Below are 277,742 nucleotides of genomic sequence, written 5' to 3'. Positions count from 1 at the left end.
GCAGCACCGCAGATTTCTTTTCCCTCATTTCAGCTGCTGCCTTCAGCTAAGCCAGGAGGAAGGCCGGTGCCAAGCCTGCTCAGTGCCCCTGGGTCTCCCCTCTTCGTTCAGATCCCTTCTGGATCGCAGCGAACCCAGCCAGAGCCCGCCCTCGCCAGCGCTGCCTTAGGCTCAGAAATGAGCGCATTTAACTTTAACTCCCCAGATAATATGACAAGGTAGCTTTGATGCGAATAGAGGACTCAGCACGGATCGGCCTCTGCCGCTCGTTGTGGGGTGGCTGAGGCTGCCCGCTCTGCTCCGGGCTGGTGCAGGGACAGGGGCTCAGGGATCTGAGGTTTATCCCGGTAACGGCTTGGTTTCTGAAAATGAAATATATATATTTTCATCACAGAGAACCCTTAGAAACACAACAACGTTCCCTGGCAAGTTCGTCCTTTACTTTTGTTTTGTAAATAGCTCTGGGAATTCACAAGCTGGTCCGGAGGTGGCGCTGGAGATGGGAACAGCCAAGCGCCGGGGGTTGTGCCGGCTCCCTGGGTCTGCCCAAGCATCCCCGGGGAACGGCTGCCTGGGGGCAGGAGGGCACCCCGGCAGAGGAGGCACTCACGTAGTAGGAGGCGGTGATTAAAATCTCAGCCGTGCTATGTGCAGGGCTATTCTGGGGAGCCCAGGGAAGTCCCGCATGTGTATGTGAGGTGCTGTGTGTGTTCGGGGAGTGACTGCTGCTGGGCGCAGCTGCTGCAAATTGCTGAGCAGCCTGCACTCAGAACCTGCAGTTCAGAAATATGCACAGCAGGAACTCTTACACAGTGGGGAAAAAGAAGGCAAAGTCTGATGTGAGTTGTTATACATGGGGACCAAAACCACCGAGCTCGGATGTGCTGGGTTTGGCCATCCTTCCCCTCCCTGAGCCACAGCCTGCAGCTTCCAGCAGCGGTGGCAGCTGTGCCGGATGTTTTACCACTAACCTGGCACCCTCCTTCCCCGGCCGTCAACACACAGCCGCAGCTCGGTGACAGATTCCTTTCCACCCTGTAACACGTCTCCGGAGAGCTCTCTGCTGAGCATGCACTCTCCCTGGAGTCTCGTTGGCAAAAGTGGAGATTTCTCAAATGAGAGCTGAGCACAGGTGACGTTGCAGAGAGAAAACAAGGAGGGATTGTCTTGGAAATTACGCTAGACACACGCATCCTCATCCTTCCACCACTCTGAAGTTGGAAGTTTTCCCAAAAGGCGGAGAATCCTTCTGGTGCCCAGTCATAGAAGGTCACTGCTGCCCAAAACATGAAGCGATGTTCAGTTCTCCATGAGCACAGCAAGATGGTTTTGAAGGTTGTCAGTTTGTTTTTTTTGTCCTTTCTTTCTTGAAGTCTTACCCACCAACAGAACCTTTTCGAAGTCCTTCCCCCGCACGCTCCCCAGTGGAAACAAAAGCTCTCCAAGGCACTAGGGAAGCGGTGTGTTCTGCAGTGCTTCCCAGCCTGAGGTCCTGCTCCTTCCTTTGGCCGCCTGGGCACAGGGGACCGGGGCCAGCACCCTGGGGGCTCGGCTGGGGTGCACCAGGCGCGGCTCTGCGAGGGAGGGCAGCCACTCGCTGTAGGTGCTGCCCGGTGGTGCCACCACTGCTGTTGGCCCTGAGATGGGGAAAACCCCAGGTTCTGTATCTCAGCTGTAGTCCAGAATGAGTTGAGCTTTAGTGTCGGTGTCTCTGGAGCAGTGCAAAGAAAAGAGGGAAGTGTGTGTGTGTGTGAGATGCCCTGAGCTCACCAACACAGGGCAGTGGGGACACGAGGAGAGGCACTGCTTAGTGCGGCACGATGGAGCACTCCGTGTGCGTTCCTGCTCCATGCCCATCCAGCTCGGCATTTATCACAGTAATTATGGCGTGTGTTTCCACATAAGCACTTGTCCTTGAAGGGCATTCTTGCTGCTGATACCTTCGTTTGTTTGTGGCGGGACGAGACATGAGTGATGACTCTGGGAGGGAAGCAGCCTTCCCTGAGACGGCTGGGGAAGCCAGAGGCATGCGTTACCAAGGTGCTCCGCAGTGCCTTCTGTTTCATTATTATTTCTGTGTATGTTCATTTTGCATCTGATTTTTGTCTGCGGAGTGTTTTGTTTTCCGAGGTCACTGATGTCAGCAATGCAAGCCTGTTTTTTCAGGCTTTAGACCTTGTTCAGATACCTCCTGAGTAAATGCTTTGCATCAGGAAGCTCCCTCAATTCTACCAATAAAAGATTTATTATTAATAGCAATGTTTGGGCTGCAGCAGCCTGCAAAGTCCCCTGGCAGAGACCCGTCACACCAGCCAGCATCATCCCAGGCCATGTCCTCCTGAGAGCAGTGCCTGAGCAGATGGAAAAGGCAAGTGGTGGGTCCTGGAAAGACCTTGGGAAGGATGGAGGGTCAGTTTGCACATTCCTCTCAGGCTGTGTCCACTTTTTTTTATTTTCTCTGAGAAAGTTAAAAGCTGATGGAGGTCAGTCTGGCTCAGCTAAATGCAGAGATCCCTCTGTCTGTTGTGCATCTATCTGTCATAGGTCTATCTGTCTTAGGAGCTATTCTGCACGTCGCTCAGAGGCAGAGCAGGGAAATAACTGTGTTACTCTGAGGGTGAAAATAATTCTCGACTTGGTAGTACAAGAAGCACTTTGGAGTCCTTTGGAAATGACGGAGAGGGAGCAATTCATGGTATTGTTTTAGCAGAAGGTTTTCAGTGATTTCTTTCTGAGTTAAGGCATCTGAACTAAGTAGTTATTTCTTTCCCTTAAACAAAGCTGCTGGGGCTCCAGGAGCATACTACAGAGGTAACAAAACGAGTGCTGTAGTGATGACAAAATGGGACCTGCGCTTGCTGCACGGCAGGCAGGGAGCAGAAGGGGTGATGCTGTGCTGTCAGCTGAGCGCAGGCTCCAGAAAGGAAAAATGTGCAGTCTCTTCATGGACCGCAGGACCGATTCCCTTTCCACTTAACGGCGATGCAAATGAATAGCAGTGTCTGTGCAGAAAACAGTAACACCAATGTAAAAAAAAAAAAAAAAATCTGCTGCAGGCAGGTTTGCAGAGCTGGGAACAGCTCTCAGAGTACTGCCAGGAAGGACGGTGCAGGAACAAGCCTTGGTCTGGTGAGAATCAATTGCATCGACCTCTTGAAGCACCGCGTTTTCCGTGCTGCCCGGAGAGCGGCTCTGCGAGCAGGTGGCGCTGGGATGACCCGGTCAGTCCTGTGCTGCTGCGGCTCGAGGCAGTGTTCTGCAGCGGGGTGTGATCACAGGGGGGCATTTCTCTGGAAGATGTTTGGGGAAGGGGCAGCAAAGGCGATAAACCAGGGTTTTACAAAAGGTTAAACTCAAAACAAGAAAAGGATTAAGTTTTTACGCAAGCTGCTTGGGCAGCAGCAGCCTGATTTGTGCATGCAGCTGGGTATAAAACTGGGAAGCTGAGTGTGCAGATGTGCAATTGGCTTGCAGAAGTAAGTGCGTATGTAAATTTGCTGGCTGCGTAACTATTTGTTCTCTAAAACCAGGTCTTTGTCAGGGCTTTAGGTCAAGATGTTTTGCAATGAAGCGCTGGTAACTGCTTCATCTAAACTCCATTTTAAATACTACCAATAGAAGTTATTGTGGGCTATGCACCAGAGAACTGGTATGGTTTATGCAAATATCTAACATTACAAATGGAGCTCTGCTACTGAATGCACAAATTAGTCTTAAAATTAGCAAATTAGCCACTTAGTTTCTACTTGCATACATTCAAGCGTACCCTATAGTCATTAATCAGGGAAAATCCTCATTGAAGCCACTCTGCTTGGAGCTGCGTGGCTAGCCTTTCACCCCCAGCAGTGCTCTTGCAAAAGAGCAAAATTAGCAGATAAATGCTCCCCCTCTTCCGTCCCTGAAACTTCTGCCAGCAGAAAGAAATGTCAACACAACGTGCAAAATTATTCAGAAAACACTTGTTCCTACTGCAGCTGTACGTTCTGTTATTAATGCTGCAACCCAAGCTCACACCTATGTATGTCCAACAGACCATTGTAGCTTGAAATCAAAATTAATTAAACCTTGTTTACCATTTTGAATTAGTGAGCTAATGAATATCATACCTCTGAGGCATCCATCTTGGTCAAATACATTGTGTCTCACAGCTGTTGTTTTTCTCTAGATTAGATTTGCTCCCGTTTTTATGAAGATGTCTACAAAGTAATAAGCCCTACACTTATCTGACTCAAAATTATAAAATTTTTATTAGCTTCCAAGGAATTGGGTTTTCTACTTTTTACTTGGCAATAAAAGTTGATTTGTTCTATAGCTGCCTGATAGAATACTTGGGTGCTGGCTATTACTTAAATCTAATGACTCTTCTTAAAAGACATTAAGGTTGTCTCCTGTGAGCAAACATACCGGGTTTGTGAAATTACATACTGATTACTCTGTTATAAATGTGGTCACACCTCTGCTATTAAATCTTACCTGCATAAACAATTCCAGCAGACAGACACACTGCTCTACAGTTATTTATACCCACTTTATTAAGGTTATTTTTTCAGCAATAGCGCTGCTTTTAAATCTGCCGTGGTTTATTTAGTACCAAGTGACACAGAAATCGGTATGTCATGTGGAAGCATCACTTTCACCCCTCTATCTCTAGCCACCTGACTTTATTTAGTGCTGTGGGTGATGACAGAGAGCAGAGAGATGCGAGGTAGCAGTCTGTCTTCCCAGAAACCTTTCAGCCGCTGCTGTTTCCAGCAGTGCACGTTTTCCCAGCAGCCTGCAGCGCTGGCTGGGAGCAGCACGAGCACCCACCTTTCTGCTGGGCACCCACCTCGCTGCCAGACCCCCACCTTCCTTCTCGCCCCGCAGCATCCCGTTGTGCGCCGAGCGGCAGGGAGCTGTGGAGGGGCCCTGCTGCAGCCCTGGTCAGGGTGACGGGGACCAAAGCGGGCTGCCCTTGCGCGTGGGCTGCCCTTACATACAGCCTGCCAGAGCGCGGCTCCATCTTTTCCAGGTGAGCATCCACCTCGAGCAGGCTCAGATGAAGCTCTGCCACCAGCCCTGCAGATGGGCAGCGCCTCGGCCAGGCCTGGAGCCCGGGTCCCCCCCAGCCCACCCCGGCTGCACACTCGCGTTGCCTGGTGCCTGTTGCCACGCTACCGGCGATCCCAGTGCCCAGGCGTCCCAGCGCTGTGCGTCACACTGGTGCTGCGCCGAGGAAAAGTGCCTGGATTTGGAGCAAACGGGCTGGTTTGAACAGCCCAGAGGGAGCCAGAGTGAGAAGCGCAGGTGGAAATTCACTCCTGGTGCTTCGAGACCCCGGGAGCAGGAGGGGAGGAGCGGAGCGCTGTGTCAGGGATGTGCTTAACTGTGGATATGACCTTGCTGTGGTTCATCTTTTCCTTTGAGCTCCCCAATAAATCAGACACTTATCTCTGCTTATTGCTTATTTATGACTTCATTTTGCCAGCAGTGCCAGGGATGTGCAGGGTCGGGGGGGCTCTGCTGCCCCTTGCAGTTGCGCGTAGCTCAGCTGCTGAGCGTGCACGTGCGTCTGCGCGTCTCCGCACCACCCTGACTAATCGCAAGAGCAGTAAACGATAACAGAAAGGCCCTGCTGGGGACCTGCGGGCTCAGGCAGCAAATGTTACTCAGCCATCTGCTCAAACCAGTTGAACTCCTGTCCTTTCGTGCGTTTTGAGCAGACTTCACACCCTGGCGGGCAGCTGGTGCTGACAGCACACGCCCCGCGGTCCCCGGGGCTGCACAGTGGCTGCAGACCCACTCCTGAGGGTCTTTGCCCTCTGTGATCCATGCGATGGGCTGTGTCCTTGGCATGGCTCCATCCGGCTCCTCCAGCCCCCTGGATGTGAGCCGCCCCATCCTGCAGTCAGCAGAGAGCAGTGAGGTGCTGCGGCTGTGTTGGGATGCTCATGGAGGCTGTGGGCGCTCCCGCAGCATGCGGCTCCATCCACATCCCACAGCAGCACCGCGTGCCGCCACCACCACACGCAGCCCATGGTACGTGAATTCAACACCACTGAACCTCCTGGGACCAGGGAGCCTGAACCCTGGCCAGGCAGGGCCCTGGCCCAGGCAAGCAATTAAACTGGGATGCTGTAGAAGTCACAGAATGGTTCCTTTTTGTCCAGGGCTCTAAATAGGCATGTGCCCCCCTAATGCCCCAGTACCTCTTGGTGGAGTCAGGGCCGAATGCTGTGTGTATGAGCAGCACTTTGCTCCCCTGGCAGCCGAGATGTGTGCCGCTGGCGTGGCTGTGTGAGAAGTGACAACCTCGGCAAGCTCAGGCTCTGGTTTTAACTTGAAGAGTGCAGTTTGTCCAGACAGGAATGAATTCCAGCAGTCCTCTGCCTGCCTCGTGTGGGAGAGCAGACTAGATGATTGCAGTGGTACTTTCTGGCTTTAAAATCTATGACTTTCTCAGTTCCCTTTATGCTGGATGTAAAGCTGATGAAGCACTGCGGGATGCACAGACCTGTGGATAACTGCTGGGTGGAAGCAGATGGAGGCAGGCTCTGTGCCGCTGTCTGCATTGCTGTAGTTCAGGGTAGGAATACACATGTCCTCGTATTGATTTTCTGTCCCAAATGTTTCATCTGGAGTTCACAGCACTGCCTAAAATATATATCTGTAGTCTTGCATGCTTCCTAAGAAGAGAAAATACAAATCACCCCTACGCGGCTCTCTGACTCACAGCCAGCGTAAGAGCCAGCCCTCGATCTGTGATGAAAGACGCTCTGTGATCATGTCACCGAGCAAGCTGGCCATGAGCCCTCCTAGCCTCAGCAGCACATCTGCTGGCATGGCTCTGCCCCCCAGTCCTGGGCTTTGCCCCCCAGTCCTGCGCCCGCTGTCCCTGCCTGGCCCTGCTGCCGGCTGTGGGGCAGGTGGGAGCCACTCCTGTGGCGTTACCAGCACCAGGTCAGTCAGGGTGCTTTCTTCCCTGAACCCCTTTGGGATTTAGCCTGAGCAGTGGAGGAGACAAGCTGTGTGTGGTGAAGGAGCCAGGCTAGCTGGCCCTGGGCGAGCACAACGTGACGAAGCTCTGGGTCAGGCACCAAAGGACGGTGCCTGCACTGCTGGCCGAGGGACGCCAGCCCCGCGTCACCTCCAGCCCGAGCAGCGTCCCCTGGGCTCCAGCTGATGCCGGTCAGGGATGGGCAGGGCACCTGCCCCGGGGTGTCTGGAGAGGCTGGAGCACCTCCAGGTTCTGGTTCAAGAGCGTGAACCTCTTTGCTGGGTGGTTTTCTCCTTTGCTGTGGTTGGGAAGGAAACCGCACAGGGCCCGCTTGGGCTGGGATCTGCGGGGGTCTCTGGTGGATGCTGCGCACTTGTGCTGGCACGGTTCTCAAATCTCCTCTTCATCTACACGCCTAGCCTCCTTTTTGGCATCGTGTTTACCATAAAATCTGTTTTAAAGAGCAAAGGTGAGGTGCGGTGTCAGCAGAGCGCCCGTTGGGGGATGCCGCTCCTCTGCCGCAGCTGGGGCTGCCTGGGGGCTGCTCCTTGCGTGGGAGATTCATCGGAGGGCTGCGGGAGCGATCCACAAAAGTGCAAGAACCAAGCTTCCATTTAAATCCTAAAGCATCACTTTTATGATCATTATTATTTCAAACTCCCTCAGCTTTTCCTGGACTCATTTCCATCCAGAATAATGAGGGCCATATTAGCAGAAGGTGATTTAATTGCAAGAACTTTTGCGAAGCGGGGAGTCTCGTTTTCTTTAATCCAGAGTGGTAGCAATTCCCCACATGCTTATGTTCATTTTAAGAATCAATAAAGCACAAACATGTCTAATTACCCTAAAATATTTTGCAAAATCAGAAGTCAGATTAGATTTTGCTTAAGCATCAAATAGAAATTTTAATGTCCACCAGAACTGATATGTTACCCACGGGTCCTAAGATTTTCACTTACATGCTTGATCATACATTATAATGAAGGTTTGTAATAACATTAAAATCTTCTTGACTGTATTTTCTGTATAATTTACTTTTCCCCTCTCTGTACCATAGAGAGTCAAATATAATTACTTGGAAAAAATAATGCACAGCTGCTTTTCTTGTCCTGTATTTTGAATTTACTTGCTGATGAATGTCAGCCTGAAATATTTTGACTATTTCATTAAGGTCTTACTAAAAACACCTTAGCTGTATTGTAATTCTTCCATAAATGGGGAGAATCACACGCCTGGCCTACTGTTCCGTGCAGGGAGTGTGGCTCTCGGGAGTTATCTCCCCCTGTCCTTGAAAACGACATTGCTGACACCACCAATCTCTCCCAGCATTACAGTTCTCCGGACCCCCTCGCCCTGCAGTCGCCCATGTTCAGAGACGTGGGAGAGATGGGGAAGCTCGTGGCACCTCTTGGATACCCACCTCTGTGAATCCTGTGCGTGCCACCAGCAGCAGTGTTGGCTGCAGCTGGGCTCAAGCCCAAGCGCCGGTGGAGCCCTGGGTCAGGGGCGGGTGGGGGCTTTCCCCCCTAACCTAGAAAATCCCCACAAGTGTTTTGCTGTCTGTGATAAGGAGTCATGTGTGCATCTCTGCTGCTAGAGGACAGAGCGACATTTTCACTGCCTCCAATGCGCCGTTGTTCCTTCCTCCCATCTTGTCACCCAGCTGCGACCTTCATTAGGGCAGCCGGGGACCTGGGGCAGTGAGCTCAGGGCAGACTCCCGCGTCGTGGACCAGGCTCTCGGTGAGGGCGACTGCTGCCAGCCGGGGATGCTGGAGCTCGGCAGGGCTCTGGCAGTCCCGGGTACAGCACCTGCAGCACTCGCTGCTCCCCGTCCTGCCCCCCTGTGCAGCCGCAGCTCCTGGTGTGGGAGAGCGCTGCCTCGGGCATGCACCAGTCACCTTGCCTTTGCAACCTGTGTTGTTTTCCCTTGAACGCTCTGCCTGCTTCTGCTTGACATTATTAATCAGAGAACCATATGGCTCCGCTCAGCGCCTGTGATCCCTTTGGTGTCCCTCTATATGGCATGTGACATAAAAATGCTAATTATTTAAATTTGATACACTTGTTGATAAAGGACCAGTGATTTTGGTTTAACCCTTCCTTGGGGATCTTCCTTCCAGGAGGCTGCGCGGCGTGGCCGGGGGGGCGAGGAGCCTCCAGCGGGCCTAGGAGCAGGCTGGGGCTGGAGAAAAGGGAGGGCTTGGTTTTTGTGTGGCAAACAGTTTCAAGCAAAGAAGAAAAGGCAGCAAACAGGAAGGGAAAGAAGATAGACTGGAAGCTTTCACACTCAAATCTGACCCCTCGTACCCCACGAAACAGCAGCAGTTTGGGACCAGGACGGAGAGGCAGATCCAGCGAGCCCAGCACAGCCTGAGCTCCAGCCTGGCCTGGGAGCGCCCCGCAGGCGGCGACACCTCGGGCTGGAGCCAGGCCTGCAAGCACAAAAGCTTCTCTAGCACAAGGTGGAAAAAGTTGGCAAGTGGTTTCCTCCATCCTGGTGGAAGGAGCTGTCCCTGCCTGCTCTTCTCCCCACAGGCAGCCATCCCTGCTATGAGGTCTGAAGCTTCTTGAGCGTCACTGAGAGTGCACTCACAAGCAGTTTTTTCCAAACAGTGCAAATGAGCCATGAACACTGCTAATCCTGAGGTCGTTTTTATCCTGCACACAAATAGTGAGAAGCTGAAGAAGTCACCAAATGGCTCCATGGACACTTACTTCCAGCCAAGACTGGAGTCTGCAGTCGTGTGAATTTATGGGGTAGCTCAGTTCACCACTAAAATTTTTATGAGTCGGTATCTTCTGGAAAAGTAATGGGGAAATGAAGCCCGAGAGGCCCAGAGCCCAGTCCTGCTGCAGCCGGAGGAGCTGGGACCCACGGGGACGTGGCCGAGGAACGGCTGGCAGGGACAGAAAACAGGAAAGTGGCTCCTGACAGATGCAACTAGCACAGACTTGTGTTTCAGGGTGCTTCGTTAATGCTGCCAAGTACCTGAGTGTGAGTCAAATTTGTCACGTTGCTATTAGTCTTGGGGAGCAGAAGGTTGTGATTCATGTCTTCTGAATTTTTGCTCTGAATAAGATTAGTGCAGCCCAATTATCACCTAATGAGTTGTAAGCAGCTCTTCCAGCCTGATGCACAAGCCCATAAACTTTCAGGGCTAAAGCTGCAGCCACAAGTGTTTTCTGTCATCACCCTCGACATCATTCCCAGAAGGAAAATGTAAGCAGTCACGTCCAGGGAGCCTTTGCCTCGCTGTCCTTAGGACTCACCAAGCCCTGAGATAACTGGCTGAAGAGATAACCAAATGTTGTGCTGGGTTTCTATAAAGTGCGGGTGACCCTCATTTCCACATGCCTCCATCCCCTTAATTGCTTCATTCTCCTCCAACCTCTGAGCTTGCTAAGCCCAGTGGTTTTGCTCTGCACATCACAAGCTGTTCCTGTTCTTGAAAAGATTCAGTTAAATGCCTTTTGCTGCTTTTGTATTGGAAATTTATGCAAAATTTATAAACAAAAAAAGTCCTGAACAGAAATCTCACTTTTTTCTTCTAAAAATATTCAGAGGAGGACTTGTGGAACATCAGGAATAATGACTCAATCCAGCTAAATTTTCAACACTAAGGAGAAAAAAAGAACCTCTTGAGAACGGCACGTTGAGAAATGACTACATTAAATATAAAAAAGAAAAAGAGTGTGTAAAACTTCCTAACTTATTAAATTTCCTGCCACAGGCCTATTAAATGGGATGGAAGGGAGCCGCAGAGCCCTCGCGAATGCCGAGCGGGGCCCTCCTCCCGCTGCCCGGCCCCGTGGTGGGGATGTGACGGGGACCTGCGTGTCCCTGCCATGGGGCCTTGTTCTGCACCCATCGCAGATCGGCCACAGGGAAGCTCGTACCGGCCCGAGGGTAGAAGTGCAGGAAGGGAAACTTGGAGGAAAACTGCGCTTTGGCGCAGGGCCAGCGCCCAGGAGCGCCGAGACGCGCAGCAGCCTGCCGGGGGAGCGAGCTTTCTCTGCTCGGCTGCTGAGTGCTGGGCTTGGCATCATGAGCCATGCATCGCATGGTCGCTGTGTGCTCAGGGCTTCTCGGTACAGGCTCAGTTAAAGCAAAGGATGCCTTTGCATTGCACAGAGCACCCCACGTCCATCACACCGAAGAGAAACGCAGCTAGTTGTGTCATTTCTGAGGAAAGGAAGGCCTTGGAGAATTGGTGCACTAGGAACACTTGTTAATTCTGCTTTGGATTTTTTTTTCTTTATTTATTTTTTTGCTTCAAATTTTCATTGGCATTTACAACCTTTGCCAAGATCAGGACATATTTCTGAGCCTGCCCATCGCTGAAGATCCCCCGCTCCATCCCGGTGTGCATCGTGCAGAAGCATCACTCCACAGCTCCATGGCGAGGGCACCAGGAGAGGACGCAGCCGCAGCCAGCAGAGCGGCCACACCGGGGGCTGAACGCCAGCACACCTGGGAACCACGTCTGGACACCGAGCGTGCCAGGAGCGGCACCGCGGGGCCGGGCCAGGAGCTTCCCTGCACAGAGCGGGCTTCGCTCTGCTCTGTTTGCCATTCTGCAAAACAGGCTGCCTTGTCAATATTCCCAGCAGGTGCCACGCGCAGGATACGGCAGGTTATTTATAGCCAGTTCATTTTCATTTTCCTCCTAGCAGGGATGAGATCCTACACAAAGATTTCGCTCCTCGGGGAATCTGTCTCATTTCCACCCCAGGAGAGCTCGGCGCCTCCCGCCAGCGAGCGCTTTACGGAGACGTGAGCCGGCAGCGGCCCGGGGCTCGTGGCCCACTGAGGGTTTGTGCTGCTGCCGCTCCTGCCTCTCCTGCAGCTCCTCTTCAGTTCCCACCACTGCCACACTACACTTCAGGGCCACCAGATGTGTTGTGGTGGCACCACTCGTGTCCCTGTAGCCGCTGGGGACGTGCAGCTGGGCAGTGCCAACGAGCTGGGCCCTGGCCACTCGCTGCAGCGCGGCACCTGGAGAGCATCCTGCATGCTCTCCCAGAAAGGTGCTCCGTGAGGATCTGGGGTTTCTTCACCTTTTAGTGGCCGGCATGAGGCCACCCAGGCTATTCACTGAGCATCTCCAGCTGCCGCTCTCCTGGCCAAGGTCTGCAGCAGCTTGCAGCGATGCCCGAAGGAAAAGGGACCCAACTTTCTGCTGCCCGACCGCAGCGGCGGAACCAGTGTGCCCGCACTGGAAGGGTGCCCAGCGCCCCCAGCACCTCCACCAGTGATTCCTCTGCAGTTACTATTAATCTGTTAATTGAGTGCATTATTTACCGAAAATATGGCAGTAATGGCTTATTAATTATATGTAATGTCTCTTAATGGCAAATTATTTTATAGCCTGTAATGTGGGGGAGATGTTTTTCAAACATTTTAAAGGTCTGATTCCAGTTTTTATCCCAAGGCCCATTTAGGTTTTAAAGGGCTGATGCTAAAACAGGCAAAGCATGCAAAAATGGGAGAAGGATTGCAGAAAAGCCGGTTAAATCCTCCATAAGTAAAAGACTGACTGCAAAATCAAATGTCAGCAATCAATTAGACGTTCTTTGAAAACCCGGGCTCTCGCAGTGACTCGGAGGTGACACCCAGCAGTCCCCATCTTCCCTCCCCATCCTATGACCTCCAAGCAACCTCCTCAACCACAAGGGCGAGGGCCGGGCCTGATCCTGCAAAGCCTCTGGGCAGGGGCAGAGCCAGCCACAGGATCAAGCCGGAGCTTTGTAGACCAGCCCTGCCCAAGCTCCGTGTTTGCTGGGTGAAGGGTGAGGAGGCTTTCACCCTCCTGAAGAGCTTGGCTGCCTTCAGCCACACAAGGGGTGCCTCGAGCTGAGCCCCTCGAACGTCAGAGATCTCAGCCCTCAACCTGAGCAGTGCCCTGAACAGCTCCACCTGTAAAACAGCAGGGGGTTCAGGAGCTGCAGGACTTTTTCCTTTATGGGAAAGTATTGCCTGGGACAAGGTTTTTAAACTTCAGAAGATGCAGACAGGCACCTAATGGAGTTTTCAGAAGTCCCTGACTCTCATTGATTTCATGCCTATCTGCACCTTTCAGGGCTTAAACATTTAGGAATCTGGCTTCAGGATCTCTGTTGCAGCATATTTTGCCAAGGCTTTTATTCAAGTTGTTGGGCCAAATCCTTAGATAACATAAATCACTGACACAAGTGGAACTATGCTGATTTGCACCAGTCACAGACTTTAAATTAAAATTTAATTGAAAACTTAAACTGTCATTAATTTTCAATGAATGGCTTTTGCAAGAATGCAGCCAGATCTCCACCGGTTCAGTCTCCTGTGCGGCAGGCTCTAAGAAAGGAATAAAGGGATGCTTATTACAACAGCCGTGTGTGGTGTACTCTGATCCCCTGTCTTTACCTTTCCCTTCAGTAACTGTCTGCTGGCACATTCTGTGTGATCCTTTATATCAGGAGATCAGTTATTTCCATGCAAATCTCATTAGTTATCTTCATCCTCTCCTACAGCGTAATTGACTTTCTGGGACCTTGGCTCTATCATGGCTTCCCCAGCTGGCTTTCTATTATGTTGCATCTTCTATTAAATGTTGCCCTAGAAATGCAAGCAAAAAGCAATAATTTACAAGATATGTGTGTGTGTGTGTGCATCTGCCTGTATGAAGACACACACACAAATATATTTGTATATACCAGTGTATTTGTTTTAATAGTTTAATGAATTGATGTTGACCTTGGACAAGGACTTCTCACTGCTTGTAGCAGGTAAATATTTTGCTTGGATTTCTTTTAGAAGTAGCTTGCAATCCTGAAGAATTCCTGAGTACAAGTAACATAACGTCTGCACCTGCTTGCCAGGCTGACTTACTATATAAATTGGGTTGTTTGTCTGGAACTCATAGTACAGTATGGGATACTTTTATTCTATAGGCATATGATTCCCTGACTCTTTAAACTGAAGCAGAATCACATAATACAACATCCCCACACGCTAGAAAATAGCAGAATACTGAGCATCATTATTAATTGGTTTTGATTTAAACCAGCTGCCAAACGAGAAGCAAGAGTCAATAAACTGAATGCCAGCAGCAATGCCTGGTGATGGTCATGGAGAGCCTTGGGGGTCATCGGGCTGCAGCAGCTCTGCCGAGACCTATGACGGTTTGGATTGCAAAAAAAAAAGTGAGTTTTGGGCTCAAAAGTATTTAAAGAAAGATTTATGTTGAATCCGTACCTGTGCTGAAAGTGTGATAAGACTTCTTTGTGGTTCTAAAGTCTTCCAAAATTGTTGTGTTTGTCTATGCACGCTTTGTATTTCTGTGCTGAGAGCATACTGGTGAATCAGTTTGCTAGCAGGAACGTTAACGGTAATAGAGACTATTTTTTGTGAGGATCATTTGCAAGTGATTACATAGGTGGCTATCTTCACTGAGTCTCAAGAAATTACTCTTCTAGGTAAAGTTTACCTAGGCAAGTAAGAAAATACAATCCTAGGAACTAGGATCATCCAAAAGGGAAGAGGAGCGTGTTATGCAATAGAAGTGTTTCCTGTTTAAAACACAGAGATTGAGCAGCTGAGCAAGTGTATGTAAATTATAGAAGAGAATTATGAACTGAAATAATTTAAAAAGCAAAGTCATTGCTGGAGGAAAGCTCTGGTTGTTAGCAGGCAGTCTCCGAAGAGAAAGCTTCAGGGTTCAAACTGTTCGCTGCCGTCCTGCCAGCACCGCTCCCTGCGCCCTGGTGCCTGCCTCTTGCCGCCCCTCTGCAGTGCAGCTATCTGGAGCATAAAGGCACACGGAGCGTGGGATGATTGATGTAACAAATGATCTAATTTCCCGATCGGTTAATCCCAAATTAAAATCCTTGTGGTAAAATTTAGGTCTTTGCATAGCATGAAGCTGTGTTTTAAAGAAGAGCCCTTCATTATAATGAACTGACTCCCATTAGCAGGGGAAGTCAGCACACAGCACCCCTCATTAAGCACTACCACTGCTCCTGCAAATGAAGAAAAATGCTTTAGCCGGCATGTAACCGGACAAGGGAGGGGAAGCACAGCAAGGGCGGCGAGGCTGGGATGACTTCAGAGCAGTGCAATTCAGTGCAGCAGCACCCAGCAACTACGCTGATGAGGCTTTAAAATAACACAGATAAATCTGAGCTGAAATTTTCCTAGGCAGGAAGTATTTCTCACCTTCAAAGTCTGTGCAGGACTAACTTGGTATAAGCTCCCGAGGAAGGATGGATGTTGAGAGGCAGAGGTCACGGGGAAGAGCTCTGAGATGTGCACTCCGGCGATAACTGGCGGCGGGGGAGCAGGGCCCCGAGCAGAGGCTGCGGGTGGGAAGGGCTGGGGCTGCCTGCTCGGGGGGCAGCAGGTACAGGGAGGTGAGGATCCTGTACTGGCTTGTAAATGTAAATGCTGAATTATTTAATTAACAACATGTTGATTTGCCTGGAATGGCTTCCCAACAGCTGCATTTACAAACAGCAGGCTTGGTCTCTGCCGTACAGTTCTGTCAGTGGTTTTGGCCCACAGAGGCAGGTTTTAGGATGATCTTGAGATGATGCATTTGTGGGGAGCCAGGGCAGACAGGCTGCAGTGTGAAGGCAGCTGGCAATGTCCTGTTAGAGGCTTGGTGTTCCGTGAGAGCCTGGTCAAATCCTGTGAGGTGGGCTGTGCCGCCATGGATTGTCACCTTGACTCGTACTAAATGCAGAGTAATCAAACAGAATAATACCTTTAGAAAATGGCATCTCACAAACTGTTTTAAACACGTTTCCTTTGGGTTCATTTTCATGCTCTGCCAGTATTAGGGTCAGCACTTTGAAGCCAGGCAGCAGCAGGGTTTGCTGACCTTTCGGGCTGCTCTGCTTCTCCCCGGCTGCAGCACCAGTTCCAGAGGAGCTGCAGTGATCGTCCCCACCACCAAGTGTGTGAGGCTTCAGCCCCTGCACCCAGCAAATGCTCGAGCACAGGAATTATTTCTGTCTTCCAGCTCAAGCTGGCTTGTCCATGCAATCTGTTCTCTGCTGGTACCCACTCCAGGAGACAGCTTTAGGATCTTCATCATCAGAGACAAACTGTGCCGAAGTATAGCTGAGAGAGATAAAATGCAGTTGTCTCTCCCTTTGATCATCTTAAAGGGACTGAACTGTGTTTATAAACTGCCACTCACTTCTCTGTGCTGCTTGAAAAATCCTGATAAAATGCCTAGAGGTGCTACCAGAGAGATGATGAATGTAGGAAGCCAGTAGTTCGACTGCTTTTAATGCAGGGGATGAATTAGGACCTGGTGAATTAATGCCTATTTCTGGGGGTAAAAAATAAAAATAGAAAAGTAGAGAATGAGAAAGCATTTTCATGCTCAACAGCACGTTATGAATGTTAGTTGCCTGTATTTCAGCATGGCCTGGGCACTCTGTCCAGGCTGCCTGGCCCAAGTGAAGGCTTGTCCTTGCTCCAGGCTCCTGCTGTGTCACTGCAGCCCCCCAGCTGTGTGGGACATCCCGTCCAGCCCTGCTCTGCTCGTGCCTGGCAAAATGCAGCATTGAGGGGACTGGTCCCAGCCTACGGGTCCTCCTGCCCTTCGTCACTGAGCCTGGAAGCCCTCTGTGCTGCAGCGCTCAGGCTTGCTCTTCCTCTTTTAGATTCACTGAGGCATTTCAGCTGTATTTCTAGTGATTTGACTGTCTGTTTTAATAAACAGATTAAACAAACAGGCATGTGCCAGCCACCCTTAGAGCCTATCACTTGCTCAAACAGTTGGCAGATTTAAATACTGGGTGATGAATTCAAGTAAAGTGTTTCTGCTGATTTGTTAATCACAGTTGTTCCTGAAGTAGCGGGGCTGGAGCAGCAGGGCAATGTGAGGGCTCTGGCAGGCTCCTCGGTCTCGTTAGCTGCAATCAATAAAGCAAATCACCCCCAGGGATGGATCTCTGTTCCTTGTGCAGACCGGGGCTGGCTGTGCTGGTGCTCGTGGCAGGAGCAGGGAGCCCCTTGGGCTGGGGAGGGAAAAGGGGTCCGGGGTCACAGCCAGAGCCCACGGGGAGCCGGGGTGTCAGGACTGTGTAGGAACTGCTCATGGACTTAAGGGGTGAGGCCTGTCCAGCTCATTCTGCATAACCTCGGGTAGTTAAAAGGCAGCAAACACGCATCCTGTGAGCTCAAGGTGAATATTTGAATCTGCTGGCAAAGAGGACTAGGAGAAGCAGGTCAGGGTGGGACAAGAGCACGTCTGCTCACGCAGCAGTCGCTGTGCCTCTTCCTCATAAGACTAGTGGCTTGTTTGCTTTTTGAACAAAACAAGCCTTAAATTTCTTATTTGTCTTCTGCAATAAATTCATAAATTGTACTTCAGAATTTCTTTTGAATAATTTATAGAAAGAGCAAATCTCATTAAGCGGTAATCACCTGTGTGTTAGGAAACTGCATGCGGAGCAGCAGGCTGAAGTACGGCAGCGGTTACAGAGGCTCTTTCGGAGCCCGTGTGAACCTTGTGGGGTGCTACAAATGTGGCTTTGTGTAGCCCAAGGCATGTTTCTCTCCTGATGTGTGAGTAAGAAGGCCAAAAGTTCCTGGAATTCCTTCAGTTGGCCTGAATATCTCATTTAATAAAATAAATGACCGAACCCACAGATACATAAGCCATTATTCTCTTGAAGCACTGTGTGTCTGGCAGCCCCTCTAGGTAAAGAGGTGGGTGAGCCTGTAGTAACCCCATGTTGTAATATGAATTACAGCAGATTTTTGGAGGGCTGGCCAAACTTTTGGTCTCTACATCCCTCTCGTAGTGCTTGTGCGAAGGGGCTGGCTGCTGAAGGGCCCCCCCCCCAGACCAGCAGCGAGGGGAAGGGCTGGAGGGGTGGCAGCGCACGTACGTGCCCTCTGCAAAAAGGAGGGTGGAATTAGATGATCTTTAAGGTCCCTTCCAACCCAGACCATTCTGTGGTTCTCTGATATTTGGTTAAACTCTGTTTTAGCCTGCTTTTAGTCTTCTGTTTTAGCCCTTAGAGGAGAAAAAGGCCTTCCTCCTTGCCGGGACAGGGGCTGCTGATGTGTGGGGATGGGGACTTCTTGCTCCAGCCCGTCCTGTCTGGGCCCTTGCTCCAGCGCTTCTAGGCAGGCTGAGCCTGGGCCCGTGCAGTGTGCTGCTTGTGCGAGCCCCTTCGCAGGCAGAAGTGCCCCCCCAGCGTGAGGCTGTGATAACCTTTTGGATGCCACACTTAGCAAGCTTAGCACATACCCCGAGCTGGAGCGCAGCTTCCCCTTCAGACCACTGATTTTGGCGGTCCTCAGCACAAACGTGAACAAACCCCAATCCAAAGGCTTCCAGTGTAAGGTCTGTTCTGTATTTCCCAGTGCCTGCACGCGCTCGTTACTCACCCCAGCTCGTTCAGAGCAGCAGTGGTGCGGATGGATTGTGCCGTGAAGTCAAGGGCAGGTCAATGGGCCCCCCGCCTCCGAGCGTGCCCATCACCTGCCTGCCCGTGGTCGTTAGCAAGGAGATCGTTACTGCCCTCTCCTCAGGCTTCCAATTCTTACCCAAACTGTCCAGTTATATTTAAATTGCTCGAAAGCCATTAGAGATAATCAATTGGCATTAGAGATCTGCAATTCTCAGCAATCAATGTGCTTGTCTGTCTGCAAAGTTTTCCAGTGCTGAGGAAGTTTCTCTGTGCCCGTCTGCAGGGTGGCGGCTGTCATTGTCACTGTCACTGGGCTCCAGACTTGAGTCCCTGGTGAGAGGCGCTCTGCCCACTAGGTGGAGAAAACAGGTCTCTGAATCCCTGAGAGAGAAAAAGAGGGTGAGAACTGATTTACACATCCAGCAGGTAGGGATATGAGGAAAAAAAAATCAAATTGATCAAAAAATTAAATATTCATAGGACATTATTCATTAAGATTCATCTTGCCAAGTGGGTGAAATGAGGCAAGGGAAGAAATTAGCTTGCTTGAGAGTGTCAAAGTGATTATGTGATTAAATTGCAATTTATAATTTCTCCTTCAAAAATGTTACTCCTTGATTTGTGTTTCTGCCCCCTCTCTATTTTTCTTGAAGTCTCCTTTTATGTGTGTATGGTCAGTAAATGTGAAGGGCTTGTCTGAAATAAAAGCACTCAACTGTTGCTGCACATACATGCGTGTGCAGGGCCAGCAGCCCCCGTTCAGGTGCCCACCTGTCGGGTCCTGCGGCCGGACCCATGCACCCCTGGTGCCACCCCCTCGGTTTGTGTGCTCATCTCTGCAGCCGCGGAAGAGAAGCGAGCCCCCAGCTCCTCATCCTATTCCATAGCATAGCCCAGCCTCACGCTGGGTGCACAAGGAGTTTCGGTGCAAAGAGAAATGGTTTCGGGGCTGGGGGCTGCAGCTCCTTCCACGCGCGCAGAGCTCACCCCTTCGGCATGTGCCTGCCCGTGGCGGGCAGCCAGAGCAGGAGAGAAACCTGCACTTCGTGCTCATCCAAACAAGTCAGCTGCTGCTGCTTGTTGGTGCTTCTAATCTAGAAAGGGAAGCAATTTCTTTTTTGCTGCCCAATAAAGATTTAGTGGCGTACGTTGGTGGTTTGGAGGAAAAACAAACAAACAAAAACGTATTAATTCCTGGCTTGTTTATGAACAGCACAAGGCTTTCATAGGTTAATTAGTTCAGGCAGGCTTTTCTTCAAGTGAATGAGCAGGCATGGTTTTATAGCTCTGTCACCCCGTTTATTTGTTCACTTTCTGTTTTATTTGGAAATACATTTACAAAACAATAAATAAAATCAACCATGACAAGGCCTATGTCTGCACAAACATTTAGGCCCTGCCAAGGCGGTAACCTGCAGAGCGCTTGCAGCCCTCACCTCGGCAGCGTCCGGGTGTAGTGGGGCAGGGGGCAAGGGGCGGACAGGACCAGTGGTAGGGCAGCGTGGTCAGAGGGGGCTCTCCTGCACGGGGGAAGCCCCAAAACGCAGAGGCTGCTGCTTGTGGTGAGAAACTCTCCTCTCTGAGGCTCACGCATGGGCTCTGCCCGGCTCTGCTGCTGGCAGTTCATCTTTGCTCGCAGCTCCCCTGCTCTGATTGAACTGTTAGCGGCTGCTCTGCTCCGAGGAAATGAACAGGAGTTAACCTCGGCTTTTGTGCCAAGCATCCAGCTCATGACGAAACTGAACACTTCACTGCTCACAGGGCAAACATCGGGGTGAGAGCAGGAGCACGGAGCCCCAGGAGGCTGTGGTGAGGAGAGCGGGAGGGAATGCAGCAGGCTCCCAGGAGGGCTGTCCCCTGCAGGTGTTGTAGGGCTCCCAGCAGCTGCTTTTCCAAAAGAAACTGAGATGGGAAGGGGTATAGAATATTTCTGATGAGGTGCAGCTTGCTGCTGGCAGGAGCGCCTCTGGCTCACGGGCCTGGCCGTTTCCCTGCCCCTCATTAATAGCATTGCTCTTGTAATTGCTTTTGCTTTAATCATTACTCTGAGTCCCAAGAGCATCCCACATTTATTGCCAAGCCATCGAACTGCCAAACCCTGACAGAGGAATGTGTTTTTCTGAAGGAGTCCGTGCCCTAGTACAACAACATGTGGCACTGACCTTTTGCAATCACAGTCGTAAGAAAAACTATTAACTGCTAACCTAAAGGCTGTGTTCTTGGACTGGGAAGATGACAGAGCTCTGCCTGAACCAACACAGCACGAAAACACACAGGCTGGTGCTCTGCAGTCAGGATACGGACACGATCAGTGAGTGGAGACCTGGAAAGGAGGAGGAAATCCAGCGGTGCTGGGGGGCTGGCATCGCTTTTAGAAGCACAGTCACAGAGGTGTCAGTGTCTTCTGCTGGGTTTCCCCTTCTCTTATTTTTTCTGATGCACACAGACAGCTACAGTATGAGGAAGGTGACTAAGGAACAGCTTGGGCTGGGAGCATCTGGAATCAATGCCCCGTGTCATTTTGGGGACGGTGTATAACTCATGTATCCCTTGCAGCCCCTTCTCTTACCCCTGTGATGGTGGAGAAAAAAAGTCACTTCTGCCAACCAGAAACCTGAGGCCAAACACGGTTCTGACCATGGTGGGGCTGGGAGGCACCCTGGTGCCGACACTCAGCAACAGCATTCACAGCTGAAAGTGGAGGCACAGCAGAAAGAGGTGACAGGAGAGAGGGAGAGGAATAAGCCTGATATATCGCTGAATCGAAAGCAGAAAGCTCCCCGAGTCCCCAGCACAGAAACCTAATGAGACTCTCTAATAAAGCGTAGGTTCAGGCTGACAAAGTTAGAAGTAGAACAGTGGGAACAGAGCTCAAGGAAAACTCAGCCCGATTAAGCTGCTCTAAATCAGTTTACTTGGTTGTTTCTGCTTCACTTGCAAGACATCGTTATAATTACTTGGCATTGGCAAGCCATTACTCAAAGGTTCTAGGCCAGGGTAGCAGAAGACATGATTGTCTCATAAACCTAATGAGCCATATTGATTACCAGAGGATAAGGACCAAGCTATAAACAGCCCATATTCTTTATTTGTCTAGTTGTTAGATCTGTATTTGCAGCCTGGACCTGACAGTGAGTTACGCAGGGATGCGTGCCGTTACATTGCTTCTCAAATAACGCAAGGTTTAGCATGTGCATTGCCTTCTCTTGCAACCAAAATCAATAATGGATGGAGAGTGAATTTAGACCCGGCTTTGATTGCTGTCTCCATTTAAGAAAATACTGGTGGAAAGCACAGCCCAGTGCATTCACAAGCTATTGTTGGTGGCAGTTTAGGAGTTATAATACTCATAAAGTAATCTTCAAAATGAAGGTCCATTACCAGTTTATAGGAAGGCAGCTCTGCCTGCCTCTGCCCATTAAAGGAGGAAGTATTTGTGGTGTGAGCGAGTGCCACGTCCCTGCTTTGAAATTCGATGTCTGCTTTCAGGATCAAAATAAATCAGTAGAAAATTGGAATTGGTTCAGTTATTGAGATCAGCTAGATCTGTCTGAAGAATGCATGCTATGGTTGCACAGAGCAGCTTCGGCACCAAACCAGTTGCTTCATTTGGAGCTACTGGGCAGCTGCCTGGGCTGGGGCCTTCCAGTGCTCCCAGTGAGACAGCCCCAGTGCTCGGCGGGGCTCAGTGCCTCCAGCTGGCGCTGCCTGGCACCCTCTGGGCATCAGCCTCCGCTCCTCCACCAGCCGGAGCTGTTCAGACACGGGCTGCCTGCTGCCCCATGCTGTCGATGATCCCACACGAACGCAGAGCAATGAAAAATGGGTTTTCTGAGCGCAGGCAGGCAGCACACCCGTGTGTGTGACGTGTGGATCAGCCCTGTTCCTGCTGCCCCTCCGCCGGCCTCTCAAGCATTTTGCTGTGCATTTGGGGCTGGGGGGCTTTTCCCCTCACCCCCTCCTGGTGCTGCGGTTCCAGGTACAGAGGCTGTCCCAGCAAAAGTAGTGCAGGTGTGGGTGTGCTGCTGGTTCTGTAGCCAGCACGATTTGGCCTCTGGGCTCTGAGGGAGGCACGCTGCATTTGTTGCTGGAAATTACCTTTTTAGTTTGTTTCGTGGTGTTTTGTTTGTTTGTTTGTTTTTGTTTTAAACTAACTGAAGGGGAATTGAAAGACCTGAACTCTTCTTTGCTAGGCTGTGCAGGAGCATGGCTGTGCATGAGCCCCCCCCCAGAGGGGGCTGCAACGCTGACGGACACAAACCAGCTCCATCACCCTGCAGAAGGTGCAGTCCTGCACCCCTGTGGGAGCTGGGCGCTGCGTGGAAGCACATTGGCTTTGCGATGTACACCATCCTTGTCTGTGTCCATGCACAGCCCAGCCACCAAATGAGGCGGTTCCTGCAAAGCCCCGGACTGGGGATCCTGGGCTGGCACTGCATGAGATTTCTCAGGCCCCTGACATGGTGCTGGTGCCATTCCCTGTGACAAGGAAGAGAGAAAAACAGGATTTCTCCAGCTTCCAGGGACGCTGCAGTTGTATTTTATAGATAACAAGCAGTCAGCATTGTTGCTTCTTGCAGGCAGGTTAATCCCCTAAACTTGAAATGTGTTTAATCTGGAAGTAGGTATATTTGATCACACAAGGAGGGAGAAAAAATGGGAGCCCCATGCAAATAGGAAATTATGCAAATTACCCTATATATTAGACTGATAAAGTTTGTGGTTACTATTTCAACTCACGTTTCCTGAATGCAAATTCTAAAGTAATCCACTAAATGTGCGCAAGCCTGACTTGCATGACAATACCAGGCCAGTCCTCACATCACTTGCTGCTGTGGGGCTGAATCTTTGCTCCCAGCAGAAGCATCGGGACATTTATCCGAACGGCCTCCGCACCCTGCCCCAGCCTCCTTTCTTCTTGCTGAGCAAACTTTCATCAGAGAGACCATGGAGCCAAGCCTGGAGGGTAACTTCTTTTTATCCAACAAATAGAAAGGGTGAAGCCATCAAGACAGCAGCTTTCCGTTTGTATTCTCCCTGTTCGCATCGCAGATCACAGGCTGATGGAGAGAACGCCCTCCAGCTCCCATTATTGTATTTCATATATACACATTTGGGGCTTTTTCCTTACCTGTCCTCCTCCTCCTCACCGTGTCCAGGAGGGGGTGACATGGGGAGAGGTGGCGTGCTGCATCACACAGACCATGGGCTGCCTTGGCAATGGCCCTGAGATTTACCTGCGTTGACTTTACGGAAATTTGACCTCTGAGCTCCCTTTTGCATTGGTGTTTTTTCAGGAAGATCTTTTAGGTGGCTGCCGGAATAATTACGCATGCATGCTGGCAAGCCCTGGGACTTTCAGCACTGAATTAGCAAGGACTCGAGCAGGCTGGCCTGGAATTAATAGGGGTGGCCACACAAGTGTCCTCTCATTATTAAACTGAATGAGTCATTTTTTTTCAATGAACTATTATATGTTCTAGAGAAAGGGTTTCCTGTGGGTAATAAAAACTCAGCTGCATTTTCTCAGCAGATGTAATAAAATGAGAACTTGACCAAGTTCTGGAGCAGCGTCCAGGCTGCCATCCATCACTTGCGAAGAGATTTGAGCTTCTGGTGCATGGCAGAATTTGATGCTGCAGTTTCCTTCCCCACGAACCAGTGATTTCCTGAACCACATGAAAAGGTTTGAGAGCCTGACTCCCCTCTCACTGATTTAATGTGATTGTGACTTTGCTGAAGTGCAAGGTAATTTATGCTTTCTGGGAAAGGAATATTCACTTACTGAGAGTTTTAAACCTTATAGCTACCAGATTGAAACAGTCACCCCTTATCTTTCCCAGGTATTTCTCATGAGTACCTATAATGCATTAGCCCATTCCCTGTGTTGTTCATATTTTAACAAGGACTTGCCCTTACATTCCATCTCCCGCAGACATCTTGTACAGCCATCCTGCTGCACCTCTGCTTCTCTGCCTGAAAAATGGAAGTAATCATAGCCAGTCCCCATATTAATTTTTTAAGATCTAAAACCAAAGATTAAGAAATATTCTTTAATGCTTGGCCCTGCTGCCTCCTCCTGCATTTGAGTTACTGAATGTGCTAGGGAGAAAATACCAGCCTTGAGTTTTACTGCTACTCAGGCTTTATTTGGGTTTGTTTGTGTTCAGGAATGTTCTTTTTTTCCCCCCCCTCATTGCCTTTGGGAAAATAGCAAGTGCCTGAGAGAGGAAAAACTAAATATATTCCTGGTGGTTATATGCTCTGTTGTTTGTCTTGCATTTTAGTCTTTGCGTAGCGTGCGCGTGAAAGGGCTCTCGATTTCCCTCCCAGCGATGTCTGACAGCTCTTTGCACTGGTTGTGCCGTTCTGTGCTACGCTTGCTGGGTCTCATTTCCGAACTGGAAATGGCTGAAGGCGAGCAGCCCGTGCTGCTTGGTGGCACACCCCTGGGCTGGGGGAGCTGCTCCTGCCAGGGAGCAGGGATGGGTGTGCCAAGGGCGAGGCTTTAACATCCACGCTGCACAGCGTCAGCAGCAGGTTGGAGCCCTGACGTAGCACCCGTGTGCAGAAGTGAGTGACGTTTCCTGCCCCGTGCAGCTAGCGCTGGGTGTTATTGTCATTGCTTGTTGATAGTGCTCAGCTCTGGGGCTCGGTTGGCAGAGGGACAAGGAGCAGGTTCCTCAGAGCCTGGCCCCGTGTGGTGATGTCTCCTCTGCAGAAAGGCGAAGCTGCAGGTACAGCTCGCTCCACAGCACACCACCTCCAGCACCGGCTGCTTGGAGTGTGGGATGGCTGCCATAAAACAGGCAATTTTCATACACAAAATGCTCCACCAAGCTCTCTGATACAGTGCATTTCCACCTGAACTCCTCTCTGGGGGAAGCAGCCTCTCTGGTTAATGCAGGAGAGGTTTGATGAGAGCACAGCCAATTTGCATGGATCAGAACACGAGGCCATGGTGTTAAGAAGGATCTGTCCTCTGCTGCGCATCCCTCATGCCGTGGTTTCCTCGCAGTGCTGGGGAGGGCTCGTGGCTGGAGCACCGGCTGCGTGGTGGGGTCATGGGGTTGGGCTCCCGGCTCCGCTGCCTCTCAGGCTGGTCCCACACACACTGCTGAGCCCTGACTGGGGTTGCCTGTGGTCTGCCGGGACGTCCCGGTACCCGGGCATGGTGATGCACAGGGTCGGGATAGCAGCGGCATGCAGCTTCCTGGGCTGGGGGCTGCACTCCGAGGTCGTATAAAGAGCAGACTACCTATATTGGCAATTTGAGAACAAACTGCACTTGGACTCCTTCCCAGTGAGAGCAGAGCATGTGAATGTCAAAGGTTTCTGAAAGCCAATAACTAGGGAAGCGTGTGCTCTCGGCCCTCCCTGCAAACTGGGGGAGGAGAGGCAGAAATGTCAGATGAGCAGCTCTGATCTCGCTTCCCACATTCACGTCGAACTAATCCCTAATTGCCTCTCACCCGCGTGAGCCCACGCTGCAGGACTGCCAGGCTGGGACAGTTTGTGTTGGCAGAGGTCTCAGTTAAAGAAGGGGAAAAAAAAAATCCTGTGAAAATTCACTTCTTGTTTTCTGCCTTGCTGAAGGGCTGAGAGCAGGGGGGTCAGTCCCTCTCTTCCACCGGCGGAGCAGTGCCGGAGGTACCCGTACTGTGAGCGGTGCTGGGTGCAGGGATGCTGAGCACGGTGCGTGGTGCTGGCCGGGCAGGGCTGGGGGACGAGGGGCCCCGGGGAGCCCCCACCTCACTGCCAGCCCCCATGGGTCAGCTCCTGAATGGCGTAACGTGGAAGGGGTGCGTGTGGTCAGAGGGTTTGGGGGGAGCAGGGCCTCCAGAAATCACACTTCTCAGCAGCCCCTGGTCTCTGAGAGCTGCGGTTTAATCGTGTATGAAATCACATTGATCTCGTAGCTGCCTTCCATAAGTTATTTGTAAATGGAGTCCTAACACAGGCTGGGGCTGCTATTATTCCTCCTGACTGGCCTCATTGCCTGTGGCCTTTAAAATGTTCCTTTCCTATCCTCCTCCTCCTCTTTCTTCATTCCCCCTTCGCAGCTCAGATGTAATCAAAGCCCCTGCAGCAGCAGGACCCGCGCTCTTGGTGACTTTTGCTCCTCTGTCAGAGCTGTACTAGCACTGCCTGATGTCTGTCGTGTTCCTTGGAAAAACAGGGGTCTTTGAGGCTCTTGGGATGAGAGAGGTGCTGGGAGCAAAGGAGGGGAGGGCGCCAGGCGTTAAGTGGCTCGTCGATGCCACGTGTTCGCTTTAACCTCTGGGGCCCAGACTCGCAGGGAAATGTTTAACCGGTCCTGCAGCGCTCCTCCGTGTCCTCCCTCCGCTCAGAGGATGCTGCTGTGAAACATTCAGAAAATTCTCCCAGGCAGAAGCGAACTCTGCATGTTCTCACCATCCCAGACAGCTGCTCATGGTGTGGCTGAAGCTGCAGCTTTACAAAGAAACGTCTCGGGACGAGGAGGCTGGCTTGGCAGGGCAGAAGCGCCGTGTCCCTGCTGTGTCCCATCGCTCTTTGTGCTCCTGGATGCACGCACCCGCTCTGTAATTCTGTCAAAGAGCTATTTTGTTGCAGGACGTACTTGTTGCATATATATATATGTGAATGCTGCTCATCAAGCAGTGCTGAAGTTGATTACAAACAACATCGCAGGCCATGACTGCTGTGCAGGGCTGGAGGGCGCTGCGAGGTGCCGGGGATTAGGTACCCGCTGCCTTTTGCTGCCCCTGGGGCTCCCCGCGGCCGGCGCTGGGCACGGGCAGCTGCCAGTGCTGGGGGGGTGGGACGGGGTGGCCACGGCAGGGCTCGGGGAGCGGCTCCCCGCAGCATCAGCCCGGCCGGACAGAAGCTCTGCAGGGCTGAGACGCCTCTTTCTGTGTGCTTTAGGTGACAAATCGGGGATACAAATGTGGGCTGGAGAAACTGTTTGCAAACAGTCAACACGTTGCAATATTTGGGCAGTATCTCTGGAAGAAGCACTTTACAAAAAGTGAGATGAAGCAGTGGCTGCTTCGCTGGCAAAGGACCAGCTGCTTCTGTTGTTCTTCCAGCCGTAAAAAATAGCCTCGATATTTGGGAAAGCGTCCTGGCCGCAGAGACACCCAGCTCTGCTACAAATCCCTCAGCAGGGTGGCAGAGCTGCTCTCGCTGCCCGGCACTCAGCCGGCAGCAGGAGGTTAAATAAATAAATAAATAAATAAAAAACGAGACACAGGCTGGGGGCTGCTCGACCTCCTCCTGTCCCCAAACCGCTCAGCACCTCTGCATCTCAACAGGAGCAAGTAATGAGAGAGAAAACCACCTTGCGGCATACTCATCCTTGGCTTAAGTAGGCAGCAGTGAATTAACCTCGAATTTTTGGTGGTAGTGTAGCTTTCCCTGCTCGGGGTGAAGGAGGAGGAGTTGATGCAGAGCAGTTGGTCACAGCAGCCTCCTGGAGGACAGGCTGCTGCAGAGCACTGCTCTGTGTTTTCTTTCTGCCCCATTGATCCCCATTAGGAAAGCCCTCGGTGCAGCTCTGCCTGCTGAGAGAAACCCTTCTAAGCACATTAACATAACAGCAGAGCTGGCACACAAACAACCGACAAAAGCCAAGAAATGCAGAGTCAGAGGGAGCTGCTGGAGGATTTTGCTGTCGCTGGCAGACTTGGCGCAGAGGGCTCAGAAACGTAGAGGCAAGGAAGGAGGCGACGACCGAAGTGTTCCTGTGGGCAGAGGACGCTCCGTGAAGGTGCCAGTGGGCGGCCTGGGCGAGGTGACCCTGGGGCCTGGAGTCCCGCACGGGAGCAGCCCCGCAGAGCCTGGGCTCCCGGCTGGGCTGGGGAAGGAGTCTCTTCGAATTCTCTTCTGAATGAATGAATTTGCCAGCTGTTAACCCTTAAATGGTCGCTGACAATGAATGCTGCTGGCAGGAATTATTACTCAGTAACGTCCAGCATCCTGTCCTCTCTCATTGTCGAAAGCCAGCAGGACCCCATCCTGCATCCCACAGGTGGCTGGAGGAGGACCAGGACCTCCCGGAGCTCGGCCGCGCTCGCGCAGCTGCACCAGGCTGCTCCCAGCGCTGTCCCCTCCTGTGGCTGTTGTTCCCTGGGGACTCGGGGGGGGAGGCTCTGATAAACCCGTGTCTGTGAGGGGCTGGAGGAGCCTCGCTCCTGTAGCGTGGTTTGGAAGGCCCCGAGTGTGAGGTTTTCGGTACCGGTGTGCGCCGCTGAGGGTGAGGCTGGGACTGCAGCTTACGGGGGGAAATGTCTCAATCCTGAGCGCTTGTGGAGGTGCAGTGAGGTGGGTTTCAGGACATCTTATTCAAGGTTTTCTTGAGCTGGTGCAGTGGACGGTGAAATGCCTCGAAGCCCCTGGCTGCCGCCTGCCCCCAGAGCAGTTTGCACGTGGCTGCAGCCTGGAGGCACCGGGATGCTGGCCCCAGCAGGATGCAGCCCCCAGGTGCTGAAGGGTTGCAGCAGACACTGGGCTTTCCCCGCCAGATTTGGGATTCAGAAACTCACAGGTCTGGGCTCCGGATTCATCTCCCGGTTTAGGTGAATTTTGCACCTTCGTAGCAAGAAGCTGCTCAAAACAGAGGAAATTCGAACTCCGCAAACGCCGCTCTCTTCCCGCTCCTGGCAGCTCGCGCCACGTCGAGGCTTACCAGCTGGCTGAGTTTGAGTTAATTTCTTCCTTTTCAATGTTTGTGTGTTTGTTCCAGTGCTGGTAGGTGTACTATGTGTAGTACAATTAATCAAGTGTCAGGATGCTTACAGCCCTGTACAGGCATCTTTTATTAACTGCTATTTAAATTGAGATAGCTTTGCTGGTGTAATGGGCTCAGCCAAGCCTCCCCAGCCCAGCTCTGAGCTGCGCAGTGAGCCTGGGAGAGCTAAACCTGCATGTGAATTTTGCAGAGGGAGGTTTTTTTTCTCCTATTTTAAATGCAGGAAGAGATGTTCCAAGGCTTCAGACAGTAATGTAAAATAATAAATGAGTTTCCATAAGGGAGAAATATAACAAACCTAATGGGCTGGCAGGAGCAGCGGGGCTCAGCGCTCCCCAGCTGCTCTGGGCACAGCGGTGGTGCAGCTCCCCCCAGCCGGGGCTGAAGCCTGTGCCATGCTGTGCTGTGCCGTGCCATGCCGTGCCATGTGAGCAGGCTGCCTGACAGCCAGTGCACAGCCCAAACCAAGAGCATTTCATGCAGATGCAGCACAGACAAAAATTGAGGCTGGGTCCTTTCCCCCAGGGAAGCCCCAGCTGCAGAGGGTGAGTGGTGCAAAGCCCACCAAAGGTTACCTTGGCCAGTAATTCTAGAAAAAAAAAAAAAAGATTTAAAAAAAAAAACATTTCTGGAGTAGAATATGTGTAAGGAAAAATGCTGGTGAGTGCTCATCCCTGCTCGGTGTGCCCTCCACAACACACCGGCCCTCAGGGATTTGTGGGGCCCTCTTGCAAAGATGGTGGCCCCCAGCAATTGCTCCAGCTATTTTCTCATCATAAGTACCTCTATTAAAGAAAAGGAAAACTCATTGTGATTGCAATGTCCAGTTGTCAAATGTGGTCAGCCTGGAGATCAATCCAATAAAAATGGAAAACAGGGTGCTGGGGGGAGAGAGGCTTGCAGGGACGAGAGGAAGGTTTTGCTTGGAGTCTGTAATTAAAATGCCACAAGAGGTTTTCAGGACACACAGCAGCTCTTCCTATTTTGGCGAGGAGATAAAAGTGTCTCAGTAAATGCTGACACTCTGGAAACATCTCACCATTCCCAGGACGGTTGGAGAGGCTGCTTGCAGAGCCGTCCCCGGGGTGCGGCAGGGCCTGCTGGCTGCTCACCTTTGTGCTCAGCGTTTGAGGCGAAGCTGCAGCATCCCTGTCACCCCGAGCCTTCGCCTCCTGTGGGAAGGCAACGTGGCTGCTGCAGGGCCTGGGGCAGCTCTTCACTGGGGAAAGAGGGGGAAAAGCAGAATCTTGGCAAGGAGAGCAGGTGTGAAGTGGCCTGGCCAAGCCCCGGGGGGGCAGTTTGCACCGACTTTACAAAGCCAGGTTGCTTCAGCTGCAGCCTCTGCCTTTGCAGGTGATGCTTTCCAAGGGTGGCTTCACCCAGGAGATGGTTTTCGAAGAGCTGCATCCAAGGAATACTGTTCTCATGGTCAGAACAAATTGCTCTTGCAGACAGGATCCCGGGTGCTCGCAGTGGGCTGGAGCCTGTTTGGGGTTACTGGGCAAGGCCCGAGCCGGCTGGCGAAACCAGAGAGCTCATTAAGTCCTCACTGCAGAGCAGCCAGCCAGGGCGTGCTCTGGAAAAAGCCTTCGGTGAACAAAGGAAACCAAGCGCTACCAAGTCCGTGTACTCGTTAGGTTCAGCTCTGTTCCTCGCTAAGGTCCAAAGTCTGAGAGCTCTGGTGCCCAACGGGAGGGTTGTGGATGTACCAAATTACAACAGCGTTTTTGAGTCCCTTCAGGAGCATCACAGGAAAACGTGCACACCGTGTCTTGGCAGGCCTGGCACAAGTGTGCCTGAGCTGGAAAATCCTTCCTCCTTCCAGGGAGCTGGAAATCTGCTCCCTGCTGCCCTGCATCGCGGGTGCGAGCACCAGGAGGAGTGGGGCTGCGGTGGTGGAAGGCACCGGGCTGGGAGGACACTGCGGGCAGGAAAACCACGGCGTTAATATATCTCTCTAATGCTCTGTTTAGTTTATCTTATGCTGTGGAGAAGGTCTAAAATTGCAGAATTTGTAATTGGACCTGGAGATATGCTCGGATTTATGAGCATAGATAAGTTCTTCTGCCTCAGTCTTTCACCTGCTGTTATCTGAGTCCCAAAAAGTGACATCAATTGGCTTGAATATTTCATTTAACATGTAACCAAATATATAAACACGAACTGTCACTATCTGGCTACCAGAACTAGAAAAATGAGGTTAAAGAGTCCCAAAGCCTTCTCCATACAAGGCAGGTTTATTGTGATTTAAAAATAACAAATTGATTTCTTTATGTGCTCAAGGTGCTTCATCCATAACACACTGTGAAGGCAGGTAGGTGGGACACAGGAGAAATATAGCCTGTGAGTAATGATGAGAGTAGGTGCCACGAAGAAATACACTGTTCAAAACTTGACTAGGTTGAAGAAAGGTTGTTTTTTATTCAAAGAAAAAATAGGATGCAAAGGAGAAGAGAGCGTGCTCACCCTCTGAAGTAACTGATGTCAGTAACCCAGGGCCGCAGACAGCGAGGCAGCACTGCAAGCAGAAAGAGAAACTTTTTGTTCCCCCCAGATTGCTCAGTAAAGGAACAAAAGACAGATTTGGATAACCTGTAATTACTGCATCTGCTCTGCAGATGTTTGCTTAAGTTAATAAAATAGAAAATAGAATCAAAAATAAGATGGAAAATGCTGGGTGAAAGTAAACAGCGCTCCCTCAGCTTCGCATCATTCAGAAATAACAAAACGGGGTAAGAGAAAATACGCTAAGTGCCACGCTTCAAACTGCGTATCTTAAAAGTGCTTTTCATCTAGGCGTAGAAACTGCCTAACGAAGCATGACTGATTTGGGAACTGGCTATTTTTAGTGTCCCTTGGGGATTAGGTTATTTGTTGGTAGAGCAGCTGCCTCGCGGTGCCGAGGCAGGAGGCTGCCTTGCATTCAGCCCGGCTCAGTGCGGGGCTCCCTCCTCCTGTAAGTCCATCCCAGCCTGTGTCTGAGGCCCCGCCACAAAGCCGGGGTCTCCCTCGCTGCTGCCGGGGAGGTGGCAGGAGCAGCGTGCTCACCTCTGGCATAGAAATGTGGTTTGCCCACGTATCTGTGACTTCCTTCAAACGCAGCGCGCTCCCCAAGCACGAAGGACCCAGGCCCGTGACCACCACGGATGCGATCCTGCTCTCGCTGAAATCCCAGGGGACGTTACCGGAGCAGACGGAGGTCTCCATTCAGCCGCCTGAGATGGAAGAAAACTGAATGTGCCCTCGTGGATTTGCTGCTCTGAAACCACGTGCCTTGCACCATCGGTGTGAAAAGTGGTACTGGAGAAATAGCTCAGAAATTGCTATGTCGGATGCAATCACGCTGTTATCTTTCCAAAGAAGGAAGTTTATTTCTGCGAGCAAAACAGATCTATTCAGCAAACTGTGTAGAGTTTAAGCTGTAATAATAGACTGGTGGAAAAACATGTAATTTGCCTTCATCTAATCAAGAAACCAGGACAGAGTTAAAGCAATATATTTTTTACCCGGTGGCAGCTGAAAAAATTGGAGCTTACTCTGTATTGTTTTGGCCTGAAAATAGGATGCAGAACCCTTCTGCAAGTGTTTTACCATTAGCAATTAGCTTATGCATCCAACTGTACTCTGTATGAGCTATGAGATCTGCATGCAAGCGAGAAGTCTTGCATCTCACGTACCGTACGCAGTATCAGTCACGACTCTTCAGGGAGAGAGCTCTGCCTGAATTAGAAAGGAGGCAGAGAAGGGCAGAAATGCAGATAAGATATTAGCAAGGCTTGTGTCTGAAGAGGTCCTGGCTAGACTAGGACTGGTTTATCAAGGAGATGATGGGCAAGGGAAATACAACAGGAATTTGCAAGAAGCTTTTGTTTTTTGGAAGACTTTTTTCAGTGTTTGAATGGCTTCTGTGTAACAGAAAGCACGTGTGTGGATGCCACTGCTCTAGCCTTGGGCACTGGGGTTTCCTGGTCCCGTCTGACACCAAACCTGTGGGGCTAATGGGAGAGGGGACACGAGCAGGAGCCCAGCCCGAGCAGGAGGGGTCACATCCTCCTGACAACGGAATGTGAGATAAAGCCTTCTGACCACAAATTGAAGATATTCAGAAAACCACAACGCTGGCACGGTCACGCCTAACCCTGCTCATCCAAATACAAAGTGTTTGCATTCAAACAGGAAGAAACTTTCTGGAATTTCGGATTGGCCATGGAGCTGATGCTTATGAACTTATTTTGCTATTTGGAATAAATTGGTTTAATATATGCCTTTTATAACAACAAAGCATGAACTGGAGGACCATTGCAGAATTCTCTCTCCCTGGTTCTGTCGCTGAGCAGAACAGCTGGACTCCTTTCGCTAGGACAGCCTGCTTTCAGACCATGGGTCACGGCACCTCTGGCAAGCTTATATCTAAGATAAGTCTGCTGTCACTGCTGGCTAATAACGTCTCGCCTCTAGCCTCTATTTGATGCAATTTCCACAAGCTAGTTCTGGATAAAGTGCGGTTTATTTATTTTTCTTGCACGGTCCCTTGCCAAAATGATTGATCCCCATCCTGGGGCTTTCCGTGTTTTTTCTGTACTTTCTCTAAGAATCACCACTGACAGATGACCCCAGGTTGCAGTTGCCTAGCACACGTCTGTGGTCGCAGGGACGGACTCACGTGGGAGGGCTCGGGAGTCGCTGCGAGCTTTGGAGGCGAGGACCCCTTCCCACGGCCGTGACACTGTGCAAGCAATCGCGTGCTGCCTGCTGCCCCCCGGGCTGCCCAGCCTGAGGGAGGACATTCAGCACCCGGCCAGTGCAGGGAGCAGCCTGTCCTTCCCTGCTCTCGTCCCAGCTTTTGTGCTTCTCCTCGCTCTGCTCTGCTCCCCCAGCTGCAGGAGCAAAGACATCGAGCAGGGTCCCAGAGCTGTGGCGAGCAATCGTCCGTCAGAGAAAGCAATTTCCCAATGCAGGCAGCACAGGGTAATTCAGCAAAAATGAGGCCGTGGGCTCTGCTGTTTGGTTTCCAAGCGTATTTCTGTTTGCAGCTTGTGTGTGCCCTGGCCAGGTAAGAGCAGTGCCTTGCAGAAGGAGCCCAGCGAGGGAAATGAGGTGGCAAACAAACGCCTGCTCCTTATCAAAGTGTTCAATCACTGTCGGAAAATTCATCTGCTGAAGTAGCGGCTGCTGGCGTGCTTTTCCTGGTCAATGGAGCTTCAGGAGAGCAAGGTGGCATTTCTCCGTGCTGCCGGTAATTGGTATTTCAGGAGCAGCAAGAAGAGGCCTCCCTGGGCCCCCATGGTCCAGCGAGGCCGGGAGCTGTGGGACAGTGCCGGGGTCCCCGCACTCAGCTCCGGCTCCACCACGGCCCCCGCACCCCCAGGAGTCCCCGGTGCCTTTCTGTTTGGTGCTCGGTGCTCAGGGCAGCACAGCCCTGCCAGCAGCGGCTCCTGGTTGCGGTGCCAGCACCAGCCTGGCACCCTTTGTGCCACGTCTGTCAGAGGCAGGGTGCAGGGGGGGCTGGGCTGGGCATCTTCTTGTTAAACACCAGTTCTGAGTCAAGGCGACAGTGGATTGTGCCCGGTGAGTCGCTTTCCTTGGAAATTCGAGTGCTGAGATAGAGATGTGCCCATCTCCTATGGGTCTACTACCACCCATACTGCCCGTGCTCTGCCTGACACAGGCCCTTGCTATTTCCCTTTGTGCAATCAAGGGATTGGACTTTCAACTAGCATTTGTCCTCTTCTAGGCTCTAAAGGACTCACAGCTTCCATCTTAACTCTGTGGACCTGACCAGAAAGCTTTTGGCTTTTTTTTTTCTTTTTCTGTTTATGCCCCTTTAAGTAGATGTCAATTTTTGGCTGCTGCTGCATGCAGCGGGTGAATAAATGTTCATGGAGAGAAAGAGCAATTGTTTGGAAGTCACCCAGCCTGGGACAGTCCCCAAGCTCGCGCAGACTGGCACGGGGTCCGTGACGGTACCGTGCAAAGACTTCATCTGCTGGCTTCGTGTGAGACAGCACGTGCTGTGCCACGCCTCTGGCGTGGGAGTCGTTACTGGAGGCACAATGTCCAGCTTGTTTGGCTGCAGTGTTCAATGAATGTGTGCGTTCCTGAGGGGTCTTTAAATACAAAGAATACACTGTGATTTTGTATGTACAAAGACAAGTAAATTTTATTTCCTTTCAGTGCAAAGTATACTTCAGCAGGTACTTCCATTTGTCAGAAATATCAACACAATTTTTTATTTTTTGTTCATCGAAAGAATTACTAGATCAAAGTTGCAAGAAGGATGCATCGAAAGCAGTCATTTGGTAACAGCGAAGAAATCAGCTTCCCAAATGAGAAATCTCCCTCTTGTGTCATGAAAAAGACATTTCCACGTTACCTTTGGAAAAGTGATGGCTGTTAAACCTTACACAAGCCTTCCTGGAGTGCTGAGGAAGCCAATTCAGATGGGGCTGGAGAGCCAAGGAAAGAAAGAGGGTACACTTAACAATTCAGGCTGCAGATCGCCTGATTGGAAGAAGGGTTTTCCAAGCATTCTTCGAACTGTCGCTGTTCGTCAGCGGTGCTCTCTCCGACCGCTTGGCATCCTCCACTCGAAGGCAGCCCTCAGAGAGGCGGGCAGGGGGTTGTGGCCGGGAGCCCCTGCCCCGCTGCCGCCCGTGAGGACAGCGGCGAGCAGGACCAGGTGTGAGGGCTCCCGGCTCCTGCTGCACGAGACCGACCCAACTCACTGCGCTGCCTGAAAAAACGGCCTTCAAAAGCAGGTACTGGGAATAGCTGCCTTGCTCCCAGGAGCGCTCTGAAAGAGGCAGAATTAAGTGAAATGTGTTCAAGCCGTTTGTTCAAAGCCGTTTTGTAAGAGCTCTTCTTTCCCTGCAGCAGCTTCCAGGGCGCGTGCCGGTAGGGCCCGGCAACCGGGCCCCAGCTCCGCGGCCGCTGGCCCCACTGGTGTCCGGCCCCACAGCCGGCCGCAGCCCACCCAGGACCGCCTGTGCCAGCCGCGGGGGGGTCGTGTCCGGCCTCCCCTGGGCACGGCTCTGCCGCTTCCTTACCGCGCGGGGCTCAGCGCCCGCCGGATGGGGCTCACCGGGACCCCCGGTGCCCCGGCCCCGTTCCAGGCGCCCCCCCCACCCCGGTCCGTCCGTCGGTGTAGGCCGGGGGCCGTGCGGCCGGGGGCCGTGCTGAGGGCTTGTCCCGTCCGTGCCGGGGCGCACCGGGCCGGGCACGCGGCCGGCATCGCCCCCTGCCGCGGCGTCGGGCGCCGGGTTTGGAAACCTCCGCTGTCAGCAACCTCCGGCACCGGCAGCTCAGGCCGCTCCGGGCCCCCAGCGGCGGCGGGGGAGCCGAGGGGGGCTCGGGGCTGCCCCAGCAGCGGGCACGGTACCGACCGGACCGGCCGCGCGCACCGAGACCCCCGGGCGGGGCCTCCACCGGGGGAGGGGGGCGGGGCCTCTTCGGGGGCGGGGCCTCGGTGGGCTCCGGTCCCGCCCACCTGGGCCGTGGCCCCGCCCCCAAGGTCCCGCCCCGCCCTGCCCGCGCCGGAAGTGACGCGCCAATCACGGCCGCCCGCTCTCCCCGCCGCCGCCGCCGCGAACAAAAGGGATTTTCAGCCCGCGCCCCGCCCCCCGCGCCCCGCCCCCGCCTCCTGATTGGCCGCCGCCTCCGCCACAGCCCGGACCACGCCTTCGCCCCGCCTCCCCCGCGGCCGATTGGACAGCGGGCGGGCCCGGCGGGGCCTCTGATTGGCGGCCGTGCCGTCCGTCAGCGGGAGGGGCGGGGCGGCTGCATGGGGAGCGGAGCGGCGCGGTAGGGGCGGCGGCGGCGGCGGGGCCGGGGCCAGGTCGGTGTCGGGGGAGGGGGGGTTGGGAGCTGGGGAGGGGGCGGGGGGCTCGCTCCGGGGGGCCCGGCCCGGCGCTGCGGGGCGGTCGCGGCAGGTGCGCGGGGCCCGGCGGGGGGCGGCACCGGGGGGCGGCGGGACCGGGACCGCCGGGGGGGCCTCGCCGCGGGGGCCTCGCCGCGGCGCCGTTACGGGGCCGCCCCGGGTAGGCCCGGCCGTGAGGACCTGGCCCACGGGGGCGCTGCTGGAGCGGCCCCGCCGTGCCCGTGCTCCGGGGCGGGGCAGCGGCCGGAGGCTCCGTGAGCGCAGCCCGGCGGGGAGCTCCCGGCCCCGGTCCCGGGGCGGCTCCCCGGTGCCTCAGCGCGGGGCCGCGCGGTTCCGCCGGGCCGGGCCGGGCCGGGCTCCTGCCTTGTGCCGGTGCTGGCAGGCGGCTCCCCGCAGCTCCCGGGGCGTGGGCAGGGGGCTCCCGGCCGGGCCGAGGGGGCCTCCGGGCCGGCGGCGAGCGCTTCTCGGTGTTTGTGCTCCGGCCGGTGCCGTATCTGTGCCCGGGGCTGTGTTTATCCCGTCAGGGTAAACAGCGAGGCCTTGCGGTTTGCGGTCAGCCCGTGGGGGCGGCTCGTGGGCCGGGCCGGGCCGTGAGGGGCTGTGGGCGCCGGGGGTGCTCCTGGGTCCCGTCCCGGCGTGGTAAAAGTGCGGGGAAAACCGCGTCCGCTGGGCAGGGCTCCGAGCGGGGCGCTCGGCACCGCACTGACCCGCACGGGTCGGCTGGGGCAGGGCTGGGCCGGGTGGGCTTTCATTTAAAAAGCGGGACCAGAGAAGGAGCAGGGGCGCGTAACCGGGAGGAGGACCGGGAAGGGCGGCTCAGGAGACCGCGGGGCTGGACGGGCAGGGAGGGACCGGGTGTAGGTGCAGCAGGGCGTGCACAGATCCGTGCTGGTTGGTGCTCCGGACCACGGAGGTGTCCGGTTCCTACCAGATAACAGCCCCAAGTTCACACAACTTTTCCCCTCGCGTCTTCCATCCGCCTGCCGTTGCGTGCCCCTATAAAGCAGCACTCGTGGTTGCTGTGGGGTCGCCCTAACAGGTGTCTGAGATGTGCTGAGAAGTTCCCTGTACGTCGGGCAGGACACGGCTGTGATTCGGTGGGGTTTTAGGGCAGCGGCTTTGCTCGCAGCGCCTGCTCCCAGCCCGGCCCCGAGCACCCAGGGGCCTGGTGGCACGCGGGGACGCCGAGGCTGCGCCCTCGAGGGCTGCCTGGTGCATTGTACGTGGCTCCTGGGCATGCTGGCTCCTCGTCTCCTTTTCTGTCAGCGTTCGTGCAAGTGTGGTTCAGGACAGGGCTCGTTTGTGTCGTGAAGCTGATTGAAGACGCAGAGCCTCGTTAGGAACAGCAGGGCTGCTTTCTGCGGCACGGTGAGGTACGAGGCACACAGGGCACTGAGGCTGTGGGGCAGGAACGGTTCCTGCCCACCCTTACAGCTTGGAAGTCCCAAGCCGCCCTCGCTTTAGGAGCGTGTCTTTTGGTGGCTGATGGAGAGATACAGCTGCAAGTGTCCGTGTCAGCTCTTCTTCGGAGCAAAGCGCAGGCTCTGTCCTGTTGGAAGCCCACGTAAAAACTTGCTGTCCTGTGCCGCGTAACGCAGTCAGATGGCATGTTCCAAGATCTCAAAGAAGAAAACTTCTCCTTTTTAGTTCTGGTTTATCGCACCACAGGACTAATACAGCTTGAGGATCTGACAGAATTGTTGCTTCTTCCTGGCAGTGCTGATTCAGTCCTGGTGTCCGCCAGTCTGCCCAACCAAGGGCCGAGGCGGTGTCGCGGTTACACCACGCATCTCCCGGGGGGCTTCGCGCCAGCCCAGCAGGCAGGTTAATGTGTTAACATTAATTTGCTTCTTCTGTTGTACTCCCTTGTGTAAGACGAGTTGTTTGTAAAGCACGCAGCCTTCATGCCCCAGGAGCCGGCCGGGTGCACGGGGTGACGTCCTGCACGGCTGCTGGGGTCTCAGGGGGGTGGCTGGGAGCCAGCGCTGCCGGGCCACTAAAACGTGCCTTGGGTCGGTGTCGGGAGGTCTCTGAAGTACACTGTCACCAGCTCCTGATCAGGCTTCTTTGAAGTCCTGGTGGGTACGTGTGGGTTTACCAAGCGCCCGGCTGTGTGCTTTCCTCTTGAGCACAGGTGGGTGGGTCTGTAACAGCACACAGGCAGCGCCCGCAGGCGCCTGCTGTTGTCCACTCCGCTTGGTTTCAGAACACCCGCAGCACCTCAGCCCTGATGGCACTCAGTGAAGTCTCACCGGGCAGCCCTATCCAGAAAAGTCAGTCAGAAACACTGCTGTTTTACAGAACTTCGTGTAAAATGCTGCCTGAAGCAAGAACGTGACAGCGCGATGAGAAACTCCTCTAATTAGCAGAAGGGACACAAAGTAGATTTGTAATTTCTCTTGCTGTGTGAAGGCTACTTATTGCTCTCTGCAAGCAGAACTTTCTGTTCCCAGCAATTGGAAAACTGCTTTGGCGTGAGCAAGACAGAACTTGCATTTGTGCATAATTCTCCAGAGGCACAGTTATGCAAATCCGTTGTGAAGTAGCAGCGACTTCCGAAAAATTGGAGTTTGGTTGAGTGTTTTAGCTGGGTAGGCTTCTCCAGTAAAGGCGAAGCTCACCCTGTGTCACTTGCCGTTGGATTTGGGATCTCTCAGCAGCTGCTTCATCCGGTAGTGTTTTCTGATTGATTTGAAGGGTGGCAAAAGATGGATGTGACTTGGACTCAGGAAATGCATACTTGGTTGTTGTATGAAGCAGGAGGTGTATTTCCATCAGAGACAAGGGTTTAGTACTTGATTGCCATTGTTTGTTAATAAAATAATGTAATGCAGAGGCTTATAACGAGGCACTGTTAAGTGTATTGGCAGGGGGAGAAGCAGCTTACTGTACGGGCAGTTCGGGCAATGGATCTTCGTTCTTGTGTGAGCAGTAAAATTATATTTAATAAATGATGGCGATATTGAAACAGTTTGGAAGAGTAGTAATTAAGTGTGTATTCTTTGTGGCATTGATTTTTTTCTTTTGTAAAGTGGTTTGGGCCCGTTCCACCATTAATGCATAATGGCCCTCCTAAGGAACGCGCCGTAGCACTGAAACGTGAACTTTGCCATGAAATTTGTTAGGTGGCCTGGCTTGGACTGCCTGCAGCCCTGCTCTTCAGTGGCAGCGTGATGTTTGCAGCTGTACGATCTGGGTGTGTTACCTGCTGTAGTATGGCTCTTAAATATCCGTGCTTTGCCCCTCTCCTGTTGACCGGCTACTTCTCGGCGAATGTCGTGCTCTTGTCTTAGCCCTCACGTTCTGCCTGCGCCATCTGGGTGTGCATCTGTTCGTGACCCTTGGGGAAAAGGTGAAAAATGACTCTTCTGCAACTGGTCTGGGAAGCTAAAGAGAAAATGTTTGCATTATGTATTCTCCCCTCCCCCCCCACCCCACGGCAATCTGCAGTCTGAAGAACTGAAAGCTGAAGTTAAATAGAGATTGTGTGTCATAACTTAGAGTATTGATTTTAATATACAGAGAAATGCCTAATAAACTATCTTCCATTTTTCAGGTTTTCAGGATGAATCTGGAAAAACTCAGCAAACCAGAACTACTGACGCTGTTTAGCATTCTTGAGGGAGAATTAGAAGCGAGAGATCTCGTCATAGAAGCCTTAAAGGTATGTTGTAAGTACCGTGATAGGAGACAAAAACAACAACGGTACTGTTAAGGGTTCTGCAAAGTGCCTGCATGAAGAGGTGAAATTTGGAAGCAATGATTTATTACTGGTACAGGACCCTGTGTCAATATCGGTAGTATTCAGTAATAAATGCTGTATATCATTCCACGTCTTCAAATTCGTTGTTGTAAGCTTCCTGCAAGAAGCATTTCAAAGTTTAAATGCAGCGTTACGCATGTGCTTCCATCCTTTCTGATAAGGAACTGAGTACTTGAGAAATGAAGAAGGTCTGCTAGACTTCCTTTGTTGGTTTTGTTCTTATTAAATAAGGAAGGCTTCTTAAAGCAGAACATCTTCTCGCCCGGAGGGATCACAGATTAGTCCTTCAGCGAGAATAACGTCACAGGAATAAGGAAGAAGCAGCCACGGCTTTGTATTAAACTAAGCCACTATAAGCTGCTGCTGCTGAGAGAAGCAGACTTGTGTGCCCGGCTGCTTATTCCTTCCCTTTGCTGGCGCAAGCTGTAATGTAACCTTCCAGAGGAGCTGATACCAGCTGAAACTGACCCATCAAAAAAGTTTGTTTCAGCCCCGTCGGCGCGAGCACCGGCGCTGGGGCAGCAGGGACCCCCGCAGGGGCAGCTCCCACGGCAGGAGCCCCCTTCCAGGCAGTGCCAGCGCTGCGTCCGCTTCCCTCGGCTGGGTGGCGTGGGCTGCGGTGCAGTCTGTTGGGGATGAGCCTGGAAAGTATCTCAGAGTGTGTAGTCTGCGTGTAACGCTGCTGCTTTTTGAAGGATGCCTCAGTAAGTTGGCACTCAGCTTCAGTAAGATGGAAACCTATGCGGAATATCCCTTTGGCCTGGTTCTTCTTGTTTGTTTTCCTATTCGTGGGTTGAAAACCTGATGTCTCTTTGGCTGTATCTCGATGGCCAGAAGCTGTAGTGCCTAGGAGTAGATCTGGTCCCCCTGTGTGGCGAGGAGCTTGTCTTCCATCCTTCATGCCCCCCTGCCACGATTAGCCCCTGGCAGGCTGCGGCCGTGCTGGGGAGCGGCGATCAAATGGCACTCCTCACCTGCTGTAACTTAGGTGTGGGGTGTTTTCTGAACCCTTCTCCGTGATTTCTGCAGATTTCCGGGGTGTGTAGGGGGAGGGTTGAGTGCTGAAGAAGCTAATTTTCATCTGTGATTTGGGCGTACCAATCGGAGGTTGCATCTCTGTGCTCTGGCAGCTGTAATTATGGAGCGCGGCGATGAGCTCGGCTCCTCCCTGTCGCTCCTGCAGGGCGTGCATTAACGTGGGCATGTTCGGTGGACCTTCCGAAAGGGATAGCTATTCCTGTCTTGTCAGGTTGCGTGCGATGAGGTGAAAGTGTTCTTGTAAGAATTAGTAAGGTATTTTGCAGATTTGATCCATTAGTAGTCATATATATATATACATGTATAGATAGCTCAGTAATACTTAGAGTTGAGTACATACAAATCCTTTTCTAAGCTGGACTAGTGGCTAGTTTCTAAGCCTTTTTTTTTTTTTGTATAGTTCATACAAATAATAGTTAATCTTTCTGGTTTGCTTGTTAAAATTACGACATTCAAAATCCAGATGGAGGGTAAGAATTGTCATGCGTCTGTTTGAACAAGATGCAGTCCCTGGACCGGTATATGTGTTTTTTGTAAAACTGCTGATTGTTTTCACATAGTAAATTTTATGCTGACTGTTTCAGTTCTTGCAGAGCAGTTTTCCAATTGGTACTGCTTGTGATTTGTTGTGGCCTCAATATGAGAAGGCTCTTGGCTTCCCTTTGCTCCTCTAATCCTGTAATACTTTGCTTTTGCTATCATAGTGTTATAGTGACCTTACATTTTTATTAGATGTATCTTGGCAATTTGCTGCTATTCTTTAGGTATGGTAAGAGCAAAATACAGGCTTTGGTAACTTGTATTTTACTGTACTGGGTATTGCCCAGGACACTTAGAGGATGCTAGTGCAAGTCTTTTAGAGGATGCTAGTGCAAGTCTTTCAGCGGAGCGCGCACTGGGTGTATTTCCTGGTGCATTAAGGAGGCTGCGTGGTACTAATCACGGCGTTCCACTTCTGGCCTTTTGAACTGTTCTTAAAGTAGTCCTGTTTAGTGAACTTTGTTACTGTCTGATCTCTGAAGATAACAAGGTCCCATAAAGAGAATCTATTCTTACAGTTTGTTTTTATGCCCCCTCGTTCTGGTAGCAGATGTTTACAGAGCTGTTACTCGATTTCTGATAAAAATGGCTTTGCTCTCGTCTGGTTTGCCTTAAACTTCCTTATGGTTTTCCCAAGTAGGAAGAATATCCAGAAGACCTAAATCTGTAAGTAAGAAGGTATTTTGACAGGAGAAAGAGAGACGCTGTCAAGTACAAGTGTAGACGATCTGTTTTCTGTTGGAGGAATGCTATTACCCTCCCGGAGCGAGGGACTGGGTAGAGGCTTGGCTCCTCTCCTAGGGTCAGCTTTCTAACTGTGTCACCAGAACGTGCTCCCGGACAAGCATGGCTTTAATACCACGACGTGAGATGCATGTAATGGGGCACGGAGGGACTGATGGAAAGGAATGTAGCTCCGTTCCATAGGCTTTTTATGAGCACCTTCCAATAGTGCAATGCAATTATCTTTTCTGTTGAAATTTAACCTGCAATTCCCTCCTGCACGAGGAGATCCGTACGGTTAAAACACCCTTTTGACATCGATTGTCAGGTACTGGTAGCTCAGAAGAAAATAATTGAAACTGTAACCTGTGCTTGATAATTGCAAAGTATAAAATACCAAGCTAATCAAAAGTTAGTGCTTTTTTTTTATTATTATTTTTTTCCCCCTTCTCATCCTGAGAACGCCAGGAAAGCCGAAGGTAGCAGGAAAGGGCAGCGAGAGCCTCAAGCCGGAGCTGGCTCTGCCCACGTGCAGCCTCCCAGCACAGCACGGGGGCTCCTGGGGGCGCGGGGCTGGCGGCCGGGCGCCGCGTCCAGCAGTGCCAGCGCGCAGCAGGCTGCCTGCAGGTAGGAGATGGTGTTGCCCATTCGGTGCCTGGGGCAAAGGGAAACAGCAGGAGCCACGTAGCTTTTGGTGGCGGCTGGACAGAGCCTCGGCAGCCTCCTGGCCTCGCAGTGTGCGCGTGTCCAGCACCCAGTTAGAGAAAGCCTGGCCGCGCTGCGCTTGTCCTTTGTTTGCTGATAGTAGCTGTGGTAACAGCTTCACAGGGCTTCGCCGGCTGGAATAGTTTTGTGTGTGGCTGTAATTAAAGGAAAACCCACCTCGCTAATCTGTTTACTCCTCTTCTGATAAACGTAAGAATGCTGCCTTGAAGAAAAGGCCCTCTAAGGCTGAACCAAAGAGCGAAGCCCAGAGCCTTTAGTTTGAGCCGAGCCCTGACGTGCGCCGTGAGGAGCGGGGACATCGGGGGCTGGTGGAAGCGTTCCCTGGGTTTGTGCGTGGAGAAGTCATCCGGCCGTAGCCTCGCAGCTGCCTCTGTTTTGCGTGGTTGTTGAGTAATGATTTCGGTGCCTGCCTTCAGTCAGCCTTCTTTGGAGGCGTGATAGCTTTACGTGAAGTGCGTACGTACGTGGGAGGAGGCAGCGTGGAACCTGAGCACAGCGTGGTCTCAAACAATGGCAGCGTTTGTCTCCTGCAGTTACGTTACACACGGAGACGGCAATGGTTAAAGATCAGAGGTTTGTCTACCTAGTTCAAACTTAAATGCTCCTGACCCCTCCGGATTTCTGAAGCAGATTCTACGTTACGTTGTAGGGAAGGACAAGCACTTGCATGGAAAAAGATTGCCTTAACTTGTAAGCCTGTAATTTGACTGTAGTGCAATCTGCAATAATTGATATTCCTGCGTGCTTAAAGGAAAGCATTTAACATCTGGCATTTAGCAGAGAGAATCTGTGCATGCAGATTGCAACTCCTAAAATAGTTTTCTTCTCCCTCGTGGTATCGGGCCGCTTGCTGGCTGGCACCAGCCCCGCTTCGCAGCGTCAGAGCGGAGCTGCGGGGCCTGCCCGTGCAGAGGCTGCCTGCTTCGCCCCTTCGCTGCCCACCCTTCCCTTCGGCTGCCCCTGCTCCTCTGCCCTCTGTCCCTGCTCGCCCTGCCGGGGGTCTCTGCACGGCGCCCGGGGGCAGCGTCCCTCCGCAGCTCCTGAGCCTCATCCGTCAGCTGCTCGGGTTCAGATTATAAAGAGCCGTTGTTAGGTCACCTCTAATTAATGCCTCTCCCTTACTGTGACTTGCCCTTGCTGTCTTCTCTGTTCTTCTGCAGCTTTCTTTTTTCCTTCTGCATTGTTTTAATTGAGTGCTGCTGGGCCTTTGTGACAGGGAGAACCGTCTGCGTGCCTTCGCTGTGTACCTGCTCTGACTTCTGATGGCCGTTCGGATCGGGTGTTGATGCAATCCAAGCTCTAGCACGAAGGACTAAGAGAGCAAACTTACTGTACTCAGAATATTGTTTTCCAGTGCTCCAGTTTGCTTCCTCTATTTTAAAACCCCATTGAAAAAAAAAAAAGCTGTTTTGCCCGAAAGTAGCTTCCTGTCCACTGCATAAATCTCAATGTTCTCCTCGGAGCAGGCCTTAAATCTCATTTCTTATTGTGTTCCTTTTCCTGTAGTTATAATCATGTTTAAATCATCCAAAAAAACAGATGCTGTCAGAGTTGCATAATACTAAGGGCTGGATTCTCAGTCCTTACTGCCTTGTAGAAAGGATTACACGCATGAAATATAGGTTAGCTTTCTAAAACAGCACACCACGATCGAAAACAATTCAATATTTAAACAAGCCTGCGTTGGTGTGTTAGAGCACCGGGTTCCCTCCCCCCTGCCCGTTAAGTGAGAGTTCGCTGTATGTTAGCAATGAAGTTCTGTTCACTTCTGGAAAACAGGAAGCAGCTTTCTGGCGTGTTCTTTAATGTTAAGGGCTTAAGCGAATTTGGAGCAGAAACTGTCTTTTGTGCTAATGAACCGTCTATTTTGTGGGAGCTGGCGTTCGTTACTTTGCTTCTGAATTCAGTAATTCATTCTATGAAGCGCTATTAATGCGCTCCAAATTACGTGTCCATTTGTCAGTGGGTTTAGAAGCTAAGTTTACGGCACAATTTCAAAACGCCAACATCTACCTCTTGATTAAGTAGGCAAAAAAAGTTCGGTAATAAAGAACCTGACTAGGGATGCTAGCGTTTCCCAGGTGGGACAAAACGGGCGTTTTGCACAAAGCAGCTTAGATCCAGCAGGGTTCCCATGCACCCGCTCCTTCCAGAAGGCAGGCTTCCTTGCAGCTCTTCTTGCAAGTTTGGGGAAAACTTTGTTTTTCTGCCTTGAGGCAGCCCTGCTCAGCGGTATCTTTTGGACAACCACTTCCCTGCTCCGTCCCAGCGCCCAGGTAGGTCCTGCCGGAGGGACGCTCTGCGTTTCGGGCTCCCAACTTGGAGCCGAGTGCGCCGTGGGTCCCGCGGCGATGGTGCACGGTGCTCAGCCATCGCTGGGGACCCGTGGGCGCTGTGCCGCTGCGGCGGCTCATGCCATCTGCACTTCCAACCGAAGGTTCCCAGAGAAGGAAGCTGTGATTTTGTGCTGCTGAATGTTTATTGCAAACGTTTCTTACGTTTTTCGAAGCTGATAGGCCTTGTTAGGAGGGCAAATGTCGTTAGGTGTCGTTCAGCTGGTTTGTTGGCGTGGTGTACTGATGGCGGTCGGGAGGCGCGCGCTGTTCAGCACCACGGCCCCTGCTGGGCATCGCTCCGGGGCTGGAGCTGGAGCTGACGTGGGGCCGGGGTCCTGCGCCGAGGTTTTTTTGCAGAGCAAGGGGTCCCAACCCAATTCCCTTCTCGCTGGCGGCCGTGACTTCAGCGTGTCTTCATTCCCAATATCTGGCTCGGGGGAAAGGAGCTAATGAGGAAGTCAAAGGCAGTAAGAAGCTATTTAAAGATTATACCGCTCTGCAGCATAAAGGAGGAACTTCTGTGCGTATTATTACTGGAGAACTGCATACGCAGTAACTACGGTTAATTAACACCGTGTTTGTGTTGTGCCCAGGGTTAAATCCCGAACCCTAAAATTACAGGGAAGAGCAATATTCCACCTTCTGTCCAGAAAAACACTTAAAGCAAGTGCTGGGAGTTCCCCGTTTGAAGTTCCAGTAAAACAAGTTGTAAAGCTTATTGAAGGCAAAGAGAAAATGCTGTCTCATAAACAAGGTTTCAATAAAAGGAAATCTTTAAAAAAAAAAAAAAAAAAAGTATATTATGGGAAACATCCAGCCCAACGCAGCTTAGAAATCCCAAGAGGAAACAGTAGCTTTTCCCTAACAAAGTGAAGTTCTGCTGTGCTCGGCTGCACAGGAAGCATCTCTTCACTGTTGTCAGATATTGCTTCTGCTCCAAAAGTCAGAGGGAGCCCTTTCCAAAACAGACTGGCCGTGGTCAGCGACCCTAGCAGGAGCTAAAAGCCAGCCAGCGTAGGGTGGGACCCCCCCAGTGCCTGCTTCTTCTGATCATCGGGACTTTTGTTTGGAGGAGTAATTCACTTGCGTAGCTGCTGCCTGTGGTTTTGTTTCTTTGGGGTTTTGTTTGTTTGTTTCTTCGTTTTAAGAGCTGCCCAAACTTAAATGTTAACTTTTTTCCTCTTGGCGGAGGGCAATATAATCATCCACAAAGCTGCCAAATAGTTCATTTAGTTGCTTTCAGAGTTTGAATTTTTTTGATAAGAAATTACGTTTACATGTCTGAGATGGTGGAGATGAAGGTACTGAATTAGAGGAACTTCTAACTGTAGAAAATTGCGTGGTCTTTTGAAGAGCAGCTCATCTTGCAGGATGTGTACATGTCATCTCTGGTCTTCCAGATCCGATTTTCTGCTGCTGGGTTAGCAATGCTTTTTGTAATGTTGTTTGTTTATTACTGAGGCTCAATCTCGTGTCGATTTATATGTTACAATAGGTTGGTACTGGGGTCTGAGATCTAGGTTGATTTTTTTTCCACGCTGGGCTCATTAATAGAATCTTTCTCTTGCATCATCAAGTTGCTTCTGTTCTGGAAGTTAAAAAAAAAAAAAGTGTTTATGCCTGAATTCCAGTTCAGACAGGACAAAATCAAAACTGCTGGAGCTGTTTCCATGTAATCCCCTAATCCCCAGCATGACTGGGGGAGGTCGAGCTGAAGAGGCGCCCAGGTGAGCGGCATCAGGCAGGGAGAAGCCCCACGCGCGTGTGCCCATCCCGGGCTGGTGCACCAGGAGCGGTGGTGGTGGCCCCGCGGCCACCTCGGAGCCGTGCCGCCCGGCAGCCCCGCGGCACGGAGGTGGCACACGCAGGCTGCAGGTCGGCATCTGCGTTTCTACTGCGTGGCGGCCCGAATGCCCGAGCGGCGGATTTCGTTCTGTAAACTCGTTGTAGCCTGTGTAGGATGGGCTGTTTAAGACTTTTCATAGTCTAGACAGCTTTAATTAAATGTTTATGCTGTGCTGGCTACTAAAGAAGAATAGCTGGACTTCACGAAGCTATTAATGTTATGATAGGCTCATCTGTTTGTCATGCTAGTTCAGGAAAACACTTAATTGCTCAGAGCAGCAAGGAAGAACTTCTCGTTCTTTCCCAGGCAGGAAACAAACCTCCCCGGCTCAGCTCAGCCGAGCTCAGAGCTGCCTGGGAGCGAGGGAGAACCGTGACTTTTGTCAGCGCTCACAGAAAACCAGAGGTTATACGTACTGGGTATGAACTTATTTGGTGATAAATCCCAGTTCTTTGGGCTTTTATTAGAAAGCAGCAGCCTGGCAGGGAGCTACCCGAATGTCCTCCCCCTTGCGGTCTCTCCGATGTTTTCCTGCGGCCGTGCAGTGCCCACCACCAGGTGGGTTTGGCCCCGGGGAAGAGCAGCTCGTCTCAGAGCAGTTTGGCAGCTGGATGAATGTCCAGTTTTGTACTCGAAGCCTTTTTAATGCCTGAGTCACTTAGAAGTGCCCTACGCGCTTGCAGCGAGGTCGGGTTGAGTCACTTTTATAAATACTTTGGAAGAACTGAAGTTCCCCGCCCTGCCACAAAAAAAGTCTGTAGTTTTTCCTGTGATTCATTAAACCATGGGTGGCTTATTATCCGAGGCTGCCCTCCCATTTCCAGGGCTGATCCTTTCCTTCCTCTTTTTATTTAAATCCATAGAACAATATCTTCAGCTCTGGCCAAACGCATGTAGCACCAAGCCGTGCCCACCTTTCCTGAGAAGGCAGCAGGGCTGTCTGGCAGAGCGAAGTGTTCCTCTGTATTTGTGTGCTGCAGGGGTTAAAATGCAACGCCAGGTCAGGATCGGCGGACAGCTGTCTCTAACCAGGTTGGGTCGTGGAGGAAATATGGAAAGAAAGGTGCTTTTTGTGCCTCTGGTCAACGTAGCCTATACGTTTCCCCCTTTGAGGGCAGTGCTTGACTTTGACGTGTTTTTTCCACGCTAATCCCATGGTTCTGTCTTGGAATATAGACAGGACCAAAAAGTCTCCGTCAGCTATTTGAGTAAAGATTTATTATTATTTTTTTAGCATCTGTGTGTTCACAAAGGTTTGTTTTGGTTTTTAGGACTTCCCAGTAGTCATTCGGTAGGATAAGGCCGTAGCATCCTAACCAACAGATTTCCAGCTGGAAGGGATGGCTCTAAATGTAGGAAACGTAAAGCTTAGGAAGTGTGAGTTTCCTGAATTCTTACATGTCACCAAAAGAAACCTAATCGTTCCTATCTTGCATCTTGAGCCACTAAGCTTTGTTTAGTCTGGAGGAGATTAGTAAGGATTTTATTAACAATTTACAGCTTTCTAGGTTACTGTGAGAGTAAAACTCTTTAATTGCTCAACATGAAATTCTTTGATGGTGACATAATGAAAAAAAACAACACACAACTGCTCTCCCACCGCCACATCAGTAAATGATTAAATCTCTCGGTGAGCAGGACCTGATATTTACCTTTTGCAGGGGTGGAATGGAAGCGATGGAGGCAGGTAGCTGTGGTATGAGGACGTTAGGGTGAGTGTGCTCTGAAGAGGCTGTGTTTTTAAGCAAGACTTCCTTTCCTTCTCTTCCTAGTTTGCGTGAGGCCACTTGGCTGAAAGGCTTTTTCAGCCGGGGGACCAGTGAGAAATGAACGGTGCACGTGCTCCACATAGCTGCCACGCGCACACCCTCGGCTGTCACAGGCAGACACACTCAGACATCTGCTCGCGTTCCAGTTGTGGAGATACGGGCGCTTCTCGTGCGCCGCTTCTGGATCCCCGTCCCCGGAGAGCAGGAGGGCTGGAGGAGCGGTGGTGAAGCGGCGGGGCCAGCCGAACTGGACTCGCTCGCACACTTCTGTTCCTTCTCGATTTTATTGTCTGTGTCAGTGGGGGACCGTCAACCTACGTCCGTTTTAAATATATTAACGAGGGGGTTTTTCAGCTTGGAGCCTAGCTGAAACTTTAAATGTTAACAGCTTAAAAATCCTTTCTGATGATGGAGTGTTGTCCTCACTGTGCATTTACCTTTGGGTAGTCTTACTTGATCAGTCTGCCGTCAGAGGAATAGTTTGGGCACCCGCTACGAGAAAGCTGTGGTGTTTGTCCCCTTGGTGCTGCCCGCATGAGAACGGAGGGTGCAGGTGGGCGCTGGGGATCACGTAGGTGGCAGGAGCTGCACTGCTCCTCAGGTCGATCGCTGGGCCAGCTTCTGTCATCTGAATTGCTCTCTCGTCCTCGTCTGCTAACCACGTGCCTTTAACGTGACACACTTGCGGTTTTTCCTCTCTAAATACACTTATAGCAGGTAGTGGGTTATGTGTCAGGCTGTGTCATGATTTCTGTAAGTGGAAAATTGGGGAAGGGATTATTAATGATGAACAATTTTCTTTTTTTAGCTAGTTTTGTATTTTAAGTATGCTGAAATGCAAATTTGTTTTATTTTATCACAGGCCCAGCATAGAGACACCTTCATTGAAGAGCGCTATGGAAAATACAACATCAGTGACCCACTGATGGCTTTGCAAAGAGATTTTGAGACCCTGAAAGAGGGGAATCATGGTGAAAAGCAACCAGTATGCTCCAATCCCTTATCTATTTTGAAAGTGGTGATGAAACATTGCAAGAATATGCAGGAAAGAATGTTATCCCAACTAGCCGCTGCAGAAAGCAGACACAGAAAGGTAAGTTTTTCCTCAAATAAGGTATTCAGAATTTACTAGTTACATTTTGAAAATACGTTGACTTAGACAAAAACTCTTGAATGCCTTGAGTTTTGGTAACTGAAAGAACTTTTCAGCTTTATTTAAACTTCTTGTCACTGACTATGATGCAACTGTTAGGCTCGTTAGTTTGAGATTTGAAAGGCATACAAGATGTCTTTATTAGGGGACACAGGAAAGGAAGTAGTTTATCCACAACTGGGAGGTATGGTACTTACTAAAATGTAAGAAAGAATTTCTGGAAGGTTGAATTCTCAGCAAACACATCACTGTTTACCACTGTTATCTCAGAAAGAGCTAGTACCAGGTACTTATGGGAGTGCACCCCTGGAAGTTGGGCTTTTCTAACAAAGTAGGGCTTGACCAAAACTAATTTTGGCCACTTTAATGGATTATCTCTTATTCTTCATATGGAGCTTGAACATACAGTGACACCAGTGAAGTGCCTGGGCCACATGTCAGACTTTACTTCCTCAGAGGTTTGCTCACCTGGCATACGTACCTCCGTTTGCTAGGGGAGCATAAAGCTGCACACAAGTCTGAAAGCAAGAGTCCACTGACCTCAGCGTCTCGGGCTTGCTACAACAGCTTCTCTTTATGTAACTACTTAGCTTTTAAAAAACAAGCAAAAAATCCGCATGTTTACATGGAGTTCTTTTTGTCCTGCAGTAAATTTGACAAGCCAAAATGACTAAAATACTTGTCCCTCCTGTATAGTCAGGGCACGGAATAGTTGTCCAAGAGTGTATCACTGGAGCCCGCGACTGGGAGGAGCCCTCCTGAATCTCTAACCACCTGCGCTGCAGCACCATGTCTTAACCTCTTCACATACTTCTGCTCCATCTAGAAAGTAGCTGGGATTTTTGCTTTTACTTGCTTTTACTTGCATCAGTGGCAGACTGGTATCTAGAGGCTAGCTTTTATAATGTCAAATTTAAGTATATTTTTGGCTACTGCCTGTGCCTGAGCCAGTACCATCTTGGGTGTGGTTTTTTGTTTTTTCCAGATGTCACTCTTGCTTTGATTAAAACTTACACAATCAAATACGAAGATACCAAATACAAGTAGTCACATTTTATTTCTAATCAAAAGGTTCAAAGTTGAACCCTCTGTTCCATTGCTCATCAGTGCATGGTTTGAAGTTTATTTTCATGTGATCTGTTGATGGGGACAAGAGCAAGGCCATCCTTTCAGGCTGTGAAGAGTGTGAAGCATTTCTGTCGCTCTTGTAAAGAGGTTTCCTTCTAAAGAGGTTTCTGTCGCTCTTGTAAAGAGGTTCCCTGGGTACCTAAAAATATTTAAGCATTGTTTGGAAGCTTAAATTGCAGGAAGACTGAGAAGCTACTAAATCCCTGGTGAGTGTGTTTTAGGAAAGCCCTAGAGTTCTGGAGGTGAGATGCAAGCTCCCCCCAAGAGACTCTGCCTTATTTGGCTTTTTTTTGTTGAGTTAATAGAATTTCAATTATTCATGTAATTCAGCATGAAAACTGAAGGAGCTCCTTAACTGGGTCCTTATGGCAAGCAGTTTCATTTCAAGAGCTCATCTTGTTCTTAAGTGGAAGAACAAATTAATGCTCTTTAAAATAAACTTTGCACTGCAGTCCTCAAATCTCCTGTAAGAAACTGAAGGAGAAGTCTGAGTGTGAATTACTGCTGGAACTGTAGCGAGGATCATCGCTGCGACTGTAACACCCTGTGTCGCCTGGGCGCGTCCTCCCTGGGGTAGTGCGTCTGCTCTGCTGGCTCTGGTGTTAAAGGTCCTGCCAGGAAATTCTGATGAGGGCACCCTACTGCCAGTGGCAGCTGATGGGAACTTCTCGAGGCTGTTTGCAGCTGGGAGGAAAAGCGCGCAATTTGCCTACTGGGTAATAAAACGATTTGTGAAGGGTGCGATTCTCTAACTTCTTTCACAAACTGGCTCAACTATACCAAATAATAACACAGTGTAACTTGTCCAAAAGCTGCTTTTATGTGATTTCCGAGTTGAATTTGGATGTCAGGCTGCAGTGGTAGCACTCCCGTGTCACTTGGCTTTGGGCGGCGTGCGGAGGCGCCGCTCTCCCTGCGCTGTGCGGCTCGCGGGTGCGGCTGGGTGCTGGAGTGACCCGAGTCTGTTTGGCAGGTGATCCTGGACCTTGAGGAAGAGAGGCAGCGTCACGCCCAGGACACGGCGGAGGGGGATGATGTGACCTACATGCTGGAGAAGGAGCGGGAGCGGCTCACCCAGCAGGTACGCTGCGCCTCAGTAGCTGCTGATTACCCAGCCCACGGAAACCCGGGGCCCCGGGTGCTCAGGCAGGGTGCTGAGCTCAGTACTGGTGTTAGATCACACCTTCACATCTAAAGAATATCAGGGGCCTCGCTCCTCCATAAGGCTCTCCTGTTTTTTCTTCCATTTTGATGTGAAAAACAACCTCATTTCTCTGATGTTTTTTTTTTTTGAAGATGAATGGTGGTAAAAGCCATTAATAGACAAATGCTTTGAAATCTTTCTTCAGCCTGAAATCTGAGAAGTTCTCAAGAGCAGGGCTGCGCTTACAAATGATAACGCTTTCTAGCACTCAAAAATCAGAATAAGTCGTCATGAAAGGTCTCCCGGTGTGATTGCTCAGGGATTATAATAAATATTTAAGCTGCTGTTTTCTCTTACTCAATTGCTGCAGACTTTAATAAACATATGTAATGTATCAGCATTTCAAAGCCCAATGCCTTTAAAAGGCAAACCAACAAAGTAGTAAATGAGGTGGAAGGAAATTTTTGCTCAGATCACCTGTTCAATCAGTGCGTGGCAGAACGTGTATGTCCTACAAAGTGCCAAATGAATATCATACGTGATGTAACTACTCACAAGTAATAATTCGTAATAGATGTGAACTGAGTTGCTTGTCACACAGGACTGTCTTGCAGACACCTGGGGCAAGAACCTCTTTCTTTCTCTTAGGCATTGCCATCTTTTACTGGGGAATGTCTCCAACGTGTATAGTAACCCCATTAGCTTTTGGGGTGCTGCACGTCATTTACTTTCAGGAGGTTTTGTGGTTCCTTTACAGCTTTTCTTTGTTGTCTTCTAGTTGGAGTTTGAAAAATCCCAAGTGAAGAAGTTTGAAAAAGAACAGAAGAAGCTCTCAAGCCAGTTGGAGGAAGAAAGGGCTCGCCACAAGCAACTGTCTTCCGTGCTTGTGGTAGAGTGCAAGAAAGCCACTGCCAAAGCAGCAGAAGAGGGTCAGAAGACAGCAGAATTGAGCTTGAAATTGGAAAAAGAGAAGAGTAAGGTGAGTAAACTGGAGGAGGAGCTGGCATCCAAGAGGAAGCGGGGTTTACAGATGGAAGCACAAGTAGAAAAGCAGCTCTCGGAGTTTGACATTGAAAGAGAACAGCTGAAAGCCAAGCTGAACAGAGAAGAAAACCGTACAAAAGCACTGAAAGAAGAGGTAGAATGTTTGAAGAAAGCCCTGAAGGAGCTGGAGGCTGCTTGCCAGGAGCACAGTCCTACTGAGCCTTTGCAGCCAAGCTCCTCAGTGATGTCCAGAGGAGTTGCTACTGACAGTCCCACAGTGAAGTCTGTGTCTTGCCAGACGGAGTGTCCACAAGCAGACCGAGCAAATCCGGCCAGCACCAGCAAAGCTGTGCATACCGTGTTTCCCAGCCCTACTACACCTACTCATTCCTATGCAAAATCCAATGGTCATTGCAATACAGACATGCAAACGGGTAGCGAGCTGCTGCAAACAAATGCAGCAGAGAGCCAGGCTCAAAAGGAGAAATCTGCTGGTACAACACTAGAAAACGCAGTTGAAAATGGAAGTTCTCCTGTAAGAACAGAGTCACCAGTGCATCTGATGTCTCAGCTCCCTTCTAGTGGGGTCTCCCTGTCTCCCAGCAGCACAGCTGCCTCCTCTCTAACACCTTCGCCCTGCTCCTCACCGGTTCTGACTAAACGCTTAGTGGGAGCTTCAGCAAGCAGCCCTGGTTATCAGTCATCCTACCAGGTGGGGATCAATCAACGTTTCCACGCAGCTCGGCACAAATTTCAGTCTCAAGCTGAACAGGACCATCAGTCAAGTGGTTTGCAGAGCCCACCGTCAAGGGATTTGTCTCCTACTCTAGCAGATAACTCTGCTGCCAAGCAGTTAGCACGCAATACAGTCACTCAGGTTCTTTCCAGATTCACCAGCCAGCAGGGAGCGATTAAACCTGTCTCCCCTAATAGCTCACCTTTTGGCACAGACTATCGAAATCTGGCAAATGCCGTGAGCCCCAAAAATGAATCTGGTCATTCTCCGAGCCCTGGAAAGGTTTCCAGTCCGCTAAGCCCATTGTCTCCTGGGATTAAGTCACCAACCATTCCTAGAGCAGAAAGAGGGAACCCTCCACCCATTCCTCCAAAGAAACCTGGCCTCGCTCAGTCGCCTGCTGCTCCTGCTCCGCTAACCAAAACCTCTTCTCAGGCGTCCTCTCTGGGTGCCCCCATGGACGTGGCAAGTAGCTGCTCTAACAATACTGTAGTGGCAAATGGCAAAGACATGGAGATACTCCTGCCAACTAGCAGCTAGTCTCCAGAAAATGTGAATGTGACATTCCATGGCTTAGCGTCCTAGAGCTAAGGCACTGGTTTTCCACTCCATGTTATTTATTTCCATAGTAGCAGAATCTGTCTGTATAAAGCATTTAGTATATTTTTCTTTTTTAATAGGTAGGAAAATATTTTTGTTTATGAAGAAACCTTAACTACAGCTATACAGTAGCCTCAAAATGTCTCATGGCAACGGTCAAATCAAGAACAGGAACCATAATCATGAACTGGGACCTATCTATCAAACTAAAATGGGACTGAAATGCTACTTTTAAATTATGCAGAAATAACTTTTGCAGACTTTTTACTCCAGATGAACATTTTATATAAAGTGCCTGAACTAAGCCTGCAATATGAATGTGATTCTCTGAAAAGGGTGAGGAGGGGGACCATCTAGCTGCCGAAAGAAATTCTTCTCTGAGTCATGAATGTTAAAAACACTGTTTTTCTTTTTAATTCTTTCCGTTTGCTAAAGTAAGTTAGCAAATGTGCTACCAATTCTGTAAAGTGACCACCAGACTGATGCAGCCAGCCACACTTTGTCCTTTAGGTCTTGGCTCCTAGGTATTTTAGGAAGCATACACAAGTTTCTTGGTGTGAAATTTAGCAGTAATCTGGATTGTCCAGATTACTCTGCTTTCAATATTCATTGTTCCAGCAGTTTTTTCTGTTTGTTTCCTATAGCACATCCGGTAGAGATGCCTGGGTGCTTTAAATGGCTAAACGCTAGTTTCTGGTGTGTCACCTTTTAATTTTCAAGTTCCTCAAGCATTCTACTGTTGTGTGTAGAACTTCTGAGAAAAGGATCTTGCTACTACTTGACAAAGATCTTGCTATTACTTGAAAAACAAAACACTAGTCCATATGATACAGTTTCCTTTGCAACAGTAAAACAGGATCTTCTACTATACACAAAAGCAATAATTTTATTCATCACTTGCATCAGTGGTGTCCAGCTGACATGGATTTTACACGCTAGTTTTGGGATCTTGTTGGCTTTCAGTGGCTGCTACAAATAGAGAACCAAATCATTACTGTCATAGGTAATTGACTACGTGTATGTGTTTAGGTAGTTTCACACGTACCTATTAAATATACAACACGTTATGAAAATCTCTATTCTTGAGCTTCTTCCTAATATTAAGAAAACATGGGAATTCTTTGAGATTGGAAAAAAAAAACACTTAGAGCAAGGAATTGCCTAAGTTTGAGGCAAATCCTACGTAGGAAAAGTTATTTGGGCCCAAAAGGGGAGCGGCAATGGATTCTAGCGCAGAAATGTTTGGTACGAGAAGTGTAGTCCTCACTGCCATGTTCTGCCTATGCTGCCCATCACTCCACAGCACGGCAGGGTTGGTTTTCTGAGTCATTGTGGTAAGAAGTGCAAGACAAACGTACCACAGATCAGTGGTAGAGGCTGAGAGCGTAACCCTGAGTTAATTATTTCAGGTGTTGTATCTGAACTGATCCTAAACTTAGAAACGTTCAGCGTTTCCCTCTCAGCAGTGTCAAGTTGCACGCTATAGTTTCCCACTGCCAGCAATGCTTTCTCCTTCATCGTTTTTGAATATTTAATCAAACAGAGCACATCCCACTTCCCTGTAGGAAAGATCCCTGTGGCTGCCGGGCAGATGCACTGCTGGACGTGGTCTGGAAGCTCCTTCACCTGGCAGCTCCTTCAAGCCCTGAGTCTTGCTCTGTAGGACATCGCAGCGCTTGTGCTGCTTTGGAGTGGCTGTTGTCTGAAGCGCCCCTGCTGTTCTTTCCCGTGCAGGCAGATATTTAGGCTAGAACAAGAGGTTTTTACAAACCTTTTAGTAGCCTTTTAAATTGTGGTGTTACGTGCCATGGTTCCTAACCCATTGGAAGGGGCTACATGCTAACAATAGGAAGATGGGCAGCCTGGAAATAAGTGGGCAGTGGCTTTTAGGGAAGCACATTTATTACTTTTGTAAGTATTCATAGCAGATTTTTTCTCTTGATGAGAGTAATTCTGAAAACTGATGGGCAGATGAATTTAGGCCCACGTATCACTGCCGATTCAAAAGTGAGGCTTTTGTATACACTGCTTTAACGTGTTTCTTTGCTTTTACATTAATCTAAATTGTATTATCCCCTTTCCTTATCAATAGCTCTATAGAGAGAGATGCTATGATGAAGTTTATTAGGAAATGCACTGAGTACTGGTTCTTCTAAAATATAATATGGGAAGGGGGTATGCAAAAGAATGTATTTTTGCTAGTAGCCTATCTTCTGAGAGAAACTAAGCACAAGATATTAAAATGGATCCAACTAATTCAGTAAGACATTTAGAGGTAGTATTTAACTGTTGATGTAGATTCTGTGTGAAAGCAACTAAATATTTCTTCTATAATTCACATCTGTTACAAGCAGAAATTGTTGCAGAGTTTGTCACTGGCTAATGGAGTATAATGAAGTGCAAAATGTACACACTAGTATTAATTCATTAACACTTGTAAATTTGTAAAGCCAAATGTACCGAGCTGAACTCTTTAATCATTTTTATAGCTGACGGCATTAAACGTGTTAAACATTCATATTATCAATAAAGGATTTTATTTTTAAGATGTGCAAATTGCTTAAGGAAATGTTTGGAGTTTTGACTTGGGGCTGTGTGTGGCTCAGGGCTGCCTCACACAAACCTGCCACGAGCTGGGCTGGTGCAAGGATGAGGAAGCCAAAGCTTTAATTTACGCTCTGAAATTTCAGAAAGACTTCTTCTATATAACAGATAAGGAGCAAGTGTTGCTGACCATCTTCTGGGCTGTATTGTTTCTGTCTCTCTCCCGGCCCGCAGCACAACGCTGGATTTCTGTGTGCTCTGTCCCCACAGAGCAGCACCGCAGGGGCTGCCCCGTGCCGCCCAGCCCTGCCATCAGGGAGAGCCCACGGCTCGTCGGCTCCTTAACATTACGCCTCAAGAGCGACCTGGTTTTCTTATCTTTGCATCGGTTTGGCTGAACAGGTTTTGCAGCAAGCTGGAAGAAGCTCTTTGTTCATCTCTTTAGGCTTGATGAAATTTCTGAGGAGTGCCCCGAGAGCGCTGGCGCGGGCCGTGGCCTAGCCGCACGCAGCAGCCGCTGAACAAGCTCTGCTTCCTTCCCCAGCCCTTCCTTCCTCCAACGCCTCGGCCGGGAGCCCTGCCCAGGCAGGAATTTGGGGTGGTACCCGGGCGTCTCGGCCACAGCCCTGCCTGCTTTTTATAGCAGCAGAGGTGAAGAGGGGTGTGTGCGAAGCCGTTGCCCGAGTCTGACTGCCTACAACCCCTTCTATAAACAATAACGTGTGCCCTACTTTTCCCCTGCCCCCTGGCAGGCCGCGCTGCCCTCAGTGAGCATTTGGGTGGTTCTCTGAGCTGCGGGTGAGGCCGGAGCCTGCTCACAGCGCTGCTGCCAGTGAGCCCAGCGCCGAGTCCCTGCTCGGAGCCATTTTCTATGCACGAGGGAGGGAGTTGGTCAGTCCCTGGGCCACAAGGCGCCCATTCATCCCCGAGACCTCCACGTGGGCCATGCCCGGCCCTGCCCCAGCTGGCAGCCCTGCGTGGGGCCGCTGCTTCACCCGGGTACAGGTCCCAAGCACAGTGCAGCAGCCCTGGGCCCGGGGTGTGCTGAGGTTCCCTCCTCCCATCCCGGCCCACCCAACGCTCCCTCCCCAGGCAAGCCTGCGGGCTGCCCGCGCACGGCGTGGAGAGGCCACGTTTACGTGGTGCAGCAAAGCCGAATGTCACAGACAGGCGGCAAAAGCAGTGACTCACTATTTCTGTTCTGTCAACAGCCTCCTAAATCTGCGAGACTAGTCAGCTCGCAGCCCCGCCTGGAATCACCTAGCTGGAGGCTGGCTATTGTGGAAACGTGGGGTTTACGGCAGGCAACTGCAAGCAGCGCTCGCCTCTCGGCGTTCCCGCCGGGAGCAGGGCCCGCAGCAGTGCCCGCAGCTCATCGTGTGGCGGGCCGCCTCGACGCCGCGTCCCCCTTTCAAGGGAAATGGGACGCAGCTTCGCTTAGTGTGCTTGTTTTCCTGTTCCCCCTGGAAGGAGCTGCACGCATGTCCTCATGGCTGTAAGCGGGCTGTGCCGGCGGGCTGGCGTTAGCCCAGCTCCTGGTAAGCGTGGAAGCTGCTGGAGCAGGGGCAGGGCTCTCCCGCAGGGACAGGCGCCGTGGGTGCTGCCGCGAGCAGCGAGCGGCCTGGGGAGATGGTGGCAGCGCCAGGGATGGAGAGAGACGAAGCAACGAAGGCACTTGGGGCAATCCTGGCCCAGATTGTGGGGGCGCGGCAGCACCCCCAGAACGGCGCCAAGGCCGAGCCCCCCCCTTACTGCAGCACCCAGGGGCGGCCCTCAGCCCCCGGCTGTCCTTCAGCAGCCCCCGTCCCTCAGCCCCCGGCTGCCCCTCGGCCCCCTCCCGTCCTTCAGCCCCGGCTCCGGACCGAGAACCGCCGCGGGCTGCGCGGCCCCGGCGCTGCGGGGGGGGGGAGCGGGCGCGGGCCGCGGGGTGGCGCCGTCCGGCCGCGGGGCTGCCGGGCCCGGAGGCTGCGCTGCGCCGCGCCGCCGCCAGGGGGCGCCCGGGGAGCGGGGCCGGGGAGCGGGGAGCGGCCGCGGCGGGGCGGGGCGGGGCTGGCGGCGGCGCGACCCCAGGTGGGGGCTGCGGGGGGGGGGGGGCGAGCGGCGTCCGGGGGTCCCCTGCGGGAGGGTGCCGGTAGAACGGCACAGAAGCACCCCGAGAAGCTGTAAATGAGTCGGCTTAACGAAGCCAGGCGGCTCCTCCCATGGTGCAGGTGCTTTGATTGGGGCAGTTCATTGGCAGCGGAGGACGGAGCCGATTTATTTGCCTGCCGTGGGGGGGTGGCTGCGTGTCTGCACCTCTGCTGGGGCTGTGAGCCCACGCTGCGGGGTCCAGAAGCTGTCCCAGCACCCAGGTGTGCGCGGTGCCCCCCGCCGTGCTGTGCCGCAGGGAGCGTTTGTGGGCTGGGGGTGCCCGGGCAGGGAGCAGAGCCTGGGGTAGCGGTAGGGGAGCAGCCCGTGGGGGCTGCCTTGGGGCGTGGGGCTGAGGCTGTGTCGGGCACAGGAGGGCGGCTGTCCCGCTGCGTTTCTGCTGGGGAGAAGCTGCTTTTGCTTTGGTGCGCGGCCACCACACAGCATCGGCTTCGGGGTGTCCCAGCCACGGGCCTGTGCTCTGTCTGCATAACCCAACCCCCAAGCCAGACCTGGCTCTCCCCCCCCACCAGGGTGAATGCAGGCAGGGGAGGCTTCAGGTGCTGAGGGTTGTGAGAAGTCTTTGTGCCACAGGTTTAACGGAAGCAAATGTGCCGAGAAGCTGAGATCTGCTCGCCCCGCTCTCCTGCCCTAGTGTTTCAGCCTCCACCGCTGCTGCTGGTATTCCCTGGGGAGCCATCCAAGTGCCTCATCCACCATCACAGCCTCATCCCACCGTCAGCTGCTACCACGACCATCAGAGCAGCAGGTCAGAGGCTCCAGGTGAATTGGGTTGGGGGCAATCCCTTGTGGGACAGGGAAAGTAGCAAGCACAGGGCTAGATTCAGAGGCTGAAATGCCCCGTTCCTGGCTGTCAGTCCTCTCCTTCCTGCACCTGGGATGTATTTCCTGGCACTGTCCTGCACCTCTGCGTGCAGCTTCTCCTGGTTGGGGCTGCAGAGAGCTCTTGCCCTGCAGGTACAGGGCCCTGAAGTGCCTTCATGAAGTCAATGCATGTGGCCACAGCAGTGTTCATACTGATATAATTGCAACATAAACGGGATTTGGTTCATCTAATTAGGATCTGGTGGCTATCCAGCTGAAACGTACTTCCTTGGAGCTGCACAACTCCAGCTCCAGCAGGCCTCTGTCCCCTGCTGCTGTGCTCTGGTCCCAGCTCTCAGGTGGGTCTGGGTCCTGCAGGGCTCACCCACGTTGGCTGTGCAGGGCTCTGCTCCCCTGGCTCGGCCGCAAGTACTGAGATGTTCTCTGCTGGGTGCCTTTCTCCAGGGCAGCCCCACCAGGAGCGGTCTTCCAGGGTGATGCTGTGAGCTTCCCTGTGCTTGGTGAGGTTTTCTCTTTGTCCTCCCCAGGTTTCTGAAGGGCTTCAGTGCCTGGGAGCCACTAGGCTGCTCGTGCACCACCGGCACCAAACCCTGCTTGGAGGCTGTGCCTGTGCCACCGCAGCACCCACGGCACTTGGGGGTGCAGAGCGGTGACAAAATGCACCGAGACAGCCGTGGGGCCTGGCCACCCGAGTGAGCGCAGAGGGCAGGACCGGGACCCTCCTTCCCCATCAAACCACAGCAGCTTCCCAGGTAGGGAGCCCTTGGCATGCAGCCTGCCTGAGCCCTGCTGAGCCCCCTGCAAATGCAGCCCCACTGCAGGCTTGGGAAGCTGTTAGGGTGGGTGGGGGGCAGCTGAGCTGTGGGGCTGCCTGTGACTGTGTCCCCTCGGGCAGCCTGGGGAGCTGGTGCTGCCACAGCTGCCTCTCGTCCCGGGCAGCGCAGGCTCTGCCAGGTGATTAATCTTTTGTCACGGAGGTGGGGGGAACAGGGAGAACCAGCCATTAATAAATTTCCAGCTTAGGTGGTAACTCCACTCTCCTGTCCCCGCTGGTAAACATCGCCCTTTTGCTAACTGTGCCGGGATGCTCGGCCGGGCGCAGCGCCGCTGTGATTGTAAGGGTGGCTGGGGGCAGCGCTGGGGCGGGCGGGCAGTGGGACCGGGGTCAGGGCTGTTTGACGAGGAGGGGTCGCCATCGGGAGGATGTTTGTTTTTGTAGCAGCTGGATGTGTCTCGGGGAGGGATGGGAACGTCTTCTGTCACTCATGGGCTGGAAGGAGGGCTGGCAGGGCAGGGATAAAGCTCCTGACAAGTTTGGACTAGCAGGCGAGTTGATTAGCTGAGAGATGAAAATTCACAGCTCTGCTCTCGCAGGGGCGGTGAGCTGCTGGAGATGTGTTTATGCGAGGGGAAGGCACCCTGTGCGTGCACAGCCCTGCTTCGGCACAGGGCAGGGCCCGGCGAGTGCCTGGGTTCGGCGGTGGGCTCCCATCACAACCCTATCCAGCACCGCGTGGGGCTGGGTGCTGCAGGGACCCGGCGGGCAGGGGGAAGGGCATGGCCAGGAGCTGGTCTTTCCTCGCTGGTCTAGAGGAAATGTGGGTTTGTCTTCGGCTGGTAGATGGTCACAATGCAGAGAGCATCCCTAAAGGAGGGTTGGAGCAGGAGCATCGCACCACTGCTGGATGCTTGCGGGGCCCCTGCCCAGAGCACGGCTGTGGCGTCGTGGTCACAGCACCCAGAGCCCCGGTGGCCGCTTCCCTGTGAAGCGTCGGGGGCCTGCGGGTGCTGTAAGCGGGGTGGCAGCACGCCTCGGGCATGCAGGGCGCAGCCGTTCCTGCCACACGGTGCCTGTTCAGGGGGATCAGGCTGAGATCAGGTTTAGAAGGATCAGAGCAGCTTTATGAAACAAAGGTACCTGGCTGCTTACGTGGGGGCTGAGAGGGGCTGCAGGGAGCTGAATCGGGAAGGACGCCCCAAGCAGCAGGGAGCCCTGCGGGATGGGTGCGGAGGGGACCTGCGCGGCCGCTTTGCAGGTGGCAGTGGGCATCCGGCTGCTCCCCGGCTGGCGTCTGGGGACACGGCCCCGGGCACCCAGCGCTGCCTCTGATGTTCACTTGCAGTCGAGGGTGAAAAAGAAACCCACCAAGGCGAGTCCGAGCCCTTGTCAGCTGATAGCCGCGCTCTTGTTGTGTCTGATGGCGCAGATTATGCGATGATAGACAGAGATAAATGTGTACAGCTGGAGGCAGAATAAATCGATGCTAGATGTTGTATAATTGTCTTGAAAATAAGGTAATGACTGGCTCTTGGAATGCTTTGATCTTATCAGAAAGACAAGGAATACACTAATGGCTTTAATTAGACTTTGGGGATGAAATGAATTCAGTCTCCTGGGTGAGCTGTTTTATGGAATTGACCATTGGTGGGGGGTAGAAAGGCTTTAATCAGATTTAGGCTCCTTAATACCCACGGTGGTGTGTGTCTGTGTGTGATACATACCTACTGTTATGCACGTTTTGGCAGGGCTCTGCCGGCTACATGTGCTTGGGCTGCCTCTGGATTTATGAGTCTTTCTGATGTGCTTTACCCTTTGTGTTTGAGTTCCGCAGGGCACTGTGCCATCAGGAACTCCGGGGAGGTTTCTGTAGAAGAAAGTGTGTTTTTGTGCCTGGATGTTCAAGCCGAGCATCTCTTGGGGAGGAGCAGAGTCTACTATTTTTATTTATTGACTTTTAAAAGAGAGTTAAGAACAATTTATCAAAAAGCAGTGGAGAATCTGGTAATTGTTTAATTTCACAACAGCAGGGTTATGGCCTGATGCTCTGGCAGCACGACAGCACGTCGGCCGTGCTTGAGCACCCAGAGTAAGCAATCATCAATTACCGCTCCTTGATTATTACATGCAATGGCTACAGTCAAAGCAACGGAAAAGCTGCTTATCTCTCTAGGAACATATCTTCGTGTCGTCCCCCAGAACATGTGGAAGAAGCGCTATTTAATGCGGGAGGACGAGCAGCATCTGACTCAGCGCGGTGACTCACCGGGCCCGGCCGTTGCTCATCGCCCCGCGTCCGCGGTCCAAGTGTCTGCGGAGCTGGGTGGGGTGCGAGCCCCGGCGGGCTCCCGGCCGGCTGCGTCCCGGGGCTGGGGCGGGCGGGGGGCCCCGGAGGCTGCGCGTGTTGCAGGCTGCACCTGACCTTCCGCTGCCGACGGCTTTTCCTGGCGAAGCCGGGCTCGGCTCTGAGCAGCGGCAGCCGCGGCGCTGAAGCTAAGCATGCTGCAGTTATTCTTTCTAGGCTGTGTTTGCCCTCCCCGTTGTAACCACAGGTTCGGATTATTTTGGTGGGTTGCCGTTAGCTATCATGTTTCCCTTATGTTAATTTGTTGGTCTTAGATGAGCTCCCAGAAAAGACTTAATAACAAGAGCTGTAGCCAAGGAAAGCACAGCCTCGTCCGGCAGTTACTGTGCAGCCAAATATCTGTCCGTACTGCCAAGCCTCCCGGCACGGTGTGCGCTCCTCGCGAGTGGCGGAGGGTTCCCGGCCGGCCAGACGGGAGCACAGCGGCACCGGGGCTCCCCAGGCAGGAGCAGGAGGTGGCGGCAGCGCTGCTCCCAGCTCCGCTGGGTGTGAGCAGCATGGGTAGGTCACAACGCCGCTGGGGATGGAGAGAACTGAAGCACTGCAAAGGATGCTGCAGCATCGGCCTCGGGCAGCGAGCACCAGTGCCTGGGGATTCTGGCTCAAGCTGTGTGACCGCAGCAGTGACCCCCCAGATGAGTGGGGCTGAGCCTCCTCCTTCGCTGCAGCCCTGGTGATGCGCCCTGGCACCCGTCCTTCTGAGAGGAGCGGCCCTGGAGCAGTGTGGCGGTGCCAGAGAGGAGAGTGAAGTGGCTGCTCACAGCGTGGTCGGTATGGGGCTGGTGACGGGCACCCTGGGGACACGGGCAGCTCGACCACTAGCAGAGACCAGGCACCCTCCTCCCCACATTGCTGCCTCGCAAGAGCCGTGCCACTCGCTCTGTTGACGCAGGTTGTGACAAATCACCCGTGTGTGTGTGGAAAGCTCCTCACCTGGGCACAAACACACGCTTAGTAACATAATCTCTTAAAAGCAAAATCCCAGAAATTCCTTTTTCTTCTTGGAAAATGTTGCCTGGGGGAGAAACTCATAATGAAGGATGAAAGCTTAATCCTTGAGGTAGAACAGGACTTTGGGGAGGGAATGAGTATAAACATGACAGTTGTTGCTCGGCGAGTTGGAAAGAAAGGTGAGGGGATAAAACCTGCACCGGGAAGGACGGCGCGGGTGGTGCTGCGGCTGCGTGACCAGGGAAGAGCAACCCGGCGGTGCTTCCTCCCAGAGGTGTCACATTTATCATTTAAATGTGCCTGTGACAAATGCACAGGGTTATCTTGGCAACTTCAGGCACAGAAAAATGCTGTTGTGTTTTGAAGGTGGAAGATGTGGGGAGAGTAAATTACGCTCCATACCTGTGTAACTCACGGAAGGAGACAGCCCTGCCTTACCAGGTATTTGCTCTAGCAACATGGGGAAGGGTCTTTAATCAAGATCAGGCTGTGACCACTATAAAATAAAATACCAATGTTTTTACAGATTTATTTTTATGTTGCCTGCCAGTACCCCTATTTACGGCCCGGAAGACATGACAAAATGCGGAGGTGGAAGAGCAGCGTGTGTGCAGGCTCCTGCAGCTGGGCACAACCAGGATAAAAATGGCCGGGAAGAACGGTGCTGCAGACGGCAGCCCTGCCCTCGCACACAGGCACCGCTCGGAGCAGTCACAGCTCTCCAGCACACACCACGTCCTGGCTGGGCTCCGCTCTGCCCCTGCACTCACCGCGGTCACTGCAGGGGCTGCGGCGCTGCCCAACGGCGGTGGAGCCAGGCAGCGAGCGAAGAGCTTTGCCCTGGGCTCTGCTCAGCACAGCAGGCGCCGGGCTCGGTGCTGGAGGGATTTCACACGGGTGGCTGCTAATGCACCCGCTGCATGGCCACCTCCCCGCCCACGGCATCACTGTGCCCGAGGCTGATGGAGGCAGAGAGGCGGAAACTGGATCTGGCCGCGCAGGCGGTGACCCCACGCGCTGCGGCGAGCAAGGGGAGGCCGGGCCCTCAGCACCACTGCAGCCCCTGGGGAAGCTGCTGTGCTGCCTGCCCACTGTGCCCGGTGTTCTGGGGCCCGGGTCCTGCCCGGGGAGTTGGCTCCTGCCCCAGGGGCCGTGCCCACCACGGTGAATTTTGAGAGTGCTCGGTGCCAGCTCTGGGGCTGCCCAGGAGGCCATGGTCACCAGCACCCAGAGGAACTGGTGCGGTTCCTTAGGTTGTCCTGCGGGTCCCAGACAGCCAAAGCCCAGCTCAGAGCTGTGTGTGTTCACCTTCAGGCTCAGGGGGTCACAAGTGAAAAGTTTCCCAAGGAGTCAGTGAGGGGGATTTTTGCAGGCCAGAGATTCCTCCCCAGCTGATGGGGGGGGGGGGGGGGGGGGCAGGTGCTTGCTCTTAGGACAGCATCCCTAAACCATCAGCGTCCAGTCAGAGAAGGATGAGCGCAGTCTGCTTCTCCTATTGTTTAATTCAGAAAAGGAGCAGAGGAGGTGGGGTTACACTCTCCAGAGCACAACCTGCTCTGGGTTTGCTCACTGCGCAGCAACGGTGTTTACGGACTCGGATTCCAAACCTCTCCTTTCTCAAGGCTGTGAAGATGTATTTCCTCTTGTGCCATTTCTCCTTCTGGCAGGCAGGCTCCCAGGTGTGTCTGGTAAATGTCAAAGTGGGAAATAAAGTTGTTCACTGAAAAAAAAAAGGGGGGGGGGGGGAAAGAAGTGCAAGTGATGCAGGGTGAGGGCCAGCCCGGGAGCAGCGGGCAGGCAGCACCACCAGCCCCGGGCATGGCTGCTGCAGCCCCAGGGGAGGAGGAAGGGGCTGGGGCGAGCAGCTCAGGATGGCTGGGGCTGCACCAGGCCGTGGCAGGCTGCTGTCACGCTCGCCCTTTGTTTTTGTCGAGCACATGGGTGGAAACAAGAATACTGCATGCTTCAGCCGTGAGGCATCCTGAGAGCCCTGGCTCGGTGCTAGCACTGTCACGGTCACCAAGCGCCAGCCCCGGGCGCGCTGCAGCCCGGCTGGTCCCTGCTCCGCAGCCAGGCTGGGCGCTGGGTGCAGCAGGGGCAGCGCTGTGGCCACCGTCCCGCAGGGGCAGCCTGAGCACCAAGTAAAAGCACAACACGAGCTGTAACCACGGCCCAACACGTGCACGTCACACTTGGCCTTGTATTGCCTGCCCTGTGTCCAGCCCAGGTTACTGCAATTTTCCTGACGAGTGCGAGCGTGTGTGCCTGCGCCTCTTGGCTAATCTCTGAAGCCCTCATATTGCTAAAACAGATGACTGTATTTATCTGAAGTGACTAATGGGCGAGTGCATTCCTGGCTCCACCATCATCTGGTTCTCATAATGTCAGTCATGATTAACACTAACAAACATGCTCCAGCCTTTTCAGCTGCGTTGCACGTCAGGCCTGTGGCGGTGGCACTTGGTCACAGCCAGGTGGCTTTTGGCAACCTCGCTGGTTTGCGTACAAACGCTGGCACCAGTGCACTCGCACAGCCAGCTGTGTGACGCGGCGCCGCATGGTGAGAGCTGCTGCCGTGCCATCCGATTTGGTGCAGTTTGGTGAAGTGTGGTGCAGTTTGGTAAGAGCCGGCACAATGTGGTGCAGGTTGGTGAGATCCGGTGAAGTGTGATATAGTTTGGTGAAGTGTGGTGAAATTTGGTGTGATCCGGCAAAGTTTGGTGAGATCCGGTGCAATGCGGTGCAGTTTGGTGAGATCCGGTGCAGCTTGGTGAGATCCAGTGCAATGCAGTGCAGTTTGGTGAGATCTGGTGCAATGCAGCAAAGTTTGGTGCAATCTGGCAAAGTTCGGTGAGATCCGGTGCAGTTCGGTGAGATGTGGTGAAGTGCGGTAAAGTTTGGTGAGAGCTGGTACAGTTTGGTGCGATCTGATGCAATGTGGTGACATTTGGTGCAAGCTGGTGAAGCGCGGTGTGAGCTGCTGCACTGCAGTGCAATTTGCTGAGCTCTGCGGCAGGGCGGTGTCATCCAGGGCGATGCAGTTTGGTGCGATCCAGTGCATTGAGGTGTGGCACAGTGCCATTTGGTGCCATGTGGCGCTGGTTGGTGGGATGTGGTGCTGTTTGGTGGGCTGCAGGTTGGCACAGTGTGGTACTGTGCCGTTTGGTGAGCGGCAGTGCACTGCAGGCTGAAGTGGCACGGCGCCGTTTGGTGTGACGCGGCGCAGTGCGGGTTGGGTTATTGCAATGCGGGGCAGTTTGGTGCGGAGCAGTGCAGTAGGGTTTGACGTGCTGTGCTGTGCCACGGTACAGTGCAGGGCCACCAGCCCATGGCAGCAGGCAGCTGCGCCCCCCCCCCCCCCCCACCCGCTCACCGGTGCTGGGGCTGTGGGCGGCTCCCTGGACACGCAGTGCCACCCCCCCTCCCAACCCGTCCAGGAAACTGGTTTCCCAGCGAAAATTAGATGTTGACAAAACAATGTTTATTCACCTAAACAGTTCTGCTCTTCATGGAAAATATTTGCACTCAAAACGTGGCCCCTCACACAAACAGCGGGGAGGAGCCGGCCCAGGAGTGCCAGCAGAGGCGCAGACACGCAGCAGAGGTGCGGTGCTGGCACTGCGTGGTCCCACCTCGGACCAGGACAGACACGAGACACCCCCGGCACCTGTAGGAGCTCCCCTGCAGTGCAAGGCCTCCACAGGCAGAGGTGAGGACAGGGACAGGACCAGGGCCGCCCACCCCAACTGCAGCATGGGGAATGGGGCCACTGCAGGACCCGCGCCCTGCACTGGGGGTAGCGGATGGCCCGCAAGCTGCTGGGTGCCTCCTGCTGCTGCCCCCAGGCTGCCCAGGATGAGGCCGGGGCTTCCTGCATGGGTACATAGCTTAGGGAGACCCCCGTGACTGCATAGAGCACAGGGCTCAGGTAGTTCATCCCTGCAACATTTAAAACAAAAAAATAAAAAAAAACAAGCCAACAAACCCAAACCAAACCCACCCACAAACCACAACAAAGTAACAAAACAAACAAACAAAGAAAAACAAGAAAACACCAAAGACCACCACCACCAAAACCTGATCTCTCCAAGTCAGAACACCAGCCTGGTCCCCCTGCCAGCTCCGTGCACGGGTTAAGGACACCAAGGGGGGGCAGGCGGCCGCAGTGCAGCAGCGGTGCCGGCACAGGGAGCTGTGCCCCCTTGCCAACCGCAGCAGCATCGCTTCGCCTCCAGCTCCCGGCACCCTGGCTGCCCCCAGCCCTCAGCGGGCAGCAGCAGTCGGGGTCCGACGCTCAGGGACCCGGCCGCACGGGAGCGCAGGGGTGGCCGTGCCGCGGCTTTGCCCCTGGAGCAGCGCAGAACCTGCCCGTAGCCTTGTGCGTGACCTCCCAGCAAACACAACCCCACAGACCGTGGGAGCCAAGGGGCTGGGCACAGATGCTGCAGATTAGAAAATTAAAAGCTGGGAGGTTTCTGCTGAAGACATTTTTCCGTTCATGAGGACATGGGGTGGAGAGGGTGGAACATGGGGGGGGTGGGAGGGGGGCAGCTGCCTTCAGGAACAACAAAAGGGAAAAGGGGGAGGGCAGCAAGAGGGAGAGATTTTTGATTCATTGTCAAAAATTACCCAAACTTTATTGCCAAAATGTCTACATTTTTATGCGCTTAAGCACAGTGAGTTATGGAAATCTTAAAACAATGGAATGATCTCCTTCATTGCTCTCAATTTGTTCAAAGTAACCACTCCTCTTAACAAAGTGGAATCTTTTTCCGTTTTATTGACTTACAAAAACATCTCTGCTATCAACAGCATCCATGTGCATGTCATAAATACCAGGGTGGGACACAGAGCTTTGGGTAGTGGGGTTTTTTTAAAACCCAGCTCTGCCCCAGCCTTTTCTCAAGAAACATTTTTATGGTGTTAGGTTGATTTGGCAAATTTTCTATTCGAACCTGCCTGAACAAGAGGGGCTCCGAATTCCTTGAATCAAGTCCAAACATACAGCTTTCTGGTTCCCTCGCGCTCGTCTTCGCTCTGTGGGAGTCCCTTATCTGTCAGTCACGTACCGCTCTTATAAATCTTCTGCAGCTACAGCGAGGGTGCAGGGTGCGCCTTACACGCTCCGGCTGCCAGGTGAGGGGCTGCAGAGGTGAAAGCAAGCGCCAGTAACCCAGCTAGAGCACATATTTTGTGTGTCCAGGGCTGCGAAACAAGACATAAAATTGGGGAGGTCCTCCCGCAGCCCTGGAGCAGGCGGGTTCCCCCCCGAGCGCAGCACACACGGAGCCGGGAGGATGCCCCATGCCGAGAGGTGCCCGGAGCCCTCGTGCTGGCGGCACAGTGCCGTGCGCTGTGGTGGGGAGAAGGCCCTCGCCAGCAGCTGTGCCTGCACAGGGAGCCATAAGGAGACAGCAGGAAGGCCGACAACAAGAGCAACGCGCAGGGCTCTGCCCCTCCGGCTGCGCGAAGCCTGGCCACGTGGGCCTGGGCTTTGATTTACAGCTGCCCTGTGACGGGGCTACAGCAGAGAAAGAGCTGACCTGGGAGAAAGTGGGGACCAGCCTGGGGAGAGAACGAGGGGTTTGCTGCGGTGTCCCAGGGGCAGAGCCGCAGCTCTGGGGTCCTGGTGAGGAGGCAGCCCACCGCAGCCACCCGCACCCATGGGCGCCATGGAGGAAGGGACACAGACTGACACGTCCCGTCTGGGGGCTGCAAGAGCTGGCTGCACAGGGAGCTTTGGGAGGAACTGTAGCACCAACGGGAAGCACTGGTGCCAGAACAAAATCCTCCAACAATCCCTTACTTGCAGGTCACGGGGCGAAGGGCTGTCAGCGGGTGGAACGCGACCCTGCACCCAGCGGGGCCCGCGGACGTGCCATCCACCAGGCTTCGCAACCCCCGGTGACGATGATCTGCTGTGGAAAGGAAAGCTTGTGTGAGCCCCAGAAAAAATGTCTTTAGCCTTATAAACTGACACAGTTGTTTATAATATTCCTAAGTGCCATTGCGTGATGATAGCAATTCTCCGACAGGGAAAATTTACTTTTTTCCTTCTTTTTTTAAATAAAGTTAGAAAGCTGTAAGTCCCACAAAAGATGTTTGGGCTATTATTCAGGGTTTGTTTGTTTTTTCTGTTTCCTATAAGTAACACACTGAGGGCCATTTGCTGGTGATAATGTTACAGCCTTACCGCAGCGCTGTCGGCGCAGCGCGGTGCTCGAGCTGCCCTAGCCAAGCCGTGCCCGGCACCGTGGGCAGCCAGGACCCAGACCCGAGGCTGTCCCCCTACAGCCGCCCACCCGGCCCTGCACCAGCACCACTCACGGGGGGCGAGGCTGGGCTCCAGGCAGAGGCAGCCGCGGCAGCCCCCGTCGTGCAGAGCCAAACCCTGGTGCTGCGAAGGCTGCAGCCGCCCTGGCGCGGCAGGAGCTGAACTTCCTGGGAAAGCGGCTTGAATGTGAACTGCTGAAAGTTAAAAGTTGTTGACCTTCTGGATAAAATTTTTCTGTCCACATTTCACATCCTGGGGCATGAAACCATTACTTTTTGTGTGGAAAAACTCCTCCATGTGAGTCAGGCGCTTTGCTGAGGACGTTGCAATCTCCAGTTTGCTTATATTGAGCTAAAAACAAACAAACAAGCAGTGAAATTGGATAGCTACAGCAATCCTCTAAACAGCAAAAAACAGTAGGGATTTATCAAGGCCTCATGTGTGACACGGCACGACTTCAGCGAGGCTGCTGAGCAGACTGATGGCACTCCTCCGGCACGCCCGTGCCCTCGCGCTTCAGCCACTGCGGCTGCGGCCCCGCGGTTGGGGATGGGGCTGGCCCCCCACGGCCCTGCCCTCGCCACCAGCCGAAGCGTGAGGACGACGGCCATGGGCCTGAGCAGAGCCCAGGCGCGCGCGGAAGCCGTCAGATTGTGTGCACTGACCTTGCCCAGAGCAGCTCTCCCCAGATCCTCCCAGGAGCACCATTTGGCTGCAACGATGTCGATGCCTCCGCAGTTCACAGAGGGTTATTTCATCTTGATCTATATCTTTGGAAAACAGGAATTTAGCCTGAGAAAACGTTGTTACTTTTCATCCAAGTTCCCAAATTCCAATCCCCTCCCATCCCCAGGAAAGCCCTTCTCTGCTCCGAGCTCAGTGCAGCAGCCCAAGCTCCCTCATCGCTGCAGCTCCGTTTTGTGCTGCCCCAGGTACCGCAGCCGCTGCTCTGCAGCACGCGGCGCTGCCAGGACGTTTGCTGTGAGAGTCAGGAAACAAGATATGGGAAGTTTATAAACATGCCGTGGATGGTTTATGGAAAGAGGTTATGAAATGCAATTAAATGTTTTATAAAGTGTCCTGATTTCACTCCTCGGTCACTGTATAATTTTGATCATAAATCAGAAAATAAGCTGGAGTTAGAGAACTGAAAGGAAATTGGGAAGGCCAGGAGGGCAACAAAAGGAAGAGCAGAGACGTGGGTACCCCCGTTCTCCCGTGGCACTCGCTTGCATCTATTCTGCAGCCGCAGCCCTAAACGCAGCCTCGATGCTCCTGCTTTGAGAAACGCCGCACAGCCGGTGCCAGCCGGGTGCTGCCTGTGCTGGGGACGTGTGCCTGGTGCAGGCTGGGCACCCCCAGCACATCTCCCATCAGCACGGGCCCCACTGTGCCATGGCGCTGCGGCAGCCGGCACGGCGGCGATGAGGGAGGACAGAGGGACCAGCCCTGCCACGGGCACCCGGCTGAGCGGGGCAGAGGGGGAAACGTTGGCCAAGAGAAGAGAGGTGAACATCAAGGGGTAGAAAGGAAGCCGCAGTGAAGTGCATGATTTATGGGTTGATTTAAGACTGCAGAATGCTTCCTCGCAAGAGCTCCCTGGAAGGAGCAGCAGACGGCCGGTGTTTACCAGGGACGGCACAGCAGCCCGCAGAGCTGGCCAAGAGCTAATTGCAAAAGTCTGAACTGCATCCTCCCAACTGTGAAGGGCCAGTCAGAAATAGAGATACAGGGCTGCGTGCTAACAGGCAGAGGCACAGCCAGCATGGGAACGCCGCCTCTCATGTTACCCTGGAAGTAAAATGGTCTCCGCTCTGCCAGCTAGGGGGCTGCAGCGCCAGGGCAGGGGCTGTAAGGGGTGATGCGGTGACCTTGGGGTGACTGCTACGTGGTCCCAGCACCGTCCCCAGGCACCTTCCCCTCCCCAGGAAAGAGCCATGGTGCAATGAGGGGCTGCCACAAGGGAGGAGCCCCTCTCCCTTCCCAGCTGCAGTGGCAGAGCCTCCTGCTGGCACTTGTGCCCCTACCAGTGACACAGGGCACTGGAAAAGGTCACCGTGAAAGCTTAAAGGATCTTGTGATTTAAGTGCTATTATTATTTCCTGTCCATTAAAGAAATAATAATAATAACAACAAACCCCTAAATGCAGCAGTACAGGCATCATGTGTCTGACATTTGGCTTCTCCCTCCCGAGCCACTGGTCCGACAGCTCACAAGCCAGAGGTTAAGCTTCCCGGTTCCTCTTTTTGATCCGCATCATTCACATTTTTCCATGTTGTTGGACACAATCAAAAAGAAAAAAGAAAAAAAAATCCCTTTGAATTAGCAGGCAGGGAGAGACTCTAATTGCTTTCCCAGCTCCTCCCCAGGTCAGGTCCAGCTCGCTGCCCAGGGACCCGCGCACGCAGCCAGCCCAGGAGTTCAACAGGCGAGACAAGAACAGGAGCCGCACCTTGGGGCAGGCGAACAGACAGCAAAACACATCTGAAAGTACCCTCACCCTAGTGCAATTCGCGCTGAGCCACATCCAGCCCACCAGAGTAAAGCTGCTCTCACCGCTGCCTTCAGCAGAGCCCCGAGGAAGCCGATGGCAGCTCGCAGCTCGCTGCAGCCGAAGGGCTCTTGAAGGGGAACCAGCGCTCCCGCTCCGTCTCACAGCCCTTAAACCAAAGCAGTTACAGCATCCTGAGCCGTTCATTCATTCGCATCTCCTTCCTCCTCCCACTCCTGCGCCTTTGTCAAGCCCCCTTCCAGCTCCGTTTTCACCTTTCCCCGGACTCCCCCTGCACCCCCACCCCGGAGCTGCCCGAGCGCCATCCCTGTGCCGAGGGCCATGGCAGAGCAGGGCGGGGATGCTCCCGTCCGCACGCGGCTCCACGTGCACGGGCTGGCTTGGCAGACTTATTTATATCCATTACCAGCTAATGCAATGGAACTGGCTGACAATGGGCGAAGCAGCTGCCAAAATCCAACATGCGGCCTGCAGATGTCCCTGGGAACGGCAAACCCTGCTGGAAGATCTGCGCGGTACAAAAGGTTACCCTCGATTTGCTTCAGATGCTACTCTCGCCATTCAAAAGCCATCATTGGAGGAGGGGGCTCCTTTGGAGAGAAAAGCATAAATCCAGCTCTACGTTCAGACCGTTATTATCTTCTCTGGTTCAAATTAAGTGACTGGGGTCATTTTTTATACGTAGCAATTTGTCTTTTACCTGAGGGCATTGTAGAAAGGAAAGAAAAAAAGGTGAATCCAGCACGAAAGCAGGGAATGAACAGAGTCTTTAGCAGACAATTAGCTGAACCAACATCAGGTTCTCCCTAAAACATTACAACGGAGATTAAATGTAGGCAGACAGCTAATTCCTCGCCAGTGGGTCCAGCAATAAATCATCGCCCGTGCCTGCGGCTGCCTGGCAGAAGGATGCCAAGAGGCACATGCAAGCCCTGCGGCCCCGCGGGACATTTTGGGGTGGGAGCGGGGCAGGAGAGACCCAGCTCCCAACAGCACCGCCAGCATGGCATCGGGGCAGGTAGCGGCTCTGCACACCCTTGCTTTGCTCACCAAGGCCAAGGAGCGAAGTCAATGCCAAGGCCAGCAGAGCCCACCGGCCGGCAGAGCAGCGTGCCAGTGCCACCGCCACAAGTCATGGGGCGTTTGTCGCTTCGTGCAACTCAACTAAAAAACAAGTCCTCAAAGCATCTGTTCCTCATTTCCAGCGCCAGCGACAGAGGGCTTTGTTTTGGGTTGACTTTGTTGTACAAATACTTAAAGAAAACCGGTATTTTATCAACTGCTCCATTAACAGCAAACAAGCTGCTGGAAAGCCCAGGTTAGTCAGCATCACTGCTGCTCGCACCACCGCGCCTCGCCACGTGCCCACTGAGCGGCCGAGGCGCTGCCTGCGCACCAAGGACGAGCCGGCGCTCACGGCAGCGTCAGTGCCTGGCAAAGCAGCAAAGTGACCCCCGCTCCGAGGCCACCCTCGAGCGCCCACCTCACCCCCTCCCTCAGCTCATGCACATGGCTCAGGACCCTCCGTGCACCCCTGCACACCAAGGGAGATGCAGATGCTTTTGTGTGGGGTCGAGCTGTCGGCTCCTGTGGCAGCACCGAGCTCCAAGCCCAGCCCGGGGACGCTGCCCCGTCGTGCAGCCCACGTCCCTCCGTCCCCTATGGGGGCCACAGTGGCCCCACCAGAGGGGCAGCTCTCCTCGAGCAGTCCCAGCTGCTGCTCAGCAGCCATTTCAAGTTGATACCTTGGTGCACGGTGTACAAAGCAGGACAAACGCCCACCAGGGCACCCGCACTGTCCTTGTGGGACCCCCAGCAGGGTCCCCGCACAGGACCGTGCCCCACCTCCGTGCCTGCTCCCGCAGCACGCCGCACACACGCTGTGCTGGTGGTGCCCCCGCCCTGCTGCTCCCCTGCGCTCCGCAGCTGTTGTGCAAGAGGCAGCGCTCAGCAACAACACCACAGGCACCCGGCCTGCCGGGATCAGCCCGGCTCTGCTGCACAGCCAGGGCTCACCCGCATCCCCACAGCCCCTTCCACAGCCGCTGCCAGCCCGCTCAGACCCACGGGGCTCCCTTCTTCCTCCCCAGCCTGGGCTCCGTTTTCCCTGCTCGTGATACCGGGCAGCTCCCTTGCAGTGCCAGCCAGCCGGGCAGCCCGCGGGGCATCCAGGCTAGGGGATTTGCAGACGCTTCCAAACAAACAAACCAAACCACCAAACCAAAAACAAAGAGGAAAGCCCACACACAAAGAGGAAAAGGCCCTAAGCCACAACAGTGCAGTTTGGGGATGACTTCCCAGTCTGTGAGCTCCGCTCCTGCCTGAGGTGGGACAGCACCAACGGGAACCCACCCGGTCTCATGCTCCGGGGTTTTCCTTTAACACACAAGCTCCCGGGGGCCAGGACCATTGCTCTGACCCATCAGAGGGATGAGCAGGCTGCTCTGATCCCTGGGGACAGAGCACGTCAGCAGGTGGACATCCCAGCACAAATTATGACACTTCAGACCCACACGCAGGAACCAGCTGTGCAAGGGCAAGAGCGCATCCCGCTGGCCATCACCACAGCCTCTGGGCACCCCTGCATCCATCGGCCCCGCCGGCCCCACACAACACCCATGGGCATCCGCAGACAGGAGCCTGGAGCCCACGACAGACCCCAGTGGACCACAGCCAGGCTTGGCTCTGGCCCCAAATGCAGGGTCCCACCCTGGCTGGGTGAGCCCTTGCTCTTAGCCAGACGTCGCAGAGCAGCAGCAAGGGCACAAAGCACAGAGAAGGCAGCTCACCAAGCCCCGGTGGAGGTGCCTGCAGCAGCCCCTGCACCTCAGCCCTTCGAGGCACCAAGGCCTCAGCCCTTCTGCAGCCCGGACTGCGCCCAGGAAACCTCCCCACCGCTTCTCCCCGCTTTAAACAAAGAGCCCACTTCTCACAGCCCTGCAAAGCCAACAGAGTAGGCGACACCACTTGGCGGACGAGCACGAGGAGCATGCTTGACTGGAAATGTTTACTGCTAAGATACACACAGAGTGCACTGATAGGGCAAGGCAGTGTATATTTAGGTTCTGGCTTTGGAGGAGGGCACGTCCTTTACTGAGAAACCGCTGGGCGGAGAAGAAAGAAAAGGGTATCCAATGCTTACAGCAATCTGATCTGCCCCAAAAGCAGATTTTTTGCCCTTCCTAAGAGTTTTATGAGTCTGTAGAAATCAGCAGTCTTGGGTTGGTCCCAAGTTCCCCTTACAGAAGGAAACGAGAGGCAGGGAGCCCCTCGCCTGCTCGCCCTGCCTAACAACCCCATTAGCATTGAAATACGCGTTCATCACGTTCACCACACTCTGCAAATTTTACGTACATCAACAAAAATAATTTCCCACACCAGAGTCAGCTTCACATCATCACAGCACCGAGGAGGTGGCAGCCCCGGCCCGGGGCCGCATCCTGCTCCTGGGGACTCCCCGAGGGGACCGGAGGGTGCCCACGGGTGCCGGCCCTGCCTCTGTGAGCCCCGCGCCTCCTGCGGCGAGCACCAGGCAGGGACACAGCGGGAAGATTTATGTCCTCTGACAGGCTCTACACGCTGCGCTATTTTTCTTCATTGCTCTTGACACGTCTCCTGTCACACCGGGCAAACTCCTGGGTCGGCTGAGAGCCAGTGTCAGGGGGAGATGTGAGCTGCTTTCAGATGTTCTATAAAATTAACGTCCCCAAAGAATCCCAGCGTTTGCAGAGGTGAAATCGGCGACTACACCGCGTCCACCTGGGATTATTCACCACCAAGGGACCTCATCCCGAGCCTGCCTTCCCCTCCCAAGGCAGGGGCTGGGTGGGGGTGAGGCCCCCCTGCGGCGCTGAACACCCCGCATGCGGGGCCAGGAGGGAGAGCTTTCCCCAGCCAAAAGCTCTGGGCACGCCACAGCTCCCACAGAGCCGTCCCGACACCGCTCGCACGGCCTCGCGGCGAGGAACTGGGGGCAGCAAGCTCCCCGCAGCGCCCCGTGGACACCCTTCCACCGGGAGGAGAAGGATAACCTTGCCCTGAACTTCCCATATTAGAGGAAAAAAAGTGAACTTTGTTTTTTTTGTAGAAATTTAGACTTAAAGCCTGTGATCTGTTCTATTTTGATCAGCACACAAGCAGCTCTGTCCTGAAGCAGCCTCTTTTCAATATATTCAGTGATTTAATGAAAAATATGATTTCCTTTTTGTTGAAAGCAGATGCATTTCATGGTTCCACCAAATGAAAATGTACGCTTTTGGAAGAAAAAAAAAAACAGCAGTTTGATGAAAAACTGTTAAACCAGCCCTGCTTGTAGCTCCCACGGAAAACTATCTCAGCCAGCTCTAACGTTCAACACCCAGCTACGTAGTTTGGGTCGGTCTCTCTCTTTTCAGCACTCCTGTTATTTTTTTCTCCTGAGGATGGGGCTGGGAAGGACTCAGCCTTCAACACAATACAAATCCTGCCCTTTCGGTAAAGTGTAATAAACTTCTTCCCCTGACACGTAGGAAAATGTTTTAAGGCAAGACTTTATAGAGAGCATCAATCACTTCAGAGGTGATGGAATTGCTGCAGAATTATAAGCAAGTCTGAAGTGTCTACAGAGGACTCTAAACACTGTCTTCTATTTATTCTCTGTGTCCTTTGTAAATGTAAACTTCAGTGGAGTCCAGAGGCCTTTCCGTCTCCATGACTTGTCAATCCAGCACCTTTCACCACCACTAAAATCACAATTAAAAAAAAGGGGGATTACAAAAACAAACACAGAGCTCGCGCTCGCGAGTGATGGCTGCGGACTGTCGTGCCGCCCCGGCGGGCGGTGGGATCCTGCCCCGCAGCGGACCCCGGGGCCGCCCCTGCCCCAGTGCCCCCGGTGCCTGTCTGCCGGGGGGGTGAGCAGGGCACGCATCCTTGCCACTGTGCCCAGGCCATGAACCCATCCCTCCGGCCCAAGGGGCAGGGGCAGGAGAGGAAGCCCCCACCCGACCCGCAGCAGACCCCGTCCCATGGGGATGCTCCTTGGGCTGGCCCTGCCGTGGGCGTCCACGTGTGCCATCGCGGGGCACGGGCACGCTTTTATCTCCTGCAGACATTAGACTACCAGAAAGGAACGGTTAACGGTGCACCGCTGAATAAACACAGATTATGGCTCTGAAAGGCTCCAAGAAGATCAAGCAGAGGACAGTGCACTGACAGCGGGATGAAGCTGGGTGTGGGAGAGCCATCCCAGCTGGAAGGCTGCTCAAAGGACCCAGCACGAGAGCGGGGAGCGACTCTTGCTCCCACAGAAAGGAGGAAAAAAAAAAAGAGAGAGAAAAGCTCTTTAAAGTTTTGAAGGGAATCTATTTCAAAACCTTTCCTTCTTTGCCAGAATACCCAGGAAAAAAAAAAATCGTCTATACATTGAAATGTCCCACAGCTGCTCTAGAAGAAAAAAAAAAAAAAGGCCTGTTTTTGAAAAATACCTTGCATGGGAGAGCTGAGCCATCCCTTGAGGATACTCATCCCAGTGGGGGAACAAAGCCAACACACTCAGCACAGAGCCTGCGACGGGACAAGCTGCAGCTTTGCCCCTACCAGAGAAGGGGCCAGGAGGTGCAAGACAGAAATAAAACACCGGGACCACTTTTGTTACGGGCATTCGCTCCTTCGTGCGGCGCCGAGCGCACGCACAAGCCTCACCACCTCGGAGCACACCTTGCAGTAAATCCTGCGATGGGACATTCCTGCGGCACCCGCCAGCACCGGGCTCGCAGCACCCGCCCGAGCCGGGGCTGGGGGCTGAGCCCAGGCCCCCCCCGCCGCCGGCACCTGCCCCAGCAGCCTTGTGCCAGCCCCTCCTGCCTGCCCCAGACCCACCCGGCCCGAAGGGGAGCCCCGGGCGGGCACGGGGCCCCCGGCACCCGCCTGCACCCCTCGGCCAGCCCCAACGGGGGGGTGCAGGGCGGCGGCGGAACGCGGGGGGAGCCCCCAGCGCCCCCCCCCCCCAGCACCCCCAGCCCCGCGGGGCGCATCCTGCCCCGGCTGCCCGCCGGCGGCGCGGGGCTGCGGGCCCGGGGGGGGCCGGGCCGTACCGAGCCGTACCGGGCCGTGCCGGGCCGTACCGAGCCGTGCCGGGCCGTGCCGGGCCGTGCCGGGCCGTGCCGGGCCGTACCGAGCCGTGCCGGGCCGTGCCGGGCCGTGCCGGGCCGTGCCGGGCCGTACCGAGCCGTACCGGGCCGTGCCGGGCCGTGCCGGGCCGTGCCGGGCCGTACCGAGCCGTGCCGGGCCGTGCCGGGCCGTACCGAGCCGTGCCGGGCCGTGCCGGGCCGTACCGAGCCGTACCGAGCCGTGCCGGGCCGTGCCGGGCCGTGCCCGCCGGCAGGTAGCGCTGCGGCTCCGCGCCCGGCCGCGGCCCCGAGCCCCCCCCCCCCCATCCCGCAGCGCTGCCCCGCAGCACTCGGTGACACCGGAGCGGCACAAGACGAACCCTGCCCTTCCTCCCGACCCCCCCCTCAGATAACGAGAACGATTCCGGGGGCGCCGGGAGCTCCCCGCAGCCCCCTGCCGTGTGCCAGCTCCGGGGTGCCGTGAAACCAGGCCTGCCCCTCACACGGCTCCCGGCGAGCTAGGGACAGCTCGGGAGCGCTCCTTCCCCAACGGCAGGAGCGGATTCCTCCTCTTAACGAACGGGCGCGATCTGCACTAGCTCCAGAGGGAAGGAGCAGGGCTGGGGGGAGAACAACCCTAACCACTGCACAGAGCCGACACCAAATGCAAAACTGCTCCGCGGCCGTCCTGCTGCCACCAGCAGCCTGGGCCCACCGCGCCGCCCGCCGCCTGTCTCAGAACAGGCTCCAGGCTCCGGGGAGGCAACAAGGAGCACAAGTGCTGTGAGGAGCTCCCATGCTCAGACAGGGCCTGGGACCGTCCAGCCTGGAAGGGACAGCCAAGGGAGGCGCAGGGCTGGGGATGGCAAGGCCAGAAGCGAGCAGGGAATGGCTTTCCCTTTCCCCACATCACCTCCCTCAGGGAGGAAAAGAGGGGCTCTGCCTCTTGTTTCATCCCACTAAAAAAAACTTCAAAGCCAAACTTTTCAAAGCCGCCCTGGGAGAACTGGCATTGCTTCCTAGACCTGAACCAGGAATGGGGCGCTTGTGATTCCCGCACTGCTGGCCTGGGCTGTCCTACAGCCACCAAGACCGAGAGCAATCCAGTGACCTTCAGCCTTGGAAGGAAGAGCCTCTGCCCTCGTGCTAACAGGGAACGTGATTAAATGCAGCTCCTTGCTGGTGCACGTCTCCTGGACCAGCTGTTAACGGGAATGTGATCAGGACCCATGGGCAGTTGCAGGTCTGCCTGCAAACACGTGCAGAGTCCTTTCTGGACACTCCAAAATCTCTGGTCAGGGCAGTAAGATGCAGGCATGTATGCAATGGCGTGGGCAGGAAGACACGGCATGCCCCTGTGCACGCGGGGCTGCAGACTCACCCTCCTGCAGAACCTCCCGAGCAGCTCCCGCCTCGCAGCACAACGCTGTGCCCTGTGCCCTCTGCTGGATCAGCCCTCGTGTCCGTGATGGTGATGGCAGCTTGAAGCACGAGGAGATCTGTACCTACAGGAAAGGGAAATACGGTCACATTTTGCAAGAGATTCTCCTCCTGGCATGCTGCAGCACACCAAGCTGTCCCCCAGCCCTCCACGCTGCCTCCCAGCTGAGATGCAAACAGCTGATCCCTGTAGGATCACACCAGCAGCCTTTCCTGTGGGCTGACTCAGAGCACCCCTGCCTCCCCAGCCCTGTCCGTGGCCTCGGTGACTTTCCGCAGGGGCCTGTTTTCACCGAACAGTTGCTGTAGCAGAAGTGCAATACCAGCAAAAGCTGGCAGGGAATCCGGAGGGCAAGTCTGGAGTAAAATTCTGATAATGCTGTGTTTATACCAGGAATTTCTTCAGCAGATAAATCAAGTGAGGAAAATAACAGATGGGAACTAGCCGGAGACACTGCAGCGGGGCTCACCCTGCGCAGCCCGGCTGCCCGTTCACCCGCTGGGCACGCCGCTGCCCCTGCTGCCTCTGCCCGCAGGCAGCGGCTTTAAATGGGGACGGGTCCAGCAGAGACCAGGGCACGGCAAGGCCCTCGTGTCTCAGTCAGTGGGACCAGCTCCCAGCATGACCACACCGCACTTCTCAGCGGCTGGGATGCCAAACCCCTCCTGTCCGGGGAGCTGGCCCCGGTGCCAGTCCCTCAGGAACATGCCTCGTGGTGGGCAGAGCAGCCGTCGACACCAGCACGGCAGAGGGACGATTTTTGACTGAGTAACTGCAACAAGCCAAAATGCACCCTTAACAGCAACACTGGGTTACTTTAACGACAAGGCAGCTTGCTGAGAAAACCCCACTTGCAGCGCTGCTTAGTCCCCCCCAGCCTGCTGAAAGAGAGAATTCTGAGCAAAAGGAATAAATTTGACCCCACTGATCTCTCACAGAGAGACCCAGGTTAGCCGGGGCAGGTCTGAGACTTTCTGATCTCTGTAAATCCACCAGACACGCTGCGGTGCTGCCGGGCGCGGCTGCACTGCCCACGGGCACACGGCCCCAGGGCACCGCAGGGCCCGGCTGCTGCTGCCACCAGGTCCCAGGGCAAGCAGCACAACTGCCCCAGGGCTGTCCTGCACCCAGCAAACCACCCTCCCTCAGAGGGTGCCCTAAAAGGGGCAACATATGGGACCCGTTAGCTGGATGCATATAAAATTCAAAGCTGCATTAGTCATCGGCTCTGTTACGCTCACCCCACCACCGGTAGATGCTGCTTTTGCAGAAGCGACCGACAACCGCTTGTGTTTCTGCTGTCAGCTCCAATAAACAACCGTGTTTAATACCGTGGGGGGAGAGGAGGCTCAGAAACTCTATCCAAAAATAACAAGTTTCAAGCACGATATCCTTGCCAGCTTAATGCCTCAGTCTCTCCCCCAGCTTGCTGTGCTGCACTAGAGGGAAGCAGGGTCCAAGAGCCAAGGCGACCCATCGCTCATAAATCACCGGCCCCCCGCACGCTGTCCCGGCAGCCCTCCCGCGGGAGCCCGCCGCACGGCCACACACTTCTCAGCATGCAGGACCCCGTGAATCACGCACCATTAACATTCTCGGAGTGACATCTCCAAAATACTTCGGGGATAAATTGTTTGCTGGCTGATTTGCAGTGCATTTAGGCAACGTTACGAGGAGGTGTGCTGGTGGGGAGCCAAGGGCTAGGTCCCAGCAGCGGGCGCGCTCCCTCGGGTCATTTGGATGTCACCCGGCACTGGCAAATGTGGCACAGCCTCGGCCTTGTGATGGACACGGGAACCCCGGAGCCATGGGGTGACCCTGGTGAACGTGCACCACTCGGCAGAGGCCGTTCCAGCATCTCTCTGTCCTCAAAGCCCCTCCAGCGCTCCGCAGCTGACCTCGCCGTCAGAGGGCTCCGCACCCAGCACCAGTCACAAGAGCATCGCCTGCTGCAGCCCTGCCGCAGCACAGCCCGGCACCAGCAGGCAGGATTCCGGCACTCAAGGGGGGATTAGACATCAAAAAGAAGGCAGACAGGAACACAGAGAGCCCCTTCCATCTGTTTAGCACAGCCACGGCCCCGCTTACCCTGCTCTGCCCCCAGATCAAAGCAGCGGCCGATGGCACTGATTAGCATCTCCCTGCAGAGCAGCGCCCGGCCGGCGCAGCCGAGCGCTTCATCTGCCCAGCAGAAGGAGCGGAGGGACGAGGATGGAGCGAGAGGAGCTGGGGGCTGCAGGGAACCTGTGGGGAGGGAAAGATGGCAACAGAGCAAAACCTCCCATGGGGAGCCCCCCCGGCAGCTGCAGGGAGCCCCTGGCAGGAAGGAGGAGAGCCACGAGGACAGAGCCCCATCCCGCACCTCCAGCCTGCGGAAGCAGAGCGAGCACCAGCCCCTTACAGCAGACCAGGACTTCTAGTGCAGCACTGAGGGGGATCGGTTCGGCAGCTCTCACGACGCCCTGACCATACTGAAGAGCAAAAGTTCTCAGAGCAGACGGCCTGGGCGAAAGCAGGGCTGCTGCACACGGAGCCGTGGGCTTCCCCCACCTCCTCTGCAGCAGCACAAGGCTCGCAGAGGCATGGGGAAATCGCGAAGTGTTCCAGACACAGGCTGTGCCCGCAGGGGCCGGAGACACCTCCCTCGGGAAGGGGATAATGCTCACTCTTGCTGGCAGGGTTAGCTGTACAGCGGGGCAGCTGAATCAGAGCTCGGCCGCTAATAGGATTACGCCCCGGGGACCGCCAGTGAAGCGCAGCCACCGGCGCTGCCGCAGCCCTGCTCGCAGAGCCCCCACCACATCCCTGGGCTGCGAGGTGCACTCGCCTTTTGTTTGAAACATCACAATAGAGGCCTGGGCCGAACCCGTGACACCGGGTGAGCCCAGGGAGCAGGCTCCACTTCCACCACCCAGAGGGGCTTTGACCTCTGGCATCCCACCAGGCAGCACCGGGACGTGGGGCTGAGCAGCTGCCCCAGCCTCCTGCACCGCAACACCGAGACCTTGCCGAAACCCTCGCAAGCCCCAGCCTGCACACCACAGATGTGGCCCCACAGGGCAGGGCTGCAGAGCTGGGATCCCCCCTCCTCTGGGAGGCCCCTGCAGGGCCGGGGTGAGCAGCAGCAGCTGAGCAGCATTCCTGGCAGCACACCCACCGCAAAATGCTGGGTGCTGCAAGGGGCATCCCACGCAACGAGGCAGCACCAAGCGTGCCAACAAGCTTTCTCCACTTCAAAGTTTGACATGATACCCCCAGTATCAAGGGGGTCTTCCCACATTCTTTGGGATCTCTGGCTCAAACCCTCAATTTCCAGGGAAGCACAAACCTTCAGGTGTCCAACATAAGGGTCTCCACTGCGTTCCTCCAGACGGCCTGGATGCTTCCCAAACACGCTCCTCACATGTGAGGATTAACTGAATAATCAGGTCAAATGCAAATCATCAATACAGCTCAATGAGATGCTGCTTTCTGTGACATCTTCATTTCCTTGAACAGCAGATTTGCACCAGACCAGACATTTTTAAGGCATGGGGAAGCACCAAGCAAAATAGTGCTGTACAATTTTCAGGATAACAATGGATTTCACCTGCTTCAGCCTCCAATCTCCACAGTAGCTAACGTTACCTGGCACTGGCTCTTGACACATCAGCATGCAGGCTATCAGAGCAAATGCCTCTGTTCCTGGCACACTGGGGCTGAAAGCACAGCTTGCTCCCCTGACTCCTTGTCAGACTTCACAGGGGCTGGCAACTGAAAGCACATCCAATTTAGCCACAGTTCATTATCCAACATAGCATGACATTGGGCCACTTGCAGACATAATCCAGCTTCCTCCTGCCTTGCAAGATGTATTGACCAAAGGCGAGGAAACAGCATTAATAGCTCACTGCTGTGCAGACGAATCTGGGCAGCAGCAATGAGGTTCTTTGGGCTATTTCTGTCCAATCCTACATGAGAGTAAATCAGAAGCTTCTGCAGACTTCCATTAAATTTCTCTCCATTAACACCACTGTAACAGAGATCGGAATTTATCCTCTCTTTATATATATATATTATTTTTTTCCTGGTACTTTTAAAAAAATGCTAAAACTCTTCAGCTTCTAGCTGAGCTTGAGATAAAAGTTAACCTCTGAACCATACAGCATCTTTCATATAAGGCACCATATAGAGAGGGCTTCTTAAAGCAAGTCTAGCTTGGTAACACATATATTCTAGATGGTTTCTGTTTGCCCTCGTCCTCACCTCCTGGAGAGGGGGAACAAGGGACACCAGCCTTCCCCATGCACAGCAAACAGAGGCGAGAACCAGAGATGCCAACTTTGAGCCTTTGAGCTTGGGGCCAACCCACGTTGCCTGGGGGGAAACGCATTCGCACCCACGCTGGTGGAGCATGGTCCCAGTGAGACCTGTAGGAGATTGACCAGTACTGAGGATAAACACGAGGAGAAAGAGGTCCCTGCTCCCCCAGACCCAAGAATGTTGCCCTTGCAGCAACAAAGATTCATTAAGACTCACAACTCTCATGCTACAGAGGTTCCAGCACATATAAATTTTCAGAATGTACATGTGTGTGTATGCACACACATGCACACTCTTTACCAGCTCTCAGCACTCTAACAACAATTAGCATTCTCGTTATGTGTAACAGCCGTTTCTACCACCCATCAGAAGGGGACCCCAACAATTCAGAAGAGAAATAAAGGGCGACGCTGTCTCCTGCAGAGGCTTTGGGACAGGAGGCGCAGCCCCAGGCCGGAGAGCAGCGAGGACTCCGGCGGTCCCACCTGCAGAGCGCGCTGGATTTGCGGCCAGAGCAGCCCCGACGCTGGCTGCTCTCCTGCTCACCGCCTGCCCTCAGGGAGCAGCTCTGGGTAGGTCGGGTCCACCCCAGAGGAGGCTCAGGCAGGACACCCCCCAGCAGCAGTAGCCTGGACCCCGCAGAGCACAGAGCACGTGCTCCCACCCTGTCCCCACGCCTGCCCTGCCAGGCTGTCCACAGGCACCGTGGAAGGAAGCTGGTGAGGTTGTTGATGGCCAAGTTAAGCCCCCAGCCCTGTGTTTGACCGCAGCCCTTCCTGCTGGCTCCTGCATGAGCCCTTGTACCTCACAAATGCCCCGTGCTTCATCAGCAGCCCTCGTCCCTGGCACCGCCACCAGCTCCGTGCAGCGCCTGGCCCAGGACGGGCGCAGCTCGCAGCGGCTCCTCGCCAGCGCAGCGCAGCAGGAATCAGCCCCAGCGAGCAGCACCTGCTGCACAGCAGGTGTAAGGGGCAGCCCCAGCCCGGGCAGTGCCCGCACCTTCCCAGCACAGCCCCCAGCAGCTGGAGGTGCTGCCCGTGCTGCGGCCGGGCCTCTGGCACCCCTGCTCACCCCCGGTGACACTGGAAAAGCTGATTTCTTGCCTTGCCTCCACACCAGGGCCAAGCAGCCTCGGGGCTGACTTGGCAGATATGCCGAGCTAGGCAGGCACGCGGGCTTTGTAATAATCTGCTATCTGATCTGGGTTTCTCTGGCCTTTCACTTCAGTGGACAGTCCTTCGAGCTCATTCGGGGACTATGAGTCACTGAAGAAGCACTTAAAGTCCATCCTTGATGATAAGGTTAGAACTATGTGCCGTACATTTCCTTCCCTAGTTTGGAGTTATGCTCGGGCTATCCACACTTCCTTGCTTATTCCACCTTCCCCTTTCATCCCCGTTCCCCACCACACCGAGCTACACATCTGTGAGCGGGGCCGTGGAAGCCACCAGCCGGTGACGATTCCCAGGGCACAGCCGGCAGCGCGCAGCCGACTCCTCTGTGCCCTGTGCTGGCCACCGGCTAAGGAAAGCACTCGCGTGGAAGGGCAGAACAAAGAGCGGGGACTTGGACCACGAAAGCCAGCTGCAACGCTGCCACCAGCCCACGACAGACGTCTCCACAAGAGCTTGGGGATGCTTGGAGATGCCTCTGGGACAGAGCCAGCCTGGGTGAGCACGGATGGATTGAGCTCGCAGGTCTTTGCGCCACGCTGGCAGCAGAACAAGGTCATGAAGTAACAGAGAAGGTAACGGCGTGCACCCACTGCCGAGTCTGCGCTGGCCAAGCCGCTTATCCGACATCGTGCCAAGGAGGGCCGTGTCACGTCACGTCCCTTGTGTAAAACAAGGCTGTAAACGCTGCATACCTTTGGGCAAGGTGAAACTCGTCGGGTTCCTCACGGGCACCAGGGCTAACTTGAAGTCCAGGTTTCAGAGCCCCAGAAGGAGCGAGCACCGAATCCAGGATGACGACAAAAGCAGGGAATTGCCTTCACTGGCATGTACCAAACCATACCGCATCCAGAGCTCTGCTGCATCCACCGCTGCTATCAGCTGCACGGGATAAGAAATTCCCTCTACATTAAAGAAATGATTATTCTTAATACTTGGGCACCGATCATATTCCTGAGGAAAAAGGAAACATAAATCCTCACTTTCACTGACAGCGACAGCCCACATCCCTAGGTACGAGGCAGCTAATTACATCTGATCCTACCAGCCAAAACCTGACCAGCATGTTTGTGCAAGCACTACAGTCAAAGTATGTGCAGGATTTGGCCCTATTTCCCGTTTTATTAATCACAAGAAACAATGTTAGAGACATACCTGATAGGTTTTTTTCCCTTGGCCACTTACCACTTGGCAGCAGAGATGAAGTTCTGGCTTTGCAAAATATTTCAAAACCTGTTTCTGTTCCAGTTCAGAGTCACCCCCCCCCCCCACCCCCAGAAGCTTTCCAGGTTATCTGTGAAAGAAAGCCCAGAGAAATGGATGGCTTGAAGTGCTTCAACTGATAAACTCTAAATATATTATTTTAACTATGATTTTGTTTTGCATTATAAAGTAGAACAAAGATCTTAACAACCACAGAACCAACAGGCTTTGGAAATGGATAGGATTGTTTTGGAAGTGGAGAAATGGAACATTTGTGCCCTTAAGACCGCGTTCCTTTTCCCCTAAAGCCTGACAGAGTTTCACAAAACATTTCAAGCTGGCTGTGCTGCGTTTCTGGGGATCAAACCGTCCTTCCTGGGGAGGCTGCCTGCACCATGACAGGGCCGTGGAGCTGAGTGGCCACCTGGAGAGCAGCACCGTGCTGGGAGCGGGTGCTGGGGTGAACAACAGGAACCCCCTGCAGAGCCCGGAGCGGGGCGAGGAACAGCCACAGGAGCAGAGACAGCAGCTGGAAGGAAAGGCAAGGCGCACGGTGCCGCAGCGGTACCGGCCCCTGCAGCCAGGCCCTGGCCTCCCGCGCTGCCCCTGGCTCTGCCGCGGGCTCCTACACCCCATTTCGGCCTCTCCAGTGGTGGCCGGGGTGGGGGTGTCCTCACCAGGGCTGCCCCAGCTCTGGGGACACCGCAGTGCCCGGCGGCACGGGACAGGCTCATGCACCGCTCGCCGTGAGCGCTCCTCACTGCAAAAACCCAACTCAAACACTGGCCTGGTTATAAATAAAGCAGCCACTGACCCTGGAGATTAATCAGTGGGCTGGTGTCTCTGCGTGATGTCACCCCATGTTTTTCCACAGGCCTGTCAAATTTCAGCCCTGTCTGATCTGCCGATGACAGACGGGGCTCGCGCCTGCCAGACAGCACCGGGACGCTGCGGTCTGTGGGAGGGGAGCAGCCGAGCGCGGAGGCCGGCAGGATTTATGGCCGCCTTTCTCCTCGGCATGCTCGCCTTCGCTCTCCGCCGCACACACAATACACAGATGCCTCTGCAAGACAACGGAAAATCGGGGCTGCTTGGCGCAGCCGGGGTATTTTTAGGCATATTGCGCCATTTCTGGCCTTTGGTGACTTCTGTGATTAACGCGACTGGGTTTGCAGCAAGCCGCCTGAACCTGGCTGCTCGCGCACACGGAACTGCGGCTCAGCGGGGTGAGGAGCAGGTGGGGAGGGCACGGACCGAGCTGCACTGGGACCGCTCCTGCGGGTGAGCTCAGCTCTTCCCAGAGCACCAGATCTGGCAACCAGATAGATCTGTTTGCCTCCAGGAAGGCAAAAAAAAGTCTCCTGGGTGGAAAGCCGCATCTGACAGCACGCAGGGTTTTTTTAATGCCACTAGCCAAGCTTTATGCCTGCTTGCAGTTCAGCTTGCTGCCCAAACACCATCCCAGCCACTGGGGCTGGAGGAGGGCAATGATGGCCATGGAGCCACGGGGTGGAGGGGAAGCAAATGGGCACTGCAGCACGAGCCGCTCCGGGAAGGCAGCGTCACGCATCTCATGCCATTTGCTCAGGACACTGCAAGGACAACACCGTGACCCATCCCAGGGCACACCAGTGTCCGCAGCTCTCCATGCCCGTCCCCCTGCCGCCTAACACAGGGTGAGCAGAGGAGCTCTGGGTGCAGCCGCACCACCACGAGCACAGGGGAGCTGCCCTGTGTGGCAGGCAGGGGCTGGGCACCAACCAGCACAGGAGCAAACGGTCCCCACCCTATGATCCCCAAAACAAAGTCCATCTCCAAATAAGTTCCCAAAAAACATGCTCATAACAGGGCTTTCTTGCCTCAGAAAATGGGTTTCACATGAGGTCAGCAGGCTTGGCACTGAGGGTTATCCTGGGACAGCGATTTTCCCCATTGGGGTTCCAGGCGGTGCGATTATGCAAGGCTCCGAGTTATTCCTGGGGCTGCCACATGTAAGGTGAGCTTCCTAGCTGTGCCCAGCGCGGGCATTTTGGAGGTGCAGCAATCCCTCTGCAATCCCCGCTAGCTCTGTGTGCTCCTGGCACAGCACCAGCACCTGTGCCTGCACAATCAAAGCAGGAATCCAGTGCTGCCGCGGGGAGACAGCTGGGGCGCAAGGGCGACCTCTCCGCTCACGCACCAGAGCGAGCCCTGCTCGCAGGCCGGAGCACAGCCGCCATCACCCGCGGGAAGGTGGCACGGGCAGGCAAGAGCATGCCGCCCTCACCTCTGGAAGGGGACGGGGAGACTGCTGCAGAGCAGGGTCAGGTACGTGCCCCCAGCTCGCAAACTTTTCCCCAGCCAGTGCCCAAGCACTGCGCAGGCTGGACACCAGCTACGGGGCAGCTCATGGGGTGGGAATGCCCAAGGCTCTCCCTGCCTGCACGTTCCCACATGCTGCTCTCTTTTCCAGGGGCAGCACGAGCAAGGGGACTGCCCCTCTGTCCCTGGCCACAGCACCGTGTGTGCAGCAGGTGCTCAGTGGTGGCCAACACAAGGCACGAACCAGCACCAGACCCTGCAGGACCGCACCTCCAGCACCCGGGAGCAAGCCCCAGAGCGACCGACCTGCAAGGAAAACAGAGAGCTCGGTCCTTTGAAGTTAATGAATCGTGAAAGCCTTTGAAAGCAGAGCCTTGTTTATTTACTCCGGGCAGCTCATGTGGCTGAAGCACACACACATCCCGAGCGCACTGCTAATTTGAGTGAAAGATCAAATGCGAGCCTCCTGCCCAGCCAAGCCACGGCCGATGGAAGAGCGAGGGCTGGCCCCGCTGCACCGAGTCTCCATGGGATGCAGGCAGGGAAGGGAGAGCCCGATACAAAATGGGGAGGCAGGGCGATGGCCTGGGCTGTCAGCCAGACCCTGCTGAGTACAGTCAGGAACCAGGCTGACAGAAATGCCGCCCGTTGGAAGTAAAGCTCTGTGAATTCGGGCCTAAGGGTACCACCCCAGCACCTACGTTCAGCTGCAAGCCCCCCAGCAGCACCCTCCCCTCCCAAGCTGGAGCTGCTGCAGCCTGGGCCCAAGTTCTGCCCAGTGCCACGATGCAGCTGAGATCCACGCAGCCAAATGAGCACCTGGGAATGTGCCACCTGCCAAATCTGCTCTCCTCTTCCCCACAACAGGGGAATGCAGAGAACTCGGTCTCTTCTCTTTGAATGAAAACCAACCGAGTAACGGAGAACAGCCCACGAGATGCCAACAGCGAGTAACAGCTCTGCACCACCTTGCTGCAAAGTGCCACGGCACCGAGGGCCTGGCTCTGCCCATCAGGCAGACGCTCGTGCTGTCCCGCAGCAGCCACAATCTTCATTAGAAGCACCAGAGACCCCAGCACGCTATCTGCTCTGATGGGTCTTCTAAACAAATGCACAGCCTTCCACAATACTCTATAAATATCAGCCTTTTCAGTGCAACGGCTTCGCGAACAAGCTGTAAGGCAATATTTCATTTAGGCTCTCAGACAAAAGGACGGCACCCTACCAGCACTCGCTTTCTGCTGCTGCAGTTTTCAGAAGTATAATTGGATTATAACCAAGCGTGAGTTTCTATCCCAGTTTCTCCCGGGCCAGCAAAGCCGCTCTGATCTGTAACAACAGGAGTCGGAAGGAAGGAGCAGAAAGCTCGCGGGGCAGAGGGGAGGGGAGGGCTGAGAGCTCCGGCAATGCTGAAAGGACTTCAGCAGATATTGGGGGCTGTGGTCCCAGTGAAAAATTAGGCATCTAGGGAAGTGCCAGTAACGAGAGAGAGGTTACCCGTGTGAGACTAATGCCTTCACCACCAGGGTGTGGAAGGACCGGCCTGCCAGGGGCCACAAGGGAAAGGGGAGCTCCCAGCCTCGGCCCTCACAAGCTACCAGACACCCGGGGAGGAAGGAGAGTTTAGAGTCAAGGGCAGCTCCTCCGCCAGCCCTCCCTGTCCCGCAGTCCCAGGGACCCAGCAGAGATGGGAGACCCCCCCCGGGGGGCAGAGGCCCGCCGGGCGCACGCAGCCGCCAAACGCGGCCCGACGGGGCGGGCTGCAGCCGGGGGCCGGCGGTGCCCGCGCACGGGGAGGGCGAGCGGCGCTGCCCGGGGGCTGCGCGTCCCCGCGGGGGCTGCGCCCTGCCCCGGCCCCCGGCGCGCACCCGGCCCCGCTCCAGAGCGCGGGGGCCCGGGGAAGCCGCGGGCACGGCGCTGCCCCGGACCCGCCCCGCGGGCGCGGAGAGGCGCGGAGCGGGGTCCGGGCGGCCGTTTCCCACCCTGCAGTGACACCTGGCGGGGGCGAGCGCGGCAGGAGCCGGCTGCGGCCCCGAGCATCCCGCCCGGCCGCTGCGCCCCTGCCCCGGGCGGACCCCGACGGGGCGGCCGCGGGAGCGCGGGCGGGGGGCGCGGCGGCCGGAGCTGCCCCGCGGGGCGGCGGGCGGTGGGCAGGGGCCCGCAGGGGGCTGTCCGCCGTGCCCTCGGGGAGGCGGGGGTCGGTCCGGCCGGAGCCGCGGCTCCGCGCTTCTGACTCTGCCCAATGAGAGCCCGCAGCCCGCCGCGAGCTGTCAATATTTGGCCGCGGCCCCCGCGCTCCCATCCCCAGTGCGTCCTCGCCCTCCGCGCGCAGCCCTCCATGGCCCGGCCCGGCCCCGCCGCCCGCCCCGCTCCGCTCGGGGGGCGCTGAGCCCCGGGAACCCCCCGCCCCCCCCCGAGGAGCCCCGCCGCCCACCCCCGCAGCAGCAGCAGCATGCTCCCGGGCGCGGGGGCGCAGCCGGGGCTCGCTCAGCCGCGCGGAGCCGGGAGCCGCGCACCGGGGCAGTGACGGGCACGGCTCGGCGCCCGCACCGCCGTCGCCCGAGGGGAGCGCGGGCGGGCCCCCGGCCCCGCTCGTTCCTCCGGCCGGAGCGCGCCGCGCAGAGATATGCTGAGCACAAACCGCCTGGAAGCGCCTCCTGGGATTGCCGTGGCCCCCGGGCGTGCGGAGTGCGGAGCCTTCCCTCGGACGGCGGGCGCGGCCCCGCGGATTTACCTGCCCTTCGTCCTCATCCTGCTCGCCCTGCCGCCCCGCGCCGACTCCTCGTGGTGGTGAGTGTCCCGCCGGCACGGGAGAGCCCGGCCCCGGCCGCCCCGACGGGCGGCAGCGGAGCCGAGCCGCGGCGCTCGGGGGGAAGCCGGGCCGGGGGCCGGGAAGCGGCCGCGGGGCCCCGGGCAGCGCTGCGGGACCGGGCCGGGCCGGGCAGCCCCGGCTCCCCCGGGGGTCCCACGCAGGACGGGTCCGGTCCCGCCGGGCTCCGCGCCGCCACCTGCGCGGCCCTCGGGGAGAACCCCGCGGGGTCTGCCGGGGAGCCGAGCACCGGGAGCCCGCTCCGCCGCCCGGCCCTTTCAAAGGCAGCGAGGGCAGAGCAGGATCGGTCCCCTCGGCACGGGCTGCAGCTGGGAAGCAGCGCGGGCAGGGGGAGATGGGGCTGCCCCGCTTAACCCGCTGCGGGCGGAGAGCAGCCTGGCTCTCCCGAGCCCCTCCGGGCCGCACTGTCGCCCCGGCACTTGCACGGTGGCTGCTCGTGGGCTCCCGGGGCACTGCTCTCCCTCACTGGAAGGCGATAAGGCTCCGTGACAGCTGGAAGTGATGCCATAGAAAATGCCAGAGGAGCTGTGGCGAGAGGAGCCACGCAGCCTCCTAGAAATTAATCTCCTTCTGTCCGAATTCCTGTAACAATGAAAATTCATGTCTGCAGAGCGAGAGTAATTAGGAAAACTGGGAACGGGAAGTTTTTCAAGTAAGCCCGTGCCGCTTCAACAGCTCAGTAACACTCAAGGGGGGAGGAAAAAAACCACCTTTGCTGCAGAAAAGTTCTCGGTACCCTCCCGTCCTGTAACAGCCCTCTCTAATCTTGTGCGAAACACCAATTTACGCGCGAATCCCGTCATCATTAGCACATTGCGGTGGATGAAGCCGAATTTAATCAAATTCAATCCATCTGACACCGAGGGGGGACCGGTGGTTCTGGAGCTCGTTAAGTGCCGCTGAGCACGGCCCGGGGCTGGGAGCGCTCCGAGGCTCTCGGCGAGAGCTTCCCGGGACGGGGAGAGGGGAAAAGGGGAAAGGGAAGGGGGAGAGGAGGGGAAGGGGAAGGGAGCGGCGCAGCAGGGGCAGCCCGGAGCCCAGCTGGCGGCAGGGGTGCCATTCCCGGCACTGCCCCGGGAGACCTCCTGCAGCCCGATCGGCCCCCGTGGAACCGAAATCACCGGCTGAGAAAAACGAGTCACCGGCCGCGGGGATCAGGTTGATGCAGGACTGGCCTGGCTTCCAGCCGCTGTCCGCCCCCACCCATCAGGGCTGGCGAAGGCAGGACAACATCTGCGCGGAAGGTGATGTTGCTGATATGCTAAAAGCTGAGGAAGGAAGAGTCTTAGGGTAGCGGGGAAGTTGAAATATTTCTCTTCATTACCAAGGAGGCAGGAGAAGGAGAGGGAAGCTGCTGGAGCGCAGGAGTAGGTGCGCAGGGTAAAGCAACTGGAAAGAGACCAGGCTACGGCACGGTCACAAAGCCCTCTGCCCAGAGCTGAACAGTTCTGCTAAGGCACCCCGATACCAGCTCACAAGAGTAAAGCCTTTCTTTAGGGACAGCACAAAAAACATTTTCCTTGCTTTTGTACCCCACTTCTCCCCACGATGACCATGGTGTGGGCCCCAGCTCCAAATGCGCGTCTCTCCCCAGCAAGCGGGAGCAAAACCAGCCACGCTTTAAGCCTCGGTAGCTGCGGCTTATTTGTAGGAAGCTAGATTTAGCTCGCACAGCAGTTCGTGTTCTCAGCTTGCAGGCTGACTCCCCGGTTGGCAGCCTCTCATTTGAGGGAGAAAGAGGAGCCGGGGCAACCTGGTGATGGGGGCAGGGGCTCAGCCGGGGAGCGGGGCAGTGCCCCCACCCAGCCCGGCGGGCTCCTTAAGCCATGGAGGAGCCCAGCACACTTCTTTGGACCTCTTCCATAAAGCAGAATCGGTCCCAGTGTCCTTAAATATGAGTTTTTTTTTTTTTTTAATTTAAACCAAATATGTTAAACTCAGAAGTTCACATGTTTGGTTGTACTTTCTCTCTCTCTTTTTTTTTTTTTTTTAGACCAGAGCATTCCTCTGAAAACCTTCATTGAAACAAATGCTTGCCTGCTGTACATGTCGGTTCTGATCAAACAGCGTGTTTAGATGAAATTGTGTTTTGCTGAAAATGGCTTCAACCAGCTGTGGTTTGGGAAAAAGTTGTTCAGTGATTTGCATAGGTTTCCAAGCACATCTTTAGCACTACTGATATTACAGTAAATACATTTGGTGGTGCATCATCGTTCCTTATTTTTATTATTATTGCCAAATTCTTCTAGGGATTCACACACAATAAACTTGTGGAAATAGAGGAAATGCTTCTCATTTTCAGAGTCAAGTTTTAAAGTAGATTAATAGAAAAAACTGGGTCACTTCTGATCAGAGTACATGGAAAGGAAATATCAACCAAATGTTTCTTCTAAACAACTGCAAATTATTAATTTTTGGTGACGTCAGGCACGGCCCCCGCCACCTCACAAAAAACTTCAGGAATTGGTGAACTTTGGTGCTAGAAAAAGTGTCCGTGGACGTGCGTGTGCTCGGGCTCGTAGCGGGAGAGAGGAGCGGGGGCGAGGGCTGGGGCGGGTGCCGGGGCGGCGCTGCCAGGACCACCAGCGGCCTTGGGACGGACGTGGCTGGGGGAGCAGCATCCATGCAGAAAGCTCCCAAACTATAAAATGTTACTTAGCAACCAAATACCAGCTGAAACACAGACAGAAATTAAAAAGGAATGCAACGGGAAAATCCCTAAATCCCGTTTACACTTGAGTGCGTCCAAGGGTAGGGAGCGCAGCATCACCCGCGGCGTGGGGCCGGGCGGCAGGGAGCCGTGCCCAGCACAGGCCCGGTCGCACGGCGAGGCAGCGTCAGGCCCCAAAAGCGGCCTCCAAAATTCCTTCCGAAAGATTTGGAAGATTAGACAAATGTTGCTTATAAACATAAACTGTGCAATAAACAAACTCGGTGTAAATAACTAAGTAGAGTTTACTCGCTATTGAGAGCCCCGCTGGTTGCTCTAGTGTGGAAAGCCATTTCAGACCGAAGGTTTGGTTAACGAAGAATGTACACAAAGCTGTATACACACACACCCCGCGCACCCCACCCTCACACGTACCCGCTTGCCTGCAAACCCACATGAATCCCCCCACCTCCCAGACACACCAAATCCTCGTTAGCTAACTTGTTTATTGCTAACCACAGCCCTTGGAAACTACAAATATTTAATTTCATCTGGCATTGGAGCAGATGGGAGGCATCAGGCTCCCAAAGAGATAAAACAAATCTGGGGAAGGAAGAGCGGCGCGAGTTTGCGCTGGGGCCGAGCAGCGCGCAGGATCTGGCCGCGCACGGGGCTCTGCTGGGATTGGGGCAGGTCAGGGCCTGGAGCACGGCGTTTGGGCACGGGGCACGGTACCCAGGCGGGCGTCATGGGGGATGTTCTGTCCCGTCAGGCAGCCAGCGCCACGTGTCGGCTCCCTGCCTTGGCCTGCCAAGGGGCCCGGGGATCACAGGCAGGGAAAAACGTGCCGAGGGCAGAAAAAAAACACTTTGTGGAAAAAGCATGCATTTTGTTCTCCGTGCTGGAGTAGCCCCAGGAGCGGGTGCCCAGCCCTTGCCCAGTGCGTGACGAAGCCACAGGCACAGTACGTGGGGACGGGGACGCTGTCCCCGCAGCAGGGAGGCAGCAGCAGTGGTTTCTGCTGCTGCTCATCTCCAGGGCTTGCCGTGCGTTTCAGTCCCAGCACCAGTGCCGGGTCCTGGTCCAGGTGCCGTGGATGGGCACAAAGAGTGATGGAGAAATGGAGCCACGTGTCGGCATGGTTATCGGATATACGAGCGAGGCGCTCGTTTAAACAGGCATCACACTGAGGTGTGTGGGAGGGGAAATAGCATCAATAGGAATGTTTGAAATTAAGCCAAGGGAAAGACAGCTGCATGCACGAGCCTCCCAGGCAGCCGGCGTAACCCTTTGGGGGAGCGCGGGCACTGCCGGCTCCCCTCGGTGCCAGCCTCGGGCGGGCAGGCCCTCAGCGACCTCTCCGGGCCTCGCCGGCGGAGGCTGCGGCAGCGGCTCGGAGGCCGGTGGCTCCGGAGGCCCCGATGCTGCCCTGCACCAGCTGCTTCCCTCCGACACTGCTCCTGCGGCAGCACAGCTCCGTCCCATGGGCTCAGCTCCGGGGCTGTCCCAGGCGCGTTCCTGGGACGGGAGCTGCCATCCCAGGGAGGGCGAGCAGCGCACAGGGGTCTGGGGGGGCCCAGCGCTCATCCTGGCAAAGTGCTCTGCTCGGTATTAACAGCGGGAGGTCAGCAACCAGGAAGTCTTTATCCCCAAGTGCTTCGTAGCCCCAGCCATCCAGGGAGCCCTCGCTTTGAAAAATAAGTTTTAGAGTAACATCAGACTGATGGAGAATGAACTCCGTGGCCTCTGTAGTAGTCCTGGTGTTCTGCGTTGAGAGTATATTGGAACAGATGGGTTCTCTCAGTCACTCCACTTAGTTATAATAATCCTAATTGTATTTCTTAGTTCATTTTTCATTAGGGTCACTTTCACCTATTGGAAGTGTCTCTTAAAAAAGAAACGCACAAGAAAAAAGAATCCTTCTGCTTTTCCAAACTCGTTAGCTTTTACTATTACTAATACCAATTTCAGCAGCACCTACAGACCACTGTGAGGTGAGACCGTGCCGGGCCTGCTAAAACAGGCATCCCCTGCTCCGAGCAGCCTTCGCACCAGCACACGCGATACACCAAGAACAAGAGAAACTTCTTTGCCACCAGCAACTGCATTGCCTCTGCACTTCTTGGCAAAGCGCTTTGGGATTTGGAGAAGGGAAAAAAGAAATTGTTACTTGAAAGGATAAAGCATAATTTGATGAGCACTTTGGATTGTGTTCCTACGTCAGCTGGCATCTGTCAGAGGAACAGCTTTCCCCCACCACAGTGCTCGGTTGCGGCCGTTATTTCAGAAGGCACCAGGGCCCTTTTCTCCCTCAGCTTTCCTAATTTCCCCCCCACCAGCTCCACAGGCGCACCCAGCACCCCCCGTGTCCCACCGCCCCCAGGGCAGCCTCGTCCCCGGCATGGGGAGGTCCCAGGGCGGGGACCCCGGCAAGGAACTGAAGGCACACGACAGGGAAGAAGGGTGGCACACAAGAAAAGAGATCACAACGCAGAAAATGAGAAGTACTTGAATGGCACTGGTAGTGGCCCAGCATTATGATATTAAAAACCATTCAAGTGAGACTAACGCTCTCAACATACAGAGTAGTGGCTCTAAGTGAGGAAATTAGGACTATTAATCATTCCAAGGCGTTAACAATTCCAGCAGGCCAGGATGGCCCTGTTCCCAGTGGGGCTTAATAAAATACTCAGAGTTTACAATAATAAAATAATATCTCAAATGTCTATAGCACCTTGCAACCCAAAGTGCTTTGCAATTGGCTATAAATTGTCCACCCACAGCCACGGAGAGCAGGGGAAGGAAAGCACAATCTCCATGGGAAGTATGCAAAGCACTTGGGGAGGCGAAATGTTGTCAGGCTCTCCGGAATTTGCTCTTTATCAGATAGAGAGACAGGGATGTTGGATTTGATCCTATCTGGAAGGTTTGTCTCCCAACTGAGAGCTGCCTAGGGCTCTCCAGCCTCCCACCAAAACACACATTTCGTATCGACTCCTTGGGAAGGTAAGAGAACAGAAGCCAACAGAGCTTGGCTCCCAAGTCGATCTTTCAGGACTACCAGCGTGCTCACGAGAGCAGTGGGGAAATGAATTGGCTTCCCCAGGGGAAGGACTCCAGCAGCACTCGAGAGCCCAGACGAGCCAGGCGGTGCTTTCAGCTCCCCATCAGCAGCGGTGCCCCGGGAGCAGAGGGCAGCAGCAGAGCCACCCTGTGCCAGGCACCTCCTGGCCCCCGCCTGCAGGGGCAGAGCCCAGGCAAGGGCACGGCAGCGGGCGCCCACCCGCTGGCCATCGGGGATATCAGGTTCAGAGGCATGCCTAACACGTGGCTGGGAACAATTCCTCGGCTGCCTCGCTTGCTTTTTTTGGTGGTTGTTGTTGTTTTAAACGTGGTCTGGCAAATGGAGAGCCCTGAGCACTGCTCCGCAGCAGCGTGCAGCTGCCCGTGTCCCTGCAGGGGCAGGGAGGGAGCACGGGGAGCAACTTTGGTAGCAGGGGGTCCTGGGGTTTAAGCTGACCCGACTGTCTTAAGCAAGCGGCGAGCGCCCTGTGTTTGGTGGGAGAGGCCAGGCCATGAGTGGCAGCTCCTCAGGTCAGAGGCTGTTAGATGGGATGGAGGAGCCGAGCCTGCCGCCTGCCTGGAGACCCTGCTCCCAGCTCCTCCAGGTCGGAGCAGCATCTCTCCACGATTTCAGAGCCACAGAGCTGGCTGCGACTGTCAGGAGCAGGCTTTGTGCTGCCGTGTCTGCCCCCGGGCACTTCTGTTCCCACCCTGTACAGCAGCTACAAATACTTTGCAAGGTGTTTCGGGATCCTCAGGAGGAAACATTAACCCGCCATCATTTTTCAGCCATTAACTCTCTCTGCATTAACAAACGACAAAGAAAAAGCCTCGTGCCTCAGCTCCCTGCATGTCAAAGCAGGCAGCAGCAGCCACTGCCCTCACTTAGGATCTCCCCGAGCTGCCCCGAGGAGCGGTGGGGATCCTCTGAGCATCCTCTTCTCCTGCATCGTCAAACTTGCTCACGTGGGCATCCCTCTCTCAGGGTAGATTTAACCTATGATTATTCTAATTCAGAATTGTGCCTTTAATGGTATTGGTGCAACCCTGATTCCCCACAGTGGGAACTCCCAACATTTCAACAGTTGCTTTAATTATAAAGCAGAGCACAAAAAAATAAAATTTGAGATTTGCCTTAGAATGACAATTCCAAAACTTTCCCTCTTGAAACTAAGTAAAGCTCAAATAGCGTGGTTTTTTTGTTTGTTTTTTAGTGCCATATAAAACATTAGATACAGCAGTGTCTAATATTATTTTCATTAGAAATTGAATTAGAGCACTCATATTTCTCAACAGCACCTTGACCTTACAGAGATGTTACAAACTGTAGCAAGTTCTGGGTCCTCTGAAATTTACCCATTCCCATGAAGCATTTTCTTTCTTCAGAACTCGTTTTCCAGGAGCCATTTCCCACCAGATACCTGCTGCGGGGTCCAGACAAAGGCACGACCCCGCAGGAGCCCCTCGCCCTCACTGGGAGCACAGAGCAGGCTCGCACTGTTGCTGTTGCCTTGGTGGGGAGCGATTAGGAATTAAGTAAAATTAGGAGAAATTTCCTTACCAAAAGGGTTGTGCGGCAATGGAACAGGCTGAGGCAGAGCTTCGCTCGCTCCAGCGGGAGAGGTTCCCAGCCGCCTATTGCCGGGTGCCTTGGACTCTGGCGGAGCTCTCGGTCTGCGCGCTGCCACGCCTGGGAGCCAGCCCTTCTCCTCAGACTTCTGGTCTTTCTCGCTAAAGAGCTCAACAACAGGGGGCTGGTGCCAAAAGCACAATTTATCGATCCAGAAAGAGGTTTCCAAACACCAGGCAGATGAAGTCAGAGCAAGGCGTATGGGCCTCTGGTCCCGGGGACACTGTGCAGCACATCCCCGGACCTTGCAGCCAGCGCGCAGTGGCACAAATGCCCCCTTACCCTGCAGGGAGGGGAGCAGCAGCGGGTAGGAGAACTCTGAGCTGCTGAGACTTTGCACCAGAGCAGCCTTAACTGAGGGCAAAGAAGTGGCGTGGGCCACACAGCTCTGCAAGAGCACCCCAAGGAGCCCACGAGCTCTTTGGGGAGCCAACACGCTGTCATGGGAAGCGCGGAAGCAGAGCGCACACAACGCAGGGGCAAGCGTTGGGAGGGGGTTAGCACAAAATGCATGCTGCCAAGTAAATAGATGCGTCTGCCTCCGATTTGCATGTTTATCTTAGAAGCAATTTAGGTTTCTCCTTGTTTACAAGAGTAGAAGTCAGCAGACTCTTAGAGTAAGAAAAACAACTGGGAGCCAACATGTGACAGTTGTCTCCTGTTCTCGCAATGCACCGCAGCAGCCAGCGCTTGCAGGCTATTGAGAAAGAGCTCGGCTCGCCTCAGCTGCATCGCCGGCAGCCTGCGTGCAGCAGATTTACTTGCAGAGAAGAGAAAAGATAGCAGGAAGCTGGGACCACTTTACCTCCTCTCCACCCAGGCTCGGGAAGCACTTGCCTGTGGAGCACCAAGTCTGGTCCATGCTGGTGCCGCGCGGGTCGCTCCTTGCGGGAACCGACGCCGAGCGGGCGGCGCGGAGGTGCAGCAGGGCGAGCAGCAGCACAGCGCTCCCTGCACCGCTCCGCACCCACCTCCCAGCACCACTGGGAGCTGAGCTCCAGGAGCAAACGGGAAACGCAGCACACAGCATGGTATGAGGCCGTCAGAGGGATCAGTGCCAGCCCCCAGGCCTGAGCTGAGCAAACCCCTCTGTCTGTAGCAAGGGGCTCTGCAGACACTGCAGGGCTCCTTATCCCCACCTGCACATAATTAACCATTCCCACCCTCTGCCCTGGCCCCTCCTTGCTGCAGGATGCCCACGGGGACATGCCCTGCCTCTCTCCATCACCTGTGCTTCTCCGCACCCAGAAGCCCAGGACCGAGCAGTCCCCGAGGACGTAGCAGCACTTTGCTCTCGCAGCTGTTTCTGAAGTTTGGGGTAGTTTTCTTCCGGCTGTAAAATGCAGATTCCCCAAGAGTAAAACACTTCACAGAAATTTGCCATTTCCAGCACAACTTCATTTCTAAAAAATGAAGCAGACCATTCTGATAAGGCAGCTGGGGACTTTTCAGAACATCCTTTTTATTTCCTATTTCAATGTTTTTGAAATGTCATAGATTTTTAGAAGTAAGATCAGAAGGGATGCTTTAATCAATCCAAAACAAATGTTTGTTGTGTTTTTTTTCCCTCCCAGAATTCCGCTTGGCAGGAAATTTTTCGATGTTCTTGTCTCGCTCTATTTCAGAGTAACCGAACCCCACTGGAGACTTTCCCACGAAATGGAAGAGCTAGGGCTCGCCGCTATAACCGTGGGCTTTCCAAGACAAAAGAGGAATTGTCTCCCCTTGTGCCATGCCACTTTCCAGTGCCACAGCCATTCTGGGAAGGGTTTCAGTACATAATTGCAGGCGAAGGCCTGCAGGTACCGCTGCAGATCATCTGCCAGTGGTGTGCAGCCACAACCAGAGCAGAACAGGCGGATGTCTGCCCCGTGGACAGTAGCGAGGTGCTTGCTGCAGGCAGGTGTCTCTGCCCTCCGCCTGTGCCCTCCTTCCACTTTCTTGCTGATAGCATTTGCTTGGATCTGGATATTTGGCAGAAGAATTAATAACAGGAGAAGTAATTAGCTCAGTGTGTAAAAAGGGGAATGCCTGGTGTTTACCTTTTCTGGAAGGTTTCCCTGGGTCTGGGTCCCTGGGGTGGTGCTTGGCACCGCCGTGTCCCCAGGATCCCTGGAGTGGAGTGGAACCCCCTCCCCTGCCCGGCATTGGGCAGAGCCCCTGCTGACGTCCCCCCTGCGCCAACTGATGGGGAGGGCCCCATCGAGGAGCCTTTCACCTCCTCCAGCTTTCCCTGCATCTCTTCTCCCCCCCGGTGAGGATGAGCTGCGGCTTCTGTCACAGCCTCCTCCCAGAGCACCGCTGCACACACTGCAGCCCCCCCCACCAGCCCCCAGCCCCAGGCAGCTCCAGCAGGGCCACGTGCACATCTCCATCCCCCGCAGGGACACGTGCACGTCCCTGTCCCCACCTGGGACTAAGCAGGCTGAGCTGGGCCAGGCACGGCCAAGATCCTGCAGTGCCCCCACCATTGCACCAGGCGCATGCGGCCTCCAACCCTCCTCCTCCTCCTCCTCTGCCACGGGGAGCCCCCACTGCTGGTGGGCAAAGGACACTGGGGAGGGCCGTGAGGGACCCACCACCACTGCTGCGCGAGGAGAGGCTGGCGGGCAGGGCTGCAGAAGTAACATTCGCTGGCCCTCGGCGCCGTGGCTCACAAAGCCATGGGGAGCTGGGTTTGTTATCCTCAGCTCCAGCCTGAGATGACCTTGTGCTTCTGCCAGCATTTAAACAAAGTATTTTAAAAAAGGGAAAAGATCCCATTGCTTTCTGTGTTCACAGGGCTTTCCTGAGCTATCTGTGAGGCTGATAGAAATGATAGAACATAGCCAGAGAGAGAGAGAGAGACAATGAAATATTGCCCAAGTTTATTGCTTTTTATTATTATTAAAGGGAGGGTCTTATTTCCATACTGGGGGTTTGAAACATTTGAATCCCACCCAAACCTCTTCCCTTCCAGCCAGAAGCACAGCTCCATGGTATGTGGCAAAAATCATTCTCCGGCACAAAGCAGCCTTGCGGCTGGCTGGGGTGAGCAGGCGGCGGAGGCAGGGGCTGGATGGGGATGGAAAATTCCACCTCGCCTCCATTGTCCGTGCTGGCCCGAGGCAGCAGCGAGGGCTGCTGGGTGCGGAAGAAGTCAGGATCCCCCTCAGTTCCATGGAAGGCTGCCCGTTGGGCTCAGCGAGCCGCACCAGGCCGTGTTTGCACATTGTCTTTCTGCACCAAACCCCTGCCCACCCCCCTGCTGCACGGCAGGAGGCCGAGATGCAGGCAGCACGCAGGCAGGAGGGGGGATGCAGCCTAGCCCTGGATGTCCATCTTCAGTGGTGTCCATCATCTGCTGGTGCCATGGAACCCCGTCCCCGCGCAGTGCCCCAGCCGGAGGGGAAGGCGGGCGGCATCGCGGAGCCGCTCCAGTGCTGGCCCTGCCGGCCCCAGCTCGGCTCCATCCTACTGTGCTCAGCAGGGCCGGGCTGCAGCGCGGGGCTGGGATGGAGGGACAGAGGCTGGGAGAGTTCCTCGCTGCCCCTGGGGACTCCCCTTCGCAGAACATCCCCAGACCCCGCACCTCCAGCCCCCGAGCACAAGGCGCTAACGCCGGCCCCGTCTCTCCTGCAGGTACATCGGGGCGCTGGGAGCGAGGGTGATCTGCGACAACATCCCCGGGCTGGTGAACAAGCAGCGGCAGCTGTGCCAGAGGTACCCCGACATCATGCAGTCGGTCGGGGAGGGAGCCAAGGAGTGGATCCGGGAGTGCCAGCACCAATTCCGCCACCACCGCTGGAACTGCAGCACCCTGGACCGGGACCACACCGTCTTCGGCAGGGTCATGCTGCGAAGTAGGTGCTGCCCCGTGCCCTCTGCCCCCAGCCGGGGACGTCTGCGCCGTGACGGGAAATGCAGATACAGGTGGCTACGGACGCCACTTGTTTAGCAGTAACATTTTGAAAATGTCTCAAAAAAGGGGGGGTGGGATAAAAGTTCTTCCATGGTGGGATAAAAGTTCTTCGTCCCTGGGGAGGGTCCCGCAGGCACCCAGCTGCAGTGCCGCACGCTGTCCCCGCTCCCGCTGCCACCCGCTTGGAGGCCTGGGGACCGTGCCTGGCCTCAGTGTGTGGCTGGGAGCATCTCTGCTCCCGCTCGCTGCCGTGCCCGGTGGCTTGGGTTACTGCCGGAGGAGAGCTTTGCCTTTCCCTGTAAATTAATCAAGCAGTAATGGGAGCAGACCACTGCTTTTGAAATAGCTGCACCAGATGAGATGGAGCAGGGGGAGCACTGGGGGAGAAGGGGGAAGGAGGAGACACCTCCGGAGAACAGGCTCATATGTAAACAGTAATGGGATATATAAATATTTGGAGAGCAGTGTTGGCCAGGAATCAGCAGTTCACGTGGGAACTCGCTGTTCCCTTGCATGGCAAGGGAGGCAAGGCAGAGCTCAGGCTCCAGCCACTGCTTCGGGCTTCGACCTGCAGAAGGACGGCAGCCACGGGGCAGACGCCAGCGCTGCAGGGAGGGCAGGGACCAGGAGGGTCCCTCCCGGCTCCAGGTGAGGACAGGGACACCGACACGGTGCCCGCGAACCACTGAAGGTGGAGCGGGGCGCTTAAGGCGCCAGCAGCCCCGCTGCAGACCCTGGGGCCACCCGCCCGTCCCCGTCTGCAGGCTGGGACCTCGCTCGCTGAGCCAGGCTCAGCTCCGAGTCCCTGGTGTCAAAATTCACCAGGTGGGACTCAGTCAGGGGCTGGGTGGGGAATCATGAGGTATGCTTGCTAAAGCACAGCGGGTCGCGTGTGCAACAAGATGTCCCGCAGGACAGACGGCTGCGAGGTGATGTGCTGCGGGCGGGGGTACGACACCACGCGCGTCACTCGCATCACCAAGAGCAAGTTCCACTGGTGCTTGCTAAAGGATACCCATGGACTGGGTATTGCCCATCTGTATTTCCCATTCCAGACCACGGGGCATGTTTTGTTCTACAAAAGCAGGGCTGTACCCAAGGAATGAAAAGGAAGGGCACAATGGGGGCAGGAATGGGGAGGGGAGCACTCCCAGAGCAGAAATCACCACGTGGCTCCCGCTGTTCACTGTGAGGGCTCCCGCAGTGAGCAGGAGCGCGGGGAGCGCGCGTGGTGCCCCGCTGCAGCGCAGATGCTGCTCCCCAGGACGTGATGGGCCGGGGCACATCCAGCCACGCCGCCCCAAATCAAACGCGGCTGGGAGCAGGAACAGCTTTGACGCACCGGGAGCCGCTCATCTGGAGGACACGTGAGCGGGGAGGGCGCCGGGGGCTCGCTCCCAGCTGGCGGGGGCTGGTGAGCGGGGCAGGCCGGGGGCAGCGTGGGCAGGGCAGGCCCGGAGCAGCCCCAGAGCGGAGCTGGCAGGGGGGAGCTGTGAGCACCAGGCCGCGGCGCTCACCCCGCCACGCTGCGACCTGCTCGGCCTTGGCCCCTGCGTCCCGCCGCCGCTCCAGCCCCACATCCCCGCTCCAGCCCCACATCCCCTCCTGGATGCTGAGGACAGGGGATGATGAAAGCTCCTCTCCGTAGCCCCATCCTGCCAGGCCCAGAGAGAGCTCTGTTCCCTTTGAAGTTGCTTTCAAAGGCTCTCAAAATGAAGACTAACATGGTTTTGATTTGCAGCTTCTTTTACAACATTATAAAAACAGCTGCGAACTCAAAGCAGAGATGCAGAGCGCCAGGCAGCACTCTGGGCTGCGCGGGGAGCCCCGTGGCAGCCGCCCCGTCTGCGGGGACAGCAGCACCCATGGGAGCCGCCTGTCCCCGCGTGCTCCGGCTCTGCCACCGCCCATGCTCAGCAGCCCCCAGGCCGTTGGCCTCAGCACCCATGGGCCCGGCTGAGCCAGGGCCATTGGGGGCAGGGCAGGCAGCCCTGTCAGCAGCCTGGTGCCAGCACCCAGCGGGAGCTGCTGCTGGGGGGAGAGGGGATGGGGTAAGGGAACAAAGCAGCGGCTCAGTAGCACAGCTCAGCCCCCCCAGCTGCTCTGTGAGCTCAGCACAAAATTTCCCTTGGGCTGGGTGCTGGGGAAGCCGGAGCTGAGCGGTGCGGACAGCAGGGACGGGTAGGACTCAGTTTATCTTTACCGAAGGTGCTGCCAGTTCCGCGCCCCCTTCCCCAGGGCTGCCCATGCCCAGGATGAGCCCGTCCCTCACTCCCTGTCCCCTCTCTCCGCACTTCAGGCAGCAGGGAGGCCGCCTTCGTCTACGCCATCTCCTCGGCGGGGGTGGTGTACGCCATCACGCGGGCCTGCAGCCAAGGGGACCTGAAGGCCTGCGGCTGCGACCCCCTCAAGCGGGGCCGCGCCAAGGACGAGCGCGGGGAGTTCGACTGGGGCGGCTGCAGCGACAACATCAACTACGGGATCCGCTTCGCCAAAGCCTTCGTGGACGCCAAGGAGAAGAAAGTGAAGGACGCCCGGGCGCTGATGAACCTGCACAACAACCGCTGCGGGAGGATGGTGAGTGCGGCGCTGCCGGGGACACCTCCGCACCACGGGGACTGCCCGGCAGTGCCGCCGGGAGATGCTCCTTGCTCCGTGGGTGGTGGGGGGTGGCTGGGGGGGGACAGGCCATGTCAGACAGGGCACCCACCCCCCAGCACCTCTCCGCAGGCTCCAGCTGGCATCAGTGACCCTGGGACCACTCCTCGGCCCGCAGTGGTCAGAGGCAGGGCTTGCACTGCCAGCAGCCCTCCCACCTTTGCCAAGCCCGATTCCTAGAGCTCACTGCCCCCGGGGCCCCACCAGTAGCCAAAATGGCAGTTTCCCAGGCTCTCTGTGGCCTGTTTGAAGGAGGGGGCTGGGAGCAGGCTGCCCTCGTGCACCGGGGAGCCCGAAGCGGGGCAGCCCCGAGCTGAGGAGTTCTGCAGGGCTGGGGGCGATGATGCGGGGTGACCGCCGCTCCTCACGGCCTCCCTCTTCTCGCAGGCTGTGAAACGCTTCCTGAAGCTGGAGTGCAAATGCCACGGAGTCAGCGGCTCCTGCACACTAAGGACTTGCTGGCTGGCCATGTCAGATTTTCGGAAAACAGGGGATTACCTAAGGAAGAAATACAACGGGGCCATCCAAGTGATAATGAACCAGGACGGCACCGGCTTCACCGTGGCCAACAAGAACTTCAGGAAGCCCACAAAGACTGACCTGGTCTATTTTGAGAACTCACCTGATTACTGCGTGATGGACAAGTCAGCAGGTAAAAAAAAAGAAAGCACCCATGATGCCTAAAAACAGCTCTTCCTCCCCTCCTGGCAGGCCTGCAACTCCCAAACAGTCCAGCCTGGCAAGACCCCTCTGGGATGTCAGCTCCCAAACCAAGCCTGGGCAGCAGGGGCTGGGCACCCCCAGGGCCCTGAGGGGTGCTGGTGGTCACTGTGCCACGTCCCCACAGCACACCGAGGTGTGCACATCTGCACAGAGCAGGAAGGGATTTGCCCAAAATCCCCAGGCTTTACACCAAAGACCCGACCCTTGTAGGCCTCTTGTAGTTAATGCATCACAGAGCCTTTCTTCTGCTGAGCGAAGATCCCTTAAATTAAATGCCTGTTGGTGGGCCAGCCTGGTGCATCTCTGAGCGCAGCCTGAGGCGGGGATGAGGGGCAGGGCAGGCAGTGTCTCTGCTCAGCCCCTGCAAGGAGGATCAATGGCTGTCGGAGCCCAGAGCACGGCTGGGGCCAGGGATGCTCCCCAGTTCCCATGGCAGCCGGCACAAAGGCGCTCGGCAGGGAAGGCAGCCGCTTGCTCCAGCCCTGCTAAAACGAGCTGCAGGCCCACACGAAGGAGGCATTTTGGCTTTCCCAGCCACAGTCGGCCTGTTCCTGGGCACACGCTGAGCCCCGGCCTTCTCCAGGCATGGAGGGCAGCACGGGGCAGAGCCCGCCCTGCCTGCTGCAGGCAGCGCCGTGTGCCAGGGTAGCGCGGGCCAGGTGTGCGACCCACGCTGCAAAAGCAGAGCAAGCACACGCTGCACAACCACCCCCAGCCCCCTCGTGTAGCAGCACACCGCAGCGCATCCGGGTGTGCTCTACCAGAAACAGGGAGATTTCATCTGCCGAGAAAAGAGCCCTGCGGAGGGCTCAGCTGGTAAATATCGGCTGCGGGTGGGGGGCTGGAGGAAGCACTTGAGGGAGGCGGAGGAGGAAGGGCCTGACCGACTCTCGCTTTCCTCCTCTAGGCTCCCTGGGCACCGCAGGTCGTGTGTGCAACAAGATGTCCCGCGGGACAGACGGCTGCGAGGTGATGTGCTGCGGGCGGGGGTACGACACCACGCGCGTCACTCGCGTCACCAAGTGCGAGTGCAAGTTCCACTGGTGCTGCGCCGTGCGCTGCAAGGAGTGCGAGGACACTGTGGACGTGCACACGTGTAAAGCACCAAAACGGGCTGAGTGGTTGGACCAGACCTGAAAAGACGAGAGCAGCAGAGGGAAGAGTCAGCTGCAAAGCCCCCCACAACCTTTCCAATTTTCTAAAACACCTGTGCCCCGTGGGCCATGGCATTCTGGGAGCTGTAGTTCGACTGCATGGCTTTTATTTAATTGATTCTGCAAAGCACTAAAGAAAGGACTACATTTCCCAGGAGGTACTGTGGACCCTTCTCATTGCTCAGCAAAACTAATCCCTTCCCTAGGAGGAGTCCGCAATCCTTGCTTCAACTGTGAAACTTCTGTTGCCTGTTGTTATCTCTGCAAAGGGACAGTGCACCTGACAGACTTGGAGAACCCATCGTCAGGATGCAATGCCTGAGGAATGCTGCATCTCGCCAGAGAATTTACAGTGAAGTTTCACCAGCAAAACAACACTAGTTCAGAATAATAAACTCCTGCAGAAAGCACTCTTGCTTTTACTTTTTTTTTTTTTTTTTTGCAAGGCCAGAGGAAGGGTGTTGCAAATTCTTAAGTTCAAGATCTCCATGTTTCCCTCAAGCAGACCTGGCATTACTGACCCCAGCTGCACTACTGACGCTCGCTGAACGAGAACAACTCCTGCACAGTCTTCTCCCATCTCCCCAGTGAGGATGACGAGCAGAGTTGTGAACTGTCAACTGAAGCCTGAATGACTGCAAGAAGACAAAGGCTATCCATAGACGTTTGCAGACACAGAGGGCTAGAGAAAGCAAACAGAATCTGTGAACTTACTGGTAGGTTCAGAAGTTGATGGGTACAACAGCATCTCTCTGTAAAACTCACTTGTATGTTGTGTATACTGCTTATTATTTTAAGTCAAAATTCATTATAAACCTGTATCAGAAAATGATGTTTTTGCTTTTTGAATTTCTGCATACCCAGCTGTGTGCTTCCTCCCAAGTGGGACTCCGCCTGCAGTTCTTCCTACCTGCTTGTCCGCAGCTCCTGCCACCCTAAAGCAGGGACCTCCCCACCCCAGGAATTACCCCCTTGTTTCTCACACAGCAGAGCCGTGGCATCCAGCATGCAAATCCCCCAGGGGAATCCTCACAAGCAGCAGCACGCTCCAGGACATCTCCTGACATAACACTGGGTCAAGCAGGAGGCACCAGATTAGCTTCCAAATCTTTCCCTTAAAAAAAAAAAAAAAAACACCACACCCACCCACCACCCAAAGTCAAAAGCTATCACTTAGAATTGCAGCTGATGAGAGGAGGGGCAGGGAGCAGCAGAGCAGTAAGTGGATGCGTTACGGAGATTAACCCCTCTATCTCTAGAAATTTCCTCTTTTCCCCCAGCTCAGGCAAGCACTGATTACAGAGATGCTTTGTTTAGTACAGAGATGCTTTAGAGTCTGACCAGAAGTTACCAATCCACACAAGCTGCCAATGTACAAGAGAGCTGAACCCACTAACCAAATTGATCCATCCCCAAATTTACCCAATCCATGGCAGTTCCTGAGCGTATCCTGGAGCTTAGGAAGTGTAATGTCCTGTGACACGGCCGTACTCTTATCTGCTCACCTCGGCAGGGTCTAGGGCTGCAGTGGCTAATTAGCCACTGGACTAATGAGTGCACTAGCCCTAACTGCTGGGGGCACCTCCGCACTTCCCTCTCAGAGCTCAGCAGGGCAGGGTGCGCTTCCTCACGTCTGAGTCAAAATGGTACTGGTTTTCTGCATATTCGTCATCGCCGTGCTGAATGGCAGTAACAACATTTCTTGCATGTCAGGAGATACTCGAAGCATGTTTTCATGAATGCTGTAAGCTTACAACAACAGGAAAGGACAAGCCAGCGGTGCCACTCATCTGTAAATACTTCAGCTCGGGTCTGATTTTGTACCGCAGCTGCCTCTAGAAAGGCTGTCGTGTCTCTGCAAGGACGGAAGGTTTTCTCCTGTCAGCAGCGAGATGTGGCTGCCCAGCTCCCTGTCTGCACAGCACTAATGCTGGAAGGAAGGGTCAAAGAGCAGGATGGGATTAAAGCAAAGAAGATTATTCAGTTCCTAAGCCACCCACTGGCCACCGCATGAAGAGCCATCTGAGTGAGGATTTTACCCAAGGGCCCTAGGAAATACTAGCCTGAGTGGTGAGAGGAAACCACGTTGAGAACTGCTTTGATGGGAAGTGCTCAAAGAATTTAACCAGCCTGCCATGGGGCCAGGCGACAGCACCCCGCTCCCAACCGGCCAGACAGAGGCCAGAGGGTGCTTATGCAGGAAAAGGCCCTTCAGCAGAGCCTCAGACGAGCAGAAAGGTGACCTTTAACAGAACTAGTAAAAGGCACGAGGATCCCATCTCTCCACTGCCCGGCTGTGCTTCTTGCAGAATTAAACCAGCTCCATCTCCCTGCTGAGTCCTGCACTGATTACGCACAAGAGGGCTCAGCAGCACTCTTCTTCCCCTCGCTGCTCACGCAGACCTGCGTTCAAGCTGATGTTTAGCTTTTCACCAAGATTTGTTCCGTCTCTAAGCTGTGTCAGGAATGCTGGCAGGTGAGCGGGAGGAGGGCTGAGCCAGGCCAAAGGCATTTCAAGCCCGCTGCAGCAGCGTTCACGAGCGTGCAGGCAAATCTACTGGGAAGAGCGCTCTCATTTATCTTCATTACTGCTCCACCTACCATCAATTTACGACAGGCTTTAAAAAAATGCTGCCCCCTCTGCAATCAATCCAGGCCTCTCCCCCCTCGAGCTCCCAGAGCAGCGCAAGCTGGGAGGGACCCCAGTGCCCTGGGACCTGGGGTCGGCTGCCGATCAACATTTCTTCTTCCCCAGCACTTCTGGGAGTTCTCCCCCAGCAGAAACACTGCTTCTGAGCAGATCTGTAGGCCCACCTGATGAATGATACCTCCATCTTGTCTGCTGCTAACAGATTTCTTCCCTTTGCAGATATTCAATGTTGTAAAACAAAGGAGAAAGAGCTCTTGAGGACAGGTTGTCTTGCCTTTATTGGCTCTCCCCCTTCCTGTATCAGCACCAAGATACTAGAACTGGATGCCTTTGTCACTTTAATGAACAGCCACAGCTGAGAAGGCAACCCTCCATACCCATACCTGTTTCCACTGGCATGACTGAACTCCGTGGCCTCACTGCCTTCCCCTTTTGCTCTTCTGCCCCCACATCAGAAGAGCAAAACTACTTCACAACAGGCACGAGGATTACAGAAGCACCTGGAGCAGCTGCGGGGATAGCCCAGTAGCTCGAGTCTATCAGGCAGAAGAGGCGTGAGGTTCTTCTGCAGAGGGCTATGTGCGACCGTGCTCGTTTCTTGTTTATTAACAAGCGATTAGCAAAAGCACGAAAAGCACGATGCCCAGGAGTCAGAACGCCGGTTAACTAGAACTAACTTCCAGTGCTTGCGCAGGAAGACGGCCCATTGCAGGCTGAATGTAATTCAGACTGCTGGATGTCTTCTTGCATATGAGGCCTCCCGAAACTCCCCTTCAGTGCACTCATCTTCAGAAAGCAGATGTTTTCCATCTATAAAAGTTTATGAAGGCTGCAGTCTTGTCAGGGAATACTCGGTTCCACTCACAAGCCCCTCTTAAGTAATCTAAAACGTACAGGGAACCTTTTATGGAAGATCATGTTCTAATTATCTCCCAGTCAAAAGCATGGCTGAACTCAGAAACAAGGAGAAAAAATGGCTAAATGAGCTCCTGAACAAATTACCTTCTCTGAAGAAGCTGGACAGGACACACAGGAGGAGGAGGAGGCAGAAGACATCAAACCCACAGGACCTATACAAACACAGGGCATTCTCTCTACTAAGCCACACGCAGGTGAGAGAGGGCCTTAGCCCAGGCACCACCACCATGCTTCTGGATGGGCGCACTGAAAAGATGGATTTGATTTTTGACCTACAGCAATCCAGAGTGCACACACTGCTCAGTTACACCCTAGTCCTAAAAACCCCTCGTCACAGCCATAGACCCTTCCTGTTCACCACCACATCCACGCTTACACAAAGGCCTCTGCTCACGTACCTGTGCCAACAGCCGCTTCCTCCAGCGAGAGCGAGCTGCACGGGGGTTATCCGAACAGCCACACAGCCTGTAACAGGTCCAAGTCTCGGGGACAGATTTGTTGGGGCATTTTGACTAACATTTGCATAACCTGTCAAGATCTGTGTGGGAGCTTTCATATCCCTCATTACTGAACACGAGTCATGAAGGGCTGCTCCAACTAGCAGCAGGGGATTACTGCTCTGAAATCGCAGCTGATGAGTCACTGTAGGAGAATGCAATAGTCACATACTGTCACACTTCTGTAACTGATGATAGCCTGCAGCCAGATTAGAAAAGAAATCAAGAGGTTCTTAAGAGAAGAATCTGAGCTGATGGGGCTACAGTGCGATTGCACAATTCGATGCATCCAGAGTAAAAGGAAAATGTCATTGACCAGACATAACCAAAGCAAGAAGATCCCCAACAGAGAACTGTATTCATCTTCACGGAAGCACCCTTACTGATGCAATAATGTGGGTGTGTTACTGAGCATTCCCCAAAGATCAGACTCACCTAAGAGCCTACCAAAAAGTAAGACACAACAATCGAAGCTGGAAAAGAAGAGGAAAATTCCAAGCACATGAGCAGCATCCCAGATCACTGTCTTCTTCCTGCAGCGCTAAGGGCTGGGGCGTGCAGAGCACGCCTCGCTTCTGAGGCTCAAGAAAGGGAAAAGGGAGCCAGGAGGCAAGAGGCAGAGTTTGAAAGTGAAGTTGCCTTTCCTCTCTACCACCTTTGTTAAAATTGGGTGGAATTCAGACCACAGAAGACTGAACACAGAAGCCCACTGCTACTGCTACTGTCAATGTAACCTGATGTTTAGGGGACGTTTTCCCACCATACACAGACCAGAACAGCAGGCACATCACCGATGCAGCCATGCAGCCTTCAACTGCAGAAGAAAGAAACAAGGAGCCTGCTCGTTCTTTTTATCAGCAAAACACGGGGACGCAGGTACTGCTCTGAGGCTGGCAGAATATCAATCCCATCTGCTCTCGCTGCCCTTGCTACCAACACCGTCCTCTGCTAAGAGCACAGCACCAGCGCACATCTGCTCTCTACCTCCACAGCTGGTCCTGGTCTGAAGTCTCAGTGCAGCTTCATGTGGCTCCCAACCACACACCCCATATATTAGGAGTCTGGGAGGTGCATCTCCCCTCAGCCTGTCATCTCTGGGCAGGGGGGAAGGGCAAAACTAATTTATGTCTGTAAGACCCCCACATGTACGTCTCCTTTTCTCTCTCGAGTTCGCTCTCATATTTAGCCTCTCCAGCCTGCTGGCACAGGAGGCTGCTGATGCAGTTCGTAGAGGTGCAGGCACTTCACTCGCCCCCCTCCCCCTGGAATCTTCCTCTCACTTGTGGTCCTTGGGATTCACCCAATGTTTTTCAGAAAAAAAAAGAGGACCTCAAGACAAGTATGCATTTAATAAGCAGTGAGACAAATAAGCTCCAGTTATCCCAGCAGAATTACAACACCAGAGAACAATTTTCTGCATTCCTCTGAAGGCCTGAAGGAACCCAATTGCCTGCTCTCAGCCTAAATAGGTACCAGACACCAAGTGCTCCATAAGCAAACAGAGCCCTCAAAGTGCAAAAATGAAATAAGTAAAAAGCTTCACATTACATATAAACCAGCCGTTTGCACCTTGTTATTAATGGTCTTGACTATGACCTTTAAACCCTGCCTTGCTCAGAGTCATGGATCTACAAGGCTTGGCACCCTCACAACAATTCCAGGACAAGGAGGCAGGAACTAAACAGGCCTGGCCGATGCTGGAGGAGATGTGGCAAGGAAAAGCAGAGAATAGGAAGCCTGGGCCAGGAACCGCTCCAACGCGGCAGCCAGGGCTAAGAGGGGGCCACCTCCAGCACACATTTGTCGACACAATTTTGGTGACTGCGGTTTCGGACAGGATGGAAAGTCCTGTTGCCACAAACATGCCTGCACACAAGCTAGCAGTGCATGTGTCCCCCCCCGGTTTCGGGAACGAAGGACTCACTTCAGAGTATACAAGTGTAAGAGAGCTCGCTACCTAGAGGATAATTCTGATGTGGTTTATTAGCACAACCAAACTAGAGCTGCTTCAGGCTGACTCTGTCAACCAGAAATATTTATTAGCCTAACCTGCCTCACCACTGCTTTAAGAGCTTGATTATGTTAATATTATAAAACAGTGGAAAGTTTTACCCCTTGAAAGCTGTTCAGCACAAAGTCACCACCTCTGGAGGAGACGACCCTGCAGTGCAAGTGTCTGAAGAGTGCTCTGGAGGCACTGTCACATGCCTGGCTCGCTCTCACATCCTTCCCAGGCAACTGGCACGGGCCACCGTAGATCCTTGGTAGGACCCACCATACCTGTTATGGACTGAGTTGGAACACTCCTCCTTGTACAACAGGGCAGAGTTACAGAGCTTATTAATTCCTCAGATAAAGTATGCTTATAGGAATAATATACCTGATGGACATTTGTCAGGCTTAAAGGATTAGCATATCTAAATTACATCAAATATCAAATAGTATTTGGGTGTTGAACTTCCAAAGACTTCATCTGAAGTAAGCCAATATTACAAAGTTCTGCTTCAGTAAGAAAACAAGTCATGTTTGTGTGATCTCTCTAGATGCATATGCAATAAAGGCCCTGTCCACAAACATATTTAGATACTTTTCATTAAAATCAGTGGTAAAACTGGGCAAATTCACATGAGAATTTAGTTGCCTAACTGCTTCAATAGCTTTACTACCTACAATAATATTTCCCTCTTTCCTTCCTTCCTGTCCTCTTTGGAGATCACTTACACAAAAGAGGTTAGCAGGAAGAAATGCAACGTTCCTCTACCTAGACATTCTGACCAAAAATTACTCTGGTGTGAGATGCTTTAAGACACTTTGAGCAACAACAAAAAAACACACATGCAAATTCAAATCCTGCCAGTATGAATCAAAGAGACTACAATTATGCTGCTTCACTGGCTACTCCAAATGAAAATTGGAGAAGTCTACATTACATACAACCTACAAAAAAGGTTTTTGGCATCCCAGTGTCTATAAGGTTACCATAGCACATGTTTCAGGGAAAACAATCAATGTTTATCTGTCCTGAGTCATAACTGTCTTGTTACATATATATATAAAAGCAACCTAACTGCACATGGATTGATATGGTATTGCTATGGTATGCATCAGGTGGTAAGTCCCTGCTCCTAAGTGGCTAAGGAATGTTGCTATAAAGCATGAACGGTCCTGCTAGGAAATCATACAGAGAGCTCCTCCTTCCTCAAGAATTACTGGCACTTCTAGAAAGACAGGAAGATTTTCATTACATAGACTGTTGCCAGCTATACTTTCAGCCTAAGCCCATCCCCTTTCTGTTACTGTTATGTCAGGGGAGGACAGTGAAAGAAAGCAGCTCTTGGGATGATACATGGGAGGCACTGCTTCATTTATAACCCCACACAAATGCTGGAAAATGTTCAACTTTAAAAAGCATTAGGTTGGTTACCTTATGGGCCCCTGTGGACCAAGAAGTGAAATTGCATGAACACAGCGTATCTATTAATCACCACAACGATTCCACAGTGAGAAACAACCCCAATGGCTCACACTCAACTGGAAAGAGAGTTGAGAAAATCACCTACTAGTAGTAAGGCAACTCAAAAACATCTTGGTAGCACCTTTCTGTAGGGCTCCTCTTGTGACTCCTCAATGAATTCAAGTGTTTAGCTTGGATTAAAGCCCAGTCAATACAAATATACAGTGGAGAATAACAATGGCATTTCTACCTAAACATGTGTGCATCCTCTCAGCCACGCTTGCAAACAGGAGACACATAGGTGACCATCCGTTCTACAGTCCTTTGTTTACAAGGTAAAGAATTTGAAAAACTCAGCCTTCTGCATTAAGGTAGATTATAGGTCAATTCAAATGGTCTAGGATAATACACATTGCGTACTTTCATTTTATATTCTGCCAAAAGCTGGAATGACAACTCTACTATTTGCACGTGCCAACCAGGCCTTTGGCAGGGGGCTCTGCAGAACAGAGAGTACTAGAAGCTGTAACTGTGCTGAAAGAAGACTTTTAGAGAATCAGAATTAAGGAATACTTCATCTGTACTAATTAAAATATCCCCTCTTTCATAGGAGTCCTGCTTATGTTAAAGAATCAAATAACTTCAGGATGGAAAAAAAAACATCTGCTGATTGATTTAGGTACTACTTCAGAAAATAGTGTAGGCTACAGCAAGCTTCTTCCATTCAGGATTTAAAAACTAGAATAATTTATGACACCTTTCAAAGAAGCCATCGAGGTCACAGCTTACATCAATCTTTCACAAAGATTCAGTGTAGATTAAGCATGTAAAATCTCCCTATTTACTATGGATAACTGTATGTGTATGTCTGTGAAATGTATGAAGATGGGCAACTTCATGTGCTCAGAGTTAGCATTTATCCACAAGCCCGTGCTATTTTTGCCACTTCCACATTTTAAGACACCTTGTCTAACATGAGTCTGCTTCCTCAATACTGAGCAGCAGACCCGAATGTTAAAGAGTTGACATTTTCTCTAATGGGGGAAGAGTGGAAATGGAGGTCACACCAATTACCTCAAAGCACTTGGCTGCCACAGCTATCTTTTCACCTTTGCAGTAAACAGACCCTTGTGGCTGGTTCATATGTGAAGTAATTCCTTTGAAGAGTGCTCCACACCTCAGTTCTCTTCAAGACTTGATATCAACAATGATAGTACTTTTTCTTTGGACTAACACTTGAAAGTTCGGGTCTCCCAAGCAGACTCCCGTGCAGATACCACAATCACTTTTGGCAGTTTCAGATATCATCCTGCTTTTCAACGCAAAGGGATTTGAAAGACAAAAGATGTACAATTAAATCTAAAGAAATAACAATATGAAATAGAGGAGCTTGTACCACAATTTCCTTGTGTAATGCAAGCTTACAGGATACAGAAGAAACAAATCTTTGTTTGTACGCTATAATCTGTATTAAAACAGCAGCTTATGAATTCAATGAAACTCAATGCGTTAAGAAGTAACCTTTTAATAAAGAAAGCAGAGCCATACTTTGCTCTTAACAAATATTTTGAAAAAGGCTTACAAAATTAAATCTAAGCCAGTTATCTGGTGCGTCTCCAGCTGAGAAAGAAGTGTCAATACTCAAAACATCTGCTCAATTTGTGTTCTCTCATTTCTTACGGAGGAAGTATTAGCTTCCTGTTGTACAAGCGATTAAGAGAGCAATGAGATTATTGCTCAACAAAAACTATTTTCTTAGATGACTACAGACGCCAAGGCCAAAGAAGAAATTCATACATAAAGCACCATTACCAACATGGAAGCCTGTGAAAGACACCGGTTTGAAGAGCACACCTTTCTTTGTTGCCTTCCCCCCTTGGTGTCAGCTAACCATGCCCAGTTGGTGCTGGCAGAGACGCCTGTGGGAACAATGAAATCGAAGCATCGTGGAAAGCATGCTCCGGTCAAACTGGAGTCAGCTGATGCCATAGACTGGACAGCACGAGGACCTCAGTGTTTTCCATAGCGATTCCATAGCGAAGGGTAAAAGGACAGTCCCAAAGAACTGGAAAACAAAAAACAGATCACAGCGATAAATGAGCTCAAGTTCAAAAAACAATTTCCTTCCATAGGCTCAAGGTATGAACAAAGAAAACCTCTATCTTACAGTGTGTTGCTGCAGACAAGTGTCTGACTTTAAAACCAAGACCAAAAAAAAAAAAAAAAAAAGAGAAACCTCTCCAGAAAGCCGCGGCTCCGAGCACAACTCACCCAGGGGACATCCAGGGCTCAGCCGGAGGCCAGCACGCTGGGAGCACTCACGGGCCAAAGCACTCGCAGCACCTAGGCACAAGCAGGACGCGTTAGGATGGCGTTTCTGTGCTGCAACCCCGCCAGCAGCTCCGCGCTCACACCGTCAGTTAACCAGATGGAAAGGAGGGTAGTGCATTTTCTCGTATATTCAGGCATGGATTATATATAGGTCATCGATTCAAACGTGTAAAAACTGAACAGACAACCCAGCAAGACCAGCCCCTTCTTCCAGACAGGATCCATATTCTAGATGCCATCTAAACAGTTCCAGAAATAAAGATTAAGCTAAAACAAATGGTGCACACTCCCCTGCACCTTCTCAACCCATCCCCCCGACCGTTCCACCGGGACTTGTGTTATCCTCACACAAACCCTCTTTTCATGAGGCAGCAGTGACAGGACTCATTTACTTTGAGGGTTTTACTTTGGCCCTCCTGGCTTCTATCATAACCTCAAATATTACATTAAAAAGGCTTTTAAAACATAACATTCACAACAGCGCAGGAGCTTTTCATTGCAGCTAGCTTCTTCCCTGCCTGCGTGCGTGTGGCACCTTCACATTAAGTGCATGAGTTAAGATGTAGATTAGCAAGGCAAGAAACCTTTGCCCTTGGCATCGACACTCAGCTGTGACAGGAAACTTCAGGCTTTTTTTCTATGAAGTGTAGAACCACTCATTACACATTGGCAGGGAAGTGCACATCTCCAAACTATACACATTTTCTCTTAGATAAGCAAAAGACTCAAGTGTTTATAAATATGAAAAGTTCAGCAGCTGGCTAAAAAGTTAATTCTCCAGTCTCACTTAATGAGCTTTGGGGAAAGTGGTAGGGGGATTTGTTCAGAAAGTAAAGCAGATTGTCACAGAAAACAGGACTTGACAGACTGGGGTCTGTTTAGTCCTATATTCTGTCTCTAGCTGGCTGCTATCAGGAGAAGGGCAAGGAATCCTCTAATGGGGAGCTACAGCACAACCAGAATGAAATATGTTTTCTCCTTATCTTGCAATCATAAAAATTAGCCAATTCTTAATTTAAGTCCCATGACTTCTTTCTTTGTTGTGAAAATATCAAGCAATCCATATCAAAATACTTTGGAACATGTATTGTCTTAGGATTTTGTCCAATTCCCTGAACAGGAACGTGTTTTCAGTAGGATACTGGAACACTGCTGTATTTTTTCAATACTTCAAAATGAACTAACGCTGGTCTATTCCAGTAGCGTATATTGGAAAAAAGGTTAGGACTTAAAAAAACGGGACTGACTTGTTCTTAAGTTAAGCATGTTAGTTGGTCTCGGGAACTTCTGACAAGACTCTTTACGGTGCCCTCTGTCACGCTGTGTCTGCAGTATTCTTGAAAGCAGACTTCTCAGCGTCTTTGTCACAGTTTGTAAATAGGAACTTTGCAAAAAGGAACTTTGCAACATCACCTTTGCAAGATCCTAGACAGCTACCCAGTCCTCCACCTACATAATTATTCAAAAATAAAAATTCATACTGAATGGAAACAAGATCCTTTCGTCTCGTTTTGACAGAAGATATTTTTCAGCTTGCTCAGTGAGCTGTACATACTACTGTCATCCATTCCTGTACCTCCTCCCTTCTGCCACTTACCAAGAGAATTCCCAACAGCCACAGACCTCAGGTTATCAGTAACAGTGACTCTCAGAAATCAGAAATTTAGCTGAACCAAACAGCAAGGCTGAGCCCTTACCCACAGCACCCTCTGAAGCCCCTGCAGTCCTTTTGCAGATCATGAGTTCTCTGCCCCGTCATCACCCAAATGACTCACGTGGCACATCTTCCCCTACTCCTATAGTTGACGCGTCTTAAAACTCGAGTTGCAAGAGAACTAGTAAAGCCACGGTTGGCTCTAACTAGATTAGTAAATGCTAAGCACTTCTGCGAGCATCAGTCCCTAGTGCCTGCAAACCCTTCCACCTGCATAAAACATAACCAAAATCCCGCCGGCGCCTGATCCCAGGGCCAGTGACTACAATGGAAAGACTGCCATCAGTTTCAGAGGGAGCTGAATCGGGTAGGTGCCAGTGCTAAAGTCTTTTGTTGATGGTGTATTAGGTTGTATACATTGGAACTAGCAAATGCTTCATTGTGATTTTTGGCCACTTGGAATACTTTTAGCAATTTGCCAAGGTTTACCCTGTGATTTATTACGGAGGAAACAAACTCAAGCACTAACAAATGAAAATATGTAAACTCAGACTTTTAAAGTCAATAGAAAGGTATTCAACTTCTTAAAGCTGTTTAGAGGCATGCAGTTCACTAGATTCAATTGTTGGAAACAACAGTTTAAGAAGCAACTGAAATATAATCTAAGTAGTCGTATTTAAATCACTTAGTTATAGTGAAAAAATCCATATGCACAATACTTTTCAATTGTCATTCTTAAAACCGTGCTTTAGATTTGCTTGAAATTCAACAATTCCAGCAATTTGCTAGAAATCTGTTTTGTACCACTTTCTCACTAAGGCCAAAGCATTCCAAGTATCTACCGTCCAGAACTTTATTATCTCAAATGATTCTATTTAATAAGTTAAAACGTAGTATCATGAAATAGCACTTGAAATCATGAAAAACACAGGGTTTTTATCTTATTTAGAAAGTTTAAAGCACTGAAATTACCTGCAGGTATAACACTAGATACAGCACATTTTTATCCCAGTACTCTTGGGGGGGGGGGGGGTGTCATTAAACATAAGTTTCCATTTTCAGTACAAAATTATTTTTAGGAAGAATTTCTTCACAGACAGTGGTCAACGTTGGAATGGGCTGCCCAGGGAAGTGGTGGAGTCCCCATCCCTGGAGGTATTAAAGGGACATGGATGTGGCACTAAGGGACACGATTTAGTGATGGGATTCAGTAAGTCAGGATGATGGCTGGAGCTCATGATCTAGGTCTTTTCCAACCTAGATGATTCTATCAAAATTCATCTAGATGCCACATACCTCCAAAGCACAAGAGAGAATGTTTTATGAAGTGTTCAACACAGCATTCACCACAGCACTATCTATAGTTAAAATACAGAAACAACTTGCAAAGGATCTGAGGCAATTCAGGAATAAAATTGAAAGTGTGAGTTTGATACTGAATATCATTGTTTCTTACAAGTTTTCTGAATGGTTCTGAAAACAAGAATAGGATCAAGAGTACAATAATCTAATAATTAAGATAAGGAAGACTATTAGTCAGAGTATGAACAAAAATTAACATTAATTCTTTCTAAAATAGCAGAATACTGGAAGACGATGTCCTTCCCAGCAGCCAATCTCAATAGATCAATACAGAATTCACTCCTTTTCTGTTTATCTAACAATGTAATTTCCACTTTTGCCAGTATGAAACAAGAACAGTGAGTGGCAAGAACCCCTTCATCTGTGCCTGTCATCTCTATCAATTGCTCGGTGGAATTATGCAGCAATATCAATGCTTCTTGATCATCTTTCCTGCTGAGCAAGCACTATCCATCCTTTCCTACAGAATGTTAAATAAATACACTGCCAAATGACCAAACCTTGTGATTTTTTCCCCACATTTGGACATGTAAATTGACGTTCAAAATGCCGTTATATAAAGCCAACTAACTTGTACAAAGTCTTTTTTTGGTTCAAGAAACCTAGCAGAGAACTTCACCAAGCAATTCTTTGTTAGCATAACATTTGACCTTGTATCTCTTTGGAAATCACACAACTTTGCTAATGCAGTCCTTACAGAATTAATCAAGCAGATAGTTAGACCCTAGTTACTAGGGATCCGGCCAATTATGAGCAGCACTGAAATTTGTCACTGGCATGTCCAACTACATTTTCTAACATAAAGATCAACAGAAACGTGGAGACGGGGCCCCACTCTCAGACCTGCATGATTTGGATGTTGTACACTGGAATTATTAGCAAAGCCAACACTTTCAGGAGCAACGTATTCTTAAGAAAAAGGGCTTACCTTTTGGGTCTCCATTACCTGATGTATTAAAACAGCAAGAAAGCAAAACCTCTTTCACTTTCTATTTTGACTAGCAAAGTTTGAAATAACAATTCACTGATAGTTCAGTGCTCTTGAGTTGTGACTCCACTCCACTGCATGAGATCCATAGCTCAATAAAGGCCTAATATACTACACAGTTGAGTCTGTGGGTAAGGGAAGCTGCCTATACAGTTTTTTCCTCCTTGTTGAAGTACGACAGTACACCTTTCAGAGTCCAGGAAAAGATTCTAGATTAGAGCCAGTACCAATATTAACAGGTAAGCAGCGAAAAGAAAACCCATAAAGAATAGGGCAGAAAGAAGGAAAAAAGAGAGGTGCACAGAAACCGTTCACGTGAAGAAAAAGCTCATAGAAGACACAATTAAGTATATTTAAAGCAGCAAAGATCATTTTCGCTTTCTACCAACTTCAATATTTCATAACTGCTATTGCAATTAAATCACTGCTTTCTAACCCACCAATATGTACACTTATGTATTCCGCTGTTTGCTGTTGTCCAATCATTTGTAGCTAGGTTCTTTAAGGGAGGCATAAAAAAAATCCAGAAACGAGGCAGACCTCAGTAACATTTTATTGAATTGTATGAATTATTCTCTTTGCAGATTTGCCCAAGAATTCAACTTAGCATTAACAAGACCTTCCTTTAGTAGGAACCTAAAGGCATAGTAGCTGTCCAAGCAGCTCCTCCTTTTTTTTTTTTAACCAACAGTAATAATGCAGCAGGAAGCATGCTAAAAAGTCCTATACCAAGCCCTTAGCAGACGTAGTGAAACATAGCAAACGTCTGCTATATGGAAGCTGGCATCTTTGACTTTTAAAATACAAACACGTGGGAAACGTTGGTAAAATAGAAATGAGAGCCAATACTTACAGCTTTAGCAAAAATGACCATCAGCTCAGGAAACTGGTGTGTAAGGAGTGCAAGCATTGCCGAAAAGGAACACAGGCCTGCTGTGAAGTGGATGAAAAAGGGAAGTTCCTTCTGTGGGTAAACGGAGACTTCGTGAAATGCTGAAAAGGAAAAAAAATAAGAATATTGACATTTGATAATCAAAGACAGTTTTCTGAATTATTTACATAGTTTTATGCTTAATTCCAGACTTACAGAATGCATAAATTCAGTGTCAAGACTATTGTGCAGCACCCCATATTAAGTCCCAGTACTCTATTCAAACTTCTCAAAAATCTTCCCCCCATATCAAAGGCTCATCTTACTTATTGATAGTCAGTACACTTCCCAACCATCTTTTTCACTTGCATGGCATTTATTTCTGAAGCATTTCATCAGCCGTAGATTTTGGTACTCTTTTAACAGGACACAGGGAAGAGTTACAAAATCCACAAGCTGTCAAAATTACAAAGATCATTTTTAAGCAATTCAGGTGTTTTCAACCACCTGAAGCATTAATTCTGTTATCTGCCCTTCCTGTAAGATCAAATGCACAGCATGTACAAAACAACCATCACGTTATATATAAATGCAAAGTAGCTCCTTAATACTTTTCAAAGATTTCTGGTTGGTAGACTACAGTAAATTTTTCAGAGCAGCTGACAGAGTAGACCTCAAAGAAAACAGTACCAGGACGAGGTTATAAATTCTCCACATAGCAGTTTCTTGCAATTTCCAATCTACGGTAACAAAATCACAAGAAGGTGATTAGAAAGGCTAAGGGGCTGGCATATGGAGCTTTCAGCACTCAAGACACTACAACTGGTTGCTAGCTGAGGACCTGTTTGGTGAATTTGCAATTACTTACCGGCTGTGAATACCTGCAGCTCTGACTTTTAACCAATGATTTTGAATGGTTTTCAAATGAAGAAAAACCTTTCTACAGACATAAGCAATTATGAAAGGGCTGCATATTTCTTCACAAGCTCGTTTTAAAATCTAACAAAAGCTTTGAAATTTAAGTATACCTTTTTGGAAAATACAAAAATATAATTGCACTAATTCTCACTGTATTTGTTTTACATTTTGTACTTGTAGGGTTTTGATATGCAACAGACTGAAGTCTGAAGACGAATCCTCAGTTACTGTTTCTGAATGTTGGCACGTAAGGGAAATTATTATAAAAGCAAGCCCAACAAAAGTGACTTGTGCTATTGCAATTCAGAGGCAGAGTATTTGGGTTTTGTTTTGCTTTTAAGTGTATAATTTTGGAGCACAACTAGGCAGAGCATTTGAGTTCCATCTAGTCAGAGATGTTTAATGATATCCCAGAGATTATCAGGTCACTCATTAACAGACAATCAGCCCTGCTATGCCATGATACAGTACGACAGAAACACAGTCTCTACTTGAAAAATCAAAGAAACTACTTCGTCTACTAAGGAATAAATGTCATGCTCTCATAGAATGTAGAATCTCACTTGATTTTTAAAACGCAGAGATATATAATGTAAAGAAAGCGATAACCTAAGATGGAAAGATTCTTTTTGCACTAGTTTTTCCTACATTCGTTAGCTACAATCAAATCCAAATAGGTAAGGACAACAAAAGGCAATTCCATATGTTCACAGCCATTTGGGAATTGTCACTAGTCAGATCAATCCAGGATTTCTGCATTATTAATATGGCCAACATAATTTGTTTTAAATTTATCTATTTAAAGTAAAGTATCAAGATTCCTTGAGGAAGTACTGCAATAAAAGTGTTAAGATGATTTTATTTATGGGTAGTTTTATATTTAAAACATAACAGGAATGCGTGAATGATCGTGTTGAAATATCTGCATGTGTTGGTGTTTAATTATGCTGAGAAGTCTACAAGTTAGGGTTAGTCACTAACCGAGGAATTCCTTCTGCAATATCCTGCGTAAGTGAGAAACGAGTAATTTAAAGCAGTCTGGGGGCAAATTTAAATTACACATTTTAAATATAACTTCAGTTTTTTTAAATAGAAACACGTATGTGCAGTTTTGCTTTCCACAGCTGTGGTCTCAGTGGGTCTGATGGTGCTTTTGCAGTAGCTCTTTCCAGTCCTGCGGGACTTGTGTTTCTTCACAAAAGGAATTCTATTAACATGTACAATAAAGAGTCCAATTCTAATTTAAATTAATGCTATTTTCCTAAGTATGATGAGCACGGGCATTAATGGTTTATTTTCAGGTTGCCTTACCAAAGCAATAAAACTTGTAGGTTCATACTTCCATGAAGTAATCTCAAAGTACTGGACATTTGGAGAAGACTTACTTTTCAGTGTCAAGTGTTAACATAAATCTACAAGATGATCTAAATGGATAAAAATTTCCAAGCAGCATAGTGTCCAACAGATTAATATGTATCACTGAATTAGTGACAGAAACCAAAATACATTCTGTGAAGATTCTCTGTACGATCACAAACACATTCTGCTAGGTACTTTGAATGCAGGACTGAAAACATGCATTCCTTCCTTGCTAAAAGGAAACAACTCTACAACAGTTTTAAAAGAAGTCATGGATTTTATAATAATTTAAAGAACTGGTCCATTTAGTTGCTGTCAAAAATTGTCAAACGCAGGCTGAAGGTACCACACACAAACTTTATATTTGAAGAAGCCATTATGTTTTTACAGAATCGAGCTAATGTTTGGCCTACACACCTGTGATATGCTTAAGGATCGTTTGGGAGGGACATCAACAAATAGCTGAATCCCCTTCAAGGGAAGCTCTTAACTAAAAAACATTGTAAGGTAAATAAAGAACAGCACAAATTGAACATGTCCTTAAGTTATGTTTTATTATCGTTACCGCTTATAAACCACTTACTTGGCAACAGTTCTCTGTCTGCTGTTTCTGTGCAACTTGGATAGGGATAGAAAAGATGACCTTTCTCTAATGGGTACGGGATCATCCTAAATGCTGAAAGAGAGTGAATGACATTAGATCTGTATCTGAATCAAGTGATCAGATTCTCAAAAACAAAACCGATTGTGACTGAGGTGAATAGAGGCAGAGATTAGCCTATTGTACAGAAAAAAAAAGGAGAGATACTTACTGCCCTCCCATGTACAGTGCAGCAGATTTAGAGCCCCTTCTATTCTCTTCCAGTGCTGGAGATGAAAAAAAGCATATGCTACTGCCTCACTGTCCCCTCGTTTCAGGATATGCTCTGGAGGTAGAACCAAACTTTTCATTTCTAGTAAGTACTGAAAGTAAAAAATAAAAATAAAAAATAAAAAAACGGAAAGCACACCTGGTTACATAGGATATTCCAAAATCCTTACTAACTGTTAAACAGGATCGCTTGAGGCATAGGTGAGCACCACACAGAGACCAGCTTCTACCTGCTGCTAACACAGCTCAATCCTGACAGGTTAGGCAGCACTCATTTTTACAGCAAGTGAAAAGCAGCAAGTCCCATCAGTGTAGGCTCAAACTGGGGTTTTCACACATACAATATCAGAAAAAAGCACCTATGGCAAGGCAAAAAAAAAAATATCTTGTGGAATATACACAAAGTGTAATGCCACATGTACAACAGCAATGAACTACAAGTTTAGGCTAATAAAAAATCATATTTTTGCTGATCATTTCAGCAGCGCAATTTTCAATGTAGGAGGATAAATATTTGTTAGCTCCCAAGTATCAGCAGCAAATCAGAAAGTATCAGTATGCTAACCAAAGGAAGAATAAAAAACTAAACCCACAGTCTTATTTTAACGTGGTTTTTCAGTGCTATCACAAAGAATCTCTGATTTCAGTTTTTTCCTGTTTCAACCTTCTCCCTACATCAGCAGAATGCAATGCACAGAAGGGTTAAAAAACACAAGGATTAATAATTTTCCATTTTCCTTGAAACATAAGACATGCAATTTTGCTTCTTCGTGTTATATTAAAAAAGAGTTATTCCTTTTGAACTTCAATTTAAAAATCAGATGAGTATTTTTAAAAGAATTAAGTGACGGTTTCAGCTCTAGTATGTACCTGTGAGTTGGTCTCTCCTAGCATACAGTGTCTCATTCAGTAACAGCCAAAGCTAATCCACATCTTTGATCAATGTAGCTGGCAATTCCTTTGACTGTCTCCCAAAGTGTAAGAATGCAGCTAACTCACCGATTTATTTCAGCAGATGCCACAAACTATGAGATTATTTACTAATCCATTTTGAGGACTTAACTTTTCCCATTCAGATTCTTGAAGGAATGTAGTAGGGGTTGTGCCCTGGCCAAATAAAGCACATTTACTGCCTGGCTAGGTTTTTCTCTTAGTGCCTTGGGCCCACACTCTGGAGGGTAATATTCTTGCTAATCCCCTCTAATCTTCTTCATTTTTTTTTAACACAGTAAAGGATCACTCACACAGGGCTGCTGTGGGAAAATGGTCTCAAATATCTGCCCTTTGACCTGACTCCTCATGCTCTCCCCAGTGCCCAGTTTTCAATAGCCCTAACCACTTTAAGGGAATACAAAGTCGTGACGAAGCCCCACTGCAAGTATTGCCACAACATCCCGATGTTAAACTCTATGTTTTGGTGGTCGTATATAACACCCATATGTTACTACATAAACAGCAAAATTCCAGAATACGGAAGGGTTTAATGTCCATACTTAACCATAAAGCAGGCAAGGTATTAGCACTGAAAATGTTGGTTTTTTGCAGATTTCAGAAAGTCATTCTACCCAATAAAAATTTAGAAAATACTCAGAAGATCATTGGAAATGAATATTTCATACATTATCATAATGCAGTTACAGATCTCTAATTTGAAATGGCTTTAGAGTACCATTTTTCTAGAACTATAAAATGCTTTCCTTACTTTCCAAACAAAACCCATCCTTGTAAAAGCATAACTGAGAACAAAGAGAAAAAGACATTCTTTTCCTTATGCAAAACGTTACGTGTAAACAAAACCACTTTCATCAGATACCAGAGCAAAGGGATTTCTACTTTCTAAATTCATTTATTTTCAGCCTATGGATCAGAACAGATTGCAAATTCAAAAACCAGTTTGTCTTCGCCAATAGTCCACTGCAATCCTCTAGGTATGCTATTACACTTGTTTGTAACCTTCCTCTCCTCCTTTTTATTATTTTTATTATTTGACTACAAGAATTTCAGAACTCTGTGGAGTTCTCAATAAAATTCTGACATGCAGTCTAATAAAGTAGTGTTTCAAGGTAACATTGTAATAAAAAACTCACCAAGAAAACTGGACAGATACAATTAGAAAGGAAGATCAAGTTACTGAAACCTGGATTCGGTTTCCACAATTGTTTGTAAAACTACTGAGCATATTTTGCAAACAGTCTGTTTGAAATTATATCTAACTTCTTTAAAAAGGTATACGAGACTCCTGAAATAACTGAAGGACAAACAAAACTTAAAAAAAAACTTTTAGACAATGATAATGCGTTATAATCTTCTTCCCCTAAAGGCAGAGGCAAAAGAAAAATCTGTCTGAGACTGTCTGAAATGAACTTGCTACGCTCTTGATCAGTCATGCAAACAAGCAGCAATTTCTCCCAGCAATTAGCTTCCCCAGTGCACATTCTATTAGATTGGACAGGCAGACAGAATAGAGTGGTTGGATAATTCGAGCCTTCATAGCAATAGTCATCCGGACTCCACGATCATTTGCAGAGGATTAGGTCCAGAACTAAGCCAACCTTCTGCATTCAAGGTTTCAAACTGAACACATCACTAATGCTAGTACAGTAAAAAGCCACATAGAATTTTATTTTCACACCATGCTCAGTGGAATCCACACCTTGGCCACTTCACGTAATGACAGGCGTTAAATGTAGAAGTATTGATTCTTATTCTTGTTTAAAAACGAAGAGAGCAAGTGACAGATCTACCACTAACCAGAGTACCACAGCCTTGCTTCTAAGCATAACAAAGTATTTTGAAATACTGCGAGTGGTCATTGTTTGGTGAACTTAACTTGGCTTCAGGGATTTTAAATATCTAAATTTATATTTGTTAATATTTATCCTTACCCAACAGAAGGCCTTCAGTAACACATTACTGGATTTTCCAACAAGTTAGACAAATTTAATTTTTTTTTGTAGCAACACTACTAGAACATAAGCTATTACAAAAAACTAATTCTGGCAACCAAACCTTTATGAAATAAATACTAGACGGTTTAATAACTCAAGAGTTATAATCAACTTCAGGAAAACATGGGGCTAAAAAGGCTCAAAACAGACATCAACATAACATGACTTCTTTTAGAAAACAATAAAGTGGTCCAATAGCAAATAAAATACTCTTACCTTTGGAACATGAGGGTTAAATTCCACAGCTCTGTGAATTGCTTCCACGGCATTTATTTCTGCTGTACTAAGCCCTCTTTTGGAGGCAGTTTCTGGGGAGAACCTAAAGAGGAAAATTCATACTGAACAAAAGTAATAAATAATAAAAGCTATCCAGATGTTTATTTTCTTTATAAGCTTAGAGTTCATTAAAATTTGACTGATTTATCAAGATAGATAAATGCTTCTAGGAGACAAATGTTCATGCTAATTTAGGTATCTTGACTGTCATCCAAGCCCATACAACAAAGATATGTTAAACTTCTTGAAATTTCATGTCAATCACCCAAGTGATTGAGTGCCCAAGTCTTTCATAAGATTGATAGAATATCAGATAGCAGGAGTTAAAGCTGAAATCAGCTGCATAAATGGATCAGAATGAAAGTGAAATGCCATAAAATCCACCACAATTACCTATCACCCAATCCACAAATTAAAGAAGTGATGAATGCCACAAGCAAGATACTGAAAACAAGATTTATACAAAGGCATACATGTACATTGGTCTTCAAAAAAATACTTTCATCTGTATTAACTCTATGGATGCTTAAAATAAACCTTAAATTATGCTTAACTATACAAAACTATACAGCTAATTATTATACATAAATATATGCATATTAAAATATGCATAACTTGATCTTAGAAATATAAATATTACACATTGGATTTAGACCTTTTAAAGTCGTATTTTACAGCATAACCCAAGATTAGCAACAAACCACTGTTTTCACAGTTGTGCTTGCTTACCTTTCTGAAACAGCTCTGGCTTTTAACAGGGCTGCTGTGTAACATATTGCTGCTGATTTTGGAAGACTAATATCTACGATAAAATAAAATAATTAGGCTGTAAGATTTTTAGGCAAGACATTTTCAAACCCATTTCCTTTGAGCTTAGAGATTTTTATTTTGGTACACCATACAATAACCGTAACATCTGAAACATTTCAACTTTGATTAGAAACTTTGATTTCTGTGCACAAGTCTTTCTGGTCACCAGTCAGCGTCAGATTAAAAACTCAGAGTTGTAGTTAGATGGTAAAGAGACTAAAACAAGCCAAAACACCGAAACTGAATTCAAAGAGAAATGCGTGTATAAATATACTCTTAAGAACAGTGTGCTTGTCCTGTATTAACCCACAAAGGTTTAAAATAAGCTTCCAATCTTTACCTAACTTTTCAACATTAACACAGAGTTTTACAAAATACTGAGACCTACTAGAAGCTGACCAAAAATACATTACATTACAGACAGGTAGACAAATTTTAATGAGAACACAATTTCCATTCTTTTCCAGGTGCATAGGAAAAAATTCTATTAGTTGTAGGTTTTATAGAACATCTGAGGCCAAGTTTGAGCTGACAATTATAGATTAGAATGTTAGCACTCCACAGTACAAGTTTACTTTAAAAGCAGACAAAGTCTGGGGTCTAATTCCCAAGTACCATGTTGTGTATAGTCAGATGGCTCTTGCTTTTTTTGTAAATCCTATCCTGGGCTTGTCCATCACTTACTAGAAGTCTGGCTGTCGTGTCAAGCAAAACACAGGGAGGCTATGGAGAGTTTGAAGTTCATACTCATTTTTCCAGATGCTTAGAAAAAAATCAGAAACCTTTTCTTAAGAAAATGTCACAATTTTTGATGCTAAGATAAAGAAGTACCAGGAAAAAAGCAAATGTTTTTGTTAAATTAATAAAAACCCACACAGAAGAACACAGATGATCAAATAAAAGAAACTGGGAGCTAGAGTGACCACAGAAAATGGGCACAGGATTTTGACAAGAACATTTTTTTTTATTCCCTGAAGCTATAAAGAACAGAAACACAAGAGAGGACATATCGACTCCTCAAGGGCGTTGAACAATTGCCAAAAACATCCTCCTTCCATGTTCCTCCATTTTAGAGATGATTTAATGGACAGATTTGACAGCAGCACTTTGTACACTAATGATGTGGGCATTATCTAGGTGGCAAAACTCTGAGGACAGTAAGAAAGTAAGGATATACTTTATTAGCCTTTTTCTAGACTCGTACAACACCTGAAATGTATTACTTCAGATGCAAAGTGAAAGCAAACCACTGCCACTTAATGAACGAAAGCTTGTATACCACTAATCTCTGGCAAGCAGCATGCTTGTATGTCACTAATCTCTGGCAAGCAGCCTCACTATTACAGAATCTTGAGGCCAAGACTGGAACACAAGAGACGGGAAGACTACCTTTTTCAGCCTATTTACATCAATTACTTAGGAGGCCATGAGCTAACAGAGAAAGGCTGATGAAATTAGGCATAACCATGGATGCAGAAGAGATTAAGAATTAAAATAATCCTTGAGCTGAGGCAAAGTGAGCTCCAAGATATCTTTACGAATTAGTGTTAACTTAACATAAAAGGTGTGCATGGGTTATAGGTCGCCTAAATTTGAGCTCACAATTCAAAATAAAAGAAACAACCCACGCTCTGGAAATACCTACTTGTTGCTGATGAAGGGAATCTAAGTCAAAAAGCTGAGATACTGGTTAGACATCTGCTTTCGGATAGGCAAGCCTTGCCCAGTTCACCTATGCACTTATACAAAACCACCAGTATTTCCCAGTATACATCACTTACCATCATACTTTGCTAAAACTGCCTGGACATCTGCGTAAGCCTGTAACTCCAGTAGCGCCTCCAGGAGGTTTTCGTGAATATTCAGCATGCTGAGAAGTGGAAACTCTTTCATTAACTGCAAATCAGTAAAAAGAAATAAATTAGGCACATATAGATTTTCACTTGAATCCCAGAAATATTTAATAGAAATCAGCATAATTTAAGCTGTTCTTTTTCAATGTTCTTTTCTCTTCTAGCATTCGAAACTGGCATGTAAACAACATGAAAAGTATCACATTATTCCTATCTTAAAGTCATCACATTTTTCCTCTGTTCACCTACTAGAAAATACATATACTGAGGTTCACAAAACATGCTCTCAGCCCAGATTTGCGTATCTCCCACAGTGGGTTGATTTGGTCAGTAATACTTTCCCATGTAAAAACAGCCTATGATAAACCTTTGGCAATTGAAAGAAAAATTAGGAGGAGGTATAAAGCTGGCTGTTTTGACAGGTTAGTTGTTAAGCCAAGCACAAAGGAAACTGGACAACAGAGCTTTGAACTTACGACATTATATAACAAAAATTTGAACCCCAGATATGAGAAACAAAAAAAACTGTTCTCAAGAAAATCATAAAGTGTGATGTGCAAATCTCACTGGGAAATAATTCAATTAGCTTTACTATGATGCCTACAAAAGGATTTTAAACCAACAGTTTGAACGATGTGACTGAAAACAACAGGAGTTGCTCCCATTTTTTTCTAATTACTTACATCTCTCATCATTTTGACTGCTTCTCGTATTCTTCCAAGTTTTCTTGCACACATAGCTAGTCTCCTTTTCACATACACCAGTACATTGGTGTCTCTTCCTGATGAAAAAGAGGAAAACAATAATCTACCAGTTTTAATCCTTTACTCTCCCTCTCCCAAAATCACACCAAAAATCCCAAAACCTTCTTCCTAACCACATGTAAAAGCATAACAATCACTACTGCTGTCCCAACCAAGGCCCGTCTAGACCAATCCCAGAAACTTTTAAATAGGTTAAATGACAAAAAAAGTTTGTTTTCCGAATCAGTGGTGTAAAAACAGAAGATGCTACGGCCAAATGCTAATTGTTCCATTAGTCTGCTCTATCTATCTACCCTGCTTTCCAAGACAATAACGCATCCAGCCTCAGCAAGACAACCTATGATGAATACACAGCACACCTGCCACCTTCTAGATTCATTTGGGTACTACGTAAGATCATAGAGCACATGCACAAGCATACTAAAAAAAGCAGGAAGTGCCTCACTGAATTAAAAATCAAACTAGAATCACTAATTATGAATTTAGTTGTACGTATCTGCTCACACAAAAATAAGTGTTTTTGATTTAAAAGTGCTTACTCAGCTGTGCTTCATGCTGTGGACTTTGGGAATGGCAGTTCTGAGACTTCCTGTAAATCATTTCTCCTGCTTTCAGAGCCTGCTTAAAGTACTTCTCAGCATCTACAATAGTCGTTGCTTCTTCCTCTGCTAGAAGAACATACGCAGTGGCACAACTGTAATAAGGAAAAAAGCCACAGATCAGTCAGAGGGACAACATTCACTATTTCTGAATAAGTACAGAAGAATCAGAAACGGGGAGTTTTCACATACGTTAAGTATCTAAACATCGACAATATTAAACTACCAGATTATTGACTGAGCAACGTTAAAATAGCGTCAGGAAAACAGACTTTTCAGCTTTACAGAAACACACACATTAGGAGAAAAACTAAAGAAAGTTCTAACAGCAAGTAAGGTTATTTTCCTTGAAATATTAAAATGCACTGGTAATTTTCTGCTGATTTTTTTTTGTTTGGTTTGCATTTTAAAACCAGTAGATAGACCTAATTACACAAAAACAACCAGAGTACATAAAGAAATGGATCAGAGAAGTGCACTGAATTCTTTCATTTGTGTTGTAGGAGTATTTTTAAATCCCTTACAGGAATGGCATCTATGAACCTCAAATATAGCGTTATCACAATGCCACCACTGATACACATATAATCTCATATAAGATTAAGATTTCTCCTTTGTTATTGCTATGGAATCTTTCCTAATAAAAGTGGAGAACAAAAGCTATTTGTAAATTTATAATAGTTCAATACTTGAGTGTAACTTACAGCCATGTGTGTAATTCTCACGCTCGCAGAAATCCCCCTTCAGCTATGCAGAACTTTGTTAATTATTATTATTAGAAGACACTGACAGTGTGCTCAACATGAATCCATTTATTCTTTCAGATTAGAAACAAAGCAAATGATCTTATACTCTAAACTTACTCATTGTTCAACTCTAAAGCCTGATACGCTGCTTTAATCCGGGCTTGAGGGTTTCTCTCTCGCCATGCTTTCTGCATTACTGTTGCAAAAACATTTAAAGACTGGTGAGATACAGACAGGCTGGTGAAACACCTGGTAGCAAATCAGAAAAGGCGAGGCAATGCTGGCTGCTCAAGTCTCAATTCTGCATTAACATTCACAACTATTTTGAAAATTCCTGTTTTCTGTGTAACTGTTGTAGGTAATAGTAAATAAATGTTTTAACTTCAGCAAGAGTTTCTACCAAAAGCAGCAGAATCTTGTACCTTCTCATTATGTCAGAAACTTAACTTAAGATAGCAACACCGTCAGGAAGATTATTCGCTGACCATTTAAAAACTCCTACACTGAGAAGCAAAGACAGCTTACATAACCAGACAGATGTACAATTTCTAAATTGCTACAGATTTTGGAAACATTTCCCAAGACTTGTTGAAAGCTTGGCAGGAGCGATCATTAAACACAGGTTCTTGCACAGACCTGCACAGAATTTTAATTTAAGCTTTCAAACAGAGCTTCAAAGAAACAATGATAGAGGTAAGCTCTGTGTTGCACAGGCATACTTAAGTATGAAATAAGCATAAAATGCTTCAGTATTGAGACAACTGCCAGATCATAAAGGGTTAAACAGCTTGTTTCTAAATTTACAAAGCACTTCTGAGTAGCTTAGCCACACAGCAAAGCCAATTCAATATACACTACATTATCACCTTATTAGAAAGCATTACAGGAGGCAACAAGAACGGGTGAAATTATCTCTAAACCTTTCCCCACTATTCTTCCATTAGGGAAAAATGGGAATCCCAAACTGGAAGCCAGTTTCTAGCAAAAAACACTCAACTTACTTATAGCTACCATTTTCAGTGCAGAACTAACAGCTTTCACACTAAATAACAGTTCTGAAATAAGTCCAAAACCTTACGTTCATGGAATTACATATCTGGCCTATCTCAAAGTATGATAAGAAAATTGAGGAATCTATACATGTTTCTTTTGGAACAAAACCTTCTGCTGTCCAGCAGGAACACCATGGAAAAATGTTTGAGTTTTCTTTTGGAAACAAAATATTAGTCTTGGCTTAGTAAGCGAGACAATACACTCCATTTGTGAAACAAAAACACATCATTCATATCAAACATGTCACAACTAGCTGACAAGTAATGCTTCCGGAACTTGACAAATTGGTAATAGCTAACACCTAGTCTGACAATAACCAGGTAGAGAGCATATTCTGCACTAAACATTTGGAATACAATGACAAAATAATGGAGACTGCACTATTCATTATTACAGTTCAAATGAGACCACTTCATTGGTTTTTGAGGATACAGTCCAGGTTGTTAATTATTTAAAAAGCGTGAGATCTTTAAATATGTCAGGATCCTGATAGTCTTAGTAGATAAAGCACAAAGTAAAAAACATCTTTTCTCTAACACCACCTATTAAAGCTCCTAGATAGTAGAGAAAAGCTATTTCAGAAAATATTTGACATGACAGCTTGTACTACCTTGAAGCGTATTAAATATATCCACTCTACATATTCCAACTGTTATGTACCTTATGCATATGACACTGGTACCTGTATCTGAAGGCCGAAGGGCATCTGTATCACACGTGAAAAAGTTCTGATGATCTTGAGCAGACAAATTCATGTCATAGTATGTAAGGGGCTCCTTCCCAGTCACCCACGTGTATCTTCAATGGGAGAAATTTCAGTAAGATGCGTTGCTAGGAAATAGTAACGCTGATGCAAAAAAGGATATCTGATGTGCTTAACTACAACCTAGTGCAGATTTTATTATTGTTATTATTAATAAAAGCCTGGAGTTACTAATCAGAAGTTTTCAAGTACTCCTGTTCCATAATCTTAACAGTTTGCCAGCAGGCTTCCTGCAGAAGGAAAGTCTTTCTGAGGCTGAAGTCCTAATCAGCTTGAAAAACAGCTTCCTATGAAGCAGCTTTTTCTACAAAATAACACTAGGAGACTTAAATACAGTTGTATCTGTTTAATAAGAGAGATTTAAGATTCTGAATCTGTCTCAGCCTCTGAATAAAACTGTAACAGCTGTAAGATCATGACTTTCATAGAGTTTTTGCAAGAAGATGAAAATAATTCCGGGAATACTTTTCTCCTACTTTACTCTCAAATAAATGATGATGTTTACAATAATATTTGCATTCTTAACATTGAAACTGCCAAAGCTTGGAGAGGTGCCTTTTAAACATAGGATTGGCATCAATCACCCCTATAATCTCACAGGTTTCAGCTGTCTCCCAATATTACTAGTACAAGCCCTGCAAAGAAGTCATGTGTATGCTCCCAATTAATTTTAAAAACATGCAATGGAAAGTAAGATAGTTAATACCTGCTATACTCTGCCCCTCTGAAAAGATTAAGAGGATTTCGCCACACCTTGCACTCTGAAAAGAAAGTACTTACTGAGTTAAGAGCAGAAATATTACCACCTTGATTTAAAATGCAGTAATGCAAATGCAATCTTACTTTAAAAAGCAGTTTTTATCTTAGATTTATTTGACCTGAGCACAATCATACAATCTTTATCATCTCCCTGAATTTCTCCTATCACTTGAATATTTTTGCTCCCCACCATTGTTGTGGTACAAAAGCACATGTGGGAAAGATTAAACACTGCCATTTACATTCAAGCAATTTTACCTTGCACATGTTTAGAATAGCTAATATCTAGTGTTACTTAAACAGTTTTAGCTGAACGTGTAACATATTTTCTAGATGATGTTTTTAATAATGAATGTTTTAGATCAAAGATACATTATCACTTGATTTCTTTTATCATATTAATAAAATGCATCGTAAGGCATAGGCCTTTCCCCAATTACTACAAGCACTAATGCTTAGTCAAAGCCATTTAAAACTCAACTCATTTGAGCCAGTCGCCTGCAAGCTTAATGAAAACTGTTGGGACACATTAACAATCACCTGGCATATTCTGCCTGTTTGTCTCATTCTCTCCAACTGAGAACGCTGCTGGTGCTGGAGGGCTATTTTCCACACCTCCAATGAGGGGCCTCAGATGACTCACAGATACCTGCTCGATGAAAGATGTGCCATATTTTCGGAAATGCCACCACTCAAATACCTGTTATGGGAGAAAAAAGCATCAGAAATTTCTTTAGGCAACACCCTTCCAACATAAACATCAGAGATGAAAAGTAAATTGCACAGAGCAAGGACATCCCCTTGCAAATTATTACAGGCAGGACCTATCTACATACAAATTAATACTAATTATCTGTTTCGGGCCTGTCTTGTCATGTGGAATTACCCCCGTAACATAGAAGAGATTGGAAAAAAAGTAAATTTTAGTCTAATCACGTTACTCTCCCCCCACGTTGTTAGGATAACTTCTAAGCCCTTTCAGAAAGTGCCTCGATCTTATACACTAAAGTGTGCTGTACAGGGAAATTGCACATGCATGCACAACATGGATATAGCTTTTTCACTTTACAAAATTAATCCCAAATAATAAAGCACAGAATGGACAGTTAAAACAAGCCTGAGTTCCTTAAAACAGATTCAAGTTATTTTCCCCAGATTCACCTAAACGTACAAGACACATAGGAAAAGAGTACTGATTATACATCGGAAAAGATACTCGGTAACAAGCTCCTTCCTAGTACAAAGGCACCCTCTAGAGTCTGATAAAAGTCTGTTGCATTTACCCTTAATGAAAGAATCTTAGAGGTGCTAAATTTGTTAAAGGAGAGGAGAACAGTGGACTACTTACAAATATCAGGCCAGATATGAAAGATGAGGTCACTGTAAGGGCAAAGTAGAATTTTGGAGTCAAAGTGCTTAAGAACACAGTCACTGTTAAGAAACACAAAAAACAAAGACTTAATGAGCAGAACTGAAACACACAAAGAGCTTTTTATTAAACACTGCGTGAAACACTACGCCGACATAACACACAGCACAGCCCGCGTAACTTCACAGGTTACGTCACTTTATCAGAAAACCCCTTCAGTCTGCTACTGTCCTTCCGTAACTGTGACAGCCGACTGGGTTCCACGTGACCCCCTCCCCCCCCCCAAAAAAATCGGTGTAAATTCTTAACGGGGCCGGGCAGGGCCCCCCCCGGGCAGGGCCCCCCCGCCTCTCACCGGCGGCCAGCCCGTCCCGGAGCCGCAGCGGCACCCGCAGCACGGCGTAACACAGCCCGAGCCCGGCGGCCACGGCCAGGAGCCCGCGGGCCCAGGGCGCCGCCGCCGCCGCCCGCCGCCGCAGCTGCTCCCAGCGCCGCAGCGCCGCGGCAGCCCCGGGGCACGGCGGCCCCCGCCCGCTGCCCGTCCCGCTCCCGCTCCCGGTCCCGCTGCCGTCCGCCATGGCCGCCGCCGGGGGACGCCGGGAGAGGGGCGGGGCGGGGCGGGGTCCGCCCTCGGGGCTCGGCGGTCACCAGCCGGGACCCCCCGCGCCTCGCGGCCCCGCTCCGGCGGCGGGCGGAGACCGCGGGCGGAGACCCCGCGCCCCGCCAGCCCCGGGCCGGCCCTCACCGCCTGCCCCCCCCCCCCAACAAGGCCCGTCCCGCCCGCCCCTAAGATGGCCGCCCCGCGACGTCTGCCCGCAGCCAAGATGGCGCCGGCCGCGCTTCCTGCCCGGCGCCCAGCCTCAGCGCCCGGCATGCTCCGCGCGGCGCCGGGCCGGGCCCAGAGGTGCCGAGATGGCGGACCTGGAGGAGCGGGTGTCGGACGACGAGAAGGTGGGGGGGCTGCGCCGGGCCGGGCCGGGCCGCAACGGGACCGGGGGGAGGCCGGGGGGCGCCGCAGCGGGGCGGGGGCCGCAGCCCCGGTGCCGCCGTGACAGGGCGGCGCAGGCCGCCCGCCCCTGAGCGTGGCGCCCTCACGGCGGGGCTGCGCCGCTCAAGGGGGTCCCGAGCGGGGCGTGTGTAAGGGGGGGGGGGAACGGGACGGGTCGTGCCTCCCGCTCCTGGCGGCGCACGGGCAGCCCCGAGCTGCCACAAAGGACGGGGCAGCCTCCTCCGAAGCGGGGAGCACCGACGGGCGGTAGCTGAAGGCAGAGCTGCCGCCTTCCCTTCCCTGCGCCGTGCAGATGGGCTCGTTTCGTTTCTTAAAATCCTGCGGGGCGTCGAGGCTTGGGGATCTTCAAAGATCTGGGAGTTTGGAGCCGGCTTTAATTTCTCTCTTAAACTGCCGCTTTCAGTTTCATTATGGCGACATTCGTTGTGACAGAGAACCTCAGAGGTCCCCTTACCCGTTAACGTTTTAGACCATTGTTTGAAATAAGTATTCCAGAGCAGAACGTGTAGTCATCAGTACACTATTGAAATCTATCCGATATAGTATAAAAATCTTTAACCTGTTGGCATTTGGCTGAAATTTCATTTGAACTGCTGCAATGGAAACCATCGCTTCATTGCGCCTTCTTTCAAAGCACTTTCGGGGAAGACGCATCCTGCAGGAGGCCCTTTAGGACTATGTGTGTCCAGATATTTTATTTGTCAAACTAGCTGGGATTTCACTTGAAATTGGGCCCTGTGTTCTGCTTCATGACCTGGCTCAGGCAACCTGGCATCAATTTAAAGTAGCTCCATGCCTGGCACAGGTAGAAAGCGAGGTTGTGAGGATTCTGAAAAAGAAACATGCAGTAAAGATTCATTATAGTATCCATTTTATAACCACTCAGGAAACAACAAAGAAAATCAAACAAAAGAGCAATAAAGTTAATTCCTCCCCTCACACCTCTCACCCCTATAAACCTCACTGCTTTATTCTCTGTAGGTGCATTTTAGGAAAGCTAGGGGTTCATTAGTTTAAACCTTACTGCGGTGTGTCCTGTTGTCTGTTTTCTGCTGCCATTTTACCAGTTTAAACTAGTAGTTGAGCAGCTTCCCTGTCAGCTACTTTCCCCATTTTAGAAAAAGGAAGTTAGTTTTGCTAGCTTACTGCAGAGCTACCTGAAATGGTAATGATGGCCAGGAAGTAGGTCAGTTTACAGAAAGTCTTTTTGTGCTTCTGCAAACGAACATCCTGTCGCTGTGCTGACACCGCTTTGAAACAAATCAACTCTAAAAATGACAAGTAACAGCAACTCAAATGCTTGACATTTAGGATTAAGTGCTTCACAGTCTGCTTCCTGCACTCCAGTCCTGATTTCAGTAGTTTGATTTAAGTACTTTATATTTTATTGCTTCACAGGAGAGTCGGTGCACAGGATGCTCTAAAAGAGTGAACAGTTTTCACGTGCAGTGGTTGCTGTTTGTTCATGGCTGGTTCTGTGAGGACATTTGATCGAAAGGCAGAGCCCCCTTTGTGTTCTGCTCATCCTTTGAGGTGGAAGGCTAAAACTCCTGCAATATTTTTTTGTTCTCATGCTCCCTTCCCCAAGGATATGTCTATCAGAAACTATCAACCTAAAAGTCAACCTGTTAAAGCCCCTGTCCCTTTTATGAAGGTTCCACGTACAGCACAATTCTGCAGCCACATCATTGTTGCTTTAGTGCATAGTGTCATTTTTTATGGCTTTTAGGGGCCTTGGTTTTCCATATGTTGATTTAAACACCTCATAAAAAGTAATCTGTTCATCTGGAGAGTTAATTCGCAGTGCATGGTCTAGTCCAGTCCTCCCCCGAAATGGATCTTGGCATGGAGTGGGTATCTGTAAATGCTTTAGCGCAGTCTGATACGCCTCTATTAATGCTTACATTTGCACTTTCTCAGAAAAGCACATGGTATAATGTCAAGTCTTTCAGGGCTGTCTCTCAGTGAAGTCCACAGAGGATAGAAAGCAAAAGCATCCTTCTTAATTACTGCTGTTAACTTCATCACCATCTGAGCTTTCAATAGTGAAATCTAAAAAGGTTATGTAACCAATAAGTCCTAACTCCAGTCCTTTAAATCGTGAAAATTCTCACACAATAAGTAGTACATTTTTAGGATTGCTGTATGCTTACCAACCTTATCTAAAAGCAGATAATCAGGAGAAAATGGCTTTACGTTTTGTATATTTCCACATGAACTACACAAGTCACTGACAAGTTGAAAAAATTCAGTACATTTTTTTTTCCACTCATACTGCAGAATTATTTCAGGCATAAAGAACATGCTGTGTTGTTTGTTGTTTGTTTTTTTAAATATATGCTAATTTGGAAATCGATCTATTTTTATCTGAAGCTCTGCCCAGTAAGGACAGAGTTGTTACTTGATACTGCTGGAATAAGGCAATATACCCTTTGTTTGGACAGGTGTGTATTTCCTTTCATGGCTTACTTTAAATCATCACAATCATCATAAGTGATACAACTTTTTCTAATTAAAAACGTGGAAGACTTGAAGCAGCATTTTTTTTCCAGCTGTGGCAGTAATTCAGATGAAATAGTTGAATATATACATAAATCTTTGTTTTACTGCTCAAATGGAAAGTAGGAAAGTAATCAGAGTTTTAGCAAATGTTCTGTAGTCATCTTCAATAAGCATCTAGTTGAGCAAGAAGGCCTCTTACACAGCCTTGTTAGCTGTGCTTGGAAGAAAAATGACATTTTTATCCTTCTAAGGTAAAGATCCAGTTTTGTGACATTTCCTGTTTCAAGTCTTGTCCAAGAAGATTTTATTCCCTTCTGTCTTGTAAAAACCATTAAAGATTTGGTTATAAAAACAAACTCTTACCAGTTTCAACGGAATCAAACAAAGGCCACCTAAACCCTAATAATCCAAGACAAGTATATTGGATTTCAGAATACAATGAAGGCTTTTCTTTTTTTTAAAGAAAAATTTAAAAAACTTTACTTTTGCTTTTACAGCTTCAAAGTTTACAGATAGTCAGGTATTTTCCTGCCAGCTGGACTTTTCACTTACTGATTGTATCAATTCCAATTCCAGATGCCTTAATTCTTTCACTAGTGACAGCTCATGGCTAGACTATGGTACAGTTTCCAATAAAATGCTATTTCAAGATAAGGGAAGGAGTAACATGCCAAAGAAGAAGGGTACCAAGTAATCCTCAAGAGAACACATGCCAGAAATGCTGGCACACTACAGGGAGTAGTTCTCAGTTCTTTTTCTTACCCAGAGACTCCAAACAGGCAGTAGCTCTTGAAGAAAGTACAGCATGGCTTTGATAAAAAGAAACCAGCATGTTCTGAAAGAAAGCCCTGGCCAGTTCCAAATTCAGCACGTTTTTGATAAGCCAGCGTGCGTTTTAACAAGCTTTCCACTGTTTCCTAATAGGTTTAAGGTCTAAAAGTTTGAGTATGTCCACTCGATGTTTTTGCACAGGACACATGATGCAGATGAAGAGCAGGTCCCTAAAAAGGGGCCTACAAGAAAGCAGGAGAGGGGCTCTGCCGGGGAGTGTGGTGATAGGACAGGGAGTAACGGTTTCAGACTAAAAGAGGGTAGGTTCAGATTAGGATATTAGGAAGAAATTCTTCACTCAGAGCGTGGTGAGGCACTGGAACGGGTTGCCCAGAGAAGTTGTAGACCCCCCCCCCCATCTCTGGAAGTGCTCAAGGCCAGGTTGGATGGGGCTTTGAGGAACCTGGTCTGGTGGGAGATGTCCCTGCCCAGGGCAGGGTGGAATTAGATGGTCTCTAAGGTCCCTTCCAACCCAAAGCATTCTATGGTTCTGTTTCTATAATCAATATACATACAGACATGCTTAAACACAACACTGCAAGGCTTGGAGAGGTACTTAAGGATGTAGCAAGAACAGGGTTGGTTTACCTTTCCTAGCCTTGTATTCCCAAGGTTTATAATACTGCACTTGCCTTTGGAGAGGGATTCCACCTGCAAAGTTTCTTTATGGTTGCTAACAGCTAGGCTGTAGCTTGTGCTCTCTGCAGTACAAGAATACTTCAGATGAGCCAAAGGATCCTGCACTGGGTGTTTGTTGTACCACAGGAGATATTTAGAATGACAGAATAAACAGATCCACATAGAATCCAATGGCAGTTGATGTAATTGGTTTACTGCTCAGTTTATAGAGGGATCAACCTCTCATCCTCCACCCATTGTTTGCTGTGAGTCAGTGGCATCTCCTTCAGCCAGCTGTAAGCAGCAAACGCGTTGCATCACAGGGAGTCAACAAGTCTTGCAGTGTGTCAGACACACCTTAGCGGTGTGATCATGCTGTAGGTTGCCATCTAGTTAAAGCATCAGTTTTACTGCAGTGGTTTCTTATTCTTTATATGTGTTGGCATTTAGGTTCCTGATTACTAGCAAAGACCAGGAAAAAATGTTTAGAAACGTCACCAAGAGTGGGCAGCCAGCATTTATATTCTTTAAAAAAAAAATAAAAAGACACAGCTATGAAGGTTGAATAGTTCCCATTCTAACAGGTGCCCACGTGGAGTTTGGTGTTCTTGCTGAGTACATTTGGGGTTTCTTTGCACTGAAAAAAAATGGCTAGGCTTATGAGAATGATGATTTCTACTTGGAAGAGACATCTAGATTTCTCCCTAAACATGGGGCTTGTTATTACTGTCAGATTTGGGTTTGTTGGTGAATTGCTTCAGTGTAGGTTGCAGTATGTATGAATTAACGATCTTTTGTCTTTAATTACTTCTCTGCATCATTGTAGGTGCGTATAGCTGCAAAATTCATCACTCATGCACCCCCTGGAGAATTCAATGAAGTATTCAATGGTAAGTAAATGAAGAAAAACGATCAGTAGCATTTTCTTCACATTTCATCTATGAGAGTCTATGGTTATGTCATGATATGTTGTTTTTAAGGTCAGGTAGAAGTAAGGGAAAAGCATGCACTCATTCTGTGACTACTTATGCTTGATGAAATGATTTTAATCATTCATGTTTTTGTACAGTTGAAAATGAAATAAAGAAACATTTGATCAAAACCAATAACCTATCTGAACAACCTTTTTTCTCCAGATGTCCGGTTACTGCTCAACAATGACAATCTTCTCAGGGAAGGAGCAGCACAGTAAGTATTAATGTTTCAGACATAAAATGTGTGCTTCTCTATGGTGATTGAGTTACAACCATGATTCTGTGACAAAGCAAGCCATTTGTTCTATTGAGAGCAGTCTGCTGTAGTTCGTTATCCCCCAACAAAATATATAACAAAAGGCATGGCTGATTCTTTTTAAAAGGCTTAAATTGGAATTTGTGGTGTAGAGGCCATATGAAACTGACAGGAAGGCAATCTGCCAAAAAGCGTAATTCTGCAGCAGCAGGAATGTCTGATCTTGTTGAAGCATGGTTTGTTAAGCAAGTGAAGCCTGAAATACTGAGTAGTCCTTAGCAAGAGCTTAAACTGCCCTCAAAAAATACTTTCAGAATATCTTGTTTACTTGTGCAGTCTCATCAGGTGTCTCAAGGTTATGCATACAAGCCTTTTGATGCTAAGGTTTTACCTTGAGCTGTGAGATCAGTGAGCAGGTCTTGACAGAAGAAAATTTGCTGTAAATATTAGTCTACTCATATTTGTTTACCTTACTGCTAAATTTTAGCTGGTGTGTTCCTGTTTTGCATTGGCTTGCTCATTATCCCTCAGGCTGCCTGCTGTTCTGCTTTTGAACTCTGTACTTTCATGGTCATCACTAAATAAATCTGACTTTAGACCGGGTGTTTTTGTAGCTATCATCAATAAAAGGTATTGAAAAATCCTTTAAGAGTGCTAGTGTGTATTATTTGCAAGTTTAAGTTGAAATTTTCTGTAGTATAAATCACACCACGTACTTATCCCTGAGTGAAAATAAATGTGAATGTACAGCTAAAGTTCATGCTCTTAATTCTTAACAGTGCATTTGCACAGTACAACATGGATCAGTTCACTCCTGTGAAGATAGAAGGGTATGATGACCAGGTAAGGGAAAGCTTTACACTGAATGTTTGTATTACTGCACTATGCAGAAGGAATAAATGTGTTGTTTCATCAATATCTTTACGATTTTCGTGCTACCTGCAAATCATCTTTCCTCCTTCCACTAGATCATCCTCATGTTACCAAGTTTTTGTTCTTGTATGAGAGGCATAGGTGAAATGTTCCCTTAAAGCATTGTCTGTTACTACCTGGTAACTAATTCATTGCTAAGTAGAGCCCCACACCCCACACCAAAGTCACTGCAATTCCAGTTCAAGTATAATTGATTAAAGATTGTTACTACATGCTCACAGTTCCTACTGTGATTCAGTAGTGGATTCTTAGTAGTATTTATGCTAGGGTCTGCATTTTAATCCATCCCCAGTTACCTAAAAAAAAATCATTGTATCTTAGAATATATCAGTGTAATATTGCCCAATCCATGTCAGCAAAGCTTTTCCCTTTTATAGTGCTTCTTATAAAAAGACTAGGGAACATTGTCTTTTCTAGAATGGCCCAAGCTTTTAGTTTTAACATCTCGATGCCTACACACTGAAGTAGGACTTTTTACAGGATTATTTTTTTTTTGAGAGCAAGAAGTAAGTACTACAGAAGATAGAAAGCTGGCTTGACCATCTGTTCTATTCTGAGCCAAGTACTGACCTAGCTTTCCTGGTGTCCCAGATATGTTCATGGGAGGCAGATATTTTAAGAGGGCTGTCCATAGAAATAGCTTTGACAAGAGGAAGCTACTGTACAACCTGCAAAGTGAGCCAATGTTTGGGAAACCAGAGAAATGGGATGAATAAGACAAAGGAGAAAGAAGTTACTGTGCTGCTTTGCTGTCTGTTTACTTTAGTTTGTATGCATCAGAAGTAGCCACATCTACCTCCCCTCCTCAGCTGGAAAGAGATCTAGTACAACATGGAACATGACAATAAACAGTCAATTCCAGAGAAAAATTCTTAGTTTCTTTCAGATATGGGGAAGAAAAACAAAATTTTAAAAACAAGACCACTTGTTTGTATTGTAAGGTGCCCAACTTTAAGCTAAGTGTATGTGTTACTGTAATACAGTCATTTCTGGGACAGAAGACTAGTGCAATATTAACTGCAAAGAGCAGACAGCTCACAGCCTCACCACAACTGCTCTTAGTTGAAATTATTACTGAAAATCCATGTTTCTTTGTGATTTTGTAGTTTAATGACCATCCATTGAGATATGGATAACTATTCAAATAGACAAAACACATTTATAGCAGCATAAGAATGTATTAATTTCAATTTCTTATTTTACAGGTGTTAATCACAGAACATGGTGATCTGGGCAACGGCAGATTTTTAGACCCAAGAAACAAAATCTCTTTTAAGTTTGATCATTTAAGGAAAGAAGCAAGTGATCCCCAGCCTGAAGACACAGAATCAGCTTTAAAACAATGGAGAGATGCCTGCGACAATGCATTGAGAGCTTATGTGAAAGATCATTACCCAAATGGCTTCTGTACTGTTGAGTATCCGTCTTGTTTTGTTGAAAATTCTTAGCTCGGTGTCACTCAGTACTTTGAGTGGACTTGCTGCTAAGCAGTGTTGTTTGAATTCTCCATCCTCACTAGTGTTTTCGCTAACTTTAGAACAACAAATTTCAAAAAGGGTGCAAATATCTTGGTATGCACATAGTGGTAGAGATTTATTAGACCACCTTTTTCATATTTATGACTGCCAAACACCTTTACACCTGCCATTAAGGAAACGGAGGCATTATTTGCACGATTGCAGGTGGAGGTGCTGGACAATGTAACTAGTGGTTAACATTCCCAATGGGATACCACAATGCGAAACCTCCACAGTGCCACCAAGAACAGAAATTGCAAGTGGTTTTCTTCAGCTCTTGTGCCATTTTAACTCTTTTTCTGAATGCAGGTTTATGGTAAATCTATAGATGGACAGCAGACAATTATTGCCTGTATTGAGAGCCACCAGTTCCAGCCCAAAAATTTCTGGTAAGGCTACTTAAACAGTGCATTTTCTTCCTTTACTAGTCCTCAAACAAACCCTTCCTCTATCTCTACTGGGGGTCTGAAGGGCAAGTAGCCTTGGGCTTCCCCAGGAGCTCTGATTCTCATCCTTTAGTCTATTTTCCTTGCAAGCCCTTTGGCACTTCCCTAAAGCTTTCAGTGAGGCTCAGTGACCTACCTAGAGAAAAATATATTAGCAGAGCTGAATAAACACCCCCTTATGTATTCCAAAGCATGAGTATATTGGAGCCAGCCTGTAATGAAGCTGCACTGTGGCAAGCTGGGCTTCAGAAATGGAATTCAGTGGCATATAAGGCACTTCAATACTGATCACAAGATAGCAGGAATAAATTGCTCATTAATGTGGCTCTTTTTTGTTAGCACTTACTGGAAATAGTTTACATGCTTTGATTGTTCTTAGGAACGGTCGTTGGAGATCAGAATGGAAGTTTACCATCACACCACCAACAGCTCAGGTGGCTGCAGTGCTCAAGATCCAGGTGAGCTGCATTGTCTGGAAATAACAGGAGAGGCTGCTTGCCTTACACTAATGCATGTGACTCAAAACGAGATGCTGAAATACAGCAGAGATGTCCTTCTGGAGTCAAGATACTATTAAGCTAACAATTCAGGAAATTAATTCTTAAAACTTCAGTGTTTTGGCCATTGCTTACAACCTGGCCTGTGGCTTATTATATAGCATTACCCTATATGCCTCCAAGTCTGCTTGACTTTGTACGGCTAAAACCTATTCTGTGAATTCTTTTATAATTGCTCTTATTTCAACTCTAGGCGTTTACTTCATTAACATAATCTTGAACAGTCTTGACAAAGAATGAAACCTTCCTGCTTTTAGTCTCCACGTAAGCAGAGAAGACTGGCACAACAAAGCTGTTGTGCCATTCTGGTAGCATTTGGGGGCTCTAGGGATTACAAAACGAGTGTTAATGATAACCTGCATTTTGTCTGTCTTTGTTTAGGTTCATTATTATGAAGATGGTAATGTTCAACTGGTTAGTCATAAAGATATCCAGGACTCTGTACAGGTTTCAGTAAGTATGCCAAAATAATTTTTAATGATAAAGCACCTATTTTGTTTCTTGAATATCTCATAAATTATACCCTTGTATGACTACATTCCATTGACTTTAATGTAATTTTAGAGTGCCTAGTCAGTGTAGTTGTAGTGTTTATTGTTGCATGGAAAACCCAGATTCTTAATTGCTTAAAAGAAGTCTATTTAAAAAGTGCAATCTCCATTGAACAGCTTATCTTATGAGTGTCAGTTAAAGATGGCAGAATACGCCCTTCTATATACATCCTAGAGAATTGAGACATAAAAGCAGTATACTAAAGGAAAATAAGTAGTCCTGTAGTACAGTAGAGGGAGCAATCGTCATAAAATCCCTAATCTGTACCATGAAGGCCTACTTCCCTTTTGCTCACTAGGGTGCAGTCCTGTTTCAGTTTGGAACACAAGCTTAAGCTAGTATCTTGAACTCCACGGAGATGTGTAGTGAGTGGAAGGAACCCAGCTACAAATAGCAGCTGCCACCTCACATTATCCATTTCATCTATACTGTCTGTTATTTGAGAAATCCATTGCATTAGAAATCCATTGCATATAAGTTATTTTTGAACATATAAATATCTGTTTTTCCCCTTTGTAGAGTGATGTCCAGACAGCTAAGGAATTTATTAAGATAATAGAAAACGCAGAAAATGAGTATCAGGTAAGATCAGTAGTTAAATAAATGCAATTGAATCATATCAATTTCCATTTACAGTTAAAGGAAGTACAAAAAATTGACCTCTAATTCTGTTTCTGACTTACCGTGACTGTTATCTGTTCTTATCTGTTACTAAGAATTACTTTGAAAAGGACATTAGTATTTGTTGACAGAATCTAGTTGTAAAACTATGTGTAATTAAAATAACTATACAGCAAAATTGATTATTAAAGGGTTACAAACGATGCCTGGAACAAGCATGGAAGGGGAGTGGACAAGTCTAATAGTTTTCCTGACAGGTAAAAATAGTGAAAAGGAAATGCATGAAAGCTTTTTATGTTATCCCAGCCTGTGTGCAAGAAGCAGATGTGATACAGATAGTTCAGAAACACCTGTGAGTGTAGCAATGTCTCCTTAGGAGAATTTCATAGAATCCCTTTGCTTGCACACACACTGGTGACAGCATTACCTAGTCAGTAGCATGCCTTCCCCTTGTAGAAAGGGTTTTGTGGCTTAAACAGAGTCTCTTTTCCAGAGTATCTTTTTACTACTATAACTGAGTCTACTTTTGCCATTGCAGACAGCAATCAGCGAGAACTACCAGACTATGTCAGACACCACTTTCAAAGCCTTACGCCGGCAGCTACCTGTCACCCGCACCAAGATAGACTGGAACAAAATCCTCAGCTACAAGATTGGCAAAGAAATGCAGAATGCTTAATGTGGAAATAAGGAGATTTATGAAACGTTTGTGTGCAAAAAACAAATGTGGTCCTATGCCAAGTAGATGGTTCCTAAACCAGTGCAGCATTTTTCTAGGGCTTTCGAAGTTAACAGGTTTTCTAGCCTCAGAGAAAACTGTGGAACAAATAGCGTTGTCTTTGTGTTTTGTGTTTCCTGCCGCATAAACTTCCTATTGTGACTGCATATACTGATAGGTTGTTTTAATTAAACCACATTCATGGTTCAGAAGCATAGCTGTTTTCAATCACTAATTGTACTGGTTGGAAAACTTCCTAGCTGGAAAAGCCCTACTATAAATACAGCTGAGGGTGCAGAGCATTTCCTTCACCTGTATACAGCACTCCAGGTACTCCAGTAAGTTTGTCAAATCTGCCAACAGCTCAAGGCGCTATGCTGCAAGATATAGTAATGCAAGAGACAGTAAGTGCTCCTATGTATCCTTACTACTGACCTCCACAAAGCAAACAGCCTGTAGGCTTAGATTTTACTATACAAAATGAGTTTACAAAATCCATTACGGAAATCCCTACAAAGCCAGCTCTTCCAGGGTCTCTTTTTAATCTGAAGATTTGAGCCACGTTCTCTGAAAGTGAACGTTTTTGCTCTTCTTTCCCTCATGTATGTACGGTTATCGGACATCTGCATTTTTACAGGCTGCAAGCGTCTGTGTTGGATCACTGCTGATCCATGTAGACTGGATGAAGATTAAAATGCAAATGTCTACAGAATAATAGGTGTGTTGCGCTTTAATGCTTTGTGGCAGGTTCATAGAATTTGTATCACAGGTGTATGGATGGATAGTGTACAAAATAAATAAACTTGCACCAAAGTGAGAGAAATAACCTTTCCATTTTGTCTCTATTGTGGCCAGTTTCTTGTCATACTTAATGGGAGAATCTGGAATTAATCACTTCATTGCTCTTTAACTGCTTGCTCTATGTTACTTTGTTTTTCTGTAAAAATCAAAAATAGCGGTCCTATCAGTTTCTCTTAAGGGGAGGTTGAAGAGGCACGTGTGTGCTTTCCTCAATTTAAACTTGGAAAGTTGATTCATTGCAAAATGAAACCCCTTTGGTTAATTCACTTTTCTTTGTTTACACTTGGTTATCACTGGGCCTTTTTGCAGGTTCTGTTTTTTAAACTGGTTAGTGTCTTCCTATTTTTTAGTACACAAAGAAAGGGGTTGAGAAGATAGGGATGTAACTGCCTGTGCATTTTGCTTGAGGTTTTGCACAGTAATGCCACAAAATAAGTGTCTACCCTTTGTGAGAAATTTTGTCAAAATAAAATATATTTGTATTTGCTGTTGAGACTGACCTTTCATCCTACAGGCATCCTCTGTATAGTCTAGTAGAAATACACGGGTCTTTGTTTTAAAGCCATTTGTGTCTGTTCTTTCCTGGTCTCACTTCTGTTAATGCCTGGTGAAGGCAGAAGTGCAGGTGGCAAGCTGAAAGCAGCGATGGGGGTGTTTGCAAACCTTCAGGTGCTCACATCCTAGTATGCAGACCTGGGAACTGGGGGTCTAAGACCTTTTAGGTTGAAAGAAAAATAATCATACTGCTCTAATGAAACACTTCACCTTCGTAAAACATAAGTGTTTTTTTGCTAATCACCTGGGTCTTGTTGTAACACCTACTAGCCTCTTACACTCCACTTTTGAAACTCATTGCTGGATACATGCATATATAACATACGGGGAATAGTACAGTTGGAAGGGATCTTCAGAGATCATCTAGTCCATACATCCTATGTCACTTGCATTGGACAAAGCAAGACTGCCTTAGTGCTAGGAGCTTTTGTCCTCTGCTCAGTTTGCATGCAGCTGTGCTAAGAGCTACTCAAGGACAGCACTTCTATCACCAGCATTTGTAGCAACTGTTTCCTCCCTGCAGCTTGGAGGAGATGAAAGGTGTGGATAAGTGCTTAAGGTGCTGTGGTCTGTGGCCCCATCCAGGCAAGCACTGCAGGAATTCCAGCAATGCAAAGCTGGGGGTTGGGGGGGGCTGAGATAAGGCTGTGCACTCAGCAGAGCTTTTATCTACCAGCACAGCCTGTCTCAAGGCTAGTCGTTTACTGATCCTAGTTTGTTAAATTGTAAGTTCACCCCCACTCATTCCAGTGTTAAGACAATTTTTATCTCTCTGCCCTTCTCAAACTTCAGCTAGCCAACTTCGAGGGCCAACTCATTCCCCCACCTACCTCCTCACCCTTCTCCGCAGCAGACTCAGCCGTCCCCATCTCAGCTACCTCCCAGCTCCTTGGAGAAACAAAATTCAGCACTGCAACTCACTGTGACCGAGCCGCCAAGCAATTGTCAGCAGTGACACACTCTAATCTTTAAAGCTGTTAGCTGTTCTCTGCTCAGGCCCAGAGGTTTCAGATGAGCCCAAGGCTAGCTAGAGACTGACTCCTCCGGGCTCACTGTTCAAGCGTACACCAGTCAGGGCCTGATCCCAGGCCGGGCACAGCGAGCAGGCACTGCAGCTCGACCGAGCCAGGGCAGCTGAGCGCAGCGCAGCACGGAGCATCCCTGCCAGCCCCAGGGCTACCTTGCAGCCCCCCAAGGAAAGAGCTTTCCTAGCTATTTGTGATCTCAAAGCTTAAAGTTCCAGGATTCTGCCAGCAAAAAGTGACAAAAGGGCTTACGAGCAACTTCTCCAAGTGACGTCCATGTTTTTGAAGCCTCAGCGCCCTCCCACAGCCTGTGTGGGAGCCCTACCCCATCACACTCCAGCAGCCGCCTCCGCAGCGTGCCATATCAGCAGCAGTGCTTGAGTCAGAAAGCCACTCGCCCAGACCTAAGGAGGTGAAAATAGCAGACTTACCCCGGCGTCCTTTGGCCACAGACAGCACGAGCAGCACCGCGAGCAGTCCCAAGGCCTGAGCTGTTTTACCAAAGCAAGCCAAAGATCCCCATCCTTAACTAGGCAGGCTGGAGAGCTACAGCACGAGAAATCAGAGGCAGAGCCAAACATAGAACCCAGCCAGCGCTGCTGCTGCCCTATTTATAGAGCAGCCGCGGGAGCCCTGGGAGCTCTCACCCCCCATCATTGGCTCGAGCAGTGCCACACACCTGGGCTCCGGCTGCTCCTGCCCTGGGAGCCCTGACAGCGGCACCGGCTGCCACCCCCCCTGCCCGCCGGGGCATCCGCACCGCTGGGAGCGGCCGGCCCGGACCCGGCAGCGCCGCTCCCCGGCCCCTGCCCCCGGTCCCGGCGTCTGCGGCGGGGGCCGAGCCCCGCGGCCCCCCCCCCCCCCCGCTCCCGCTGCGGCCCCGGGGCCCGGCGGGGGATGCGGGGCCCGCGGTGCGGCCCCGGAGTCGGGGCCGGGGTCGGGGTCGGGTCAGGGCCCGGGGGGCGGCGGAGCGGCCCCGGGCGGGGGCAGCGCCCCCACGGCCCGGCCCCGGCCCCAGCCCCGGCCCCGGCCCCGGCCCCGGGCGGGCGGGCCCGCGAGGCGCTCGGCCCCTTTCGCTTTCGTTTCTCCCCGCGGAGCCAGCCCCCGCCCGGCACGTCCCGGCTCGGCACGGCACGTCCCGGCTCGGCACGGCTCGGCTCGGCTCGGCCATGCCGCGGTTCAGCGTGGCGGAGGCGAAGCGGTGCGGGGAGCAGTTCGTGCAGTTCCTGCGGGACACGGGCCGGGAGCAGGAGAGCCGCCGGGACGCGCTGCGCACCATCTACGGCGGCGAGTTCCGCGCCAGGTGAGCAGCGGGGCCCCCCGGGGGCTCGCCTCGTCCCCCCCGCCCCGGGCCGGACGGAGCCCCGAGCGCCACCGAGCCCCCGGGGGGGACGCTCCCGGAGCCAGAAAGCCCAAAGCGCCGGGGCCCGGCTCCGGGAGCAACCGGGGCGGCTCTGCCGGGCGGCCGCTCCCCCCGGGCACGGCAGGGGCCGCTCCGGACACCGGCCCCGTGCCCCCGCGCCCCTCAGCCGTGCCGGGACGATCCCGGCCGCAGGGACCCCCAGCAGCCCCCCCCGAGCGCGGCCGGGGCACCGCCGCCCGCACGCCCCCTCCTCGCCCGCTGGCCCCGGTCCCGCCGGCCCCGGGGCGACGTCCCCGCCGTTACCCAGCGGCACAGCCGGGCCCGGCCGGGGCTCAGCTGGAGGCGCGCTGCGCTGCGGGAGGAGCTGCGGGGGGCACCGCAGCCTGGGAGCCCCCCCCCGGCCACGTAGGTGCCCCCTGGGCAGCCCCGGCTGCCGAGGATCTGGGGACGGGGCCGCCCGTGCACCGACAGGGACGGCGGGGGCCAGGAAGCGGTGGCGTGGCACAGCACGGTGCTGCTGGAGCAGCCTGCAGGGATGGAGGATTTGCTACGTTTGTGGGGCCGGTGGAAAAGCCCCGGTCCTTTTCCCTTTCCCTCTGTCCCCCAGAGCAGAGAGAATGTCTGGGGTGAGGGGCCCGGCTTCACCCCCTTCCTCCCCGCACCTCCCAGCTCCCCAGTGCCCAGCCTTTATCCCCCCCACTGGAAACCTTCTCTCTCTTTTATGTGCAGGACTGACACAAAGATGCCCAGTTTCTCTTGCATCTTGTATGCCCTGAGGGTGACCCACCAGGCTCAGGTGCACGGCGAGTCTGTGCACTTCAAGAAGGTGAGGGAGGGCCTGGGCTGGGGCCGTGCAGCAGCTCCCGCAGCCCTAGGGACAGGCTCTGCAGGAGCCCCCAGCCCCCAGCAGGACCCGGGCACGCACTGAGGGCCTGTGCCCGGCGCCACGCTGATGCTCGCTGCTCCTCGCAGGGGAAGAAGCGATTGGAGGTGGCAGACCAGTACCGCAGACCCAGAATGAATGTAAAGACATCTGCACCCGCTGCCTCAGGCCAGCAGCCCAGCTCCGGTCCGCAAGTGCCACTGAGCCGTGCCAAGAAGTGGTAGGACCCCCGGCACCCTGCCCGTGGCTGCCCAGGGGGACCTGGGTACCCCTGCCCCAGCCAGGGAAGCCTGACTCCACTCTTCCCATAGGGCCGAGTTCATCCGTGGGAAGCACGGGGTAGAGATCGTCTCAGAACATGACCGGGCCAACGGGCAAATCCGCTTCGATGTGACACGTGGCCAGCCCCGGACGGTCACCGTCCAGGTGAAGAACCAGGGCGCGGAGGCCGTGACGCTGCGTCGCTGCCAGCCTCTCCGCCGCGTGCGGGAGTTCTCCTTCCTGGACGAGCAAGGGGCGACGCAGGGCCAGCCCCTGCTGCTGCATCCAGGTACAGCCCCAGCCCCTGCTCGGTGCACGGCCCCGGGAGGGGATGCAGGACGCCGGCCCCCAGCTCTCCCCTCCTCGCAGGTGGCACGTACCCCATCCAGGTGCGGTGCCTGACCAAGTACAATGGGTTCTTCCGTGCCGTGGTGGTGTTCGAGTTCACCAAGGAGCCGGGCGAGTCCTTCAGTATCGGGCGCTCCGTTGCTGCCATCGCTCAGAGCCAGCTGGCCAAGGAGCTGGGGCCCTCGTCATCCTTTGAGCCTTACCAGGCCAACCTCCAGCGCCCCGTCACGGTCATCACCGAGGAGGGTGTGCCCCCCAGCAGGTACGTGGTGGGGCTGCCTGCTGCCATCCCACACGGTGGGCCCTGGCTCTTCCCCTGGCTGGGGCAAGGCTCAGCTCATAGGGACCCGGCTTTCCAGCACCTGGGCTGTCTGTGATGGTGTTTCATCCCCAGGCGGTAGCTGGGGACAGCGCTGGTGACTTGCCAGGGCCATGGGTGGTCACAGCCCTGGGAAGAACCCAGCCTGGCTGTCCCCACAGCACCGCTCTCTCCTCCACCCAGCTCCCTGAAAAACGAGCTGGAGAAAGAAATCCCACTGAGCACCTACCAGTACCCGAAGAGCCTCAAGGAGACAATCAAGCTCGGACCCAAAACCGACCCTGCCTCCAGCTGGGTTAAGATGCAGTGAGTGCTGATGGGCAGGGACAATGCCTCCCCGGACTGCGCATGTCCCCTCTGCTGCCCCTGCGTCCTACGGGGCCACGTGGGGCACGGTGACATCCCCTGCGCTGGCCCTCAGGTCACTGCTGGAGGCACCGCTGCAGGCTGGGAACTACCAGCAGAAGTTCCAGCTGCTGCTGCACCTGGAGGAGATCCAGATGGAGGTGGACATCCGCCGCTACGACATGCAGGAGGTGACCATGGTGCAGGACAGGGAGCTGCTGGTCCTTGACGTGAGTAGGGAGAGCTGCTGCGGCAGGAGGGGTCCGCCCGGCCGGGCAGCCCCAGGGGCTCGGGGTGGCCCTGGCAGCACGCTGGCATCACGCCGGCCATTTGGTGCAGGTGCCTGGCGTGGCTGAGAACCGCCCGTCCGTGCTGAGGGGCGACCACCTCTTCGTCAGCCTGAGCAGCGAGCGGGACAGCTCCCCGCTCATCCAGTACAAGGGCTACGTGCACGACGTGGAGCTGGAGAAGGTCAGGCTGGGCTTCTCCTCCAAGTGAGTGGTGTCCGTTCCCAGCTGGGCTGGAAGGGCCCCGGCAGCCCCGCTCGGTGCCAAAGGCCGGGCGTGGGTGGGGAAGGGCAGGGGAGGGAGGCCGTGGGGCAGCATCCCCTGCGCCCAACTCACACCGCTCCTTCCCAGGCTAATGAAGAAGTTTGTGAATCAGCTGAAGTTCGACGTGACCTTCACCTTCAGCCGCCTGCCGCTGCAGGTCCAGCACCGGGCTGCAGCCCTGTCCATGCAGCATGGCTTGGCCAGCCTCCTCTTCCCCTCTGCCTCCTGCAACAAGTCTCTCTTCACAGGCACCTACCAGCCCCGGTGAGTCCCTGTGCCTGGGGCCAGCTGCCCCGTGGGGACAGGACGGGACGGGACGGGGGGGGACAGGGACCCAGCACGCTCAGCCTCGGCCTCCACAGCTGGTTCGACTGCAAGCTGCAGGCAAATGAGGAGCAGTGCAGAGCCGTGACACATATCGTGATGGGGATGTCCAGGCCGGCCCCATACCTCATCTTTGGGCCTCCTGGGACTGGCAAGACAGTCACCCTGGTGGAAGCCATCAAGCAGGTGAGCAGCCAGGGCCCAGGACCAGCTCACGGCATCGCTGCCAGCACTGTGGGGCTCAGCGCCTTCACCCCCTCCTCCCCATCTAGGTGTGGGCATGCTTCAAGGACGCCAGGATCTTGGCCTGTGCCCCTTCCAACAGCGCCGCTGACCTGCTGTGCCAGCGCCTCATCACGGACATCGCCCCCCGCTACATCTACAGGATCATGGCCAGCTCCAGGAGCTACCGGGAGGTGCCTGCAGAAATCAGGGTAGGTCCGTGCCCCTCTGCCCAGCACCCTCGTGGCATGGCCGGGCTGGCGGCCCCAAGGGAGGGGGCTCCCATCTAACACCCTGTTCCAGCCCTGCTGTAACTGGGACGACGAGCAGAACTGCTACGTGTACCCCAGCAAGGAGTTCCTGGGGCGCTACCGGATCATCATCACCACGCTGGTGACAGCGGGAAGGTCAGAGTTGCCACGACCGACCCCGGGGGCTGCCTCGTGCCTGGGCCGTGAGGGGCTTTCCTGCTGGGGTGCAACAGGGAAGGATGCGGGAGAGCGGGGCAGCCCCGGGGAGGGTGATGGCGAGGGGAGGAAGGCTGGCCAGGCAGGCAGAACCACTCACGCAGCCTCACGCTGCCTTTCCCCAGGCTGGCATCGGCCAACTTTCCCCCAGGGTATTTCTCCCACGTCTTCATTGATGAGTGTGGCCATGCGGTAGAGCCGGAGAGCGTGGTCGCTATCGCTGGTGAGTGGCTCCCGGGTCAGCATCACTGCCCCTGGGCTCCCCCCCCCGCTTCCCCACCCCGCAGCCAGCGTTGAGCTCCCTCTGCCCAGGCCTCCTGACTGCCATGGACCAGGAGACCAACCCCAACGGGGGCCAGCTGGTGCTGGCAGGAGACCCCCAGCAGCTGGGTCCCGTCCTGAGGTCGCCACTGGCCACGCAGCACGGCTTGGGTGAGCAAGGGCAGGGGTGGGAGCGATGCCGGTGCCCGAGCGGCACGGCGGGGAGCCACGGGTCTGGCTGTGCGCAGGCACCTCGCTGCTGGAGAGGCTGATGCTGCACAACGTGCTGTACGAGAAGTCAAGCGATGGCTACAACCCGCAGTTCGTCACCAAACTGCTCTGGAACTACAGGTGAGGACAGGGCGAGCGTGGGGCTGGGACGGGGCTGTCGCAGCGCACAGCTCTGTGCAGGATGCGTGCGTGCGCCCCGCGCTCCAGCTCCCCTTCCCATGGGTGCCCCTGAGCCTCGCGGTGCCCCAGCCTGTGCAGGAGATGGGGCAAACCCCTGGCCCTGGCCACACAGTGCCTGGGGAGAGCATTAGGGCCACCCCCTGCACGCTTGTTCCACCTCTCCCAGGTCCCACGAGGCCATCCTCAGGATCCCCAATGAGCTCTTCTACGACAGCGAGCTGAAGGCCTGTGAGGGTGACGAGTTTGATATTCGCAACTTCTACTGTGCCTGGGAGGAGCTTCCAAAAAAAGTGAGGGGGCACCAGGGCAGGGGCTGGGAGGAGCCCCCGAGCTGCAGCCCAGCTGACCCCAACTCTCTGCGCCCCCAGGGCTTCCCCATCATCTTCCACGGGGTCTGCGGGGAAGACCAGAGAGAAGCCAAGAGCCCTTCTTTCTTCAATACGGCTGAGATCGAAATCCTGGTCCAATACCTCAAGAAGCTGCTGCAGAGCCAGGGCAAGCGGGGCTGCCCCACCATCTCGCCCAAGGAGATCGGCATCATCTCTCCCTACAGGAAGCAGGTGAGGGGCAGGCAGCAGCGGGGGGCGGTGCAGCCCCCCCCCCAAGTGCTGCTGCAGTGTGACACGCGCCTCCCTGCAGGTGGAGAAAATCCAGAAAGCCATCACCGTCCACGACGCCGTCCTGAAGGCGCTGCCGGACATCAGGAAGCTGAAGGTACAGAGGGGCCCAGCCCCCCCCAAGTGCAGCTCAGCCTGGGGGGGCCCCGTGTGTGGCTGGGGGAGGCAGCATCGCCCCAGCAGCTGCTCACCCCTCACCTGCCCCAGGTGGGCTCCGTGGAGGAGTTCCAGGGCCAGGAGCGCCGTGTCATCCTCATCTCCACCGTGCGCAGCTGCAGTGAGTACTTCCAACTCGACCAGACCTTCAAGCTGGGCTTCCTCAAGAACCCCAAGGTATGGCGCTCCCCGAGCAGCCCCCTCGGCTCCCCGCTGCCTGCGGCCAGGCGGAGCTGCTGCAGGTGCAGGACGTGGCCCTGGAGCCCGGTACGGGGAGGTGCTGCTGCAGGGTGAAGCCCTCGCTCTTGTTCCCTTGTCCAGAGACTCAACGTGGCCATCACCAGGGCCAAGGCTCTGTTAATAGTGGTGGGCAACCCGGCTGTCCTCAGCAAGGACCCCCACTGGCACAGGTGAGCCTCGCCCGGCTGCCCCCTGCCACCGCTGCTCAGGGCCGGGGCAGGGCGCGTGGCCGTGCTCACCCCTTGCTGTGCCCACCAGGTTCCTCAGGTACTGCAAGGAGGAGGGCGGCTACACAGGTTACCCCTACGAGGAGGAGACCCCCGAGGAGGACAGCCTCGCGGCCCACCTCAACTCTCTGCACCTCAGCACTTAGCAGCCAGGTAACCCCGGGCTCCGCGCGGGCCCTCCTTCAGGAGCTGCCCCACGCTCCTGACCCGTGGGTCTTCCCCGCAGGAAACCCCCCTCAGCAGGAACAGCCCCGCGGAGCTCCAGCAACCCTGACCTCACCCCTGGCTGCAGCAGCCTCCTCCTCCCCCCGCACCGTGTCCCCTGGCACCCCGTGGGTACCCCCCGGCCACCCCACGCATCCCTGCGGAGCCGAGCGCTGGGCCAGAGCCCAGGCTGTGCGCTGGGGACGGGGCCTGCCCGGGGTCCCTGTGGCAGGGGAGAGGTGACTGTGGCTGCCAGCCGCGAGCCTGACCCAGACCACAGGGCAGAGACCCCCCCCCCCCCAGCAGCGTGGGACCATGGACCAATTTTGTTTTAATCAGTTTTTGATACAGCCAAAGAAAACCAATTGCCTTTGACTGCTCTCACCTGGCCCCCAAGCTGGGTGGTGTGCAGACACACACATCTTTCTTTCCCCGAATAAACATTTAGAGAAAACAGTTAGAGTGTTGGTGTCGAGTCCTGGGGCCTGCCTGGGGGGGCACAAGGGGCACGGACCGGGGCCAGTAAGGACAGCCCGAAGGAAGCCATGGAAGCAGCACCGCAATTACTGAAATACCAGTTTGCATTTATTCTCCCAATTACACAGTTCAATTTACTGGTGCTAAGTCCGTAGTGATTCAGCCTCGGAGGCGGCTGGACAAGGCCCTGCCCCGGCACCAGGCCTGGGGAGTGCTCCTGGCAGCGGCCGGGCCCGGCTGTGCCCGGACAGGGCTGAAAGCTGCCCCGGGCAAGTCCCTGTAAAACCCCGGTGGGCGCCATCCCCGTCAGGGGCAGAGGGCTGGGGGCCCAAGCAGACCATGGCCGCAAGCCGTGGGGGGCGGCCAGCAGCCCCCGGGCCGTAAGCCCTGCCCAGCGCACGGCACAGGCAAAATCGGGGGGATCGGTATAAAACGGGGCAACACGGAGCTGCCCGAACGCACCGTGCTGCCTGCGGGGAGCGGCAGGGACTGAAGGCATTGCCCCCCCGGCAGGGCACAGGGATGCCCGCGTACCTGGGGCAGCTCTCGGGAGGAGGGTCCAGGGCAGCTGCGGGCAGGACGAGCTCTCGCTGTGGTGTCTGGACGCTGCTCAGGGCAGTGCCCGCCTCGCCGGCCGGCCGCTCACAGCAGCGGGCAGCCCCTGCGCTTCTTGTTCTTCCTGACCTGCAGCCCCGCGCGGGTAGCCATCTCGAAGACTTCCCGCACGCCCTCCTTTGTCTTGGCCGAGCACTCGAGGTAGCCGAAGGCGTTGATGCGGTTGGCCATGTCTCTTCCCTCCTCTGGCTTCACGGGCTCCTACAGGGCATCAAAAAGGAGGCTTGGGAACATCACCCGACGACAGCAGCGAGAAGCACAGCGACGGCCTGCGGGGCATCCCCCAGTGCCTGGACCAGGCGCTGCAAGAGGGAACCCCGGGGAGGTGGCACAGGGAGCGGGGCACCCAGGCCCCAGCCCCTCGCACACCGCAAAGCCAGGACCCCCCCGACGGCCACGCGCCCGGCTCCAGCGCGTTCCCCACCTGCTTCATCTTCGCCAGCTCCCGCCGCGTGTGCTCGTCGTTCCGCAGGTCCTTCTTGTTCCCCACCAGGATGATGGGCACGTTGGGGCAGAAGTGCTTCACCTCCGGGGTCCACTTCTCTGGGATGTTCTCTGCGGGAGGCGGCGCGCACCCACTGAGCCAAGGGGCGCTGGGATGCGCAGCAGCGCGGTCCCAGCCCAGGCTATGCCCTCCCCAAGCTCCCCAACCTCGTGCGTTCCCAGCAGCTTCTCAGAGCGCACATAAAGCCAGGGGGTGCAGTGGGGAGACCTGACACCCCCGAACACACTGGCACAGGGTCTTCCCGGAGCTCAGGGTGGCGGCAGGGGCTCAGCCAGCAGCACCCAGCTCTGCAGGACCCCAGGTTTCCCCTCTTTCCCTGGACCCTACCTAGGCTATCCGGGCTGTCGATAGAAAAGCACATGAGAATAACGTCCGTGTCTGGGTACGAGAGGGGCCGCAGTCTGTCATAGTCCTCCTGTCCTGCCGTGTCCCACAGCGCCAGCTCCACCTGCGGGGCAGAGGGACATGGCTCAGCAGCTCGCAGACCCTGCAGGCAGGCTCGTCGGGCCCGGAGCATCACTTTATCTCCCTCGGCTATAACCAGGGTCCTTTTCAAACTGGGGCAGGTTCAGGGTGACCCAGAAACCCAGGAGCCGCGGGGCTCCCGCCCGAGCTCTGCCGGTGCAGGGAGCGTCGGAGCCGCCCAAACCTCGCCACGCTGCCGCGCCGGGTGGTGGCGGTGTGCGAGGGCACGCTGTCCCCGGAGCGCCTTCACCACCACCCCCCGCAGAGCCAAGGGAACAGGGGGACAGGGCCAGCCCCGGTGCCCAGCCACAGCCCTCACCTGCTTCCCGTCAACCTCGATGTCAGCAATGTAGTTCTCAAACACCGTTGGCACGTAAACCTCGGGGAACTGGTCCTTGCTGAACACGATCAGCAGGCACGTCTTCCCGCAGGCACCGTCTCCCACGATCACCAGTTTCTTCCTGATGGCTGCCATCGCTGCGGGAACGGGAGGGGACGGGTGAGCAGGGCCGCGGCCACAGGCAGTGCGCACACCCGGTCCCTCCTGGCCCCGACACCCCACGGTCTCTTGCGCAGCTGCCCCGGAGAGCGCACGACCGGGCACGTCAGCACACCTCGGCGTGAGCAGCTTCCAGGGCAGGAGGCAGGCAGCAGGAGAGCAGCCCACAGGCACTGCAGGGAGCAGTGCAGCTGGAACCAGCCCCACATTTACACCCACCACTGCAAGGAGCGCTGCGTGCAATGGCCCAGCCGCCGCAAGCGGTGCAGAGGCTGCATGTGGGGACCCCCTGCAAAAGCACCAGCTCCGCCTTACCGAGACGAGCGTCTTTCAGCCCGTAACGCTGCAGAGCGCGGCTGCCCAGCCCCGGCCACCAGCTCCCCCAGCTGAGTTTTCTCACTATGCCACCAACCCAGGCACACGGGCTGTGTGGTGACCTCAGTCGCACACACCCTCTGGTTTTATTTTCAGATTATAAATTCTTCAGGGTGTCACCCGGGCATGCTCACTGGCTCCGAAATAATCAGCTCAGTGGCAGGAGCGCGCCAAGCTGAGCTTTCGGGGCCCTGAGCAAGCCTGACCTGTGCCTGGCACCGGGCGCTGGGCTGGCCCTGTCCCAGCCCTGTCACAAAGGAGCCTTTGCCACCCGGCTGGGAACTGACACCGGGGCAGGAGAAGCTGCCAGCCATGGCTCAGCAAGCGGAGCCGAGCCCCCCAGCCAAGCCAGCTGCCTTCTGCCCCTAGTGAAATGGATGCTCCCCTGTAAGTAAGACTACGCCTCGCGTCCCTGAGTTACAGGATGCGATTACAGCTGAAGCTGGGAATGGCCCAGCGGGATGCCAGGAACTGCCTGCCCTGAAGTCTGATCGAGCAGCAGAGCTGGGATCGCAGCCCTCCTCGCCCTCGGGCTGGGACCCAGCAGCCCTCTGACACCTCCAGGCCCCAGAAACTTCGGTCCAGAGCCTGACCCATTTCTTAGGCACCCGCATGACACCATTACTTCTCCATCCCTGCAGGAATCCAGGGCAAGGCGCACGATGACAGCTCACGGTTTAATCCCTGGGAGGGCACGCACTGCTCTGCGGGCTGGGGAGGCTGCAGCTCACCAGAAAGCCGCTCGCAAGGGGCCGGGCATGAAGGCAGGGGCTCCGCTTGCTGCGGAGCTGCGGCAGCCCTGGCAGGCAGGTGTTTGCTCGAGGTGCTGGGGTGATTCAGCTGCCGTGACCCCGCGGGAGGGACGCGTACACCCACGGCTCGGAGCTGCCACCACTCCCCCAGAGCACGCTCAGGATCCTGGCAATGCCCCACGCTGCGCTCAGCCGGAGCCCAGCACACAAACAGCTCCTGCGAGAGAAGCCAGCGTCTCCCAGGGCGACTACACACACACCCTGCCCTGACATAAAGGAAGGAAAAGACAAAAACACGAGTAAGGCTGCATTGTAATTAGCTGCAAGCGAGGGATTAAGAAACTAGACACTGTGGCTGACTTGCATTTCAAAGCAGGCTGCAGAGAGCTCCTCTTATCTGCACACTTAGCAGGTCACCGCCAAGCTGCCTCTGCCCCACGGAAACCTCCCAGGGCTGTGCCCCACTCCGCAGCCTCCCACAAACCCTCCCGGGGCTCAGCACCACCGCAGCTCCCGCAGACCGAGCAGGAGACAGAAAGGTTTCATCCAGATACGGGCTCTGGCCACAGCCCCAGATCTCCACAAGTTATAAGCACTTGGGCTGACAAGGTGAAGCACAAAAGTTTTGTGGCTGCAGACTGCTGTAGAGGCATTAATAAAAAGAGTAAGGCCGCACTTGTAATGAGAGAAGAGAGAGGACCAAGGGCCCGGCAGGATCCAGCAATCCTCCACCAGAGCCTCACACGCAAAACTCTCATCCCGGTGAGCAGCGTGCCCCAGCACGGGGCGAGCACGTTTGTGCACCGCCGAAGCTGAAGAAGGCACCCGAAGTGCCCAGCAGGCTCCTTGGCCAGGCTGAGCTCTGAGGGGAGCCCCCCGGCGCGGCTCACACCCCACGTCCCCCTGCCCTCCTCCTCCTCCTCCTGCCGCCCCACGGCTCCCCAGCTGGGCCAGGAACCCCCCCGGCCCCACGCATGGGCAACCAGCCGGGGAGGGCACCAGGAGGAGGCACCACGTTTGAGGTATGGAGCCAGGGAAGGGATGGAGCAGTCTGCTGACTCCTGCCCTCGGGGAGGGGGGGCTCAAGGGTGGCATATCCCTTGGGATACAAGAAATGCACCCCCCCTGTTGCAAACCAGCCTTCTCATCTGGGCAAAGACTCGTCCACTCACCTGCCACCATCTCCACAGCACAGGAAAAGGAAAGCTGGTGGGCAAAAATATCTACTAGAAAATGCCTTTGCCCACAGTAAAATGGGATTTGCTGCTTTGGTATCCCACACCTCAGAGTGATGGAGGAAGAAAGGTGCTGTGGGAAGTGCTGGTATCTACCCAGTACAAGGCAGGGGGAGACACATCCGCAGCACAAGGCACAGAGAGCAGCAGCGGAGGCAGGCAGCCCGCGTCCAGACAGGGAGACGAGGTCTGCCCGTGCCGAGCCCGCAGGATATCTGACTGAGATCTGATCCGCACACAGCCACGCGGCGCGCTGGGGGCTGCCGGCTCCCAGCGGAGAGGGGCTGCGCAGCCCGGCCCCCCCCCACGGCCCCCAGCAGGAGCTGACAGGGACAGGGCTGGGGCCGGGGCCAGCACCCACCCTGAGCAGCGGGGCCCCAGCAGCGCCTCGAGCCCTGCCCGCGGGTGACTCACGGGGCAGAGGCACCGACCCGCCCAAAATCTCAGCACAACTCATTCCATTACTCAGCCGGGTGGCCCAGAAATAGCCCATTGCTAATGCGAGGCCAGCCTCCAAAGGGAGGGCGGGACAAGGCCGGGAAGATTTTGAACTCTTCTACCATTAACCACCCGGAGTCCCTGTAAGGGCTGCTGCCTGGCCACAGCCGCAGCGAGCCTGGCGCACACAGCACCCCAGGGCACAGCGGGAGCAGCGCCGCGGGTGCCTCAGTTCAGACGCCTTGTGCTCCTCCACGGAGCGCATGAAACGGAGTGGCACCTGCCTGCCAGCACCCGGTGCTGAGCAGCACTGACCCAGCCTTTGCAAGGTGCCGGGGCTGCAGCTCCGCAGCCGGGCCGTGCTCGGGCACGCGGGCACAACGCGCGTCTCGTGGCACTGCCGCTTCCCCCAGCGCTGACTGCCACGGGTCAGCGCAGCCCAGCCCCGAACGGGCAGCACCTCCTGCAAGCCAAGAAATTGCAAAACGAAACAAAATCGCTCCGCTCCATCCTCCAAGCACCTATTCTAAAGTCATCATCATAAAAATAGCGAGGGCTCGGGCACAGCTGTTACGTGATCAGCCTCTCCTGAGCCTCATGCCTCAAAAAGCGAAGTTCCTGCTGAGCAGGAAACGGGGAATTCCTCCGGAGCAGGATGCATCTTTCATCTAGTTTCTGTTACCAGATCTCAGGAAATGGCAGAGGGAGACATTAGCGCTTTGAAGAAGGCATCGGACCTTCGCAGGGACACCCGGCGCTGCCCCACGGCAGGGCTGGCCCCGGCCCCGCTCAGCAGCCCCCCCCACCTGGGACCAGCAGCAGTGGGCAGGGCGAGGCAGAGGCCCAGCATCGGGCAGCACTTGCACGGCCGCCGGCCTCTCCTGGCAGAAGACAGAGAACAGGCAGGAGGACAGGCAGGAGGACAGACCTGGGGCTCGCGGCCACGTCCTGCCGCGGCAGTTTGCCGAGCTGTCAGAAGACAACTCCCTACAGGCTTCCTGACAGACCGTCCAAAACATTTCTCCGCCTCTGGCACCTCTGTAGTCACTCCTCTAGGACTAGGGGCTAACGAAACACTCAGCACCACCGTTCGGACCCCACCGCCTCAGACACCGAGTTCACTACGTCCCCAAAGCTGCAGGGCTCACAGCTGGAGGGGGAAGCCAAGGGCCCGGCTCCTGCGGCCCCAGGCAGGGCTGCGGCCGTGGGGGCCCCCCCAGCGCTGTGGGAGGAAACCGAGCCTTTGACGGGACCGAGATAGGCTTCCGTCCACTCGGCCCTGCTGTGTCTTCAGCTTCTGCTAAACTTCCAGAGGTTTAACAAACAACAGTGCCCCGGGTACTCAGGCATCCTGGGTACTCAGACTGTTTTGATTTAACTTCTGCTTGGGAAGGAGCCGAGCTAATTGCAACACACACCAGGTTCAAGGCTAAAATATTCACGAGGAATTTAACTGGGTTTCAAATCCCCCAAAGCACAGGCCTTCAGCTCAGGCAGCGCACCCCGTAAGGCAGACGAGATCCAAGGGAGCTCGCGGCACCCAGAGAGCAGGAAACACTAGCAGGGAACACAAACAAGGTTTTCTACCCAGAGCAGCCGAGGACAGGCTGTCTCCACTTCTAAACATGGCTTTGTGTGTGCAAAGGGCTGCTGCCACATCCCGAAACGCGCCAGGCGAGGGCACATCAGGACAGGTCCCCAGGAGAGAGGCAAACAGGAGCCGCTTTCGGGCAGGCGTGGGTCGGTGCTGGCGCTGCCAGAGCCCAACGGGACCGGGGCTGGTGACAGCACCCCCAGAAACCCCAGCAGGGGGGAGGCTCCCACCCCACCGACCGGTTGCATGCAGCTCTGCGACAGCAAAGCGGGGAGGCTCACAAGAGTGTTTCACGGCTACTGCCGTCCCTGAAGCTAAAATCATTCTAAGGGGACTGAAGGCGTCTGGGGACAATGGCAGGGGTACGCAGCTATCTGCGTGAATCACCAGCAGCAAGTCCCACAGCGCCGGACAAGTCCCTGGCTCGGGTATCAGGGGAATTCTTAAACAGAAGCAGAAAACCATTCCAACAGCTGGAAGGGAAGAGCAATGCCAAAGTGAAACACCATGGCAGTGAAGCTCCGCTCCGAGCTCCTGGGCGTATCTCGGTCACGATACCCTGAGTGCTTGTGTTTGTGGGAAAACTTGTGCCTGCTGCTCGCTGCTGCCAGGGAGAAACGCCGCGGAGCGCACAGCTCCCTCTTCAACCCCCTCCAGCCCCTTAGAGCAGCAGAGCCCCTCCTGTGCCAGCCAGGACCCCGTGGGATTATTGCCCAGCAAATCCCACACGGCTTGTTTTGCAGGGCTGGTAGTTTATGTGCAGACACTCAGAAATCAACACATTATACAAACACTATCAGGAACAAGGACTCTTATTGTAATTAACTTAAACGTCTTCTGTCGTATGATGACACCCAAGGAAGCGAGAGCAGGATGACCGCTCTTGGAGCAGTGAATATACCGCAAGTGCACAGAACCTTTGAAATGAAGCTCACAGTTCTGACTTCAGGACAACAGCCATGGACTTCGGACTTTTGGGTATCACTGGGCTAAAGAAGAGAAGCTAACTTTTTATGTATTGCTGCTGAACTAGTAAAGCTACCGAATGTATTTTATTTTAACTGGGCATACTGAAAACAATATGAGCAAAATACGTGGCACAGCAGGAGCAGGCAGCAAGGAACACCCCTCCGGCGAGCCGAGGTGGCAGCGAGCCCTCCTCCTTCCCACTTTGGGCTCCGTTCGGTGTCTGCTCGCCTCCTGCCCTCACCTCCTTCCCCAGAGGCCATCCTTACCGCGCCTCCCGCCAAGGGCCAGCCTTCCCCAGCTCACGGCAGCGCGAGGACCTCGCCGAAAGCTTTGGTGCCCCAATCGGAGTGGATGCCCGGAGTGGCGCAGTGCCTCACAGCCACTGCCCCAGGGCCAGCCAATATTTGCCAACACCTTCCTTACTCTCCATGTCAACGGGGCCTCCCCAGCGCAAACTGCAGGCCACCAGGTGAGGCCGGCTAAACGCCCCGGATAACCTGTTGGCAGGCAGTGGCTTGGCTCCTTCTCCACTTGGAAAAGCATTTCCCTGCAGGCGCCGAGGCTGTCAGGAACACGGGCTCAGTTTCGGGCGTGCGCTTAGCCCTGCCAGCCGCAGCGAAGAGGGAAGAGCCGAAAGGTGCGCTGAAACTGCCGGGACCCCCGAAGGCGCCTGGAGGAAGGGGAAGGCGGCGCAGAGCCGCCCGCAGAGCCGCCCAGGGCCCGGCCACGGCTCGGGGGGCTCCGGGGGGCTCCGGGGGGCTCCGGGGCCGCGGGAAGGGCTGGGGGGGGGGCTCGGGAAGGGCTGGGGGGGGGCTCGGGAAGGGCTGGGGGGGGGCTCGGGAAGGGCTGGGGGCCCGCCGGGCGCTGGGGCAGCGGCGCGCTCATGCTTTTGGAATGCGCCCCTGCTCCTAGGACATTACACAGCTGTCCGCCACCCCCCCCGGATAAATGTTTAACACCGAGCTCCGCGGCGAGCAGAGCCGACTTTGTCCCTTTTTCTGGAGCAGGCACGGCGGGGCCGGGGCCGTTCGCCCCCTCGGGCCTCGCCGCTGCCCAGGGCAGCCCCGGGGACCCCCCCGAGCCCGGCCCCGCCGCGGTCCCCCCGGCGCTGCCCCTCCCAGCGCTGCCCCCCCCCCCCCCCGTGCCGGTGAGCCCCGACCCCCGCCAAGCCCCCGGCCCCGTCGCTGCCCCCACCGCGCCGCGGGGCTCCCCCGGCCTCCGCGCCCCGAGCGCTGCCCGCACCTCGCTCCGCCGCGGCTCCGGCCCCGCTCCCGGCCCCGGCTCCGGCCCCGGCTCCGCAGCGCGGCTCGGGCGGGGCCGCCCCGGCCTGGGGCCGCCCGCGGGGGGCGGAGCGCGCGGGGCCGAACCGAGCCGAGCCGAGCCGGGACCCGGCCCCGCGCTGCCCCCTTCGCCGCCGCCCCCGGCGGGCTGAGCCCGGCCGCCCGCGGTCCCCGGCCCGGCCCGGCCCGGTGCCCCCCCCCCGAGCTGCCCCCGGGTGTCGTTACCGACGGGAGGAGAGCGGCAGCCCCGGCACCGGCCCCCGAAGCAGCGGCCGCGCCCAGCGGAGCCGGGGTTGCCTCACCCAGACCCCGCCGGGCAGCCCCCAGGGCGGAGAGCGGCGGGGCCTCGGCAGCCCCCGGCCCGCAGCCCCCGGCCCGCAGCCCCCGGCCCGCAGCCCCCGGCCCGCAGCCCCCGCTCCCCCCCCGGCCCCGCACGGCCCCCGCCCATCCCCGCGGCGCGGCCAGGGAGCGGCAGCCCCGGTCCTGGCCCGGGCCCCGGCCTCCGAACGGTTTCTATTTTCAGGTCTCGGGGACAACTTTTCCTTAATTTGTCGAGCCCCAGGCCAGGAGCTGGCGCCAAAGGAAATGTTTCCGTAGTAAGAAAGGGAACCGCAGAGGCAGCGCTAAATGCAGCCTGTGCCCACGCCGCCTCGCCTCACCCAGCAGCTGCGGGAGGCAGAGCTGGTTCCCAGCCAGCGGCAGCCAAGAGCGACTGGGCTGCACAAACTGGGGGAACTGGGCTGCACGGGCAAGCATCAGCCCAGGAGCACCAGGGCGGTGGGTGCCACTGGCGGGTATGCGAGCGCAGGGGTGCTTCCAGCAGGCAGCCCAGCCGGGAGGCCCCAGCTCCCACAGCACCGGTGGCACAGCCACAGGAGGGGGGCCCGTGGGCAGGGAGACCACCGTGGCGCTCGCCAGCCAGGGTCACCGACCCCCCTGTGGCCCTGCCCAGGGAGCGGGGGCTCCCGGTCCCCACGTGCGAGGGTCCCAGGGTGCTCCGGCTGGCGCAAGGGCAGGCGGACGGCAGCTCACATGATTACCGAGCCTGCCTACACAAATTAATCAGCACTAATTGGATTTTAGGTAAGTCTTCTTTGCAAGAGTTCTGCGAGTAAGTCTTTGAAGTGGGATTGCGAGTGGCACCTTTATTTAAACAGTGCTACGCCAGGACAGCTGCTCCAGTCCCAGCATCTCTCCCTGCTCCCTTCAGCACAAAAACGTCAATAGGTTAAAACCTCGCTGGATAGCTTTCACTTCCACTAAGTGCACCCAGTTTATTTACATCTCGCTGATTACAAGAGACAAACAACATTCACCAGAGGTGACACTTGATGAGGGCTGGCCGCACCCAGTGACAGCAGGACACGAACTGCTGGTGCCACGGGGCCTTTCAAAGCAAGGGCCGGGGCCCGGCTGTCCCCCCTCACCCCCCGGCCACGACGGCAGCCCTCACGTTTTGGTGGGATGCGACACTCCGCAGAGGTGCAGGTCAGAGGTATGCAGGATGCAAAACAAAATAGTACGCAGAGAACAACTGCTGCTACAGCTCTGCTCAGCGCCAGCTCTGAGACGAAGGAAAAGGACGGAGCTGTCATTTTTTCCCCCAGTGACAACCAAGCTGCTTTTATTGTGGGTTCCCAGCCCTCAGCTAAGCAGATCCATGCAGCGTGTTTAAGCTGCTAAGCTTGGCTGAACGGGGCTGCTCTGCAACTGCTGCTCAGCAGTGGCCAAATTAGAACTGCTCAGAAACACAGACCTATATTCCTACCAACCACCACCCCGTACCGAGAAAGAATTTAGATGCTTCCCAGCTCAGCTCTACAGTTAACAATAAATAATTGGCTCTAGAAAAACAGCAGTGATCCAAGGCATGAAGAGCTGTGGTGGGCAGAGCCCGTGGCACAGCCAGGGGCTGGCAGACACGTGCAAGTGCAACAGCTCCTTTCCTACCAGGTGCTCGCCATGCACCGCAGTGACTGAGCGCTGCCACGTCCTCCCAAACCCAAGACTGTGACCAAGTGCCCGGCTGGGGACAGAGGCTGGAGGAGCCCAAGGGAGCAAGCACAAGGCTAGGGCATCAGTCGTGGGGCTCACCCCCCACCCCAGCACCCCCAGGTGGGCTGCTCAGGGCTGGGCACAGCCATCCGGACACAGCACCCGGCCCAGCGGCAGCAGTTTCAGTGTCCGCGGTGCAAACTTCACAGGGCAGGGCCAGGAGGAGGTGACTGCAGCAGCAAGTACAGGCCTCACCAGGCAGGAGTGCTCGGCCTCCCAGCCCGATGGCTGTAACCAGCACCTCCCGGCCAGGGCGAGGTGCCAAGCATGCGCTGAGAAGCCAGGGAGCATTTGGGCTCTTCACAGCAATCAAGAAAATGGCAGCACGAAAAACATCCCCTGAGCCCAGTCCCCGCTCTGTCCAAGGCCCTTCCATCTCTGCAGGGTGCTGGGACGCAGCAGGTGAGGGGAGCTCCGGGCAGGGGCTGCGAGGGCCGCAGGCGGAGGCTCCAAGTTTCTCCTTCTTGTGGTCAGCTCGGGAAACAAGCGCTGAAGGGAGAGGTGCCCCGAGGCAGCGCCGGGTCCTGCTCGCGTCCGTCCAGGCAGCGCGAGCCCCTCTGCCCCGGGTCATGGGGCATCACGTGTAGTTCCCCGGGCCACCCAGGGGGATCACGAAGACAGAGATGTCATCGCCGGAGCCCAGCCTGTCGTTGGGCAGCCGCCAGCCCCGCTCCTTCAGGACCCCCCTGGAGCGCACCACCAGCTCCTGGGCCACCATCGTGTACCTGGGCGGGCAGAGCACAGCACAGGTCAGCAGGCCCACAGCCAGCAGGCTGCGAGGCACCACACTGCTGGCCTCAGCAGGGAAGGAGAAGCTGGAGGAGCCAGAGGTGCAGGAAAGGCTCCCTCAGAGAGATCCAAGTTCAGACGCACGCATCCAGACGTGTGCTGTGTACTGCGGAGCAACAGCCCCAAGGCCAGCGGGTACGTGGCCACGACACTGCTCCAGGGAACAAGACCAAGTGGGACGTCACAGTGCAGGCCACGCTTGTCCCCTCCCCACTCGCAGCTCACCTGCACAGGTCATTGGGCTCGTAGCTCGTCAGCACCTCCATCACCACGCTGGCCACCTCCTCGTCGTTGGTGACATCCCAGAGCCCGTCGGTGCCCAAGACCAGAACGTCGTCAGGGCAGTGCTCGTACTGCGTGAGGTCGTAAACCCTGACCTGGGAGGGAACAGGGCAAGACACGAGAGTGAGGGCAGACGAGGCTCGTGGACAGCCCCCCGGCACCGCCACACGCTCCAAGCGCACCGCGAGGCCGGGCACCCCGACCGGCTCCAGCCATCGCAGGAGCCCTTGGGCGAGGAGCAGCCAGAGGCCAGGCTCACCTCTGGGAAGCAGGACAGGAAGGGCTTGATGTGGATGTTGGAGCTGAACACCTTGAGGTCGTGGTCTCCCAGGCCGCGCGTGACCCCGATTGTGGCCATCACCCGAGCCTGGAGGAAGGCGAAACCAAAAGAAAGCTTGAAGCTGCTTCATCTCCACCTCCATCCCCAGCTGAGAAAATGCACGTGGTGTTGGAGCTGCGACAGCGCTAGCAAAAAGGCGCTGCATCCTGCAAGTCAGCACGGGCAGACTGGAAGCAGCCCCGCGGTGCCACCACACCGCCCCCCTCCCAGGCAGGGGGACCCCGCCCCGCACAGCTCATGCCCAGCACTCTACCTTTTTGCCTTCCCCATAGATTAGTGGAAACTTCAGGTCATCCTCTTCGATCTTTTTGTAAGCCCTGGTTAAAGCAAGCCAGAGGCAACGTGTCAGCAGGCGGACAAGAGCTTCCAGCGCCTCCCCTGTGCGCTCAGGACACGGACAGGTGTCCCTGGACAGGACACCAGGTGCCCGGCATGCCCCAGGGCCCGCACGAGGAAGGGAGCTGGAGCCGGCAGCCTCCGGGGGGGCAGCAGGGTTACCAGCCGTTCATGTTTTGGTCTCTGTACAGCATCTTCTTCCCCAGCTCCTTGGGCTGGATCCTGCGGGGGAACTCGAGGTGCGTGAACTCCTTCCCCAGCAGCTCGGGCCTCAGGAACGCCTGCAGGACGAAGCAGAGGGCTCAGCCGTGGTGCCAGGAGCAGGGTCCTGCCAGCATCGCCCACCCCCTGGGCTGGCATCGCCCACCGGGCACCCCCACGCCGCACGGGACAGCCGGCACGCCAGCCTGCTGGGAAATGGGCTCGGTGCTGTGGGGTGGGGGTAACATCAGCTGCTCCAACTGCAACGCCAGCAGGGAGCGGTGCCGCAGCCTCCGAGGCACCCTCCTGAGCTACACCCAGAGGAGAGGAGCAGCTCGGGGTGGCCATGCCAACGCTGAGCAAGGAGTTTGGGGAAATAAACCCAAAAGGGACCATAAAGAGGGCAAGTTCCAGGAGAAGGTGGAATTGGCCCAGGAGGAGGCAGAGCTGCAGACCTCCCTGGGCCCTGGCTCAGCACGCAGCGCGGGGCTCACTGGGCGAAGAGCTGAGACCTCTTCCCTGAGAGCACGCCCTGGCTGCAGCCACGGCCTGGGACGGGGAGCGAGAAGCAGCACAGAGCCTGTGCCAGGACACCCACCGGCCCCTGCCGTGTCCAGGTGACCGCCAGTGCTCCCGTGAGCATCGCTACCCCGTGCGGAGCTGTCACCGCGCTGCTCCTGCAGAGCCGGGGCCCCCCAGGGACCCAGCCCCGGAGCCACCTCCCCAGCACCCTGCGGGTGTCGGCCCCAGCTGCATCCCACCGAAGCCCCCGCCCCGCACCCAGCAGACCCCAGCACGCCCTGAGCCAGGAAGCCCCGGCCGAACCCCGCGCCAGCAGCCCTGGAGCTTCCCCAAGCACAGCCTGCAGGCGCCAGGGATCGGGACGGTGCTGGAAAATGCAGGTGGAGGAAGAGAGGAGATGAAAGAAAGGGGAAGAGGCCTCGGGGAGAAGGGTGGTGTTGGTGCAGAGGCACGGAGAGCCCTGGCCACAGCCTGGCCACAGCACGGCGGAGTAAGCATGCGCCTGGCCCTCTGCCTGCGTGCCCTGAGCATCGCAGCCGGCTGGAGAGGATCCTGCTCACAGCAATTTCTTCCCCGTGGTCATTCAAAAATAGATTTGAGAAAAAGTGCCTTAGTGTTTTTCCAAATACGCTGCAAGCCAGGAAATCGCATCCAGCAAGACCTCCTCTAGCAGAAACGCCTCCTCCTCCGTGCTGCCATCAGAGAGGTCTTTATAACCTTAAAAAGTCTCATTGTACGGCACAGAAAGGTTTGTCCAGGACAAGCAGGAGAGGGAGCTTTCAGGAAGAAAGCTAGAAATCCGCTGGCACACTTCAGCTGCCCCCCAGGGGGCATCCAGGCACGAAAGTAGGACTGAGCACAGCGCTGTGGCCCCCCCAAACACACGAGGGGGCACCACAGGTGGAGGGCACGGAGCCACGCTCCCCTGCATGCAGGGACACAAAGCAGCCTGGTGTGGCACGCAGGCAGGACGTGGTGCCACCACGGGGAGGGGACACTCTGTGGCCCTAGGGTCAGAACCGGACGAGATGGGCTGAACCAGCTCCACGCACTCCTACCAACACGGTGCCAAGAGCCCGGCATCCCCGGTCCCACAGCGAGCCAGGAGCCCGGCAGCCACGGCACAGCGAGCGGGGGCAGCTCCCGGGCAGCACCCCCCGGCCGGGACGGATGGGTGCCGGCAGCAGGGCCCCGCACCCCGCAGAGGGGACAGCCCCGGCAGGGAGCACGGGGGGACTGCAGAGGGGCCGGGAGGTGGCTCGGCAGGAATGAGATGAGAAGAAAGGTCTTTCTTACTAAAAACTGCAGCCTCTGCCTCTCTGTCTCTGGAGTAAACTCCCTGGACATTGGAATGATTTCCCCGTTACGGATGATAATGGCCCTGCAATGAAACATGGAAGGATGAGATTAGAGAGGAGGAGAGGGGATGGGGTGGGCTGGCTCAGCTTGGGGCAGCCCCGCTGGTTCCCTGCCCGGCTGCCCCAGGGGTGCAGCTTCCTCCCCCTGCTGCGGGCCCTCTGCCCAGCCCCAGCTGCAGGGACAGCAGCTCCTGGCTGGCACAGCCCAGCCCTGCAGCCGGCACCCAGGGCAGGGGAGAGAGGACGAGAAAATGGAAGGGAAGCACGGGGCAGAGGGGATGGAAAGCAAACTAGAAGAACGGATATGGTTAGAGAAGGAGCAGCACAAAGGTTACAAAGCCTCCGTCAGCAGGGGAGTTGCACACAGGACAGGCAGAAGTCACCAGCTGCAGGACAGGGGTGCAAGCGCCCAGCCCGCACCCACACCAGTGCTGCAGGTTAAAAAAGTGTTTGATGGGTTAAAACAATGGCTGTTTATGAGATGTTTCTGGAGGTCTGGGGGCATCGAGGATCTGATACCTGTGGCCCATCTGCCCCACTCACTGTCCTCTCAAGGGCTGCAAGTCCCCTCCAGGGACACAGAGCCCAGGTGAGGCTGGCTCTGGAGGGCTTTGGTGCCCGAGGAGGGAGCGCAGACCCTCGCCCAGCTGCATGGCTACAGCCGTGGTGTCCACGCACGCTGCCTTCCCCGGGCACTGCCAGCAGCTGGAGCCGCAGGCAGAGCCCTGCACCTGAGGGCGAGCGGCTCCCCTCCAGCCCCAGCCTCTCCCTGGTGGTGTGGTCCTCACCCAGCCCCGCAGCACCCCACTGCCCCACGGCAGACTGGCAGAGGCCAAGCACAATCCCTGCTCATCACCTCCAGCCTCTGCTCGCGGCTCCTGCCCACGCCGCTCTGCATACCCCCAGCAGAAAGGCACCAAGATCTCCTCTGCCATCCCAGGGCAAGAAGCGTTCAAAGCAGCTTCGCCCTCCGTGTGAGACGGAGTTGCCTTCCTGCTGTTTCTCGTGCGGTATGAACGCACCCAGAAGCGACTACAGTAATGCACCCAAGGAAATGAATTTGTCAGGCAAAATCCTTGGCCTCCAAGCTCCCTCGGGCCTTGACTGCACACAGATTTGCACGTCCTGATAGAATAGTTCACTGGTATGAAATGTGCCCTAAAATTAATGCTCGCACATTTTCTGCAGCTTTGTTGAGGGCAATTTTCACTCTCCATCTTACAGCCCAGGCCAGCACCGGTGGCAGGGGCTGGTGTGCGATTCGGAGCCATCTGCGAATGCCACACTGCTGAGAAGGAAGGTGGCAAGTCCCAGATTTCAAGAGGAAATTCCGCAGCCCCTCAGTGCACCAGGCAAACACGGAGAGTATGGTGAGGCATGGCACGGCACGGCACGCTGTCCTCAGGGCTCGTGGCCAGGCCGCAGGTTGCTCTGGCTGCTCCTGCCCTCCCCCAGACAGCCCAGCTCCTCACCGCCCTGACACTGGGGCAAGCCCCGGTACGGGGGGAAGGCCGGGGGCTGTACCTGCTGTCACCAGCGTTGGCCACGTAGAACTTGCCCATGAGGTAGACGGCGGCCAGGGCACAGCAGCCCCCGGAGATGCTCTGGGACGCCCGCTCCTGCGCGATCTGGTTGTCCTGGGGAGACAGAGAGCGGGTCTGGGCAGCACGAGCAGCAGCCCCCACCAGCAAGCAGAGGTCCAAGCAGCCCAAAATAGCGTCCTGCTGCTCCGTCAGCCTGAGGCCAGGCACCTTGCCCCACGCAGCCTGGGGTCCTGTGGGCAGCAGGGGCACGGCTTCCTTGGGGCTGTGGAGCAGGCAGGAGAGAACAAGATGGGAAAGGAGCAGCTGGGCACTGCTGGAATGAAGTGCAGTCAAACCCTGCACCCACACAGGCCCCGAGCCCAAAGCCTCTGTGCTTTGAACCCCTGAAATAGGGGACAGCATCACACTAGGGCAGGAGCTGCCCTGCCAGGAGCCCTCGCTGCAGACCTGCCTCCTGCTGGAGGGGACAGAAAGCAAAGCAAACGCTCCCAGTCAGCGCCCAACAGGCGTCCTCGGAGGCCAGGGATCGCTCACCATGTGCTTGAAGGCATTCTCGATGGCACCGATCACCAGGCTCTCATGAGAGACTGCTTTCTCCAGGTGAAAGCGTGGCAGAGCATCGCTGGGGACCTCTCCATTGTCCTCTGTGACGGGTGCCCGGCTCAGCTCAGCTGCGCCAGCCCTGGCATCGTGCTGGAGGCAGATGGGAGGCGGGGAGGGGTCCTGCAGGATGTCCACGAGGTCCCGGAGCTGCTCGCAGATGTGCAGGTGGAGCCTCCTGGATGCCATGACGGCAGCACCGCTGCCCGCGTGGCCATCAAACAAGGCCCAGTAGTGGAAATAAAAACCCTTTCTGCCCTGCGGGGAGAGAGAGGAAGGTTCAGCGAGTGCTGTGAGGAAGCAGATGGTGGGCAGCAGGGAGCAGCTGGGGCTACTGCTGCAGAGCGAGCGGCTGGGGACACAGACATAGGGCTCTGCCTCTGCCTCGCGTGTCCCAGCGCAGCGCGGGCAGGAGCGACGTGGGTGGCTGACGAAGGGCATCTGGACAGGGCTGCCGCTGGCTCGAGCCCAGCCCTGCGCTGACACCCGGCACTGCCAGCGCCCCGTCTGCAGCAGCTGGCTCCTCTGGGGCAGCCCGCAGGGGCACAAGGGCCAGCGCCTCCCAGTGCCAGCCAGCCCCAGTCCAGCAGCAGGGCACAGCCGCGCGTCCCCTCCTGCCGTGCAGCCGCTCCGGCTCTCACCCCGTGCTGCTCTCACCCCATCCAGCTCCCCGCTGCCATCCCCGGAGGGTGGGTGTCCCCTGGGGCTCGGCCTCCTCTCCACAAACACCACCTCGCAGCACGCCTGGTCCTCGTTGTGCTGGCTCTTGCCCGCATTTATCACCCTGCAAGGAGGGAACGAGGTGTCAAGACTCGCTCTTTCGCACCCAAAATATCAGGTTTTGCCCACAGGTACTCCAGAAAACCCGACCCTAATTCACTCGCTGAGAACGGGGGTAAGCCAGGCTCCTGGCCACGGCAGGGGCCACCCCAGCAGCACCTCACCCCCCCTGCCCCATTCCTGCCCCCATCCCCGCTCCTCGCAGGGGCTCCCGTCCTGCACAGCAGCAGCCAGGCGAGCAGAGGTCCCAGGCCGGCCGCGGGGGCTGACCCGGGGCAGTGGCAGCGCTTGCTCCCTCTGCACCGCGGGGGCCAGGGACAGCGGCTGGTCGGGCACCCGCAGAGGGAGGTGGCCAGAAAAAGGTGCCTTTGCCGCAGGTCCCCACCACTGCCCCAAGCAGAGCAACTGCCTGAAAACCTGCAGCAGCCTCAGCACACGCACAGCCAGCCGGGGCTCAGACACTGCGCAAGGGGATTACGGCCTCACCGTCAGAGCAGCACTGCTCAGAGGGAGCAGGTGGCTCAGAGGGGAGGAGATGAAAATGAAACCAGCAGAACTTTTGCGAAAAGATTCACATCGACTTTTTACAGCTTATGCTGGCAAAGCAGATTTCAGATCCAGATTGCCAAACCTGCTCACGGGGGGAGGCAGTAAATGTGCACAAGAGCTATTTGGGCACGGACTTTTCAAGCGGTTTGCAGAAAGAAGTAAGTCTCAAGACACAGAAGAGAAGTCCTGCTGCCGAGCAGAGGGCGGTTTTCGTTCGTTCCCCCCAGAGCCTGCAAGGTTCCTGCTCCCCTGAGATGGAGCACGGGGCACTCCTACCCCAGCACCTCCCCGGCCAGTCTGCACCTCGGGAGGCTCCCAAGGCACCGGGCAGAGCAGCTTGTGCGCGGGACGTGGGAGCAGGCTGGTGTCACGGAGCAGTACCGGTGGCCTTCCCACCTGCCTTCGGTTCGGGGTGAAACTCACCCCCAGTAAAAGGAGAAGAGAACCCGGCCCTCGAAGGGGAAGTCGGAGTCAGGTCCTGTTCCCAAGACGGCTTCAATTCCCTCCTCCCCCCCTCCCGGGGCCTGCGAGAGATCGAGCAGTTCCTTCCCCCACCCCCCCGGTGTCGGTTCCCCGTCCGTGGCTCCGGGCACATCGGTGCCGAAAACAGCGGAGCTGGGAAGGCGGCGGGCAGCAGCCCCCCCCCCCCCCCCGCACAGCTCGCCCGGCGGCAGGCGGCCCAGGAGCCGGCTTCCACCCGCTCGTCCCGTCCCGTCCCGTCCCGTCCCCCCGCCCCGATCCATCTCTAAGGGCCCCCCCGGGGCGTCCCGCACAGCCGGTAACGGGCGGGGGGCACCGGCCCCGCGCCCCCCCCTTCCCCCCCGCCCCGCTCACTCGGCGTAGCCCGTGCTCCAGGGCAGGCGGCGGCGGCCGTCGCGGGGGCTCTGCACGGCCCGGCCCGTGTGGTCGTCGGCGCGGCGCAGCTCCTCGGGCGTCAGCTGCAGGAAGGCCGGCCGGCAGAACAACGCCGCCGCCGCCGCACCCCCCCCGCCGCCGCCGCCGCCCCCCGCCCCGCCGCGCCGGGGCTCGGCCGGGGGCTGCGCGCCCGCCCCGGGGCCCAGCCCGGCCACCAGGTGCGCCACCGCCGAGCGCACCCGCAGCAGCATGCCGGGCCGAGCCGTGCCGTGCCCAGCCGAGCCCGGCCCCGCCGCCCCGCCCCGCGCCCCGCCCCGGTTACCGGGGCCGCCGCCGCCGCCCTCCCCCGGCGGGAGCCGCGCTCCGGGAGATGCGCAGCGCCGCCAGGCCGGGCCCCGGCAGCGCCCCCCGGGGCGCCCGCAGGCCGGGTTAGCCCCACGTTAGCCCCGCTCCCGGCCCCCCGGCTCCTGCCCGACGCGGAATCAGGACCGGGGGGAGGCGAGGTCAGCGCCGCAGCCCCCCCGGGGCGCCGCTGGGGACCCCCTGCGGGCAGCCCGCCGCTCCTCCCGCCGCTCCTCCCGCCGCTCCTCCCGCTGCCAGCCCCGCAGCAGCCGGCACGGCGCGGGGCAGCGCTGGGAGAGGCCGCGGGAGGCGGAGGAGCAGCAGGGAGAGGGACGCGCGTGTGCTGCCCGCGGGCTCACCCTGCCCACGCGTGCCCGCTGCCCTGCCCTCGCTCTGCCGCAGGTGAGCGGACGGGCTCCCAGGCTGGCGCTTCCCGGGCTGCAGCAAAGCCGCCTACTCCGACCCGGCTTCTACTTCCCCTGGCAGGTGCCTTGTCACTCTCCCTGCGCTCCTCAGCGAAACCCAACCCACTCGCAATCGCGCCAGGCTATTAATAACTGGCCAGCCTGCAGAGGAGCAAGGAGCTGCCGTGACTAAGGGCTGGGAGCAGAACCTCTGCCTTCCACTGAAGCTGCAGTAGGCCGGCCCCGGCTGGGATGCAGCTTTAACTGAGCCGGAGTAACACGCTCCCGCTGGAAGACCTGGCAGCTCAGACGGTGTCTCTTGCACAGCCTGACCTCAGCACCTCCCTTCCTCTGGGTTCCTATGACAACAGCAAAAAACCCGCTGAAAAAACACCGTGTTTCCCTGCTGTAAAGCAGAATTGAGTTTGTTTGCTAGGACCTGCGTGCTCCAGTGCTCTCGGTTCTCCAAGGGAGCTGCTTTCTTCCTCTCTATACAGGTCTTCTGTGCTGTAAGGTCTGAGCAGAAGCACTTCATGGCTACCTCTGTAAAGCTCTGAGTGCTTTAGCCTGCACCCTTGGCTAGATCTTGCTTAATTATAGCAGACTGTTAAGGTCAGCCTATGGATGCTATTCAGTACTCCCTGTATTCCTTTTATCCCTAGCTTCAAGTTACTTAGCAGTCTGTCACATTAAGGTCCCCACCTCGTACCCCCCCTTCCCACTCTGCTTTCTGATGCCTACTCTCAACGCTCCTGTTTGAAGCTCTTGCTTCGTTTCTTGCCTTCTTTCGCACCACCTGGCTGTCCCCGCTGTTGTTTGGCTCCAATTAAATTATTCCCTGCTCTTTCTCCCACAGGAACGAGGGAGGCTTGGAGGAACTGCTGGTCTGCAGCTCCCTGAGCCGGAACACGGCTAAGGTCAGGCTCCTCGCTGCATTTCGATAGGGGGTCAAATTTCCCCGGCCCTTTCTATCTAACCGTAGGGGCCTCTGAACCTCTGCTGCCGGCCCGGAGCTGGCTGAGACCCTCGTCCTGCCCGGCTCTTCCTCCGCCTCCTCGCTGCGCCACCCGGCAGGAGCCGCTGCGCCCCTTCCCCGGGCTGCGCCGCGGCCGCCCCCGGCGCTCCCCTCCCCTGCCTGCCCCTTCCTTTGCCGCTACGCCGGGGGGGCGCGGGGCTGCAGGGGGGGCGCGGGGCTGCAGGGGGGGCGCGGGGCTGCAGGGGGGGGCGCGGGGCTGCAGGGGGGGCGCGGGGCTGCAGGGGGGGGCGCGGGGCTGTAGGGGGGGGCGCGGGGATGTAGAGTGGGGGCGCGGGGCTGCGGGGGGGGCGCGGGGCTGCAGGGGGGGGCGCGGGGCTGCGGGGGGGGCGCGGGGCTGCGGGGGGGGCGCGGGGCTGCAGGGGGGGTCGCGGGGCTGCAGGGGGGGTCGCGGGGCTGCAGGGGGGGCGCGGGGATGTAGAGTGGGGGCGCGGGGCTGCAGGGGGGGGCGCGGGGCTGCAGGGGGGGCGCGGGGCTGCAGGGGGGGGCGCGGGGCTGCAGGGGGGTCGCGGGGCTGCGGGGGGGGCGCGGGGCTGCAGGGGGGGTCGCGGGGCTGTAGGGGGGTCGCGGGGCTGCAGGGGGGATGCGGGGCTGCAGGGGGGGGCGCGGGGCTGCAGGGGGGGTCGCGGGGCTGCGGGGGGGTCGCGGGGCTGCAGGGGGGTCGCGGGGCTGCAGGGGGGGGCGCGGGGCTGCAGGGGGGGTCGCGGGGCTGCGGGGGGGGCGCGGGGCTGCAGGGGGGGCGCGGGGCTGCAGGGGGGGGCGCGGGGCTGTAGGGGGGTCGCGGGGCTGCAGGGGGGATGCGGGACTGCGGGGGGGGGCGCGGGGCTGCGGGGGGGGGGCGCGGGGCTGCAGGGGGGGGTGCGGGGCTGCAGGGGGGGCGCGGGACTGCAGGGGGGGGCGCGGGGCTGCAGGGGGGGCGCGGGGCTGTAGGGGGGTCGCGGGGCTGCAGGGGGGATGCGGGACTGCGGGGGGGGGCGCGGGGCTGCGGGGGGGGGGGCGCGGGGCTGCAGGGGGGGGTGCGGGGCTGCGGGGGGGTCGCGGGGCTGCAGGGCGGGCGGCGGGCGCTGGGGGGCGGCACAGGCTGCGCCACGGCCCGGGCGCTCTCCCGGCCCCCCCCGGCCCTCCCTTCGAGCCCCTCCTGGCCGGGGCTGGGCAGGGCCGGCCGTGCCCGGGCCCCGAGAGCATCCCGTGTGGCGCCGAGGTCGCGAAGCAGCGGCCTGGCAGGGCCGTCCCTCCCCTCGGGGGGCGGCCAGCCCGCCCCGAGCCACCAGGATGCTTTCCTTGGAAAGAAGGAACTGGAAGCGTCCGAAACGACTTCTGTGCGAGGCTGATCTTGTTTTGTAGGCATGCTTTTTTCCCGTTATGCTAAGCACTGCGCAGAAAGAATGGTGTGACATAAAAACACGCTGCAGGAATGTTCCCTGAAACAATGTGTTGCTAATAGCTGTTTTCCAAGAAAGAGAGCTACGTTTCCTCCTATTCATCGTGCCCGCAAGCTCTCTGGGAGGTTTCCTCCTTGTCTGCCGTCCTGGTGAGCCTTTTCGCAGTGCCGCCTGTGTGCGTGCCGGGGTTCGCAGGCGGTCACAGGCTGAGTCAGGCTGCAAGTGCTGGGGGGCAGCTCCAGGAAAATCCCCTGTGGCAAGCTGGGACGTCATCTGCTCTGCCCTCGCGTTTCCCACTCCAGGATTCCCGCCTGGGATGGCCTCTGCCCCCTGCTCCCCGGCTCAGCCAAGCCGCCCGCCCCGCCTGCACCAGGAGCTCACCCTGCTGGAGACGGCTCCGGGTGCTCCCTCTGCCTTACTTGGCAGACCCGCTGTCCTGGAGAATCCCACCAAAAGCCACCAGCTTTCTGCTTCCAAACTCGGTCCTGGAGGCATCTCCGCCCCCAGGCTGTAGCGAGCTCCTTCCAGCACAACAAAACTGCCGCAGCTCCCCTCGAGTGGGCGATTGCTTGCGTTGATCTAAACCCGGGGGTTCTGTGTGCCGCTCTGCATCATCTGAGGATTTCTGCTCATGCTAAACACTGACTAAAAACTAGTAACAAGGGAATTGGGCTTAAATTTTGCTACTTTGCTTCATTTCTCGTGCAACTGCTCATCATTAAAAAGGCCTTTCTAATGTTCGTCATTCCTATGCGTTGCTGGGTCCCAGAGGAGGTAGGATGAAGCCAGGGATATCTGAGCTGTAATGCACTTTCTGGTAAGAAAATGTGAAAGAATGACATGTTGGTGGCATTTAAGCCAGTATGGAAGTAGATTAAACATCTTGATCATAAAAGTACCAGAGGATGTTTTAAAATAAGCTCTTTGCAGCAGTGCATTAGTCGACTGCACAGCTTTACTGTGTAATGAGCAATATATTAATTTATAATTAGTGTAATACAGTGAAGCTCAGCAAATAGCTCTGCACTCTGGATAATTCATCAACAGAAGAAGCAGCTCTTAATGGTTTCCAAGGTTTGCCTGTCCCCTGTAATTGGGAAGTTCAGAATTTATTGTTATTTCTTTTAAGGGATAATGTGATTGCAACCACACATCTTTATTCCATGTCTGTTCCTGCTCGAGTGCAGAAAAGCCTTGGGAGCACTGCAGCTCAGGGCTCGTCCGCGACCTCTTTGCAGCTTGTGGCAGACTGAAGGACCCCGTGCAGGTGCGTATTTCCTGCAGGCTTTTACCACCACCTCCCTCTGCTGCAGAGGGGGAGGTCAGCAGGTGAATCTCCTCGAGTCACTTGGCTTTTGCCCCTTCTCTGATGCTACCAAAACTGACTTACCCCTTCCACACCGCCCGAGGGATCTTTGTGCTAAAATCTGCTCTCAAAGGCTTCAGGGGAATGAACAGCCCCCCGCCCCCTCCCTTTCTCTTCAGTGAAATAATGGACTCCTTGAAGAATCATAGCCAGGAACGAGAACAGTGTTGAAGACTGCTGCTGGGAAGTCTAACAAGAAGTCAGGGGGGAAGAGAAATTACCGTGTTCTCTTCCACCGGAATTTAAATGAAATCTGTTTAACTGAAGTCTTAATTCTTCCCCTGCATTGGAATGCTGTGATCTGGAAAGCAGCACGTTTGTACTTCTGTACTATTACATCAATAAAGAGCTTGATTTTGTATGCTTCCTTATTGAATAATCTGCCCTAATTTAATTGGAATTTGGCTGATGTGAAAGGTGGTTTTGATTGCATTTGCTCTTGATCGTTCCCATTAAAACTTTGTGATCTGGAAAGTAATATGTTTGTATTTACTTATCACAGCAATAGAGACTTGAATTTGTGGACTCTCTGTCAAGTTACCTGATGAATATAAACAGCAGATTTAATTTTGTTTCATATCGATTTTTGCCATTATTATTAAAACTCTCTGATCTGAAGAGTAAGATGCTTTTATTTCCTTAATATCTTATAACTGGAGTTTGGATTAATCTTGCAGAGCTTTTTCCCTTTCTTTTGAGCAGCCAGTCTAATCAACTGGAACTTAACACGATAATGCAATTTTCCCCCTTAAAAAAGGGGGAAAGAAACTCAGTTCCATTTAGTGAAATAGCAGAGGAAATGTGCTCTTATCGAGGGCTTCTTAACACCAGGAGTACTTTTGCCTGGCTTCCTGCACGCACTTAGGGTGCCTCTGCCCAGGGAGAAGGCCAAGGAGGCAGCTGCTTGGGGCTGCCTGGGGCCAGGCAGTGCCTCTGTGCTCAGCTTCCTCCAGCACTAATCGTTTTCACTGATCTGGACTGGAGACGCTATCAATCAAACCAAGATTAGAAAGGGATGAGCCTGGGCTTCTGCTGCGGATACATGGAGGGGAGAGAAACCTTCCCAGTGGGGAATACTGTCTGTCCTGCATCCTTTCCTAGGAAAAAAAAAAAAAGCTGGAGACATTGGATGGAAGGCCTGTGGAGACAGAGGCTGTGGTTTGCTCTAAGTGGCTGCAGAAACTGCTTGGATCAGAGAAAGAAAACCAGGTCAGACGATGAGGCTTGTCAGACGCACGGAGCATGGGAGGAGCTGGAGCCACAGCCCAGGGGAGCAGGATGGAGCCAGGCCGGGTCCAGTGTGCACCAAAGCCACAGGAAAGGGTGCTGGGTGGCAGCAAGGAGCCCCGCTGTGGGGCAGCCTGGGCTTGTACAAACCCAGGCACTACGAGCTCCTGGCAAGGGTGGCCTGAACGTGGCACTTCACTGGGGGGCTCAGCAGAGCCCAGTCCAAGGCTGGTGCCCTGGCTGGGGAAAGGGGACGTGGAAAGGCTTTGGTGATCTCACGGAAAGAAAACGGCCATGAGATTTGCAAGCTGCCCACGCGCGGGTTGTCTGAACAGCTGCCCTTGGCCTGTGGCTCAGGTTGGGCTTTGCTGAGACCTTCCTCCTCCGGGTTACCCCATCCAGAGCTCCCAGCTGGCTGGTGGCGTGAGAGGTCCGGGAGTAAACTGTGAGCTGTCCTCAACACACAAAGACGCAAACTGTTTGGGATAAAGCAAAGAAAATGACTTATACCTATTTCCAACCTGTCTCCCCAGCTGACCTGCGGCTGTGAGACCAGGTCCTGTCCCTTCAGTGCCACACACCGATGGCAGCGATCGCTGTGAAGATCTGACCTCGCTTTCCTTGTCTGCTGCTGTTTTACAGCCTGCTGCTGTCCGTTGTCAGAGCTCTGTCCTGGGGTGACCCACAAGGGGTTTTTTAGGGGCCAGTCTGGGAGCTGCTGTGGGGGCACAACCATCCCTGGCCCCTTTCTCGGTCCCTTGTGCCAGGCGTGCGGGTCCCGCGGGGCTGGGCGCGGATCGGTGCCGGTTTTGGCAGCTGTCGGCTCTGAGAAAGCTGCGGCTTTGGTGGGGCCACCGGGAAGCCGGGGTCCTGCCGTCCGTGGGGGGTGCTGCGGGAGGGGGACCCGCTGTCTGTCTGGCCGCCCGTCTGTCCCGTGCCGCGCAGCCCAGCCCGCTCCCGGGGCAGTCCCGGGGCCGCCGCACGCCGTGTTTCGGAGGGAGGGACGGGTCCGGGGTCAGGAAGCTCTCCAGCCTACCTGACTGACAGCACCGACCGCCCGGGGCTAACGGGGGCGGGCCCGCGCCTTTCCAGCACGAACTCTCGACGGGGCCGGGGGGTGGGGGTGGGGGACAGGGAGCTCCCGCCGGTGCCGGTGCCGGTGCCGGTGTCGGTGCCGGGGCGGCGGCAGGCGGCGCTGCGCCCCTTCGCGCCGGCGCGGGCACCGGGGCCGCCCGGCTCCGCGCCCCGCCGCCCCCGCCGCGCCCAGCCCCGCCGCGCCGAGCCGAGCGGAGCCGAGCGCTGCCGCCGCCCGGCGATGCCAGCCGGCCCCCGGCCGAGCGGCCCCCGGAGCAGGCGCTGACGGCGGAGCGCACGGACGGCGGCCATGGGCAGCGGCGGCCCCGGCCCGCACGGACGGCACCGGCAGGTACGTGCGGCACGGCCCGGCCCGGCACGGCACGGCCCGGCCCGGTACGGTACGGTACGGTACGGTACGGCCCGGTACGGTACGGTACGGTACGGTACGGCCCGGCCCGAAAGTTGGGGGCGGGCTGCGAGGGCGCCGCGGGCCGGGGCCGAGCGGCAGCGCCGTCGGGGCCCCGCGCCCCTGCCCGCCGCGGCGGGGCCGGCGTGCCCGGAGCGGGGCGGCGGGGAGCGGGGCCGCCCCGTCGGGGCCGAGCGAGGGTCGTCAGCGGGGAGCCGGGCCGGGGAAGGCGGCGGGGCCGGGATCCTTCCCCCGGGGCTGGCCGCGAGGGGCTCGGGCTTCGGGCACCGACCGCGGAGCTCCGGAGGCAGCGGGGGCGTCCCGCGCAGCCCCGGCCGGCCGGGGGGGCTCGCCCCGAGCGGGGCCTGGGGCCGGCCCTGCTCCGTGTCCCGGCGGTGTGGTGGTTCTGCCCGGACCCGCAGAGCCGCTTGCAGTTTGGGGAGACAAAGTGCTGCTTGGGAGCTGAGGGGTAACAGCCGTGCTAAAATGCATCCTCATTCTGGAAGGGGAACATGAGACCAACCACCGCCTGCCTTTGGTGCAAGCTGCCCCTTGCAGCCAAAGCTTCAGGCAGGAGCGGATGGGATGCGGGCTTGGATCTTCCTCTGCTTTGTTCGTCTCTGGTACAATTCCTTTGGCAGGGGAGGATCTGCTTCTGGCTCCGTCCTGGCTCGTGGAGTGGCTCCGGGGGTGCAGGAGGGGAGCTCCTGGCACGGTTGGGGCTGCGAGGGCAGGCTCCATGGTCTGGGGGGGGGCACGAGTTGTACCAGCCCCGTCCTGGAGGCAGGCAGCAGCGGGTGCGTGCTGCGGCACTGGGCAGGGAGAAGGAGCACCGCTGGACCAGCCGTGCCCTGCTCGTGCCATCCCCATCAGCGCAGTGTGAGGCTGGGGGGCCGTCAGCCCCCTGGGACAGCCCGTGGCCGTGTGGGATGGCTGTGCCCTGGGACAGCCCACCGGTGCTGGGCACCCACACCCAGAGCCCGCACGGGTGAGAAGTGGAGTCTGCTGGGGAAAGTTGAGCTGTCAAGTGCTCTGCCTTCCCCCGCTGACAAGGCTGACTTGGCTGCTGCTGACCTTGGGCTTCAACACCCTGATACGTGGCCATGCTCTGCCAGAGAGAGGTTCCTGGCGCTGGATGAGTCTGAGGTTAGAGCTGTCAGCGGAGCTGACCTTCAGAGCGCCAGCAGCAGCAGGAGGATGGGACTCACTGAGCGAGGGGGCAGGAATCAGGCACATGCTTGGGCCGAATTAAAGTTAAAAACTCTCCTGCTCACCTTGGCTGGGAAGGAAATGCTGCAGATGCTGGAGGAATGAGGAAGGAGCTGGAAATCAGTCAGCACAGAGGAGAGGAGGAGAGAGCACGCCTGTGGGAATGAGTGCTTTGTGTTCGTGTCAGCTCCGCTGCTGCCTCCCCGCCGGGTTGGCGAGCACGCGCCTGGCGCTGCCCTCGTGGGCACAGCCCTGCCCGGCGCTGGGGCTGCGGGGCCGTGGGGACAGACCCTGCAAGCATACCCAGGGTAAGAGCTAAAGTGAAGTGTACGGAAGGGCTCAGCTCAGCCTGGAGCGCAAAGTGGGCACGCCAGCCCCCTCGCGCTTCCCCCAGCTCTGCAGCTGCAGCCTCAGTAGCTCTGACTTCCCACCCTGGCTTTTAATTAAGCATCATTAGTGCTGTAGAAGGAGTTAGGATATAGCCAGTCTGCTGGCTGGCACTGGTAACCCAAAGCTGTGGGTATGAAGGGTGCTGCCATTGTCAGGCTGTGTCCGGGGGTGGCAGCATCCTGCTTCCAGGGCCCCCGGCCGTGGTCAGGGCTTGCAGCTTGTCCCCAGGATGCTCAGCAGCAGAGCCTCGCGGAGGTCAGGGCCCGAACCTCACCGCCTGTGCAGGTCTTGTTTCCTCGCCTGCCTGGGATAGAGGATCATGCTGATTTTTCCAGCCTTGGGTGAGGAGAGTTTGGCCCTCTCTGCCAGACCTACCCTGCTGCTTCCCCCCCGTTCATTGCTGACAGCAGAACTGTGACGGAGCCTGTGCCATGCCTTCCCGGGGGACCGTGGAGGTGTCTCGTCGCTTGTCAGGATCTTTTGATGAGGTGTCAGCTTCTCTGGAGACTCTGCAGCATCTCCATGCTGCCGCGATTGCTGCTGTGCAGCCGGCAGAGCTGCGCTCCAGGCCAAGGGGAGGGCAGCGCCTGTGAGTACGGAGCAGGGGGGGCCGGGGGGCCCTGCCCTCCCCCTGGTACCAGGGGGCTCGGCTCGGCCACCGCTGTCCGAGGCTCGCTGGGCGGCGGTGCGGCACGGCGGGGATGCGCGGTGTCCCGCAGGGGGCTGGTGCCCGGACACCCGCGCCTGTGGCCTCTGCCTCCTGGCTGCCCAAAGCAGCGTGACCGCAGGCAGCGCTGCAAAGCGGGGCAGTCGCTGGAGGTGCGAGCACGTGGGCCGTGCGAGGCCGGCAGCGGCTGTGGGGTTTGCTCCTGGCTGCGCGCGGGTCGCTGCTCTCACCCGATGCCTGGTGTCTGTGATGCTGAGCGACAGGCACCGGTGATGCGCAGCGTGTGTGCCTTCCTGGCAGGACCCGTGCTGCGGGGGCTGAGGGAGCTCCTCAGCCCGCTCGGTGTAATTTCACTAGCAGGGCTTGCTTATCCTCGCTCTTTGTCCTGTTCAGAAAATGGCTCTGGGCTCATCGCTTCCCTTCAGTTTGCAGCTTTGCGCTCCTGGCTCCCACGCAGTGGGGGCATTTGCTGAGGTGGACTGACGATGCTTCAGGGAAGTTCCAAAATAAAATTGCCCCCACCAGCGGGCACTGTGACAGCTCCTGCAGCGCTCACAGAAAGGTTTCTGTGCCTGCTGGATTCTGCGGAGGTTTCCTCTCTGGCCGGGGTGTGGGGCTGCCCAGGGCTCTGTGGAAGCAAAGCACGCTCCTCTTCTGACGCCCAACAGAAACACCGAGGTTCCAAGGTGTGCTGAAACAGCAGGAGGACTAAAATAGCTTTAAAAATACTGGAAATCTGTAGGTGTGCGCAAAGGTTGGTGATGTTAGAGCTGCGGTGGGGAGTTCTTGTGTTAGTTGGCACAGAAAATGCCAGCCTCCCCCACCTTTTTGTTTCTTTTTTTGGGTGGAATTTTGCTAACTATAATTATCCAGCTCACACGGACCTTGGCAAATAAGGCTCCAGACTCCCAAAACTCAGAGCGTAATTTGGCGTGACAGAGAGTCCCTCATTAGCACCACGGGGCGCCGGGCTGCGCTCCAGCGGAGCTGCGGATGGAGCAGCCCTGGCTGCAGGTCACAGCTTTACGTGCCGCTTTAATGAAGAGGCAGAAGAAGTCTCCAGGTTCCACATCCTGTGACTTCTTAGAAATGCTAGCAGTGCTCCAGTGCCGAGATCCCCGTGGCTGCTCATGATTAACTGCTGCGTAGTTCACTGGCACTTCCTCCTACATAGCTCTGTGCTGTATTTAACAAACATGCTAAAAAATTAAAAGTGCTGTGTGAAGGGTTGCAGCGCGAGCCAGGCGGCAGCACTGTGGTGCTCGGGAGGGCTGGGGCTCTGCTCGGCCCTGAGAGCCGGTGTGTGCCCGCTCCCCCTGCCCGGGCAGGGGGGTTCCTGCTCCCCGCCTCGGTCTGCTCCGGCCACGTGTGCCTGGGGTGGAGGCGCCTGCACGAGGAGGGCCCGGTGCCCTCCGCAGCTCCCAGGCGTTTTGCTGGGCATCCTGGCCTCGCAGGGGCTGACGGCCTGACCGGGGCTGGCCCCGCAGCGTGGTGCCAGGGGGGCACGGGAGCAGTGTGCTCCAGGGGGCGGTGGCCCCGTGCCCACACGGGAGGGACACGGGCACACCTGGAGCCAAACTCGGCTCTGGCACGCTGGCTGTGACCGAGATTTATCTTCGAAGAGGCTCGGGCACCTTGCAGTTCCTTTGGGTCCCAGCTTGGACTGGATAGGTAGAAAACAGCTAACCAAAAATGTTAATGAAAAATATCACAAAATTCCAAACAAAATGGAACAGAGCAGAGAATACTGATATTTTCAATCAAAATTAAGTGCTTTGACATGCCAGAACACCACTCTTCATTTCAAAATGACATTCCAGGCTGAAAAATTTCAAGTCAGACCAAACATTTGTAGCTGCAGTCTCACGATGATGGAGGTTGATAACTGTCAAAATAGCAATTTCTGCAAAGCTGTGTTTTTCTAAGGGGAATTTGTGCGTGAGTGAGAGCATCGAGTGCCTGTGGCAGCGCGGGGCTGAGGAGCGGAGCCAGCTCCGATGGCCGCAGGGCTGAGTCCCTGCTGCTGGGGCACCCGGAGCCTCCGCGTGCCCGCGCTGCTCGCAGCGCCCGCGTGCTCCCCAGGCTGTGCCACCGCCAGCGCTGCGCCTGCCGCGGTGGCTTCCCCACGAAGTGCGGCGTGGATGGTGTGGGCTGCATTATTGATAACTCCCTGTTTTATTTATGCTCCCTGGCTATAGAACACAGCTCAGCCTTCTGAGCTAAATATAGTTCACACTGGAAGCGCATCCCTGTCCTGCGCAGGGCGGAGGCGAGCAGCGTGCTTGCGTTTTGGCTCGGCTGGGAGATCCGTGGAGGCCCCACACGCCCGTGGGATGGGAGCGTGCGGAGGTGCAGGACAGCACCGTGTCCCCGCTGCCCAGCCTTGCCACCAGAGCAGCTCCGAGGGCTGTTTGCTTTTTCATTGAGGAAATGGTGCAGGCTTGAAGCTGGTGTCAATATTTACAGGATGGGCTGTGACAACTCTGGAGGGACTATCACAGTGCAGAGCGCCGTGTGGAAATGCACGCTTTGAGGAAACCTCTTGCAGATCAGATTCAGCTGACAGCCCTGCCAGGGGTTGCCTAAACACGGCTTTACGCGAGGCAGTCGGCCCAGCCTTGTCACGACCGTTCACTCCCACCTCAAGGAAAGGGTTCTCGCCCTCGAAGTTCGTTCGCCCTACGGGCTCGCTCGGCCGGCGCAGCGTCTCGGGCCGGGCCCATTACCGGTCCCGCAGCCCCTCCGGCCCCTGCTTGCCACTGCCTGACCACCGCCGGCTCATCAGCAGCCACGTCTCTGGTAGCACCGTGCTGCCACTCGTTAGCATTCAGCACCTCTCCCGTGCTGCTCGGGGTGAGCTGCAAGCTGGGAATAGGGAGCCGTGAGATAAGGGGGAGCGGGCCCGGTGGGACGGGGCGCAGCAGCAGAGGGAAGCGCCTGGCAGTGGGGCACCCTGGGGGGGTTCGGTCAGGGCGTCCCTCCCGGCCCGACCGTGCAGCCCTCCGGGCACAGCCAGGTCCCGGCCGTGCCGCAGGTGGCTCCCAGCCCCTTCCCTGCCATCGCTCCAGGTGTGGGGTGCGGGTCCCCTTTTGCTTCCCTCGGCCCTGGGGCGGCCACAGCCTCGGCAGCAGTGGGGACGTGGTGCAGGAGCCTTGGGAAGTTCAGGCTCTGGCAGCACCCCAGGGCCCCTGGAGCTGGGCTGCGGGGCAGAAGGGCTCGTCATCACCCAGCAGGGCAGGGACGTGACCGGGTCGCCTGCAGAGCTGTGCCCTCCACGGTCTGTACATCGGTGTGCTTGCTGGCTATCCCGCAGCACTAATACGGAGAATTTTCTTGCCTTAAATTCTTTTCTAGCCCAAAATGTGTCTTTATCAAGATCACTCTTCTTCTGGGAGAACATCAACATTTTTTTGTGACACTTTCTGATTTTTTTTCCCAGCTAGGAAAATCAAAATGGAAAAATATCATTTTAAATCAGCATTTTGGAATGAAATATTTTTCATTTTGAAATGTCAGTTTAAAAGAGACCAATTCATTTTGAAATGCTTCAAACAAGAAATGCCCTTTACCACCTCAAATCACTTTGTTTTGATTAAAAATGTCAGTGTTTTCTGTTCTGGCACTTCATTATATGAGTATGTTTCACCATCCCAGCCTGGGCTGGAACAGACACCAATTTAGAAGATTGCTAGAAATTAAAGATTTCTTCTTCCAGCAGCCCCGGCTGCTCCTGATGCCCAGCAGGCTGCTGCGCTGCGAGTGGCGGGGCTGGGGCTGGGGCTGGGGCTGGGGCATGATCCCGATCCCGATCCCGATCCCAATCCCAATCCCGCAGGGCAGGTTCCCACCCGCATGGCGCCTGCATCGCTCCCAAGCCTCAGCGTTGTTACCGCTCATCTGTGCGGCCTCTCGTCAATAACTTACGATCTGGTACTGAAGCTTTATGCGGGACAGTTACTTGCCCAGGACCCTGCTAGATCTCAGCAGGCGATGAACGAGGCCGTGAAGTTGTCGTCACACCTGGCAGAGATTTTGCTGTCAGGGCTGTTCTCTCCTGTTGCTTCTTGCAGAGCCCCAGAGCTGTTTCCACCTTGGGGGCCACAGCTGATAAATGTTACAAAGAGCATATTTCAAGCAGTTAAAGTGAAACACTGAAGCTCTGGGGGGTTGGATTTTTCCTGAAGGGCTCCGGACGGCGTAAAACGTGGCTCCTTCCCAGCGGTCCCACGTGGCGTGGGAGGGAATGCCGGCTCTGCCACGCGGGTGTTGGCCGTGCACAGGTCGTGGTGCGAGTGCTGTGCTTTTCCCTTCCTTGACTGCAGAGCACTCAGGGCAGGGAGGTAGCCGCCCGCCAGCCAGAAGCAGGATGCTGCTGGTCCAGGCACAGCCTGGGGCCCGGGGAGCTGCTGTAAGGTCCCTGCTGGAGCCTGGGTCTCTGCTCCCCACCTACCTCATCCCGCTCACCCTCCGTGCCCCCCAGCACCACGGGCCAAGGCCAGTGGGCTCCTTTGCCAGCTCCAAGCTGTTTCCAGTGGCTGGTCACAGGGAGGGTTTGGGAGGCAGCTCCTGCACCCTGCGTGGTGCTTTGGGAGAGGGGCAGCCCTGTCAGGAGCCAGCATCTCGTCCCCTTGGCACGGCCGGTCACGCTGCACTGCTCCGTGAGCATCCCTGGCGGAGCTGCGCTGCTCCATCGCCGAGATAAGCAGGTGGGTACGAAGTGCCAGCCCTTGTTACGGGGGAGCAGGTGTGTTCGGAGATAACGGTGCGGCTTTGTGCCTGTGCGCTCTTACAAATTTTGTGAGTGCGCTGCGGGGAGGAGCGGCCCCAGAAGCCGGCGTTGCTGTGGGGTGCTGTGGCAGGGCTCCTGGCCCCGCGCCGTGCCTGCCTGGGCTGCTCGGCTCCGCAGCTCCCGTGTGGTGCTCGCCCCCTGAGCTGGAGGGTAGCTGGTGAGGGCACGAGGTCTGGTGGTTTGTCCGGCGGTCTGTCTGGTGGTTGGTTGGTCTGTCTGTCTGGTGGCAAGTGCCCAGCCCACGGGAACCAAAACTTGGGTGTCCCTGTAAGGGACCTCCCTGCTGGGAGGAGGAACGGTTCATGGTTGATTTACGCTGCCTCTTCCCACGTGCACTTAATGTGTATTTGGTATTTGTGATCAGCATTAATAACGTAACGAGCCGGATTTTGCTCTCTCAGCAGTAAAAATATGGAACAGCTCCTCTGAAGCAGGTGGAGTCACGCTGGTGTAAAACGGGGCTAGCAGCATCACGGGCTGAGCGACCGGGGATGTCCCGCTGCGGGTGGGGGGCTTGTGGGCACCTGCCCCGCTGCCCCCTGTGCCTCGTGCCCTCCCCGGTGCCCGGCTGCAGCCCCGCGGGGACCGGCACGGCCCAGCCGGCAGCGCACCCACGCGATGTTTCTCTCTCCCCTTTCAGATGCGCTGATGTCTGCCCCCTGCAAAGACCCCTTCTACCTGCGGCTGGCAGATGCACGGGTGTTAGCGTGAAGCCCCAGTAAGAGGTAAATATCGCTCATCTTTGCTACTGCCGACGTGGTTCTTGCTGTCCCGCAGCTGTGGCTGCTGCTGACGAAGCACGAGGGAGGCGGGCGCATCCCCGCCGCTCGTGGCCGTGCCCCTGCCACCCAGCCCCTCCGCAGCCCCTCGTCCTCTGCACGCCTCTCTCTCTTCTTGTTTTTGGTAGAATGAGTGAAAGAGACATACAAAGCTTGAGCAAATGGGTTTTAGTGCTCACTCTCTGCCTTACCACGCTATGGGGAAGACTGACACTGGCCTCCACCCACCACAGAAGCCATTCAGGTAGGGGAAGCAACGTCCGTCCACGCGCGACGCGCTTCTGCGACGCTGTCCCAGGGCCCCCGGTGGGTGCCATGTGGGGCCTGTGGGGGTGATGTGGCCCCATGCAGCCCGTACCGGGGTGGGAGGGCGAGGTCCCCAGTCACGGTGCCTCCCGTATGGCTGTGCCACTGCATACCGGGCTCCCAGGGCTCTGCGCATGCGGGGAGCTCCTGGCCCCGCTACCTGTGAGCTGGAGCCGGGCCCTGTAAGCATCTGACGTGGGTTATTTAAAAGCTGCTGTTCGGAGAGCCCAGCTGCTCTGTGGAGCTGGAAAGCAAAGCTCTTCGTGTCCGTATTTCCAGGTTATTACCTTATTAGATGGCATTCAAGGGTTAATTTGAAAATAGTTGTGCTATTGCCTGACCCCACACCTAACCCTGTCCTATTTCTGTCGTTTTTCCCTGACAGTTAAAGCACTTCTAATCCTATAATCCCCATCCTCATTGCTTAAAACCAAAACATATCTTCCAGAGTGACTCCATCAACCAGCTAGTCAGCAGTTACCTGCTTTGCCCTCGTCCTAACCGCAGGTGCATGAAAAGATAAAATTCCTCAGTCATCTCTGGAATTACTTCTTGGCCTCAGCTCAGGACTCCCCAGGTGCTGGCAGGTGACCTGCAGGACCCAGGTGGGATCCTGCCTGGCCCGAAGTGAAGCCGTTACCAAAAACGCTGCCGTGGGGCATCGCCCCGTGGGGTGTTTGCATCGGAGCGACTCCGGAGCCGAGGGGTGCGCTGTGGCGGGCAGGTCTGTGGGGTGTGCAAGTGTCTGCTCCATGGGATGATGCCGGACAGGTGCCCAGGAGCGCTGCTCCGGCCGGCTCCCACTGCCTGTCCCAGCTGGCGCAGGCTCTACGGGTGCTGTGCTCCCTTCCAGGAGAGCGTAAGCCTGGGCACAAGGACTCAGCCCCGGGCTCCTGAGCTGGTCCCAATGCCCAGCCCCGCTTCCCCGCAGCCAGGAGCGGTTTGGAGGGACAGGTGCTTCCTGGGGGAAGAGTCAGGCCTGGAATTAATAAAGCTGCGACTCACCGAGGTTTAAAAGTGCAAATGCCCAAGTGTATTTGTGGGGTGTGAATTATGTATAAATCTCTCTCCATGTGTGAGGAGACGACGCTTATGTATTCATGTGTTCGCAGGCAGAGGGCTGGGGATTTTTCACTCGCAAAGACTTATCCACAGCGGACCAAATCTTGTTCTTCTTATTCAAGCAAATTCTAACCCACAGCAAAGAGGGCATAATAGGAGCAAATACTTAAAAGTTTGACCTCACTCTGTGTCTATGTATTAGCAAGGTTTCTGCCTGTACATCCTGCATTTCTGGTTACTGAAGGAATTTTGCATGCTTGCACTGACTGCTTCTTGCTTTCCTGGGCTGAATTTCTATGTTTGAAGCAGGAATTTTTAGTCTGCTTGTTGTGGTTCATGGGATTCATTTCCCTCTTGTCTGTCCTGTGCTTTTTCTTCATTTAGGACAGTTTTTCAGTAAAGGTCACGTTGGGAGTGCACTTCTATGAGGTTGCATTCTTAGTTGCAATGACATTTTTCTCCTGGAAAGCCCCTATTGCGTTTCTGCACATGGAGTGGCGGTGTGAGATGGGATGGCTGCACCCCTGCACCCCGCAAACCCCAGAGTCAGAGGTGCTGATGAATTGCACGCACAGAAGGATAGACACATCCAGTGCTTTTGGCCATGTATAGTATCGTGTTTACTCACAGGTGTGGCACCTGAAAACAAAAAATTGCAGAAGAAAATATGCAATTGCGAAAATATAGCCACATCTCAGAGCCTTCAAGTACATGAATTTCTCGAAAGGAGAGAATGCGTGCAGATCTTCTTTGTTAGCCTTTCGGGAAAGCAATGCATTTTAAGCATCTGGCTTTGGAAATAAGGTCTGATCACTTATGTTCACCTCACACGTGGAGAATGCTAATGTGTGCTAATGTGTCAGAGCAGAGCAGTGTGTCCCGGTGTATTTGGTTGCATTTAAATAGCCACATGAACCCTGTGCAGAGACTAAGTCATTTAGAAATGGAAAAGGAGACTCCTCAGTGAAGAATGATTCACCAGCAATTTAATCCCACATAAAACTTGGTGAGCTTTATGTGACGAGCAAGCCTTGCTTGTCTACACACAGCTCCCACAAAGGTGGCCCCAGCATCTTCAGATAAGCCCCTTAATGCTGATAATCAAAGTGCCATTTTTGCCTTCCTTTGCATTCATCACTTGACACAGGGCAGAAGTAAAGACCTGGTCAGCTGGGACTAGCTTTCAGGAAATGAGGTTCTCTGAGTGAAAGGAGAGCACTGATTTCTGATATCTTTAGAGATTTACTGGCCGGCGTGTCGCTGCTTTGAGCGAGGACAGCAGCTAAGTGGCTTTTATTTGTGAGGTGCTTCTGCAAGCTTCCCTCTTGTGTGGGGAGACGTTGGTTTCCCCCTCATGCACAGCCTTTAAATCAAGCTGGGATGTTTTCCTATGCCATCTTCTCTAGAAGCTGCAGCTGGTGCCCCTGCTGTGGAGGGAGACGCTGCGCGGTGGTGGCTGTGTCCTCCAGCTGCAGTGTGCCCGTGCGAGTTTATTTCTCGTGTGTGAGCACAATTCCAGCTGTTCTCCACGCAGCCCGTGCATCTGTTTTTCTGTTTGCAGATTTGGATAAGCAGTTCATGGGTGTGCGTGCACTTGCACGTGCCACAGAGGGGAGTGGAGTATGATCTGAAGTTTTGATATGAAGAGGTAGTAAAAAAAAAATCTCAGCTGACGTGCAGTGATAATGAGCAATAAAAACAGGCCTGCTTCTCTCCAAAAGCCTTTTAAATAATGCATGTATCTAAGGCAGTAGTGATTTTTAAGACTTTAATTATTTAGGGAATATTAGCGGTGGGGTTGTTGCCATGCAGGGCTGTCTATGGGCACTCGGCCCCAGGCTGCGCCATCCGTGCACCGAGGGCACTGGGACCCCGCTGCCCTCCCGGCCCCTGCCTGGTGCCCCCGTGCCTCGCAGCCCTCCCGAGGGTGTGCAGGGGTTTAATGGCATTGCTCTGCCCTTCTGGACGCTGAGGGTTTGGGCTCTGCCCAGCACTTACACTGCACTTGACTTCATTTTGCAACTTCCCACCAGCGAGCAGATATTTTACACCGAACGTGTGGAGCAGTGCCCGCAGCTCCCTGAGACAAAGTGTGTCGTTCCAGGTTGTGCCATAAAAAAACATGTTCTGCTGCTCACTTAAAGGTCAGCCAGAGTAGGACAGCATTTTTATTTTATTTTTACATGCAGGACTCAAAACCCTTGTGCTTTTACAATGCCTTTACGGTTCTGTGAGATAAGAGATTCTTAAAGGGTTCCAGCGGGGGAGTAGCAGTTAAATGGGAGGGAGAAGCGTGCCAGCAGCTCTGGAGCTTGTCCCAGGCTCTCTGGGGTTTCCTGCACTTGGTGTTAAACACACCATTGGGCCTGCATTTTTCAGCCCTATCTGCTCCAAAGTTCCCTGCTGCTCGGCAAGAGAAACCCTGCAGGGAGCCCTGGGGCAGCAGTCGCTGTCCCCGTGCCCATGCTCAAACTCTCAGCAATTCCTTCCCACGCCGGGAGCCGCTCGGTGGCTGGGCAGCCCCTGGCCCTGCCCGCCTCTCCTGCCAGGGTGCGCCTGATGCTGGGGTCTGCCCGCATCTTGCAGCCCCCACAAACCTCAGCCTGCTCGGCGAGGGGTCCCCAGCACCGGCCCTCGGCGCCTGCGGGCACGGCGCAGGAGGGCAGTGAGCCCTTGTAGCCCTTGTGGAGCTCAGGGAGCTGAGACGTGTCACGGTGCTGGGGGGCTCTGGCCCCACTCCCCTGGGACGTCCCCCAGCTGCCCCGGGAGCGATCTCACCTGAGAGCATCTCCTGTCTGCCTGGGGTTTTGCCTTCCCCAGCCCGCATGCCAGGGCTGGAGGCACGGGTGTTACAGGGGTGTTACAGTGAGGGGGGCGATGGAGACGGCCGTGTCCGTCTGTCTGGGGGGAGCTCGGTGTCTGTGGGCTCCCAGCCGGCTCCTGCCGTGTGGGGTGGGCTGCGGGTCTCGTGCTGCATCCAGCCAGCCACGGTGCTGCCAAGGAGAGGCTGGCTTCCCTTTATCTCCCCGCTGCACCTTTTTGAGGAAATTAAAAGGGTTTTGGCTTGTTAGTGAACTCCTATTGAATGGCTGTAATGAGCGATTTCTCAGTTCTGCCCAGCTCTCCCTCTGCTGAGCCTTTTTAAATTAGCTGAAAACAAGAGGCTGTGAGCGGTGCAGGAGGGGCAGAGGGGTCGGGGACAAGCTATGGTAACGAAGCTCTGCAGGGACGGAGGCTTCAAAAAAAGTCAAACCTCCAAGCACGTGTGAGGACCCAAGTTGGAGGGTAAGAAATGCTGTGTTTGGGCCGGGGGACGTGGGTTGTGGTGCGCGGGGCAGTGAGTGACTGCGAGGGGCTGCCCAGGGCGTGGAGGGAGTGTGGGTTCACAGGCAGCCAAACCCAGGCACCTCTGCACATTCCTCAGCACCTGGAAAATCCCATTCACCATAAAAACAAAGCAAAGCGTGGTCACGTTTATTCTGTAATGAGTTGCTTTCCTTTTCACTTTCAGCAAAGTCTATCATTTCTGCATACAGAGAGTGGAAATCGTCATTAAAACTGAATTATGATGGCATTTAAAAGGGAGGATAAAATGTATGGCCAGAGATGCTATTGCAGAATACTTCCAGGATAGGTAATTGTGTAATTATTATGGGCAGAAATGAAAGTGATGGTTCATTAAAAGAAAATGACCATGAAATAACAATAAATAAAGGCGAATAATTGCACAGTCTGCCTTGCCCGTGTGCCGGTGGGCGCAGGGCGTGTGGGTGTGCAGATTCTGGCCATGGGCTCTGCGGCACGGCCGGGCCCGGCCAGTGCCCATAGTGGCTGCACATGGGTTGTGTTTGCAGCGGGAGGCAAGATCTGCAAGCAGAGGGGCTTCCCCGCAGCCCCCTGTCCTGTCGGGGGCTCCCTGGGGCTCCTGCCTGTGCCCTGGGAGGCGGCAGGGGACGAGCTCCTGTCCCCGAGCCGAGGGCAGACGGCAGGCAGCCAGGACGGGTGATGTGACCCGTGCTTGGGGACAGCACGCTGCAGGAACGCGGCTTCCTTCTCCCCCTTGCCGCCTGGCAGCTGCCTGCTGCATAAATAACAGCCTGCTCTGTAGCACGGGGGTGTCTGGGCGCGTAGCTCTGAGCCCGCTCCTCCGGTGCTCATTAAACAGGTCCTGCAGCGATCACTCCTGCTCAGGTCATGGGAATAAAGCCTATCTAGCCCTGTTTGGCTAATTTGTATTGTGCTTGTGTGGGCCATTACCCTGCGAAATTCATTGATTTGCGATGCTAACTAGCTTCTAAACCCAGATCCCAGAGGTGATAAGCCAGCACATTAGTTTTCTTTCTTCCTTAATATTTTAATGGCACTGGGAGGGGGGAGCAGCAGAATAGCCCGGATTTCTGATGAACAGCGTGACATTTCTGTGTCGCTGCGGGCTGGAAGCACAGACCTGGCTCTCCCTCCTCCATCCCAAGGGTGGTGCATGACAGCAAGGCAAGGCGTCGCGTTCAGCTGCGGCGTTAGGGGTCTGGGGGTGGTGTTCCTCTGCTGGAACCCAAGGCGACACGACGCGCCATCCCCTGTTGTAGCAAAGCCTGCAGCTCGTTATCAGCCCTAGTTAACTAATGTGCTTGTTTGTTTCAATAAGGCTCTTGGCTTGGCCGTGGCAAAGGGCTGTCAATTCTGCTTGGTAGGATGGGAGTGGGAGCCGTAGGACTGGGAGCTCAGACACAGGGGTCTGGAGCAGAACCAGCACTTCCCCTTAGGGGTGGGCTGGGGAGCCGTGGCACCAACCCATGCCTGCGGCAGCCCCGGGGAGCCCCCCGGGGGCCAGGGCAGCCCTGCCCGTGGCTGGGCTCTGCCATCCCTCGGTCATGGCACGTGTCGGGGGACCGGGGCCGTATCCCCGCGTGATGTGGCTGTTTCTCCCGTGCAGTGCACATCGAGCCCGGCACCTGCGAGGTCATCGCGGCTCACAGGTGCTGCAATAAGAACAAGATCGAGGAGCGCTCCCAGACAGTGAAGTGCTCCTGCTTCCCAGGGCAGGTGGCGGGGACGACGCGGGCGGCCCCATCCTGCGTGGACGGTGAGTACCGCGGCTGGCAGCCCCAGTGGTACCTTCCCTGGTGGCGGGGGGCTTTTCCTTGCTTGAACCTGCCCCGGGACCAACTCGGTCCCGCCAGCTGCTGCAGTGAAGCAGAGGGCACAGGGAGGTGTTTTGGGGGACCCTCCACTTGCCCAGCTAGTCTCTGCCTGCTCAAGCTCCCCGGCATGCTGCAGCACCAGGACTGGGTGCCACGGCACTGGTCCCTGCGTGCCCACGTGCCTGCAGCTGGAGGCACGGACGTGCCTCTAGCAACACAGCACCGTCACCAGGGAAGAGCACCCAGCAAAACTCAGGCCATTTCTATTTTATCAAATGGCATCATGTGCCGTCACTGTGTAGCCACCGGGAGCAGCTGGGAGCCTCTGCCAATGCTGTATTGATTCACTCAATTGCCTGTATCCTGCGAGCGCAGTTCTCCACAGCACCGAGAAAGGCCTGGATTAATTGTCAGGGAAGGCTTTCGTTGTCCCATATAGTTTTCATGTGTTGCCTTTCCTAAAGATAGGGAAGCCCCTTCTCCTTACCCTCACTAGGCATACATGACAAGAGTCTTACGAAGCTGAGCAGTAATAGGCAGTCACTTTGCATTAGTGGTGGAGCCCGGAGCAAGTCAGGGAACAAAGCTGCTTCCCCTGCTCGTTTGGGAACGAGGACAGGGCTGATGTTTTGCCTTTTACTGGGGACAGTGATAGGCAATGCAGTGCTTCGAAGGCAGCTGTGTTAAATGCAGCCCTGGAGCCAGCAGCCCCCATTAGGAGGGGCAGAGCCGTGCAGAGCCAACCCAGTGGCACAGGTCCCGGCTCTGCAGAGCCAGGACCCCAAGGCATTTTGAGCAGGTGGATGCAGCTCCTGCAAGGCCCGACCCACACAGGAGCCTGGACCTGCTGGCTGTACTGTGTGGGGACGTGCGTCCCCCTTGGCGCCCCCAAACCATCCCCCCATGCTGTGAGCCCAAACCAGGCCGCGCTGACGGCCCCTCTCGTGCCAGCCTCCATCGTGCTGCAGAAGTGGTGGTGCCAGATGGAGCCCTGCCTTGACGGGGAGGAGTGCAAGGTCCTGCCCGACCTCTCAGGCTGGAGCTGCAGCAGCGGCAACAAAGTGAAGACAACCAAGGTACGTCCGAGCCGCAGGGGCAGCCCCGTGGCCTTCTCCTAAAACACCCGGGGAAGCGTCCCTGGACTTGGTGGGGGGACAGGGCTGCGCTTCTCCTGGGTGTATGCCACTCGTCTGCGCGCACCGAGCCCCACGGAGGGGCAGGGTGAGCTCACCCATAGCAGCGACCCCGCGTCGGTCCTGTCGCTTTGCCCATCCAAAACCCCACGGGTGCATGGCTCAGCCCCAGAGGCCGTGCTGGGGCTCCTGGCCCCGAGCCCCAGGCTGCCAGCCCCTGGGGCAGCAGGCTGCTCCGCGCGGCCCCGCATCCGCCTGCGCGCCCTGTCTGAGGCAGTCATCTGTGACAGGGAGCTACATGATTATTATTTTCATGGCTTGCTGAATGCCCCAAAGAACAAGGTATAATTAAAATTTTATCAAACTCATTAGTAATTACATACATGTCATGGTTAATCAGTTGCATAATTTTGTAATCATTGTTCATATAGTCGAGAGTAATTATTCCTTATGCTTTAGCTTTTCTCACCCCACATCCCCTGCCGTAAAATTATCGTATTAAAAAAGTGATGTGGGAGGTTTTTTCATTATTGCTATTATTTTGGAGCACAAAAAGCACTTTCCTGCTCAAGTGTTTTTGTGTATGTCTGAGAAGGTTGCTCTGGCCTGGGCACCCTTGACTGACCAGTAATTGCAGCGTGACTTTTAGTTCTTTGTCTTTTCCCCTTCTTTGTATTATTTATTTGTTTTTCTCAGCTGCTAACTGAGCCTGAAGCCTCCCTGTGCAGACAGACCCCAAAGTGGGAGCTGTCACCAGAGCAAGGGGTTCACAAATAATTCATGTGCTGAACTTTGGAACAACCACCCTGTCAAATGCAAAGAGCGAATCACATTTGCACCTGCTGAGGCGGCTCACGTAATTCTTGCATCGAGCATCAGCCGGTGCGTTAGGTCAACTGCCCACTTCCGACAAGTTGACCATTTCCATTAGCAAAGACGACACCGAAAAAACAGTTCTTCAGGAAAACTGTTTCAAACAAGAAAAGAGAGGGGCACATTTCCCCTGTGGGTAATCTGCTGCTGGGGGAGGTGGGACGTGGCCTCTGGAGACCCCGTCACAGACCTTGCTCTTGGTATCACAGAGGTGCCACAAGGCAGCCGGGGGCTGGCACCAGCCCGACATGTCCCCTCTGCCCGCAGGTCACCCGATAGCACCCCCGTGGGGGTCCCTGCTACATTGCCCGTGCCGTGCCCGTGCTGTCCCGGAGCCAGGTGCGGCGTGCTGTGGTGCTCCCGTCCTGCATCCCGCGCCGCCGTCGGACCATGCCAGGTACGGGTTCGGAGCAACTGCTGCCACCCAGCTTCCCGTCAGGCTGCAAGAATGGGGCCCGAAGGCAGCTGCAAGACTCCTGCTGCTCCACGGTCCCCTTCTCCCCCATGGACGTGCTCACCGACCAAGGAACGGGCTCATTCTCCCGTCCTCTTAAATAAAATGCTCCATAAGAGCTGTTGATGGTTACAGAGACAGACAATGGTCCCCCAAACCAGGCTTTAATCTCAGCTAAAATAGCAAAAATCATTGCTGCAGGAGTCGCCGTTACCCCATCTCCAGGATCCCGAATCAGGGTCAGCACCAGGAGCTCAGAAGCTGGTGGCGGCGCGGAGTTGTCCCGGCGCGGCGCTGGGAGCGCGGTGCTGGCCCTGCAGCGGCTGCAGCCCCGGCGTGGCGGCGTGGCTGGTGCCGTCCGACACCTCCGGCACCGGAGATGGTAAAAATGTTTCCGTGGAGCATGCTGCTGGTTTTTCCTTCCTCTGTAATTGCATTAATCAGGCTGCAAGTTTAATATCTGTTCCCCCAGTGCGCGTCCCAGGCACCAAATTACTGCTCATGTCCGCAATCAATCCCAGAACAAAGGGAGGGGGAACCCCTCTCCCGTCTGCGGGGCCTGTCACGCCAGCCGCAGCGCAGAGAGCTGTGCAGAGACCAGCCCAAGCCAGGCGTCATTGCGTTGATCCAGCACGATGACACGTGCACCCTGCCCTGGCCGTGAGCTCGAGGCCTCCAGGACACGCCGTGTCCCCAGCCCTGCAGCTGGGGGGCACCGGGGGTCCCGTGGTGCTGCTGCCGGGCTCGCCACGGGGGCGTTTCTGTAACGGGGCACGCAATACCTGCTGCAGATGCGATGTAAATACCAGACTGTGGAAATATTAAATTCATTTTAATCTCCGCAAAAGATCTTTTCATTCCAAGGCAGAGGGGGCTGCAGGAGCACTTTTCTCACCGCCCACAAGAAAGGCGGGGGGGTCAGGGGGGTCTCTGTCCTCGCCTCGCCATTCTCCCTGGTGCCAGCTCTGAGCCCAGCCGGTGCTGCCTGGGGTCCGCACAGCGCCGCTTCGAGCCGCAGCCCCTTCTGCTCAGCACGGGTGGCATCGCTGGGGGCATCCTGATCCTTGTGGGGATGGGGGGCCCTGCTCTTGTCCCCTGGCTGCCCCATACCCATCCTGCAGCGGGGTCCATGCAGAGCCACTGTGCCTTCCCCTTGGGATCTGCCTGTTAGAGCTCCCCTTTAATGAGGAACTGCTCACAGTTTTCTGTTATTATTATTGACTGGTTCTGCCGTTCTGTAAGCAGAGCGCTGGTCCAGTGACATGTGGGGAGACGCATTTGGTGTGAGGCGAGGTGACTGTTGAGGTGCTGCTGAGCTCCCTGCCCTTTGCTCGCCCCTTGCCTCCCGTGTGTTCTCGTTTTGCTCTGACGAGTGCTGGTTTTCCAGCTGGGGGGTCTGGGGTGGCTGCCGGGCCCTGCGGGGCTCCCCGTGTTACGCCAGGGTCAGCAGAGGTTAGTGCGAGCGTTTTGTGTGATGGACGCGGTGCTTTGAGGCTGAGAAACACAGCGCTGTTAGCTGCTCAGACGCTTAGAAATTATTTTTATTGTCATCAGACCAGAGACGTTTATGCACCAGTTTCCCTGCGCATCAAATTGCTTTGCTGGGCTTTTCAGTCCTTTGTGTTTTTAAAGTACGCAGGATTTAGGCTTTCTTTCAATTCCTTCAATGAGAGGCTAAGAAGGAAGAATGTGTTTTGAATGAGAGTAGAGATTTTAATTCTGTGGAGGCCGATTTGTAAGTCAAAGGTAAGGGAAAGATCCCTCGGGTCTGTTGTTTATATTTGTGTTGTCCAGCACAGGTTTCCTTACAGGATAAATTCATGTCGCATTTGCCCCATTGCCTTGGATTTGCAAGGGGGACCACAAAAGACAGAAGCTGCAGGGAGCGGTGCCTTTGCAGGTCCCCGGCTGGTTTGGGGCTGGTCACAGCTCGCACTGGGATGCCTGGGGCTGGGGGCTCACCCCTAACCCCCCCTGTGCGCCGTGGGGCGCGGAGCGGGGCTGCGGCTGGTCCCCGAGGCACCGCATCCTCCTGGAGCCACCTGGCTCCTGCAGCCCCGGCTAGTCTCATTACTCATGCAACTGCCTAATTCTCTGGCTCAATAAAACCTTTTGGCTGTGACTTACGCTCTCTAATTGCACGTTGCATTAAGGAGGCATACTCTTTCATTTAGCCGATCCGCAGCGGAACAGTTTGGGCTGTGCGCAGCGGGCTGCTTCTCGTCCCGATTTCGCTGGTGTTGCCGCAGGGATGAGTTCTCCTGTGCCTCTCTGTTTCAGCACGCCAGGATCTGACCAGAGCCGACCCCTCCGCTCCCGCTCCGGTGTCACAGCCACGACGTGCTGCCAGCACCACGAGAACGCTTGTTCTGTTAAAAGCCCCGCGCGATTCCTCTGTTACCAGCAAAGGGCTCGCGTGTTTTGTCAACAGCTTCTGCTGATGTTCGTGGCGCTGGCTGGAGTGGGCTGAGGGGCAGCAGGACGCTGCTGGCGTGCAGGCGAGCGCTGCGGGAGCAGGACATGGCAGCTCCTGGAGGAGGGACACGCAGCACAGCCTCCGTCCCTGCGGAAACAGGGCTGAGGGGACGCAGGAACAACGCCGGCACAACGCCGGCAGCTTTGCGTGTCCCTAGCTGCAGAGCCACACCTGGGACATCTCGTCTGTTAAAAACAGCAAAGGGAGGGTGGAAAAAAGAAGCAAATTCAGAATAACCAGGAAGAGATCCCTCAGCACTGGGGGTGTGTGAAAAAGCAGCTCTGCAGCCCCTGCCCCTGCCTGGTGTCCTGGGCAGCCGACACCATGGGGGGGACAGGGAGCAGCTCGTTTGTGTCCCTCTGTGCTTTCAGGCTCGATCCAGCTGGCTGGAAAATGGCATTTCATCACTGTCCTCAGGTTCTGTGGGTGCGGAGGGGCTTCTTTTGTCTGCTCCTCACTCTGCCCTTTGCAGCTGCTAATGGAGCTGGAAGTTTTAATTGATTCTCCTCCTCGGGTCAGGCACTGACTTCACTGTCTGCACAAGCATGGAGCGTGCCCTCAGGTCTGCTCCCAATGTTTCCCTGGCATTATTATTCCTTGCTGCAGTTACTGCTGCCAAGGCTTTTAGGACTAGTCTGTGTGCGAGTGAATTCTGGTCAGGGACATTTAAGCAGAGAGATGCCAGAAGTGCGTGAATGTGGAGCAGGCCTGGAAGGCAGCAGCAGGCGGAGGCTCATTGAGGCCATGGAGCTCGTTAGACCCTGTGCAAAGCCCCATTGAGCGCGGGTCCTGCAGCCCTGCCGGTGCTGGCATGCATCACGGCTGCAGTGTGCATGAGCTGCAAAGGGTGCGCCAATCGTGCTGCCCTCCAAGCAGCTCTCCATTGAATTGGCTCAATTTTGGAGGCAGATCTTCAACCACAAATGAGCTGCACCTGGAAATGCCCACATGCCTGTCTCCAGCCAGACCCGCAGCTGTTCCCTATTAGTTCAAACGATCACTGGGCTCTAGGGCCGGCGAGTGCTGGTTTAATACCTGCTTCCCTCCAATATTGAATGCAGCCCATGTGAGGGAAAGAAAAATGTCTGTTCTGGCCAGCAGAGGCTAATGAGCTCATAGCGATCCTAAAACGAAGAGCATTAAGGTCTCCAGGACTCGCTTTGCTGAGCACGTCCCGCACCCCATCCCCGCTGCCCTGGGGTGGTGTCCCTGTCCCCCCTCCGCGGGTCAGGCTGGATTTGTACAGTCCCCACCTGGAGGCCGCCCCCTGCCCAAAGCCACATCTGCCAAATGCGCCGTGAAAGGCTGTTATTTATAATAACAAACACAACTTCCCTCCATCAACTGCTGGGAGCGTCCCTGCTTGGCTAAGCATAATTGTAGTGGCCCGTAACAGTAAGGATCCACTCTACAGAAGCACCGAGCTTGACACCTACATTGATATAGAAACATTTTATTGTCCACGTAATAGCCACCCGTAGCACTTATTTTTCACTTACTGCAATACATGGTTTAGGGAATAAATAGCCCCTTGGTGTCTCTGCTGAGTGCTGACCTTGCCTGTTGTATACCACTGTCAAAGCAAAGTATACAAATACTGAAAATTGCCGGCTCCCCTCCTGACAGGTGGACGCTTCCCAGAGGGAGCTGCAGAGGCTGTTCCGTCCCCCTGCTCTCAGGGAGGGTCCCAGGAGCAGCGGCGCAGCCGAGCCCCTGCTGAGCATGGCCTTACCACACAGCACATGAGCCACCCGGGGAGTTTGAGCTGCCGAGGTCTGTAAGTCGCCAGAGGGGCCGTTAGTCGCTGGAACCCATCTCAGTTAAGGTGCTTTCAATATCATCTCCCTGGGTATTATAATTATGCCCCATTCAATTAGTCTTCAGGGAAAAAAAAAAAAAAACCCTTTGTATTAAGGTTTGGCAGAGAATTATTAGAGGGTGAATTAAAAGACTAGGATTCCGTTTTACTTCACAATAATAAAGGCATAATGTATAAAATACCAAAAATTACAAGCTGATTAAATTTAGAGCTGTGCTAGGTGGTGAAATGAAAGGTAAAATGAGACCCTTAGAGCAGCTACGACATGCAGTACGAGGGGGTGTATTATCTGAGAAATAAGATGGAAACATAATTAACCATCCAGCATTACCCTGAGAGACGGAAAATTGAAATGGGAGAAAAAATTAGGTGAAATTGCAGAGCAGGCTCATTTATTTCTGCTTTATAAATCAGTGCTACCTGTCAGCAGCAGCGCGGGGCTGCTCGGAGCAGGAGCTGTCCGAGGGATGCTGCGGCTGGGAGCTCGTGGTGGGGAGCTCGCCCCACCCGGCGTGGCGCAGCCGGGGAGCTGCTGCCTCCGCGGCACGACTGCCCCGGTGCCTCTCCCTCCTGCAGCCCCTGGTGAGTGACGGCTGAGGCTGCTCTGTGCTGGGCTGGGGCCTGTCCCCTTCCCCAAATCGGTTTGCTTTCCCCGAAGTTTTGCTGCTGCCGCTCTTGCCACCCTTGTTACTCCTGCCAGCATCGCTCCCTCCGTCACCTCGCCAAAGACTTGCCTTCGGTGGCCTCTTGCAATGATGAGTTCAACAGCCCAGTTTAGGGCTGGAGGAACATTTTCTTTTACTGCCTTTAAATTTCTTCCTTTCAGACTTAATTGGATCTCTTTTCCTTGTAGCAGGGAGAGAGAAGTAACCTCTGCCACCTCCATCCCACTGCTGCCATTCAGCTTGCTCCTGTCTGGCCATTTGGTTTATTGCTGCTTTTACAATGGATTCAAACAAGGACAAGAAAAAGTTTTGTCTTTTCCGGAAGCCACGAGATTTTTGCTAGAATCACCCCAGCTACAGAAAAGATTCACCATGCAGCTCCAGTGCCACAGTTAGGAATGTAGAAAACCAGCCGGCGTATCAGACCCAGAGCAGTGCGCCTCGTCCTGCTTCCAGGGGAAGGGACACGCAGCGGCTTCAGCACTGGTGCGTGTTTGCACGTGTACCTGAGGCTTAACATTCTGAAGTTTGCTAGCATCTCTTGCTAAGAAACTGGGTACATTTTTCCCTCTGTCATGCCCAGGAGCAGGCGCAGCCCTGTCGGAGCGAGGCCGTGCCCGTGCCCCTGCCCGGGGTGAGAGGCAGAGGCAGCCCCGGCCCTGCTCCCGGCGCGGCCCCGCTGCGGGCACCCTCCTGTCGCTGCGCACATGCTGCGACTTAGTAAAAGTGCAACTGCCCAGTGTTTGCTCTGGTTAATAAACTGTGATGGCGTTGTTTGAAGCATTAGATGGCTCTGCCAAAAATGCAGCCTCATGTTTTATTAAAATGTGCATTTGTGGGGATGTTCTTAAGGGAGTGAATAAAATATTAATTTGGATGTTACGGTGTAATAAAAGCGGAGCCAGGGCACAGCCCACGCTGCCGGAACAGACCCTCTCCAGCTTTGGTTTGCCCAGCACATTTGGAAGTGCTGGCAGCTCTGCCACCCCAGGCCAAAGGCATGCAGGGCTGGGGAGGGCTGCATGGGCCCCAGCTCGCTCTGGGCAGACTATTTACTGACGGGATCAGGGATTAAAGTATATTTTCATTTCTATAAAGTGATTTCTAACCTTGTTTTCCTGCTGGGAAGGCTGCAGTGGCTGGAGCAGAAATGGCACCGTCGGCTTGTGCAAAGCAGCAAGGGAGATTGCAATTTAATTTGAGCATTTCCCAGCTTGTTGTTAATCTCCCGATTTACTGCTGGTATTTGATTTCTGTAGCATTACTTCATGATAAAGGGATTAGCCAGGACCATAGGTCTGGTCTTTGATGCTCATCTGCTGGGGATTACTGAGAAATTTTGTAGTTAGTTAATGGGTCAAATAAGTAAAAAATGAAAATATGTGTATAATTTTATTGACATTTGCAGGAACACATTAAATCCGTGATCTAGCACTTGCTCTCCTGGCCCATTTGGCATCCCCTGCCCCTATCTCTTGGGGTCCTGATCCTTTACCTCCAGGTCCGGAGCCCCAGAGCCGTAAAGCAAGAGCTGCTCTGCGGAAAGCATCCCCTGCACTGCCTGGCTGCTGCTCTGGCACGCTCCTGCCTGCAGGGCCAGAGCCACTGAAGGATGCTCCTGGGAGAAGTGATCTTTGCCAAGGCTCTCCTTTCTTCAACAGAAGGGTTTTTCCAGTTTTAATCCAGGCCAGCAGCAAGAGGCTGCTGCCAGCCCTGTCCTGCCTGGCCGCGATGCCCCAGCCCATGCAGCTTCGCTCTCCTCTTCCTCTCAGAGCGCGGGCAGGAGGCCCCTGGGTCTGCACGTCCAGTGCCTGCAAAGCAGGGCTGGAGCCTGCTGTGCACATCAGTGAAAGCGAGGTTAATGCAGGACTGGTGAGGCTGGCCTGCAAGCGAAGGTCAGACATCCCTCCTGACTGCTGCCAACAGAAAACGGACAAATTTGCACACCTCCGCTGCCCCTGATGTGCTTTTCTCCCTGCTCCGCATCCCCAGGCAGGGGCCACGGGGGCCCGCACAGGTATCGCACCAGGCACGATACCCCTACCTGGAAGGGAAAGCACATGGCCACGGTCCTGCCGAGCTGCCAGAAGCGTGTCATGAGCAGGGAGACGCAGAATTGATTCATCAGTAACAGGGCGCGCTGCATGGAGCCAGGATCGAGTGACGATCCTATTAAATACTTGTTGATGCTTTCGTATTAGTGGGCTCTAAGTCAATCAATTATTTAAATAGGATGGGAACGATGTCCCATTAATTTAAATTAATTAAAGGGGCTGAAATCATGTTGCATTAATAACAATAAAAAATATTATGGATACTCAGTTCTTTAAAAAAAAAATGATTTCCTGAGATCTGAAATCTTTCCAGGAGTTGCAAGGCTGAGGGGATATGAATATGGATCAGCGGGATTATTACACATACCAGCACCAAGGGACAAAATTAGAGAGTGTTTAAAATTCTCTGCAAAGACAAAATGTAGAATCTGAAAACTTTTGCAATCATTTATAATAATGAAATTTTGATTAGAAAGCCAGAATCATGCATAAATTACTGCATCAGCCTTCAGGGCCAAACAGCAGCACAGGAGCAGTGGGTCTGGAGGACACACTCTGGCTGGGGCTGGCACGTGCAGGGGAAGGGAGTCTTCCTCGGGTATTTTCTGCTCTCCCATAGCAGAGAAAACAGTATATAAATTATTTAAACAGGCAGAAGATAATTAACACTAATCAATCTGGATTCTGCCCAGGTTATAGCTCTGCAAGAGCATTAATCTTACTAATTACTTAATATCACTAACACAGATTTCAGTGAGTTCAACAATGCATTCAGTGAATTCAGCATTGAGTAATAGATGTAAAGTGATTGATTTTGAGTTGAAAAGCCCCTCGGTACTGCAAATCTGACCATTTTATTAATCAAATTATCACTTTTAGGTCATCCAAGAAGGAGCAGCTCAGTCTTGCAGGGAAATGTTTCATTACACTGATGGGTTATTCTTGCATTGCATTAGAGACTGTTATTTCAAGAACATAAAGAAGAAATTAGACTAAATTAACAATATCTCTGATAACTTAGATTACAGGGTGAGAACTGAGGTTAAAAGCATCGGTCTGACCCATGAAATCTGAGCTCGCATCTAGCTCCGTAGTGCATCCAGAGGGTTTGGGCAGGGTCTGCCAGGCACGTGGGCCAGCAGCACGAGCTCTCGGCAGCACTGTCCCAGATGCTGTTGGCGGTGCCTGTGCTTGCACACAACGCCCAGCATGTGCCAGGCTTTAGTTGGTGCCATCTGGCCTGAAAGAGGCTTCTGAGCAATTGAGGTCATTGAGGATATTTACAGCCCCGGCGGGCCCGGGATGCGGGAGCTGCACAAGCCGGAGCCCTGGGGGAGCGGGGGGGTGCCAGCGGCCAAGCCGGGCCCCTCTGGGTGCGGGGAGCCGCGGGGCAGCGTGGCTGCAAACTGCACCCGATGGCTGCCAAGCGGGTGAAGGCGCCGCGAGCTGCGAGGCTCGAGGGTTTCTGTGCCGGCTCTGCCCCGCACACCTCGCGTGTGGCGAAGGCGGCAGGACAAGGAGCTGCACCCATCCTGCTCGCCCCCTCCTGATACCTGCCCGTGACAGCGAGGGGTGTTCGGGGAAGGTGCGGCCGGGCAGGCAGCGGTATTGCCATCCGCAATCCGGTGGGTTGGTAGCACGGGGACCCCGGTGCACGCCGGGCTGCGTCAGCACCTCCCACCCCCAGCTGCTGTCTCCAAAGCCACGAGGCAGCGCAGTCTGTTACGTTTCAGCCTTTCCACTGTGCAAGTCACAGAAACCAAGAGAAATGAAAAGGTGAGAATGCATTATTGATTAATTACTTAGTCATCTCCTGACTGTTATTGAGCACAGCTGTGACTTTGACAAATTACTCCTCAATTTTTGTGACTGATGTGTGATTTGAATAACGCAGTTTTACAAGGCTCCTGTTAGAGGGTGACGTGGAGTGTGATTCCAGTGTCTTACAAAAGGCAATGGTGTCACGTTCCAGTAATTGATGGCATTTGCAAGTGGTTAGCCAAAAAATAATTAAGCGGTGTGATATTTTGTTTGAAAGGAACTTTGGGTTAATTAGTTGAGCTGAAGCTGGGATATCAGCTTTCTATAGTCATATTGACAAGTGAGCTGGTGCCATCGCCACACGGTGTCAGACCAAAGACTGGGTCAGCGGACACCGGTTCAGTCCCCAAAGATCTCTCAGGACAGCCGGCTCTCCGCAGGCTGAAGCTGCTCCCACGAAAGGCGCGGTGCTGTCGTGCGGCTGTGCTATCCGGCTGATGTTGGGCTTTGGCTCCCCCACCTTCCCTTTGAACCAAGGACCTCGCTCAGCAGAGCACGGGAGGCACACGCAGTGCAAACCTGCAATTTCTAAAAAGAAATGCCGTAAAAATCCTTTGCAGGAAATTGGAAGATTAACCACCTGTGAATGCTGTGCCCGGCAGCCCTCACCCTCAGTGTTGGTCATTTTATCTTTAAATCCCGAGCAGTTAGTAAGGAAGAGCAGGACAGCAGGGCCCAGATTGGACAGGCTGTCTCCAACAAATAGCATCTGGGAGAACAGGGAACATTAGATGCTGTAATAGGCCATTCCTGTAGACCAGAAGGCAAGTGGCCTCATAAAGAAGGATTTCACACTATTTAAACAATAAAACCCCTGCTGGCTGCCTGGGGAAAACAGCATTTACCACAAAAAACTGCGATTTGAAAATAGTCACTGCCAGCACTGTCCCAGTAAAGGCTCATTGCAGAGGGAGAAGCTATACGAGATGGTGTAATAAGGGCCACTTCGTGGAAATTAATTACTTGTCTGAAGTCCATCACAGTCAAGTGTCCGCTAGTGCTGACAGCCATCTGGGTGCACCAGGAGAGCCACAGCAGAGGAACAGGCTGCGGGCACAGAGGGTGCTGAGCGCCGGCCCCCAGCCCCCCCAGCCCCCAACCCCGCTGGCCCCCAGCCCCGCCAGCCCCTGCCCCACCACCCCGAGCTGCTGGGCAGGCAGCAGGGTGCTGAGGGGCACCGCTGCTGGGACAGGGCCGGGGGCCAGGAGGTGGGTGCCAGGAGGTGGGTGCCAGGAGGTGGGTGCCACGGCTGCCACTCCTGGAGCTGCCGCCTGGGCTCCCAGGAAGGTCCGGCACTCGTACCCCACCCGGCAGCTCTGCCGATCACTGCACAGTAATCAATAACTTGCCGTTTAAACAAACTGGCTTTCTGTTCCACTTAGAGTCATTTCCCTCGTGTTTCACTCAGCGCTCCATCCACAATTTTACGTGTTTAGCAAACTATGTGCTCCTTGCTGCTTGTGCTAATCACTCGGCTGCTAGCAGCACGCCTGTGTGGAAGCGCGCTCTGATGTGAGCTATTTCTGTGAGCCTGACTCACTTTTGTTAGCGCCTTTTTCATTTGAGACCCTGTCTGGAGAATTGCCATCCCAGAGCTCTCTGCCTGGAGTGAGCAATTATTGACAGTACACAGGGAGAGGAGAGTTTTAAAGGTGGCAAGGCTCGTAATGAATATTTTAACTGCTTTGCTGGACTAAATTCAGCTTTCACGAAACAGACTGGAACCAGTGGCCCAGTACCAAATGAGAACAGGCATGGAGCATACCCGATACCATAATGTCCCAACAGTGCATTTTTAAAGAAAACTGCTCTTCAGCAGGACAAGCTGTGCCGTCGGATTGCCGCCCCTGCCCGGCTTCCAGGCACGCTGCTGCCAGGGCTGCCTCCCACGGCCTGGGGCTCGGCACCGTGCCACCAGATGTCAGGAGTGAAAGGAGAACAAGAAAACCTTCCTCTGACAGCGTAAGTCACTGTTATTTGGGGTGGGGCCATGGGACTTGAAGTCAGGTTTCCCCCTCTATTAATCAGTATTTGTGTTGGTTTTAATTAGTTTTGATTGCAGCTTACAAATGTAAATACATCTCCCATGACATCTTCCTCACCTCCTGGGAATACGAAATGAGTGCTTAGCGTAACAGCATCTGTGAATTATGCACAGCAAGAAAAACAAACAGAAAAGCTCCTTGTACACCCAAACTGCTGCTGGTTATCGCCTCCCCTTGCGTGCGGGGACGAGCGTGCCATGGCCCCCAGCTGCTCCCCCCCCTCAGCACGGGGACGTGAGGCTTTGGGGCACTTGTGGAGCTCTGCCATAGCCCTAGGAAATAACGACGAACAGGGCTCTGAGGGTCTCCAGCTAGTCTCCTTGCAAATGCAGTATTTAACACAAACATTTGGTTTTGAACTGTACTTTGAACTGTGTACTTGTTTGTACAACCCATCCATGAGCCAAATTTAGACCAGGGTTGAGCCAAGGCAAAAAGCCCAAGCAGGAGACATAGATGGAGCATGCCGGCCTTCCTCGCGGTCTGTGCTGCGCCCCGTGTGAGCAGAAAGAGAAGAGCCTCGAAAGGAAAAAGGAAACCCTTCCTTCAAGAAAGTGTCTGATGTTCTGCGGGAAGGGCGGGGGTGTCCCCCTGCCCTGTGAAGTCTGCAGGCATTACCCGTCCCGTCCCGCCGAGGAGGCGAAAGCTCTGGGCACTGGGCCCTGCCTGGCTGGGGGGGGGAAAGGTCGGGTCCCCTCCCTCCCTTCCCAACCTCAGAAAGGAAGCCGTGGTACCAAAAGCAGAGTCTTTTGCATCAGCCCCTCAGGCACGAGGAGCACAAGGCCACCAAGCCGCAGCAGCTGCACCAGGCAGTGGGTACTGAAGGAAGGAGCCCTGCGAGGAGTGGAGCCGCCCACTGCTGCCACCAGCACACCGCTGCCACCAGCCCGGGCACCAGCGCCACCAGGCTCAGCCCCAGTGGCAGGCTGGATCTCTCCTCCCCATCGGATGAAGGAAAGCTTCCTCGCCAGGAGGTTAATGCACTTGATTCGCCACCCACAGGGATATCATCTTTTTTATTAGTGCTTGCCATTTTACAGTTTAATTAAGGTCACCCAGTGGGCCTGTAAATGACATCTTAATTAATAGCCCCCGATATCTGCCAGTGCCAGCCAGCCTTGCTACAGGGCCAGTACCTCTGGGAGCGAGCGACTGAGCCTGAGGCACCTGCGGGTGCTGACCGGCAGGGAAAGGGCTACAGACACTTATTGTGTGCGTGCACGTGCAAGTGCACGTGCGTACAAACAGGAGCAGCAGAACCGTGAGCATCTCATGCGTAAGCAGGGCAAGGCGGCTGTGCTGTCCCTGCCTGCTAATTGCTGTCATTAAGACTGGAGACAGGGCCACCTGGGCTGGGCTGCTGCTCCCACCGAGTGCTTGCAGGGGAAGGGCTGTGAGGGGCAGCTGCTGGCAGCTGTGGGTGCCACCTGCCAGTGGCGCTGGGGACACAGCTGGCCACCCGTGCTGGTTTTGGGCAAGCACTGATTCAGAAGGAAAGTCTTAAGCTCGGTGCTTTTGCATTTCCAGACTGATTTCCTGAGAACAACCTCTCCGCTCTAGAGGTGGATTTTGTTGCTATAACGTGGTGCTGCCTGAGATTAGTTCCTGTAAATAACAGGCAAACTAAAAGACCAAAAAAAAACTCTTTCCACTCCAAAAGGGCAAGCAGGAGGGATGGAAGGAGGGAGAGCCACTTGCTGCTAGGAGTAGCAGAGCAAGCTAGCACCATTCCCAATGTCCCCTTGCCAGCAGCAGCGTTTCACACCATCAAGCATTCCCTCTCCCACTGCTGCTTCTTTCCCCATTTGCCCTTTCCTGGTAGCGTGGGCTGGTGCAAAGGGCTGCTGGTGCCTCCTGGCTCCTTTCCCCACAGCCGCAGCAGAAACCTGTATCTGGACCCCTGGCTTTTATTTGCAAACCATGAGATAATGTGGATGCCACCTCGGCAGCTCGTAAATCCTCAGCGGGGCCTCGGCGGCGCAGCAGAGAGCAGCGCAGCAGCGAGCAGTGCGCCCAGCCTGGCGGCGGGCAGGGGCCTCGGGGACTGCAGCCAGGGCATGGCACGGATCCGATAAACACAGGCTGTAAATCAGCACGGGGTGCAAAGCGGGGCCGTGATTTGCGTGTTAGCCAGGTATATCAACCCATGGTTTTCCAAAGGAGTATACGAAGCGGATGTCCCGGCAATCAGCCGGTTAGCTTGGGGTGTCTGACAGAACGATGTGCTTGAGACTCCTTGGTGCGACCAGATCCATCCATCTCGTGATTTATGACTCAGCTTTGTGACTTATTTCAAACTCAGTCATAGTTCAGAGTCGGCCTATAATTCAGACCCGTCACGTATCCGTCAGTGACACAGAACTTGGATAACTCGGGGATAACTTCAGAATTAATTGTGTTACTTACGAAGTTACTGACATGACTTATAAATTGCCACATGGTCAATAAATCAGTGAGACACCTGAGAAATTCATCATATTTTTTTTCCAGTCAGAAACTTCATATGCCTTATAAATCAGATGTTTGAACAGCCCATCGTACATCAAACCCACACTTGGAATACAGCTTTTCGGGGAGAATATATATTTACGGAATATCTGTCTCAAACTGCTTAACGGGGTTAAGGAAAACATAAGGGCAAATGAAAGTGAAATGTGTGAAGAAAAGTACACATCGCTGTGCCGTACTGCAGCATCGGCACTCGCCGTGCCCGCACCCCCCGCAGCGCTGGCTCAGCACCCTGCCTTGGGTGGGATGGGGGAGAGAACGGGAAAGGTGAATGGGCAGAACTCAGGGGCTGAGACAAGGACAGTTTGTGGGTAAAGCGATGCTGCGAGGGACCCATTCGCTGCTTCCCACGGCAGGCGGGTGCTCAGCAGGGCTCATCGCGCGGAACGGTTTCTGGGGATGCCAAGCACCCAACCGTCACCCCCTCCTCCTTCTCTGCCCCAGCCCGCATTGCAGAGCATGGCGCCCCGTGGGGTCCCTGTGGCCATCCGGGGCTGCCTGTCCTGGCTGTGCCCCCTCCCAGCCGCCCGCGTGCCCCCAGCCCCTCGCTGCGGGCAGGAGGAGCAGGAGGAGCAGGGCCCTCATCTCTGATGAGCGCTGTCCTGCAACGTCCGAAACATCGGTGCGTCAGCACCACTGCTTTCATCAACAATCCAAACCACAGCATCAAACAAGCCTCTGTGAAGAAAATTAACTATCCCGACCCAAACCGTGACACCCCAGTGTAGGACGAAGGCTTTAAGGGATTGCCAGGTCTCACCGGGGACTTGTGGGTCGAGCTTACAGAGCTGCTACAGCCCAAGAGCTGCACAGTGCTGTCTGCTGCTGCTATTTCTATCAGCCCCCTGCTCAGAAAGTGTAACAAATATGCTCTTAATGATAACAATCAATACATTCGATGAAGAATCGGATTTTATTTAATGTGCAATTCACTTAGAGCCTGACACATCTATTTAGATTTATTAAAGCAATTCTTGTAGACTGAGCCAGTACTGATTGATTCCTTGAAATACATTTTAGTGGGATTTTAAAATCACAGCAAGATAGACATTTTCTATATTCCGCATTTAAACTGCTACAAATGCAACATGTTCTTATCAGCGGGTTTCCTTTTAGAATATAGAATCACCCTATTTTTGTTCTATATAAAAGGCATGGAAGAGAGTATTTAGGATATGTTTAAAGGATGGGGTGTTTTAATAAATCTGTGGGCAATTTACCATAAATTACACATGGAAATGTAAAATCTAATCAACTAGTTGCATAAGCAGAGCCATATGTGCTGGAGTCTCACTCCTGAGGAAAAAAAAAAAAGGCAAATTAAATGAATACATTGGAGATGACTTGAATATATCAAGCAGATTTTTAAAGTATTTCCCTGAGAAGCACAGCCTGCACAGGGCCATGTCACTAATAGAATGGGAATAGTTGCCAGTAGATATTTACATTAGCAGTGTTTGATGGAAGGACGGGGCTGCAGGCAGCACACCGCCGGTCCCCAGCCTCTCGGCCTTTCCCTTCTCCTCTCTGCTCCTCCCGGCAGCTCTGCCCAGCCCCGGTTCCCGCAGCTCTTTCCCAGGGGCTGCCTGGGCTTCCCGGCGTGGCGGTGGGATAAAAACATTTGCTCCCGAGAGCTCATCCCCTGCGACCTGCACTCACACCTGGAGCTTCAGCTCGGTTTTTGCCCTGCATGAAGGGCTTGGTGAGTGGTAGCTGTCTGCTATCTCTGAGCCCTTAAAACCCATGGATGAGAAGTGCCGGAGAGCTGCTGCCCTGGGCTGCTGCCCCCCGAGGACCGCGGGGTGCCTGGGGACACGGGGACCTGGTGTTTGTTGTCCCGGCGCTGCTCGGGGCTGGCCGTGAGCTGCCATGGAGGAGCACGCACCAGCCACAGGAGAAGCGAACGTTTGTGGGCAGTGGGTCAAAGGAGACCACAGCTGTAGCTGAAAGGATTCACGAGATGCCAGTATCCACAGCAAAGCCTTTGCAGTGTACCGAGCTCTCTGCGGGCTGTGCTTGGGAGCGCTCCCACCTGAGCCCCATTTTCTGGCTGTGGACCAGGTGGTGAGGCCATCCCCTATCCCAACTATCAGCATGGTTTTCTTACAGGTAGAATGAAGGTCTGATGATAGCTGTTAAAAAACCCACAAACAACAACAACAACAAATCCAACAGAAGCCACGACTCAGTAGTGATGTGCTGCTCAGTTTCTATGGGAACAGGCTGAGCTGGTTGATGAGAAAACCACGTGCAGAAGAGGCAGGAAAAGAACTGAGTGGTGCTGCTGATGTGGAGATTAATTGCTGTGACTCAGGCTGGGCTTTTATATAATTTGCAGCCATCCCAAAAGGTGCCTCAGAGCCTGAGCTGGGATGTAATGAGGAGATGTTCGCAGGAGAACAATCTAATCACTTGTTGCAGCGATCCAGGCTTCTACTTAAAAAAAACCTGAGTGGGTGATTTATTTTTGTCTGTTGGTTTCTAAATCACCTGCAACTTCACTTGCAAAGATCACCGCTAAGGCTGGGGAGCACCTGCTGCCCTGGGAAGGGAACGGGACCTCCCTGCCTTTGTCCTTGCTCGCCTTTGTCGTACCTGGACCGGCTGAGCTTCAACAGCGCAGGCACCTTCTGCATGGGAGAAGCTTCCCAGTCGTGGGGAGGACCGAGACCTCCCAAGGGATGCCGTGTCCTGGTCCTGGCAGTGTGTCACCTGCCACAAACCCGTCCATCTCAGTACTTTTATTCAAAGGGGGATAAACGAGCCCCTGCTCTCAGTGCCGGCACCGTCCCAGCAGGCGGGAGCGGCTGCCTGGACGTAGGCGACGAGCTCCGCTTCCCCTGCCTGGAAATAACGAGCACAGCTGCAGCCTCATTTGAAAAGAAAATGCATTTGGAAACCAAAATTAGACCCAAAGCTAAAAGATAAACTCTGTTGTAAGCACTTGTAAGAAAGAGTTTAAGAAAAGGATTAAAAGGGATTTGCTGGGTCCGTGAGACAGGGGAGCTCTGTCAGTAAATCTGATTATCTGCGCCGCATAGTGCTCAGCGACGTAAAGCGCCGGGAGGCTGCTGCTGGCACTGAGGCAGGTTTTGGGAGGCACGGCCCCGGTCCCCACGTGCTGGCAGAGCACAGGGCCAGGGCAGAACGCAGAGCCCAGGGGGACGGGCGAGGTGTTTGTCCTCTTCCTGCTGGGTGATGCTCACATGCAGATACGGAGATATTACTTATGTGTCAGTAGCTGTTGAATTATTCATTGATGGAAAAATCACCAGGGACCAGCCAAAGGAAAGCGCAATAAGCAATTAACTGCCTTCATTGGTGCTGCCTGCCTCTCACTTGCCTGTGTTCCTGTAATCAATACTTTTTCCACGGGATGTATTCGGTACAAAAAAGGAGCAGAGTGCATGAGCCTGGCTGAGCCCGGGGTAACTCCAGCTGCAATTTCCTCAAGAGTGGAAATTCCTCTTCAGCCCTCCATGACTCTCTTTGGGATGTTTTGGTGTGTGTTTCATTGTTTTAACAATTTCTGGCCTCTACCAACATTGAACGGAGAAATCCCACTCTGCAGAAGGAAGTGTGTGCCACCATTAACACCACTGCCTTGGAATCCCTCATTTTGGTGACAAAACCCCAAACCTGGCTCTGCAGGGGGATTTCCAGGCAATGAACCACTTCTGTAGGCTGCAGGGCTCCGGCGTGCTCCCATCCTGGGGAAGCAAGGCTGGCTAAGTCCTGCTGCATCGCCGCACACAAGTCACTCTGTGCTGCCTTCTGAGCCCAGTCCTGGATATCAGAGGCATCATTTTCTGCAGTTCCTTGTGGAAACTCATCTAAACACTGCTTAGAAGCAGGGTGGTTTTTTTCCACTGCTGTTGGAAGGATTTTACAGCCCAGACCCTCACTGTTCTGAGCTCAGAAACCTTTTTGCCATTTCCTGCCTAAATTTATTCCTCACCTCATACCTCATTAACCCTTGCTAACACTGTCCTTGCCTGGGGGCCAGCCTGCAGGGATGTGCTGGGCCGGGTGACGCTTTGACGTTCCCTGGGCAGACCCTTCTGCGGGGAGAGGCCCCCACTGCTGCCCCCCTCACCCATTTCTGCCTCTCTGCAGCATCGGGCGCAGGCCCACGGGGCCGTGCTCTGCCCCGCGCTGCGCCACCACGGCTCCGCCGGTGTCACCACCCCGCGGGCCCTAATCAATGAGCAGCTCATCACGTCAGCATTTCCAGTGTCTGGGTTCTTTTTTCTCTTTCACAAAGATAAATGCTTTTAATGAGCTGGTTAAGCATTAACGATCAACGGAAAACGGTTTTTAATTAAATTTACATACAAAAAATTGGTTGCGATTACAACAATTAGCTTCCTATGGAAATTGTGTGTGTGGAGAGCACAAAAATATTCTTGCAAGGAAAAGAACAGAAGATTCACAATCACATTTACAGAAATAATCTCCTTGAATTTGTCACTTTGATTTCAGTCCTGTACTTTTAATGCATGCCTAACCTCATGAGGGTTTAGCTCACTTGCTGAATGACAGCCATGATATATGCACATGCTTGCAGGACAAAAAACAGGAGAGCTGCGAGAACTGTTCTGAAGTCCCTTGTGCTGTCAGTTGTGTCTCTCAGCCTTCAACCTCTCTGTTTCCCCTGCCAGCAAAGCTTCGCAGCATCTTGGCCCCGCTGGCAGGGCGCGCTGCGCGCCTTCTGCACCCAGCCGCAGCAGTAGGAGTACTGCAGGCAAGAGTAAATGAAGTGGATAACAATTACATTTATGCCGGTAATTTAATTCATTTATTTGAAGCTATAAGAGCATCCATCCGGTGTTTGCCACCGCTACAGAGAAGACGCCAGCTGACACTTACAAAGCCCCTTGCCAAGCCAGGCGGCGTGCCCTGGCCTCCCCAGATGAGGGGTGCTACTGGGGACGAGGGCGGCGAATTCCCCAGTAAAAAGGCACGCCTTAAATTCAGCACGCATCGCTTCATCTGCTCACTGTTGCTGGAAGAAAGCATATTGTCTGGAAAGCAATGCAAACCTCCCAGTTTGGTTAATAAGCTGGAAGCCTTTTAAACACATTTCCAAAACTAATATTTAGGTGAGCGGAGCCGCCCAGCTGCCTGAGTAGAGGCAGGGGCTCGCAAGAGAGGAGGGGGCTGCTTTCCGCAGCGAGGCTGGCTCCGAGGGGTCCCTTAATGCCCGCCGAGCTGTGCTCATCACCATTTCAGAGCAGCCCAGCTGCAGCTCAAAGCCTCCCGCATTCACAATGTGGCCTCAGTGCGATGCAACAGTACTTAGAAGTTACATTTCATTCAGAACAACTGTAGTCTGGACAAAATTACACTAAAAAAATGCAAATGAGCTGCAGTTTCTTTTCATTTTTCCCCTTTAACTGCAGTTATTCTGTCGGTGGTGGATTTATGTAGTTTGGCTGCACGTTTTAATTGCTGTTTGCATAGATGGCAGTGTTATATCCAAGCATTAAAAGTGTATTTCCATTCTACATCCAAATCTGAACCACAGCAGAAAAATAATCAGTATGTGTGTTTAGATTCCAGCTACATCTTAATCTGCCCTTAGAGCAACTGAGGAGAGAGGACTAAGTATATTTGTTTTATTTTAAGCACTTTGTAAAATACCCAGTGAAGCAGAAAGGAAACCGATACAAATCGCAGGCCATGCAGAACACAGAGGCTTTGTTTGACTTTGCGGCTGGAAGCAAACATCATAAAAACTTGTGCGTGACACTGGGGTGAGATGGATCTCCCCGGGCCCCCCAGCAGGGCACCGGGACAAGGCTGTTCCCATGGCTTGTCCCGAGCGCCGCAGGCTTTGGGGGCTGTTGGCTCGGGGACGGGGATGGGGGCGGCCGGCGCGAGCCTCTCCGCCAGAGCCAGCCTGCGCAGGTGCCCCTCTGCCTTTCTTTCTCTTTCCCTTTTTCTTTCCTCTCTTTTCTCAGTCCCTGGCTGATCAATTATTCAATACGTTTCATCCCAGTTCAGAGCTCCCTGAAGTGAGTTGTTTTAAATTAAATACATTTCTCTTTGAATCAACTTGAGTCCCTGGGAAATTTTTAGCTCTGCAAATGAGCTCATTTGAATTTTTGAGGTGTACCTGAAGCTTGCATCTGTGTTTTTTCTTTATTTTTATTATTTCAAATCTCATTCCTCTTTGTTCCAGGTTCAATCTTTTCCCTGCAGCGGTGCCCTATGCACTGACTTATCTGAATAATTTCAAAAAGAGTGTATTAAGGGGCCCAACATGAAATTTCCTTAGAGAATTGATGTGGGTTAACTGTCTGTATCTTATTGTGCTGGCTTGTTTAGAAGGCTTCTAACAACCATCTATTATAGTTATAAAGCTGAATGATGACTATGGTTATATTAGAAAGAGGAAAAAAAAAGAAAAAAAAGAACAAAAAAAACAAAGGAAAGCATTTTCTATGAATAACTGCACTGGGGTATTTAAAACTCTACTGGCTGTATGCTTTTCAGGCACCCTGTGCTGAAAAATACATTTCTCCCTTAATAACATTTGTATCTCTTGTATGATGTGGGCTTTCCCTAATCCTCTAAATAGGTTTGGAGAAGACAACAACAACATGTAAGTCACACTACCGCTTATGGCTCCCAGTATGCAAACAACCTATTCATCTTCCTATGCACACAGATAGGAAAAAATGTTTTTACAAATGCAGTATTGGCAGAGGACCTCTTCCTGCTGCAGCAGCAGGAGCTGCACGTCTGCCAGGCGGCTGTGGGAAGGCGAGCGTGCTTGCAGTCTGCTGCAGAAGCTGGGCAAGGCGAGCCTCAGCAAGGAGCTCGGGGGAGTTCCTGTGGCTTTGCTGTGCTGACGGCATTCCTGAGGGACGGGGAAGCTGGCCCCCAGATCCCACAGGCAGCCCAAGCGGTGGGCACCACCAGCCTTCAAGCCCCTGTCAGTGACATTGCAGGGGCACCGTCCCCCACCCCTCCTGCTGCACCTCCTTCGGGCACATTTTCAGGGAGATAAGGACACTGATAATCCAGTAATCAGGCACAATTCCCGTTCCCCTGTACACCGTTCCGGCTGCGGAATAACTGCATTGTCCTCCACGGAGACAGGCCCTGAGCAGGGCCGCCACGGCACAAGCTGGCAGCGCAGTCCCCGTGTGGTTTCTCATTCCCCATGCCCTGCAGAAGGACAATAATTGGTATCCAGGTGTGCAACAAACACCCACAGCACTGAGGCAACTTTGAAGCTGCCTTGGTGTCCTCCAGCAGCCGCTCGGCTCCATCTGGGGGCCGTCAGCCCTGACAGCCCCGGAGTCGCCGCCCTGCAAGGGGCTGGGCTCGCTCCCGGCACGGTGCAGCTCTTCTATCACAGAAATCCGTTCTTCAAAGGACAATATCCACTCGCCTTTAAAGAAGGTATTGAAACAAGATATATAATTTATACCTGGATCTGATCCTTTATAATGCAAATGTACAGTACTTCAAATACCAACTGGCTCTCGCGCTAGGCTGAATGCTTTAACCCAATTCTGGAAAGGAAATTTTTACCCATCGTTGCAGCTGCGTATGTCCTAAGGTTTCCATAGAGCCATCGAATGATTCCAGCTCCTCTCCCAGGGTAGGGTTGTGCTGGCCCTTGCACTAGGGGATGGAGCACTGGTTATGGATGGCCTCCTATGAATGTCGTGCCCCTAACCTTTCCACCTGTCAACCTTTGGTGTTCCTTGGCTTCTCTGTTTTGCTTTTATCAGGAGAGGCAGCTGCATGCATAAAATGTGCAAACCCTGAGGAACGTGAGATAGCTGAGGTGACGGCGAACACTCCTGAACCTAAATCCACAACAAGACAAATGGTACAAAAGGCACCGGCAGGGGCTCTGGGCTGTGCCCGCTGTGTCACAGCCCCCTGTGGACCATATCCGAGCCTGGCCCTGCTCGAACAGAAAGCACAGGGCCAGGCTGGGGGAGGCACGTTGCTGACTGTGCTGGGTCAGACCGCGAGCCCCAGGTCCAATGCAGGAATCTGCTCATCCTAACGTCTGTGCTGGTCCCTCACTCCGGTGGAAAATTTTCCCCAGAATAACCCACAGCTGGTGTTCACAGACTCAACAAGGCTGCACCGTCTGTTATAAATTAGTTTTACCCATTACACGTCTGTCTGGAGCTCGGCTACTTCTCCCTTCCACTCGCAGAGAGAAAGAAGGGTTAACACAAGCCAAGCCAGGCAGGTTTACACCGAAATCCCCCACAAAGGTCCACAAACAAAAGCTGTGAAAATGCCATCAATGCTTTTCTTCCTGTTTGGTTAGTTTCCAGTGTTAAATGGACTGTTTGTGTGCTTTGGGTACACCACCAGGGAGAGCAGGACCGGGTTTGTTTGCAGAGGGACGGGAGTTCAGTCTGCTTTCTCCTGCGGTGTTATTTCCTTTCCTCACCCCCGTGCCAAGCCCCAGCAGCCAGGGAAGCCCGGCCACAGGCACCAGCCCCGTGCCCCGCAGCGCTGCCTGCGGTCCCAGCCGGGCGGGTGGCGAGGAATGGCTTCCTCAGACCTCAGACGTTGGAGGAAATGCGTCTTTTGATCTTCGAGCAGTCACAACCCAACCATCCAACTGAAAATTTAGAACATGCTCGTTGCTTTCAAACAGAATAATTCGCAGTTTGTTCAAAGTTTTTAAGCCAAGCTGTTTCCCTGCTTATTATCTGAATTTGCCATTTAGATAAAAGAACTGCCTCCTTTGTTCAGTAGCATTTGTGTGCTTACTGCTTCAGCTGTATTCTTGACAGAAAGACCAAAAAACGGAAAACCACCCAAAATAGGGCTCTTCCTCCAAAGTGAATTGCAGTGTCACCCACATCCCTGTCTTTTGGCAGACCCACGAAGCTGTTGGCATGGAATTGAAACACCTGCGGTGTCTGCCCGCGCCCCCGCCACCGCTGTCACAGCTGGGGGGCAGTGGGAGATTTCTCCCCAGGATCGTGGTTTGGGAGGCAGCTGCCATGGGGCAGGCCCAGTCCTTCGGGATGTGGGTAACAGGGCTGTGATGGGGTTAACAAGGCTCCAGGAAGAACATCTCGTGGTGCTCCCAGCCACGCGGATCTCCCTCCGAGCCGGGGACTAAAACACATTTCCCAAAGAACGAAATCTGCGGTGCTTTGCCAAAGCATGCAGCAAATGGAGCGTAACTACGGGACGGAGGAAAACGCCTGATGTGTCATTTTGTGAGCTTACTTTGGGAGAAGGAAAGAGGCTGCTTTCAAATAACGAGTTTCATGTTTTGATAACAGGGCCTGTTAATTAGCTCTGGGTGCCACTTGTGACAGATGTCAGCTGTAACAAGGGTGCGAAATCTTACACTTCAGCATGCCTTTTAACAGCCCCTTCAGCACGGCACTGGGGAGGAGGGTCTGCGCCCCCACAGCGCTCGGAGCCTGCTGAGCACCACAGGCAGCGCCCACAGGGTGCTGGGGTGAGACTGGGGCCTGGGTCCGTCATGGGCCACTCACAGGAGATGAGCACATAGCACAGTGAAGACAAAATCTTGGGTGGCTTTCCTGGCTTGCAGTTCCCCCTGCACATGTTTCCAGGTTATTGCGGCTTCCCCCGAGCAGGGACGGTGGAAGGGGCTCTCTGTCCTCGCAGCCCCTCTGGTTGTGCATCCACGTGCTGAGGCTTCCTGCAAGTGTCGAGAACAGGCTCCGTGTTATAACATCGGTGTGCAAATGCCTTCCCAGCTGTAGCTCCTGCCTCCTGTCCCGGACAAACACAGGTGCTGTGCTGAGTGCCCGGCCGCGGGGAAGCAGGGAGCAAGCCCATGGTGGCTCCCAGCAGGGTGGCTCCCAGCTCTCCTTCCCTGCCCCGCATCCCTGGGCTGCTAAGCTCCCAAGGAGCCAACTGCCTTATTTATTTATTTAGCCATCAGTCACAAATGCAGAAGCTGCCTTTGAAGCTCTCTTAGCTATCTCTTTGGCTGGCAAAGAAATATTGCACATCTTGGTATTTTATTCCTTTTGATCTTACTGCAGTGATTTTTGCTGCCCCTGCCAAGCTGCTAGCTCAGGCCTCCATCTTTGATGTGGGTTAACAATGCTTCCCAGGGTCCTTTGATGCTTCCTGCAGCATTCCCCTTACATGTCCCGGAATGGCTCCAAGGCCGGAGCGGGCGTGCTGCTGTAATGAGGCCCTGGTGGGGCAGCCCCTGCACGGCGCTCACGCAGGGCTGGCACCGGCCCCAAATGCCCCACGGCAGCGCTGCCATGCACCCGCAGCCATGCCAAGGGACAAACCCGTGCTGGGGGGGGCTGCCCCCACAGCATCTCACAGCCCCAGGGCCCGCTGCACACACCTCACCCCAGCACCCGAAGGTGGGACCTCGTCACCCTTGAAAAGCAAGCACCCGCGTCTTTGCCAGGATGCTGAAAGGGAATAGGGTGGGGAGTCTTTACCCAAGGCTGAAGTCGCACAGGCACCAGGTCTTGCTTTCTGCCAGCTGTGACATGGCAGAGCCAGAGGTCACCTCCCTGCCTGTGCCTACAGCCATCGAGCACCCACCGAGCAGCGCAGCTGGGTCTGCCGCCTGCTGTTTAATTCAGCGCGTGCCCTGATGTGCCAGCTGCTGATTGATTCCACTTCCCTGCATCAATATTTTAATTAGGACTGTGCTTTCAGGGCGAGGTAAGTCCCAGGCTGAGCACTCGAGGCACATGGCCGCAGGCCTTTGGGCTCTTGTCTGGAAGGCGTGCTTTTCCTCTCCAGTTTTTGTGGAGGCTCTCAGTCTCTGCTGTCACGCAGCTACAGCACGGTTTTCAGTGTCAATTAAGCACAGTGCATTCATACAGGATGAAGTGTTTCACTTATGAATAGGTTATTCATAGACCAACAAAGTAAAGCCATATACCATTAACATAATGTTGCAAATAAAACACAGTGTAGGGTTTTTATGAGGCTCCTTGTTGTTATCACCTAAATTACCAGAAAACTCCAAACACACAGACAGAAACACATGCAATAAAGGTTACTGAGCGTTTACAGCAGCCTTGCAGGTCGATGTCAATTTTGGATTAGTTTCAGGACTCCAGGCTGCGATGGGCTGGAGCACAGCGTGATGTTTGCATGGCTGCGTCGTAGAGGTTTCTGCCTGTGACAAGCCTGCGGTCAGACCTGGTGTGTGCCCGTCTGCTTGTCTGGTGCCTTCTCTTCAATTAAAAAAACTTCTCGCAGGCAGAGGTTTGCCATGCCCAGCTGCAGCAGGGTCTCTGCCGGTGTGGGGGCTGCAGGGGGCTCTGGCCCCCAGGGGAGCAGCGCTGCAGGTGCTGGGCAGAGCCGGTGGTGCTGAGCCTGGAGCTGCCGTGGTGATTGCTGGTGCAGGTGCCTCCTGCAGGTGCCCTCCTGAGCATTCTGCACTGGCTGGTCTAATTGTGGGGATAAATAATGAATACGGCATGGGGAGAGGAACCAGAGAAGCAGAGGCAAAGAAAAAGAGCTGAGAATGTGAGGAGCTGGAGAGCTCTGTAAGCACGCGCGTTGCTGCTGCCTTGTGACCTGTACTGATGCCTGATCCTTGCCGGGGTTTTATCAGGCTTTTTGCAGCCTGAGGCGATGAGTTTCTTCATCTAAGCTAATGTAGAAGGAAAAAAAAAATAACAAACAGTGCTTTCATAACATGGGCTTCCCGTGGGGACAAGAACGTGGGCAGCGGGGTGCCCTGGCAGGAGAAGCAGGGAGGGAGCTGCAGGACCTGCACGTGTCTGGCTCCGCTGCTCTGGGCCCCGCTTGTTCCAGGGCTCTTCTGCAGCTACTGTGCTGAGAAAGACCAAAGCGGAGGAGTCTGATGCGTGATATTGTACATGATAACTTCACAAAAATCACTTCCTCCCGGTGGGGAAATAACACTGAAGGAGAACGGCTGTGGGGGGAGAAGGTTATAAGTTATCAGAGAAATCTGCTTTGAAGAAAAGTGTAAGTTTCTCCTCCAGAGGACTAAGAAGCATATTACATTATAACCTGATTAACACAGGCCTCCTTACAAATGCATCTGGAAATGGCTTTGAACTTTTGCATGGAGCATGATCAGCATACACTGCACAATGGAGAGGCACGGGAGATCTCTGAGCTTGCTGGCTGGGGAGTACTTCAGCAGGATTTAATTCCTCCAAAGGAGAGTTTAAGGCATTTCTCTGAGACAAAGGTTTGCTGTCTGGCCCCTCTTCCTGCACTCTCTCTGCAGCTGAACGGTACAGCTCGGGCACGGGAAGGGGGTGCGCAAGGTGCTGGTTCAAGTACCCACTGGATACCCTTTCTTTACTCTTGGTAGCCTGCATTTGGGCTGCGTGTGCCTTCCAGAGAGGCAGCCTACTTGCAGGCTCTGCCCTGCTCCCTCCCTCTTTCCTACCAGCACAGTGCAGTTTGCTCCATTTGTTTTGAACATTTATACCATGAAAGCTGAAGTGAGAAACTCACATCATCACTTCACGGCAGAGGCTGGGACCTTAGAGAAAGGCAACAACAGAACCAAGAAGAGGATTTTAAAAAATGACGAGCACTGTGATGAAGCCTGGAGAGGAGAGCCTGGGGACTTCTGCCAGTTCTCTCCTTGCCCGTCCCTGCTGCTGAGGAGGTGCCGTGCAGAGGCTGCGCGGGGAAGCCAGGAGGCTGTTTGAGAATGACAAGCTGGCTGCTGTGCAGTGTGCCGGGGAGCTCCGAACTGGGGACGCCACCCTGGCCGCAATTAGCACGGACGGCTCCCATGTGGCATGGGCTCGGGCAGCCCCAGGGACGTCATCCCTTCCAGCAGAGTGCCGGGTGGCTCCGGCACGTCCCGTGCCTCACAAAACAGCTCAAGCAGAGCACTTTGGGCACATCCAGGCCCTGACCCCACAAAGCCAGCCAGCATGCTTGGATTATGATTATTACTTCTATGATTACTTTCCTAGCGCTGCTCCTATTTCAAGCCCTGAATCAACAGCAGGCCACTGGCACTACGCAAAGACAGCCTGCGTGAGTCACTCCGTGCTCCTCCGGGGTCTGCATGCTGCCGGCTTCCCCACGTGCGACCGCACGTGGCTGCTGCCTTCCAGCATCTCCCCTCCGCAGCCCCCAGGAGCCGGCAATTAGCTGCGGCTTCGAAAACTGTTGTTTGGTAGTGAAGGTAGGCTGGAGCTTTGTGTCAGTGTTGTTCTTGATATGAAAAATTCCCAGCTGTCTTCAGGCTGGGGAAGGCTGTCTGGGACTCCGTCATGCAGAAGGGAAAGCTCCCGAGACGCGTGTTGGGTGGAAACCTTCAATAAACGCCTGCACTGCGCGGCTCAGGAAGGCCATGCAGTAATACCAGAGCTTACATATGCTGCACTGCTCGCACATCTCCAAAAGTGGAGAGACATTAGGGCTGTAGATCATGTAAAATTAGCAGCAGGAGCCTCTGTCAGCCCGAGTAGATATAGTTAGTCTTGCAGAAGCGACAGATTGTTGCCTTAACAGGTCAGATGGTAACTGCAAATCTCGGCAGGAGAGGTCTTGGCAGGGCTGGGCTGGGCTCTGGGGGCTCGCTGCGAGGCTGGGCTGTGCCGAGAGGGGCCGCAGGCTCCTGGGCTCGGGTGTCCTGGGGGCAGCTTTGGGCAGGGGCTCCCCCCGCACTGGTAGGGCACTGGGAGGGCACTGGGAGGGCACTGGGAGGGAAGTGCAGGCAGGGCCCTGCACGCTCCTGACCGTGGTGGGAAGGGGAAGGGCTGCCAGGATTCTAAGGGAGAGAGCTCTGGCCATCCTTGGATTAGGATGCTGCCACGGAGCTCCACAGCCCCGGCACTGTGCTCTTCTGTGTATCCAGGGCACCGTCAGCAAGGCTGCTCTGCTTTTTTTTTTTTTTTTTACAGATCATGAAAGGAAGACGAAAACCTCCTAGAAGTGCTAAAAGCCAAAAGTGCCTGGAAATGCCTGCCTGGGCTGGGCTGCCCTCCGGGACAGCCGTCCCCGTGCTGCCCGCAGCCACGGCCCCATGGTGCAGGGACAGGATCCTCATCCAGCACCTGGCAGGAGCAGGGTGCTGAGCAGCCCCACTTCTGCAGGGCACGCCAGGTCATGCAGGGAGATCAGTCTGTGGAGACAGCCCTGGAAAGGCTCAGAGTTTCCATTTGTCATTTTAAGCATTAAAAGTAGTGTTTTTCTTCAAATGCAGTCTTACAAGTTATTCATTTTAATTTGGTACATCCTTGAAGGTGAATTTAATACCATTCATACATTTTCATTTATAAATTTGTCAGTAATAAGAGTGTTGGCACATGGGAGAAAGTAACTGCATAATTGCAACTTACACGCTTGTCTTACTGAAAAACTGCTAGCTCAGGAATCGTCTGCGCCTGTGCGTCATGCATGAAATTGCAAATAGAATTTAATTTGCCCTTGTATCCTGTAGGATCAGCTTAAAATGATTAATGCAGGAGGGAATGTTGTCAAGATTTTATTCATTACAATCTCAGAGGACTGCAGTGCAAAACCATCATGTATAACATGATCATGTATAAAACACAGCTTTCCAAACTGCTTTCTTGTAATAAACAGTCACATTTCTACTCTTTAATTTCAGTGCTGAGACAAGAGGGATTCATCCCTTGCACATTGCCATGATCTCCTGGACAGCTGGGAGTGCAGTTTGTTTAAATTTCGGACACCCCAGGCTGTGTCTGGGAGCACTGCAGGTTTGCAGGAGGGCGCCTGCTGCACGGCCTGGGACTGGGGGCACGAGCCCAGCTCCTCAGAGGTTTGCCTTCTTTTTCTCCCCAGAAAAGGTGTTAAGAACATACATGGGGTTCTCTTTTCCCATGTGCTTCTTGGGAAAGCAATTGCTTAGGGACAAGCCACGGGCCAGTGGTTCTCATAAACTGCTTGGGAAACCACATCAAACACCAGGGAAATCTGAAGAAAATCATATCCGCGTGCAGGAAGCTTAAGAACAGGAAAAGATTCTCAGTAAATTAATAACAGGACATTATTTACTTAGCTCTGTTCATCTGTGCGGTGTTCCCATTTTGCACAAGGCGCGGGGGCCACTCTGCGCCAAGCCGGCTGGCCTTGAATTAATTTAGACATTTGTTTACCAAGGAGTACAACACATGGATTTTAGAAAGTAAATTATTATTAATGTTAGCTAAATTTGACAACAATAGTAGTCCATTCAGTTGGAAGACTATAAATTTCCCGTTATGGATGCTCTCATTTTCTGCCATTCAGTTGCGGATTGTGGAGGAGCTGCTGGTGCGTGGGGGGGAGGATGGGACAAATCCAGCCCGGTTTGCTGTGCCAGGGCAAGAGCACCAGTGCGCTGCCTTTGCTGCTCAGGGCTGACTTGTCCCGCTGTATCTGACGTTTGAAAGACTGAAAGCTTTTGAAAAGGCCTCTGAAGAGGGACACGTTCTTCTGCTGAAACTTCGTTCCACTGCTGATGAGTAGCTCGTAAGAAAAATACCTTTCTGCTCTGTTGCCACTGGGCTAATTGGCTTAACATGGTGAGAGTAATTATTGGATTGTTCTCTTTAAAAATCATTTTAGTGATGGGTTTGTGTGAAGGTTATGGCTTAGAAACTGTTCTAATCAGAACAGTAATTGAGGAATGAAATATGGGTTGTGATTACGTTATTGAAATGGATTGCCTGGTAATTATATTAATACAACAGAATTACTGTAGATCCCATGTAAACTGCAGTCAAGAGCTTTCCTTTCTCAAAGGAGTATTCCCTCCAGCCTCTCAGTTAATCACTGCATTATTAAAATGAGAAACGGCTTTCCCAGTCCTCCGAGTGAGAGACAAATGTCCTTTTTCCTCAGCCAGAAATCCATCTGTACCCGTTGGTTTCCTGTTGGCACCTCTTCCAGCAGCCGCTACGCGAGTGCTGCCGTGCGGCCGCAGGCACCGCGCTGCCCTCCTGCCTGGGCTCCTGGCGCCGCTCTGCAGCCCTCCCCTGGCTGCCCTGCCTGCTCTTGCCATGGGTGATTCTTGTGGTGCGATGCTGTTGCTTTTTGTGGCTTTCTCCCAGCTTCTGAAGCAAAGGTGCCGCCCAGCAGCGCGGTGGCACAGGCCTCAGCCAGCCTGTGCCCGCCGGCACCGCGCTGGAGATGCACCTCGGTTTGATGGGCTCCACTTCTGCATTAATTTAGAAAACTGTTGCAAGTAGTTATTCTGCCTAATCCCTTTTGCAAACCTTGTGCTGGATTTTGTAATTAATCATTAGCAAAGAGAAATACATCAGGCTTGAAGCCGACTGGACCTCCTGGATTGAGCACACGGACTTATACCTTATTGGTTTAGCTGCCAGTTACTATGAGATAAATCAATGCTAATTTCATTGTATTACAACGATATTGATTTCCTTTTAAACAACAGACAGAACAGGTTATGGCTTTAGGAAAGCTATTAGGAGTTTTTAAAATAAAAGTGTTGTGGTTTTTTTTTATGGAGAATAAATGGGAAATTAGTGTTTAATACTATGGGGTCTGGAGAGTCAAAACAGGAGGAGGAGGTGATGAGGGAAGTTAAAGCGAGTGAAGGCGCACAGTCCAGCCCCACAGTACTGTGCGTGAGTCTGGTGCAAAGCATCCTGTATAGCATTAACTCAATCCACTCTCAGCAAGAAAGTGGATCAAGATTAACCATAACAGGCATCAGAGCTGAAATTTCTGCATGTTACACAGTGCTACAGCACTCAGCACTGTGACAGCTGTGATAGAATAGTTTCCAGGCAGCCCAAAAGGCCTAGGATTTCAGTAATCCAATTTAGGGAAACTAAAAGTATGAATCATAGAACACCAGCTACAGCAAAAACATCCAGGTACAGATGAATGTGAGCAGTGTTAGCTGGATGATAAAAACAGCCAGGCAGGAGATGAAACGGGATGCTGAAAACTAAGATCTCATCTTTCTCAATTAAAAATTATACAGTTGTAAAAACTCAGGTCCTAGGCAAATATAGCCAACATGCTTGGGAGGTAATTTGATCAGAGCCTTCCTTGCGTACAGCCAATACATGAAATAAATCTGAGTACACAGAGAACAGTGCTGCTCTTCTCTCCTAGTCCCTAGGTCAAATTCCAGTTCACCGCTCTGAACCTGAAATCAGCTGCATTTTTTTGATTTTACCATTCGTTACTGCAAGAGAAAAATCACCGACAGTCATAGACAAGCAAGATCGGCTTGGGAGAAATCGCAGCACATGGGGTGCTGGGACTTCAGAATTGCAAAGCTCTAAACAAAAATGTCCCCTCATGTTGGTCGGCCTTTGGGTGGGAGCTGCTGCCCCCCAGCCCTGGATGTGGGTTATGCTCTCCCAGTAAATACTCTAAAAACTCTTCTCATTTAGTTGTGGTAGTTGCTGCATTCATTTAAAGGTCCCTTCCAGTTTCTGCCTTGCAAAAACTTGAGTACTGCAGCTGGCAGCCACTGGTCCTCCGCCAGTTCGGGGCTGTGGGTGTTGCTCCTCGAGGACCGGGGTGCTCAGGAGGGCAGAGCCTCCTGCCGTGTCCGTGGGCACTGACCAGCTGCCACCCGGTGTGTTCTGCACCTCTGCAGGAGTGTTGTTGTCCCGTCCAGCGCGGGGAAGGCGGCGGCAGCAGATCCAGCCCTGCATCGCGCTGCCTGTGCCGCACTGGGAGCACAGTGGGGCGTTCCTGGGGCTCTGGCTGGCGGGCAAGGGGCTGCCCAGCAGGGCACAGGGGCGCACGGGGGGCTCCAGAGGGTACGGCAAGGTGCCAAAATGGAGCAGGGGCTGTAAAAACTGCCTGGACGTGGTGGGGGCCGCTCAGTGCGTCTGGGCTGGGCAGAGCCAGGGGTGGCATGGACCTGAAACCCCCAGGGTTTCTCCATCCCTGTTGGTGTTAGGACAGCTAGGGCTGCTTTCCAACAGCACGATGCACTCTTTATACACTGTCTTGTAGAGCTTTACGAGGCTAGTCCCTTTTGCCTCCCATGCCCCTGCTGGCTGTAATTGCTGTGGCGTGGGCTTTACGGGGATGCTGGGGGCCAAGGCAGCAGCCGTGGGGCTGCCAGGGACAGGGGGCAGGCTGCCGTCTCCGCCTGCCGCGCTGCACAGCAGCCCCCAGCCAGTCATTTGTCTGAGAATTACTCAGTGCAGACGTGTTATTCAGAGCTTAGCAAGGGATTTAAAAAAATATATCAAGAGAGGGATGAGGAGACGACATAAAAGCTGAAAAGAGAAAGACAATAAAAGCAGAGAATGAAATGGAAAGACAAAAGATCTAATTACAAATGACATTATTTGCCTTCTCATCAGGTTAATTCAATTTTATTTTCTTATTGCTTTAATCTTTGAGCCTAATTCAGCGGAACATAGTGCATAAAGGAGGCGATGAGCCCAGCACTGTGTTTGTCAAGAGCAGGCTGAGGCGCAAAGGCCTGGCGCTGGGCGCAGGCAGCCACGGCACGGAGCCCCCAGCATCATTTTTGTGTGCGCTGGATGCATCTCTGCTCAGTCCTGGAGCCTTCATTCCAACAGAAAGGTGATAAAAATTCAGAGTTCCTCCCCGTGCTCATGCGAAATGGGATCTGAAACAGCTCTGGCTTTGATTGGATACCCAGTATGACCTGACATTTAATCGAGGATGGGAGAACACAGGTACCTTAAAGAACAAGAGGGAAATAATTCTGACATTGTGCTCTTGATGAGAAAGTCCATTTTTCACGTTACATCATGCTAAGTGATGAGGCCTATGCAAATGATGCTCAGGGAGAAACACGGACTTCCAGAGGGAGCTTGAGATGCTTTGGGAGGGTGCGTGAATTTTAAATTATTAGGCCAAAACCCTGCCCAAGGCTCAAGGACTATATCGTTTATAAAATTTTAAAAATTCTTTGACATTGTGCTCACAGTAGGCATACCACCATAATGAAGCAGTAATTAGTCTGTAAAAAATTAAGTGATCTAACAATCTCAAGCGACAAAACATGGGTGATGTCGCTGGTGGAAAATAACACGTTTGCCAACCAGAGCAGCCCTGTATCTCCAGCTCCTTCCTGCACAAGGAACGGCTGCTCCGTGCACCCCGCTGCTCCATGTGCTTTGGAGCAGCCAGACAGCGCGGCGGTGCCAGCCAGGGCCACCTGCAGCACGAGGCTGGCGTTTGGCACCTACAGCCCTAAGGCAACCCGCAGTGCTCTGCACCTATCTCGGCCCCGAGCAGCTCTGAGGGCAAGCCCCCAGCCCCGCTGGGTCCAGCTTGCTCTGCCCGCTGTTCTCGGCAGCCAAGGTTGCGTTTTCGCCCCGCTCCACAGGGGTCTGGCTGCTCAAACTCAGGATTAAGCTCTGCTGCAGCCCCTGCTGCCTCCTGGGCCCCGGGGCACACCGCAGCCCCGAGGCAGCCTGAGAACTCGGCTTCGCTCCGTGCGGGTGTGGGAGCATCGCCTCAGCGCCGGCTCTCCTTCCCGTGTCTGGATGCCGCCTGCTCGCCCTGTGCAGCGCTAGCTGTGCTACAAGCGCCTCAAAGCCAGGGCAGGCAGTCTTGCGTCTTTCAGAAAAATAAATTTACTGCTGGCGAATGGTACCGGATCGGCATCCTGAGGATGTCTCGTTCTCAGCATGAATGCTGCATGCAGCACAGCAGCCATGCAAAGCTCCCACCAGCACCGCTCAGCTCTGTGCTGGGGCATAATCCCTGGCCTCCTCGGGCGGACACATCCTGCTGCTGATGGCACGGCATGCAGCCCTTCCTTCGGGGCATTTGCACACATGCACTCTGGCCTGGGCTGTACCTCGTGAACTCCCACATACCGAACCCACCGCTGCACGCGGGGCTTCCCTACCGCCGCCTCTGCACGCGGCAGCCAGTGCGTGACCTTTCATTTCAGCTCCTGTGGAAGCAGGAACATTCACATTTTAAATTACAGATATTTCAGCCAAATAGCCTATTTGTGTTCAGTCTTTATTACCATCTTACACTGTTTTGCAATTGACTAAAAGTAGGCACAGGTTTATTTGGGGTTATACATAATGCTAGGTACATGCAGCCAACATATTTCCATGCATTGATTTTTGGGCCAGCTCTGAGAGAGGCAATTCAATAGACGATTAAATTAGCAGCTGCATTTGTCATTTTTGGCCCAAATGAGATCCCAAGAAGAAATTGCCCTGTTATTGGCTCCGAGTTCATCACTCTGCAAGGAATATTGCACGCTAAAGCATGAGCTGAACTGAGTCTTCATCAGGCTGGGAGTCTGCCTGGGAACTTCATTCTTTCTGAAGATGGTCCTAGCGTTGCACTTTGGAACAGATCTATTGATTGCGACCAAAACAGGAGCTTCGTCCAAAATTAGGTGAGAATTTTAATATTAATTTCAGCATTTTCTCTCGTTCTAGGTTATGACTATTTGCACTCTGTGCCAGTGTGTGTGCCAGGTGAAGCAGGGGAGTCAAAGCAGAAGGGGCCATGTTTTACAGATCCATGCACACCAAAAGCCTGGAGCTTTCTGCACAATTCTGCTGCAATGTGCTGTGCTAGGGAGGGCTGGCTCCCTCAGTTCCAAGGTTCGTGCTGATATGAGCAGCTGGAAAAGCGTCCAGGGAAGGGGTTCTTGGGCACGTCCCATCCCTTCCTCTCCTGGGAGCCCTGGATGCTGGTCCTGCTGCGGCTGCAGGCTCCTGGCTGGAAGTGGGCAGCACCGCTCGGAGCAGCCCGCGGAGGGGCAGGAACGCGTCTGATGCCTGCCAGGAAGCTCAGCTCGACAGAAGGCATAATTTTCTGATTGCAACGCAAATCCTCATCTACAGGTCAGAAAGCGTTAATGAACTGTCCGTTTATGCCAGGAGAACATACAGCAGTGTGACGAAACTTTCAAAACTGTGTTAGAGAAAGCAAAAGAAGGAAAGCCAACGAAGAGAGAGAAGAGAATGCTGATTTATGTTAGGGGATGTAATTTTCTATTTATTCTGGCATCAGTTGGTACCAGCCCTGAAGCTGGAGGGCTTCTCCCTGCTCTGCCAGGGCTGGGGGCAGGACTGGAGCCTCTCTGCGGCCAGCAAAGCGCGGACTGCCCAGCAGCAAATGTAGGGCTCAAAAGCAGAACCTGCCCAGGCAGAAGGGATACGATGCTGATATTTCTGCCTTAGATGAATGTTTTTTTCTCCAAACTCTTTAATTACATAAGTAAGCAGGTAGCCTGGCCTTTCTGGCTAATTGTACAATAATACCTGCCATCTGCTACAGTATTCTAGATTTGTGGGGGCACAGCTGCATGCAGAGTACTTAGCGCAACAACTGCAGGCTTTTATAGGTACTTATAACTTCTGCAACAATGAATCTGTTCTAATTAGCACTAGAAATATATGTTTATGATGTAGGAAATGACAAAATGTATTTATCACCAACCTAATAATTCACTGTAGAGGAATCCTAAGGCCAAGCCATACGACAAATTATTCTTTTTCTGTTTCAGTGCAGCTTACAGAGCTTCATAATATTCACAGGCGATGTGCTCATTAAGCAAAACTATCCAGCAGCAATGCCTCTCTCATTAGGAACAGACATTGGTCACCAGCTTTTCAGAGCTCTCATCTTTGTCTTCTGTTGATGTTAAACCCAGGCTCCAGAGACCTCCCTCCGAAATGCAGATGGTTGTTGCAAAGAAGCGAAGCGCTGGACAAGGCTCTCCTGGCCAAGCGACCTGGCAAAGCTCGGTGCCCACTGTGCCTGCACTCAAAATGCCGCACGAGGGAGGCGGCTCTGACGAGCCAGGACACGCCGCACGTGTGCAGCGCTGCATACGCTGTGCTGGGTTTTTATCAGGGAGGCTGCAAGTCCAGTGCTTCATGAGAGGACCAGGCCTTAATTAATTTTTTTGGACGTGCTGCCAGTCAGTGGCACGGCTGCTATCGCTGCCTCGTGTTGCCTGGAGGGACCAGCACCACTGGGCAGGACACGGCGCTGCCTCCGGCACCGCGGCAGGGCTGGGGGCCAGCAGCCAGCCTCCAGCCCTTCTCTCCTGGCCGGGCTCCTCTGGGACTGCCCATGGCTGCTGCCAAAGCTTGGCACGCTTTTCCACGCTCTCTTCTGTCTGAATTGGGGATTAAACCCACTGGTGCTCTATATCCTTTGCTGCCCTTAATTACACTGGAAGCTTTAGTGAAAACATAGACATTTAGCACTTCATTTCTCCTACGAGATAAATAATCCGGACTACGAGTTCCAGCTTCCTTTCCAATATCCTTTTGAAGGAATCACTTGGGCATACAACCATCTGGCACCAAGCTTTTTGCTGTAATTTCCCACCGTTCTGCACCGCTCCGACTCCCGCTGGCTCTGTCTGCCAGCCGCATTTGGGAAGTATTTATGGCACGCCTGTGCGGGAGGGCACAGCGGGTGGAGGGAGGTGCAGGGCAGTGCCGTGAGGGCTGCGCGAGCCATGGGCCGGTAAGAAAGTGAGTCACGCCACCAGGTTCGGTTCTTCACCTCAAGAGCTCGTATTCCCAGTCACAAACTTGGATGAATCATCTTTATTTCAATAAATCTAAGGCAATTACTTTCCGCTACTAGGAAAATTTTCTACTGCTTCCCCTTGAAAAAGAGCCTATAATGTGCCCGCATTCAATATCACCACAAAATGGAAAGCTAACGTGATTTACAGGAGCTGAACTGTTTCTGTTAAGTAACATTTTCCAGGTCTTGAATTCTCTTCCAATATTTCCTCTGTCAATTAGCCAAAACAATTTCCGCTGACTAATAAAGCAGTTGGTTAAGCTTATTTTCCAATCAAAACCCACTTAATTTCAGCAAATAACGGTTGAAAAAAGAATTGATCAAAAGCATTTAAAATAGCCGGCCTTCCCACTCCCAGAAAAAACCAAACGAAGTGGCAGAAGATGATGGAGCTGCACAACCCGGGTCCTCCCCTCTGGGGCTCCCTGTGGCTCAGGATCTGGCCCCCCGCAGCTGCACAGCCCCAGGGGACCCATGCGCGGCCGTCACCCCGGCGTTGGGGCCAGTAGGGCTGGGCGGGTGCTCGGCAGGCAGTCGCAGACGGGGGCTGCAGCGTGGGCTGCTCCATCCCTCCGGCTGCTCTGTCGCAAATGCTCCGTGTTTATCCTCCTCATTCTTATTTTGCTTGGAGTGACTGCTGTGACCCCGGGCCCCCGTGCTAAGCACGGCGCCCAGGGGTCCGTGCCACTCAGAGAGCCTGGGTGCCACACGCTGGGTGTCATCTCCTGCTGAGCGTGTCTGAGACAACGCATCTGACAGCCCTCGTGCAACTAAACTTGCAGTAATAGCTCTTCAGGAGGAGCCACATCATACATTTATCCCAGCCCACCAAAGATAAATGGACACGGTCTTAAGTGAATTCTTCACATATTTAATGTCAGCCATTGACATTAAATTGTGCTTTGCTTGTCTGTTTTGTTGAATCGGGGTTTTGTCTGACAGTTTTGGTCCTGAAGTATCCCCACAGAGGCCAAATGGAGCAGATTGTAGAAATTCACTCCCATGCGCAGCTGAGCCACAGCCACTGCTGGGTGAAGAACAGCAGCCGTTTGTCATTGTGCGGGACAACACATGGATTTTTAGGAAAGAATATAAAAGATGTTTGCAACTTTAAAACCCTAAGTAATGTAGGGGAAAGTGCTGAACCTGCACGTTTTCTATATCTTTGATTACCACCTGGGATTAGCACAAGCACTTCAGTTTTCTCTCTCTTTCAGGAAAGTGGACCTGAATTTATCTTGCATCAGCTCTCCCTTTGCACGTTGGTTTGTCATGCAGCATCTTTTGTTGCACTTGGGCAGATCACAGCATAAGGTCAATTTAACCAGTGGACACATGTTCTTACCATCGGTTATTGAAGTACACTGCTATTGATTGTTGATAATACCGTAACTGAAGTGCTTGGTTGATAGAAAATGGCAGAAAGATTTTGCTAATGGTAATTACCTAGCTTTCTTTCCCAGAGATGAATTCTAATTATTCTTTCAGTTTTACAATATATGTCATGCACTCTCCTGGAAGAGCAGAAGGACGCTGAAATAATGGCTTTAATTTATTGTACTTTACATATTAAGTTACCTTTCATGAATATTAACTGGATGAACAGCTATAGTTTTGAAAACAAAAGTCTTAATGATTAATTTTCCTATTGTTCACTGCTCCGTGATTTCATTTTTCCTCTCCATTAGAATGAAAGTCCCGTAGCATTAACCAAATCCCCTAACAGAAATCTCTGCAAAATTTCTCTGGGCCTCGGTTCATGTGCTGAGTCCCGGTGTCAGTATTCTGCACAGCGCCTCTCTGCCTACTGCCCTCCCCAATGGCTTGTAAAAAGACTTCAAAGGAAAACTTCAGACCGGGAATCTTACTTGCCATCGGAATTTTTTAACCTTGAAGATGTAACCCCACAGATGCGTGTCTGAATGCTAACGAGGACCGGGAGGAAAAGGCACCACAGAGAGAGTCAAAAAGGGAGAAGAAGAGGGCTTTGCAAAGAGAAAGTTCTCCTGCTAAGCTCAGAAAACAGCCTCAGGGGGTGAGTAAACTTAACGAAGGTGGAAAGTGTAGGAGGAAAGCCACAGGAGAAGTTAACAGTGACACAGTGACCCACACCTGAAATTTCAGGGTAGCAGGGGCTTCTGAGGGGTTACAACCGCGAGCAGAAAGCAGAAGCACAAGAAGGTGCTTCAGTGAGAAACAAACCCCAGTGGCTGCAAGAGTATCAGTGCTGGAGGCTCATTTGAAAAAATTCTTGTGGTATCACCCACACCTGCAGAGGTTGTTGCTTTTGTTGGCATTGTTGGTTTATTTTGCTCTGCAATCATGAGCAAATTACTTCTCAAATCTCAATCATAACATTAGTGTTAACAGCACTCCTGACTTTATTGCTACGTCTGTATTCCTTATGCCCCTTGGGCTGCAGGGAGGATTCCTTCAAACAGTTCCTCTTGGTAAACGTGTTGGTGGACCGCGTCCCGTGTGGAGGGGTGAGCGGGTGCCAGGGGCCACCCTGGTCTCTGCCCTCCCTCACCGATGGCACGGCAGCTGAAAGGCTGTGAGCACGGCCTGGCCAAAGGCACCGGCTGAACCCCCGCACATTCATCCCACAGGGTTGCCTGTGAGAGAGAGAGCTAGAGAGCCTGAAAGGTTTCCATTGCCACCACGGAGTGCCTCGTACCTCCAGCCTCTTTATTGCTGCAGGCTGGGGAGATTCACCTCTCTGTCTAATGTCACGGCTAGGCTGTCCCATCGATTCTGGAGCCAGCCAATTAAACTCTCCTGTCTGTGCTACATGCCACAATTTCATTTGAAAGTAATCCTCCCATCAACAAGAAACCCGTGCCACCAGAGTGGGCTCAGCAGAGGCCATTCTCCACGCCTGGGGCCGCAGGGCCAGCACTTCCCAGGCCAGGAGCTGCCGGGCGGTGCGGGTGGCAGGGCGCCCGGCGGGCCCCGGGGGCAAGGGACCGGCCTGCCCGCCGAAATGCCGAGGCAGGGGGGCTTCTCCCCTGCATCACGCTTTCCCTGTGCAGCAGCACTCCTATTAGTAGCTGTTTGAAGGGGTAGAGCAGAAACCCAGGTGCCTGCACCCTCCCTGACGTTATGCCAGTGACAGGAGGAAAGGTTATTTTTTTTTAAGTCCCCTCTCCCTCAATTTTGTTGGCATTTATAGCAATGTCATTTTCCAAAAATATGTGGTAAGAATTACTCTGTCTCCCAAGGGACATCAGCAGCGCAAGCAGAGGGAAATCAAATTAGAGTCTACGACCTGTCATCTCGGAGTAATAAATGATTTTGTGACATTTATTGGAATAAGAGAGGAATGAGGGAAAGCAAGAGACTTTAAAGAATTAATGTTGATTATTAGCTACAAAAGAACAACAGGCTTGATGGCACTGTGGGGATTAGCATGTTCCAAGCCCTAACACAACAATCCCTCTTATGAGTACAAACTCAAGGTATTTTCCTTGCCAGGCAAACAAAAAAATCATCATTTCCGCGGCCGCTTGCTGTAACAGATGACACAGAAACGCTTGCATTTCTCATCCTGCAGTACCTGCCGGCACGCTGGAGCTGGCCAAGCCCCTCGTGCGGGAGCCCTGAAAAGGCTCCGGGGTGGGAGCGGTGAGGAGCAGGCCCCGGGGGCTCTCCCCATGGCGAGGGGGCGCAGACCTCGCCTCGCCGGGGCTGCGGGGCTCCACCGGGGCTGCGGGGCTCCAGCACGGCGGGGTGCGGGTGTCAGCACCCCACTGCTGGTGGCCGGGGCCGGAGCTCTGCCGGTCACAGAAGAGATCGATGCAAAGTGATGGGAAATTCCAACTGGGATCAGGTTTTTGTGCTCTGGCAGCACAGAGCTGCTGGTCAGGATCTTTCTGGCTCCTTTTCAAGTGTCTGTGAGAGATCAGACCACAACTTTTGTCTGAAAAGCACTGAACTCGGGATTTTGGAACTGTTCTCTGGCTGAAAACACTCACCTAAATTAAAAGCCTAATTATCAAGTTAATAGCAACTTAGTCACCTAAACTTGGCATGAGCAGCTTCTAGAGGTGGTGCAGAGCTGATGATGCCAAGTATCTTTTTTTTCTTTTCTTGAGGAAAACCTTAAGAATATTCACAGCTGTATTAAAAGTTTGGTCTCTGGATGTTCTTCCTGTGAATCCTGAACAAGAGAAGACTTTGGAGAGGCCCTTTTATTGTTCTGTTATTGCTCAGTCACTGAAAGAGCAACGCATGAGAGATAAATGAGAGCTCATCGTCTTCTCATGTTTCTCAATTTATTTTGTGGGGCATATTTCCTCACACTTCTCTCCAGACAGCACTTTATCTCTGTTTTTCTTCCATTACCTCTTTCCCATTTTTCTTTTGTTATTTTTTTCTTTGTTTCTCTTTAGTTTTATCCTACAGCTTCTCAAGACCATCTGATTAGAAGCATAACAGCCAAGCTTCTTTCTCTGGAATACTTTCTGGTGATATCTTAGGTTTCAGGCAACCGCTGCAGTGGCTGGGGACCTAACTCTAAATCATTAAACAATTACAAGTTTGAAAGAGTGTCAGCACTCAGGATGGATTTTCCCAGCACCCCTGCACGGTGCAGTGTCAGCCCAGGGAGCAGGACCACCACAGCTCACTGCACCCTTCCCCGTGGACGGGGCTGTGGAAGGCTGGGGGATGTCCCTGGGATGGATGGTGCCTGCTGGTCTGCAATCCTCACTCTTCCTGCAACTCAGTATTTCATTTCTCACGGTGTCCCACAGGAACTGCTCTGCTCTATCCACCAGGCTTTGTAGTGCCCCTTCCCCAGGCGGGGAGCACAACTCAAATCCCAGCCATCAGCCCTCTAAAGCACAGCTATCCCATCCCCTCGCCTGCCCAGGTTCCTGTGCAGAGGACTTCATAAAACAAAATTGTCAAGCGAAGTGTCTGACCTCGAGTGGCAGCACCCCACTGTATTTTGTGTGGTGTATTCACTGCTCTTAAAAAGCCAGCCTGAGACCCTGGTAAAGGAAATTGGAGTGTTTTGTTTCTAAACAAGAAGATAACAGAACCTTTCTGAAAATTATCTCCCATTTCTCATCTTATTACAATGCAGTTGCACAAATAACTTCAGATTAAATAAATGCATCTGCATACAAATTGCTACAAATATCTTCTGATGACTCCTATGACCTGGAAGAGGGGTTTGCTTTGAAGCAAATGAATAGTTTCCACTGAAGTTTATTCTGTTCAGGAACTTGTGCTCAGATGGATACTTCCCTGGGAGCAGCAATCCTGAAACAGAGGCATCAGCTCTGAATTTTAAGCAGCCTCCTGTAAACACTCACTGGAGTGGCAGGAGCACATAATCAATAATAAATATTCCACACCACTGCACTCCAAAGATAATTTAAATGCAAGTATTTGAAATAGCATGCTAGGAAACAGGTTTCCAGTTCATTTTGGTTCTCTTTCCTTTTCTTCCCTAGTATCACAGGATGTATCACAGTGCAAGCTGTGAATATCTTGTTCAATGAGGTTTATAACCTTGCATTCTCAAAGTATTGCCAACTCTCCCTTCTTCTGGATACTTGCTCCACGACCAGAGCCGTGTATTCTATGTAACATTATTTTGTCACTAAATACCGGAGTTTCATGAGGGTAGAGTCTAGCAAAGTCTCATGGATTTCTTCTTGTACATGAACAACTTAATGTGGACAAAGTTTCAAAAAATCATTGCAAAAGTGTGTGATTGTGGCGGTAGGGACACTGCTCACAGGAATCTGAGAGATGCACGCTGGCCAAGGGCTTCCAGGCATGCCTGCTGGTGAACACAAGTTTCTGAACTGTGTGAGTCAGAGCAATGGGAGTCAGGCTCTGTGTGTGTGTGTACTGATGGTCTTTAAGGTCCCTTCCAACCCAAGCCACTCTATGATAATTGGTTTTCAGATGCCATGATTTAATGAAGACATATCAAGTCCCGCTGCTAATGAATGTATTTATCTTTAGGTACAGATGTTTCTGCCTTTATTTAATTTAAACCACCAAGAGGTCAACACAGGCTTGGAAGAAGCAGGGAGGGAAGAAAGCATCATTGCACAGACAGCTATTACCTGCTGGAAACCGTCTGACATCCACGAGAATGAACTGTATTGGTGTTCAGCCATGATTATGGACTTCCCAAATACATGCACTTTCCATAGAGATTAGTATTTTAATTATACGTGATGTTGCAGAGTCATGGTTTATGACTCAAGGGGGGACCTCAGCTGCTGTAAATCACAACAGCTTCATTGACTTTGGTGTCCACTGCATGCTATTGCCTCTCTTTATTTCCTGTTTATCCCATTATCTGTCACCAAGAACCAAGAACCAATTGCCCTAAAATATTTGTGTATCTTTAATACCTATCTTCGTCTGGGGAGAAGAAGCTGTATTGCTGGGAGCCCTCTCAAATGGATGAGGCAAAATAAGCAGCCATGGGGACTGTTCCCCTTGCAGAAGGGGAAGCTGCCCCAGGCAGAGATGAGCAGCTGGCCCCTGTGGGACAGCCTTTGGGCTGTGAGTGCACGCACCATGGGGAGAAACCCTCCAGGACACAGTCCTGCACCGCTGCTGCCGTGGGGTGTGCAGCACCAGGGCGCCCTGCCCTCCTGCAGCACCCCGGCCTCCGTGGGCATGCAGAAGGTGCTGGTTTCCTGTGTTCTTGTAACTGCTTGGAGGCTGGTTTTGCTTTGTTTTGCTAAACAGAAGTCTGTTTTGTAAATAAAGCAGTAAATATTGTTGTTCCTCTAAGGAAACAGAAACCCTTGTGCTGGAGGCAGCCTGGCTGGAGCTGGGCGTCTGAACTGCCTGGCCCCGGGTGCTGGTATCGGGAGAAGCTCTTTTCTTCTCTGAGCCACACTCCTCTGCTTCCTTAACATGTTGTATTTATGTCCCGGTTGTTTAATGCCTGCCTTTTATTTACTCAGAAAGGACGTATAATTATGACAGTTTTATAGCATTGATTATCCTGTCTGTCTCGTTTGCCTCGCTGCAGGCAGTAATTGCGGCGTTGCTGCTGCAGCCGCCCAGCCCTGCTCCAGCAGCTCTGCTGCGCTCGCCCCGCAGCGCTGGTGCTGCCACGGCTCCTGGGCAAGGCCTGGGCTGCCCACAGCTCCTGGGCAGGGCTCGTGCTGCCCATTTGTCATCACCCACTGCCGGGGCGTCAGTAGGGCAGGGTGCTCAGAAGCCGCCTGGTGCTCTTGGGCATCATCAAAACGCTGTTCGCCCATGGCCAGCAGCGCGTCCTGCACCTTGCTGGTGGCCTCATCTGTCTAGACTAGCACTGCCTGTTGTAAGGCCAACATGGGCTCCCTTACAGCACCAAAAATGTTAGTCATGAGTGTTACGGCTGGAGGGAGCACCTGGTGTTGCAGCAAACCGACTGCAGCACCAGCTGCTCCATCCAGCCATAACACTCATGAGGCCACCACGGGCTCCCTGTCATGCTCCAAGAGCCCCCGGTTACCTGATCGCTCAGGTCTGCTCCAGCCCATGGGTAGGGACGGGGACTACCGAGGAGCAAAGGGCAATTGCCCAAGTGTGCTGTCGCTGCTGTTAATGCATGCAGGATAGCTCCAGTCACGCTAGATACATTTCCATTAATACAACAAGAAATTCCTATCAGAGTAGATAATGATCTCCCACTAATCACAGAGAATGTTAGTCTGTGGATTCTTAAGATAATTGTCTCAGTAATTAATTGTGGATCAGATACTGGCATTACTCTACTTGTCCAACCGATTAGAGGAAGGATGTTACTTTCATGTAGATAATGACAGGGACCCTTTATTCCGGTTCCACAAAGAACAGAAATAAGGAGAAAATCCTGCAAAACCGTCTCCTAGGGAGGGGTTTTGTTTCACGGGGCTCCTGTGAGGTGCTTTGTAACCGGCTCCCACGGGCTCAGAGGGTGCGGGCACCCACTGGCAGCCCCCTGTGGCATGCGACTGCCCACGTAGGGTGCGGCGAGACTTCGGTTGCTGGTTCCCTCCAAGAAACACAACGTTGCTGACAGCTGTCTTAATTTCCTATGTGAAGAAATGAAAAGAAAATGTTAATTGATCTTGTTGGATTCCAGAATAATTTGTATTTTTGTATCTAGCTATTGATTATATTATATATTATAATTATATATTTTGTATCTAGCTATTGATTATAAAATATTAAAAGTTAAGCTGACAAAAAAAAAGTTGTTTTGCAGCACTAATTATAGTGAAAATAATGCTCAGCATATTCCTGCAAAAATTTTCAGGCCAACATGTTAAAATCTTAACAACGGAAAATAAACCTGGAATTACGTCTTGGGTTTAAACTAGGAAACACTGAATCAGTGTAAACAGAGCTGGGATTCCACTTACCTGCACCAGCCTCGTGCTGGATCTTCCCCTCTTGAGCCTCCTCTAAGGGTGAAGCAATTGCACGTCCTGCTTACACCTGGTGCAATTTGTTACCAAATTCTTACGCCTCCCCTCAGCCCGCAGACAGTCATCTCACATATGGTATGTGGCAATACACATGAACACTGTAAATGAACACTGCGACATTTTGGTGCAGATTAAAGTGAAAAATTGGCGTTGCGTTCCTAGCTTCGTTTTACCGCAGTGCAATTCATCGGTGCCATCTGTCTTAGTCCTTTTTAAATGGCAGCTCCTCTGGATTGATTGACAAGTGAATAGATTTCCTGCCACGAAGTTTTGAGGTCAATCAATCACTTATGTCTATTAATTACGACGATCTTAAAGTTGCAGTGCGCAGTGTTCTGCTTCCCTAGGACGTGTAAGAAGTGGCTCAGCCTCTCCTTAGCAGCTCCTCTCACTGCTGGCCGGAGCGAGGGGCGAGGGGCTGAGCGGGGCACCGGCATCTCCTGGGTGCGGGAGGAGCTGGGCCAGGCTGCACTGGCACAGCACAGCTCAGAGGCCACAGTGGGAAAGCTGCCTCTTTCCAGATATGGAAGGAACCCAGCTATTTAAGCAATTAAAGGTTTTAGAACCCTTTTTGCAAGGGTGAGGCTGTCTGCTGTGGGATCAATGAGCTCATGGGCAATCCCTGCCCAAATCCCAACACAATGCAGAGTGCCAGCCGTGCTGCACTCCAGCTAGCTGAATGCTGCCTGAACTCCCCTGGAAATTACGCTGCAATAAAGCTGCCTCGTGCTCTATATGAATTTGTAGCATTACTATGCACAGTTAAGCAGATAATGTTTTTCACCCAAGGAAACCTGCATTTTTACAGTGAGAGTGATGATTCTTTATAAATGCAATATTTTCCTATATAAAGTTGCTGACATACGAAATATAAAATACAGGATGTAAGCTAGACTGTGTGTGTATACATACACATACATAAATTCTAGTTCACAGAGCAGTTTAACTTTGTAAAGTGGTTTGTGCTTCTGTGCACCAAAAGGGGACAATTTAAGCAGGAATACGTTTGCAAGTATATCCACAGATGCTGATTTTTTCCTAGAAGTTATATAATGAAAGTACGTTGGTGTCATTTAAGCATATCACATGCAGTCTCTACTTGTTCCCTGTAATAGCAGTTGTTGAATACCCTCCTGACTGCAGACTCGAGCCTTTCCATGGAAGTGTTTCTCCTTTTTGGGCGTATGAAGTTGTAACTGGAGTCACTGAGTGGCAGTTGCTTTGCTTTCCTGGCATGCACGTCTGATGGCAATTGATCAGCGACGCAGTCGCCAGGGAGAAATCCAGTCTCAAGGGTCTTTGGAGCGTTCTGCACCGCCTTGGCGGCTCTTTGTGCAGAGCAAGTACTGAGGCAGAAGCCTGGGGGCTGTGCTCCCTCTGCCTTGTTGGGCTGAGCCACAGGTGGACGTGCAAGGGGATGTGGCTGGCTTGCAGGGCTAATGCCCAGCTCCTCATGGGCAATTTCGGGTCATGGCTCCGATTTTGGCACAGACTAATTGCACTGGGAGCAAAGGAAAGACCATGCAAGAAGAGAATCCAGGTGCCTGGAGGAAAGGAAGATTCTTTGTAAGAGGAGGGTTAAAAAGAAGTTCTTTCAATTCTCTAATATACAAATTTGAACCTAACCAATCTGATAGTGAGAAAATGTCTAACAACCTCTGCAGCATTATAACAAGCTTCAGAAAAGAAAGGAACTGGTTATTTCAGGAGATACAGCACTGGCTTAGCTAATTGCAACTTCTGCAAATGCTGAATTGTGTGAAAATTTTAAGTGCATTTTGGGGGACATTTACAACGCTTTATTTTCTCCAGAATGGAGTATTAATGCTTTTGTAAATTCCCCCAGCTCCAGCTGCAGCAGGAAAGACATTGTAATATCCACCTTGAAAAATGCGCGTGGTGTAATTAACACTTCTACTTAGCCTCAGACACAATGGAGGCTTCCAAGATGAACTGCACATAGAAGAAAGCCAAATGCCTCGATATGGCAATTAGTGCTTTATTACAGCGCTGCGCGCGGCTCCCACCCATCCGGCCTCGACTGGCGCGTGGTCGTGCAGCATGCGCACCCCCCGGCACCCGGCCGCGTGCCCGCTGCCCGCCTGGCACCTCCTCGTGGGTGGAAAACGGGGTGAGAGTGGGGCTGCTGCCCTGCAGCGCAGAGGGGCGAGGGGGCACCCCGGGAGGCAGTGCCCTGCAAGCTGCAGCTCAGCCCCCAGGACCACGCGTGCTAACCCGCCTTGCTGGACGCGTCCCCTGTCCCCTGCCGTCCCACCCCCAACTCGCCGAGCAGGGGCACGGGGATGAAGTTCTGCCTGCAGCGAGGCTTCCCGGAGGCCTCCAGCCGTGGGCTGCACTGGAGCCGTTCCTTGTTGCCCCCCCTGAGCCACTCGTCTGCTGCCGCTCCCCTCTAATAGCTGCACAACTTCAGCTCCCGCCTGGACTCTTGCAGAGGCATAAAGAGGTACGGACTCCCAGACTGCAGGAGCTGTGAAATACTGGATGCCTTTTCCCACTACTAAGTATTGGTCTTAATCCTCGTGCAAAGGGAAATTCTGCAGCTTGAGTCCTGCACTGATAGAAAGTGCACAATACTTGCTGCACGGGATATTTTTGTAAAAGATGCAGTTGTGGTATTTTGTATGTGAAATGGCTCTTCGCTCAGCTATAAACTTAGTCCGGCCAATTGAAATTCCCAGCTTCTTAGGGGAATATCCTGAAAGAAAATGCGAGGCTGCAGAGCCATCTGTGCTTGTAGGTTTCTATTTATCGTGAAATAATTTCCCACTGCTGTTTTCTAAACTGCTTTGACAGAAACAAAGCGGCAGGTCGGAGTGTTGGCTTCACTAGACAGCAGCCTCATGGAATTGCAGGTTTGACCTCATTTTATCCTCTGAGTATTTAGAGATTGCTTTCATGCCCAGGAACCATATGAGAAGAATATAGATTCCTTCCAGAGTACATTGAACTTGGAAACAATAAGTGACCTCTAAAGTTGAATTCTATAGCCACAAGAATAAAGAACTTTTTTCTTCAGGATTGAAAGAAACAGGTTTTATATCAACACAATAAGAACAGCTGCTCAACTAAAAATAACCAGTAAAGTGGAAATAGAAAAGCTGTTTCCAAATTATTTCCTTTTGAAGAAATCATTATGCCATTTCTGTGATTCCCTTATGGTTTCTATAACCATGTTGCTATCTAACAGCAGAGGCTACGGAAGTTAAGGGATTTGATGGTCTATCATGTTTTTCCTTTGCAAATGCGTACAGGCAGAGGGGAAGCTGTGCCAGAACAGTTAGTAGATTCGATATCAGAAAAACGGGCAAATTTCCACTTAGACAATGTAATGCCCAAAGGGCGATTTGATGGAATAGGAAGGAAAGAAATAACCCAGTAGCTTCAGGCTATTTATCTGTTGGCCCAGCTTTTGGTGATGAAAGGGGAACGCAGTCATGTCCACAAGAGTGCGACCGAGTCACTGAATTCCCCGACTTTCTGCCTTGCCTGTCGTTTCTGGGTTAGCGCATCCCCGCTCTGTCTTTGTCCTCTCCCTCCCTACATCCACCTGCAAGCAGTAGAAAATTTTTGAATTTTCTGCCCCCCGAATCTGCCCCACGTTGCCAGCAGCGCAGCCATATGAGGCTTGGTCTCACGGCCGTCAGCCCATGGCTGGTGCCGGGTGATGCTCAAGGCGCCCGTTTGGAACGGCTGCTGCTGGGCTCCCGGGGCAGGCACGCCTCCGAGCAGACAGCAATGCCTCCTGTGGGGGACAGAGACCGTCCTGTCCTCCCTCCTGCAACCGTCCTGTCCTCCCTCCTGCAACCGTCCTGTCCTCCCTCCTGCAGCCTGCCCACAATTTCCCCCGGAGTGGCTTTATTGCATTCTCTCGGAGCGAGTTGAATAAGGAAAGTTGATTTTGCAGAGTTTATCAGATTTTAAGCAGAAATTATTGATGGAGGGAAAAATCCCCCGCACAAGCACTGATATCTTCTGCCACTCCCCTTGTTGCCATGAGCCGGGCTATGAGCTATGTAAGCAAATCTGCTCCCATACGGAGGGGAAATGATGAAGCCCAGGGGCAGAGAGCAGGCAGCCCGGGGTCACGCCTGCTGCCAGGGGTCCGGGGGCTTCTGTGCAGGCTGATGGTGCGAAGAGAAGCGTGGTGGCCACGAGGCACACCAATGACCACGAGCCTGTTACAATCACCAAACTGTCTCTGGGTGGCAGAAGCACAATGGAGAGGTTTTGTGGCCCATAAAATAAACTATCCTGCCTCCGCTCTGCGGGCTGTGAGAGCAGTGCTGTGCTCGTCTCCTGGTGCCCCGTCCCCCTCGATGTCCTGCCTGCCCCAGCGGCGCCCGCAGGCCTCACCAAAACGCCTGCATTGCAGCCCAGCCAGGGCCTTGGCTCCTCGCCGTGGGGCAGCCCCAGGGAACAGCAACTCTGTGGGTCAGGGAGTGCTGGGGGCGGGAGGCACGTGCTTCTCACTCCTTCCTCCTCCTCGCCTCCTCTGTTGCTGATGTCGCTGTATTGAGTCCTCTCTAGAGAGTCAGAAATAGGTCTGACATCTAGAAAAAGCATGGATGACTCTCTTCTCCGTTTTTTTTTTTTTTCACCCAAAATAAGAGCCAATTAACATCTTTAAAAGACATGGGAGGAAAAAAAAAAGCAAAAAAAAAAAAAGCTCTCCTGGGACAGGAGCTCTTTGATCTCAGCCTGAGGTGCTGCTTGCTGCTCCATGGCAGGAGCAAAGCAGCTCACGCTCTGCTGGCAGCAGGGGTGCCGTGTCCCATAGGGGGGTGCTGTGTCCCATGGGGCCCAGGGGCTGTACACGGAGACCCAGAGCAGGGCTGGCACAGCCCCTGAGCATGCCCACGTCCAAACCCAAGTGCCGATCTGGTGCCAAGGCTGCGCTGTGCGGCTGGGGCCGGCAGCAGGAGGCCCCCCCAAACGGGCAGCTCAGCGGAGCTTGGGCTCCCTGTGTGCACGCAGGTTTGGGGGCTGCTGACTGTTCTGCAGGCGAGGGATGCTAATCCGTATGCAAGGATAATCCATCAAAAGCAGCAGCGTGCAGTGGGCTTTGCCTTTTCTAATTACAGCATTAATAAGTTACTAAAAAAGAACAAATATCTTCCAGGAGAGCTTCCTTGGGGCATTAACTCCAAGGGACGCTGCGGGTCCTGACCGGCCCCTTCCATGGGCGTCAGCTGGCGCCGTGCTGCATGCTTTCCCTGCTGCCATGGGTTTCTCTGCCAGGAGCAAGGCTGTTGTGCCCCCGGCCCCGTGCCATGGCTGGACCCGGGAGGAGGCTGCGAGGTGCTGGCGGCAGGGGCAGGGGCTGGGAGCAGCCCCTCGGGGTCCCAGTGGCAGCACAGGGCAAGGGCGAGCCGGCTTCTGCCCCCGCTGGCGTCTCGCACGGTGTGCACGAGAAGATGGAGAGGAAAAGAGAGGTGAGTGGTAACGGAGGTGTTCGAAAGCATCACCCCAGCCACGGAAGAATAGAGGTATTTTGGGCTCTGCACTGCCGACACCTGCTCTGAGCGGCAGTGGCAAAATTAGGGACAGCTGAATGGGAATGAGCAGGAAATAGAAGCGTTCTCTGCTGAAAATAGCTTGGTAATTACAGATTTTATATATATTTCATTTAGAAAAGACTGCTGTTTCATCGCAGCTAATTGTATCCTGGCTAAAAGAGCCCCTGCACCCAGTGCTGAGCACCGCGATGGTCTCAGACAGGAGTGCTGAGGATTCCTGCTCCGTGCCATCCTTGCCTCACCAGCGGATTCTAATGGGCTTTTCCAGCACTTAGCATCAGGCCGTGAATGTGCATCCACCAGTTACCCACCCACAGCAACTGGAGGAATGGAAGCAATTTCAGAGGCTAATAGGAAAAGAATAAATCTCGCCGAACGGAAGGTGATAGCATTGAAGTAGCAAATGCACACATCCAGATAAATAGAAAATTCTGTAGGGGCCAAATTGTCTATTTGAAAGATGATATAAAGATAGGGTCATAAAAAACACTCCCTCCCCCACAAGTACATGCCCCGTGATTTAAATTAGAAATGATACCAGGACTCGTTACAGGATTTCAGTGGAAGTTTATTGCTGCCATGCCCTGTGGTGTTCGGTGAGCTCGCAGTGACGCTGCCCTTCCCCCGGACGGGCACGGCAGGTCGCCTCGCAGCCGTGCCCTGCGTGGGCAGGGGAGATGCTGGGGAGCCCGCCCGGGCCAACCCACACCGCTGCCGGGCTGGGCTGACCACAGCTGAGCAACTTGATCTAATTACCCACCTGATTAAGAGTCTCTGCCAATTAAGAGAAGAAGCCACTAAGCAGAAACTTCCTGAAAATACCAAAAAGGATGTGAAATAATGTTGGATGAAGCACAGAGCCAGCTGTAATGCCCTGGGCAGCTCACCTCTTGCAGCCCCTGACCTTTCCCGTGATATTTCACCAATTTCTGCTATAACAGAACCTCACACCCATTTAGCACCTGACTAAGAGAGGGGCTTTCACCTGTGGTCTGTTGCATGGCCGGGGTGCGCTCGGAGGCTGCAGCTGGTCCGGGCACGCCAGGGGCTCCAACATGCTGCCTGCTCCCCAGCTGGTGCCAGCCGTGCTTGGCTTCAGATAACGCTCTTTCCCTCCTCCTTGGCATTTCCCCTCCCCTTTTCCCATAGCAGTAATGCAAAATAAATGAGACGAAGAAGGAGAGAAAGCCCCGTATCAAAAGAGAAAAAATCAACAACTTGAAAAGCTCTAAAGTATTCTTTTGGCTTTCCAAATAAACCCTTTTCTAATAAAAGCCTGGGATAACCTAGCTGAAAAGTTTGCGATCTGAAGAAATCTCTATACATTTTGGGAGCTTCAAAGGCAGGCCGGCCAGTGCTTTGCCAGGACCTGGGCTGGGGAGCTTTTTCCCGGGCTGGGCCATGGCTGAGCGGGGTCCCCAAATCCCAGCAGCCGGCTCTGCGAGGATCTGCGAGGCGATCCTGCGTGAGGAGGGAGGCAGCAGCACCTGTGCCGCCTTCCTCTGTCAGAAACTTTAATCAGGTGTCCCCAGCCGTCCTAATTAATTTGTGCTGAGTGGAAATAAATGTCTTTAGACTTCCTTTGTCATTTTCAATCTCTTTTCAACTCCCATCTGTTTCCTTCATGGTCTGTGAACTAAAAAAGAAAGGGAAAAAGTGGAAAGGAGTTGATTTGAATTTTCCTTATCAAGTGCAGTTACCATAGTTAGGCCCTTGGGATCTTCGAGAAAGGTTGCACATGCCGCTGCTGAACTATAAACAGCTATGCGAGATGCCCTTTAACTGTAAGCGATGCACGGCAGTCACCAATAGCCGGGGGTTCCCCTGGAGGCTGCCAGATGTTAAACCCCCAGTCCTGTGAGGCCGCCGGCCGCGGGTGAGCAGCGCGGAGCCGGCTTCGCTCCGTGCTGGCGGGGCCATGTGGGCGCTGGGCCCCGCTGCCGCCCTCCTGCAGCCGGGGCGATGGGGACAGGCCCCCTGCCGCAAGCACGAGCCCCTCGCCCACTGCCCGGCGCGGTGGCATGGCACAAAGGGGCAGCCGGGGGCTCCCCACGTCCTGCCGTGGGGGGATGAAGGTGCCCGGCGCCTGGCATCGTCCCCATGTGCAGGGACGGGGCTGGAGCAGGCAGCACGGGGGTGGTGGCGCGGTCCCAGCACAGAGAGCAGGACCCAGCGCAGGGCAGAGATCATTACTGTGAAACCCTTATTACAGAAAGATTAATTTCTGATGCTGATCTCCGTTTCAAGCTGAGCACTTAAATGCACCAGCAGGAGCCAAGCAGTGATTAATTGTCTTGGAGCTTTGATTTGAAGAAAGTGAAAACTCACCAAAGCTAATTTAAGGAGTGGAAACCCTTTCCTGGTGCAAGAGGCGGTCACTCAGCCAGAACCGGACACCCCAGCGCCAGCAAGAAGCAGGTCTCGGGAGAAGCCTTTGCCAGTGCCCGGGGCCAGGGGAGCTGTGAGCAGGGCGCTGGTGCCACCCGGGGCTCCGAGCAGCGCTCCCGGGGGGATGCACGGCTCCCTGCGGGGCACCGCGAGAGCAGCGTGCCCCAGGGACAGGCGGTGGGCACTGGGCAGGTGGGCACCGGGCGGGTGGGCACCAGCCAGCCTGGTGCTGTCCCTGCTCGGGAGCCTCCCCCAGCAGCCGTGGGAAGTGCTGGGTTTTTCAGCTGGGATCTGGGGAAAGACAGCCCGGCCACCTGCACGGCACTGCAAAAGCCAATTACGTGCTCTTCCCCAGGAGACTCGGTTAATACCCAGGAAAAATTGAATCAGTTCAGGTCCCAGAAGCCCAAGTTCACCTCCAATAACATCACCTCCAGTGTCTTCAGCAGCAGAGCTCCTGCGTCAGAGGAGCTCCCCTGGTGAACAGCCCTGGGCACATCCCTGCCCAGCCCACCCCTCGCGCATCCATGGGTGCTGAGCGGGGACCCCCAGCACAGCCACACCACTGGGGCTGGAGCTGGGGCTGGAGGGCCCTCTCCTCCTGTGCTGAGAACAAAGTCCACTACGAGATGGCTGAGACGCTTGAGCTGGGGAATGTGCAGGTCGTTACACCTAGCAGTTGATTTTCATAGCTTTTTTATATGGCACATTAGCGGAGTAACAAACCCTATTACAGTTTAATAAACCTTATTTCAGAGCAAACAACCCCGTTTCGGTGCTGGCTCACGTTCAAACAAGTGGGGCAGCTGGCTCAGCTGCTCGCTCAGAAGCTGGGAAGTGACCTGAACACAAAGACAGAACTGTAAACGAAGCAAAAAGCTCTTGCAGGGCAGGACTTCCTAGGGTCTGGGCCTTCAGCGGCTCGGAAGGCCTGACCTCTCCTCTGCTGGGCACGAGCACGGCCCCCAGCCGGGCCTGGGGCTGCCGAGCCGCGAGGTGGGGCAGTGGGGAGCGCGCTGCAGGATGCGGCACCAGCCCGGGGCTGTCCCCGCACCCGGTCCTGGGGTCCTGGGGCTCCTCTGCGTCCTTCCCTGGGGCCGCCCGGTGCTGTGGCAATGTGTGCAGCCTAAACACCTCACATGGGCTGCCGAGGCCCGGAGCGAGGGCAGCAGCTCTGGGGGGCTGCTGGCGGCGGTGCTGCAGAGCAGGGCCGCCCGGCTCCCTGCTGCTCACCGTGACCTTCTGTGTCGCTTGTATTCCCAGCAAAATGAATTTACTCTCCGTGTAATTATAGAAAGAAAATAGTTTTGACCTCGGCTTCATACTTTTCAGCTTAATGTGTATAATTGCTTTGCCAGCCATTTATTACTGTCAACATTTCCAGTCGGGGGCAGTGAGGAGCAGCGGAGGGAGGGCGTGGGGGAAGGAGAGGTTGGAGGTGTGCAATAATAAAAAGCTGTTTACAATTGCATATTAATACTAGATACAGGCCAGGACTAGGGAAAGATCCTGCTGTCCTCAGGCACTGAATGCTCGCTGGTGGCACAGGTGGAAGTGCCGTGGAGAGCAGCGGGGTCACGGCAGGGCTGCCAACAGCCGTGGCTGCGCTGCCGCAAGCCCCTGGTCCCTGGTGGCTGCCCCCAAGCCCCTGGTCCCTGGCGGCTGCCCCCAAGCCCCTGGTCCCTGGAGGCTGCCCCCAGGCCTCTGCCCTCCCGCAGACACTGCCTGTGCCGATGGATAGGGAGCACCCCGTGGCTGGGGTGAAACCTCCGTGATTTGGCATCGCTGCCATGCGGGGCGAGACGTGCGCTGCTGGCAGGGAGGGGAGGTGGTTTAGCAGCCATTGCCAGCAGCGTCCGCGGGTCAGGAGTTTCTGCCCAAGTGCAGACGTAATGGAGATGGAAGCAGCGGAGTCAAGGCTGTATTTGTACTCGTGGGTTGGTGAGAAACCAGGCAGCTGAGCCCTTGAGGAAATGCGATGCTGTTGCCCTTGGCACAAAGCAGGTGAACCCAGGAAAGCAGAAGGGTGCCTGCAGAGCACCAGAAAGCTGGGCACAGGAGTGGGACGTGCCTCTGCCCCAGAGGCTTCACCATGCCTGAGGGGCTGCGGGGTCCTGGGGGGCTGTGCGCTACTGGGGTGGGAGCTGGAGCCCCTCTGAACGTCCAGGTTGGGGGCTGGTGCTCGCTTCCAATTATTTCATTTGTACTCCTTAGCTATGGCCCCAAATTGCTGTTTGAAAGCAAGGTAAACACCATCAGGTCCTTGCCTTTGGAGGAAGCAGTCATGGGCTTCTCTCCCTCGTGAAGCTCTCCTCCCTGTCACTGCCAGCCCCCCCCACACCCAGGAAAGCAGCCCGCTGCCACGCGCAGTGAAACTAAATAGCCCCTCTGGGGGAAAATGTTGCTGAGTTGCCACTAACTTCACTGAGATGTTTATCCAGCAAGACAAATCCTGTTTAATATGCCCTCAGCCATTTGTATTGGAGTGAAAAGTTCATTTCCAGATCACGACTTCACAGCAAGCGAGCATCTCCTGGAAGGAAGCTGCTCCCTGGCCGAGTTACTGGAGCCGCCCGGCGCTGGCAGGGGGCTGCCCTGTGCCTCCCTCCAGCTCCGCCGGGGCAAAACCGCCAGGAACAGCAGGAGCACGTCTCTGACAGAGGCACTGGCACAGCCCTGAGCTACGAACTCGCAGGAGCTTTCCCAAAGGAAAATGCCCGTGTTTCTCCCAGGGCCGTGGTGCCTTGGTGGTGCTCCCCACGTGGGCTCGGAGCTGGGGCTGCAGCCCCTGCCCTGCTGCTGCCCGCCCCAAAGCCCCCCGCAGAGGTGCTGAGGCCGGCGTGTCCCAGCCTAATGAGATATCGATCAGCAGATAATAGCAGCAGCTTTATTTCTAATGACTGGATTGCTTATTGATCAAGTTCACGTGCAGGGGGTGGTGAGCCTGAACATACAGCGCTAATTATTGCCAACCTTCCCTTGCATAATTAAAACCACTCCAGCCCTGGCGGGGGGCGCGGGGGCTGCCTGCCCTGCCCAGGGCCGTGCTGGTTCTGGGGGGCCAGGGGATTTCCAAAAATCAGCCAGGTAGAAGAAATGAGGGTTAAGCACTGCCTGATAGTACAAAGAGCTATAGGGAAATGGATTATTTTCAAGTTATTTGCTACCCTTTGTCCTTTAACCCCAAGAGATTACAAGAATATCTAAGCTGTCATTAGAATTTGCATTTCAAAGTAAAATATGCAAAAATAATCATACATTTCAGCCTTCACAATATTAGCAGATTAAAACAAATTGACTCTGGGTCCTTGGTATTTATATCAAATTCATTCCACCTTTCAGCTCCCCAGCACAGGAGCAAGTTCCTGAACTCAGCTCTGCTCCGGAACAGCCTCGGTGCGTGCCATGTCAAGTCCTTGTTTTTTCACGAAAAAAAGGTAACGGCAGAAAGGAGAAGCTCATCTCCCACCCAAGTGTGCCAGAGGTGACTGCGCCAGACGTGGGGCTGGGGAGGGGGCAGCTGGTGCTGACGGAGGGGAGGATGCTGGCCAGGAGTGGAGCGAGGACGAGCCCAGCAAAGTGAGTTACAGGCTTTTCCAACCTGGCACTTGTGCAAAACTGGGCACCTGGGCTTCAGCTCCCCAGAACCTCCTGTAAATCCCAAGGCAATGCAAGGCACCGGTCAGCCAAGGTGCATCTGAGCAGCAACCCCCGGCAGGGCCTGTCCTTGCCGGTGGTGCCCAGCAGCTCAGAGCCACTGCTGCTCCCAGCTGGAGCTGGTGTGGGCCTGGCACGGGGCTCTGAGCTGTCCCCCTGCCATGGCGCCGTGCATGGGACGGTCGTTTCCTTGTCTGCAGCACCCAAGAGAGGCTGCTGAGCCCTTTCTAACACCAGCTTATTCAGAACAGGATAGTCCCTATTTGTAGGTGGATACAGCTTGAGGCACGGATGTGAATGGCAAGTGGTAACGCCTGGGGCTCTCAGTTCAGCCCTTCCTGCTGCTGTATCAGCAGCCTCCCGGTCCGGTCACAGCAGTCCTGTACCTGCTGCCTCTTCTCAGACAGCCCTGACCCTGTGCACCGGGCTCCGAAGGACTGCTGGCTGTTTGACGGGCTGCAACCTTCCGATACCAGGCAAATTAAAAATGCAGGGGAGTCTGCAGATCAGTTAGTCTTTGCTCTGCCTGCCTTAGTGCTTGCCTCCACCTTCCTTTTCCATCATCTCAGGGCTGCACGCCAGTTTCTAAGCAGGGTTGTGCATCCCACTCTGCATACAGAGCCTCGGGCCAGGCTGCCTGAAGCATTTCCCACTCCTTCCTTGCCGTGGGTCTCGTTGAGCTGGATGCATTCACTTCAGTTAATGTCTTCGCCAGACTAAGCCATGCTGCCAAGTAGCCTGCATGTGAATCCTGCATTCCTTCAGTTGAAGTGGGCTCCTTTGGTCAGGCTTTAGCCTGGGAGACACAGGAGTGAGCTACGCTGGAGCAAGCCCCTCTCGGTGACGCGCCGTGTTGGCTGTGCCTGGGCGCTCTGCTGCCCGAGGTGTGCTCATCAGCACGGGCAGCACACCGTGGGAAGGGAAGAAATGCTCTGGCAGCCAAAGGGCCTCACGCTGCTGCTGCTCTACTAGCTCTGACACGAATCAGACCCGCTGGGATGCGCATGAACTGCGCAGAGTACATCTCTGGAAATCCATATCAGCACCGAGTTCATTCAGAAAAAATACAGTCCACATTCACTGTAGAGTAAACCACACTCCCAGCATTTAATAATTCAAGAGCTGAGATTTTTTTTTTATAAATATTTAAAGCCACCTTCCTTTGGGACGGTGGGCGGAACAGAGTCCCCTTGTTTTGTGATCGCTTCCTTCCTCTTTGCCAGCCTGCCCCAAAACTGGCTTTTAACCAAAGCAGCAACAGGAAGAGTCACTGCAGCCTGCTGTGTGTATATGGAAAGCGTTTCTCGTTTGCATTAAGAAACTGAAACATATCTGGGAGGGCTTGCACACTGAAGGTTTCAGCAAGGGAAACAGGTTGGTCGTCACTCTGCAGGGATGCAAGCTGTATGTAAACGATGCCTATCCCGTGCTGTAGCACTTGGGGCCAGAGAAGCGGACTTCTGGGCTCCGCTGTGTCCTTTTCCGTGGACCTGCTGCACCTGTGCTTTGCCAAAGGGGCTGATTCTACCGCGTGTCAGAGCCCGGGGCACTGCAGGGAGCTGCCCGCTGTGCCCTGCTGCTCGGCCGCCTGCCCCCCGCCGCATTCACCCACTGCCCGTGCGAGGGGCGCGGAGCAGGGGCAGCTCCCGCTTGGAGGCTGTGGGTCTGCGCGCCAGGATGCCCTCAGCCTGGCTCAGGTCTTTCCTTGTCACTGTCCTAACAGTGACATGCAGTGGCAGCACAATGCAATAGTGCTCGGAACAGTATCATAGCCAGTGAGAACAGCAGGAATTACTCATTTATCAAGAAGGTACTAACGAGACAAGAATATTTAGCTGTTATACATTGTAAAACAAAAGGGGCACTGCCTTGGAAAGGCCATTAAGCTTCTCCTACGCTGCCCTCTCCGGCAGGGCCCAGAGGAAGAAGCGGTGTGGAAAGCCCTTCAGCACCCAACGCGTGGATGTAGGCACGGCTGTTCCCCAGCTCCCAGAGTGGCTGCAGAGCAGGTACGTAGGCTCCTGGAAGCCAGCAGCTCCCTACACGGCGCAGCAGCCAGCAGTGGCAGCAGTGGGTGGGAAGCTCCTGGCCTTTCCCATCAAAGCTTGTCCCTCACTCCAGCCCGAGAAAGCCCTCGGTGAGGCTGTGAAGCTCCGCTCGTGCTGCTTGGTGCCCACAGAGGACACAGCCAGGAGCAGAAAGAGAGGGGGCCTGAGCAGGGACACAGGAGGGTGAAGGAGGAAGACACCAGAGAGGGCTATGGTGGAGCATCAGGACATGTGCTTTGACCTTTGTCACCTCAGCACCGTCAGGTATCTTGACAAGCCGATGGATCGGAGATCGCACGGCAGAGCAGCAGCTCCCGGCTGGCATTTCCGAGGAGCTCGCGGTGAACGGACACGGGCTGCAGCGCTGCCGGGGAGCCCAGCCCCAGCCCCAGCCCCAGCCCCAGCCCCAGCCCCAGCCCTCCTGCCACAGGCACTGGGAGCCAGAGCAGTGCCGGGGGCACCTGGGCAGGGGCGAGGCGTTCCCTTCCCTTCCGCATCGCTGCCAGCGCTAGGGTAAGTGTGGGCAAAATCGCTGCTTTGTCAGAATTCCCTGTGCACTGACATCAGAAGTGTCTTGTGTCCTCATTTTGTGGATGAATATGGTCGCATCAGTGCAAACCTTGAAATGTCAGTGATTTCTGAAATCTTTGCCGTCCCCTGATGAAAGAAAAGACTGAACTATTGACTGTATGCATGCAGAAGAGGACCCAAGCTGCATTTGGACACAGAGGAAATTAATTGGCTTTAAGATAGGAAAATAAGTATGCTAAAAGGGTATGACACCTAGTGAGTCTGTGGGACACAAAACCTTCACTCAAGCGACAACAAATCGTGTTCGGTAGGAAGATGTTTCTTCCTCTCATCTCAGATCTGATTGTGTAATCCAATTAAAAGAAGTATATTTTCTCCTTTCTGATTAGCACCAGCCAGCCAGCATGCAAATGCCACCAGCCCCACACTTCATCATTTCCCAATCTAATTACTGGTGGAGAAGGCTGGGGATGAGCTACAAAATTGAGTGCATTATTGACTGCTGCACTCTTTGCCTGGTCTACATACAGGACAAAGATTAGACATTAATCCTCTGGGCACCAAAGGTCTCCTCCAGCTTGTCACCAAATCAAATACTGTTCATATAACTTATTTAACTTGCGTTTGGTTACAGCAGCACTGGAAAAGTGTCCAGCTGCAGAAGCTTTTTGTTTTGCTTGCAAACAGATCTGGTTTCGGTGCACTGAGGTTTCCCAAGGACAACAAGTAGCAGTGTCAGGCGGCTCCAAGGAGGGATCGCGCCGCGGGCGGTGGCTGGGGTCACTCCCGACGGCGTGCCCCGGGCAGCCCCCAAAGCTCTGGCAGCACCCAGGGCTCTGGGCTCATGCCTGCATCCAGCCCTGCCCCGGGGTGCCCGAGCGCTGGCGGCTGCCCTCATCCCTTTTCGGAGGGAAGGAGCTGGTGGTGGCTCTGCTGCTCTCCGAGATGCCCCTGCCACCCCTCCTGCGTGCTCCTCCTGGGGCTAAGCAGGGATTAGCAGGGATCTTCCCTCTTGCTTAGGAGGATTAAGCATGTTATCTCCCTGCAGTCATTATGCATTCAGCTTATACTTTTCATCGGAAAAAGCAGCTTTCATTTTTGAAATGTCCCTTTTTCAGCCCTTCCAGAGAGGGATTCAGTGCGTCTCCTGGGGGAAGCCAGAACTTCTGGAAATCATCGTCTTCTCTCTACCCCGGTGCCAGCAAGGCTTTTGGGTCAGGATGTGCCGATCCTGCCTGTCAGGCCCCCTTCTGCATGGCGTCTCTGCTGCAGTGCAGTGGCCTGGCCTGAGCCCCATGCATGGCTCCTGGGTTCCCGCAGGGCTGTGGAGCAGCTGCAGCATCCAGCTCCCCCCACGACCATTATACAGGAGCCCTTCCCTCCTTTGTAGGGTCTCTGTAGGTGGCTGGCTGCACAAGGTAGCCCCAGAGGGGCGTCACTCATCATTTCCCTGAGCTCTGCATGCTGGTCGGTGTCCCAACAGGATACCTGTGAGTGTACCAAAGATACGTGTTGTTACTCCCCGGGACCATGCTGGGGGCTGCGCATTAACTGCCGACAAGCAGCTAGGAACAGAGGGGAAACAATTTTCCCTGCAGCTTCTGATCTCCAGCTGCGGTGCCCAGGGAGCAGCGCCTGGAGCATCCCTGTCCTGACCCGGACCTGCCGGGTCCCTGCCCTGCTGCGGGCAGGATGAGCCCTCAGGGCAGAAAAAATGCACCTTAATGAGCAGGGGGAGTGGGGGGGAGCGGTGGTGGAGCTTGGCAGGCATATTACTGACTGCACAATTAGCAATGAACAACTCCCTAATGATTGTTATAAAGTTTTAAACCAGCTAATGGGTCCTGGGAAGAAGTTCATTGAAAGTACAAAGCATAAAAGCATAAAAGAGCAAACACAAGCTGTGACATTTTAAATGAGAAGGCAGGAACTAGTCTCTCTGCAAGTGATTATGGAATTATAGTGCTGCCGCAGTCACCCGTTAGCCGGGGATGTGCCGCGCATGCAAAGCCAGGGCTGGCGGCGCACGGGGCCAAGCCGGAGCTCCGCACGCAGCCGGGTGCCCGCGCAGTGCCCCGGGCCTGGGGACCCGGCGGTGCGGGGACAAATCCTCCTGTCCACAGCCAGAACCAGCACGCTGGTGACACCCAGACCTGCTGGTGTTACCCACACCTGCTGGTGTTACCATGGGTCGCCACGCACACGTGTTCGTCCTCGGGGTGGTGACAAGGGGCCATGGGGTGGGAGCTGCTGCCTGTGGGACGGTGTCGAGGGGCAGCTTTGCCTCGCGCGTTGGCCCAGAGCCCGCCTGCGCCCAGGCTGAGCTGGGAGCCCCCTCCCAAACCCACAGTAGCAGCCGGCGTCGCTTTGGCCCAGAAACGCTCCCCAGTGTTTGCTCCTGGTCTGGAGCGGGAGCACAGCAAAGCACATGGCAAACTGCAGGGCTGGCGGCCCGGGGGCTGCGGTGGGAGAGAGCCCCCAGCCCGGGCCTGCTGCCCCCGGCAATGGGGGGGACGCGGCAGCAGTAACCCGGCGGGCAGGGCAGGGGAGGGAAGAAGGCTGAAAAGCTTTCAATAGATTAATATGCTGAGGCTTTGCAAACTAGGAAATATAAATGTGGAAATAATAGGGATGTGCGTGGATTATATTTCATTCCCGTCCGCAGGCCTTGAGAAAAGTGTGGGCAGCAGAAGAAAGGCTGCCAGGAGGTCTCTGCTGCCCTGCACTAATTTCTGCCTCTGTGGGGCTGAGGGGCAGCCGGCGGGGCAGGGAGGCAAGGAGCAATGGAGGCACGGAGGCAGGTGTGGAGCCAGCATGAGGCCGAGGGGCTCGGAGGGGCTGCACCGCCTGGGGTCGGTGCTCAGCTGCCAGCGGGAGGCCGAGCAGCCTCCCCCACCGGCCCAGCCACCAGGCGCCTGGGAAGTGTCCCCCAGGAGCACGTCCCAGCGTGACACCTTTATCCTGTATTTACGACTTCCATTCTGCCTGCAGCAGACTCTCTGATGGCACCACTCCAATTAAGCAAATAAATAAAGCGATTACTTCAGATGCTACGGGCTCCCCTGCACGAACCCTGCAGCACTCCGTCCCGTGGCCATCCTCAGCCCTCCCTTGCCAAACCACAGCTCCCATTTCTCCCATGGAGAGCTCCGCGGTGCCCGCAGTGCGGCCAGGGCTGTGGGCAGCAGAGGGGAGGTCCAGCCCCCCCGTGCCACAGCCCAGAAACTTGGACGATACGGTCAGTTTGTGACCGTGGGTACAAAAACACCCAGAAACATTCTTCTGTTTAGTCTTGATGCAAACCATTTCCTCCATACAATTCAGAGGACAATGTGGAATAACTCTGTTAGTACCTAATTATCTTTGCTATTGACCCAGCACTCCCAAACAGTTTGGCACAGTATGCAATTTTTCCTTTAATGCGCTGTTTCCAAGTAGCCATGAAATTGCACAGGATTACAAACTTCCCCACTTCGATAGAAACTCTTCCTATGCGGAACATTTCTGCGGGGAATGGAAACAAAATGGTTTAGTGGGTCAGTGAATTAGGAAACCTATTCCTTGGCCCAAAGGGTGAATTCATTCTTTCCCTGTCCCTCGTCGGGCTGAAGAGGCCAGGCTCTGCTGCGTGGAAACACGACCTAACCACACAAAGAGCACAGCCTGGTCCAGGAGCACGACAAGAGATCTGTCTCTGAGGCACAGGAAAGAGATAAAGCAGGTATATGGAGATAAAGCTAATCAAATTGAGGTTCATAGACACACCAGAAGACGAAAGATGTCTTATCTGGTGAGTAGGGCACAGGCAGGGAGGAGGACACCCTCTCCTTAATATATCATGTAGCCTGGGGCAAGTCACTTAATGCCCTTTTCTGCCAGTTAACCCTGCACTAACACAAATCTATCCAGTTATTCACACTCCCTGCAGGATTTCTGAAGTTTCTAAATGTTTGGAAATGCTTTGAGATATCACGCCCTTGTAAAGACAGACACTGCTGCTAGGTTCGGCTGTAGGGTTCCCTACCAGTGCTGCCGGCACCGTCACCCTCATCTCCGGCACCGGCAGGGACAAACGCCTGCTCTGCCTCCACGCCACATTTCTTCACGTGCTGCAGTAGAGATTTGTGCCTGATTACTGAGAAATCTCACACTTCTGCACAGCCTCTTGCCCTTTTGGCAGCAGAACTGTTACCAACAGCTGCTATTTCATCCCAGGGAAAGGATGGGGAAGGAAATGTGCTTTACAGCTAGGAACAAGCAGTGCAGAGCAAAATGAAACGTGTAGTGCAGGCTCAGGCTCATCAACAGGATTTCAGGGAGAGACGCAAGAATATTTATGATATTAAACAAACCCGAGGACCACAGCTAGTGGTGAAGGTAGCGAAAAGATCAATATTATGGCTAATGGGTACAGAAGGGCACTTTAATTGGGTGTTGTGTTTGATAAATTATTTGTAAAGTTAAACACACAATGAAAGTATTGCAGGCCTGCCTGCTCGAGAGTTAAATGAGTCAGCCAGCACAAATTGAGCCCAGATGATTAATGGTTGTAAGCATCCTTGTTTGCTAAGCTGACAAGTGACCGGCAGTAAAAACAAAGCTGGAATATTTTTAATTGGTTTTTATGTATGTCTCCCTGTTCTCAACCAGTCTGGGAGCCGGTCTTTACGGGGACAGGGAGCCAGCATGCAGGGCTTTGATCACAGGCCCCCAGGTCTCCAGCCTGCACGGCCACCACTGGGGGCCGGTGCCTATTCCTCAGCTCTGCCCTGCGACAGGAGCAGGACACGGTGCAGCCTCTGTAAAATGTAAAATGGAAATACTGCAATAAACTAAGGGGACCTATGTTCTAGTGAGCGTTATGCTCATGCAAGTTGTACCAGTGCACAATGAACAACCATTGGATTTACATTTCAAATTAACTTTAGAAAAAGTGTAGTGGTCTGTTGGTTACCTAAAATACATAGCAGTTCTTTGGTCTCACATTTAAGCCCATAAAAACGCTGCTGTTATTCAGAAACGGCTACTTTGGGAATTTGAGCCGAGCATAAACCAATTAAATTTAAATCCTGACACCGTTTCCTTACAATTTCTCCTGTTATTTAAAAATGACTTCTGCTCACTTGACTGGCACCTGAGCAGCGGCCCCGGACGGCACCGGGGCTGGGCACCGTGTGACAGCCGGGCGCGAGGGCTGCGGGGGCGGCCGCCATCGGCAGCCCCAAGTGGAGCGCCCAGGCGAGAGGCACGCGTGTGAACCAGTCTGGTGCCAGCGCTGTGCCCGCAGACCCGGCCCCGTGGGGCCAGCGGCTGCAGGACGGCAGCCGAGACGCATTACCGCAATACAAGCGTGCCTCTAACCGTGCTGCGCCTCCAGTCTCTGCGGAGCTTCCTCTCTCCACATCCGCAGAATAAAGCAGGGTTATTGAGAAGATATTTCTTTTTCCAAAGGCTAAACAACATAGATCGCGTTACACTGCAAACTCTGCTCACATCTTCACGGATGGGATAGAAAACAACTGCAGGGTTCCCACTGTCAAACTGCACCAAATGGAGCGCAAACGCTAACACAGCACGTCCGTAAGGCAATATCCATATCAAACACTGCCCAGCTCTTCCAGTGGCACTTTCTGAGGCTGCCCAGAGCTGCTCCAAAGCCGGGCCCATCTCTGGAGGGTGCGCGGCAGGGACAGAACCCGGCCGGGCGCTGGGCGCTGCCCTGCCCTGGTGCTGCGCGCAGCCCCGCACGTCCCCACCCGCATGGGCCGCTGTGGGAATCGTGCGCTGCCCGGCCGAACCCCAGGTTTGTGCCTGTCCCAGCACCTTCCCCCTGCCCATCACAAGGGCCCCAAGAGGTTGGGATGGATCCCTGCACCTGGAGAGGGCTTCAGCAACACCACGCTGCCCTCACCCGCTCTGCGCCCCGGCTTGGTTATGCCCACCAAGCAGAGCAGCTGCTCTGGAGCAGATAACGCCGGTCTTTTGTCTTCTGAGTTGGCTTTTGCTGATGTGGAGAGCTTGGAAACTTCACAGGGAGACAAACAGCAGCCTTTACATCCATCCCTGACACCCACGGCTGCCAGTGCTATGCGGAGCCCGGGAAGGGGAAGGACAGGCTTTGAAGCCGCAGCAAGGGGACGGTGCGCGGCAGCCGCCCGTGACGAGCCGGGGTCCCGGCGCAGGGCAGCAGCAGGGGCTGGGAGGGTTTGGCTGGCGGGGAGAGGCCGGCACGGTGCAGGCTGACGAGCAGGCAGGGAGCGGCCCCACACCAGCGTTGTCAAATTTGAAAGTAATGTTGATTTAGCAACTGAGTCCTTTACAGTAAGGACCTGACGGATGACAGAAGATGGCAGCTTTCGTCACACTGCTTTGCTTTATGTCCTGAGCCAGTACAGGAGTCTCTGGATATGCTCTTTAGCCTGTTATGCTAAGCCTTAATTATGTAAATCTGTCATGAAAGTCTGTGTGATGATGCTGGAGACCTTATAGGCATAAGAAAGGAATCTGCATTTTCTTTCTTCCTCTGTTTCTCACTGCAATCCCCAGGTCTGCATTACAAAACCATTACTTAGAGTTGTCTCTCCATCATCTCCAGCTGTTGCCTTTTTTTCCGTCCTCCTTTCTTCCCCAGCGAGCCTCTCATCCTCACAGCGAGCTGGGTGCTCGTCACACAGCCTTATCGCTTCTCCGGGTGCAGGATCCGGGCCATTGTGATCCCGAGCAAGTCAAGTGGGGAAGAAAGGCAGCTTTATGTGAGCGCCTTCTGCAGACACTGGAAACGAGGTCAGCCACCACCTTCCCGGGACCCGGTAATTACAGCCAGAGAGCTGGGAACTAATGAAAGAAGTGACGAGGTCTCACAATGACAGAGGCTGAATGGAGTGGTATCTGGCACCCTTTCAAATTGATTTTAAATATGAACTCCCTTTAATCCTCCTCCCTATCTTGTTCCCTACATCACTGATTCCTCATCAAACAGTTTAAATTAATTTGAGCCTGCCGTTCTCTGCCCTATTATCTCCCCCCCCCATTTATGAATTTTAAATCAACTTGTTAACAACCTACTTAGTTGCATAATTTTGCTATAATAATCCATGCCCCCGGCCGATTGCATATTAATTTTGCAGATAACACGCTCTGCAGCCTCCGATGCGCGCTCGTCGCCGTGCTCTCCCTGCTGACGGAGGCGACAGTGCAAGGAAGCGCTGTGCCAACCGCTGGCCCAGCGGCTGCCGGGCCTCGGCCCCCGGCGTTTTGCGCTCCTGCACTGCTCTGCAGCCCCGCAGGGCTGGAGGGAAAAGCTTTTCCCCCGGCCCCCTGCGGGGAGCGGCTGGCAGGGGGCTGCGGCGCGGCGCTGGAGGCCCCACACGGCTTCGTGGCACTGACCCCCCCGAGCCGCACACGCGCTATCCCCATCACCCGCACTGCCCAGAGGCTCCAGAGTGAGCCGCGGCGCAGAGAGGTGCTGCTTCCCAGACGGGAGCTGAAGACACAATGCATAAATCATTTCCTAGGAGTTATGATAATGCGTTACTGATTAATGGGAGAGGGTGGAGAAAACGGGGGAAGCACTGGAGGCCGTAAATCCTGTGGCTCGGGTAACCCCGCGTGGTCCGAGCAGTGTCAGGGCAAAGCGCGCGCCTGGCTCCCAGGGGAGGCTGCCGGGCAGCTGGGTTGGGGCCCTCAGGTTTTCCCCCGGGCTCCCCAGGGGAAGGCCGCGTCGGCGAGCTGCTCGCCAAGCCCCTGCAGCCAGCCCCTCTGCGCTCCACCCGGCCGAGGCTCGACGCCCCTCGCCTCCCACACTTGGCTATCGTTCCTTCTTCCTTGTCCCTCTGAAGCCAGCGGAAGCAGCGCTTCCTTACGTGGCCATGCCGTGCATCAGTCCGACTTGTTCTGCTTCCACGGAGACGTGCTGAGAGCGCTGCTGCTTGGTTTGCCTCCCCTTTTTTTTTTTCTCTTTTTTTTTCCTTTTTAATTCTATGGCTAAAGAAAAGCCGTCCGTTACCTCTAACAACACCGAATGAGCGAGAGGACTGCCTTCAGCAGCGTGTTCCCACAGGCGGGCGTTTTGCCCTCCTGCCGAAGCACAGCCCGCTCCGTCTCCCAGCTGGAGGTTTGCAGCTCGCTGGGAACGCACCCGACCGGCGGCCGCCCCAGGGGGGCTCCTCGTCCCCCGCCGCCCCCCGCCACCACGAAACCGCCCCAAATCTTTTCGGGGCCGCCCCCGGCTCCGGCCCTGCGCCGCCTTCGCTCTGCCCCCTGGCGGCTCCGCACCGGGGCCCGGCGGGGCCGCACCGGGCAGCAGCGGGGACCGGCGCCGGACGGGCAGCAGGGCTGGGGCACCGCACCGCACCGCACAGCACCGCACAGCACCGCACCGCACCGCACCGCACAGCACAGCACCGCACCGCACCGCACCGCACAGCACCGCACAGCACCGCACAGCACCGCACCGCACAGCACCGCACCGCACAGCACCGCACCGCACCGCACCGCACCGCACCGCACCGCACCGCACCGCACAGCACAGCACCGCACCGCACAGCACCGCACCGCACCGCACAGCACCGCACCGCACCGCACCGCACCGCACCGCACAGCACCGCACCGCACCGCACCGCACCGCACAGCACAGCACCGCACCGCACAGCACCGCACCGCACCGCACAGCACCGCACCGCACCGCACCGCACAGCACCGCACCGCACCGCACCGCACCGCACAGCACCGCACAGCACCGCACCGCACCGCACCGCACAGCACCGCACAGCACAGCACCGCACCGCACAGCACAGCACCGCACCGCACCGCACAGCACCGCACAGCACCGCACAGCACCGCACCGCACAGCACCGCACCGCACAGCACAGCACAGCACCGCACCGCACAGCACAGCACCGCACCGCACCGCACAGCACCGCACAGCACCGCACAGCACCGCACCGCACAGCACAGCACCGCACCGCACCGCACAGCACCGCACAGCACCGCACAGCACCGCACCGCACAGCACCGCACAGCACAGCACAGCACCGCACCGCACAGCACCGCACCGCACAGCACCGCACAGCACCGCACCGCACAGCACCGCACCGCACCGCACCGCACCGCACCGCACAGCACCGCACCGCACAGCACCGCACAGCACCGCACCGCACCGCACAGCACCGCACCGCACAGCACCGCACCGCACAGCACAGCACCGCACCGCACAGCACCACACAGCACCGCACCGCACCGCACAGCACCGCACCGCACAGCACCGCACCGCACCGCACCGCACCGCACCGCACAGCACAGCACAGCACCGCACCGCACAGCACCGCACTGCACCGCACCGCACAGCACCGCACAGCACCGCACCGCACCGCACCGCACAGCACCGCACAGCACCGCACCGCACCGCACAGCACCGCACAGCACCGCACCGCACAGCACCGCACCGCACCGCACCGCACCGCACAGCACCGCACAGCACCGCACAGCACCGCACCGCACAGCACAGCACCGCACCGCACAGCACCACACAGCACCGCACCGCACAGCACCGCACCGCACAGCACCGCACCGCACCGCACAGCACCGCACAGCACCGCACCGCACAGCACCGCACCGCACAGCACAGCACCGCACAGCACCGCACCGCACCGCACAGCACCGCACCGCACAGCACCGCACCGCACAGCACAGCACCGCACCGCACAGCACCGCACAGCACCGCACCGCACCGCACCGCACAGCACCGCACCGCACCGCACAGCACCGCACCGCACAGCACCGCACCGCACCGCACCGCACCGCACCGCACAGCACCGCACCGCACAGCACCGCACAGCACCGCACCGCACCGCACCGCACCGCACAGCACCGCACCGCACAGCACCGCACCGCACCGCACAGCACCGCACAGCACAGCACCGCACCACACAGCACCGCACCGCACAGCACAGCACTGCACCGCACCGCACCGCACCGCACAGCACCGCACAGCACCGCACCGCACCGCACAGCACCGCACCGCACCGCACCGCACAGCACCGCACCGCACAGCACCGCACAGCACCGCACCGCACAGCACAGCACCGCACCGCACAGCACCACACAGCACCGCACCGCACTGCACAGCACCGCACAGCACCGCACAGCACCGCACCGCACCACACAGCACCGCACAGCACCGCACAGCACCGCACCGCACAGCACAGCACCGCACCGCACCGCACAGCACCGCACAGCACCGCACCGCACAGCACAGCACCGCACCGCACCACACAGCACCGCACCACACAGCACCGCACCGCACCGCACCGCACCGCACAGCACCGCACCGCACAGCACCGCACCGCACAGCACCGCACAGCACCGCACCGCACCGCACAGCACCACACCGCACAGCACAGCACAGCACCGCACCGCACAGCACCGCACCGCACCGCACCGCACCGCACAGCACCGCACCGCATCGCACAGCACAGCACAGCACCGCACAGCACCGCACCGCACCGCACCGCACAGCACCGCACCACACAGCACCCAGCAGCGCGGGGCTGCCTGCAAGGCAGGACAGGACAGGAGGGCACAGGGCAGCGGGGTGCAGGGTGCATGGCAGTGGGGTGCAGGGCAGCGGGGTGCAGGGTGCATGGCAGCGGGGCGCAGGGCAGCGGGGTGAGGGCAGCGGGGTGCAGTTCCCCATCCTCCTCAGCCCCCAGCTCCCAGCCCCAGACCAGGCCCCGCACCCCTCAGCTGCGCGGCGGATACCCCATCGTGGTGCAGGCAGAAGATGAAGCAAAATCAGCTTCTGCTGCAGTGTTTTCCTCGCAAAGCAGGGACCTCTGAGCCTGTCGGATCATACCATGAGGCAGCACTAGCTCCTGGGAGAAAAGGTGCCACAGGAAAGCAATATTGGCTGCAGCTGCTGGTGGCAACTTCCAGTGCCCTGTCCTGGAGATTATAATGTGCATTCACAAATCTTTACAAATAATTAGTGAACCGGCATTCCAGGATGATATCCCATAATTAAACATAATGATTTCATAGTGTTTGGCTGAGCAAGGACCAGACATTTCAAGATAATGGCTTTCTTTGCCTGTTATTTGATGTGTATTCGATCCCCATATGGTCTCAAAAGCAGTTATTAGCACAGGTGCATTGTATAATTAGGTTTGTTCTGACTTGTATGCTATTCATTACATACTTAAAATACACCTGATAAGATCTCATTTTTAGGACAGAACGAACCTGTCCTTTAGGAAGGACTCTGAAGAGGCTGATGCCCTGTAAATGCACATCTCGGCCCAGCCCAGAGCGGAGGTGCCCTGCCTGCCTTTGCTCGGGGCTGTGACTGCTGCCAGGTTCAGCTTTTTGCCTCTTGCTTTGCAGAGGGGTAGGAGGAGAGGACAGTGCCTGGGTTTCATCCCGGGACGCGATGCCCTGACCGCTTCTTAGCCGCATCCTAAAGCTGGGGCTGGCCTAATGTAGTGGCAGGAGCTGTTCTGGGTGAGACTTCAGTGTTTTACTTTAACATGTCACTAATACAGTCCCCACAACCTGTGGTACGGCTCCGTGGGCCATGCACCAGGGAGGTCTTGGTGGATAATCTCTTTGCTTTTCTTCTTCGTTCTCTCTGGAAATTGCACACAGTCCCTGCATCTAACAACCACAGCTGTGCCCAGACCGAAACTCGGGTCCCCTCACTTCTGGGACGCTGACTCACCCGCAGAGGAAGCGCTGCCGGGGACACGGCTGCTCCACTCCCCGCTCATGCTGCGCCCTCCCCGCTGGCATCACCCCACGCCTCCAGCGGCCGTGCTGCCCTAGCACCGGCCCCGAGCCCTGTTGCTGGCTGTGGGCTCCTGCACGTCCCTGTGGAGGATTTCACGCATGCTGAGAATGGGGACAGCGCTCGTCCAACCGCCAGCTCCTTCCTGCTGGCACAACGGGCTCGGGCTGGTTTGCAGCCAGGTGCCTACAGGTGCAGAAGGTCCCTATGGGGACGAAAGGGGCTCCTGCAATGCCTGGAGCTCTTGGCTGGCAGAGTCCCCTCCCATCAGCAGTGTGCTGGGGCAGATCAAGGGATTAACCCCCAGCATGTCGCTGAGAAGGGGATAATTGTCAGCCCGTTTGCTGCAGTCTCAGTTGAAAGCCGGGTAAATCTGCTCCCTCCATGCAGATAAAAGCAATGAAGATATCAGAGATGTGACACACCACAGTGTGGGACTTGACTCTTCATTACTGAGTCATCAGACTGCAGAATTGATTCCATTTTCACAGGGTTTATTGTAGTTCAAAGCCTGGTTGGCTTTACCGTTTCATTGTCTGCGGGCTCTGGGTGCTCCTGAGACAGACATGAAAGGACGAGGAGCGCTGGCGGGGTCAGCGGAGGGCTCAGGCGCACGCCAGCGCCGTGGGAGCAGGAGCCCGCTGCTCGCACCTGCGCAGGGCGAGCGCCCATCTGCGAAAGCCCCGTCAGAGCGATGGTGCCCGGCTCATTTCAAGCCGAGGGGATGTTTCTTGGGCCTCAGGGAGATGCACGAAGGAACCAGCTGCAAAGGATCTGGGTACAGGTGCAGGGCAGCCCCGGTCACCCCGAATTCAGACAGGTCCCCTGCAGGGCACCTCACTGTGCGGCCACCGGGGCAGCCCCGAGCCCAGAGGGACCTAACCTCATCCAGCACCACTCGGAGCAGCGCTGGCCGGCAGCGACACCTCTCACCCGCAGTAACACAACTGCAGGGAAACGGCCTGGCTGGGGATACGTCTGCAGATCTCAGAGAAACGTGGCTTTTTTGTTCTTTTAGTCATGCAATTAAAACAAATTTAAAAGAAAAATTGAATCTAGTCCCAAATGAGGGCTCTTGTCTGGAGAGTGAATTGAAATATTTCATTTCTTCCCTTAATTTCTGCTCCATCGGATTAGTTCCTAGCAGGGTCTTGCTCAACCACTTCTCTTGATTGTTAATTTCCATTTAACCGCAGAGAGGAGGGCTCTGGGGCCGCTCACAGAGGAGGTAAAACAAACCTCCGATCTTGACTTACGTGACTGGTTGATGTGACCAGCAGCCACGGGGTCACCACGTTGGCTCCTGAGCCGGGCAACCCTGCAGGCAGAGGTGCTTGTGGTGACGGCCCCTTACCCCGGCCTGCTCAGTGCCCCCACCGGCACGGACAGAGCAGGGGGGCCAACGGGCTGGGTGCTGGGTGCTGCCTGCTGGGCGCTGGGCGGGGAGGTCCCCACACCCGTTGCCCCCCCACCACTGCACGTTTTACATGTGTGCTTCCGGCGGCAGAAGTGAGAGCAAGCCCACATGATGCATGACTCTCCTCACCCTGAGCGAGTTCAATCTCTGCAGGCTGCAAAAAACGTGATTAAAAAACAATTACCCCCAAACTGCATTCAATTAGGCTGCAGGGAACGCTGAGCTCTGCAGACGGATGCGATGAGGGAAGCGCCGGCCTCCCCTGGGCTGGCAAACGCCGTCACGCTGCCCTCCGCTCCCCGGGGCCGCACGCCCCACGCCGCCGCGGGGTGCAGGGCCGCAGGCAGCCCCCAGCAGCGCGGCTGGGGCGAGGAGAGGCCGAAAGCCCCCGGCCCCCTGAGCAGAGGCTGGGCAAGGGGGAGGCAGAGGGGAGGCCTCGCTGGAGGAGGGATGCAGCCTGGCGGGAGGAGGTGGAAACGAGACGCTGCTCTTTGATTGCAAACAATTAAAATTCACACGCACACACACACATAAAAAAAAAAAAGAGGCTCATTCCTATGCACAACGTGCAGCCTCTAATTAAATTTCAAACACATTTCATTTACTGTCAAATCCCCCGCCCCCCCAGTTTTCCATTCAAAGCAATTCACCGCGGCTCTTCCTGCGGCCGCGGGACCGACCGGCCCCCGGCGCCCCCCGCCCGGCTGCGAGCTGCGGCAGCGGCGGCCGCCAGGGGGAGCCCCGCGCCCGGCACGGCTCGGCCCGGCTCGGCCCGGTTCTGCCCGGCTCGGCCCGGCTGTGCCCGGCACGGCCCGGTTGTGCCCGGCTCGGCCCGGTTGTGCCCGGCACGGCCCGGTTGTGCCCGGCTCGGCCCGGCTGTGCCCGGCACGGCCCGGTTGTGCCCGGCTCGGCCCGGCTCGGCCCGGCTCGGCCCGGTTCTGCCCGGCTCGGCCCGGTTGTGCCCGGCACGGCCCGGTTGTGCCCGGCTCGGCCCGGCTCGGCCCGGTTCTGCCCGGCTCGGCCCGGCTGTGCCCGGCTCGGCCCGGTTGTGCCCGGCACGGCCCGGCTCGGCCCGGTTCTGCCCGGCTCGGCCCGGCACGGCCCCGTTGTGCCCGGCTCGGCCCGGTTCTGCCCGGCTCGGCCCGGTTGTGCCCGGCTCTGCCCGGCACGGCCCGGTTCTGCCCGGCTCGGCCCAGCACGGCCCCGTTGTGCCCGGCTCGGCCCGGTTCTGCCCGGCTCGGCCCGGTTCTGCCCGGCACGGCCCGGTTCTGCCCGGCTCGGCCCGGCACGGCCCCGTTGTGCCCGGCTCGGCCCGGCTCGGCCCGGTTGTGCCCGGCTCTGCCCGGCACGGCCCGGTTCTGCCCGGCTCGGCCCGGCACGGCCCCGTTGTGCCCGGCTCGGCCCGGCTCGGCCCGGTTCTGCCCGGCTCGGCCCGGTTCTGCCCGGCTCGGCCCGGCACGGCCCCGTTGTGCCCGGCTCGGCCTGGCTCGGCCCGGTTCGGCCTGGCCCTGCCCGGCCCTGCCCGGCCTCAGCTTTTGCTGCCCGGCGCAGCCCAGCGCGGGGCCGGCTGCCGGTGCTCGGCCCCGTCCCGGTTCCACCGGCTCAGGCCGCGAGTCTCCGTGGCTGGCCCTGCGGCCTCCAGCACGGCGGATCCTCGAGACTAGCAGTAATGATTAAATTCACATCGAGCCGGGGAGACACGTCGCGGGGCAGCACGGAGTAAAAGCCGCTTTTCAGACGCCGCCGGCCCAGGAGGGATGAGCAGGAGAGGCACCGTGGCCGCAGGAGGCGAAGTGCTTCCCAGGCAGGCTCTGCCGATTCACAGCGGGGCACATCGCCTCCACCAGCAGCTCGTCCCCACGCACCCAGGGGATGTTGGCCCCGCAGCACAGCGGGGTCCCAGGGGCCCGCTGGCATCTCCCCGGCTGCCGCCGCACGCTGGGTGCAGGACGGGTTCGGCGCCACGTGCAGCTCCGGGCACAGGCAGGCGAGCAGCCGAGGCACCGGCCCCAGCAGCTGCAGGCACGCTCAGGATGGGTCCGGGCCCATCACGGGGCCGGTTTGGCCGCTTCCCACCACACGTAGCCGTGGCACGAAGCTCAGATGGGATCAGCCTGCCCGCAGCAGGGCCCCCACCCCCTGTGCCTCTTTGGCCTGGAGCCACGGCAAGGGCCCCGCACGCATCGCAACGGCAGCATCGCCAACCCCTGCCCTGGGCACGGCCACACGCTCCCCCAAGTGCAGGGCTCTGTACCTTGCCTGAGACCCTGCAGATGGGGCCACTTCTCCAGCCTGCAGAGCTGCGAGATGCACCTGAGCAACACGAGGCCACCACGGTTTGCAGGAAGCAGAACAAAGGTCTTGAAAAACCAGGGGAAAAGCCTGGGCAAAGTGCAGTGGAGTGTGTCCTTGGCCGTGTTTGCAATGAACACAGCCCATCCAGCCCCACAGGAGAGCCACCCGCTGGGGCTCACGCTGCTCTCTGCAGCCACCTCTCACTGCCATGCAACAACTGAGCATCACTCATCTCCTCCTTAATGGATCCATGACACCGGCAAAGGGCTCTCATTAACAGAATATAATGCGCAGTGAAAATAATTGATGATCATCTTGTAACAATTGATTATCTGTCCACTGTAATGCTGCTTTGCTCATAGGGTAAGGGGAAATCGCTTTTCCCTGCTCAGTGCAGAGCAGGCAGCCAAGCACAC

The 277,742-nt window shown here is 53.8% G+C and overlaps 9 protein-coding genes and 3 long non-coding RNA genes across 36 annotated transcripts; 7 read left to right on the top strand and 5 right to left on the bottom strand.

Annotated features, from left to right (window-relative positions):
• Window positions 1–35,255: 35,255 nt before the first annotated feature.
• Window positions 35,256–36,753, bottom strand: LOC308183405. Its single transcript, XR_013942431.1, has 2 exons — window positions 36,169–36,753; window positions 35,256–35,915 (listed from the first exon to the last, which is right to left on the bottom strand). It is a non-coding gene; the product is annotated as an uncharacterized lncRNA (long non-coding RNA).
• A 65-nt stretch (window positions 36,754–36,818) lies between these two features.
• CTTNBP2NL (CTTNBP2 N-terminal like) lies at window positions 36,819–58,043 on the top strand. Of its 5 annotated transcripts, none has more exons than XM_080569388.1 (5): window positions 36,819–36,956; window positions 40,555–40,662; window positions 50,602–50,832; window positions 52,994–53,101; window positions 53,943–58,043. In XM_080569388.1, the coding sequence occupies exons 2-5, from the start codon at window positions 40,564–40,566 to the stop codon at window positions 55,422–55,424; spliced, it is 1,920 nt and encodes a 639-aa protein (XP_080425514.1). In that variant the 5' UTR covers window positions 36,819–36,956; window positions 40,555–40,563; the 3' UTR covers window positions 55,425–58,043. The 5 variants fall into 5 exon arrangements, with proteins under 5 accessions (XP_080425514.1, XP_080425518.1, XP_080425515.1 ...); XM_080569392.1 differs by having other exon boundaries at window positions 36,888–36,922; XM_080569389.1 differs by lacking the exon at window positions 36,819–36,956 and adding an exon at window positions 38,682–40,350.
• A 2,204-nt stretch (window positions 58,044–60,247) lies between these two features.
• LOC308183403 lies at window positions 60,248–71,043 on the top strand. Its single transcript, XR_013942428.1, has 6 exons — window positions 60,248–60,379; window positions 60,750–60,938; window positions 61,529–61,753; window positions 63,606–65,536; window positions 65,622–67,655; window positions 70,908–71,043. It is a non-coding gene; the product is annotated as an uncharacterized lncRNA (long non-coding RNA).
• Window positions 68,812–95,188, bottom strand: LOC308183399 (uncharacterized protein). Of its 11 annotated transcripts, none has more exons than XR_013942422.1 (7): window positions 93,931–93,976; window positions 81,353–81,470; window positions 73,871–74,582; window positions 73,508–73,612; window positions 72,035–72,139; window positions 70,902–71,720; window positions 68,812–70,300 (listed from the first exon to the last, which is right to left on the bottom strand). XR_013942422.1 is itself a non-coding variant. In XM_080569424.1 (7 exons), the coding sequence occupies exons 1-7, from the start codon at window positions 94,024–94,026 to the stop codon at window positions 70,273–70,275; spliced, it is 684 nt and encodes a 227-aa protein (XP_080425550.1). In that variant the 5' UTR covers window positions 94,027–95,188; the 3' UTR covers window positions 68,812–70,272. The 11 variants fall into 11 exon arrangements, 5 of the variants coding, with proteins under 5 accessions (XP_080425550.1, XP_080425551.1, XP_080425552.1 ...); XR_013942423.1 differs by having other exon boundaries at window positions 73,871–74,472; window positions 93,931–93,974; XR_013942425.1 differs by lacking the exons at window positions 73,871–74,582; window positions 93,931–93,976 and adding exons at window positions 87,582–87,768; window positions 93,125–93,262 and having other exon boundaries at window positions 81,353–81,476.
• WNT2B (Wnt family member 2B) lies at window positions 92,521–109,831 on the top strand. Its single transcript, XM_080569399.1, has 5 exons — window positions 92,521–93,180; window positions 104,185–104,405; window positions 106,764–107,041; window positions 107,510–107,774; window positions 108,753–109,831. Exons 1-5 carry the CDS (start codon window positions 93,017–93,019, stop codon window positions 108,980–108,982), a joined length of 1,158 nt encoding a protein of 385 aa, XP_080425525.1. The 5' UTR covers window positions 92,521–93,016; the 3' UTR covers window positions 108,983–109,831.
• Window positions 109,832–118,027: 8,196 nt separating this feature from the next.
• Window positions 118,028–153,556, bottom strand: ST7L (suppression of tumorigenicity 7 like). Of its 5 annotated transcripts, XM_080569397.1 has the most exons (19): window positions 153,407–153,556; window positions 153,159–153,273; window positions 152,533–152,590; window positions 140,381–140,650; window positions 138,792–138,874; window positions 137,984–138,143; window positions 137,391–137,445; window positions 136,604–136,719; window positions 134,986–135,064; window positions 134,063–134,217; window positions 133,443–133,540; window positions 132,688–132,802; window positions 130,826–130,898; window positions 130,037–130,139; window positions 126,814–126,964; window positions 126,585–126,677; window positions 123,707–123,846; window positions 118,790–118,861; window positions 118,028–118,583 (listed from the first exon to the last, which is right to left on the bottom strand). In XM_080569397.1, exons 4-18 carry the CDS (start codon window positions 140,388–140,390, stop codon window positions 118,808–118,810), a joined length of 1,485 nt encoding a protein of 494 aa, XP_080425523.1. In that variant the 5' UTR covers window positions 140,391–140,650; window positions 152,533–152,590; window positions 153,159–153,273; window positions 153,407–153,556; the 3' UTR covers window positions 118,028–118,583; window positions 118,790–118,807. The 5 variants fall into 5 exon arrangements, with proteins under 5 accessions (XP_080425523.1, XP_080425521.1, XP_080425522.1 ...); XM_080569395.1 differs by lacking the exon at window positions 152,533–152,590; XM_080569396.1 differs by having other exon boundaries at window positions 153,159–153,536.
• On the top strand, window positions 139,692–151,711 carry CAPZA1 (capping actin protein of muscle Z-line subunit alpha 1). The gene is made up of 10 exons (XM_080569423.1): window positions 139,692–139,763; window positions 144,599–144,662; window positions 144,909–144,960; window positions 145,782–145,845; window positions 147,141–147,347; window positions 147,762–147,841; window positions 148,278–148,356; window positions 148,837–148,908; window positions 149,527–149,589; window positions 150,167–151,711. The coding sequence occupies exons 1-10, from the start codon at window positions 139,725–139,727 to the stop codon at window positions 150,305–150,307; spliced, it is 861 nt and encodes a 286-aa protein (XP_080425549.1). The 5' UTR covers window positions 139,692–139,724; the 3' UTR covers window positions 150,308–151,711.
• Window positions 153,557–153,775: 219 nt separating the features above from the next.
• MOV10 (Mov10 RNA helicase) lies at window positions 153,776–160,383 on the top strand. Its single transcript, XM_080569380.1, is given in 24 exon segments — window positions 153,776–154,030; window positions 154,820–154,916; window positions 155,063–155,193; window positions 155,285–155,523; window positions 155,604–155,844; window positions 156,085–156,207; window positions 156,323–156,476; window positions 156,586–156,740; window positions 156,885–157,061; window positions 157,160–157,307; window positions 157,394–157,555; window positions 157,647–157,781; window positions 157,783–157,891; window positions 157,894–157,929; window positions 157,932–158,033; window positions 158,123–158,242; window positions 158,320–158,422; window positions 158,649–158,772; window positions 158,851–159,042; window positions 159,122–159,196; window positions 159,307–159,432; window positions 159,577–159,665; window positions 159,754–159,875; window positions 159,949–160,383. Coding segments are annotated over 23 exon segments (3,087 nt in total). The 5' UTR covers window positions 153,776–153,896; the 3' UTR covers window positions 159,869–159,875; window positions 159,949–160,383.
• Window positions 160,384–160,489: 106 nt separating this feature from the next.
• Window positions 160,490–169,377, bottom strand: RHOC (ras homolog family member C). 4 transcript variants are annotated; one of them, XM_080569430.1, is made up of 5 exons: window positions 169,356–169,377; window positions 162,308–162,465; window positions 161,851–161,971; window positions 161,443–161,573; window positions 160,490–161,219 (listed from the first exon to the last, which is right to left on the bottom strand). In XM_080569430.1, the coding sequence occupies exons 2-5, from the start codon at window positions 162,461–162,463 to the stop codon at window positions 161,046–161,048; spliced, it is 582 nt and encodes a 193-aa protein (XP_080425556.1). In that variant the 5' UTR covers window positions 162,464–162,465; window positions 169,356–169,377; the 3' UTR covers window positions 160,490–161,045. The 4 variants fall into 4 exon arrangements, with proteins under 4 accessions (XP_080425556.1, XP_080425555.1, XP_080425557.1 ...); XM_080569429.1 differs by lacking the exon at window positions 169,356–169,377 and adding an exon at window positions 169,093–169,225; XM_080569431.1 differs by lacking the exon at window positions 169,356–169,377 and adding an exon at window positions 162,803–162,824.
• On the top strand, window positions 162,969–171,619 carry LOC308183406. Its single transcript, XR_013942432.1, has 2 exons — window positions 162,969–168,487; window positions 170,214–171,619. It is a non-coding gene; the product is annotated as an uncharacterized lncRNA (long non-coding RNA).
• On the bottom strand, window positions 170,385–179,607 carry PPM1J (protein phosphatase, Mg2+/Mn2+ dependent 1J). The gene is made up of 10 exons (XM_080569398.1): window positions 179,321–179,607; window positions 177,815–177,941; window positions 177,092–177,415; window positions 176,538–176,650; window positions 174,952–175,036; window positions 173,095–173,213; window positions 172,850–172,913; window positions 172,516–172,623; window positions 172,200–172,351; window positions 170,385–171,910 (listed from the first exon to the last, which is right to left on the bottom strand). The coding sequence occupies exons 1-10, from the start codon at window positions 179,590–179,592 to the stop codon at window positions 171,763–171,765; spliced, it is 1,512 nt and encodes a 503-aa protein (XP_080425524.1). The 5' UTR covers window positions 179,593–179,607; the 3' UTR covers window positions 170,385–171,762.
• A 6,731-nt stretch (window positions 179,608–186,338) lies between these two features.
• On the top strand, window positions 186,339–204,228 carry TAFA3 (TAFA chemokine like family member 3). 4 transcript variants are annotated; one of them, XR_013942427.1, is made up of 7 exons: window positions 186,357–186,521; window positions 194,274–194,358; window positions 194,541–194,656; window positions 200,714–200,863; window positions 201,873–201,997; window positions 203,195–203,324; window positions 203,583–204,228. XR_013942427.1 is itself a non-coding variant. In XM_080569437.1 (7 exons), exons 4-7 carry the CDS (start codon window positions 194,542–194,544, stop codon window positions 203,204–203,206), a joined length of 402 nt encoding a protein of 133 aa, XP_080425563.1. In that variant the 5' UTR covers window positions 186,376–186,521; window positions 194,035–194,138; window positions 194,274–194,358; window position 194,541; the 3' UTR covers window positions 203,207–204,228. The 4 variants fall into 4 exon arrangements, 3 of the variants coding, with proteins under 3 accessions (XP_080425562.1, XP_080425563.1, XP_080425564.1); XM_080569437.1 differs by adding an exon at window positions 194,035–194,138 and having other exon boundaries at window positions 186,376–186,521; window positions 203,195–204,228; XM_080569436.1 differs by having other exon boundaries at window positions 186,339–186,521; window positions 203,195–204,228.
• Window positions 204,229–277,742: the final 73,514 nt, after the last annotated feature.

Source organism: Anser brachyrhynchus (assembly GCF_964034855.1).
Source record: "Anser brachyrhynchus genome assembly, chromosome: 27".
NCBI classification, from domain to species: domain Eukaryota; kingdom Metazoa; phylum Chordata; class Aves; order Anseriformes; family Anatidae; genus Anser; species Anser brachyrhynchus.
This window is presented reverse-complemented; position numbering and strand designations above follow the sequence as displayed.

What these genes read in the sequence shown, in the direction of transcription:
- ST7L (XM_080569393.1), bottom strand. Translation starts at nt 139,390, where the DNA reads ATGGCGGACGGCAGCGGGACCGGGAGCGGGAGCGGGACGGGCAGCGGG. An exon ending in AAACAGGCAGAATATGCCAG is followed by an intron (nt 137,446 to 137,983) that starts GTGATTGTTAAT and finishes CTTTCTTTTCAG; the next exon opens with AGTGCAAGGTGTGGCGAAAT. An exon ending in GCTTTAGAGTTGAACAATGA is followed by an intron (nt 134,218 to 134,985) that starts GTAAGTTTAGAG and finishes TCCTTATTACAG; the next exon opens with TTGTGCCACTGCGTATGTTC.
- CTTNBP2NL (XM_080569388.1), top strand. Translation starts at nt 40,564, where the DNA reads ATGAATCTGGAAAAACTCAGCAAACCAGAACTACTGACGCTGTTTAGC. An exon ending in CAGAAAGCAGACACAGAAAG is followed by an intron (nt 50,833 to 52,993) that starts GTAAGTTTTTCC and finishes TCTGTTTGGCAG; the next exon opens with GTGATCCTGGACCTTGAGGA. An exon ending in GGGAGCGGCTCACCCAGCAG is followed by an intron (nt 53,102 to 53,942) that starts GTACGCTGCGCC and finishes GTTGTCTTCTAG; the next exon opens with TTGGAGTTTGAAAAATCCCA.
- RHOC (XM_080569430.1), bottom strand. Translation starts at nt 162,463, where the DNA reads ATGGCAGCCATCAGGAAGAAACTGGTGATCGTGGGAGACGGTGCCTGC. An exon ending in TCGAGGTTGACGGGAAGCAG is followed by an intron (nt 161,972 to 162,307) that starts GTGAGGGCTGTG and finishes TCTGCCCCGCAG; the next exon opens with GTGGAGCTGGCGCTGTGGGA. An exon ending in CGACAGCCCGGATAGCCTAG is followed by an intron (nt 161,574 to 161,850) that starts GTAGGGTCCAGG and finishes CGCCTCCCGCAG; the next exon opens with AGAACATCCCAGAGAAGTGG.
- LOC308183399 (XM_080569424.1), bottom strand. Translation starts at nt 94,026, where the DNA reads ATGATGACGGGATTCGCGCGTAAATTGGTGTTTCGCACAAGATTAGAG. An exon ending in GGAGTTTTTCCACACAAAAA is followed by an intron (nt 71,564 to 71,641) that starts GTAATGGTTTCA and finishes TTTAACTTTCAG; the next exon opens with CAGTTCACATTCAAGCCGCT. An exon ending in TGGAGCCCAGCCTCGCCCCC is followed by an intron (nt 71,014 to 71,423) that starts CGTGAGTGGTGC and finishes TCCTTTCCACAG; the next exon opens with CAGATCATCGTCACCGGGGG.
- TAFA3 (XM_080569436.1), top strand. Translation starts at nt 194,542, where the DNA reads ATGAGTGAAAGAGACATACAAAGCTTGAGCAAATGGGTTTTAGTGCTC. An exon ending in CCACCACAGAAGCCATTCAG is followed by an intron (nt 194,657 to 200,713) that starts GTAGGGGAAGCA and finishes TCTCCCGTGCAG; the next exon opens with TGCACATCGAGCCCGGCACC. An exon ending in GGCCCCATCCTGCGTGGACG is followed by an intron (nt 200,864 to 201,872) that starts GTGAGTACCGCG and finishes CTCTCGTGCCAG; the next exon opens with CCTCCATCGTGCTGCAGAAG.
- CAPZA1 (XM_080569423.1), top strand. Translation starts at nt 139,725, where the DNA reads ATGGCGGACCTGGAGGAGCGGGTGTCGGACGACGAGAAG. An exon ending in CTCAGGGAAGGAGCAGCACA is followed by an intron (nt 144,961 to 145,781) that starts GTAAGTATTAAT and finishes AATTCTTAACAG; the next exon opens with TGCATTTGCACAGTACAACA. An exon ending in CTGCAGTGCTCAAGATCCAG is followed by an intron (nt 148,357 to 148,836) that starts GTGAGCTGCATT and finishes GTCTTTGTTTAG; the next exon opens with GTTCATTATTATGAAGATGG.
- PPM1J (XM_080569398.1), bottom strand. Translation starts at nt 179,592, where the DNA reads ATGCTGCTGCGGGTGCGCTCGGCGGTGGCGCACCTGGTGGCCGGGCTG. An exon ending in AGAATGCCTTCAAGCACATG is followed by an intron (nt 176,651 to 177,091) that starts GTGAGCGATCCC and finishes CTGTCTCCCCAG; the next exon opens with GACAACCAGATCGCGCAGGA. An exon ending in GACCAAAACATGAACGGCTG is followed by an intron (nt 172,914 to 173,094) that starts GTAACCCTGCTG and finishes TGCTTTAACCAG; the next exon opens with GGCTTACAAAAAGATCGAAG.
- WNT2B (XM_080569399.1), top strand. Translation starts at nt 93,017, where the DNA reads ATGCTGAGCACAAACCGCCTGGAAGCGCCTCCTGGGATTGCCGTGGCC. An exon ending in CGCGCCGACTCCTCGTGGTG is followed by an intron (nt 93,181 to 104,184) that starts GTGAGTGTCCCG and finishes TCTCTCCTGCAG; the next exon opens with GTACATCGGGGCGCTGGGAG. An exon ending in CGTGATGGACAAGTCAGCAG is followed by an intron (nt 107,775 to 108,752) that starts GTAAAAAAAAAG and finishes TTCCTCCTCTAG; the next exon opens with GCTCCCTGGGCACCGCAGGT.